General features: G+C 43.8%; 2 protein-coding genes across 15 annotated transcripts; one reads left to right on the forward strand and one right to left on the reverse strand.

Annotated features, from left to right (window-relative positions):
• The first annotated feature begins 24,122 nt into the window (after positions 1-24,122).
• Positions 24,123-192,915, forward strand: LOC139578112 (tight junction protein ZO-1-like). Of its 14 annotated transcripts, none has more exons than XM_071405332.1 (30): positions 24,123-24,655; positions 51,194-51,425; positions 127,055-127,111; positions 129,539-129,663; positions 129,889-129,991; positions 131,789-132,128; positions 138,118-138,224; positions 139,234-139,420; positions 141,466-141,610; positions 149,438-149,577; positions 150,127-150,232; positions 152,898-153,048; positions 155,134-155,242; positions 155,510-155,729; positions 162,183-162,367; positions 165,112-165,207; positions 165,778-165,860; positions 166,149-166,359; positions 169,250-169,350; positions 169,556-169,738; positions 170,800-170,964; positions 173,144-173,419; positions 175,746-176,651; positions 177,359-177,450; positions 178,521-178,730; positions 179,837-179,973; positions 180,815-181,289; positions 185,915-186,126; positions 186,391-186,534; positions 190,480-192,915. In XM_071405332.1, the coding sequence occupies exons 1-30, from the start codon at positions 24,504-24,506 to the stop codon at positions 190,572-190,574; spliced, it is 5,745 nt and encodes a 1,914-aa protein (XP_071261433.1). In that variant the 5' UTR covers positions 24,123-24,503; the 3' UTR covers positions 190,575-192,915. The 14 variants fall into 14 exon arrangements, with proteins under 14 accessions (XP_071261433.1, XP_071261437.1, XP_071261438.1 ...); XM_071405336.1 differs by having other exon boundaries at positions 186,391-186,495; XM_071405337.1 differs by having other exon boundaries at positions 186,391-186,474.
• Positions 192,916-196,080: 3,165 nt separating this feature from the next.
• LOC139578089 (long-chain fatty acid transport protein 2) lies at positions 196,081-217,331 on the reverse strand. The gene is made up of 10 exons (XM_071405276.1): positions 216,707-217,331; positions 210,425-210,634; positions 209,457-209,615; positions 208,999-209,123; positions 206,237-206,431; positions 205,993-206,083; positions 205,205-205,403; positions 204,846-204,943; positions 200,227-200,357; positions 196,081-196,811 (listed from the first exon to the last, which is right to left on the reverse strand). Exons 1-10 carry the CDS (start codon positions 217,182-217,184, stop codon positions 196,635-196,637), a joined length of 1,863 nt encoding a protein of 620 aa, XP_071261377.1. The 5' UTR covers positions 217,185-217,331; the 3' UTR covers positions 196,081-196,634.
• Positions 217,332-225,139: the final 7,808 nt, after the last annotated feature.

Consider the following 225,139-nt stretch of genomic DNA (forward strand, 5'->3'; position numbering starts at 1 on the left):
AATAAGGGCTGTGTTTCGTGTCGGCTTACCCTGGCGGGACGTTTTGATAACCACGATTTGAGACTGGTCCCGTGTGGCTCAGTTGGTAGAGCATGGCACTTGCAACACCAGAGTTGTGGGTTCGATTCCCACGGGGCACAAGTACGAAGAAGTATGAAAATGTATTTACTCACAACTGTAAGTCGCTCTAGATAAGAGCGTCTGCTGTACAACTACATGATAAAAATGTGAATCTCTCTCAGACAAGGTGACTTTTATCAATATATTCAGCTCTTGTTTTTTTTATGGGTATTATGACTCATACTGTGATACTCTATGTGTATGTACCAGCTGATGTAGTAAGTAGTACGAGCAAATCCAAATGAGGAAAAAGTCGGTGATTGTATTCAATAAAAGTTTGAATTTGAGCTTCGTGCGGAAGGACCACGGTTGTACAGGACAAACATAAGTACAGGTAAGCTGTCAGAATTGTTTTTTTTAAATACGAATTGACTGATGGTGACTCAATGTTGTTGCTAGAAAATTCCGCAACCAGTTAACAAAACTCAACTCCTCCGTCGATATAAGAAAAGGGAGTTGAGCGTTCCTCAGCAAACCCAGAGCATGCATCCAGTCTCAGTGTAGGAGTGCAGATCTAGGATCAGTTTAGCCTTTTAATCAATCACAATGAATGAGAGGGAACCTGATCCTAGATCAACACTCCTCCTTTTTTCCATAGTACCTGGTTAATTTCTCCCAACGGATGATCCCAAACCAGAATACAGTATATTTTATGCATAAAGAGAAACATTCAAAATAGATTGTTTGCCCTACAACACTGTGGTGTCCTGGGTTCAAGTGAGCATAGCCAAACTGGTAGTGTCTACACAGCACACCGGTGAGCAGGCTGTAGTGGTCTACTTAGACTATTTAAATAATCCTCTTATCCTGTCTGTAAGCACCAGCCAGGCTACAGTAGGATTCAGTCCAGCCACTGTTCAGATTGGTCTCTTCCTGTTCCGGAACAGACAACCACTCAGCAAACCACAACAAAAGCAGAGTGTTTGTTTGTTTGGGTGGGGAAGTCTGTGGCATGGATATATGAAACATCAATATGCACCTTCCTGCCTTGGGTTACTGTATCGATAAAGCAGTGGAAGAAGTTTTGGTTCTTAAGATGTTTGAAAACGGAACCAAGAAGTGGTTTGTCAAGAAACAAAAAAAACAGAAACCTGCGAGGTCCGTTGCCAGGAAAACCTACAGCCGTAAGAAAAAGAAATGGGCGGCGAAGATTCTGAAACGGAACCGTGAGAGGATTCTGAATGAGTTGGATGTAAACAATGTGCTGCCGTACCTGGTGTACGACAAGGTGTTCTCTCTAGGGGAGCACAAGGAGATACTAGAGCAGGAGTCCAGAAAAAAGAGAGTAGAGGTGTTTTTGGACCAGTTGTCCTTGAAGGGGCCGTCTGGGTTGTCTGCTTTCTGTTCTGTGCTGGAGGAAGTGTGTCCCCACCTGCTGACCTGCTTCCTGTTGGACTGTGAAGGTACAGACACTGTGTGTGTGTGTGTGTGTGTGTGTGTGTGTGTGTGTGTGTGTGTGTGTGTGTGTGTGTGTGTGTGTGTGTGTGTGTGTGTGTGTGTGTGTGTGTGTGTGTGTGTGTGTGTGTGTGTGTGTGTGTGTGTGTGTGTGAGTGTCTGTGTGTCTTTCTGTCTGTGTGTGTGTGTGAAGGTATGTTAAGCCACTAATTAACCACCTGTTACAACAGCCAAACACTGACAGTCTACTGTAGATTATACTGTGGAAATCACAGAGAATACACAGAGCCAGTAGAGGAAGAGCGAGAGAGAGACAGAGAGAGAGAGAGAGAGAGAGAGAGAGAGAGAGAGAGAGAGAGAGAGAGAGAGAGAGAGAGAGAGAGAGAGAGAGAGACACAGAGACACAGAGAGAGACACAGAGAGAGACACAGAGAGAGACACAGAGAGAGACACAGAGAGAGACACAGAGAGAGAAACAGAGAGAGACACAGAGAGAGACACAGAGAGAGACAGAGAGAGACACAGAGAGAGACACAGAGAGAGACACAGAGAGAGACACAGAGAGAGACAGAGAGAGAGAGACAGAGAGAGATACAGAGAGAGACACAGAGAGAGACACAGAGAGAGACACAGAGAGAGACAGAGAGACACAGAGAGAGACACAGAGAGAAAGAGGGAGAGAGAGAGAGAGTGAGAGAGAGAGAGAGAGAGAGAGAGAGAGAGAGAGAGAGAGAGAGAGAGAGAGAGAGAGAGAGAGAGAGAGAGAGAGGGAGAGAGACTGTGTGTTTGTGTGTGTGCTAGGTAAGTATGTTTGTGTCAGTGTGTGCGTGTGCATATGTATGTTGCTCATAGGCTAGAATAGACTAGAATAGAATAGATGTGGCCATGCAGGTTATTGGTCATCAGTATTGTAACGAAACACTTTACAGTAAGCCAAGACAATGCCTCCTGCTAAGAACCAGCAAAAATAGCCTCTTAACTCTGAATGGTTGAGAAGATTATGTTGCTACTAACCAGCCAGCGCCACACACCACTAAGGGACAACATATGAGCTCAGCATGGCTACTGTCTAGTCTACTACAGTCACAACCTAGTCTGGTTAATGTTACCTGTTATTACACTGTAATAACAGCTGCACTGTTCAAAAGGATGGAGAATGGATATGAGTTCAGTTTATTTTACGCTGACTTTTTTCTTTCTTCATTACTCATAAACATGCTTTATTCAGCCGTCATTCCTCATTATCCAGACAGAAATGAATTACAGGGAATGAAATCCCAAAAGGTACAAAACGTATGGTATGGTATTTATCATACCCACTGTACATAGAGTTCTATAAAGTATTCACAGAATTCAAGCATCTTTCCCCAATACTCCTCCATCACTCAAGTCAAAAACTTCAAATGTACGGTCTTCCCTCTATTAAACGTCAAGCAGTAGTTTTAGTGGTTGAATATTGTTTGATAGACTAACCCCTTCCTCCTTCCACAGATTATCCCCCTGAGCGAGGCAGCAGCAGGAAGGGGTCCCAGGAGCCCCTGTTATGTCCTCCCATGTACACAGACCCCATGTATGACTCCAGGTAAAACACACACCTCTCTCCTCCTAAACTCCCTCCTCCTCCCTCTCTCCATTCACTCTGTTCTCAATTGTTCCCGCTGTTTTATTTCAGAGTCTTCAGTACAAGCATTTTCAAAACTCCTCTCCAACAACGTCTTGGGTCTCCTTCATTTCTAGCTAGATATTTATTTCTAGATATTTATGCATTTCGTCGCCTTAATGATGACAGTCTTTGTTGAACCACTGGTTCCCTGGTTGGTTTCACAAGCATAAAGTAGATGTTTTAATCATGTCTTCATAATTATGGCTGTGATTAGTCAGTATTAATTCAGGACAGGGATGTTGTTAGCTCTCCAACATTTCAGTTGTATTGATGTATTTCTTATCTCAAGAGTAAGAGAGTAGAGGACAGCTGGTTCTCGGTCAGTGACTAACCTGCATGTAACATTGATAATAGACTGCAGATAATCTCAGCAACCCAGAACTGAACATCTCACGTTAACTGTGGCAACTCGTCATTCAGGGCAGGTGGGACAGAGCCCCCACCTGTTTAGCTATAAAAAGCTATAAAAATAAATATATATGTATATATTTTTTGTTGTTGCCTGTTTTGCATGTTCTTTGAGGATTAATACGTGTCACAAATCAGTTTGCAAACAATATATATATATTTTTTTAGTTTATAAGGCTGTATACAAACACAGTCTCTCAGCTATGTTTTTTTTAAGACAGGAAATGAGGCTGAATTAACTGTTTTTCTGCCTGACAAAGCTCCGCTGATAGCCAGGTGTAGCAGTGGTAAGGACTCCATGGTGCTGAAAATAAATCTCTGCTGATAGCCAGGTGTAGCAGTGGTAAGGACTCCATGGTGCTGAAAGGAAAGCTCTGCTGTTGGGACAGCTTTATGTAGGCCCTAACAGTTTGTGGGCACCATTTGTCACCGTTATAGTGAAATTAATGTATTTGTTTAGTGTTGTGGCTTTGCTGGCATGCATCTAAATAAATGTGGAGTTTGGTCCACCAATATTTACATGCTAAAATGGCCACCTCACGTTAACTATACGATTTACGTAGTCTGTCCACAAGAGGTTAGACTGCAGAAGATGGAATTGCAATTCCACTATGAAGAACAGCAAAAACAGAGCCTTCAGAAAGTATTCAGACCCCTTGACTTTTTCCACATTTTGTTTACTTTACAACCTTATTCTAAAATGGATTAAATAAAAACAAATTATCATCAATCTACACACAATACACCCCATAATGAGATTTTTTAGCAAATTTATAAAAAACTGAAAAACCTTATTTACATAAGTATTCAGACCCTTTGCTTTGAGACTCGAAATTGAGCTCAGGTGCATCCTGTTTCCATTGATCATCCTTGAGATGTTTCTACAACTTGATTGGAGTCCACCTGTGGTAAATTCAATTGATTGGACATGATTTGGAAAGGCACACACACCTGTCTATATAAGGTCTCACAGTTGACAGTGCATGTCAGAGCAAAAACCAAGCCATGAGGTCGAAGGAATTGTCTGTAGAGCTCAGAGACAGGAATGTGTTGAGGCCCATATCTTGAGGAAGAGTACCAAAAAACTTCTGCATCATTTTTTGGGGCATTTTATTAGGATCCCCATTAGCTGTTGAAAAAGCAGCAGCTACTCTTCCTGGGGTTCCACACAAAACATGAAACATAATACAGAACATTAATAGACAATAACAGCTCAAGGACAGAACTACATCAATAAAAAAATAATTTTAAAAAGGCACACGTAGTCTACATATCAATACATACGCAAACTATCTAGGTCAAATAGGGGAGAGTCGTTGTGCCGCGAGGTGTTGCTTTACCTGTTTATTTAAAAGCAGGTTTGCTGTTCATTTGAGCAATATGAGATGGAACGGAGTTCCATGCAATAATGTCTCTATATAATACTGTACGCCTTCTTGAATTTGTTCTGTATTTGGGGATTGTGAAAAGACCCCTGGTGGCATGTCTGGTGGGATAAATGTGTGTGTCAGAGCTGTGTGTAAGTTGACTATTTTCAACACATTAATGTTTCTTATAAAATGAAGTGATACAGTCAGTCTCTCCTCAACTCATAGCCAAGAGAGACTGACATGCATAGTATTAATATCAGCCCTCTGATTACAATGAAGAACAAGACGTGCCGCTGTGTTCTGGGCCAGCTGCAGCCTAACTAGGTCTTTCCTTGCAACACTTGACCATATGACTGGACAATAATCAAGATAAGATAAAACTAGAGCCTGCAGAACTTGCTTTGTGGGAATGTGGTGTCAAAAAAGCAGAGCATCTCTTTACTACGGACAGAACTCTCCCCATCTCTACAACCATTGGATCTATATGTTTTGACCATGACAGTTTACAATCTAAGGTAACACCAAGTAATTTAGTCTCCTCAACTTGTTTAACAGCCACACCATTCATTACCAGATTCAGCTGAGGTCTAGAACTTAGGGAATGATTTGTACCAAATACAATGCTCTTAGTTTCAGAGATGTTCAGGACCAGTTTATTACTGGCCACCCATTCCAATGCAGACTGCAACTCTTTGTTAAGGGTTTCAGGGACTTAATTAGCTGTGGTTGCTGATGCGTATATGGTTGAATCATCAGCATACATGGACACACATGCTGTGTTTAAAAGCCATAACACAAAAGTGTTTTCAACAACAGGTAATGGTCAATAATATCAAAGGCTGCACTGAAATCTAACAGTACAGCTCCCACAATCTTGTTATTATCAATGTCTTTCAACCAATCATCAGTCATTTGTGTCAGTGTAGTACATGTTGAGTGCCCTTCTCTGTAAGCATGCTGAAAGTCTGTTGTTCATTTGTTTACAGAGAAATAGCATTGTATTTGATCAAATGCAATTCTTTCCAACAGTTTGCTAAGAGCTGGCAGTAAGCTGATAGGTCTGCTGTTAGAACCAGTAAAGGCCGCTTAACCACTCTTGGGTAGCGGAATTACTTTGGCTTCCCTCCAGGCCTGAGGACAAAGACTTTCCTCTAGGCTCAGATTAAAGATATGACAGATAGGAGTGGCTATAGAGGCAGCTACCATCCTCAGTAGCTTTCCATCTAAGTTTTCAATGGCAGGAGGCTTGTCATTATTGATCGTTAACAATTATTTTTCCACCTCTCTCACACTAACTTTACAAAATTCAAACTTGCAATGCTTTTCTTTCATTATTCGTTTTTTTATATATGAATACAATATCTCACTGTTGGCATTTCCTGCCTAAGTTTGCCCACTTTGCCAATGAAGTAATCATTAAAATATTTGTCAACATCAAATTGTTTTGTGATGAATAAGCCAACTGATTCGATCAAAGATGGAGTTGAATTTGTCTTTCTGCCCAAAATTTAATTTAAAGTACTACAACATTTTTTCCCCCCATCAATCTTTATATCATTGATCTTGGCTTCATAATACAGTTTTTTTCCTATATTTTTTCACATAATTTCTCAATTTGCAGTAAGTCAGCCGGTTAGATGTGTAGCCAGACTTATTAGCCACTCCTTTTGTCCCATCTCTTTCAATCATTCAGTTTTTCAATTCCTCATCAATCCATGGAGCCTTCTTGACGCATGGATCCCTTTAGCGGGATCATTTTCATCAACAACCGCTGAATTGCAGAGCGGCAAATTAAAAAGAAATTGCTAAAAATATTTATATTCATGAAATCACAAGTGCAATATAGCAAAACACAGCGTAGCTTGTTGTTAATCCACCTGTCATGTCAGATTTTGAAAATATGCTTTACAGTGAAAGCAATCCAAGCGTTTGTGTGAGTTTATCGATCACTAGACAAAACATTACAAACACCTAGCAGCAATGTAGATTGGCCACGAAAGTCAGAAAAGCAATAGAATTAATCGCTTACCTTTGATGATCTTCGGATGTTTGCACTCACGAGACTCCCAGTTACACAATAAATGTTCCTTTTGTTCGATAAAGATTATTTTTATATCAAAAAAACTCCATTTGTTTGGCGCGTTATGTTCAGTATTCCACAGGCAGGTCATTAAGGGTTGACGAAAATTCCAAATAGTATCCGTAAAGTTCGTAGAAACATGTCAAACGTTTTTAATAATCAATCTTCAGGTTGTTTTTAACATAAATAATCGATAATATTTCAACCGGACGGTAAACTATTCAATAACAGAGATAAAGAAAATGTCGAGCTACAACTCGCGCGCATGAACTAATGGAAGGACATTCAGCTATCCACTGACGCGATTTGATAAATCTCGCTCATTTTTCAGAATAAAAGCTTGAAACTATGTCTAAAGACTGTTCACACCCTGAGGAAGCCACAGGAAAAGGAATCTGGTTGATATCCCTTTAAATGGACGAAAGGCAGGTAATGGAACAGTGATTTTTCTAAATAAGAGTCACTTCCGGGTTGGATTTCCTCAGGTTTTCGCCTGCAAAATCAGTTCTGTTATACTCACAGACAATATTTTGACATTTTTGGAGACTTTAGAGTGTTTCATATCCTACTCTGTCAATTATATGCATATTCTAGCATCTGGACCTGAGAAATAGGCAGCTTACATTGGGAACGTTATTTTTCCAAACATAACAATTCTGCCCCCTAGCTTCAAGAGTTCTAACAGTCAGTTTCTTAACAGGTGCATGTGTATCAATAATTGGAAGAAGCAATTCCATAAATTCATCAAGTGCAGCGTCTGGATGCTCCTCATTAATCACATCAGACCAACAAATATTTTTAACATCATCCACATAAGAGTCACAGCAAAATCTTTTGTGTGATCTCTTATACACTATTTTAGGGCAGGCTTTTGGGAACTTTGGCTTTCCTGGATATAGTCACTATATTGTGATCACTGCATCCAATGGGTACCGATACAGCTTTAGAACAAAGTTCAACAGTATTAGTAAAAATGTGATCGATACATGTGGATGATCTTGTTCCTGTAGTGTTTGTAAACACCCTGGTAGGTTGATTAATAACCTGAACAAGATTACAGGAACTGGTTACAGTGAGAAGCTTCCTCTTGAGCAGACCGCTTTGAAGGTCCCCAAGAACACAGTGGCCTCCATTCTTAAATGGAAGAAGTTTGGAACCACCAAGACATTTCCTAGAGCTGGCTGCCCGGCCAAACTGAGCAATCAGGGGAGAAGAGCCTTGGTCAGGGAGGTGACCAAGAACCCAATGGTCACTCTGACAGAGCTCCAGAGTTCCTCTGTGGAGATGGGAAAACTTTCCAGAAGGACAACCATCTCTGCAGTACTCCACCAAACAGTCCTTTATGGTAAAGTGGCCAGACGGAAGCCATAAAAGGCACATGGCAGCCCACTTTTAGCCATTCTTAACTGGCTACGAAACTATTGCAGCTCTGTGGGTGTAACATTTATTTACCAATTATGATATCTTCTGGAAACATAGCTTATATTTGATAAGGAAGATGGGATCCACCCAAATCATTTGAGTTCATGGATCCTTTCACAGCATTATATGGCTGTGTTGAGACAATGACTTATCAATGACTCAAGCCCAGCTCAGTTAATCCCTACCATTGTGTCACTGAGTTGTCATAATGCTTCAGCAAATGGACATTATCCCAGGGGAGCTGGAAGACACAGTGTAAGGAACCTAATTTATGTCCCTATAACTGCCCTGAATGCCTCTGCTGATCCTACAGCTATTGTATGCAGTAATCATGAGCCTATGAACCAGAGTAATACTGTTAGCACGGAGATGATGTGCCCTAGTAGGAAGTCCTCTGTGTGCAGCTCACCCTTCACTAACATCAATAACATGAGCATGTCTACTTCTGCTAAGCTTCCCAGTAAAGCGAGAAAAACAATCAAGCATCCCAGAAAAGTGTTAAAAAATAGTCCAGGTTAACATGTGCAGCTTAAGAAACAAGGTTCATGAAATCAATAATTTGCTAGTAACAGATGCCATTTATATTCTGACAATCTCTGAAACTCACTGTACTGGCTGTACAACCGATTGGCAAATGTGCTGCAAACTGAGAAATCATGTGACTAAACTGAATAAAAAGAAGAAGAAACTACACTATGAAACAAAGATAAATGACATAAAGAATGATAGTAAAAAGTTTTGGTGCATCTTAAATAAAATTTGGGGCAAAAAGGCAAACTCAGCTCCATCCTTTATTGAATCAGATGGCTCATTCATCACAAAACCCACTGATATTGCCAACTACTTTAATGATTTTTTCATTGGCAAGATTAGCAAACTTAGACATGACATGCCAGCAACAAATTCTGACACTACACATCCAAGTATATCTGACCAATTTATGAAAGACAAGCATTGTCATTTTGAATTCCGTAAAGTAAGTGTGAAAGAGGTGAACAAATTATAGTTGTCTGTCAACAATGACAAGCCACCGGGGTCTGACAATCTGGATGGAAAATTACTGAGGATAATAGCAGACGATATTGTCACTCCTATTTGTCATATCTTTATTTTAAGCCTACTAGAAAGTGTGTGCCCTCGGGCCTGGAGGCAAGCTAAATCTATTCCCCTACCTAAGAATAGTAAAGCCTATTTGAGTGTCTCAATTAGCCGACCAATCAGCCTGTTACCAACTCTTAGTAAATGTTTGGGAAAAGTTGTGTTTGAGCAGAAACAATGCTATTTTAAAGTAAAGAAATTGACAACAGACTTTCAGAATTGAACAAGCACAGCACTTACACAAATTGCTGATGATCGGCTGAGAGAAATTGATGATAAAAAGATTGTGGGTCGCTGTTTTGTTACACTTCAGTGCGGCTTTTAACATTATCGATCATAGTCTGTTGCTGGAAAAACGTATGTGTTATGGCTTTACACCCCCCTGCTATATTTTGGATAAAGAGTTACCTGTCTAACAGAACACAGAGGGTGTTCTTTAATAGAATTCTCGCCAACAAAATCCAGGTACAATCGGGAATTTCCCAGGGCACCTGTCTAGGCCCATTACTTTTTTCAATCTTTACTAACGACATGAGCAAAGCCAGTGTGTCTATGTATGCAGATGACTCAACACTATATACGTCAGCTACTACAGTGAGTGAAATCACTGCAACACTTAAAACAAAAAGCATTGTATTTGCGACAAATCATTCACTAAACCTTAAACATCAACTAAATCTTATAACGAATAATGTTGAAATTGAGCAAGTTGAGGAGACTAAACTGCTTGGAGTTACCCTGGATTGTAAACTGTCATGGTCAAACCATATTGATACAACAGACGCTAAGATGGGGAGAAGTCTGTCCATAATAAAGCGCTGCGCTACCTTCTTAACAGCACTATCAACAAGGCTGGTCCTACAGGCTCTAGTTTCTACCTTCTTAACAGCACTATCAACAAGGCAGGTCTTACAGGCCCTAGTTTCTACCTTCTTAACAACACTATCAACAAGGCAGGTCCTACAGGCTCTAGTTTCTACCTTCTTAACAGCACTATCAACAAGGCAGGTCCTACAGGCTCTAGTTTCTACCTTCTTAACAGCACTATCAACAAGGCAGGTCCTACAGGCTCTAGTTTCTATCTTCTTAACAGCATTATCAACAAGGCAGGTCCTACAGGCTCTAGTTTCTACCTTCTTAACAGCATTATCAACAAGGCAGGTCCTACTGGCTCTAGTTTCTACCTTCTTAACAGCACTATCAACAAGGCAGGTCCTACAGGCTCTAGTTTCTACCTTCTTAACAGCACTATCAACAAGGCAGGTCCTACAGGCCCTAGTTTTGTTGCAGCTGGACTACTGTTCAGTCGTGTGGTCAGCTGCCACAAAGAGAGACTTAGGAAAATTGGATTGGCTCAGAACAGGGTGGCATGATTGGTCCTTGGATTTACTTAGAGAGCTAACATTGATAATATGTCAATAAGAAGAAGAGACTTGGTTGGGCCGAGCAATGGATATTAGACCGGTGGAAATCTGTCCCTTGGACTGACGAATCTGAATTTTAGATTTTTGGTTCTAACCGCCGTGTCTTTGTAAGACGCAGAGTAGGTGAACGGATGATCTCCACATGTGTGGTTCCCACCGTAAAGCATGGAGAAGGAGGTGTGATGGTGTGGGGGTGCTTTGCTAGTGACACTGTCTGTGATTTATTAAGAATTCAAGGCATGCTTAACCAGCATGGCTACCACAGCATTCTACAGCGATACACCATCCCATCTGGTTTGCTCTAAGTAGGTGGGTCCAAAATTTTGACTGGTACTGTATGTGGTAGTAGATGGCACACACTTAATATGTTGTGAAATCTGTTATGAATGTATTGTAATGTTTTTAAAATGTGTAACTGCCTTAATTTAGCTGGACCCCAGGAAGAATGTATTGTCTTGGCAACAACTAATGGAGATTCAGAATAAATACAAAACAGCATGCTTAGAGTTTGCCAAAAGGCACCTAAAGTCTCTCAGACCATGAGAAACAAGATTACCTGGTCTGATGAAACCAAGATTGAACTCTTTGGCCTGAATGCCAAGCATCACGTCTGGAGGAAACCTGGTACCATCCCTACGGTGAAGCATGGTGGTGGCAGCATCATGCTGTGGGGATGTTTTTCAGCGGCAGGGACTGGGAGACTAGTCAGGATGGGGGGGAAGATGAACGGAGCAATGTACAGAGAGATCCTTGATAAAAACCTGCTCCAGAGCGCTCATGATCTAAGACTGGGACAAAGGTTCACATTCCAACAGGACAATGACCCTAAGCACACAGCCAAGACAACGCAGGAGTGGCTTCGGCATAAGTCTCTGAATGTCCTTGAGTGGCCCAGCCAGAGCCCAGACTTGAACCCAATCAAACATTTCTGAAGAGACCTGAAAATAGCTGTGCATCAACGCTCCCCATCCAACCTGAATAGCTTGAGAGGATCTGCAGAGAAAAATGGGAGAAACTCCCCAAATACAGGTGTGCCAAGCTTGTAGGGCCATAACCAAGAAGACTCGAGGCTGTAGTCACTGCCAAAGGTGCTTCAACAAAGTGCTGAGTAAAGGGTCTGAATACTTATGTAAATGTTATATTTTCATTTTTATTTTATACATTTGCAAACATTTCTAAAAGCCTGTTTTTACTTTGTCATGATGGGGTATTGTGATGTCATAATGGGGTATTGTGTGTGTATATTGATCAGGGGGAAAAAACTATTTAATCTATTGTAGAATAAAGCTGTAAGGTAACAAAATGTGGAAAAAGTCAAGGGGTCTGAATACTTTCCGAAGGTACTGTACACTGACAAATATAAATACTTAGCTATGGTATATCATTGATATCATGGTGATATTATATATTATGATAGTGTCTATGAGTGGAGAGTGGATCTCTCTAGCCAGAGTGCCAGTGGAAGTCCTGGAAGGCTACTGCTCTTGTCTGGGAGTGTAATCGTCATTGATGATATCTTTCTGGGCCTGTTGGACCCTTTGGAGGGCACTCCCCTTCGCTGGGCGCATATAGTGAAGGAGGAGGGAGGGCAGGGAGGCAGGAAGTGCTGCAGGGACTGGAGGGCACTCCCCTTCGCTGGGCCCATATAGTGAAGGAGGAGGAAGGGCAGGGAGGCAGGAAGTGCTGCAGGGACTGGAGGGCACTCCCCTTCGCTGGGCCCATATAGTGAAGGAGGAGGGAGGGAGGAAGTGCTGCAGGGACTGGAGGGCAGGCAGGAAGAGGGGGGGGGGGACTGTTGAGAGGTCGAGGAGTGAGACAGGGAGGAGGAGCCCTGAAGTGAAGGGACCTAGGTCCTGGAAAGCAGGCAGAGGGAGGGAGGGAGGGATTGCTCCCCAGACCGTTAAGGAGGTCTTCTCTTCTATGTCTGCCAGCCAAGTCAGCTCTAAGACAGCCGTGTCCCAGTAGTCTGGCCCTGAGCTTGGAACTGACACACACACACAGCCACACACACAGCCACACACACGCAGAGCTAGGAGAGAGTGACACACTGAGAGAGACAGCTAGGCTGACAGAAACAGACCAACACACACACACACACACACACACACACAGCCCCAGCTGAACACAGCCCACCACCAGAATGCACACTGGACCTCCACAAGGGATGCAGTACTACGCTAACAAGACTATGTAAGTCATCTTATTTCTGTTCATAATTAACCCTTTCACTGTGCTTCCCTGGTGACCTAAAGGCTATAGGCATTAGTGTGACCAGACATTGCTGTGATGAGTTTCTATATAGGCTACTGATAACCAAGGAATGGTTGCTTTTCGGTATGTGCGTTACATGTCGAGAGGTGACAAAATAAGTCCTATTTGGATTTTTTTTTTTTTGTGCATAATATTTGCAAAATACACAGCTGTGCTTCTCCAATGCACTCTAGGTGTGTCCGTGTCTGTGTGGTGTGTTGGTGTGGTGTGCTGGTGTGTCTGTGTGGTGTGTTGGTGTGTCCGTGTCTGTGTGGTGTGTTGGTGTGGTGTGCTGGGGTGTCTGTGTGGTGTGTTGGTGTGGTGTGCTGGGGTGTCTGTGTGGTGTGTTGGTGTGTCCGTGTCTGTGTGGTGTGTTACTGTGGTGTGCTGGTGTGTCTGTGTGGTGTGTTGGTGTGTCCGTGTCTGTGTGGTGTGTTGGTGTGGTGTGCTGGGGTGTCTGTGTGGTGTGTTGGGGTGTCTGTGTGGTGTGTTGGTGTGTCCGTGTCTGTGTGGTGTGTTACTGTGGTGTGCTGGTGTGTCTGTGTGGTGTGTTGGTGTGTCCGTGTCTGTGTGGTGTGCTGGTGTGTCTGTGTGGTGTGTTGGTGTGTTGGTGTGGTGTGTTGGTGTGTCCGTGTCTGTGTGGTGTGTTGCTGTGGTGTGTTGGTGTGGTGTGTTGGTGTGTCTGTGTGGTGTGTTGGTGTGTCTGTGTGGTGTGTTGGTGTGGTGTGTTACTGTGGTGTGCTGGTGTGTCCGTGTCTGTGTGGTGTGTCTGGGTGGTGTGCTGGTGTGTCTGTGTGGTGTGTTGGTGTGTCCGTGTCTGTGTGGTGTGTTGGTGTGTTGGTGTGGTGTGTTGGTGTGGTGTGTTGGTGTGGTGTGTTGGTGTGGTGTGCTGGTGTGGTGTGTTGGTGTGTTGGTGTGGTGTGTTGGTGTGTTGGTGTGTTGGTGTGGTGTGTTGGTGTGTTGGTGTGGTGTGTTGGTGTGTTGGTGTGGTGTGCTGGTGTGTCTGTGTGGTGTGCTGGTGTGTCTGTGTGGTGTGTTGGTGTGTTGGTGTGGTGTGTTGGTGTGTTGGTGTGGTGTGTTGGTGTGTCTGTGTGGTGTGTTGGTGTGGTGTGTTGGTGTGTTGGTGTGGTGTGTTGGTGTGTTGGTGTGGTGTGTTGGTGTGTCTGTGTGGTGTGTCTGTGTGGTGTGCTGGTGTGTCTGTGTGGTGTGTTGCTGTGGTGTGTTGGTGTGTCTGTGTGGTGTGTTGGTGTGTCTGTGTGGTGTGTTGTGTCTGTGTGGTGTGTTGGTGTGTTGGTGTGGTGTGTTGGTGTGTTGGTGTGGTGTGTTGGTGTGGTGTGTTGGTGTGGTGTGTTGGTGTGTCTGTGTGGTGTGTTGGTGTGGTGTGTCTGTGTGTTGGTGTGGTGTGTTGGTGTGTCTGTGTGGTGTGTTGGTGTGGTGTGCTGGTGTGGTGTGTTGGTGTGTTGGTGTGGTGTGCTGGTGTGTCTGTGTGGTGTGTTGGTGTGGTGTGGTGGTGTGTTGGTGTGGTGTGTTGGTGTGTCTGTGTGGTGTGTTGGTGTGGTGTGTTGGTGTGCTGGTGTGTCTGTGTGGTGTGTCTGTGTGGTGTGTTGGTGTGGTGTGTTGCTGTGGTGTGCTGGTGTGTCTGTGTGGTGTGTTGGTGTGTCTGTGTGGTGTGTTGGTGTGGTGTGTTGGTGTTATGGCTACTGATAAGGCACGGAGTGATCGGTATGTTATTGCCAGTGGAACGAGAGGTGGTGAAACCCGTTTCACGGTGTTTCTGGTGTTGTGCTAAAATATCCCTGCTAGTGGGGTGATGTGGGTTGATAAAGGGGTATGTTTGACACACAGTCATGTTTCATACATATTTCATACACAGTAATGTTTCATATACAAACTAAATGACCAAAGTATGTGGACACATGCTCGTCAAACATCTCACTCCAAACTCATGGGTATTACTATGGAGCCTCCACTCTTCTGGGAAGGCTTTCCACTAGATGTTGGAACATTGCTGCGGTGACTTGCTTCCATTCAGCCACAAGAGCATTTAGTGAGGTTGGGCACTGATGTCGGCAGATTAGGCCTGGCTCGTTCCAGTTCATCCCAAAGGTGTTCAATGGAGTTTAGGTCAGGGCTCTGTATGGACCCTGCTTTGTGCACAGGGGTATTGTCATTCTGAAACAGAAAAGGGCCTTCCCCAAACTGTTACCACAAAGTTGGAAGCTCAGAATCGTCTAGAACGTCACTGTATGCTGTAGCTTTAAGATTTCCCTTCACTGGAACTAAGGGGCCTAGCCCGAACCATGAAAAACAGCCCAGACCATTATTGCTCCTCCACCAAACTTTACAGTTGGCACTATGCATTGGGGCATAGTGTTCTCCTGGCATCCACCAAACCCAGATTTGTCCGTTGGACTGCCATAAGGTTAAGCACGATTCATCACTCCAGAGAACGCGTTTCCACTGCTCCAGAGTCCAATGGCGGCAAGCTTTACACCACTCCAGCCGACGCTTGGCATTGCGCATGGTGATCTTAGGCTTGTGTGCGGCTGCTCGGCCATGGAAACCCATTTCATGAAGCTCCCGAAGAACAGTTCTTGTGCTGATGTTGCTTCCAGAGGCAGTTTGGAACTCGGTAGTGTGTGTTGCAACTGAGGACAGAGGATTTTTACGTGCTACGCACTTCAGCACTCGGTGGTCCCATTCTGTGAGCTTGTGTGGTCTACCACTTCACGGCCGAGCCGTTGTTGCTCCAAATATCCATTTTACAATAACAGCACTTAGTGGTACGTGGCAGCTCTAGCAGCGCAGAAATTTGAAGAACTGACTTGTTGGAAAGATGGCATCCTATGACGGTGCCACATTGAATGTCACTGAGCTCTTCAGTAAGGCCATTCTACTGCCAATGTTTGTCTATGGAGATTGCATGGCTGTGTGCTTGATTTTATACACCTGTCAGCAACGGGTGTGGCTGAAATAGCCGAATACACTCATTTGAAGGGTTGTCCACATACTTTTGTGTATATATAGTGTATTTCATACAGAGTAGCAGCGTGTAGTGCTGGCATGGAGGATTGTTGGTAAACCTGAGTGAAATGTCTTCTTGGTTAATTTTTGTGTTTATTCACTCACTGTCTTATTGGATCTAGGACAGCCTGTGCCTCCAGACATTGGTGCTTGACTTTTCAATGTGTGTATATGCATGTGTGTGTGTGTGTGTGTGTGTGTGTGTGTGTGTGTGTGTGTGTGTGTGTGTGTGTGTACGTTTGTTTGACAGAGTGTAGGTCTAAACATATTATACACACACGCTATATTGTCGACACCAGGTATTCCCAAACTGGTGTACCCCTTCAATGTCATCGGGGGTACGCCAAATAAAAATGTGATTCACATAAAAAATTCACATAAAAAAATATAATATATATATATACAGTGGGGAGAACAAGTATTTGATACACTGCCGATTTTGCAGGTTTTCCTACTTACAAAGCATGTAGAGGTCTGTCATTTTTTATCATAGGTACACTTCAACTGTGAGAGACGGAATCTAAAACAAAAATCCAGAAAATCACATTGTACGATTTTTAAGTAATTCTTTTTGCATTTTATTGCATGACGTAAGTATTTGATACATCAGAAAAGCAGAACCGTCTGTATCTACACACACATTATTTCTTAACCTTTATTTAACTAGGCAAATCAGTTAAGAACAAATTCTTATTTACAATGACAGCCTATGAACAGTGGGTCAACTGCCTTGTTCAGGGGCAGAACTACAGATTTTTACCATGTCAGTTCGGGGATTCAATCCAGCAACCTTCCGGTTACTAGTCCAACGCTCTAAACACTAGGCTACCCGCCGCCCCTATAAGTCACTACGCTCTCTTGCTCCTTGTGACATAAGTGGGGCAAATGAAAATCTGGCAGCAGGAGAGATTAGCTGGAGCTCTGTCTGTGTGTGTGTGTGTGTGTGTGTGTGTGTGTGTGTGTGTGTGTGTGTGTGTGTGTGTGTGTGTACACGTGAGTACCAGAGTACCTCACAAGAATAGTAAACTAGGCTTCGGGGTTAGGTTTAGGCTTCAGGGTTAGGTTTAGGCTTAGGGGTTAGGCTTAGGGGTTAGGTTTAGGCTTCGGGGTTAGGTTTAGGCTTTGGGGTTAGGTTTAGGCTTGGGGGTTAGGTTAGGCTTCGGGGTTAGGTTTAGGCTTCAGGGTTAGGTTTAGGCTTAGGTTTAGGCTTAGGGGTTAGGTTTAACCTTAGGGGTTAGGTTTAGGCTTAGGTTTAGGTTTATGGATAGGGAAAATAGGCTTTTGAATGAGAATCAGTTGTTGGTCCCCAAAAAGTACTCACAAGCATAGTACGACAGTGTGTGTGTGTGTGTGTGTGTGTGTGTGTGTGTGTGTGTGTGTGTGTGTGTGTGTGTGTGTGTGTGTGTGTGTGTGTGTGTGTGTCCACATACATCCAAAGCATTCAGTGAGTGTGCAGGGTATTGTCCCCTCTGTGCTCTGGGCTTCTCTTGGTGCAGTGGAGAGGACTTTCTCTGTAAACTTCTCTCTCTGTTTGGTGCAAAAGTAATAAATCACATCATGTCCTTTCAGCAGCAGTGGATCGGGTCCTAAATGGCACCCTATTCCCTACATAGTGCACTACTTTTGACCAGAGCCCTATGGGTAGTGCATTATATAGGGAACAGGGTGCCATTTGGGACACGTCCCTGTAGTGGTTTGCAGGGCTCAGGTCCAGCCTCGTCTCCTCTAGTCTCTGTCCTCCCATGTTCAAAATGGCGCCCCATTCCCTACATTGTGCACTACTTTTGACCAGAGCCCTATGGGTAGTGCATTATATAGGGAACAGGGTGCCATTTGGGACAGAGACCTCCAGCCTCATCTCCTTTCTGTCCTCCCATGTTCAAAATGATGCCCTATTTCCTATATAGTGCACTACTTTTGACTGGGGCCCATAGAGGGGGAATAGGATGATGCTATTTGGGACGCAGCCTCGCGAGTCCTACCAACCAGTTCATAGGGTTTCTGTTAAGCAGAAGACAGTGGACAGGAAGAGAGTCAGAGGGAATAAGAACATGCGAAAGAGGGCCGTTCTGTCCGCCCTCTCGTGTGTGTGTGTGTGTGTGTGTGTGTGTGTGTGTGTGTGTGTGTGTGTGTGTGTGTGTGTGTGTGTGTGTGTGTGTGTGTGTAAATCTAAGGACACAAGAAAGAGGGCAGTTCTGGCTGTCCTATATACTTACAGAGAATAATGACTTCATACTGTCTATATACAGTATATGTGCATCTGTCTGTGTGATTAAAGGTGTCAGCAGGGTTCACATGTGACAAGGATAATGATAGGGCAGAAGGGAGAGGAGAGGAGAGATGGGAGGAGAAGAGAGGAAAGGAGGAGAGGATGGAGGAGAGAAGAGGAGATAGAGGAGAGGGTAGGGGAGGAGACCGGAGAGGAGAGGAGAGAGGAGGGGAGGGGATAGGAGAGAAGAGAGAAGTGGTGGAGAGGAGTGGAGTGGTGGATAGGAGAGAAGTGGAGTGGTGGAGAGGAGTGGAGTGGGGTGGAGTGGTGGAGAGGAGTGGAGTGGGGTGGAGTGGTAGAGAGGAGAGGGGTAGAAGGGTGGTGACGAGTGGGGTGAAAGGGTGGAGAAGAGAGGGGTGGAGGAGTGGAGTGGTGGAGAGGAGAGGGGTGGCGTGGAGTGGAATGGACTCGAAAGGAGAGAGGATGGAAATCAAATGTTTTCCACATTTACTCTGTTTGTAAACAAAGTAAATATAAACAAACACACTAAAAACATGGTTTAAACTATACTTTTGATAGGATGAATAGTCAGTCCTTGCATGCATAGCGTAGTCTATGGATTTGAGAGTGGTTGTATTTCTCCAGCCTCATCCCTCAGCTGTTTACAAAAACTGTGGCGGGGAGGACATTTTGTTATTGTTTCAAATAAGGATTTCCGCTTTAAACACCTTTTAATAGTGTTACTATCTAATAACATCGTGAGGGGCCTCTCGAGTGGCGCAGCGGTCTAAGGCACTACATCGCAGTGCTAGAGGCATTGCTACAGATCCGGGTTCGATCCCGGATCTGCAGTGTGCCCCCGGTGATGCGTAGGGCAGACTGCACCACCCTCTGGAGAGCTCTGTGGTTGCGATCAGTGCAATTGCCATACCAGGCGGTGATACAGCCCGACAGGTGGCTCTCAATGGTGCATCTGTAAAAGTTTGTGAGGGTCTTACGGGCCAAGCCAAATTTCTTCAGTCTCCTGAGTTTGAAGAGACGCTGTTGCACCTTCTTCACCACACTGTCTGTGTGGGTGGACCATTTCAGATCGTCGTTGATGTGTACGCCGAGGAACTTGAAGCTTTTCACCTTCTCCACTGCGGCCCCGTCGATGTGGATAGGGGCGTGCTCTCTGAGTTTGAGGCATGCGTGGCCATGCAGTCATGGGTGAACAGGGAGAACAGGAGGGGGCTGAGCATGCACCCTTGAGGGGCCCCTGTGTTGAGGATCAGCAAAGTGGAGGTGTTGTTTCCTACCTTCAACACCTGGGGGCGGTCCTTCAGGAAGTCCAGGATCCAGTTGCACAGGGCGGGGTAAAGACCCAGGGCCCCAAGCTTAATGATGAGCTTGGAGGGTACTGTGGTGTTGAAGGCTGAGCTATAATCAATGAACAACATTCTTACATAGGTATTCCTCTTGTCCAGATAGGATAGGGCAGTGTGCAGTGCAATGGAGATTGCATCGTCTCTGAATCTATTGGGGCTGTATGCAAATTGAAGTGGGTCATAGGGTGTCAGGTAAGGTGGAGGTGCTATGATCGTTGACTAGTCTCTCAAAGTACTTCATGATGACAGTAGTGAGTGCTACGGGACGATAGTCATTTAGTTCAGTTTCCTTCGCTTTCTTGGCTTCAGGAACAATGGTGGAAATCTTGAAGCATGTGGGGACATCAGAGTGGGATAGCAAGAGATTGAATATGTCCGTAAACACGGGGGGGGGGGGGGGGGGGGGGGGTAAACGGGACTCCCGAGAAGGTGCAGTGGCCGATGAGACGGCGCTGCTAGCAGCTGGTTTACTGAGGGGCTGTGGGATTACCACCGTGGTAGGCTGCTTCCCAGACAACCCGCGGAATTGCTCCAGCAAACTGTTCAATGCCCGGTCATGCCATTCAGCCAACGTTTGGACCCCCTCCTTTAAGGCCATGAAGCAGTTCCTCGTGCCTCCCGATGGTGGCTCCTTGGGAAGAGATGGCGTAGCGCAGCTGGCCCGGGTCTGCTGGGTCAGTCATGGCCAGTTCGTAGTATCAGGATAAGGTAAGACCCAGATTCAGACTGTGTCGAAGTAACAATGTTTATTACAGCAACAGGGGCAAAGGTACAGGACGGCAGGCAGGCAGAGTGGTGAGGTGGGCGGGCTCATGGTCAGAACAGGCAAGGGTCAAAACCAGGAGGACAAGAAAAGAGAGACTGGGGAACAGCAGGAGCTGAGAACAAAAATGTTGGTTGACTTGATAAACAAGACGAACTGGCAACAGACAAACAGAGAACCCTGGTATAAATACACAGGGAATAACAGGGAAGATGGATGACACCTGGAGGGGGGGTGGAGACAATCACAAAGACAGGTGAAACAGATCAGGGTGTGACAATATGTTATTGGACCATAAACAGATTTGGCTCATTAATCTATACGGTCCAAATAATGATGATCCACGCTTTAAAAAAGTATATATAAATATAATAATTTATCAAGCCTACAATACAAGACTATATTATTATGGTGGGAGATTATAATACGGTTTAAAATACCTCAATGGACCGTAAAGAAAATCACACTACAAACTATGCACTTAAGGAAATCATGAATGTCATGGATATATTGGAATTAGTGGATATATGGAGGCTTAAATATCTTGACCTAGTGAGGTATACATAGCGGAGGCTCAATTAAGCTAGTCGTCTTGACTACCTACTTATGTCATTCTCACTGGCACCAAAAGTTTAAAAAGTGTTGCTAGGGGACAGAATGCAATTGGAGCATGAAGAAATTGGCACATACTTTCGGAAAGTATTCAGACCCCTTCCCCTTATCCACATATTGTTACATGACAGCCTTATTCTGAAATTGATTAAATAACTGTTTTTCCCTCATCAATCTACACACAACACCCAATAATGACAAAGCGAAAAATCGATTGTAGAATATTTTGCTAATTTATTAAAAAATGTAAAACAGAAATACCTTATTTACATAAGTATTCAGACCCTTTGCTATGAGACTCAAAATTGAGCTCAGGTTGCATCCTGTTTCCAATGATCATCCTTGAGATGTTTCTACAACTTGATTGGAGTTCACCTGTGGTAAATTCAATTGATTGGACATGATTTGGAAAGGCACACACCTGTCCGTATAAGCTCCCACAGTTGACAGTGCATGTCAGAGCAAAAACCAAGCCATGAGGTCGAAGGAATTGCTGCTACTCTCTGTTTATCATATATGCATAGTCACTATAACTATACACTCATGTACATACTACCTCAATTGGGCCCACCAACCAGTGCTCCCGCACATTGGCTAACCGGGCTATCTGCATTGTGTCCCACCCACCACCCGCCAACCCCTCTTTTACGCTACTGCTACTCTCTGTTCATCATATATGCATAGTCACTTTAACCATATCTACATGTACATACTACCTCAATCAGCCTGACTAACCGGTGTCTGTATGTAGACTCGCTACTTTTATAGTCTCGCTACTGTATATAGTCTGACTTTTTACTGTTGTTTTATTTTTTTACTTACCTATTGTTCACCTAATACCTTTTTTGCACTATTGTTTAGAGCCTGTAAGTAAGCATTTCACTGTAAGGTCTACACCTGTTGTATTCGGCGCACGTGACAAATAAACTTTGATTTGATTTGATAGAGCTCAGAAACAGGATTGTGTCAAGGCACAGCTCTGAGGAAAGGTACCAAAACATTTCTGCCGCATTGAAGGTCCCCAAGAACACAGTGGCCTCCATCTATCTTAAATGGAAGACGTTTGGAACCACTAAGACTCCTCCTAGAGCTGGCCACCTGGCCAAACTGAGCAATTGGGGGAGATGGTCCTTGGTCAGGGAGGTGACTAAGAACCCAATGGTCACTCTGACAGACCTTCAGAGTTCCGCTGTAGAGATGGGAAAACCTTCCAGAAGGACAACCATCTCTGCAGCACTCCACCAATCAGGCCTTTATGGTAGAGTGGCCAGACGGAAGCCACTCCTCAGTAAAAGGCACAGGACAGCCCGCTTGGAGTTTTCCAAAAGGGACCTAGAGGACTCTCAGACCATGAGAAAAAATATTCTCTGTTCTGATGAAACCAAGATTGAACTCTTTGGCCTGAATGGCAAGCTTCACGTCTGGAGGAAACCTGGCACCATCCCTACTGTGAAGGACGGTGGTGGCAGCATCATGCTGTGTGTTTTACCATGTAGCGGTGTAGCTAACTACTGGAACTACACACTACTGTTTCACCATGTAGCGGTGCAGCTAACTACTGGAACTACACACTACTGTTTACCATGTAGCGGTGTAGCTAACTACTGGAACTACACACTACTGTTTTACCATGTAGCGGTGTAGCTAACTACTGGAACTACACACTACTGTTTTACCATGTAGCGGTGTAGCTAACTACTGGAACTACACACTACTGTTTTACCATGTAGCGGTGTAGCTAACTACTGGAACTACACACTACTGTTTTACCATGTAGCGGTGTAGCTAACTACTGGAACTACACACTACTGTTTTACCATGTAGCGGTGTAGCTAACTACTGGAACTACACACTACTGTTTTACCATGTAGCGGTGCAGCTAACTACTGGAACTACACACTACTGTTTTACCAGGTAGCGGTGTAGCTAACTACTGGAACTACACACTACTGTTTTACCATGTAGCGGTGTAGCTAACTACTGGAACTACACACTACTGTTTTACCATGTAGCGGTGCAGCTAACTACTGGAACTACACACTACTGTTTTACCATGTAGCGGTGTAGCTAACTACTGGAACTACACACTACTGTTTTACCATGTAGCGGTGTAGCTAACTGGATCAACACACTACTGTTTTACCATGTAGCGGTGCAGCTAACTACTGGAACTACACACTACTGTTTTACCAGGTAGCGGTGTAGCTAACTATTGGAACTACACACTACTGTTTTACCATGTAGCGGAGCAGCTAACTACTGGAACTACACACTACTGTTTTACCATGTAGCGGTGTAGCTAACTACTGGAACTACACACTACTGTTTTACCATGTAGCGGTGTAGCTAACTACTGGAACTACACACTACTGTTTTACCATGTAGTGGTGCAGCTAACTACTGGAACTACACACTACTTAATTTTTTGTAAAAAGAACAGAAAATATAGGTGAAGTAGGCAAGAATATCAGGCATCAGACATGCCTAATCTCACTTGATTACACATTCAGCTAACATCTGACACCAGAATGATCTGTTTTTTGCAATTTGTGGTGTATGGTATTTCAGATTTATTGTAGATACCAGAATTTATCACTAAGTAGTTTTGGAGGTAGCGAACTACTTTTTTAAAAGTAAGAGTAGCTTTAGTGTAGTTTAGCTTCATCCAGTGTGTAGTAACTGTTTTCAGAGTAGCTTCCCCAATCACCAACACGTCGTAGACTACAGTCCATGACAAGAACAATAGAATCAAATAGGTTTTTACACAATGGAGTAGGGCAGTAGGATATAAGGTTTCGATGTAGCGCCGATGTTTGACCGCATTAGTAAATGCAACAATACCTCAAAATGTATTATTAATTGGTCCTTTTCAAATACTCCACTCCCCTCCCCTCTCTGTGCCTCTTTCTGACTACACATAGCCAACACACTCTGCCCTACCTCACGCACGGACGCTTGAACCAACGCAGCAGTACAGACCGTTTTTCACAGACTGTTTTCCAGCAAAGCCCCGGAGAAAGGAAGGAAGGAGTAAAGAAAAAATAATGTTTAAATCCTGACTAAAAATCGAATGGATTGGCGATCTATTCTGAGAGCTAATACGATTAGAGGAGTGTAGTCTTGATACTGTTATTGCAGACATGGCTCTTAGTCGCGGTATGGCACCTTTCTCTCAGTTCCTCGGGGAGTGTTTCCCCTGTCAGTCCTTCGCCGCTAATGGAAATGGCGTTGAGATGCTGCTGAACAAGGAAGACGCAGTGAAGGCAGACGCTGCCAGGGAATAAACTACTACGAATATATGATTACCTATGTTTTTCTTTGGGTTGGATTCTTAGTAGCGGTGGACAATACCATGGTGAATTACCAGAAATATATTACTGTTATGCAGCTGGCTCTGGGGGTGACCTCCTACAACAAAGAACATCATCTTCCTCCCAGGAAATCGTTGTGGTGAGTATGAATATGACTTAGTGCTTCTGCTGCCTGCTGCTGCGGATGATTCAGAATCATTATGGGATGCCGCCAGCCAGGCAGTTCAGGTTGAGCTGAGTAGATCAGGAGGGGATACTATAGAGAGGGGAATCCGGCAACGCGCCAAGCTGTCGCCTCCCGCACATCCTTTTATAACAAGAGGGTCATGGTAGAAGAAGAAAACCAAGATAAACCCGTTATGAGGTAGATACGGTAGCTTGAGCAGACTACATCTGCAAGATGAGCATTTTGTGTTTGTTTCACTCTGATATATATTTCAGAACCATCCAGTGACTTTATCTACCGCAGCCAGCCTGCCCCCTCTCTTTCTCTCTCTCTCTCTCTATGCACCGTGTTACAATCATTAGGCTAAAACAGCCTACTGTAGGGCTAGTCGATATGCCGTAAACTAGGTAAATTCCGCATGCCCTGAGTTTGCGTGCGTGTATGTGTGTTTGTTTGTTTGTTTCCGTGGGCGCGTGCATTAACGTGTTCACTAGGGGTGGGCGATAGGCTATCAAGGAGCCAGTGTTTTATAGCGTTTTTTTATACAATAAAGCAATCCAAGTTGAGTGTATTTCGTTATAGGCTTGTCATTGTTATTTATGCTCCTCTGTAACCTCATGCTTCTGCTCCTCTGTAACCTTCTGCTCCTCTGTAACCTTCTGCTCCTCTGTAACCTTCTGCTCCTCTGTAACCTTCTGCTCCTCTGTAACCTCATGCTTCTGCTCCTCTGTAACCTCATGCTTCTGCTCCTCTGTAACCTCATGCTTCTGCTCCTCTGTAACCTTCTGCTCCTCTGGAACCTCATGCTTCTGCTCCTCTGTAACCTTCTGCTCCTCTGGAACCTTCTGCTCCTCTGTAACCTTCTGCTCCTCTGTAACCTCATGCTTCTGCTCCTCTGTAACCTTCTGCTCCTCTGGAACCTTCTGCTCCTCTGTAACCTCATGCTTCTGCTCCTCTGTAACCTTCTGCTCCTCTGTAACCTCATGCTTCTGCTCCTCTGGAACCTTCTGCTCCTCTGTAACCTTCTGCTCCTCTGTAACCTCATGCTTTTGCTCCTCTGGAACCTCATGCTTCTGCTCCTCAGTAACCTTCTGCTCCTCTGTAACCTCATGCTTCTGCTCCTCTGTAACCTTCTGCTCCTCTGTAACCTCATGCTTCTGCTCCTCTGGAACCTCATGCTTCTGCTCCTCTGTAACCTCATGCTTCTGCTCCTCTGGAACCTTCTGCTCCTCTGTAACCTTCTGCTCCTCTGGAACCTTCTGCTCCTCTGGAACCTTCTGCTCCTCTGGAACCTCATGCTTCTGCTCCTCTGTAACCTTCTGCTCCTCTGTAACCTTCTGCTCCTCTGTAACCTCATGCTTGAATCTATGCTTCTTAAATTCACTGACAGTTCAGCTACTTTCTCATATACACTTTCATTATCTAACCAATTGCATACAGTCCTGTGTTAAATCATCAATAACTCCCTTTGTAAATTACAGTAAATGTAAGTAATTCATTAATAAAGATTTAAAATGGAAAAAATATATTTTCCTGTCCTGTTTTTCTTGTCCGTTGTAAAACTGTGAAGTGCAGCAGATCAGCAGGCCTTTAACAACCTATCCTGTGTATCCCAAATGGCACCCTATTCCCTACGTAGGGCACTACGTTTGACCCAGAGTAGTGCACTACGTTTGACCCAGAGTAGTGCACTACGTTTGACCCAGAGTAGTGCACTACGTTTGACCCAGAGTAGTGCACTACGTTTGACCCAGAGTAGTGCACTACATAGGGAATAGGGTGCCATTTGGGACAACATAGGACCCCTTCTCATCTACATCTTCATTAAAACATTCATACTCTTCTCTGTGTGGTCGTGCCTTCTTGTTTCTTGCCCTCCATTTCAAATCAAACGGCTTTCATGTATTTCTTTGTATGCATAATTAAAGCATTATGTGTGATTCTATCTCCAGGGCCTGTAGAAAAGCATCTCACAGTAGAGGAGTGCTGATCTAGGATCCTTTTTGCCTTTTAAATCATAATGCATAAGATTACATGGTCAGGGGGGGGGGGATCTGATCCTAGATCAGCACACAATGTCCTTTATTTAACTAGACAAGTCAGTTAAGAACAAATTCTTATTTACAATGGCGGCCTACCACCCTCGGCCAAACCCGGACGACGCTGGGCCGATTGTGCGCCGCCCTATGGGACTCCCAATCACGGCCGGTTGTGATACAGCCATGGAATCGAACCAGGCTCTGTAGTGACACCTCTAGCAGTGCCTTAGACCGCTGCGCCATTCGGGAGTCCTACTCTGAGATGCTTTAGGACTACGGCCCTGATCCTCCTGTCCTGTCCTGTCCCGTCCTGTCCCGTGAAGTTTTATTATATTTACATATAAAGCATCGCAGACAAGGGGTACTGATTACACGGTACCGTCCGTGTAATCTGATTCATCACTCCTACAGACCCAGAAAAACTATCCGTCTTATAAATGTCACTCACTGTTGCGGTAAGCAGAAAATCTCTGTAGTCTGTAGCTGTGGAGAGAGAGGGAGAGAGAGAAGGGTTTATGTGCTTACAACAAGATTACTATCCCGTTGAAAAGAAAGCAAGACGGTTAATTTTTCAGTCGATAAACTCATCGGCACGTTGCTTTTGTTAGTCTCTGTCTGACAAAACAACGGCATACAGTGGGAGATAAATGTTCCCCCCAGTAAAGCTGCGACACTTTGGCATGGCTCCATATTGGTTAGGCTTATGTCTTTATCAACACTCAACTCATATTAAAACTGAATAGAACAGAATAGTTTCAAATAGAATAGAAAATAACATTGTATTTAAGCCCGTCTTAACAGTGGGGAAGGCTCTCTGATCTCAGTGCAGGTCTAAGCCGGTCTAACAGTGGGGAGGCTCTCTGATCTCAGTGCAGGTCTAAGCCGGTCTAACAGTGGGGAGGCTCTCTGATCTTCATTTTCTGTGTTCGTTAATAGTAAGGGTGCTAGAAGATGTCATCCTATCTCCTTCACGTCATTGTATGGGGTTGTACTAACATCTGCCTCGCCACATCTCATGTTCTGTATGAATTAATATTAGGAAATCTGATCTGCTCTGACTGAGGCTTGTCTTGTCCTATCTCCTTCACGTCATTGTATGGTGTTGTACTGTTACCATCGGGTCTTATTCAACCTCCTCGCATCTTGCTCTTGTAAACCCAGTACTTCCACTCATTCCACTCAATGTTCTGCATTGACTCGAATGGGAATGTCCATTCTAGTAACGATGTTTCTATCCATGAAACCCCCTACTCCAGTAACCAGAGAGGGATGAATGTCACCACATTCCATGCAGGGGCCAACCATAGAAATACAATTCCTAGAATGGGCACCCAGACCACAGCATATGAATGGAGAAACCCCGTTCTTGTCATTCAATTTCTATAGGACCGACAACCATGCGGGGCCGATCGCAGTTTGATCCCTACGAGTCCCGTTGGTTCTAACCCTTCAATGTTTGATCCCTACGAGTCCCGTTGGTTCTAACCCTTCAATGTTTGATACCTACGAGTCCCGTTGGTCCTAACCCTTCAATGTTTGATCCCTACGAGTCCCGTTGGTTCTAACCCTTCAATGTTTGATACCTACGAGTCCCGTTGGTCCTAACCCTTCAATGTTTGATCCCTACGAGTCCCGTTGGTCCTAACCCTTCAATGTTTGATCCCTACGAGTCCCGTTGGTCCTAACCCTTCAATGTTTGATCCCTACGAGTCCTGTTGGTCCTAACCCTTCAATGTTTGATCCCTACGAGTCCCTTTGGTTCTAACCCTTCAATGTTTGATCCCTGTGAGTCCCATTGGTTCTAACCCTTCAATGTTTGCAGACCTGTAAGGTAGAATCAACATGGTGGAATCTTTACCACTACATCACAGCGTTTTCACACCCAGAGGTGCACCATCGCGTCTCGAAGCAGACTCGACAGACCAGGCTGTAGGGTTTGGAAAGTCAGTGGGATAAGTAAAAAAAAAAAAAAAATCCTTAGTTGTTAATTTTCTCGAATTCTTAAGGCGCAATTTAGATTCGAGCCAATGTCTTCAGTAGCTGACCTATAGACATGACCTATAGACCTATAGGCATGACCTGTAGATTAAAGGCACGCCCTGTAGATTAAAGGCACGCCCTATAGATTAAAGGCACGCCCTACAGATTAAAGGCACGCCCTACAGATTAAAGGTACGCCCTACAGATTAAAGGCACGCCCTATAGATTAAGCACGCTCTACAGATTAATGGCACGCCCTACAGATTAATGGCACGCCCTACAGATTAAAGGCACGCCCTATAGATTAAGCACGCCCTATAGATTAAAGGCACGCCCTACAGATTAAAGGCACGCCCTATAGATTAAAGGCACGCCCTATAGATTAAAGGCACGCCCTATAGATTAAAGGCACGCCCTATAGATTAAAGGCACGCCCTATAGATTAAAGGCACGCCCTACAGATTAATGGCACGCCCTACAGATTAAAGGCACGCCCTATAGATTAAGCACGCCCTATAGATTAAAGGCACGCCCTACAGATTAAAGGCACGCCCTATAGATTAAAGGCACGCCCTATAGATTAAAGGCACGCCCTATAGATTAAAGGCACGCCCTACAGATTAAAGGCACGCCCTACAGATTAAAGGCACGCCCTACAGATTAAAGGCACGCCCTATAGATTAAAGGCACGCCCTATAGATTAAAGGCACGCCCTATAGATTAAAGGCACGCCCTACAGATTAAAGGCACGCCCTATAGATTAAAGGCACGCCCTACAGATTAATGGCACGCCCTACAGATTAAAGGCACGCCCTATAGATTAAGCACGCCCTATAGATTAAAGGCACGCCCTACAGATTAAAGGCACGCCCTACAGATTAAAGGCACGCCCTATAGATTAAAGGCACGCCCTATAGATTAAAGGCACGCCCTATAGATTAAAGGCACGCCCTACAGATTAAAGGCACGCCCTATAGATTAAAGGCACGCCCTATAGATTAAAGGCACGCCCTATAGATTAAAGGCACGCCCTACAGATTAAAGGCACGCCCTACAGATTAAAGGCACGCCCTACAGATTAAAGGCACGCCCTACAGATTAAAGGCACGCCCGATAGATTAAAGGCACGTCCTACAGATTAAAGGCACGCCCTACAGATTAAAGGCATGCCCTATAGATCGCCCTATAGATTAAAGGCACGCCCTACAGATTAAAGGCACGCCCTACAGATTAAAGGCACGCCCTATAGATTAAAGGCACGCCCTACAGATTAAAGGCACGCCCTACAGATTAAAGGCACGCCCTATAGATTAAAGGCACGCCCTACAGATTAAAGGCACGCCCTATAGATTAAAGGCACGCCCTATAGATTAAAGGCACGCCCTATAGATTAAAGGCACGCCCTATAGATAAAAGGCACGCCCTACAGATTAAAGGCACGCCCTACAGATTAAAGGCACGCCCTACAGATTAAAGGCACGCCCTACAGATTAAAGGCACGCCCTATAGATTAAAGGCACGCCCTATAGATTAAAGGCACGCCCTATAGATTAAAGGCACGCCCTACAGATTAAAGGCACGCCCTACAGATTAAAGGCACGCCCTATAGATTAAAGGCACGCCCTACAGATTAAAGGCACGCCCTATAGATTAAAGGCACGCCCTACAGATTAAAGGCACGCCCTACAGATTAAAGGCACGCCCTATAGATTAAAGGCACGCCCTACAGATTAAAGGCACGCCCTATAGATTAAAGGCACGCCCTATAGATTGGAGCCAATGTCTAAGTAGCTGAACCTGTTATTACTACAACTTCGTGAAAGTGACAAGCTGACGCGTTTTCATTTTTGTCAACAACAACTTTTACATCGAAGGAGTGCTTTACATTTGACATTTGGGCCCGACACGACCGCTTAGACCAGATGACGTGTTTCTGCGCATGAGCTATGCTAGCTAACGTCGCCATGACATCGCCTACAAGTGTGATCTGGGATTTCGATTGGAGAAGCAGTTTCTGCCCATCTTCACACTGTGCGGTCTTTGACTACACTGCTCAGTGCTTGTACCTATCCGGACCATTCAGACATGCAAACAATGAAGGGACCGATTTGGGATCGATTGCTCTCTTGTATCCCCATACGGCAGGGGTCAGGTAGGCAGGTAGGCAGGGACCAACCATAGAAATACAATTGCTAGAACTTAGGAGTATTTATATTTTTATGGTACCAACCAACCATGGTGATGTGCTCCTGTATCCCCAGCAGCAGGGTTCAGGGGTCAGGTAGGCAGGGACCAACCACCATGGTGATGTGCTCCTGTATCCCCGGCAGCAGGGTTCAGGGGTCAGGTAGGCAGGGACCAACCACCATGGTGATGTGCTCCTGTATCCCCGGCAGCAGGGTTCAGGGGTCAGGTAGGCAGGGACCAACCACCATGGTGGTGTGCTCCTGTATCCCCGGCAGCAGGGTTCAGGGGTCAGGTAGGCAGGGACCAACCAACCATGGTGATGTGCTCCTGTATCCCCGGCAGCAGGGTTCAGGGGTCAGGTAGGCAGGGACCAACCACCATGGTGATGTGCTCCTGAATCCCCGGCAGCAGGGTTCAGGGGTCAGGGCAGTCTGTCAGCCTGTTGTTGCTCTGATCAAATGCAGCAGCTCTTTATCTCTAGGCCTGTTTAGTTAATCACATTCCTTAGTCATACTCTTATTAGCCTAATTATTCCCCCGGGACAGAGAGGAGAAGAACAGAGGGATCTGGTACAGAGAGGAACAGAGAGATCTGGTACAGAGAGGAGAGGAACAGGGGGATCTACCTACCAGTACTGTTACAGACCAGGCTATATGTTACCTACCTACCAGTACTGTTACAGACTAGGCTATAGGTTACCTACCTACCAGTACTGTTACAGACCAGGCTATAGGTTACCTACCTACCAGTACTGTTACAGACCAGGCCGTAGGCTATAGGTTACCTACCTACCAGTACTGTTACAGACCAGGCCGTAGACTATAGGTTACCTAGCTACCAGTACTGTTACAGACCAGGCTATAGGTTACCTACCTACCAGTACTGTTACAGACCAGGCTATAGGTTACCTACCTACCAGTACTGTTACAGACCAGGCTATAGGTTACCTACCTACCAGTACTGTTACAGACCAGGCCGTAGGCTATAGGTTACCTACCTACCAGTACTGTTACAGACCAGGCCGTAGACTATAGGTTACCTACCTACCAGTACTGTTACAGACCAGGCCGTAGACTATAGGTTACCTACCTACCAGTACTGTTACAGACCAGGCCGTAGACTATAGGTTACCTAGCTACCAGTACTGTTACAGACCAGGCTATAGGTTACCTACCTACCAGTACTGTTACAGACCAGGCCGTAGACTATAGGTTACCTACCTACCAGTACTGTTACAGACCAGGCTATAGGTTACCTACCTACCAGTACTGTTACAGACCAGGCTATAGGTTACCTACCTACCAGTACTGTTACAGACCAGGCTATAGGTTACCTACCTACCAGTACTGTTACAGACCAGGCTATAGGTTACCTACCTACCAGTACTGTTACAGACCAGGCTATAGGTTACCTACCTACCAGTACTGTTACAGACCAGGCTATATGTTACCTACCTACCAGTACTGTTACAGACCAGGCTATAGGTTACCTACCTACCAGTACTGTTACAGACCAGGCTATAGGTTACCTACCTACCAGTACTGTTACAGACCAGGCCGTAGGCTATAGGTCAATAAAAACAATTGCTCTGTCGCCTTGGCTAAATTAAAACAAATTCCTGTGGCCCTGACGCTGAATAAAACAAAAGTACAATTTTCCTTCTATCATCCAGTTGTATGCTGTGACCTAGTAGAAATTGGCTGCGTCCCACCAGTGGGTCCCGACCCTCCTTTTGGGAAACACGGGGCTAAACTGGACCATTCTGGCTCAGAATAAAACCTTATACAACCTTTGTCCTTCCTCCTCGTCATTTAAGGTGGTCTGCTGCTGAATAAATTATAGCGTCAGAGCGTCTTCTCCGGTGGCCATCGGTTACATCATCACTGAGGTCAAGCTGAGGACAGGTGGACGCACCTGCTACAACTTGCTCCGCCCACAGGCCGGACAGTAAACACATTTGTTTTGTATTTAACCAGGTCAGAAGACATCTCACAGGGGAGACCTGGCAGAGAGGGCTGCTCAGTACAAAAACTAAACACAAGTCATGCAGTACCTTTGACCTAATGGAACAGGTTCATATATCTAGATGATGTATTAAATGCATGGCTCTGGATTGAAATAAGACTGCTAAAATGACTCAAATACCAACCAACCTTCCACCCTCCTTCTGACTAGTGAGGATATTGATTTTAAAAAATAAATCTTGATTAAGTTAAAGACCGACCATTGTAGGATCAAACATCTTTAATCAAACATTTCTTCGCAACGAAAGTTGTCAGTCAGTCAACAACATTGTGGTTGTCATGTCAACTGATCATTTCACATTCTTAACTTCCTCTTTTGTTTCTTAGACTGAAGCATTCACACAGCTCAGTCATACGCTTGCTCTCATTTTTATGCAAAGCATATTGAAATATGTTCAGGCCGGCCCACGTGTTAAGATTTAGGGGATTTCAGCACATGGTTGGTGACAGTATCTGACCACTTTTTGGGCTGTTTATATAAGGTCAAGTCTAATGATGCTGTCCCTAACAGGCTGAAACAACTTCATCATAAACCTCAACAACCTCATCATAAACCTCAACGACCTCATCATAAACCTCAACGACCTCATCATAAACCTCAACAACCTCATCATAAACCTCAACAACCTCACCATAAACCTCAACAATCTCATCATAAACCTCAACAACCTCATCATAAACCTCAACAACCTCATCATAAACCTCAACAACCTCAACAACCTCATCATAAACCTCAACAATCTCATCATAAACCTCAACAACCTCATCATAAACCTCAACCTCACCATAAACCTCAACAACCTCATCATAAACCTCAACAACTCATCATAAACCTCAACAACCTCACCATAAAACCTCAACAACCTCATCATAAAACCTCCTTGTACATTGTTGATGTTTTGCATAACTTGCCAATACATACACAATCATTGAGTTTAAACGAAAAATGAATAAGTCAACATTTTTAGTGGATGGGCTTGCAGTCATTTAGTCGTAGGAAATGTTAGATAGATCCACAGGAGATGTTTGCTTGCTTTCAATTTTTAAATATTTTTTATAGAAGGTAGAGGCTTGGTTGACATTTTAATATCTTCTCTGAGGCAATGTCTTGATGCGATGTTATCTTCCTCAGATAACCGCAGACTAATTTAGTTGTAGAACACGTGAATATCCCAAAGGGATAAAAGGAGATTAGTCTTAGGCAGCAGAATCAGGAAAACATTTTCTTATTCAAGTACATTCAGTGTAGGGACGCGGAATACACAACAACGTATATAAGTACGCACTGCAGCACATGGTTACCGAGGCTATATTAAAGAGTCAACTAAATCAAAGCACTTTTAGTTTAGAGTGCTGAGTGTGTATTCCACGTGTGAGCGTTATGCATAGTGTTATGTATGAATGTTAATTTGAGCTCAATTCCACTTTTCTCAGTGTGTGTGTGTGTGTGTGTGTGTGTGGGGGGGGGGGGGGGGGGGTGTGGTGTGTGTGTGGGGGGGGGGGGGGGGTGTATCAGAATCATCAACATACTGTACATTATAATATAGAGGATACAGTAAACCTGGTTTTAGATATACATCACATTCCTATATTCCCTGCATACGTTGCAGGGCCTGGGGCCTAGACTGAGGGACTAGGGGCCTAGACTGAGAGACTAGGGGCCCGGGGCCTAGAATGAGAGACCAGGGGCCTGGGGCCTAGACTACGAGCCTAGACTAAGGGACTAAACTAAGGGTCTAGACTAAGAGCCTAGTCTAAGGGCCTGGGGCCTAGACTAAGAGACTAAGGGCCTGGGGCCTTGACTAAGGGCCTGAGACCTAGACTACGGGCCTAGACTGAGGGCTAGACTAAGGGCCTGGGGCCTAGACTAAGAGACTAGACTAAGGGCCTGGGGCCTAGACTACGGGCCTAAACTAAGGGCTAGACTAAGGGCCTGACTAAGGGCCTGGGGCCTAGACTAAGAGACTAAGGGAGAAGACTAAGGGCCCAGACTAAGGGCCTAGACTAAGGGCCTAGACTAAGGGCCTGGGGCCTAGACTACGGGCCTAAACTAAGGGCTAGACTAAGGGCCAAGACTAAGGGCCTGGGGCCTAGACTAAGGGCCTGGGGCCTAGACTAAGGGCCTGGGGCCTAGACTACAGGCCTAGACTACAGGCCTAGACTAAGGGCTAGACTAAGAACCTAGACTAAGGGCCTGGGGCCTAGACTACAGGCCTAGACTAAGGGATAGACTAAGAACCTAGACTAAGGGCCTGGGGCCTAGACTACAGGCCTAGACTAAGGCCTAGACTAAGAGCTAGATTCTATCAGATCCACGCTAGCTGACACTCGCATAGCAGTTTGTTTTGTCGGTATAGGAGGTGGAACTGCGTTAGATCTGTCAAATCCACAAGCAGCTCCCGCCATTATACCTAAAGCGGACATTGCCATTGGCCGCACAGAGTCGCATTAAGATAAATCCCAATGCAGCCTTGTTTACAAGTTGGAACACTGGAATGTGAGATGTAATCTACACCTTGATTAGAATGATACAAAAAAAAAAACTCATTATTTTGTTGAATGATTTTCAATTTGAGCGTCAATATTTCTATATAGCCTACACTTTGTCGTTGTGCAATAACGCGAGTAGGGCAGGTGTGGCTTCGTAACAATGATCACAACAGCAGCTGCTCAGCGATTTGACAGCTCCAACGCAGTTCCACTGCCGAAACAACCATAAACATCAGCTTTGCAGGTGTCGGCTATTGCCCGTTAACGCTTGATCGGATTGAATCTAGGCCTAAGCGAAAGTGCTGTTTGTGCTGAGTGCAGGTGCAGGAGTATATTGTTTAATGTGTGGATATTTATTCACCATACGTGCACATTATACATAGTTTAATGTTCCATTACTACATCTATGGGCCTTACCCTGTGCCTGCTCCCATTGGCCAGTGCTATGGGGACACAGTGAGTTACTTCCTGGTCTGCCAAACTCACATCTAGTGGTCAGACAGAGGGCTAAGACATGGAATGAAGAAGCTGCCAGTACTTATTTTAGTACTGCTAAAATAAGCCAGTAGGTCTACTGATGTTAATTTTACGGTGCTTTAGAGTGAATATTCCCATACATCAAATAAAAAATTAAAAAAGTTATGCACACATGACTAAGTTGCTTTGGATAAAAGTGTCTGTTAAATGGCATGTACAGTACGAGTCAAAAGTATGGACACAGCTACTCATTCAAGAGTTTTTATTTCTTTTTTAAAACTAATTTCTACATTGTAGAATAATCGTGAAGACATCAAAACTATGAACTAACACATAACACCTTAACGTGCTACCAGGTGCATGAAGCAAAATGTTTGCTCCTTAATAACAGAGTTTTACGAAACTGTAAAAATACCCTGATCAAAGGTCGTTTGAAACTGAAACTTTGGACAGTAAATAACATGTTGGAAGCATCCAGACTACCAGTGGGTTAACAGTCATTCTAATAGACACTCTGGCTCAAAACGTTGGAAGCATCCAGCCTACCAGTGGGTTAACAGTCATTTTAATAGACACTCTGGCTCAAAACGTTGGAAGCATCCAGACTACCAGTGGGTTAACAGTCATTCTAATAGACACTCTGGCTCAAAACGTTGGAAGCATCCAGACTACCAGTGGGTTAACAGTCATTCTAATAGACACTCTGGCTCATGTGTCACCCAGGCAACTAGAGGTAGATTTAACCAGGCAACACCAGAGGTAGATTTAACCAGGCAGAACCTGAGGTAAATTTAACCAGGCAGAACCAGAGGTAAATTTAACCAGGCAGAACCAGAGGTAAATTTAACCAGGCAGAACCAGATGTAGATTTAACCAGGCAGAACCAGAGGTAGATTTAACCAGGCAGCCCCAGAGGTAGATTTAACCAGGCAGAACCATAGGTATATTTAACCAGGCAACACCAGAGGTAGATTTAAGCAGAGACCGTGTGAAGAACATTGCTGTGTACAGTGAACTACAAAAGTATTGGCACAATGAAACATTTTTGTTGCTGTTTTGGCTCTGTACTCCAGCACTTTGGATTAGAGACGATGCAGACTGTGCAGACTGTCAGCTTTAATCTGAGTGTATTGTCATCTATATCGGATGCACCGTTTAGAGAAATTACAGCACTTTTTGTACATCGTCCCCCCATTTCAAGGGACCGAAAGTATTGGGACAAATTCACTTATATGTGTTATTAAAGCAGTAAAACGTTTAGTATTTGGTCCCATATTCATAGATCGCAATAACTGCATCAAGCTTGGATGCATTTGCTGTTTGTTCTGCTTGTGTTTCAGATGATTTAGTGCCCAATAGAAATTAAATGGTAAATAATGTATTGTGTCATTCTGGAGTCACTTTTATTGTAAATAAGAATAAAATATGTTTCTAAACACTTCTACATTAATGTGGATGCTACCATGATTACAGATAATCCTGAATGAATCGTGAATATTGATGTGTGAGAAAGTTACAGAGGCATAAATATAATACCCCCAAAAATGCTAACCTCCCCCGTTATTGTAATGGTGAGAGGCTAGCATGTTTTGAGGGTTTGATATAAAATGCTAACCTCCCCTGTTATTGTAATGGTGATATATTAGCATGTTTTGATGGTTTGATATAAAATGCTAACCTCCCCCGTTATTGTAATGGTGAGATGTTAGCATGTCTTGGGGGTATGATATAAAATGCTAACCTCCCCTGTTATTGTAATGGTGATATATTAGCATGTTTTGATGGTTTGATATAAAATGGTAACCTCCCCCGTTATTGTAATGGTGATATATTAGCATGTTTTGAGGGTTTGATATAAAATGCTAACCTCCCCTGTTATTGTAATGGTGAGATGTTAGTATGTCTTGAGGGTTTGATATAAAATGCTAACCTCCCCTGTTATTGTAATGGTGAGATGTTAGCATGTCTTGAGGGTTTGATATAAAATGCTAACCTCCCCTGTTATTGTAATGGTGAGATGTTAGCATGTCTTGAGGGTTTGATATAAAATGCTAAACTCCCCTGTTATTGTAATGGTGAGATGTTAGCATGTCTTGAGGTATGATATAAAATGCTAACCTCCCCTGTTATTGTAATGGTGAGATGTTAGCATGTCTTGAGGGTTTGATATAAAATGCTAACCTCCCCTGTTATTGTACTGGTGAGAGGTTAGCATGTCTTGAGGGTTTGATCTGTGCGACTACACTAAATCAGAGTTACAGTTAGCAAACAGCTGTTCCTATTCCCTGTAGTCTTAAAAAACATCCCTCTTCACATACACACATACACACATACACACACACGTACACAAACACACACAGGAGCACACACACGTACACAAACACACAAACACACACACACAAGCAAACACACACAGGAGCACGCACACACACGAGCACACACACAGGAGCACACACACACACAAACACACACACGAGCACACACACAGGAGCGCACACACACACAAACACACACACACAGGAGCACACACACGTACACAAACACACACAGGAGCACACACACACACAAACACACACAGGAGCACACACACACACAAACACACACAGGAGCACACACACACACACAGGAGCACACACACACACACACAGGAGCACACACACACACACACACACACAGGAGCACACACACACACACACACACACACACACACACACACACACACACACACACACACACACACACACACACACACACACACACACACACACACACACACACACACACACACACACACACACGAGCATGATTTAACCAGCGTAAATTAACTTTCCCCACTCTGTTGTTGTCGAGCCCTAAGGGTTAACTGCTGCAGCTAACACCACATGTTCCCTTAGCTGGATTTCTGTTGTTTTAAAGGTTTCCGTTTACTTTGATCTGCTAAAAATGTCTACCACAACAACAGAAGGACACAGTATAAACACAGTATAATTAGTTATTCGGGCTCAACAAAAGGTCTACAGTAGATAGGAGAAGAACAGTACCATTTTAACACTTAGTGAGCCAAACTGAACCGAGGAGAGCTGCACTCTGGGAAAGTGTGTCACACTTGTGTGTGAGTGTGGGTGAGAGTGTGAGTGTGTGTGTGAGTGTGTGAGAGAGTGAGTGAGTGAGTGTGTGTGAGAGAGTGAGTGTGTGTGAGTGTATGTGAGAGTGTGTGTGAGAGTGTGGGTGAGTGTGTGAGTGTGTGTGTGAGTGTGTGAGAGAGTGTGAGAGTGAGTGTGTGTGAGAGAGTGAGTGTGTGTGAGTGTGTAAGTGTGTGTGTGAGTGTGTGTGAGAGTGTGTGAGTGTGGGTGAGAGTGGGAGTGTGTGTGTGTGTGTGTGTGTGAGAGTGTGTGAGAGTGGGTGTGAGAGTGTGTGAGTGTGGGTGAGAGTGTGAGTGTCTGTGTGAGTGTGTAGGTGTGTGTGAGTGTGTGAGAGAGTGAGTGTGTGTGAGAGTGAGTGTGTGTGAGAGAGTGAGTGTGTATGAGTGTGTGAGTGTGTGTGTGTGTGTGAGTGTGTGTGTGAGTCTGAGTGTGTGTGTGTGTGTGTGTGTGTGTGTGAGTGTGTGAGTGTGGGTGAGAGTGTGAGTGTGTGTGTGAATGTGTAAGTGTGTGTGTGAGAGAGTGAGTGTGTGTGAGAGTGAGTGTGTGTGAGAGAGTGAGTGTGTGTGAGTGTGTGTGTGAGTGTGTGTGAGAGTGTGGGTGAGCGTGTGTGTGAGTGTGTAAGTGTGTGTGTGAGAGTGTGTGAGAGTGTGAGTGTGTGTGAGTGTGTAAGTGTGTGTGTGAGAGTGTGTGAGTGTGTGTGTGAGTCTGAGTGTGTGTGTGTGTGTGTGTGTGTGTGTGTGAGTGTGTGAGTGTGGGTGAGAGTGTGAGTGTGTGTGTGAATGTGTAAGTGTGTGTGTGAGAGAGTGAGTGTGTGTGAGAGTGAGTGTGTGTGAGAGAGTGAGTGTGTGTGAGTGTGTGAGTGTGTGTGTGAGTGTGTGTGAGAGTGTGGGTGAGCGTGTGTGTGAGTGTGTAAGTGTGTGTGTGAGTGTGTGAGAGAGTGAGTGTGTGTGTGTGAGAGAGTGAGTGTGTGTGAGTGTGTAAGTGTGTGTGTGAGAGTGTGTGAGTGTGGGTGAGAGTGTGAGTGTGTGTAAGTGTGTGTGTGAGAGTGTGTGAGTGTGGGTGCGAGTGTGAGTGTGTGTGTGAGTGTGTAAGTGTGTGTGTGAGTGTGTGAGAGAGTGAGTGTGTGTGAGAGTGTGGGTGAGTGTATGTGTGAGTGTGTGAGAGACTGAGTGTGTGTGAGAGTGTGTGAGTGTTGAAATTGACATGAATACCAGGTCAGTCAGTGTATTGATAGGGATTGGCTAGCTAGGTGGAGGTGATGTCTCACTGCACACATTCTGCAGTGGACCGACACCCATATAACACCTGCTAGTGCTGTTGGTTGGACAGAACACAATGTGTGTGTGTGGACACAATTAGGATTTTTATTGTATTGCTTCTGTATGTGTGTGTGTGTGTGTGTGTGTGTGTGTGTGTGTGTGTGTGTGTGTGTGTGTGTGTGTGTGTGTGTGTGTGTGTGTGTGTGTGTGTGTGTGTGTGTGTGTGTGTGTGTGTGTGTGTGTGTGTGTGTGCATTAGCCAAGCTGGATGGGATGGAGCGGAACATATTGACTTGCTGATGAAGCAGTACCCCTTACTGCTCCGGCTAATCATACAACGTGATGGCTCTGCAGGACACACAGACAGACAGACACACAGACAGAGAGAGAGAGAGAGAGAGAGAGAGACACAGAGAAAAACATTGAAAAAATTGTGAATTGGGGGTTTGATTTAAAAAGTCCTAATGTCCTTAATGATCCTTAATGATGTCTCTTGCCCCTTGTCCCTTTTCTTTGTAAAAACATCGGGCATCTGCCCCTTCTCTGAAATACATTATCACCATGTTGTATTGAATTACCACCCTCTGTACATGGACTACAGTACATTACCACCCTCTGTACTGAACTACATTACATTACCACCTTCTGTACTGAACTACATTACCACCCTCTGTACTGGACTACATTACCACCCTCTGTACTGGACTACATTACCACCCTCTGTACTGGACTACATTACCACCCTCTGTACTGAACTACATTACCACCCTCTGTACTGAACTACATTACCACCCTCTGTACTGAACTACATTACATTACCACCCTCTGTACTGGACTACAGTACATTACCACCCTATGTACTGGACTACAGTACATTACCACCCTCTGTACTGAACTACAGTACATTACCACCCTCTGTACATGGACTACATTACCACCCTCTGTACTGGACTACATTACATTACCACCCTCTGTACTGGACTACAGTACATTACCACCCTATGTACTGGACTACAGTACATTACCACCCTCTGTACTGAACTACAGTACATTACCGCCCTCTGTACTGGACTACATTACCACCCTCTGTACTGGACTACAGTACATTACCGCCCTCTGTACTGGACTACATTACATTACCACCCTATATACTGGACTACAGTACATTACCACCCTCTGTACTGAACTACATTACCACCCTCTGTACTGGACTACAGTACATTACCACCCTCTGTACTGAACTACATTACCACCCTCTGTACTGGACTACATTACATTACCACCCTCTGTACTGAACTACAGTACATTACCGCCCTCTGTACTGGACTACATTACCACCCTCTGTACTGGACTACAGTACATTACCGCCCTCTGTACTGGACTACATTACATTACTGCCCTATGTACTGAACTACATTACATTACCAGCTTCTGTACTGGACTACATTACCACCCTTTGTACTGGACTACATTACCACCCTCTGTACTGGACTACATTACCACCATATGTACTGGACTACATTACCACCCTCTGTACTGGACTACAGTACATTACCACCCTCTGTACTGGACTACAGTACATTACCACCCTCTGTACTGAACTACATTACCACCCTATGTACTGGACTACAGTACATTACCACCCTCTGTACTGGACTACAGTACATTACCACCCTCTGTACTGGACTACATTACCACCCTCTGTACTGAACTACAGTACATTGCCACCTTCTGTACTGGACTACATTACCACCCTCTGTACTGAACTACATTACCACCCTATGTACTGGACTACAGTACATTACCACCCTCTGTACTGGACTACATTACCACCCTCTGTACTGAACTACAGTACATTGCCACCCTCTGTACTGAACTACATTACATTACCACCTTCTGTACTGGACTACATTACATTACCACCCTATGTACTGGACTACAGTGCATTACCACCTTCTTTACTGGACTACAATACATTACTACCTTCTGTACTGAACTACATTACCACCCTATGTACTGGACTACAGTACATTACCACCCTCTGTACTGGACTACATTACCACCCTCTGTACTGGACTACATTACCACCCTCTGTACTGAACTACATTACCACCCTATGTACTGGACTACAGTACATTACCACCCTCTGTACTGGACTACATTACCACCCTCTGTACTGAACTACATTACATTACCACCTTCTGTACTGGACTACATTACATTACCACCCTATGTACTGGACTACAGTGCATTACCACCTTCTTTACTGGACTACAATACATTACCACCTTCTGTACTGAACTACATTACCACCCTATGTACTGGACTACATTACCACCCTCTGTACTGGACTACATTACATTACCGTCCTATGTACTGGACTACAGTACATTACCACCCTCTGTACTGGACTACATTATCACTCTGTACTGGATCTGTATGCGTCATCATGGGACATTGATCTTATTTCCTTACAGAGCAATCAGAAAGTATTCAGACCCCTTGACTTTTTACACATTTTATTACGTTACAGCCTTATTCTAAACATGGATTAAATAGTTTTTCCCCCCTCATCAATCTACACACAATACCAGATAATGAGAAAGCAAAAACAATTTTTTATAAATTGATGCAATTATTTTTTATAATAAAACAGTATTCAGACCCTTTACTCAGTAGTTTGTTGAAGCACCTTTGGCAGCGATTACAGCCTCGAGTCTTCTTGGGTATGACTCTACAAGCCTGGCGCACAACGCAGGGGTGTGAATACAATGTAAATGATATATTTCATTATCAATAAATTTGCTAACATTTCTAAAAACATGTTTTCACTTTGTCATTATGGGATGGGGTATTGTGTCTAGATGGGTGAGAGAAAAACACCATCTCTGGAATCCATTTTGAATTCAGGCTGTAACAACAAAATGTGGAACAAGTCAAGGGGTGTGAATACTTCCTGAAGGCAGTGTATATCCGTGTTACTGATAGACAGCCTCTTTCTCATGAAAAAGGAGGTTGTTTCTACACACAGTGTCTAGTTTGAGATGTCCCAGTCTCTGTCTCTACATCTCTGCTGCCTCTCTGATGCAAGCTGCTGTCCAGCGTCGCCAATAGTTACCTAAACACTACGTCAAACTGTGTGTATGCTATGAGATGTATAGGAGTGTGTGTATGTTATGAATAAAGACGCTGTGTGTGTGTGTGTGTGTGTGTGTGTGTGTGTGTGTGTGTGTGTGTGTGTGTGTGTGTGTGTGTGTGTGTGTGTGTGTGTGTGTGTGTGTGTGTGTGTGTGTGAATGAAGAAGTACTTAGAGAGTGGGTAGAGAGCATTATAAATAAGAGGTTCTGTTGATGGTATGCTGATAAAGGTTCTGCTGATGGTCTGCTAATAGAGGTTCTGTTGATGGTATGCTGATAAAGGTTCTGCTGTTGGTCTGCTGATGGTCTGCTGATAGAGGTTCTGTTGATGGTCTGCTGATAGAGGTTCTGTTGATGGTCTGCAGATAGAGGTTCTGTTTATGGTCTGCTGATAGAGGTTCTGTTTATGGTCTGCTGATGGTCTGCTAATAGAGGTTCTGTTGATGGTCTGTTGATAGTCTGCTGATAGAGGTACTGTTGACGGCCTGTTAATAGAGGTTCTGTTGATGGTCTGCTGATAGAGGTTCTGTTGATGGTCTGTTGATGGTCTGCTAATAGAGGTTCTGTTGATGGTCTGCTGATAGAGGTTCTGTTGATGGTCTGCTGATAGAGGTTCTGTTGATGGTCTGTTGATGGTCTGCTAATAGAGGTTCTGTTGATGGTCTGCTGATAGAGTTTCTGTTGATGGTCTGCTGATAGAGGTTCTGTTGATGGTCTGCTGATAGAGGTTCTGTTGATGGTCTGCTGATAGAGGTTCTGTTGATGGTCTGCTGATAGAGGTTCTGTTGATGGTCTGCTAAGAGAGGTTCTGTTGATGGTCTGCTGATAGAGGTTCTGTTGATGGTCTGCTAATAGAGGTTCTGTTGATAGTCTGCTGATAGAGGTTCTGTTGATGGTCTGTTGATAGAGGTTCTGTTGATGGTCTGCTGATAGAGGTTCTGTTGATGGTCTGCTGATAGAGGTTCTGTTGATGGTCTGCTGATAGAGGTTCTGTTGATGGTTTGCCGATAGAGGTTCTGTTGATGGTCTGCTGATAGAGGTTCTGTTGATGGCCTGCTGATGGTCTGCTTATTTATAACGACGGCCTACCCCGGCCAAACCCTAACAACGCTGGGCCAATTGTCCGCCGCCCTACGGGACTCCCGATCACGTCCGGTTGTGATACAGCTTGGAATCGAACCAGGGTCTGTAGTGACGCCTCTAGCACTGAGATGCAGTGCCTTTAGACCCCTGCGCCACTCGGGAGCCCGACTGTGGAGCATTACCTTCAAAAAGATGAAGTCTAACAGTAAGCAGAACAGAAGTAAATGATCTCCTGACCTTCTAAAAGCCTGCATGCTGGGTGCAGCTTGGAACTCTATGCCAAATGCGCGTGTGTGTGTGTGAGTGTGAGTGTGAGTGTGTGTGTGTGAGTGTGAGTGTGTGAGTGTGAGTGTGTGTGTGTGCGTGTGTGTGTGTGTAAGAAACCAACTTTTGATGAATCAGTGTTCCACCTAGAGTGGCGGTATAATCTCCATCATAACACCTGTACGTGTATTCTATTAAACAATGTAGATCAAAAACAGACTAGGACGTCTGTCTCCAAATGGCACCCTATTCCCTATATAGTGCACTACTTCTCACCAGAGCAATTCCCTATATAGTACACTACTTTGACCAGTGCCCACAAGGCTCTAGTCAAAGGTAGTACAGTATGTAGGGAATAGGGTACCATTGGTGACATAGCCACTATCTAGCCATCCCACTGTAGCAGAAGGCAATAAGTTACTCTCTCTGACTTCCTGCCTGAAGGCTATTGGCCGACGTCCGTTCTAGAATCAACGTGTAAGAGATGGCCTCTGACTGTGCAAGACTACCTTGGGTCTGTGATGCATCCAGAGACTCTCTTTCCTGTCAGCTGCTCGTCTTAGTCACTTTGGCTCTGTCGCATTTGTCTAAAAAGTCCTCGCCTGGCATCTTTCATTGCTCCAGGTGATGGGTGTAGAAGGAGTGAGCGCTGACCGGAGTGACCTTTCAACTCTGTTGTTCTGTTATTATGCATGCGTTACACATTTTCTCACAGAAAATCCATCTGAAAAGGCATTTGTCTTTTAGCGAGCTTCACCGCTCTGTTTCCGCTCATAGGTTATTCCTCTCATTTTCTTTCACCACTTTTTAAACATTTAGTCACAAAACCCTCTGGAGTATCATAGTCAGCCACTTAAAATGGAAATGGATCTCTCTCCCTCTCTCCTGTCTCTCCCTCTCTCCTGTCTCTCCCTGTCTCTCCCTGTCTCTCCCTGTCTCTCCCTGTCTCTCCCTGTCTCTCTCGGTCTCTCCCTGTCTCTCTCGTCTCTCCCCCGTCTCTCTCGTCTCTCCCCCGTCTCTACCGTCTCTCCCTCTCTCCTGTCTCTCCCTGTCTCTCTCGTCTCTCCCCCGTCTCTCTCGTCTCTCCCCTGTCTCCTGTCTCTCCCTGTCTCCTGTCTCTCCCTGTCTCCTGTCTCTCCCTGTCTCTCCCGTCTCTCCCCCGTCTCTCCCTCTCTCCTCTCTCCCTCTCTCCTGTCTCTCCCTCTCTCCTGTCTCTCCCGTCTCTCCCTGTCTCCTGTCTCTCCCGTCTCTCCCTGTCTCCTGTCTCTCCCTGTCTCCTGTCTCTCCCTGTCTCCTGTCTCTCCCTGTCTCTCCCGTCTCTCCCCCGTCTCTCCCCCGTCTCTCCCTCTCTCCTGTCTCCCTGTCTCTCCCGTCTCTCCCTCTCTCCCTGTCTCTCCCGTCTCTCCCTCTCTCCCTCTCTCCTGTCTCTCCCTCGCTCTTGTCTCTCCCTCGCTCCTGTCTCTCCCTCTCTCCCTTTCCTCTCCCTCTCTCCCTTTCCTCTCCCTCTCTCCCTTTCCTCTCCCTCTCTCCCTTTCCTCTCCCTCTCTCCTCTCTCCTGTCTCGCCCTCCCTTTCCTCTTTCAAGTATCATTTGAGAGTAAATCCTGGTTAAGCATGTTCTGTCAAGACAGTCAAAGCCCTCCCGAGTGCCGCAGTGGTCTAAGGCACTGCATCGCAGTACTAGAGGTGTCACTACAGATCCGGGTTCGATCCCAGGCTCTGTCGTAGCCGGCCGCGACTGCGAGAGACGGTGCACAATTGGCCCAGCATCGTCCGGGTTAGGGGAGGGTTTTGCCGGCTGGGATGTCCTTGTCCCATCACGCTCTAGCAACTCCTTGTGGCAGGCTGGGCGCATGCACGCTGACTGCGGTCGCCAGCTTTACTGTGTTTCCTCTGACACATTGGTGCGGCTGGCTTCCAGGTTAGGTGAGCAGTGTGTCAAGATGCAGTGCGGCTTGGCGGGGTTGTGTTTCACAGGACGCATGGCTCTTGACCTTCGAGTAACTACCAATTGGATATCACGAATTGGGGAAAAACATTTATAAACCTAAATATATATATATATATATATATATATATATAGAAGAATAAAAACATAATAATAAATAAATAAAAAACATTTGAAATAAGGAACAAATTGAGAGTCTAAACCGCTGCCTCTAGATCACCAGTACTACATGGGTTAAACTCCCTCTCTATCTATAATTCTGCTCTAGCATGTTCTCTCTCCTGTAGATTACCAGTACTACATGGGTTAAACTCCCTCTCTATCTATAATTCTGCTCTAGCATGTTCTCTCTCCTGTAGATTACCAGTACTACATGGGTTAAACTCCCTCTCTATCTATAATTCTGCTCTAGCATGTTCTCTCTCCTGTAGATTACCAGTACTACATGGGTTAAACTCCCTCTCTATCTATAATTCTGCTCTAGCATGTTCTCTCTCCTGTAGATTACCAGTACTACATGGGTTAAACTCCCTCTCTATCTATAATTCTGCTCTAGCATGTTCTCTCTCCTGTAGATTACCAGTACTACATGGGTTAAACTCCCTCTCTATCTATAATTCTGCTCTAGCATGTTCTCTCTCCTGTAGATTACCAGTACTACATGGGTTAAACTCCCTCTCTATCTATAATTCTGCTCTAGCATGTTCTCTCTCCTGTAGATTACCAGTACTGCATGGGTTAAACTCCCTCTCTATCTAAACTGCTCAAAAAAATAAAGGGAACACTAAAATAACACATCCTAGATCTGAATGAATGAAATATTCTTATTAAATACTTTTTTCTTTACATAGTTGAATGTGCTGACAACAAAATCACACAAAAATTATCAATGGAAATCAAATTTATCAACCCATGGAGGTCTGGATTTGGAGTCACACTCAAAATTAAAGTGGAAAACCACACTACAGGCTGATCCAACTTTGATGTAATGTCCTTAAAACAAGTCAAAATGAGGCTCAGTAGTGTGTGTGGCCTCCACGTGCCTGTATGACCTCCCTACAACGCCTGGGCATGCTCCTGATGAGGTGGCGGATGGTCTCCTGAGGGATCTCCTCCCAGACCTGGACTAAAGCATCCGCCAACTCCTGGACAGTCTGTGGTGCAACGTGGCGTTGGTGGATGGAGCGAGACATGATGTCCCAGATGTGCTCAATTGGATTCAGGTCTGGGGAACGGGCGGGCCAGTCCATAGCATCAATGCCTTCCTCTTGCAGGAACTGCTGACACACTCCAGCCACATGAGGTCTAGCATTGTCTTGCATTAGGAGGAACCCAGGGCCAACCGCACCAGCATATGGTCTCACAAGGGGTCTGAGGATCTCATCTCGGTACCTAATGGCAGTCAGACTACCTCTGGCGAGCACATGGAGGGCTGTGCGGCCCCCAAAGAAATGCCACCCCACACCATGACTGACCCACCGCCAAATCGGTCATACTGGAGGATGTTGCAGGCAGCAGAACGTTCTCCACGGCGTCTCCAGACTCTGTCACGTGCTCAGTGTGAACCTGCTTTCATCTGTGACGAGTACAGGGCGCCAGTGGCGAATTTGCCAATCTTGGTGTTCTCTGGCAAATGCCAAACGTCCTGCACGGTGTTGGGCTGTAAGCACAACCCCCACCTGTGGACGTCGGGCCCTCATACCACCCTCATGGAGTCTGTTTCTGACCGTTTGAGCAGACACATGCACATTTGTGGCCTGCTGGAGGTCATTTTGCAGGGCTCTGGCAGTGCTCCACCTGCTCCTCCTTGCACAAAGGCGGAGGTAGCGGTCCTGCTGCTGGGTTGTTGCCCTCCTACGGCCTCCTCCACGTCTCCTGATGTACTGGCCTGTCTCCTGGTAGCGCCTCCATGCTCTGGACACTACGCTGACAGACACAGCAAACCTTCTTGCCACAGCTCGCATTGATGTGCCATCCTGGATGAGCTGCACAACCTGAGCTACTTGTGTGGGTTGTAGACTCCGTCTCATGCTACCACTAGAGTGAAAGCACCGCCAGCATTCAAAAGTGACCAAAACATCAGCCAGGAAGCATAGGAACTGAGAAGTGGTCTGTGGTCACCACCTGCAGAACCACTCCTTTATTGGGGGTGTCTTGCTAATTGCCTATAATTTCCACCTTTTGTCTGTTCCATTTGCACAACAGCATGTGAAATTTATTGTCAATCAGTGTTGCTTCCTAAGTGGACAGTTTGATTTCACAGAAGTGTGATTGACTTGGAGTTACATTGTGTTGTTTAAGTGTTCCCTTTATTTTTTTGAGCAGTGTATAATTCTGCTCTAGTATGTTCTCTCTCTCCTCCTTCCTGTCCTACTATCCTATGGGAGGGACTTCCCTGCACTACTTGGGAAAGAAGAGAAACACACAGACTTCTGGTTTGATACCTGGAAGTAGTGCCTGGTGTAACCATACCTTACTGAGTGAAGCTGCTCCCAAGTGGCGCAGCGGTCTAAGGCACTGCATCTCAGTGCTAGAGGCGTCACTACAGACCCTGGTTCGATTCCAGGCTGTATCACAACCGGCCATGATTGGGAGTCCCATAGGGCGGTGCACAATTGACCCAGCGTCGTCCGGGTTAGGGTTTGGCCGGGGTAGGCCGTCATTGTAAATAAGAATTTGTTCTTAACCGACTTGCCTAGTGAAATAAAAAACATTTAAAAAACTTTCTGTCTCTGCCACAGGGCCTGGGTGGTATAAAGTTAAGCTTTGACCAAACTGTGGTTGCCTGGTCTCTGGCCACCAACAGTTAACTCTCCTTGTGTCTGTTCCTTTCATTAAAAAAAAATATCTCTAGTAGTTTGCTCACTCAAAGTATTACCTGGTGTAGCTATACAGTTACCAAGTTATAACTGTCTCTCCTTACTACAGGCCCTGTCTCAGGCCCGCACACACACACACACGTCAGCTCCAGGTTTAAACAGCCAGAAGTGCATCTCCTACAGAGACTGGGTGGCATTCAATCCAAATAAATCCTACTATACACCGCTGCTTTAAATGCCAGGTAATTCAACAGGGAACTGTGGCCTTTATAGAAACAAATATGAAGAATGACCATCCTGGTCTTCTCTACTTTTTTTTACTTTTCTTTCTCACTCAGTCACGCCTGTGGTGCATTGTGGGCTGGCTCTGATAATAGAGCCTACTGAGTCCTTAAAAGTTTAGGACCGGTTTGTGCATCTCCATTAACAGTGTGTTTCAGGCCAGGACTAGACTTAATCTGGAAACCAGGATATCCATCAGATTAGTCCATCAGGGCTTCTTCTTCATGGGTTCATACACTAAGACACAGTCCTGTTAACACTATGGTTCATACACTAAGACACAGTCCTGTTAACACTATGGTTCATACACTAAAACACAGTCCTGTTAACACTGTGGTTCATACACTAAAACACAGTACTGTTAACACTATGGTTCATACACTAAGACAGAGTCCTGTTAACACTATGGTTCATTCACTAAAACACAGTCCTGTTAACACTATGGTTCATACACTAAGACACAGTACTGTTAACACTATGGTTCATTCACTAAAACACAGTCCTGTTAACACTATGGTTCATACACTAAGACAGAGTCCTGTTAACACTATGGTTCATACACTAAGACAGAGTCCTGTTAACACTATGGTTCATACACTAAGACAGAGTCCTGTTAACACTATGGTTCATACACTAAGACAGAGTCCTGTTAACACTGTGGTTCATACACTAAAACGCAGTCCTGTTAACACTATGGTTCATACACTAAAACACAGTCCTGTTAACACTATGGTTCATACACTAAAACGCAGTCCTGTTAACACTATGGTTCATACACTAAGACAGAGTCCTGTTAACACTATGGTTCATACACTAAAACACAGTCCTGTTAACACTATGGTTCATTCACTAAAACGCAGTCCTGTTAACACTATGGTTCATTCACTAAGACAGAGTACTGTTAACACTATGGTTCATACACTAAAACAGAGTCCTGTTAACACTATGGTTCATACACTAAAACAGAGTACTGTTAACACTATGGTTCATACACTAAAACACAGTACTGTTAACACTATGGTTCATACACTAAAACACAGTCCTGTTAACACTATGGTTCATACACTAAGACAGAGTCCTGTTAACACTATGGTTCATACACTAAGACACAGTCCTGTTAACACTATGGTTCATACACTAAGACAGAGTCCTGTTAACACTATGGTTCATTCACTAAGACACAGTCCTGTTAACACTATGGTTCATTCACTAAGACACAGTACTGCTAACACTAGAGGCCAGGCACTTGTCCACTGTTAATTGTTTGTAGTTTTGCTGCAACCGATTTGACCTTCAGTAACAATTTATATTCTAGTCTCTTCTATTCTCGGAGTGTGTTCAGTATGATGATCCTGATTGGATGTTTTTGTCTGACCCTCAGGATTCACCCCAGCCTCCTCCACCCCGGCAATCTCCCACACGGCAGAGCCAGCCGGGGTCAAGGCCTAGGTCAGGGTCAGGGACAGGGTCTCGGACTAGGACACGGGAGCGGCTCGATCTCTGCATCATCGTCTGTGAGCAGCATACATCAGGCCAAGCCTTCGCTACGCAGGATCAAAGGACGCATCCACAGGAGCAAGAGCCTGGACAGCATCGACCTGCTGGACTCCAACGTAAGTGAAGACACGATATGACAGACCTTTTCCTATTACTTCAAGCCCCTAAGTAATAATATGGTCATTTAGCAGATGATTTTATTCAAAACAGACAGAACTGGTAACATTTACAGATTCAATATGACACTACATCAGTGGGGAGGACGGCTCATAATAATGGCTGGAACAGAACAAATGGAATGGAATCGGAACTGGAACCACAGTCACCCTGCCTCACTGAGACATTGGAACCACAGTCACCCTGCCTCACTGAGACATTGGAACCACAGTCACTCTGCCTCACTGAGACATTGGAACCACAGTCACTCTGCCTCACTGAGACATTGGAACCACAGTCACTCTGCCTCACTGAGACATTGGAACCACAGTCACTCTGCCTCACTGAGACATTGGAACCACAGTCAGGTTCAGGTTCATGGCTATGCTTGGTTCAGAGCCAGGCTGAGAGGATGAAGGCTGGTTGGTCTGAGTAACCAGCTAGTGTTCAGTTGTAGTATCCATCTCTGAATTTGCTTTGATTTATTTGATCCTTAAAAGTATATGGAAGTGTGCTCCGGCCAGAGACAATGGTGACATAACAACTATGAAGGATAATTAAACAGTAAGGCCCGAGGGGGTGTGGTATATGGCCAATATACCACGGCTAAGGGCTGTTTTTGCATGATGCAACGCTGAGTGCCTGGATACAGCTCTTAGCCAAGGTGCCTTATTGCTACTATAAAACTGGTTACCAACGTAATTAGAGCATTAAAAATAAATGTTTTGTCATAACCTTGGTATACGGTCTGATATATCATGGCTGTCAGCCAATCAGCCTTCAGGTCTCAAACCACCCAGTTTTTAACACACAATAAAACTCTAAAGGCTTATTTCCATTATAGTCCTGCTGCTGTCCGTCCGCCTGTCTGTCCTCACAGAGAGGAGAGACTCGGAGTGACTTACCGCAAACTCTTTATGTCTTTATGAGCTGTCAATCTCACACACACACACACAGGATATATGCACGCTCCCACAAACACACACACCTCCGTTTCAGGTTCAAAGAGTCAGAGAGGCCACTGTCACGTCACTGTGTCTCTCTCTCCATAGACTAAGAACACAGCTGATGGCCTCTGGCCTCTCACACTGTATATGACTTTAGTACACTGTGTGTGTACATTGCACACGAGTGAGGGAAAGGGAAACTTGCTGACTAGCTCAAACCCAAATGCAGCTGATGGAAGTAATGGTCCGCCTTACAGTGAGTGATGAGGGGCTGCAGCTGTGGAGAGGAGAGGACCCGGGGAGAGGAGAGAGGAGTTGAGAGGTGGAAAGATCTACCTATCAGTGAGTGATGAGGGGCTGCAGGACTCAGGAGGAACCAGAGCTGTGGAGTGTATCTCTTTCCAGCAGCATCCCACTACAACCTCACAGATGGCCTCTGCTACTAAAGTGTGTGTGTGGGGGGGGGGGGCATATTTGATTGGTTGTGACATGTAACGTTATGCCCATTAGTTGAATTACATCATCCCACTACTAAAAGCTCCTTCACACAGGGCTGGAGAACCAAACTGCTGATGTGGAGATCTGGGACGGATTCATTGTGCGTTTTATACTGAAGCAAAATCGAATTTGATCTTGCATTAGGTTTTGATTGAAGAACAATCACTATAATTGGGGCGGCAGGGTAGCCTAGTGGGTCAGTAACTGAAAAGTTGCTAGATTGAATCCCCGAGCTGGCAAGGTACAAATCTGTCATTCTGCCCCTGAACAAGGCAGTTAACCCACTGTTCCTAGGCCATCATTGTAAATAAGAATTTGTTGTTTACTGACTTGCCTAGTTAAATAAAATAAAAATACATTGTGGCATGTCTAACCATTAGTTTTTATGGCACTAAAACCTCAGTCAGAGGGGTATACAGCCAAGAAAGAGCAATGACTTAGCCAGCTAACTTGCCTTTAAATAGGCATGGTCCAACTGACTCAACAACCCAAAAATACATTATCGAAGTTTTACTTTCTTATGTTGCGTTTAGATGGTACGAGGTAGAAGGTAGACGGCAAACCGGATGTCATTGTTTTCAACGAGAGCACGATGGTAAATGCCGTTGAGTCTGGCTGTGAATGCCGTAAACCGCCACGGTAGACGGCGCTTGCCGACCAGTGTTAAAATATTTCAACTTTTGCGGTCAGCCGTAGCGTTGTTTTCTTCCGGATGTTGATTTGCACTGTTTGTTTACTGTAATCACCATAGCAACGCGTACAGTCGTGTTGGCTTGCTTTTGCTGTCACGGTCTTTCAGCTACGCGGACTGGTATGACGTACAACCCTCAGGCCTGTTACTGCTGTCCTGGGGTCTCTTGGTTTCATAGTGTTATACTCATAAACAACATCCATGCTTCATAGCATTTGGTTAATTTCTGGATTATTTGGATAGGGACAGATAGATGCATTGAATAAACAAACAGGAATCTGTCTCGTTGCACCACAGTGTCTATATATTCAGATTTTCAACACCTGTCCCTTGCAGTATCATTTTGAGTCTTTCAGTTATGTTTGGAAGTGAATATATGATTTGTCGGGGTGTAAATATGCATTAATTCAGGACCATTAATACAATTATAGTGCTCCTTGCTGGGTATTGTAGTTATTACTCCACAATAGGGGGGATTTCTGTTTCTATGTTTGATGGCCCATCCCTTTGACTTCATGGCCAGGGGGCGGTGCCGTGGCTGTGGGCCCACTCTCACTGTCACTGTGTTGGCAAGATGGCCATTTGTTCACAGAAAGCTTGAATCAGATGTTTGTGCTAAGGCTGCAGAAAGCACAACAGAGATAGTCCTTCTCCCTCTATCAACCATACCTGGAAGAACAGACACTGGGGAAGAAGAGAGGAGAGGTTGCTTAGCCTCTATGTAGGCCGTCTTTGTAAATAATAATTTGTTCTTAACTGACTTGCCTAGTTAAACAAAGGTTACATTTATTTATTTATATTTTCTGATCCATTCATATGTCTTTACATCTAGAGCAATACCTCTTCTCTCAATACCTCTTTCTAGTATTTTATCATTCTGCCTTTTTTCCTAATCATCCCTCCACCCCTCATCCTCCATTCATTCACTCTGTCCTTTCTTCCATAAAAAGTTTCCTCTTTCTAGTATTTTATCATTGCAAAGTCTCTTTTTGTTTTCACCTCAACCTTTGTCTTTCTCCTCTCTTCCCCCCCCCCCCCCCATCCTCCACCCCTGCTGTACTAAGGACAACCACAATGTCAGGGACAGAATGTGTGCATCCCAAATGGGATCCTATTCCCTATGTAGTGCACTACTTTTGACCAGAATAAGGCACTATGTAGGGAATAGGGTATTTCAGACTGCAGACAATGTCATCGTGAGTTGACATAACTAGCCAGGGACGGACTTATCCATCTCATATCTATCTTTCTATCTTACAGTATTATGCAGCAGTGAATGTAAAGTATAATGAATTAATTTAGTTGGGATAAGAACTGAGCTTCCTTTTAATGAATAAATGTACTGCGCACACCACCCCCCCCCCCCCCCCCCCACCCCACCCCCTGTAGGCTTTCTTTGTGTACATTAGACTTCTTCACCGAGACAATAGAGACATATGAGTCATCTTTCCTGCTGTTCAGAGGAGTTTTAAACCCCCACAGAACATACTTTGCGTCCCCAATGCCCCCCCCCCCTATTTCCTATGGGCCCTGGTCTAAAATAGCGTACTGTGTAGGTAGGGAACAGGGCTCCATTTGGGACGCATGGTTAATTTCTTGCAGTAATATCCTGGAGGAGTTCTACAACAGTGATCATTTCCATCTAAGGACCTTGGTTATATATATATGTGAGAACTAAGACGATGTGTTTTTTTTTTTTTATGCAGTATTTTTCTTGCCCCCATCAGCTAGTTCAGAGAATATTTTAAGGAAGGAATGTTTTCTGCAGAGAGGTTAGAGTATATCCCAGGCACTATATAGTTCACTACTTTTGACCCTATTCACCCTATTCACTAGTGCACTACTTTTGACCAGATACATGGCACCCTATTCCCTAGTGCACTACTTTTGACCAGATACACGGCACCCTATTCACTAGTGCACTACTTTTGACCAGATACATGGCACCCTATTCCCTAGTGCACTACTTTTGACCAGATACATGGCACCCTATTCCCTAGTGCACTACTTTTGACCAGGAGGGAACCCCCATTTCTCTATAGCTAATCATAGGGAAGTAGTTTGGGGGGTGGGGTGTGTTGTCTATATAGGTCTGTTAATACAGGACAAGTAAAGGTCTGTTAATACAGGACTAGTAAAGGTCTGTTAATACAGGACTAGTAAAGGTCTGTTAATACAGGACTAGTAAAGGCCCAGTGTTACAGACGTCTATATAGGTCTGCTAATACAGGACTAGTAAAGGTCTGTTAATACAGGACTAGTAAAGGCCCAGTGTTACAGACGTCTATATAGGTCTGCTAATACAGGACTAGTAAAGGTCTGTTAATACAGGACTAGTAAAGGCCCAGTGTTACAGACGTCTATATAGGTCTGCTAATACAGGACTAGTAAAGGTCTGTTAATACAGGACTAGTAAAGGCCCAGTGTTACAGACGTCTATATAGGTCTGTTAATACAGGACTAGTAAAGGCCCAGTGTTACAGACGTCTATATAGGTCTGCTAATACAGGACTAGTAAAGGCCCAGTGTTACAGATGTCTATATAGGTCTGTTAATACAGGACTAGTTAAAGGCCTGTTAATACAGGACTAGTAAAGGCCCAGTGTTACAGACATCTATATAGGTCTGTTAATACAGGACTAGTAAAGGCCCAGTGTTACAGACATCTATATAGGTCTGTTAATACAGGACTAGTTAAAGGCCTGTTAATACAGGACTAGTAAAGGCCCAGTGTTACAGACATCTATATAGGTCTGCTAATACAGGACTAGTAAAGGCCCAGTGTTACAGATGTCTATATAGGTCTGTTAATACAGGACTAGTAAAGGCCCAGTGTTACAGACATCTATATAGGTCTGTTAATACAGGACTAGTAAAGGCCCAGTGTTACAGACGTCTATATAGGTCTGTTAATACAGGACTAGTAAAGGTCCAGTGTTACAGACGTCTATATAGGTCTGTTAATACAGGACTAGTTAAAGGCCTGTTAATACAGGACTAGTAAAGGCCCAGTGTTACAGACGTCTATATAGGTCTGTTAATACAGGACTAGTAAAGGCCCAGTGTTACAGACGTCTATATAGGTCTGTTAATACAGGACTAGTAAAGGTCCAGTGTTACAGACGTCTATATAGGTCTGTTAATACAGGACTAGTAAAGGCCCAGTGTTACAGACGTCTATATAGGTCTGTTAATACAGGACTAGTAAAGGTCCAGTGTTACAGACGTCTATATAGGTCTGTTAATACAGGACTAGTAAAGGCCCAGTGTTACAGACGTCTATATAGGTCTGTTAATACAGGACTAGTAAAGGACCAATTCACTCTACTTTTATCACATTTTTGTTGTGTTTACCAGCATTTGTAACTTGTTTGAAAAATGTTTACAAGTTTCAAGACAATACTTTGCAAATGCAACTTAATTCTATGTGAAATCTGAGTGAGTGTGTACATTTCTGTACTTTTGCATACTGGTCCCCCGTGGGAATCGAACCCACAACCCTGGTGTTGCACATGCCATGCTCTACCAACTGAGCCACATCATCACAAACCACTTGATGTCTCCATGTACTCAATTACTGTATTGTACATTGTTTTATCGTCATGGTGATGAAAAGTCTACAGGTAGAAACCTAGATGACCAGCCTATGTACAATACACTAATGTACATTTACATTAAGTGGTTTGAAAGGATGGTAAATTAACACTGCACAACAACAACAAAAAATCGGTTGTTTTCCCATGTTATTTGATCAAGAAAAATATTTAGTTTGATGTGGATGTTTGATGACAGAGTTTTGTTATTTCTAGATTCCATTAGAATGACATCACAGAGAAAGGAACAGGGCAACAACTCTCACAATTCCAACTATTGAATCCTGCTAAAATCATTAATCAAAATCATTAATTATACAACTACCTTTTTTTGCCAAAGCAGAGATGCTACAGACGTCTATATCGGTCTGCTAATACTAGTAAAGGCCCAGTGCACTACATTGGTGAACAAATATTTATAGCAAAAAAATGTATTTTTATTAACAGATTTTTTTAAATTCAGATTTTTCAGGGGGCGCTGCATCACCCTCAACAACCCTACTTTTAGTGGCTATGAATATAATGCACTTCTTTAGACCAGAACTGCCATTGCGGACACAGACAAACTAAGAGGGCCCTACTTGTATATGATGTACCATCTTTAAATCACAGATTATCTGATGTACCAGATGCATCTTTAAAACCAGATTATCTGATGTACCAGAGGCAGTTTTAAAACCAGATTATCTGATGTACCAGAGGCAGTTTTAAAACCCGATTATTTGATGTACTGAATGCAGTTTTAAATCTCAGTTCATCTGATGTACTAGATGCATCTTTAAAACCAGATTATCTGATGTACCAGAGACAGTTTTAAAACCAGATTATCTGATGTACCAGAGGCCGTTTTAAAACCAGATTATCTGATGTACCAGAGGCCGTTTTAAAACCAGATTATCAGATGTACTAGAGGCAGTTTTAATCTCAGATTATCTGATGTACTAGAGGCAGTTTTAATCTCAGATTATCTGATGTACCAGAGGCAGTTTTAATCTCAGATTATCTGATGTACCAGAGGCCGTTTTAAAACCAGATAAAAGCACTAATCAAAATAATCACTCTTTAAAAGGTGCATGATCACTCAACCTATCTGCTCAAAGTCTTGTATAAATCTGCTCTCCCACTCTCCTTGTGTTTATGTGCACACACACACCTAAATTCCCCTTTCTGGCTGCAGTAAAGGCTACTGTGAACAGAGGTTCCTAAAGCACCCCACCTCCCCACCCCCCACCCCACCCCCCACCTAAAAGAAATAGCGTAGGCATTTTTCCTCTGTTCAGGCCTCTGAATGTGCTGCAGCTGCATTTATGGAGGAGAGAGGAGCAGCAACTGCTGCTGAATGAGCCAATCTGCATATTCAGGGTTTGTTGTAAGGAGATGGTTCCTATGTGAAGGAGGAGGAGGAGGCGTGGAGAAGGAGGAGGAGGAGGCGTGGAGAAGGAGGAGGAGGAGGAAAAAGAGAAGGAGGAGGCATGGAGAAGGAGGAGGAGGAGAAAGAGAAGGAGGAGGCATGGAGAAGGAGAGTGTGGGAGGGGGCTTATGCTGTGTTATTACAGTAGAGTGGGAGGTTTTGTGTGAAGTGAGGGGAGGACAGGAGGGTGTGAGAGGGAGGAGGACAGGAGGACAGGAGGGGATGTACAGGGAGGAGGACAGGAGGGTGTGAGAGGGAGGAGGACAGGAGGACAGGAGGGGATGTACAGGGAGGAGGACAGGAGGGTGTGAGAGGGAGGAGGACAGGACAGGATGGGACGAGGACAGGATGTGCTTCTACACCTGCATTGCTTGCTGTTTGGGGTTTTAGGCTGGGTTTCTGTACAGCACTTCGAGATATTAGCTGATGTACGAAGGGCTATATAAAATAAACTTGATTTGATTTGATGTACAGGGAGGAGGACAGGAGGGTGTGAGAGGGAGGAGGACAGGAGGGTGTATAGGGAGGAGGACAGTACAGGGGGGTGTATAGGGACGAGGACAGGAGGGTGTATAGGGAGGAGGACAGTACAGGGGGGTGTATAGGGACGAGGACAGGAGGATGTATAGGGAGGAGGACAGTACAGGGGGGTGTATAGGGACGAGGACGGGAGGGTGTATAGGGAGGAGGACAGTACAGGGGGGTGTATAGGGACGAGGACGGGAGGGTGTATAGGGAGGTAAGGAGAAGCAGTGTCTTATATGACACTGGGATGGAGTAGAGCTTGCATGGCGTTTAGTTTGCCTGTGTGTGTGTGTGTGTGTGTGTGTGTGTGTGTGTGTGTGTGTGTGTGTGTGTGTGTGTGTGTGTGTGTGTGTGTGTCACGTGTGTGGAAGGCATGGAAGGCATGCCTGCCTGGGGTGTAGTGTGTGTGAGACCCCACTGTCTCTGTGGAAAACAGCAGATGTTAGGAGCAGTGACTCAGGAGCAGGGTCTTTGGAGAAGGGTGTGTGTGTGTGTGTGTGTGTGTATGAACATCCATACAGATGAGACCCACGGCACATCACTGCATGCACTTTGACTACGATGAAATAAATATAATTCATATTTTCTCTCGAATTTAAAATATTTATGGTTGGTATGTGTTATGTACCATAGGTATTCACTTTGAATTGCCTAATTAATATCATAACAAAGAAACATATAGGGGGGGCCTGGATGATGCATTGAATTGAATATTGATGATCGTACTGTTCACTCATAATTAATAACATGATGCATTGAATTGAATATACTTTACTTTGCTCTCTCCACTATAAATCCGAATGACTCCTATTGACTTTTCCTTCATTATTTATGACAGAGGGAGAGATCGTGGACATTAAGCACAATCAGTAGACATAGGATTAGTCACAATAATGAACCACTAAACTAATAAAACAAGGATTGTTTCCATTCTCTATCAATCTAATGCCATGTTTTTACAATTAGAGTACATTTCAGTTCAAATAAAACGTTATTTAGTCACATGCGCCGAATACAACAAGTATTCGTTTCAGTTAGAGTTTGAATGATGCTGTGTTGTTTGTGGTTGATAAGGGAGCGATTGAAATTTACACAATTGTTACCCAGGAGGAAAATGGGAGATACTTACTTTTTCAATTTCAGTCAGGGGGAGGGTATAGTATTAGTATTTAGTATTAATATTAGTATTTAGTATTCGTTTCAGTATTTAGTATTAGTATTTAGTATTAGTTTTAGTATTAGTTTTAGTATTTAGTATTAGTATTAGTTTTAGTATTTAGTATTAGTATTTAGTATTCGTTTTAGTATTAGTATTTAGTATTCGTTTTAGTATTTAGTATTAGTATTTAGTATTTAGTATTTAGTATTAGTTTTAGTATTTAGTATTAGGTTTAGTATTTAGTATTAGTTTTAGTATTTAGTATCTTATTTATTTGTCCAGGGGAGGGTTATGTCATTTGTAATCGATTAAATGTCATATTGCTCAGTGAGAATGAGTTGCTTGTTATAGTATGTGTATCTGATGCTGCCCCTCATCCCTGCTGGGCGGGTTAGATCAAGTGGTCCTAGTGTGGTCTCAATTGATCGGCTATATCAAGAGCATGCTTGGAGAAGCACAGGGCAAAATTATATTTTCTAAGAAAATGTACTTCCTTCCCAGGTTTTTTGCGCTACTGGGATTGGTGTATATAAAACTAGGGCTACACTGCATTACACACTTACACATCCCAAATCATGAGCCCTGGTCTGCGCTGCTCTTGCTGATGAAAACCATTTTGTGCTGCTTAACCAATGGCTGTGTTGTGTAACCAATGGCTGTGTTGTGTAACCAATGGCTGTGCTGCCTAAACAATGGCTGTGTTGTGTAACCAATGGCTGTGCTGCCTAACCAATGGCTGTGTTGTGTAACCAATGGCTGTGTTGTGTATGGTAGCACTTCAGGAGGCTAGTCAAAGGCTTCTTCCGGGGGAAAAATGTATTTGTCACATTTGTGCACCATACTAAGCCTACTGATGTCCTGTTCAGTTTGAGAGGGAGAGAGCGAAGATGAGAAGGAGGAACGGATTTAAGCTTGCTACTGCTATAATTGATTTGAATAAGAACAATATTTTTCGTTGCCCATAATGAGCTATTTGTCCGAGTTATTGACCTCACAATAAGCCATATTTGAGTAATTTACATAGCTTACATTACTTGTCAGAGACTCCAGTCATCCAAGTTATAGACTGTTTTCTCTGCTACCGCACGGCAAGCGGTTCCGGAGCTCCAAGTCTAGGATCAAAAGTCTCCTCAACAGCTTCTACCCCCAAGCCATTAGACTGCTGAACAATTTATAAAAATCACAACCAGACAATTTACATTGACCCCCCCCCCCCCCCCCCCCCCATCTTGTACACTGCTGCAACTCGCTGTTTGTTTGTTACCTATGCATAGTCACTTTGCCCCCATCTACATATTACCTCAACTAACCTGTACCCCCGCACACTGACTCGGTACCGGTGTCCCCTGTATATAGCCTCGTTATTCTTATTGTGTTACTTTTTATTATTACTTTTTATTTTAGTCTACTTGGTAAAGATTTTCTTAACCAACAGTGCAGTTCAAGAGGTTAAGGGCTTGTAAGGAGGCATTTCACGGTAAAGTCTACACTTATTGTATTCGGCGCATGTGGCAAATAAAGTTTGATTTGATTTGAAGCGGCAGCCGCGGAGATGGACAGCGCATTGGTGCTGAAAGTAGGCTAATTCATTTAAACAGTTTTAATTTTAATTTGACTTTAGGCTACTAACAAGAAGAGGGTTTTGTGTTGTGAGTCTATTTCTTCCTATTCAAGCAATACGAGGTAGTAGGCCTAACTGTTTGACAGACAAAATTATAGCCTTCTATCCATAGATTTTTCTGCCAATTTGTACGCTCACAACGCTGCGACTTGGTCTTCCTTCAACGAAGCCCGTGACACAATTACGTCAGTCACCATGTACTCCTTAAATATCCCGGTGTCAGTGAAGGGCTTGGTGGGTTATGTTAAAAGGCCTTATTAGGCTATACAGTCATTCTACGGTGCTTTTTGAGTTTACTTTTAGAAACACGAGTTTGGCCAGTCTTTGTTTTGAGGATTATGCGAGATATGCATGCCTAGTTTGTTCATTTAGCCTAGTCAACACAAATATATTTTCTAACAACAATATCATGCAATAAAATTGAATAAATTAGAAAATGATAGTTTCCTCGAATGAAAAAAAAAGGTTACCAGTGCATATAGGCCTACCTGATTTATATGCAGCTGCTGTGTTAAACAACAAAGGGATTTTTCTCTAATTCATTGATGATCGGATACTTCGGTTGTAGCTGGTTCTGTTGCGCTACATTTTTACACAGTTGATAGACAACTTTAACACTGTTCTAAACCTAAAGACTATCCTCTTTTTAAAAATAATGGCCTGTATAGAGAGGATGATATGTTCAATGTACTGGGTTATTGTTGTTTGTGATGGTTGAGTTGGGGCCCGGTGAAGGACGATGGCTTCAACCCTGGTGGTGTTTCATACCAGGAGCCTAAGAATCGTAACAAAGACGGTGGCTGTAGAAGGAGACGTGATGAAGGCCAAGCCTCTGTGCCAAATTCAACCTTATTCCCTATATAGTGCACTACCCTATGGGCCAACAAGTCACCTCTGTCTTTTCTTGGTTGTAAGGAGAGCCAGACAATTCAACGCCTCACAGAATATGACTGAGGAGTGACGGTGAGTTTCAGTCGGACGCTGAATGTTTTTTTTTTGGGGGGGGGAGAAGAAGTAGCCAGTTTCAAGTCCCTTGACCCACTTCCTTGCACTTCCCTGTGGTCATACCCCTTTGATATTTCTCCACAGATCTGCTAGGTGTTGAAAATATGTGGGAAGCTACACTGCTTATACCTCTTCTGCAAACACAGAAGGACAGATATGGCCAAGGGGGAAAGACTGGGGAGTGCATTGGAACTGGCTGCAATACATCATCCACCATGGCTCTATTCCAAATTGTATCCTATTCCCATAATGCACTGCCATACGGGCCCTGGTCAAGTAATGCACTATACAGAGAATAAGGTGCGATTTAGGACACATCTCATTAGGCTTGGACAGTGTAAGCCCACTAAGGGGTTTGGATGGGGCTCTCCCGGATACATGGAGAAAGACTAATCAGCTCTAGCAGCAGCCAGAATCTGCTGAAGGCCATAACAATGGGGATTATCACACAGTGATTCAATTCAATTAAAATTAAATATCGAGGGGGGGGGGGGACAGTAAAAAATATAGAGTTTCCATTTCGATGGACAATAATGTTGCATTCTATTATACATTATCTTAGTCTAAGAATTACCGTTCCATTATGTAATGACTTCATTTAACTTGAATACTTCATTAAGTCCATCCATTTGTAACTGAAGGGAATAATATCTGGTATACAGTGGGGAGAACAAGTATTTGATACACTGCCGATTTTGCAGGTTTTCCTACTTACAAAGCATGTAGAGGTCTGTAATTTTTATCATAGGTACACTTCAACTGTGAGAGACGGAATCTAAAACAAAAATCCTGAATATCACATTGTATGATTTTTAAGTAATTAATTAGCATTTTATTGCATGACATAAGTATTTGATCACCTACCAACCAGTAAGAATTCCGGCTCTCACAGACCTGTTAGTTTTTCTTTAAGAAGCCCTCCTGTTCTCCACTCATTACCTGTATTAACTGCACCTGTTTGAACTTGTTACCTGTATAAAAGACACCTGTCCACACACTCAATCAAACAGACTCCAACCTCTCCACAATGGCCAAGACCAGAGAGCTGTGTAAGGACATCAGGGATAAAATTGTAGGCCTGCACAAGGCTGGGATGGGCTACAGGACAATAGGCAAGCAGCTTGGTGAGAAGGCAACAACTGTTGGCACAATTATTAGAAAATGGAAGAAGTTCAAGATGACGGTCAATCACCCTCGGTCTGGGGCTCCATGCAAGATCTCACCTCGTGGGGCATCAATGATCATGAGGAAGGTGAGGGATCAGCCCAGAACTACATGGCAGGACCTGGTCAATGACCTGAAGAGAGCTGGGACCACAGTCTCAAAGAAAACCATTAGTAACACACTACGCCGTCATGGATTAAAATCCTGCAGCGCACACAAGGTCCCCCTGCTCAAGCCAGCGCATGTCCAGGCCCGTCTGAAGTTTGCCAATGACCATCTGGATGATCCAGAGGAGGAATGGGAGAAGGTCATGTGGTCTGATGAGACAAAAATAGAGCTTTTTGGTCTAAACTCCACTCGCCGTGTTTGGAGGAAGAAGAAGGATGAGTACAACCCCAAGAACACCATCCCAACCGTGAAGCACGGAGGTGGAAACATCATTCTTTGGGGATGCTTTTCTGCAAAGGGGACAGGACGACTGCACCGTATTGAGGGGAGGATGGATGGGGCCATGTATCGTGAGATCTTGGCCAACAACCTCCTTCCCTCAGTAAGAGCATTGAAGATGGGTCGTGGCTGGGTCTTCCAGCATGACAACGACCCGAAACACACAGCCATGGCAACTAAGGAGTGGCTCCGTAAGAAGCATCTCAAGGTCCTGGAGTGGCCTAGCCAGTCTCCAGACCTGAACCCAATAGAACATTTTTGGAGGGAGCTGAAAGTCCGTATTGCCCAGCGACAGCCCCGAAACGTGAAGGATCTGGAGAAGGTCTGTATGGAGGAGTGGGCCAAAATCCCTACTGCAGTGCGTGCAAACCTGGTCAAGAACTACAGGAAATGTATGATCTCTGTAATTGCAAACAAAAGTTTCTGTACTAAATATTAAGTTCTGCTTTTCTGATGTATCAAATACTTATGTCATGCAATAAAATGCTAATTAATTACTTAAAAATCATACAATGTGATTTTCAGGATTTTTGTTTTAGATTCCGTCTCTCACAGTTGAAGTGTACCTATGATAAAAATGACAGACCTCTACATGCTTTGTAAGTAGGAAAACCTGCAAAATCGGCAGTGTATCAAATACTTGTTCTCCCCACTGTATATTACATGTGTTCTTCCTTGTCTTCTAGTGGTTTCATTTGTCACCCTTAGCTGGAGATTTATCATTGAAACATTTATCATTGAAACATGTCCGTTATTGCTTAATTAATCAATTAAAGTCCTCCAAATGATTAATGATTACGTGAAATAGAAACAAAAACACAATGAGCATTTATCATAATGTTATGTTTTTAGATCAATACGCTGTAGAATATAGAATGCATGATAGAATGAGAATCAATACGCTGTAGAATATAGAATGCACGATAGAATGAGAATCAATACGGTGTAGAATATAGAATGCACGATAGAATGAGAATCAATACGCTGTAGAATATAGAATTTTACATTTACATTTAAGTCATTTAGCAGACGCTCTTATCCAGAGCGACTTACAAATTGGTGCATTCACCTTATGACATCCAGTGGAACAGCCACTTTACAATAGTGCATCTAGATCTTTTAAGGGGGGGGGGGGGGGGCAGAAGGATTGCTTTATCCTAGGTATTCCTTGAAGAGGTGGGGTTTCAGGTGTCTCCGGAAGGTGGTGATTGACTCCGCTGTCCTGGCGTCGTGAGGGAGTTTGTTCCACCATTGGGGTGCCAGAGCAGCGAACAGTTTTGACTGGGCTGAGCGGGAACTGTACTTCCTCAGTGGTAGGGAGGCGAGCAGGCCAGAGGTGGATGAACGCAGTGCCCTTGTTTGGGTGTAGGGCCTGATCAGAGCCTGAAGGTACTGAGGTGCCGTTCCCCTCACAGCTCCGTAGGCAAGCACCATGGTCTTGTAGCGGATGCGAGCTTCAACTGGAAGCCAGTGGAGAGAGCGGAGGAGCGGGGTGACGTGAGAGAACTTGGGAAGGTTGAACACCAGACGGGCTGCGGCGTTCTGGATGAGTTGTAGGGGTTTAATGGCACAGGCAGGGAGCCCAGCCAACAGCGAGTTGCAGTAATCCAGACGGGAGATGACAAGTGCCTGGATTAGGACCTGCGCCGCTTCCTGTGTGAGGCAGGGTCGTACTCTGCGGATGTTGTAGAGCATGAACCTACAGGAACGGGCCACCGCCTTGATGTTGGTGGAGAACGACAGGGTGTTGTCCAGGATCACGCCAAGGTTCTTAGCGCTCTGGGAGGAGGACACAATGGAGTTGTCAACCGTGATGGCGAGATCATGGAACGGACAGTCCTTCCCCGGGAGGAAGAGCAGCTCCGTCTTGCCGAGGTTCAGCTTGAGGTGGTGATCCGTCATCCACACTGATATGTCTGCCAGACATGCAGAGATGCGATTCGCCACCTGGTCATCAGAAGGGGGAAAGGAGAAGATTAATTGTGTGTCGTCTGCATAGCAATGATAGGAGAGACCATGTGAGGTTATGACAGAGCCAAGTGACTTGGTGTATAGCGAGAATAGGAGAGGGCCTAGAACAGAGCCCTGGGGGACACCAGTGGTGAGAGCGCGTGGTGAGGAGACAGATTCTCGCCACGCCACCTGGTAGGAGCGACCTGTCAGGTAGGACGCAATCCAAGCGTGGGCCGCGCCGGAGATGCCCAACTCGGAGAGGGTGGAGAGGAGGATCTGATGGTTCACAGTATCGAAGGCAGCCGATAGGTCTAGAAGGATGAGAGCAGAGGAGAGAGAGTTAGCTTTAGCAGTGCGGAGCGCCTCCGTGATACAGAGAAGAGCAGTCTCAGTTGAGTGACTAGTCTTGAAACCTGACTGATTTGGATCAAGAAGGTCATTCTGAGAGAGATAGCAGGAGAGCTGGCCAAGGACGGCACGTTCAAGAGTTTTGGAGAGAAAAGAAAGAAGGGATACTGGTCTGTAGTTGTTGACATCGGAGGGATCGAGTGTAGGTTTTTTCAGAAGGGGTGCAACTCTCGCTCTCTTGAAGACGGAAGGGACGTAGCCAGCGGTCAAGGATGAGTTGATGAGCGAGGTGAGGTAAGGTAGAAGGTCTCCGGAAATGGTCTGGAGAAGAGAGGAGGGGATAGGGTCAAGCGGGCAGGTTGTTGGGCGGCCGGCCGTCACAAGACGCGAGATTTCATCTGGAGAGAGAGGGGAGAAAGAGGTCAAAGCACAGGGTTGGGCAGTGTGAGCAGAACCAGCGGTGTCGTTTGACTTAGCAAACGAGGATCGGATGTCGTCGACCTTCTTTTCAAAATGGTTGACGAAGTCGTCTGCAGAGAGGGAGGAGGGGGGGGAGGGGGAGGAGGATTCAGGAGGGAGGAGAAGGTGGCAAAGAGCTTCCTAGGGTTAGAGGCAGATGCTTGGAATTTAGAGTGGTAGAAAGTGGCTTTAGCAGCAGAGACAGAAGAGGAAAATGTAGAGAGGAGGGAGTGAAAGGATGCCAGGTCCGCAGGGAGGCGAGTTTTCCTCCATTTCCGCTCGGCTGCCCGGAGCCCTGTTCTGTGAGCTCGCAATGAGTCGTCGAGCCACGGAGCGGGAGGGGAGGACCGAGCCGGCCTGGAGGATAGGGGACATAGAGAGTCAAAGGATGCAGAAAGGGAGGAGAGGAGGGTTGAGGAGGCAGAATCAGGAGATAGGTTGGAGAAGGTTTGGGCAGAGGGAAGAGATGATAGGATGGAAGAGGAGAGAGTAGCGGGGGAGAGAGAGCGGAGGTTGGGACGGCGCGATACCATCCGAGTAGGGGCAGTGTGGGAAGTGTTGGATGAGAGCGAGAGGGAAAAGGATACAAGGTAGTGGTCGGAGACTTGGAGGGGAGTTGCAATGAGGTTAGTGGAAGAACAGCATCTAGTAAAGATGAGGTCAAGCGTATTGCCTGCCTTGTGAGTAGGGGGGGAAGGTGAGAGGGTGAGGTCAAAAGAGGAGAGGAGTGGAAAGAAGGAGGCAGAGAGGAATGAGTCAAAGGTAGACATGGGGAGGTTAAAGTCACCCAGAACTGTGAGAGGTGAGCCGTCCTCAGGAAAGGAGCTTATCAAGGCATCAAGCTCATTGATGAACTCTCCAAGGGAACCTGGAGGGCGATAAATGATAAGGATGTTAAGCTTGAAAGGGCTGGTAACTGTGACAGCATGGAATTCAAAGGAGGCGATAGACAGATGGGTAAGGGGAGAAAGAGAGAATGACCACTTGGGAGAGATGAGGATCCCGGTGCCACCACCCCGCTGACCAGAAGGTCTCGGGGTGTGCGAGAACACGTGGGCAGACGAAGAGAGAGCAGTAGGAGTAGCAGTGTTATCTGTGGTGAGCCATGTTTCCGTCAGTGCCAGGAAGTCGAGGGACTGGAGGGACGCATAGGCTGAGATGAGCTCTGCCTTGTTGGCCGCAGATCGGCAGTTCCAGAGGCTACCGGAGACCTGGAACTCCACGTGGGTCGTGCGGGCTGGGACCACCAGGTTAGGGTGGGCGCGGCCACGCGGTGTGAAGCGTTTGTATGGTCTGTGCAGAGAGGAGAGAACAGGGATAGGCAGACACATGGTTGACAGGCTACAGAAGAGGCTACGCTAATGCAAAGGAGATTAGAATGACAAGTGGGCTACACGTCTCGAGTGTTCAGAAAGTTAAGCTTACGTTGCAAAAAAATAAAAATAAAATACAAGATCTTATTGACTAAAATGATATAGTACTGCTGGCTGGTGAAGTAGCCTGGCTAGCAGTGGCTACGTTGTTGAAAGTGAAGCTGGCTAGGTAACCTCGACAATTTCACTACATTTCTCTAAACTACACAATTATCATGGATACAAGGACAGCAAAGACAACTAGCTAACACTACGCTAATCAAGTCGTTCCGTTGTAATGTAAGTTTCTACAGTGCTGCTATTCGGTAGAAGTTGGCTAGCTAGCAGTGTTGGCTAGGTAGGAGGACGGCAGCGCGGCAGGCGAAAAATAGCTGGCTAGCTAACCGATAATTACTCAAAGCTACACAATTATCTTAGATAAAAAGATAGCAAAGAAAACTATGTAGCTAGCTAACACTACACAAGTCAAGTCGTTCCGTTGTAATGTAATCGTTTCTACAGTGCTGCTAATCGGTGGCTAGCTGGCTAGCTAGCAGGGTTGACTACGTTACGTTACGTTAGGGCGAGAATACCTGGCTAGCGAACCTTGATAACTACACAATTATCACCGATACAAAGACGGCTATGTAGCCAGCTAAGTAGCTAGCTAAGATCGAACAAATACAAATCAAAGATAGCAAAGACAACTGTGTAGTCAGCCAACACTACACTGATCAAGTCGTTCCGTTGTAATGCACTCGTTTCTACAATGCTGCTATTCGGTGGCAAGCTAGCTAGCTAGCAGTGTTGGCTACGTTGCGTTACGTTAGGGCGAAAATAGCTGGCTGGCGAACCTCAATAACTACACAATTATGTTTGATGCAAAGACGGCTATGTAGCTAGCTAAGATCAAACAAATCAAACCGTTGTACTGTAGTGAAAATGAAAATCAGACCGTTGTACTATAATGAAATGTAATGAAAAGTTTATACTACTATTCGGTAGACGGTGGACGTTTGCTGGCTGCTGGGCAGATAGCAGTGTGGACTACGATAGACGACGGAATACGATAATTACGCAACGCTACGATAGACGACGGAATACGATAATTACGCAATTATCTTTTATACACAGACGGCTAAGTAGCTAGCTAAGAAGAAATTGCTAAGGTTAGACAAATTAAACCGTTGTACTATAATGAAATGTAATGAAAATGAAATGAAAAGTTATACTACCTGCAGAGCGAATGCAAATGCGACCGCTCGCTCCAAACCGGATGTGGTGAAATGTGGTAGATGTGCACGATAGAAATGTGGTAGAATGCACGATAGAATGAGAATCAATACGCTGTAGAATATAGAATGCACGATAGAATGAGAATCAATATGCTGTAGAATATAGAATGCATGATAGAATGAGAATCAATACGCTGTAGAATATAGAATGCACGATAGAATGAGAATCAATACGCTGTAGAATATAGAATGCACGATAGAATGAGAATCAATACGCTGTAGAATATAGAATGCACGATAGAATGAGAATCAATACGCTGTAGAATATAGAATGCACGATAGAATGAGAATCAATACGCTGTAGAATATAGAATGCACGATAGAATGAGAATCAATACAGTGTAGAATATAGAATGCACGATAGAATGAGAATCAATACGCTGTAGTCACTAAGGAAGGAGGAATCGTGCCATGCGACTGACAAAATGCAATGAAACACAGAAATGTTGATCAGATGTACAGAAGTGCCAATAGACTAGCCGTACTGGCTTCATTGTAGCGGAATTCTCCTTTAAGAGGATATTTATATGTCCGTGTTGGTGTAGATAACTGTGTTAATGAATGTCTTTGTGTGTTTGTGTACATAATTGTGTGTGATAGTCTACATAAGGGTGTGTGTGTGTGTGTGGACGTGTTTCACTATACTTGTGGGGACCAGAAGTCCCCACAAGTATAAAAAAAAAAATAATAATTTGAGGTAAAGGTCAAATGCTATTTCTAGGGGGTTTAGGGTTAAGGTTGGGATTAGTGTTAGAATTTGTTTTAGGGTTAGGAGCTAGTGTTAGGTTTAAGGTTTAGGGTACGGGTTAGGGTAAATATAATGTTCAATGGGACTGAATTGTGTGTTCCCACAAGGTTAGTTGTACAATACTGTGTGTGTGTGTGTGTGTGTGTGTGTGTGTGTGTGTGTGTGTGTGTGTGTGTGTGTGTAGTGGCAGCAGAAGACCATCAGGGTCAGTATGGAGAATATAATGTCCTCAAACATCCTGCAGAGGGCAGAGTTTTACTACTTAAACACACATAACAGCAAACCAGGAAATTATTATCCATGCCTGCACATTTGATGCAAGAGGAAACAGAAGGCCTGCGCTGCAGTTTCCATACACTTTTCCTGGTGTTATGTAAGGCAAGAATATATTCAATATGGTTGCACGTCCAGAATAATCTCTCTCCTGAAAGGAAGAGCATAGAAGGCCTATCCCACTGTGCACAAACTGGTTGAATCAACGTTTGTATCCATTTCATTTCAATGAAATTGAAGTTGAATCAACGTGGAATAGATGTTGAATTTACGTCTGTGCCCAGTGTGAAGGGCTCTGGTCAAAAGTAGTGCACTACATAGGGAATAGGGTGCCAGTTGGAATCCATCCACAATAAAGATAGTGCTGCTCTTGCCACAAGGTGGGGGGTGGGGGGGGGGGAGAAAAAAGGAGAGGAAACCTAATTTGCCTGTCAAGTTCTGTCTATCTACCTGAGTGGTTAATCAACCAGCCAATCCTGTGCTCCGCCTTCACTCACTCACTCAGTCTTACTGTCTAGGTCCCGTGTAGCTCAATTGGTAGTTGTGGGTTCGGTTCCCATAAGGGGAGAAAAAAAAAAGTATGAAAATGTATGCACTCACTACTGTAAGTGGCTCTGGATAAGATTGGCATCTGCTAAATGTAAATGTAAAATGTTTTAAAGGTGCCAGCGTAAATAGGCTCGGTTTGCTCCTAGCAGAACTCGGCTAGGTCAGTCATTTCCAAACTTTTTTGGTTACTGTACCACCAACTGAATTTTGCTCTGCCCAGAGTACCCCTGAAGTACCCCCTCATGTGCATTTTACCAGTAGGCCTATGGTCTCCTGAGTCTTCTCAAGTACCCCCTGTGGATAGACCGGATACCCCCAGGGGTACTAGTACCTCTGGTTGGGAACCACTGGGCTAGGTGAAGAGAACGTCTGTGCTTGAACACTCCCGAAAGACCTTCCCTCAAAAAACGAGAAGAAGAAAAAAAAACAGGCAATATTATTGTTTGTCCCTCTTGAGATGCCGTAGCAACAACATAGCCAGTATCCACTTCTTCAAAATAGTCAGAATTAATCCAAGAAATCTGTATTACATTTAAGTTTTTGCAGAGGAGATTTTAGTTGCACAATTTTACAACTAACTAAAGATGTTTGGTGCAGTATTTCTCAAGCGATTTTTTGTTGTTGTTGAGACAACTACTTCACATGAAGAGCCTACTGTGAGACTACTACTTCACTGTGGAGCCTACTGTGAGACTACTACTTCACTGTGGAGCCTACTGTGAGACTACTACTTCACAGTGGAGCCTACTGTGAGACTACTACTTCACAGTGGAGCCTACTGTGAGACTACTACTTCACAGTGGAGCCTACTGTGAGACTACTACTTCACAGTGGAGACTACTGTGAGACTACTACTTCACTGTGGAGACTACTGTGAGACTACTACTTCACTGTGGAGACTACTGTGAGACTACTACTTCACTGTGGAGACTACTGTGAGACTACTACTTCACTGTGGAGACTACTGTGAGACTACTACTTCACTGTGGAGACTACTGTGAGACTACTACTTCACTGTGGAGACTACTGTGAGACTACTACTTCACAGTGGAGACTACTGTGAGACTACTACTTCACAGTGGAGACTACTGTGAGACTACTACTTCACTGTGGAGACTACTGTGAGACTACTACTTCACAGTGGAGCCTACTGTGAGACTACTACTTCACAGTGGAGACTACTGTGAGACTACTACTTCACTGTGGAGACTACTGTGAGACTACTACTTCACTGTGGAGACTACTGTGAGACTACTACTTCACTGTGGAGACTACTGTGAGACTACTACTTCACAGTGGAGACTACTGTGAGACTACTACTTCACAGTGGAGCCTACTGTGAGACTACTACTTCACTGTGGAGCCTACTGTGAGACTACTACTTCACAGTGGAGCCTACTGTGAGACTACTACCTCACAGTGGAGCCTACTGTGAGACTACTACTTCACAGTGGAGCCTACTGTGAGACTACTACTTCACAGTGGAGACTACTGTGAGACTACTACTTCACTGTGGAGACTACTGTGAGACTACTACTTCACAGTGGAGCCTACTGTGAGACTACTACTTCACAGTGGAGACTACTGTGAGACTACTACTTCACTGTGGAGACTACTGTGAGACTACTACTTCACTGTGGAGACTACTGTGAGACTACTACTTCACTGTGGAGACTACTGTGAGACTACTACTTCACTGTGGAGACTACTGTGAGACTACTACTTCACTGTGGAGACTACTGTGAGACTACTACTTCACTGTGGAGACTACTGTGAGACTACTACTTCACAGTGGAGACTACTGTGAGACTACTACTTCACAGTGGAGACTACTGTGAGACTACTACTTCACTGTGGAGACTACTGTGAGACTACTACTTCACAGTGGAGACTACTGTGAGACTACTACTTCACTGTGGAGACTACTGTGAGACTACTACTTCACTGTGGAGACTACTGTGAGACTACTACTTCACTGTGGAGACTACTGTGAGACTACTACTTCACTGTGGAGACTACTGTGAGACTACTACTTCACTGTGGAGACTACTGTGAGACTACTACTTCACTGTGGAGACTACTGTGAGACTACTACTTCACAGTGGAGACTACTGTGAGACTACTACTTCACAGTGGAGACTACTGTGAGACTACTACTTCACTGTGGAGCCTACTGTGAGACTACTACTTCACAGTGGAGCCTACTGTGAGACTACTACCTCACAGTGGAGCCTACTGTGAGACTACTACTTCACAGTGGAGCCTACTGTGAGACTACTACTTCACAGTGGAGACTACTGTGAGACTACTACTTCACAGTGGAGACTACTGTGAGACTACTACTTCACTGTGGAGACTACTGTGAGACTACTACTTCACAGTGGAGACTTGGCTCTCATGCTCACAGGGACCGTTGTTAACCATTTTGGGGGTCGACGCGGCAACGGTTCCCTGGTCTTCTAAATCCAGAGCACCCAGAGTGTGAATCAACACACACACACACACCCTTCAGAGCCTGTAGAGCTCATTAATACGGTTAATTAATCCTCCGTCACCCTTCCATCCCAGCTGACAGTCTCTCTCCATCCCAACTGACACCCTATTCCTTTTATAGTGCACTACTTTGGACCAGAACCTTATAAAAAGTAGTGCACTACATAGCCCACAGTGCTCTGGTCAAAATACTGTAAGTTCATTATGTAAGGAACAGGGTGTCAGTTGAGATACAACTCTCTGTTGTCTCTGAAACCCAAATAGCACCCTTTCCCCTTTATAGTGCACTACTTTTGACCAGGACCCTATGGGGCTCCAGTCGACTACCCAGGCTTGGGAATAGGGTGTAATTTGGGACGCTTCGACTCTTTCTCTCTGTGAAATTAGAGTTGCATTGATCAGAATCCATCTGTGTCTAAAAGCTTTCATCCCCAGTGGGAATACATCCTTGTTAGAACTGTAGCTCCCTCTGTAATCCATGATCTTGGCTCGGGTTCCAAACATCATTCTGCCAGCTTTAACTCTCAGTCCCTCATAGAGTCACACAGCAAGCTACGTCTCCGGTAGCTGCATTAAATCGATAGTCACACGGCAAGCTACGTCTCAGGTAGCTGCAAGCTACGTCTCAGGTAGCTGCATTAACCGATAGTCACACTGCAAGCTACGTCTCAGGTAGCTGCATTAACTGATAGGAATAGTTTATCGTTACTAGCATTTGTTCCGTCGCGCCACCACGGGTAAACATACAGTACTTAGGCGATTGTTTCTTAGACAAATACATTGACTATGCTGTGGAGAACATATCGTAGTCTAGCCTATACAGTATGTTCTTAAGGAATGGGGATTAAACTGTGAGGGAGAGTGGCCTGCAATACTGTGTCGGCAGTCTCGGTTGTCTCACGTTTGCACGCAGACACACACACACAGAGACTCTTTAGGGTGATGAGGTTGTGTCATGTCGTTACCTGATGGTGTTCAGTGTGCTGCCTGTCAGCACAGATCTCATCAGCAGGTGTCTTGATCCTGTCTCTCTCTACACAAGAATCTCTCATTTTAGATATGCAGCTATTTAAATCAATACCAGTGATCCGATCAACGGCCATGTCAACTACATTAAACACGCACACACACGCGCGCGCAGCTAGAATTAGATTGTAACTCTGTCTGTATGTGCTGCATTTCTACTACAATGAATCAATACAAATGCAAACTGGTCCAACATTATATTCCTGGCTATCACTGGTGTAAGACAATCCCACACGCACAGTTAGGAACACAACACATTTTTCTTGGTAATAAGAATGAAATTGTGGTTATAAAAAAATAAAAAATCTATCTCGACTTAATCATTCCCTTTGAGATATTATATTGATAGGCCAGGAGGTACAAAATGAGTCCTCAAAATCAATCGCTTAACTCCTTAATAGTTTGACCTTCTGTATAAAAGCTGAATACAAAAAGCCTAAGGAGCAAGAAAGCCTGCGGCTCTATCGATACCCGTGAACATCGTTATCTGAAAAGGAAACATCTACAGGAATCCACAAACAGCATGCTTTGCATTGGACTACAATACTGCTAGCTGTGTCAATGACAATACTGCTAGCTGTGTTAATGTCAATACTGCTAGCTGTGTTAATGACAATACTGCTAGCAGGGTTAATACAGCTAGCTGTGTCAATGACAATACTGCTAGCTGTGTCAATGTCAATACTTCTAGCTGTGTTAAATAGCAATACTGCTAGCTGTGTTAATGACAATACTGCTAGCTGGGTTAATACAGCTAGCTGTGTCAATATCAATACTGCTAGCTGTGTCATTGGCAATACTGCTAGCTGTGTTAATGACAATACTGCTAGCTGTGTTAAATAGTAATACTGCTAGCTGTGTTAATGACAATACTGCTAGCTGTGTTAATACTGCTAGCTGTGTCAATGACAATACTGCTAGCTGTGTTAATGACAATACTGCTAGCTGTGTTAATAATGCTAGCTGTGTCAATGACAATACTGCTAGCTGTGTTAATACTGCTAGCTGTGTTAATGACAATAATGCTAGCTGTGTTAATAATGCTATCTGTGTAAATGACAATACTGCTAGCTGTGTCAATGACAATACTGCTAGCTGTGTCAATGACAATACTTCTAGCTGTGTTAATACTGCTAGCTGTGTTAATGACAATACTGCTAGCTATGTTAATACTGCTAGTTGTGTCAATGACAATACTGCTAGCTGTGTTAATACTGTTAGCTGTGTCAATGACAATACTGCTAGCTGTGTTAATGACAATACTGCTAGCTGTGTTAATACTGCTAGCTGTGTTAATGACAATACTGCTAGCTGCGTTAATGCTGCTAGCTTTGTTAATGCTATAAAACAAGTAGCAGTGATGCACGTAGCAGTCACCCTCTCGACTTGAACTGCTGTTATTCTGCATAGCTGCAGTGCTGTATCTGACACGTGTCATGTCATATGATCTCTGCAGTCATAATTAAGCAATAAGGCACGAGGGGGTGTCCAGGCACTCCGTCATGCGTCGTGCATAAAGAACAGCCCTTAGCCGTGGTATATTGGCCATGCACCACAAACCCCCGAGGTGCCTTATTGCTATTATAAATGGGTTACCAACGTAATTACAGCAGTAAAAATAAACGTTTTGTCATACCCTTGGTATACGGTCTGATATACCATGGCTGTCAGCCAATCAGCATTCAGGGTTCGAACCCCCCAGTTTATAATAGCTCATAGATAGCACAGAGACACGCAATCCTTTGCGGGGTGTTTTCCTCCCAGTGTGTGTGTGTGTGTGTGTGTGTGTGTGTGTGTGTGTGTGTGTGTATACAGTGTCAGTGAGGTGAGTCACCCTCAGTCAGGGGCAGAGCTCTAGAACTACAGTATGAGAGCCATTGTGAATGTGTCATTTGTTTTCCTCCCTGTGTGTGTGTGTGTGTGTGTGTGTGTGTGTGTGTGTGTGTGTGTGTGTGTGTGTGTGTGTGTGTGTGTGAGAGAGAGCCGTTGTGAATGTGTACTTGTTTCTCCTCCCTGTGTGTGTGTGTGTGTGTGTGTGTGTGTGTGTGTGTGTGTGTGTGTGTGTGTGTGTGAGCCTTGTGAATGTGTATTTTTTTTCCCTCCCTGTGTGTGTGTGTTTGTGTGTGTGTGTGTCTATGAGAGCCGTTGTGAATGTGTAATTTGCGTCCCAAATAACCGCCTATCCTCTTCTGACTAGATCTCTATAGACCCCGGTCCAAAGTAGTTCACTGAATAGGTAATAGGGGGTATAGTTTGGGACTAAGCCCCTGTTGTGAATGACTAATTTGCTTTTACACCCGTGTGATTTGCCGATCACATTGTGTTGTGTTCTATTAAAATGTGCTGAGCAGGATATGCAAAAACACACATTTTGTTGTACCACGTGTGAAAATCCAACAGCGAAGTTTTGTGGGACGCGTGTATGTAGACACAGGCGTGCACACTAACACACTCAGGCACGGGCCGCCCACACACACACACACACACACACACACACACACACACACACACACACACACACACACACACACACACACACACACACACACACACACATGTGAGCAGGATATGAAACACATTACTCTGTTGTACTGCGTGTGAATCTCCCACTGTCACGTTAGAGCCTATGATGCATACACACACACACGGACACACACACACACACGGACACACACGGACACATACACACACGGACACACACGGACACATACACACACGGACACACACGGACACATACACACGGACACACACACCCATGCAAGCATGCCGCATACACACACACACACTCACACTGTGCAGTGTTACTTAACAGAGGGTATTTCAAGGGCTGAACGTAACAGCATTAAGAGGCATAAGCCAACATCAAAGACCATGCAAATGCGTAGAGATCTCGGACACTCGTTCATTCATGTGTTTTTCCCCCATCGAATGTCATGTCACTGTCACAGTAGCTTCTACTGCACCTCTCCACAGTACGTAAATAATGGGTCATTCCAACAGTTCAACCCAGCCTTATTGCTCAGCCGTGACTTGTTTTCCTTGTCTTTGCAGTATTGCCCTAAGCACTCTCGCTGGATACTTGGGGCGGCAGGTAGCCTAGTGGTTAGAGTGTTGGGCCAGTAACCGAAAGGTTGCTGGATCGAATCCCCGAGCTGTCGTCGTTCTGCCCCTGAGCAAGACAGTTAACCCACTGTTCCCCGGGCGCCGAAGATGTCAATTAAGGCAGCCTCCCCCCCGCCTCTCTCTGATTCAGAGGGCTTGGGTTAAATGCGGGAGACACATTTCAGTTGAAAGCATTCAGTTGTACAACTGACTAGGTATCCCCCTTTCCTTAGTATGTAAATGATACATGCTGTATACAGAGCAGGAGCACAGATGCAGGCTTTGAGGTCACAGGGATCTGTAGGATTAATAACCTAGTCATGTTTCTAGTTGTGCTTTAAGCTATACTGTCCATCACGTTAACGTTACACCGGTGGTCAACTATGACTGACTGTCCTTGTTTATCTAATTCTCGTAACCTTTGCCAACTTACCCCCTGCCTCTATCCCCCCCACTCCACCATCCTCCCCCACCTTCCCGCCATCCTCCAATGGAATAAGCAGCGGCAGGGCAGCTCTCCTTACGTCAGTTTCTCTGTACGTCAGCAACATCTGACCTCTACAGGACCTCCAGTGCTCCTCACTTCTGCATTATATTCAGACCCCATCTCCTCCTACCTTACTGTGCTCATTAGAGCAAAGAGCTTAGAGGTGACAGCAGCGGTCCCGCTGTGGCCAGAAAGTGACAAAGTGCACAACAGAAGGTACTGCATACAATGAGGAACTCTACTTGTCGCTCTAACACTGAGGAATAGAATACAGAATACAGTAGGAGGATACAGCATTCTGGAATAGAATACAGAATACAGTAGAAGGATACAGCATTCTGGAATGGGAATACAGAATACAGTAGGAGGATACAGCATTCTGGAATAGAATACAGTAGGAGGATACACCATTCTGGAATAGAATACAGAATACAGTAGAAGGATACAGCATTCTGGAATGGGAATACAGAATACAGTAGAAGGATACAGCATTCTGGAATGGGAATACAGAATACAGTAGGAGGATACAGCATTCTGGAATAGAATACAGTAGGAGGATACACCATTCTGGAATAGAATACAGAATACAGTAGGAGGATACAGCATTCTGGAATAGAATCTGACTGTGGGCTGTGAGCTGTGAGCGGTGGGTTTTAGACTGTGAGCGGTGGGTTTCAGACTGTGAGCAGGGGTTTGGTGCAGTACACAATTTACATTTTATATTGATTACATCTGTATTCCTCGTGGGAAACAAATATTGAGCATCATGACTAAAGAGCAGCAGAGTGCCTGGGTTTAAGTTTCCCCTCCTCTCCTCTGGACTTCTCATATCTGCAGAGCAAGGAGGCTATAAAGGTCACTTCGGTTGTCTCCCAAATGGCCCCCTATTCCCTATATAGTGCATAGGGCTCCGGTCAAAAGTAGTGCACTATATTGGGAATAGGGCTCCGGTCAAAAGTAGTGCACTATATTGGGAATAGGGCTCCGGTCAAAAGTAGTGCACTATATTGGGAATAGGGCTCCGGTCAAAAGTAGTGCACTATATTGGGAATAGGGCTCCGGTCAAAAGTAGTGCACTATATTGGGAATAGGGGGGCCATTTGGGATGCAGCTTGAATTGGCCTCTTAGAAAAGGTTATACCGCTTCTGCATCGCCTTATTGAACGATAGACTCTCTTTCAAATAAACCTTCTGCATCGCCTTATTGAACGATAGACTCTCTTTCAAATAAACCTTCTGCATCGTCTTATTGAACGATAGACTCTCTTTCAAATAAACCTTCTGCATCGCCTTATTGAACGATACTCTCTTTCAAATAAACCTTCTGCTTTGGCTTATTGAACGATAGGCTCTCTTTCAAATAAACCTTCTGCTTTGGCTTATTGAACGATAGACTCTCTTTCAAATAAACCTTCTGCTTTGGCTTATTGAACGATACACTCTCTTTCAAATAAACCTTCTGCTTTGGCTTATTGAACGATAGGCTCTCTTTCAAATAAACCTTCTCTATTTTGTCCATCTTTTCCCAAATGCATTGACGAAATGTAACACACACACACACAATGAATTTATTTCATCTTTGGTAAAAAAAAAAACTGCCCTGCATTTTTTCTGCTTGTCACAAGAAAGCTCTTGTCAAAAACTGACATTTTTGGATACATGTGTTTTTCGGCTGACTCTGCAGAGTGGCTGTATGCTCTACTAGTAGGTAATAGATGGCTCATACATAGAGATTTGTTTGAGTTGCCACACACACACACACACACACACACACACACACACACACACACACACACACACACACACACACACACACACACACACACACAGAGACGTCTTATCCACTCTCAAAGATGTAGTGACACACACAGTAGCGGCCCTAACTCACTCTGTTGAAAGCTACCAATCAATGTGAGTTTCACAGTCTCATATTATTAAGTGTGATCTGTTTTGTACATTTTAAAAACTATATACAGTTGAAGTCGGAAGTTTACATACACCTTAGCCAAATACATTTAAACTCAGTTTTTCACAATTCCTGACATTTAATCCTAGTAAAAATTCCCTGTCTTAGGTCAGTTACGATCACCACTTTATTTTAAGAATGTGAAATGTCAGAATAATAGTAGAGAGAATGATTTATTTCAGCTTTTATTTCTTTCATCACATTCCCAGTGGGTCAGAAGTTTACATATGCTCAATTAGTATTTGGTAGCATTGCCTTTAAATTGTTTAACTTGGGTCAAACTTTTCAGGTAGCCTTCCACAAGCTTCCCACAATAAATTAGGTGAATTTGGGCCATTTCCTCCTGACAGAGCTGGTGTAACTGAGTCAAGTTTGTAGGCCTCCTTGCTCGCACACGCTTTTTCAGTTCTGCCCACAAATTGTCTATAAGATTGAGGTCAGGGCTTTGTGATGGCCACTCCAATACCTTGACTTTGTTGTCCTTAAGCCATTTTGCCACAACTTTGGAAGTATGCTTGGGGTCATTGTCCATTTGGAAGGTCCATTTGGGACCAAGCTTTAACTTCCTGACTGATGTCTTGAGATGTTGCTTCAATATATCCACATAATTTCCCATCCTCATGATGCCATCTATTTTGTGAAGTGCACCAGACCCTCCTGCAGCAAAGCACCCCCACAACATGATGCTGCCACTCCCGTGCTTCACGGTTGGGATGGTGTTCTTCAGCTTGCAAGCATCCCCCTTTTTCCTCCAAACATAATGATGGTCATTATGGCTAAACAGTTTTATTTTTGTTTCATCAGACTAGTGGACATTTCTCCAAAAAGTATGATCTTTGTCCCCATGTGCAGTTGCAAACCGTAGTCTGGCTTTTTTATGGCGGTTTTGGAGCAGTGGCTTCTTCCTTGCTGATCGGCCTTTCAGGTTATGTCGATATTGGACTCGTTTTACTGTGGATATAGATACTTTTGTACCTATTTCCTCCAGCATCTTCACAAGGTCGTTTGCTGTTGTTCTGGGGTTGATTTGCACTTTTCGCACCAAAGTACGTTCATTTCGAGGAGACAGAATGCGTCTCCTTCCGGAGCGGTATGACGGCTGCGTGGTCCCATGGTGTTTATACTTGCGTACTATTGCTTGTACAGATGAACGTGGTACCTTCAGGTGTTTGGAAATTGCTCCCAATGATGAACCAGGTCTACAATATTTTTTCTGAGGTCTTGGCTGATTTCTTTTGATTTTCCCATGATGTCAAGCACAGAAGCACTGAGTTCGAAAGTAGGCCTTGAAATACATCCACAGGTACACCTCCAATTGACTCAAATGATGTCAATTAGCCTATTAGAAGCTTCTAAAGCCATGACATAATTTTCTGGAATTTTCCAAGCTGTTTAAAGGCACAGTCAACTTAGTGTATGTAAACTTCTAACCCACTGGAATTGTGATACAGTGAGTTATAAGTGAAATAATCTTTCTTTAAACAATTGTTGTAAAAATGACTTGTGTCATGCACAAAGTAGATGTCCTAACCGACTTGCCAAAACTATAGTTTGTTAACAAGAAATTTGTGGAGTGTTTGAAAAACAAGTTTTAATGACTCCAACCTAAGTGTATGTAAACCTCCGACTTCAACTGTATGCTGTCCAGCACTGAGGCGGTGTGTATAAAACTATTGTTTCATGTTGTTGTGCATCATCAAATATGCGTTGTATTGTACAAGGCAGTATGTCTCAAGACCTATCACAACATGTGGACATAATAGGATTTCCCTAATTAACATAAACGCATGAAGTGTGAAGCGATAGGTGGTTGTTATTTGTTTAAATGTCCCAGTTCTTCCAAAACATAATATTGTGCCACATGCACCTTAACCCCACACAGACACTGCACCCTAGCCTATTGCTGTGAGATAAGCGAATGAAGATTAGCCTGCAAGTGCCAAGTGAAAGGTCTTAATTACGGAGGGCCCAAACCTCTACACTAAATCATGTAGAGACAAAAGGCTACATCTCCAAATGGCACACTAATTCCCTACATAGTGCATTCCTTTTGATCAGGCTTCCATTTGGGACGTAAACGACAACAGGAAGAGTGCACGGAGGACTGGGTCAAACCTATATTTACTGTCATGAATAAAATCAGAAATATATCATTCAGAACACCACAAACATTCAGCACCTTCTTTTATGCTGCGTACTTTTCCCACTAGTAAATATTTAACTATCGAGAATAAATTTATAGCAGCCCCCATGACATGACACTTTAATGCACATCTATTCCTAGTGGAATACTTGACTTGACAAAAGTGCAGGGCGCTAATGTGTGAATATAGTGCACGCAGTAAAAACTGGATTAGGCTACTGGGTATCTGGGGATATGCAGTGCCACATTTATTTTCTCTGCACAGAGGCCTACCTAGACAATAATTGATGTTAACATTTCTGCAGATACAGTGTTAGGAATACAAGCTTAACGGAGACGATCACTCTGTATCTCTGTACTCTATTTAACAACGTGCTTCTACATCTGCATTGCTTACTGTTTGGAGGTTTTAGGCTGGGTTTCTGTATAGCACTTTGTGACATCTGCTGATGTAAAAAGGGCTTTATAAATACATTTGATTGATTGATTGATATGGAATTTAAGCTATTTTTTTTGCTAATGGTTTGGTGGGGTCGTCAAAATGAAATTGAAAATTATTTCTGTTGCGTATAACATCTACAGCGTTTAATCTTTTCTCTTGGTCAATCTGATGTTGTACACCTGCAGCACAACCTACTGTAGCTGTTGGGGTTACAATCTGCACACATGAACCAACATACAGTAAGTAGACTGATGATGGCCTATCTAGGCTTATTACAGATGTGGTCGTTTACAGACACAGCAGATAGAGGTGATCACTCTGTCGCTGTATTCAATGCTCATTGCAAATTTGAGCTACTATTGCTACGCTATAGCCTAGGGTTCATTCTTGATTTGTCGGGATGTCAAAGTGAAAAGGTTTCAGTCGATTTTTGTTGTTGTTGCATACAGCTTTTAAATGTATTCTCCCTAAGGTGTTTTTTTTTGTGTGCATACTGCATACTGCATACTGTAGGTGTTTGTGTTACAATGTGCACGTACACACTGATGATGCAGGCTTACAATCTGTTCATTTACAGCCGTAGTCTATTCGCCATTATTCTCCCTGCACATCTTCTCTGATCAAACTGAGTGAGTAAGAGCAGGCTGCCTGTTCCATTGCAGACTAAACACTTTCTTGTCTGCAGAGCAGACCCCACCTCCCCCCTACTACAGTAAAATATAGCATTCCCTTGCAGTGTTCTGTACTGTAATGAACAGTTATCGGCCTGACTATTTTATCGCAGTGGGCTTGACTGATGGCAAATCCATGCAATAGTAGGGATTGGTGGAACAGCATTTAAAGAGAAGCACATTGACAAGTGTAGAGAAACTTGTTTAAATCAACAAGGCACGTGTCAAGCAAAGACTAGCCTTTCTGGTCTGAAATCAATAGATCATAATCAAAATATTTGTTTGGCTTATAGAATGATGCAATTACTGTACGCCTAGGGCTGTTGTGGTGACCATATAACCGCCACAACAGCAGTCACAAGTCATGAAGGCAGTCAAATTCCACATGACCATTTAGTCACGGTAATTAGGCTTCTCCAAGCTCTGATGCTGGTGATGGTTATTAGTAGCCTACCAAACTTGCTAACTGCCTGGTACTCAGCACTCCATTGTCCCTCTAATCACTCTGACATCAATGCAAATGTAATCGAAAATCTGATCAAACACTTCATGAGACCCATGAGCTCCTGTTGTGCAACATTTCAATAGGCTATGCAATTGTGCGGGAAAACAGAGTGATGGCCTCTACTAAAAATAGGAGAATCAGCTTTCTATAGGCTAGGCCTACTATATTTATTTCTCAACTTTCCTAATATTAAGCACATTGCTTATATTTACAACAGGAGTATAGCCTACCTGGCTGGCATGAAAATAAACCATGAGGAAAAGTGTCCTCCATTCGCTATTTAAGTGCATAGATGACATGTATTTCTTCCCTGACCCTGTTTTGAGACAGGTGCATGATAATGGTCTATTCTAAATCAACACAAATTTCACACATACATTATTTAGTATATGTAAAGACAAGATTAAATCAAGAATAGTCTAATGGGTGACAATACTAGCCTATCACTTGTAAATTATATATTATCGCTTGTGAATGATGCCCAGCATAAGAAACAATGCCTTTTTTTTGCGACTTTTTCAAATCATAGTCACACACTTCATGTAGCCTATGCCATAGACCTATATGTTTTGATAAGGTTTGTATCACAACTAAAGTGGCCAAATAACTTCTTACAATTAAGCACATTAATCCGCTTTACAAGGGGTGTAGAGCCTAACTCAAATAAAATAAAATTCAAAGCAGCGCGTTAGTGTCAAGTTTGGGGAAGATAATGTCACCGTAAAAATGCTTTTATAATAAAAGCATAAAATGCATAATTGCATTTGCGGTCACTTTTGATAATGGTGTTTTCCACTAATGGAACATTCGTGCCTATAGCCTACTATCATGTGCGCATTGCTGCACTTATAATGTGAAGAAATAGCCTAATAGTTTATCAACATTTTAAGATAAACGTTCTGATCTGTTGCGTCAGCCACATTGCGTAAAAAAGTGGTTGTATTAATTTGGGATCTATCACATCCCACAACTTTCCCAGACTATGTTTGGAATATTTATTTATTGCACAGAATAGAATAGGTTGACCTTTGTACTATTGGGGATAGTAGATTGACATAGGCTAGTGCTTTTCCTGTTCGTTAGGCCTACTCATATTGTTGGCTGACGAAAAGTAAATGTGGACAGTCCTTCCAATATCTTCAATATGCACCTCGGAATTGGATAAGGACGTGCACAGTTGCGTCTGTCTTCACTTGTAGCCTATGAGAAAGACCCGATCACGTGAGGGAGCACGCAGTTCTCAGGGAGAAGTGCACAACGATTTTTTTTAGGGTGCATTCCGGCCTCACAAAGGGGATGCCATCGTGTAATTATAGGCATTATCAAGTGCTTGTCAAATTGTGAATGAGTGACTGATGAAGTGTGTACAGCCTGAGCAAAAAAATAAATCAGAGCTGATGCCTTTCAATCGACTTTTTTCAAATCGCCATCGCATCATGCAGCCTTGGAATGTATTAAACATCAAAACATATTGCCCAATGTTTGTAAAACTACTAAAATTACATTAATAAATCTAAATTAAGCAAATAGAAGTACCTGTTTCTTTGTTAACCGCGCAACACAGAATAGCTACATGTGAACACTCCCTCAAATCATTTGGAGAAAATATCCTTTCTATTTTATTCAGCTTTGTTAAATTGTATTCTCCATACTATAAAATAATGCCATGGAATTCTAAGCAAATCTTGTCTGCTAAATGAACTAGTGTAGCCCACAGCCATATGGCATTTGCCAGATCAGGGCCTAACATAAGGACAACTCAGAGTATGCTATTCTGTTCTTCTGAAATAGACTACATTTTCTTCATATCATGTATCTTTAGACCTGTGTAAAATAAATCATGGATTTATTGTGATGGTGTAGGCTATATTACATGGATGTAGTGTGAAGGTGTAGGCTATATTACATGGATGTAGTGTGATGGTGTAGGCTATACTACATGGATGTAGTGTGAAGGTGTAGGCTATATTACATGGATGTAGTGTGAAGGTGTAGGCTATATTACATGGATGTAGTGTGAAGGTGTAGGCTATATTACATGGATGTAGTGTGATGGTGTAGGCTATATTACATGGATGTATTGTGATGGTGTAGGCTATATATTACATTTTACATTTACATTTAAGTCATTTAGCAGACGCTCTTATCCAGAGCGACTTACAAATTGGTGCATTCACCTTATGATATCCAGTGGAACAACCACTTTACAATAGTACATCTAACTCTTTTAAGGGGGGGGGGGGTTAGAAGGATTACTTTATCCTATCCTAGGTATTCCTTAAAGAGGTGGGGTTTCAGGTGTCTCCGGAAGGTGGTGATTGACTCCGCTGACCTGGCGTCGTGAGGGAGTTTGTTCCACCATTGGGGTGCCAGAGCAGCGAACAGTTTTGACTGGGCTGAGCGGGAACTGTACTTCCTCAGAGGTAGGGAGGCGAGCAGGCCAGAGGTGGATGAACGCAGTGCCCTTGTTTGGGTGTAGGGCCTGATCAGAGCCTGAAGGTACGGAGGTGCCGTTCCCCTCACAGCTCCGTAGGCAAGCACCATGGTCTTGTAGCGGATGCGAGCTTCAACTGGAAGCCAGTGGAGAAAGCGGAGGAGCGGGGTGACGTGAGAGAACTTGGGAAAGTTGAACACCAGACGGGCTGCGGCGTTCTGGATGAGTTGTAGGGGTTTAATGGCACAGGCAGGGAGCCCAGCCAACAGCGAGTTGCAGTAATCCAGACGGGAGATGACAAGTGCCTGGATTAGGACCTGCGCCGCTTCCTGCGTGAGGCAGGGTCGTACTCTGCGAATGTTGTAGAGCATGAACCTACAGGAACGGGTCACCGCCTTGATGTTAGTTGAGAACGACAGGGTGTTGTCCAGGATCACGCCAAGGTTCTTAGCACTCTGGGAGGAGGACACAATGGAGTTGTCAACCGTGATGGCGAGATCATGGAACGGGCAGTCCTTCCCCGGGAGGAAGAGCAGCTCCGTCTTGCCGAGGTTCAGCTTGAGGTGGTGATCCGTCATCCACACTGATATGTCTGCCAGACATGCAGAGATGCGATTCACCACCTGGTTATCAGAGGGGGGAAAGGAGAAGATTAATTGTGTGTCGTCTGCATAGCAATGATAGGAGAGACCATGTGAGGATATGACAGAGCCAAGTGACTTGGTGTATAGCGAGAATAGGAGAGGGCCTAGAACAGAGCCCTGGGGGACACCAGTGGTGAGAGCACGTGGTGCGGAGACAGATTCTCGCCACGCCACCTGGTAGGAGCGACCTGTCAGGTAGGACGCAATCCAAGCGTGGACCTTGCCGGAGATGCCCAGCTCGGAGAGGGTGGAGAGGAGGATCTGATGGTTCACAGTATCAAAGGCAGCCGATAGGTCTAGAAGGATGAGAGCAGAGGAGAGAGAATTAGCTTTAGCAGTGCGGAGCGCCTCCGTGACACAGAGAAGAGCAGTCTCAGTTGAATGACTAGTCTTGAAACCTGACTGATTTGGATCAAGAAGGTCATATATTACATATTACATATATTACATGGATGTAGTGTGAAGGTGTAGGCTATATTACATGGATGTAGTGTGAAGGTGTAGGCTATATTACATTGATGTAGTGTGAAGGTGTAGGCTATATTACATGGATTTATTAGACTTTTAAAAAATGTAGATGTTCCTAAAGGTCTGCATCAGTGGCTTGTAGGCTGTGTGTGGAAGCCAGGAGATGCTACATTTGTTTCTGTTAATTACCGTTCAATTACCGTGAGACGGACAGTTATTTGCTTGACGATCACCGGCTGACAACATTTTGTGACCGCCACAGCCCTATGTACGTCGTGATTTATACATGTATTTATTACAAATATTACAAGATGAAATAAATCTCGAGATGCACCATAGGAAGTCTAGCGGTTAGAGAGGCGAGCCAGCGACCGGAGCGTTGCCAGTTCGAATCCCAGGTCCAATGGGAAAAATCCGGTGGGAAGTGAACTGGCAATCGGAGGGTTGCTGGTATCAAATCCTAGATGCCATTTGCTTTGATCAAGGCACTTAACCCTCCACAACTTCAGCTCCCCTGGCGCCCAGTGTGGCAACCCCACCCCCCCACCCCTCTCCAAAACCTGTATGTATACAGGTACCTACCAAAATAACGGAAACACTTGAGTAAATGAGGGATACACAGTATATTGAAAACAGGCACTTCTACATAGGTGTGCTTCATGATTTAATTAAGCAATTAACATCACATCGTGCTTAGGATCATGTATAAAAATGCCTAGTTGCCTATTATTTTGGCTACCATGGCTAGAAGAGATCTCAGTGACTTTGAAAGAGGGGTCTCAAAGGAGGATAGGGGGTTTAAAGGATGTGTCTCAGTCATCAGATCTCAACCCAATTGAACACTTATGGGAGATTCTAGAGTGGCGCCTGAGACAGCGTTTTCTATCACTATCAACAAAACACAAAATTATGGAATTTCTCGTGGAAGAATGGTGTCGCATCCCTCCAATAGAGTTCCAGACACTTGTAGAATCTATACCAATGCGCATTGAAGCTGTTCTGGCGGCTCGTGGTGGCTCAACGTCCGATTTAAGATACGTTTTTTTGCAGTTACCTGTATGTGTTGCTGCGTTTATAACAACTGGGAACTTGGAAATCTCCGACTTCAAGACAACTGGGAACTGACTGGGAAAATTGTTTGTATTGAATTCCAAGTCGGAAACTCTGGCATCCTTCTAGTGGTGCTTTCAAGACAACTGGGAACTCTGAAAAAACGAGGTAGAATCATGACACCAGCGATCTTCAAGTCAGAGCTGTAGAAAGAGGCCAGAGTTCTCAACTTGGAATTCCTTAGTTGGATGACCATCCAAAACGATTTTTCCCCAGTCAGAGCTATTTCGAGCTATGCCGAGTTCCCCAGTTGTCTTGAACACGGCATATAACTCTGACTTTCCAACCTGAATATCACTGACGTCATGATTCGACCTGGTTTTTCCAGAGTTCCCAACTTGTCTTGAAAGCACCATATTCTTTCAGAAGGGTCGGGTTGGGTTAAAGGCTGAAGTCAAATTTCGGTTGTACTTTGTGTGCAATTGACCAATAAAGATCTAAATCTCTATTACAAGAATGTCTAAATGGAGAAAACTCTATCCCTATTAAAAAAAAAGAAGGTGTGTATCAATTTAACCTTTTGTTTCTTGAAAATAATTGAATCGCTGATATGAAATATAAGGGCCTTATGCTTCCAAAATCATACTGCAAGCAATGTGTATGGACCAAGAATCAGAGCTCTTAACAAAACTCCCCCATACAGAAGACGCCTTGGTCCAATTACTCTTATGTGTAATGTAATGGCACTGAGTGTCATGATCATGGTCCAATTACTCTTATGTGTAATGTAATAGCACTGAGTGTCATGATCAAGGGCAATGTTAGTTATACACACACACACACACACTTTTGTCTTATAAAGTCATCATGACATTATGTCATATTGCAGATTTTAATGTGCAGCTTTGAAATATAGTCTAATGATTGAACTGGACATCACATTAATTTGACCTCAATGCTCGATAATTATGCTGAGGCATGGGTTCTCGACCCTGTAACCTTTACAGTGGAATGACGCGTGATGCTTTTTACGTAGCTACTCCACCCAAGCAGACCTGTCACGGTGCTGTTGTGAAGAAAATCGAATCGGACTGGTAGAGAGGGGAAGGCATCCAGTGCCTGCCATTGCAGTGCGGCTGCTTTGGAGCCACGCCAGACGATTTATTCATTATTTTCCTAAAAGGATTTCACCCATACATTGTAAGGACCAGTACACCGAATAAGGTGAATAAATATGGATTTCATGTGATATGCTTTAGCTAGAGAGAGAGAAGCCAGTGTGTGTAGTCCCGCTGTGGACTGCGATTAGCGAGAGCATACACACTACCACTCGTTTATCTCGCTAGCTAGCTTACTAAACTAGCTAACGTTACCTGACTAGGCTAAGCCAAACGACATTTTAAAATACAATTGTTTTCATGTTGATTAACCAACGGTCGAGGAGATCAAAACACTTGGCGTGGCGTGTTGAAAGTGGCGCTAGGAGACGAAGTGTTGCTGATGTATAGCCAGGACAGCTCGCTTCACCGGCAGTAACAAAATGTCGGCGACCCCGGTGCCTTAGAACCGAAGGTAGCTCCGCTAGCTGTTAACTGTTTGTGGCAATAAATCATACCAAAGACGCCCCTCATAATGCATGGTGCTTGAATTATGGCACAATAGCTTTACTCAGTTCCAGCAGTCTATGTGGAAGGTCTTACCCCCAGAGTCAAGCACCTGTCTCACTCGGCTTGATACTGTCTGACGTCGGTGTTGTTGCTCATGTCAGCTGGTGAGTTAACGGTACGCTAAGGAATTGCGGTTGTTAGCTAATATAGAGTAACGTTAGCTGTCTGGCTGCATATTAAAGGCAGCAACGAATGAAAACAAGAACTTTACCTATGTCATGTTTTAGCGTGCTACATTGTATACAGATACTGAGTTGGTAAGTGACATTGTAGCTACATAAACGAATAAACGAGTAAATATAGCGTCGTCGGGTAGAAAAGGTTAGCTAAGGTTAACAAGCCGGCTTAAGTTACACACAGCCAGCTGTTTAAATCACTATGAGCTAGTGATGTTTGTTAATGGATCTTTTCTATATGGCAAGTAAGTTAAGTCTAACTACCTCCATCTCCGACCTGTTGAATATAAGGTTAGATGTCCAGGCAGCATCTGTCGTCGGTAGCCACCATCAAATAGATAGCTACCTGTCCTTTTATCTTGTAGCCACGGTAACGTTATCAGATAGCTAGTTAGGTTACATTGAGGACAGACCGCTATTCTAGGTTACCCTGAGGACAAGAAGCTAGACGGGACTTGTGATTTTGACCTTTTGACTTTGGTTTGGTGTGAACTTGAAGGGGTCTCTTACTGCTTAGTACTGTGCTATTCTCCATCCCTTTTCCTGATATCAACTTCAGGGTCATACATCATTGCCTGTGACTCACTGTCATTTCCTTTTTGCCAGCCTTGCGTTAACCACCGCATAGAAATGACCTCCTGGAGGTGTGTATAGGTAACATGGTAACGACACCTGTATTTATTGCTCTTTGTCACACAAGCAGAATGAACCACCAATATGGAAAGCAACCATGAACTTGTCATCCTATGCCTTTGCTTAGATTATTTTAGATTGAACTGGTGATAAAGCACTGAAAACCAAAAGAATAGCCAACATTATACACATTTCAAAAGTAAACATCATTTTATTCCATTCTGTGCTGTACCATCAATAACATTTTAGTGCATAACCTTGGTGACTTTTGTTATCCCCCTCTGCAAAAGTTTATTTGAGCAAAAGTGTTGGTACTTACAGTTGCAGAATGATTTTGTTTGTATTTTTGTCTAAGCCCTTTAACCACAGTAATGGAGTTGTCATGTTTCATTTTTCAATCTCATAAATAAGTAAACAACGGTTGACCTTCACAGCAGGAATAGAGACTGGGGAGCATTGGATTAGCAATGTCTCTCAAATGGGCTGCTTTTATTCATTTCATTGTCATCTCAATATGACTGACTAAGTATGTTTGTCCTTAAGCATAGACAAACATTTGCAGTAGAATGAACCGTACTGAAGGACTCAGTGACTTTCAACGTGGCACCGTCATAGGATGCTTACCTTTCCAACTAATCAGTTTGTCAAATTTCTGCCCTGCTAGAGCTGCCCCGGTCAACTGTAAGTGCTGTTACTGTGAAGTGGAAACGTCTAAGAGCAACAACAGCTCAGCCGCAAAGTGGTAGACCACACAAGCTGACAGAATGTGACCGCTGAGTGCTGAAGCACGTAGCGCGTAAAAAAAATTAAAAAAAGTGTCTTTCCTCGGTTGCAACGCTCACGGTTGTATTCGGCGCATGTGTGACAAATGAAGTTTGATTTGATTTAAGTATGTGACCAATACATTTTGATTTGATTTGAACAGATCCATCTATTGTCTGCATTTTTCTGTTGACCTCAGTCACGAGAGATTGGATCATGATTGACCCTTATTGGCCCTTATATGATGGTTTCAAAAGCTTTATAATGTTAGCGTAACGGGTCACAGTTAGTAGGCTAAATCTATGCAAGCCCTAATAAGCATTTCTAGGCATTAGAGCCTTGATTGGTTGTGTGCAATGTCTATTTTAGATCATTTTCTGATGCTCGGTTGGTTCCCTGGTGTACACTTATTTAAAACTAGTTGGATCAACTAGTTGGATATTTCTTGATTTAGCTGTTTCTTAATTTAGCAGACCGGTAGATTGAAATTGAAGTAGTCTTAATGGTTTATTTGAAGGTTTCCTGTCTCATTATTTTGTGCTGACTGAGTCTCTACCTGCTGGTAGAGACCCACACGCGTTCACCCTCTCTCACACACACGTTCACCCTCTCACACACACGTTCACCCTCTCACACACACGCGTTCACCCTCTCTCACACACACGTTCACCCTCTCACACACACACGTTCACCCTCTCACACACACACGTTCACCCTCTCTCACACACACGTTCACCCTCTCACATACACACGTTCACCCTCTCACACACACGTTTCACCCTCTCACACACACGTTTCACCCTCTCACACACACGTTTCCCCCTCTCACACACACGTTTCCCCCTCTCACACACACGTTTCCCCCTCTCACACACACGTTCACCCTCTCTCACACACACACGTTCACCCTCTCTCACACACAGTGAAGGTAGAAAGGATGTTTCTATTCAGGAAGATGTTGAATTGAGGAGACGTCTAGCTGCTTCACCTCACTCTGAGGTTGATTTGAAGAGTTCTGAAAAGACACTGCATTCCAACCCAGTGTGGTCAGACTTAACTCTGTCTCTCGCTCGCTCTGTGTCTCTGTGTCTCTGTCTCTCGCTCGCTCTCTGTCTCTCGCTCGCTCTCTGTCTCTCGCTCGCTCTCTGTCTCTCGCTCGCTCTCTGTCTCTCGCTCGCTCTCTGTCGCTCGCTCGCTCTCTGTCGCTCGCTCGCTCTCTGTCTCTCGCTCGCTCTCTGTCTCACTCTCTGTCTCTCTTTCTCTCGCTCGCTCTCTGTCTCTCGCTCGCTCTCTGTCTCTCGCTCGCTCTCTGTCTCTCGCTCGCTCTCTGTCTCTCGCTCGCTCTCTGTCTCTCGCTCGCTCTCTGTCTCTCGCTCGCTCTCTGTCTCTCGCTCGCTCTCTGTCTCACTCTCTGTCTCTCTTTCTCTCGCTCGCTCTCTGTCTCTCGCTCGCTCTCTGTCGCTCGCTCGCTCTCTGTCTCTCGCTCGCTCTCTGTCTCTCGCTCGCTCTCTGTCTCTCGCTCGCTCTCTGTCTCTCTCGCGCTCTTTCTCTCTGTCTCTCTCGCGCTCTTTCTCTCTGTCTCTCTCGCGCTCTTTCTCTCTGTCTCTCTCGCGCTCTTTCTCTCTGTCTCTCTCGCGCTCTTTCTCTCTGTCTCTCTCGCGCTCTTTCTCTCTGTCTCTCTCGCGCTCTTTCTCTCTTTTGCTCGCTCTTTCTCTCTTTTGCTCGCTCTTTCTCTCTTTTGCTCGCTCTTTCTCTCTTTTGCTCGCTCTTTCTCTCTTTTGCTCGCTCTTTCTCTCTTTTGCTCGCTCTTTCTCTCTTTCGCTTGCTCTCTGTCTCTCGCTTGCTCTCTGTCTCTCGCTCACGCTCTGTCTCTCACGCTCTGTCTCTCTCGTGCTCTTTGTCGCTCTCTCTCTCGCGCTCTTTGTCTCCGTCTCTGTTTCACTCTCTCTCTCCTTCATTTCCACTACTCTCCTTTAGCGGATTCTGTTACTATTCAGCACAAAGGTATAGAGGAGTGAAATGTTTCATCTTCACAGTACAGTGCACCCAGGCTCCAATGAAGTGACATTTAAAAATGATTTATAAAAATAGAAGCTTAACTAATTACAAATGTAACACCCACCCATGGTACCTTCTGTTATCTCATGGCTAAAGGACAGCTCTCACAGTTCAGTGTTAGACTACTGTCATACTGTTAGCCTATACTGGGTGTTGATTTGACCTCTCACCCAGGCCAGCCTAGTTGAGGCTAGCTAAAGATTTGTATGTTGATCACACAATGACTGTAGCTAGCCCAGGTCGGTTCAGTCCAGGTCGGTTCAGTCCAGGTCGGTTCAGTCCAGGTCGGTTCAGCCCAGGTCGGTTCAGCCCAGGTCGGTTCAGTCCAGGTCGGTTCAGTCCAGGTCGGTTCAGCCCAGGTCGGTTCAGCCCAGGTCGGTTCAGCCCAGGTCGGTTCAGCCCAGGTCGGTTCAGCCCAGGTCGGTTCAGCCCAGGTCGGTTCAGTCCAGGTCGGTTCAGCCCAGGTCGGTTCAGCCCAGGTCGGTTCAGTCCAGGTAAACAGTAAGTCAAATCAAATTGAAATCAAATTGTATTGGTTAGAAACACATGGTTAGCAGATGTTAATGCGAGTGTAGCGAAATGCTTGTGCTTCTAGTTCCGACCGTGCAGTAATATCTAACAAGTAATCTAACAATTTCACAACAACTACCTTATACACACACACACACAAGTGTAAAGGAATGATTAAGAATATGTACATATAAATATACGGATGAGCGATGGCCGAACGACATAGGCAAGATGCAGTAGCTAGTAATTATTGGTTGTTGATCTCACCTTACACTGTAACCTTGCTAACTATACTAGCATGCATAAGCCCAGCCAGTGGCAGTCACTGTAGACAGCTTTCCCAGCCAGTTCAGTTCAGTAGTCCAGGTAAAACCACAAGCTTAACCTTTAAAGGAGTTATTAAGTTCTAGCTAGACTACATCAGGCTCTCACACTTTACTGTAGCCGTGCTTCCCCTGGCAACCAGTGTCAGTCCAGGTCAACGTTAGCTAGTGAAACCACTAAGCTAGACTACATCAGGCTCTCACACTTTACTGTAGCCGTGCTTCCCCTGGCAACCAGTGTCAGTCCAGGTCAACGTTAGCTAGTGAAACCACTAAGCTAGACTACATCAGGCTCTCACACTTTACTGTAGCCGTGCTTCCCCTGGCAACCAGTGTCAGTCCAGGTCAACATTAGCTAGTGAAACCACTAAGCTAGACTACATCAGATCAGGCAAGCTTTTAGCCTTTATTGGCTGTTGATATTTTGACACGCTGTATTCAGCTTCCCCAGCCCGGGTTGAATCAGTCTAAGTAAGCAGTAGCTAGTAAATCGACTAGCCTATCCTTAATGGGGTTAAATGAGCCTTGGCTCTTCACTCCCTGGTACCTGGTGTAGTATTACCTGCCTGATGTCGCCTTCTGCTGGAGCACTGCCAATATTCTATCTCGTGTTTTTACAAACTGACGCGCTGACAGGCTCTGCCTAGTGTACCTAGGTATTTACCACCATCAAATCCAATCACATTTTATTTGTCACATGCTCTGAATACAAGACCTTACAGTGAAATTATTAGTTACGAGCCCTTAACCAACAACGCGGTTTTAAGAAAAATAAGTGTTATGTAAAAATAAATAAAAGTAACAAATAATTAAACAGCAGCAGTAAAATAACAATAGCGAGGCTATATACAGGGGGTCCCGGTACAGAGTCAATGTGCGGAGGCACCGGTTAGTCGAGGTAATTTGAGGTAATATGTACATAGGACTCAAAGGAAAGGTTATCGGTCCACTGGATGTGGAAGGCAACCCAAAGTCAAGCAGGTTGATTTCTCTGACTGTAGGCTATGTTGCTGTATTATAGAAGACTGACTCATTCAAGGATGTGAATAAGCACTGCCTTACAGTACACAGTGAGTCATAGTGCGGGGATTACCAGGCAGGCACTATAGGTCTACTGGATCTCCCATCAACAGTATAATTATTATAGATCTGCCTGCCCGCTGGCAACCCAAGACTTGCTAGCAGCTCACCCTTCAATAAATCAAGACTCATCGTAAATCTATCGCCCAGACTTTTGTGACGACTCCGAGGCGTGAAAGAAAGCACTATCATGAGCCAAGAGAGGGGCCTGCCGTCTCTTGGTAAATAGCCTGCATCTACCATCCTATGATCGATTCAATTTCACCATTTGAATGAATCTCCCTTTGTAAGGGTGGAGACTGCAGGTTATATACCTGGCTTTTTAAATCGCCACATAGGGCCTATCGTTTCTCATTGCATCCTTTTTGGTCTTCACTTCAAATCAGTGAACGGGGGAGAAGACAGACACACACGCTTATCAACACATTCCTGCTCTCTGTGTGGTCTACTGATATGTCCCACTGGGTGATTGTGTTCAGCAGCTGCTTGTGATTACCTGGCACATGTGGCTCAGAACAGGCAGACTCCCCGGCTCTCTGGTTAGCATCACTGTACTGACCCTCTACGTCCAGTCCTCCTCACTGGCTGGATACTGGAAATACACTGAACAAAAAATATTAACACAACATGTAATGTGTTGGTTTCATGAGCTGAATTAAAAGATCCCAGAAATGTTCCATACTCACAAAAAAAGCTTATTTCTCTCCAATGTTGTGCACAAATTTGTTTACATCCCTGTTAGTGAGCAGTTCTCCTTTGTCAAGATAATCCATCCACCTGACAGGTGTGGCATATCAAGAAGCTGATTAAACGGCATGAGCAATTACACAGGTGCACCTTGTGCTGAGGACAATAAAAGGCCACTCTAAAATGCGCAGTTTTGTCACACAGCACAATGCCACAGATGTGTCAAGTTTTGAGAGTGCCTGCAATTGGCATGCTGACTGTAGAAATGTCCACCAGAGCTGTTGCCAGATAATTGAATGTTCCATAAGCCTCCTCCAATGTCGTTTTAGAGAATTTGGCAGTACGTCCAACTGGCCTCACAACGTGTAACCAAGCCAGCACAGGGCCCCCACATCCGGCTTCTTCACCTGTGGGATCGTCTGAGACCAGCCACCCGGACAGCTGATGAAACTGTGGGTTTGCACAACCAAATAATATCTGCACAAACTGTCAGAAACCGTCTCAGAGAAGCTCATCTGCGTGCTCGTCGTCCTCACCAGGGTCTTGACCTGACTGCAGTTCGGCGTCGTAACCGACTTCAGTGGGCAAATTTTCACCTTCGATGGCAAAATGGCACCCAGGAGAAGTGTGCTCTTCACGGATGAATCCCGGTTTCAACTGTACGGCGTCGTGTGTGTGTGGGCGAGGGGTTTGCTGATGTCAACATTTGACTGGTACTGTGTATTTTATTTTATGGCACACTTATTCACGCCCGTCTCAGTGAACTAATCGCAGAGACTTAAAGGCTCTGCATGGTCAATCCAAAAGTCTGCAGTGGCCGTACAGCATTTACTGCGATGCCCCCCCCCCCCGCAGAAGTTGGAGCTTCGCAGAGCTGTTGTGAAGGAAGTGAGTTTGTGTTTATACAGGACCTCCCGCCCTCCACCTACGGTCAACCAATCATGTCAACGAGCTAGACGACGCCCTCAACATTTGAGAGGCGCACGGCGTTGAGGTACGGAGCTGAATGTCTCCGGAGGCTCTGCAATTGTCACACCTAGGGCTGTGACTTCATGGAATGTTGTCAGCCGGTGATCAACAAGCAATTAACTGCCGGTCTCAGGTAATTGACCGTTAATTAACAGAAGCACATGTATCATCTCCTGGCTTCCACACACAGCCTACAAGCCACTGATGCAGACCTTTAGAACATCTAAAGTCTAATACATCCATGTAATATAGCCTACAACTTCACAATACATCCATGTAATATAGCCTACACCTTCACAATACATCCATGTAATATAGCCTACACCTTCACAATACATCCATGTAATATAGCCTACACCTTCACAATACATCCATGTAATATAGCCTACACCTTCACAATACATCCATGTAATATAGCCTACACCTTCACAATACATCCATGTAATATAGCCTACACCTTCACAATACATCCATGTAATATAGCCTACACCTTCACAATACATCCATGTAATATAGCCTACACCTTCACAATAAATCCATGTAATATAGCCTACATCTTCACAATAAATCCATGTAATATAGCCTACACCTTCACAATACATCCATTATTTATTTTACACGGGTCTAAATATACATATGAAGAAAATGTAGTCTATTTCAGAAGAACAGAATAGCATACTCTGAGTTGTCCTTGTGTTAGGTCCTGATCTGGCTATGCCATATGGCTGTGGGCTACACTAGTTCATTTAGCAGACAAGTTTTGCTTAGAATTCCATGGCATTATTTTATAGTATGAAGAATAAAATTTAACAAACCTGAATAAAATAGAAAGGATATTTTCTCCAAGCGATTTGAGGGAGTGTTCACATGTAGCTATTCTGTGTTGAGCGTTTAACAAAGAAACAGGTACTTCTATTTGCTTAATTCAGAGTTATTTATGCAACTTTAGATGTGATATAAACATTGGGCTATATGTATAGATTGTTTAATGCATTCCAAGGCTGCATGGCGTGACTGATGATTTGTGACTGAAGTCACATGAAAGGCATGAGCTCTGCTTTGTTTCTTGCGCAGGCTTCAAACACTTCATCAGTCTCACATTCACAATTTGACATCCCCCTTGTGTGACCGTTGTGCCCTTGGGCTGAATATAATAGTTACAATTCACTTCGCCCGGCTGCCGAACGCCGTGCTACGAAGCACAGCTCACTCACATGGCTCTCTCATATCTAAATTCTTATTAGTCTATGCTCGTCACGTGACGTCCCCGATGGACACATCCGGGATGTAACTGCAGGCGTCCTTCTTATCGAATTCTGAGGCGCATATCTTCAAGCTGAAGAGAGTGAGAGAGAGAAGGAAAAACAAAGAGGGAAACTTGGAGAAGTTCACTGTACATTTGACAGTATAAGAAAAGGTGTGTGGCACACTGCATGTAAAACATTCGACACCAATACGCCAAACTGAGAGAATTAAAAGAGAATCTGCGGAAAGAGGAGATCATCGCGCATATTGACTTTGCAGAGAACTCAGGGGCGCAACTTTCACTGGGGACGGGGTGGGGGACATGTTCCCCTCACATTCTGAAATGTAATTTTTGTCCCCTCCCAGTTTTATCATTTGAATGTGATACAAAATTAGGCAACGGTGTGCTTTAGGACCATGCAGACACCTCGGAGCGGTCGGGTAGGCTGTTTGAATAATTATAATTACATTATAATTATTCCCCCACCCCCCCACTTCTAAAACCAACGTTGTGCCACTGAGAGAACTAGCTGTGTAAATACACCATTGAAATCCAGGCAGTTCACTTTGGTGATTCTCACATGCAGGTGACCCTCCACTGTGTTGTGTTGGACATACCACAAATGATACCGTTTCCCTTTGCTCACTGAGCTCTTCTATGCGGATGACCCCTCTGCAATCTGGGCTCATTTCTCAAAAACACTGGCCTACTTCCATGAACTCTGCCCACTTTTGGAATCTTACTTTTGCTTAAATTAATTAAATGTTCTACAATGGTTGTTGTTCAAAATGTTTGCAATAAAATATTGTTTTCCTAAGTTTTTTTACACATGTCATTTCCACCACATCTTGTCATTTCCACCACATCTTGTCATTTCCACCACACCTTGTCATTTCCACCACACCTTGTCATTTCCACCCACACCTTGTCATTTCCACCCCACCTTGTCATTTCCACCCACACCTTGTCATTTCCACCACACCTTGTCATTTCCACCCACACCTTGTCATTTCCACCCACACCTTGTCATTTCCACCCACACCTTGTCATTTCCACCACACCTTGTCATTTCCACCACACCTTGTCATTTCCACCACACCTTGTCATTTCCACCACACCTTGACATTTCCACCCACACCTTGTCATTTCCACCCACACCTTGTCATTTCCACCCACACCTTGTCATTTCCACCCACACCTTGTCATTTCCACCACACCTTGTCATTTCCACCCACACCTTGTCATTTCCACCCACACCTTGTCATTTCCACCCACACCCATATTTTTAGGTAAATTAGTATATTATGTATAATATACATTGATTGAGTTGTTTTAGATAGGGAAATCATATGGTTGGGTGGAAATCACAAACAGGTTGGGTGGAAATGTCTTATTTTTTAATGATAAATAAATATTTTCAGCTCTTCACAAAGGCAAGTTTATACATTCAGAGGCGTTGTGTTGAATTATTCATTCGAGGAAAACCTTAAAAAGCACTTAATATAATATTCAAGTTAATGTACAAATGTATAAGAAACGTCATACAATTATTTTATATGATATTTTCATTTTCAACTAAAGTGGATGTTTAATAATGATGTGATGGAAATTACATTTGTCTATGGCTGTCTAAAAAAAACGACAAAAATATATAAATTCCTGAATAGTACGATCGCAGCCATTATCAGGTATTATTTCTAGACAAATCAAGGACAATTATAAAACTGGTACAATGGTGTTTCAATACATTTTAATTTCTGAAAGCTTGCCGGGCTAAAGTGCCCGAAGTTGCAGAATCACCTATCTATAGCATTCCACAACTGTCCCAGAGTAGCCTCGTGGCAGGTAGCCTCGTGGCAGGTAGCCTCGTGGCAGGTAGCCTCGGTAGCCTAGTAGTGGCAGGTAGCCTAGTAGTGGCAGGTAGCCTAGTAGTGGCAGGTAGCCTAGTGGCAGGTAGCCTCGTGGCAGGAAGCCTAGTAGTGGCAGGTAGCCTAGTAGTGGCAGGTAGCCTAGTGGCAGGTAGCCTCGTGGCAGGAAGCCTAGTAGTGGCAGGAAGCCTAGTAGTGGCAGGTAGCCTAGTAGTGGCAGGTAGCCTAGTGGCAGGAAGCCTAGTAGTGGCAGGTAGCCTAGTAGTGGCAGGTAGCTTCGTGGCAGTTAGCTTCGTGGCAGGTAGCTTCGTGGCAGGTAGCCTCGTGGCAGGTAGCCTAGTGGTTAGAGCGTTGGGCCAGTTCCCGAAAGGTTGCTAGATCGAATCCCCAAGCTGACAAGGTAAAAATATGTCATTCTGCCCCTGAACAAGGCAGTCAACCCACTGTTCCCCGATAGGCCATCATTGTAAATAAGAATTTGTTCTTAACTGTCTTGCCTAAAGGTTACATGTTTTGAATATTTCTTTCTCACCCAAAGGGTCATCTTTTATACTATGAGGGGATAGTATTCATGTATTCAGACCCCTTCACTTTTTCCAAATTTTGTTAAGTTACAGCCGTATTCTAAAATGGATGAAAAAATAGGTTGATTTGATTTATTTTAGTCCCAGTGACTGGCAGTGAGCACAGCAGCAGGACGGTGTGGCGAGGGAGGCAGCAGGACGGTGTGGCGAGGGAGGCAGCATGGAGAGGGAGGCAGCATGGAGAGGGAGGCAGCATGGAGAGGGAGGCAGCATGGAGAGGGAGGCAGCATGGAGAGGGAGGCAGCAGGACGGTGTGGAGAGGGAGGCAGCATGGAGAGGGAGGCAGCATGGAGAGGGAGGCAGCATGGAGAGGGAGGCAGCATGGAGAGGGAGGCAGCATGGAGAGGAAGGCAGCAGGACGGTGTGGCGAGGGAGGCAGCAGGACGGTGTGGAGAGGGAGGCAGCATGGAGAGGGAGGCAGCAGGACGGTGTGGCGAGGGAGGCAGCAGGACGGTGTGGCGAGGGAGGCAGCATGGAGAGGGAGGCAGCAGGACGGTGTGGAGAGGAAGGCAGCATGGAGAGGAAGGCAGCAGGACGGTGTGGCGAGGGAGGCAGCAGGACGGTGTGGCGAGGGAGGCAGCATGGAGAGGGAGGCGGCGTGGAGAGGGAGGCGGCGTGGAGAGGGAGGCGGCGTGGAGAGGGAGGCGGCGTGGAGATGGAGGCGGCATGGAGATGAAGGCAGCAGGACGTCATGCTGCCTTTCTCTCGACACCGTCATGCTGCCTTTCTCTCGACACCGTCATGCTGCCTTTCTGTCGACACCGTCATGCTGCCTTTTTCTCGACACCGTCATGCTGCCTTTCTGTCGACACCGGTGTCGAGAAAGGCAGCATGACGGTGTCGAGAGAAAGGCAGCATGACGGTGTCGAGAGAAAGGCAGCAGGACGTTGTCGAGAGAAAGGCAGCAGGACGTTGTCGAGAGAAAGGCAGCAGGACGTTGTCGAGAGAAAGGCAGCAGGACGTTGTCGAGAGAAAGGCAGCAGGCCGGTGTGGAGAGGAAGGCAGCAGGCCGGTGTGGAGAGGAAGGCAGCAGGCCGGTGTGGAGAGGAAGGCAGCAGGACGGTGTGGAGAGTAAGGCATCTGTGGCATGTGTCTCCATTATCTCTCTGCAGTGATAAACACTGGAGTCTCGTTGGCAGTTTAGGAGTGTAGCCCGAGTGCTGTCAGGCACAACCATAGACTACTATGTACTGTAATGCAGCACCCCAGGAGGTTATACTATAGTACTGTAATGCAGCACCCCAGGAGGTTATACTATAGTACTGTAATGCAGCACCCCAGGAGGTTATACTATAGTACTGTAATGCAGCACCCCAGGAGGTTATACTATAGTACTGTAATGCAGCATCCCAGGAGGTTATACTATAGTACTGTAATGCAGCACCCCAGGAGGCTATACTATAGTACTGTAATGCAGCACCCCAGGAGGTTATACTATAGTACTGTAATGCAGCACCCCAGGAGGTTATACTATAGTACTGTAATGCAGCACCCCAGGAGGTTATACTATAGTACTGTAATGCAGCACCCCAGGAGGCTATACTATAGTACTGTAATGCAGCACCCCAGGAGGTTATACTATAGTACTGTAATGCAGCACCCCAGGAGGTTATACTATAGTACTGTAATGCAGCACCCCAGGAGGCTATACTATAGTACTGTAATGCAGCACCCCAGGAGGTTATACTATAGTACTGTAATGCAGCACCCCAGGAGGCTATACTATAGTACTGTAATGCAGCATCCCAGGAGGTTATACTATAGTACTGTAATGCAGCACCCCAGGAGGCTATACTATAGTACTGTAATGCAGCATCCCAGGAGGTTATACTATAGTACTGTAATGCAGCATCCCAGGAGGCTATACTATAGTACTGTAATGCAGCATCCCAGGAGGCTATACTATAGTACTGTAATGCAGCATCCCAGGAGGTTATACTATAGTACTGTAATGCAGCATCCCAGGAGGTTATACTATAGTACTGTAATGCAGCACCCCAGGAGGCTATACTATAGTACTGTAATGCAGCACCCCAGGAGGTTATACTATAGTACTGTAATGCAGCACCCCAGGAGGCTATACTATAGTGCTGTAATGCAGCACCCCAGGAGGTTATACTATAGTACTGTAATGCAGCACCCCAGGAGGTTATACTATAGTACTGTAATGCAGCACCCCAAGAGGGTTTCTAGTGTGTGTGTGTGTGTGTGTGTGTGTGTGTGTGTGTGTGTGTGTGTGTGTGTGTGTGTGTTTGTGAGCTCTCTAGTCCCACTTCTGATGCTGCGAGGGTTAAGTCCGATACAGCAGTTTCCACTGCGGTGCAGATGGCTTTGCTGTTCTGTTCGCTAGCGAGAGAGGGAGGGAGACTGAAAGAGAGGGAGGGAGGGAGGGAGACTGAAAGAGAGGGAGGGAGGGAGGGAGACTGAAAGAGAGGGAGGGAGAGAGACTGAAAGAGAGGGAGGGAGAGAGACTGAAAGAGAGGGAGGGAGAGAGACTGAAAGAGAGGGAGGGAGAGAGACTGAAAGAGAGGGGGGGAGAGAGACTGAAAGAGAGGGAGGGAGAGAGACTGAAAGAGAGGGAGGGAGAGAGACTGAAAGAGAGGGAGGGAGAGAGACTGAAAGAGAGGGAGGGAGAGAGACTGAAAGAGTGGTAGAGGAGGGAGAGAGACTGAAAGAGAGAGGGAGGGAGAGAGACTGAAAGAAAGAGGGAGGGAGAGAGATTGAAAGAAAGAGAGAGGGAGGGAGAGAGACTGAAAGAAAGAGAGAGGGAGGGAGAGAGACTGAAAGAAAGAGAGAGGGAGGGAGAGAGACTGAAAGAAAGAGAGAGGGAGGGAGAGAGACTGAAAGAAAGAGAGAGGGGGGAGAGAGACTGAAAGAAAGAGAGAGGGGGGAGAGAGACTGAAAGAAAGAGAGAGGGAGGGAGAGAGACTGGAAGAAAGAGGGAGGGAGAGAGACTGAAAGAGTGGTAGAGGAGGGAGAGAGACTGAAAGAAAGAGAGAGGGAGGGAGAGAGATTGAAAGAAAGAGAGAGGGAGGGAGAGAGACTGAAAGAAAGAGAGAGGGAGGGAGAGAGACTGAAAGAAAGAGAGAGGGAGGGAGAGAGACTGAAAGAAAGAGAGAGGGGGGAGAGAGACTGAAAGAAAGAGAGAGGGGGGAGAGAGACTGAAAGAAAGAGAGAGGGAGGGAGAGAGACTGAAAGAAAGAGGGAGGGAGAGAGACTGAAAGAGTGGTAGAGGAGGGAGAGAGACTGAAAGAGAGAGGGAGGGAGAGAGACTGAAAGAGAGGGAGGGAGAGAGACTGAAAGAGAGAGGGAGGGAGAGAGACTGAAAGAGAGAGGGAGGGAGAGAGACTGAAAGAGAGAGGGAGGGAGAGAGACTGAAAGAGAGAGGGAGGGAGAGAGACTGAAAGAGTGGTAGAGGAGGGAGAGAGACTGAAAGAGAGAGGGAGGGAGAGAGACTGAAAGAGAGGGAGGGAGAGAGACTGAAAGAGAGAGGGAGGGAGAGAGACTGAAAGAGAGAGGGAGGGAGAGAGACTGAAAGAGAGAGGGAGGGAGAGAGACTGAAAGAGAGAGGGAGGGAGAGAGACTGAAAGAGAGAGGGAGGGAGAGAGACTGAAAGAGTGGTAGAGGAGGGAGAGAGACTGAAAGAGAGAGGGAGGGAGAGAGACTGAAAGAGAGAGGGAGGGAGAGAGACTGAAAGAGAGAGGGAGGGAGAGAGACTGAAAGAGAGAGGGAGGGAGAGAGACTGAAAGAGAGAGGGAGGGAGAGAGACTGAAAGAGAGGTAGAGGAGGGAGAGAGACTGAAAGAGAGAGGGAGGGAGAGAGACTGAAAGAGAGGGAGGGAGAGAGACTGAAAGAGAGGGAGGGAGAGAGACTGAAAGAGAGAGGGAGGGAGAGAGACTGAAAGAGAGAGGGAGGGAGAGAGACTGAAAGAGAGAGGGAGGGAGAGAGACTGAAAGAGAGGGAGGGAGAGAGGTGTTAGAATGGAAAGTACAGAACCATATGTAACATATTTAGAGATGGATTGAGTTGGAGTTGACTTTTCTCTGATTACGGGATTTCGTTCCATCGTAACTCCTCACCTGTGCCTCTCCACTATAGAATCTATAGATAGCCAGTTGTGTCAGTCAGAGGAAGGAAGGGAGGGGCCGTGTGAGTGTTCTCTCTGCTCCTATTGGTTACGAGGCATCACGCACTAACAGTACGGAGGCGGCGCCTGCTGCTGATGTGCGTCTGTAGGAATCTCCTGCTGTTGAGGAGGAGCAGCCAGAGCACTCTAGTTAAAAATACATCCAAATATACGGGAATAGCAGAGCTGGAGGTGGGACTGGGACTGGAGAGAGGTTTTTGTCAGGTGTCCTCTGTTTATCTGTGATGACCAGGATGAACTATTGCTGTAAGTACTGTACTCTGACTACTGACTAGCTCTATTTAGCTTAGCCAGTATTTAGCCTAGCTTCTCTACACAAATCAGTGTTGCTGCTTAGCCTAGGCCTAGCCGATCAGTCAGTAGGTTTACTGCTTGCTTATCAATATTGATTATTTGGAAAATGTATCTAATTCAGGTTTAGGCCAATCCTTGTGAGGAAAGAGAATGCTCTGTATTCTATAACACCATTTTACTGACTGACTGTGATACTACTACTACTACTACTACTACTACTACTACTACTACTAATGCCGTTTTTGTTTGAATTACATGTACAGTATGTAGTAGTTGTACGGTACATGTACAGTATGTGGTGTTGAATACATCATAGTAGTTGCCCAATGGTCTGCCGTTAACATTTATTCCAGTGTTAGGCTAATAGGATCTCATGACCTTCTACTGTATGAGCTGAATTGTAGGGCCTGTTTAGGTATAAAGAAATATATATATAACAGTTATTTGATGAAACATTTAATTTGGCCTTACACGCTACCCAAACCAAAATAAATGTACACATACGTGTTATTCAATCATTGCACCCGCACTGCTCGCTCGTGCCAACGAGCATCTGCGTTGCCAGGCGCTAAAATAGAAGTTGCTTCTATTTGTGACGCCGAACGCGATGCAAGTCCTGCCTCTCCCATCTCCTCATTGGCTTTTAGAAGCATATACCCACGTGCTATCTCCTCATTGGTTATACCCACGTGCCATCTCCTCATTGGTTATACCCACGTGCCATCTCCTCATTGGTTATACCCACGTGCCATCTCCTCATTGGTTATACCCACGTGCCATCTCCTCATTGGTTATACCCACGTGCCATCTCCTCATTGGTTATACCCACGTGCCATCTCCTCATTGGTTATACCCACGTGCCATCTCCTCATTGGTTATACCCACGTGCCATCTCCTCATTGGTTATACCCACGTGCCATCTCCTCATTGGTTATACCCACGTGCCATCTCCTCATTGGTTATACCCACGTGCCATCTCCTCATTGGTTATACCCACGTGCCATCTCCTCATTGGTTATACCCACGTGCCATCTCCTCATTGGTTATACCCACGTGCCATCTCCTCATTGGTTATACCCACGTGCCATCTCCTCATTGGTTATACCCACGTGCCATCTCCTCATTGGTTATACCCACGTGCCATCTCCTCATTGGTTATACCCACGTGCCATCTCCTCATTGGTTATACCCACGTGGGTGATTGAAAGATGAACTGAGGTCAGTCGGTTGGTTGTGGTGATACACCTTATTATGAAAGTTAGATGCCAATCGCCATATAAAGTCCAAAGAAGAAAAGCCTGGAAGGAGGAGAGATGCCTAGAAACATTTCGGTTGACTGTTTTATGTGTGGATTAATTGTCGGAGTAGAGGACCTTGTTCATTACTGGTAAAATAACAGCTCAACGTTTATATCCCAGAACAAATTAGCTAGCAACAGCAAGCTAGCTAAATAGGACAAATTAGCTAGCAACAGCAAGTTAGCTAGCTAAATAGGACAAATTAGCTAGCAACTGCAAGCTAGCTAGCTAAATTGCCATACACGTTTAATGCTTTTCGACTTGTCCCCAAATTAACATAATTGGTTCAGAGTGTTTTGATATTTCAACCTGCGTGTCGTGATCGCGTTTGGTGTGGGGGGGGGACAAAATCAATTTGGACACGATGGCGCACGCGGACGTCTGGTTTGGGCATGGTGTACTGCTATTAGCCAATAGAAACAAATTGAATAACATATTCATACATGGAATAACAGATAGTCCAAAAATAAATCAAAAGAAAGTTTGTTTTAAAGTGTCTGTCCTAAATCTGAGAGATATAAAAAATATCAGGAAATATATATATATTTTTTAAGTATCCATATTTAACCACATTTTATTTGGCACTAAACTACTTCATATATATATATATATATATATATATATATATATATATATATATATATATACTTCCATATGTTTTCTACTGGACCGGGCTATCTTAAGAGGAGTCTTGTGAGGCTTGTGGGTGTCCTAGAGCAAAACAACCGACGTGTTCGTGAGAGTCCCATAGAGGGGTCATATTAGTGTGTGTAGCCCAAACTGACGCTACTGACAGAAGTAGGCAGATGGGCGGTACCGAAGACAGATGGGCGGTACCGAAGACAGATGGGCGGTACCGAAGACAGATGGGCGGTACCGAAGACAGATGGGCGGTACCGAAGACAGATGGGCGGTACCGAAGACAGATGGGCGGTACCGAAGACAGATGGGCGGTACCGACTACAGGCGAGTCCCGTGACGCTTGTCTCATGACGTTTTTGTGACAAGACCGGTTTTGGGGATGTATCGTGGTCTGACAAACACCTCTGTAGCTCGGCCACCTTCCACTGCAAATGCGAAAGGCCGCCATTGGTGAATGGGGTGGATTGAGACACAGCCCATGCAAAAAAATATAGATATCTCTAGCTTAAACCGATGGATTTTGATGGTGATTTCTGTATTTATTATGCTAATTAGATTTCCACGGTGGTGCGGACATCGACTCAAGGGAGTTTTAAGGCTTGCACACATCGCACCGATCTAGCTTTCGTCTGCCGATCAGTCAGCGTGTTTTAAGGACCGTCCGCTTTCGATGTCTGACTGCCAACATTTTTCACGCAATTCTACATGTAAAATCGGTGCACACTCGGTTTGCAAATTACGTTCAGAGGTGCTAAGTACTCTCGGCCAGCAAACGCTATTGGTATCTCTCTCATCCATTACGGATCTGTAGTGTTACCAGTTGCAGTGGTGGTCTAGCACTAAGCTATGTGCAGAATGTCACCAAACTCTCTTGGGACCCTCTCTCTCTCCTCTCTTTCTGTCTCTCTCTCCTCTCTCTGTCTCTCTCTCTCTCTGTCTCTCTCCTGTCTCTCTGTCTCTCTCTCATCAGCACTTGAATTCGTTGTTCTGAGTCGGAGGGGAGTTTTAGCAGTTGTCAGCACTCGCTCCCCCTCGACGCGTCGTTTTCCATTTTTAAAGTCATGAATCATCTGGTTATGCTGCTTGTTTTCTGCCTCTGTGCCAGCCAGGCCCCAAGGTGGAAGGCCTGTTGTCATCCTGGTTCCTCCATCCAACACTGTTCTGTTGTCTCTCTGTCTCTCTCTCGCTCTCCTTTTGTTTGGCCGCAGTACAACTTACACAATGTTCCCTCAAAGTAGTGCATTTTGTTTATTTGTTTGGTTGGTTGGTGCTCTGTTCTTTGTCATTGTGTCGACCCTGATGTGTTGACAGCGATCTGAAAGATGTTAAGATAATTTACTGGTGTTATTAGATACATTTGAACCTGTCTGTCTGTAACCACTCTCCGTGGGTTCGGAAGAAATCCGTTTTTTCAGCGATACAGTATTTTCAACCTAACTTCTGTTTCACCTGAAAAACATTTGTGAGTACTCCGCTCAGGCATCTTTTACCGCCTTCTACGTTAGGTTAGTCTGTAACAGTGTTCTCAGAGAGAAGTCTGGGGAGTATCACAATTATTCTGGCAATGTCATAAAGCTGTTCTCCACAGTCAGATCTGGCTGCTCTTTTTATGGTCCTGACCACGTACAAGATGTTACTCGTGACAGTTTTGCATTGTCAGGCCTGATCTTTGAAGGCATAATTTTTTTTACATTCCTTTGCTGCATCATCACTTCTCTCGTCTGTCTGTCTGTCTGTCTGTCTGTCTGTCTGTCTGTCTGTCTGTCTGTCTGTCTGTCTGTCTGTCTGTCTGTCTGTCTGTCTGCCTGCCTGTCTGTCTGATTCTGTCTGTTTCTCTGTCTGTCTGATTCTGTCTGTTTCTCTGTCTGTCTGATTCTGTCTGTTTCTCTGTCTGACTGATTCTGTCTGTTTCTCTGTCTGTCTGTCTGACTCTGTCTGATTTTTGTCTGGCTGTCTCTCTCTCTCTGTCAGTCTCTCTTAAGGCTTCAGCACACTTCAGTTCGGCTGGGCGAACCGAACAAATGTGCTCGCATACTCCCTTAAAAGCCCTACACTTATCGCAGTGCTTGAGGCGTCACTACAGACCCGGGTTCGATCCCAGCCTGTGTCAAAACCGGCCGTGACTGGGAGTCTCATAGGGCGGTGCACAATTGGCCCAGCGTCGTCTGGGTTAGGGGAGGGTTTGGCCTGTTGGGGCTTTACTTAACTTATCGTGCTCTAGCGACTGGAGGACGCAGGACTCGACCTTCGCCTCTCCCGAGCCCATTGGGGAGTTGCAGCGATGAAACAATATTGAAATTGGGAGAAAAAAAAGGGGTAAAATAAAAAAAATAAGGCCTTCACTTGAAAGATTAGAAAAAAGCAGCAATAGTACTGTTTGTCCATTTTGAGATGCCGTAGCCAGTATACACTTCCTCAAAACAAACCAGTCATTAATTTTGCCGTTTTTTTGCAGAGGAGATCTTAGACGTGCAATTTTACATCTAACTAAGATGTTTGGTGCAGTATTTATCAGGTGAAAAGATTTGCATGAAAACGTTGAATGACAATAATACTTTATTGAAGAATCCCTACTGTTGACCAATCACCGACGAAGGTGCTTAGACTTCGGGCTACAGGTGAAAAAACCCTTACGGAAGTCCAAAACGAACAATAACGTCACAAAATGTCTTCGTAATATATGCACAAACTCTTCCGGATGGGAAGCATGCGGACGCCTTTACACACACACACACACACACACACGCACACACGCACACACGCACGCACACCTCAACCACAGCGAGTTAAACAGCCCCCTGTCGCATTGCCTCATTTCTGATTTAAAGAAATAACATCAGGGGCTTTTAATTCCTGTCATATGCTCCTATTGCTTGATGATAACACTGATGTTGTTTTTGAATTGGGTAATAACATCAGGGGCTTTTAGTTCCTGTCATATGCTCCTATTGCTTGATGATAACACTGATGTTTTTGAATTGGGTAATAACATCAGGGGCTTTTAGTTCCTGTCATATGCTCCTATTGCTTGATGATAACACTGATGTTTTTGAATTGGGTAATAACATCAGGGGCTTTTAGTTCCTGTCATATGCTCCTATTGCTTGATGATAACACTGATGTTTTTGAATTGGGTAATAACTTTTTGGCTTTTTGGTCTCTAACATCACTATAATAACATTGACGATAATGCTGATTAGGTTGTATCTTGTAGCCTAAAAACCTTGTTTGTCATGGACCCATTATCAGGCAACATTAAAGGCAATATGCAGAGATGTTTTAGTTTTTTTGCCTACTATCGTTGATGCGTGGTCTGCTGTCATTGATGCATGGTCTACTATCAGGTAGCCAGGTGGCCTAGTGGTTAGAGCGTTGGGCCAGTAACCGAAAGGTTGCTGGATCGATTCCCCCGAGCTGACAAGGTAAAAATATGTCCTTCTGCCCCTGAGCAAGGCAGTTAACCCACTGTTCCCCGGGCGCCGAAGACGTAGATGTCGAGCCCCCTCTCTGGTTCAGAGGGATTGGGTTAAATGCAGAAGACACATTTCAGTTGAATACATGTTTCCTGATATCTATGTCGTTGTCCAGACCACATCCTGAATATGAGGATTTAAACAAGGTTGAGATTAAGTTGCTTGGGGCTGATTTTAAGTATATCTATCAAGAGAGAGAGAGAGAATCTGTGTTGTAGACAGCTGCAGACTCTCCTCTCCCCAAGCTGCATGGGTTCTAATCATAGAATTACTAGAACCGACATCCCCATTCATGTCAAAGTTCTGTGATCGGGGGCTGGCAGCCATATTGAGTACCCACTTCCCATGAGTACCAGTTGGTGAACCAGTCTAATTGCTGTGAACCAAGGGACTTTGCCTGTTCCAGTAATTGTATTTTTACGCTAATCCTCCAAGCATGATCCAACCGACATGGCCAGCCTGACAAATGGCACCCTATTCCCTATTTAGTGCACTAGTTTTCACGGTTAAAAGTAGTGCACTATAGGCAATAGGGTGGCATTTGGAACGTAGTGATGGTCAGTCTCCCTCCAGCCCTGCAAAGCCCTCCAAACCTGCAGAGTGGAGCTTACTGCTGCTGGCACAGTCTGTTAGACTTGCTGCCTGGCCACAAAGGACACACATCCACACACTAGAGAGTCAGTGTCACAAACAAACCCCATTGATTACTGGGATACTGACCACAAACTGAAGGATTGTGTTCACAAATGGTGCACCAGGGCCACTGCAGATTGCAGAAGAAACCCTCAGCGTGGAATAACACCAATGGCTAAATATATCTATTTGTTTGACTCTCTCCTTCTAGCTGGTTGTGCATCGACTATCTGGTAGTTGGTGCCTGAATTTATTCTGTGGCTTTGATATTGAAAACTTAGTTTAGGCTAACGAACAAATTTAAAACCAAGAATCTGCATACATTTCTGAACAAGTAAAATTTCCACGTGTTTCTCTTTTGCTCATTAAGAAAAAATGAGATTCCGGTCTTGGGGGTGTGGTTCTATGTGGCAGTTACTGCTGTTTAACGAGACACCATGGCAACAAAGCTAAGCATCACTTCCTCAAAATACTCCGATTGAATCTACGATAACTCAAGAAAGCTGTAATTAATGTTGATGTTTTTGACGGATGTTTTTAGTTGCGCAATTTTTACATCTGACTAAGGTGTTTTAGTGCAGTATTTCTCATATAAAAAAAGTGTGTGACGTGTTGTCTTATGTAAACAAAGTCCGCTGCGCTGCGGGCAGGTCTCTCTGTCGGTGTGTTCTGCGGTAGGATTGGATAGAGCGCCGGCACCGCAGCTGTGTGTCTATCCCGTGTTATTAGTGGACAAGTGAGCGTTGTGGAAATCAAAACCCAATCCTCAAGTAAGTCATGACGAACTCACTTACAAAACTCAGTTTTGGACGACACTGATTTTATGACCAAAATGATCCTTATGTATACAATGTTTCTGATTAATATCATTGCCACATTGGCCGTCAGAGAAGTTGTTTATTGCCTTCAGTTGCGCTCTACATTTTTGTTGATTTTGAGTGGTAAGGAAGGTGTTTGTGCTCTTATCCAGTACATGTGGTGCCTGGGGACTGAGGTGGACAGTACATTACTCTCTTCATGGTGTCCTTTCTGATCCCATCCAGGAAAGTATGGTCTGGAAAGTCAGAATGACTGAATGACCTTGTTGCTCTGGTTACCGTAGACAGATTGAGAAGGAGACATATGTTCTAGAACCCAAGTTGCATCTCTTCTCTTCACACACTGCAGACAGACTGCTGCACCACAATGAAATAGATTATAGATTTACCGTAGAACATGCATCGCACACTATACAAGAATCTGAAAGAGCTGGTGTGTGTGTGTGTGTGTGTGTGTGTGTGTGTGTGTGTGTGTGTTGTGTTTTTGACAAGTAAATGGTCAACAAAAAAGGCTGACAGATTTAGTATCAACGGGAGTCGAGTAGCTCTTTTATTCGTTTTTCAGTTCAGCCCTGGTAAAAAAAATCTACAGCTATAAATTCAGACAATATGGTGCAGAGTAATGTTGCATCAGCGTTTTTACAGCACTGATCAGCTTCAAGACATTAAACAGAAAACTGTTCTAGAGGGATTTTTATTTCAGTCCCAGGCCCCGTTTCCATCTTTTAAAATATTTTTTTAAAGCACTTTCTCTCCTTTTAAAAGTACAGTTAGTGTGTAGGTCTACCAGGCCTATTCAGTAGACTGTAAAATTTCAAAGGAAGTTTCTTCTTTTAGGCCTATTCAGTTTACTGTAAAATGCCAGAGGGAGTTTCCTCTTTTAGACCTATTCAGTTTACTGTAAAATGCCAGAGGGAGTTTCCTCTTTTAGGCCTATTCAGTTTACTGTAAAATGCCAGAGGGAGTTTCTTCTTTTAGACCTATTCAGTTTACTGTAAAATGCCAGAGGGAGTTTCCTCTTTTAGACCTATTCAGTTTACTGTAAAATGCCAGAGGGAGTTTCCTCTTTTAGGCCTATTCAGTTTACTGTAAAATGCCAGAGGGAGTTTCCTCTTTTAGGCCTATTCAGTTTACTGTAAAATGCCAGAGGGAGTTTCTTCTTTTAGACCTATTCAGTTTACTGTAAAATGCCAGAGGGAGTTTCCTCTTTTAGACCTATTCAGTTTACTGTAAAATGCCAGAGGGAGTTTCCTCTTTTAGGCCTATTCAGTTTACTGTAAAATGCCAGAGGGAGTTTCCTCTTTTAGGCCTATTCAGTTTTAAACTTTTTTGTTTTCCCTGCTGCTTTTTGTGTTTTTTTAGTTTCCCCTTAAAACTGCTTGAAGAGGTTTTTGACTGTTTGTGTTGAGCCAGGAACCTTTGCAGTAGACCCTTGTGGTGGATTGTTGTTTAGTTTCCCACAACCCCAGCTGCGCTCTCAGGCTAGGCTAACGGCTCTCAGGCACTATGCCTGGCCGGCCAGAGAGAGGAGACTGGTCCAGCTGAACACTACTCCAAAAGGAGAACTTTGTTCTCATCTTACCCCAAGATGGTACACTTTCTTACTTGCTGCCGTATTGACACGTTAGACCTGCAGATTGCAGGCCTAACCTAGCCACCACGATATTGCTATTGAAACAGTGTTGGTAAGTGGTTTGGTTTCTGCAATGGTTGAGTGAGAACCCAGAGACTAGCCTGACCTGTCCTCCTGGTCCTAATCTCATCAACATTATTCTAGCAGCCCTGGCTGTGTGATAGCAAGGCTGTCCCTCAGGCAGGGTGCTCTCTGCTCAGAAAGAAAAGTACTATATTCTAGCAGGCCGCAGAACTTAAGCCTAGTTCACATTGGCAGTTTGAAGTGACATAAATCCAATTTTTTTTGCATATCCGATTAAAATCTGTAATTTTTCCTGCAGTCTGAACAGCCAAAAAGTACATGGGAATCGGATATTTCAAGCCACCTTCGTAGGTGGTTTGAAATCAGATACAAATCGGATTCCTGGCCAAGCGACATGTCTGAACGGTCAAATCTGATCATTATTTGCCCTCAAGTGCTTTTTAAAAAACTTATTTGGCATATCCTTTTGCTTGCTAGCTACTCTGTTGACAGTTTGAGAAGAACATGTGGTAGCTAACTAGCTTGTTAATTGTTTAAAAACAAATGACTGAATGTGCTAAACAGCTACCTAGCTAGCTAGTTCACTGATGTGGCTAGCTAAACAGCTAGCTAGTTGACAGCTGTGGCTAGCTAAACAGCTACCTAGCTAGCTAGTTGACAGCTGTGGCTAGCTAAACAGCTAGCTAGTTGACAGTTAGCTAAACAGCTACCTAGCTAGCTAGTTGACAGCTGTGGCTAGCAAAACAGCTATCTAGCTAGCTAGTTGACAGCTCTGGCTAGCTAAACAGCTACCTAGCTAGCTAGTTGACAGCTGTGGCAAGCCAAAAAAAGGACTCGTTTGGAAAGTTTGATTATCTTATCCTTTGAGGCTTTAAAAATGTTCTTACACTACGATTTTGAACATTGAAAGCAACTGGGAAGCTAAACAGCTACCTAGCTAGCTAGTTGACAGCTGTGGCTAGCTAAACAGCTAGCTAGTTGACAGTTAGCTAAACAGCTACCTAGCTAGCTAGTTGACAGCTGTGGCTAGCAAAACAGCTATCTAGCTAGCTAGTTGACAGCTCTGGCTAGCTAAACAGCTACCTAGCTAGCTAGTTGACAGCTGTGGCAAGCCAAAAAAAGGACTCGTTTGGAAAGTTTGATTATCTTATCCTTTGAGGCTTTAAAAATGTTCTTACACTACGATTTTGAACATTGAAAGCAACTGGGAAGCTAAACAGCTACCTAGCTAGCTAGTTGACAGCTGTGGCTAGCTAAACAGCTAGCTAGTTGACAGTTAGCTAAACAGCTACCTAGCTAGCTAGTTGACAGCTGTGGCTAGCAAAACAGCTATCTAGCTAGCTAGTTGACAGCTGTGGCTAGCTAAACAGCTACCTAGCTAGCTAGTTGACAGCTGTGGCTAGCTAAACAGCTAGCTAGTTGACAGTTAGCTAAACAGCTACCTAGCTAGCTAGTTGACAGCTGTGGCTAGCAAAACAGCTATCTAGCTAGCTAGTTGACAGCTCTGGCTAGCTAAACAGCTACCTAGCTAGCTAGTTGACAGCTGTGGCAAGCCAAAAAAAGGACTCGTTTGATTATCTTATCCTTTGAGGCTTTAAAAATGTTCTTACACTACGATTTTGAACATTGAAAGCAACTGGGAAACGTCCATGGCGGTGCTAGGAGGCAGGAGCACCACCACCAATCAGCCTACACCAGTGCGTGCACACCCGTCGTTACTATGACAACTAGTTTAGCAATGTCAGCAAATGACTGATGTCTGAACACACACACACACACACATCTGATTTGGTCACATGTAACTTGCTGTTTCTATTCCAAGTATTCCACCGTCAGTATTCCAAAACGTATTTGAAAAACAACTGATTTGAGCATTAAGGCCTGCGGTGTGAACAAGGCTATAGTTGCCATGGGAGCCGTGATGAGGGGATTTTTAGAGGAGGGTTTGGCAGCAGGGATTTGGGAGGTCCAATCACCCTGCCCTGGCTCTTTCTCAATTATCCAAACGATCTGTCCAGGTGAAAGCCAGCCTAATGATGAGCTTCCACCATCAGCGATGCATGAAGGGGAGGAGGTGACAAAAGGAATTGATATTTGAACTAGTGGAAATAGAGCCCCTTCTCCTCTCGCTCCACTCTGCCTGTCCTGTTTCCTAAGTAACTGGTTCTGCTGCATTTAATAAATAATCAGGCTAATCCCCTTAGCTAATCCCCCTCATGGTCCATTATGCTTTAATGTGCCTCCTCAACATAAGCTCGTGATTTGGCCAAAGTGTTCTCTGCGGAGGCCCTAGGTGGTCCTGGGTTTGGAGTGGGTCTGGGTCTGTTTCTGACCGTTTGAGCAGACACATGCACATTTGTGGCCTGCTGGAGGTCATTTTGCAAGGCTCTGGCAGTGCTCCTCCTTGCACAAAGGCGGAGGTAGCGGTCCTGCTGCTGGGTTGTTGCCCTCCTACGGCCTCCTCCACGTCTCCTGATGTACTGGCCTGTCTCCTGGTAGCGCCTCCATGCTCTGGACACTACGCTGACAGACACAGCAAACCTTCTTGCCACAGCTCGCATTGATGTGCCATCCTGGATGAGCTGCACTACCTGAGCCACTTGTGTGGGTTGTAGACTCCGTCTCATGCTACCACTAGAGTGAAAGCACCGCCAGCATTCAAAAGTGACCAAAACATCAGCCAGGAAGCATAGGAACTGAGAAGTGGTCTGTGGTCACCACCTGCAGAACCACTCCTTTATTGGGGGTGTCTTGCTAATTGCCTATAATTTCCACCTTTTGTCTATCCCATTTGCACAACAGCATGTGAAATTTATTGTCAATCAGTGTTGCTTCCTAAGTGGACAGTTTGATTTCACAGAAGTGTGATTGACTTGGAGTTACATTGTGTTGTTTAAGTGTTCCCTTTATTTTTTTGAGCAGTGTATATATACATCCTATGTGTTTTAATAAAATCAACTATATGCACTGACCTTGTCTGACGCTTCAAGTGCAGCGACCACCACAGAACATCAACAGTGTGTATCACTCCTCTCTGCTGCAGCGACCACCACAGAACATCAATAGTGTGTATCACTCCTCTCTGCTGCAGCGACCACCACAGAACATCAACAGTGTGTATCACTCCTCTCTGCTGCAGCGACCACCACAGAACATCAACAGTGTGTATCACGCTGTCTCTGCTGCAGCGACCACCGCAGAACATCAACAATGTGTATCACTCCTCTCTGCTGCAGCGACCACCACAGAACATCAACAGTGTGTATCACACTGTCCGTGTTGCTGAACTGCAACATAATTACAGCCATTTCTGACTGAAAAGTCTGATTGGAAGTTAGATGTGTGGAATACATTTGACTAGTTGTGGAAAGTTCTGGAGATCAAGAAAAATAAGGTAAGGAGAAAGCTCTGCCTGCATATTATCTGTGCCAAACAGGTGCTGTTAGATTACAATATAATTTTTTGGGACCATTTGGAACAATGTAAACAACACTAAATAAATTATAAGCGTACCGGAGAGTCTGTTATCTGTTTTTTTGGGGGGGGGGGGGGGTGGGCTTTATTCCAACAAAGTAAAAACAGTGACATGCATTCGTGAACGGTTTATTTATTATACAGTAACCTATATACTGTAAGTATTGCATTTTTTAAATTTAGTAGGATCCCCATTAGCCAACGAAGTATAGGCCTAAGTTACGGTATTAAGTCTAAACAGGATGCGCTCTGAGGCCTACAGCTCGATGGTGGTTACACAAGGCTGCTAATGATAATGACATTACTTATTATAATGATGATCATAATAATAGTAATAATAACAAGAAGGAGATCAAGAAAAAGGAGGGTTATTATTATTATTATAAATATTTCTGACAATTTGGAACAGTGACACTAAATAAATGTTAAGTTATACCAGAGAGACTGTTCTTGTAAAGCTTGTTATTTATCAGACGTTGTGGTTGCTTGAGGCTTGGTGCTCACGGAATCCCTAACCTATTAAACGAACACTCAAACATATATACAGTTGAAGTTGGAAGTTTACATACACCTTGGCCAAATACATTTAAACTCGGTTTTTCACAAACATTTAATCCTCGTAAAAATTCCCTGTCTTAGGTCAGTTACGATCACCACTTTTATTTTAAGAATGTGAAATGTTAGAATAATAGTAGAGAGAATGATTTTATTTCAGCTTTTTATTTCTTTCATCACATTCCCAGTGGGTCAGAAGTTTACATGCACTCAATTAGTATTTGGTAGCATTGCCTTTAAATTGTTTAACTTGGGTCAAACGTTTCAGATAGCCTTCCACAAGCTTCCCACAATAAGTTGGGTGAATTTTTGCCCATTCCTCCTGACAGTGCTGGTGTAATTGAGTCAGGTTTGTAGGCCTCTTTGCTCGCACACACTTTTTCAGTTCTGCCCACAAATTTTCTATAGGATTGAGGTCAGGGCTTTGTGATGGCCACTCCAATACTTTGACTTTGTTGTCTTTAAGCCATTTTGCCACAACTTTGGAACTATGTTTGGGGTCATTGTCCACTTGGAAGACCCATTTGCGACCAAGCTTTAAGTTCCTGACTGATGTCTTGATGTTGCTTCAATATATCTACATCATTTTCTATCCTTATGATGCCATCTATTTTGTGAAGTGCACCAATGCACCCCCACAACATGATGCTGCCACCCCCGTGCTTCACGGTTGGGATGGTGTTCTTCGATTTGCAAGCCTCCCCCTTTTTCCTCCAAACATAACGATGGACAAACGGTTCTATTTTTGTTTCATCAGACCAGAGGACATTTCTCCAAAAAGTACGATCTTTGTCCCCATGTGCAGTTGCAAACCGTAGTCTGGCTTTTTTATGGCGGTTTTGGGGCAATGGCTTCTTCCTTGCTGAGCGGCCAGACTACGCTATGTTATGTCGATATGGGACTCGTTTTACTGTGTATATAGATACTTTTGTACCTGTTTCCTCCAGCATCTTCACAAGGTCCTTTGCTGTTGTTCTGGGATTGATTTGCACTTTTTACACCAAAGTACGTTCATCTCTAGGAGACAGAATGCGTCTCCTTCCTGAGCGGTATGACGTCTACGTGGTCTCATGGTGTTTATACTTACGTACTATTGTTTGTACAGATGAAAGTGGTACCTTCAAGCGTTTGGAAATTGCTCCCAAGGATGAACCAGACTTGTGGAGGTCTACCATTTTTTTTCTGAGGTCTTGGCTGATTTCTTTTGATTTTCCCATGATGTCAAGCAAAGAGGCACTGTGTTTGAAGGTAGGCCTTGAAATACATCCACAGGTACACCTCCAATTGAGTCAAATGATGTCAATTAGCCTATTAGAAGCTTCTAAAGCCATGACATCATTTTCCAAGCTGTTTAAAGGCACAGTCAACTTAGTGTATGTAAACTTCTGACCCATTGGAATTGTGATACAGTGAATTGTAATTGAAATAATCTGTCTAAACAGTTGTTGTAAAAATGACTTGTGTCATGTCCAAAGTAGATGTCCTAACCGACTTGCCAAGCAATAGTTTAACAAGAAATTTGTGGAGTGTTTGAAAAACAAGTTTTAATGACTCCAACCTAAGTGTATTTAAACTTCCGACTTCAACTGTGTATATATATGGATGATTTATAAAGCCAGGCACATTTAACAGTTAGGTTGTTGATTATAGACCCATTAAAGTTGGGGTTTGCTCTCTCACTATTCCCTAGACAATTAAGTCAAAGGCTGCTTTCTCGTCTCCTAATTCCACTGCTGCCTCCGCTGCATTGTTCTCAACACCAAGATGCTGGGTAACTTTGCTATTATTAATTTTGTTATTTATTTAACTAGGCAAGTCAGTTAAGAACAAATTCTTATTTACCATGACGGCCTATCGGGGAACAGTGGGTTGACTGCCTTGTTCAGGGGTAGAATGACAGATTTTTACCTTGTCAGCTCGGGGATTCCAATCCAGCAACCTTTTGGTTACTGGCCCAACGCTCTAACCACTAGGCTACCTGCCGCCCCATTATGCACATAGCAACATGGTCTAGGAAAAGGCGCCAATTCAACAGCGCGCTGATGTTTCAGAACTGTGGATAGCGACCACTATCCAACGCGGGAGAAAGCTTATTTGTTATGAAATAATATTTGTATTAGTGTTGCACCATTTGTTCTTATGTAATATAACCATATAGAAATTCAGTAGCACATTTCTTAGAGTTCTGGACTGTGCCATCCCCACCTGCCTCCACAATGGATCAGTCCACTCAGACAGGAGCCAATCAGATGCACTCCACAATGGATCAGTCCACTCAGACAGGAGCCAATCAGACAGGTGTCTTGTGCACCATGATTTAAAAATAATTGTAGCTATATATGCTGGACTAAAGGAATCTTGGTCGACCAACAGCCTAGCGACCAACAATCCACCAGTCGACCTGCATTTTTCATATAGAAACACTTCTTTTTTAAATATATTAAAAAATATATATATGTTTTGCTACAGTTTGCTACGGTGTGCATTAATGAATACTGGGCTGACAGCTTGGGATTGTCCTGCTTTTTGTAGCCCCTGCTTTACTGCACGTTGGCCCAGTTGTTACTGTGTAAAGACATTACAGGCATGCTTAATAAAGTCACTCAGCACACTTCCTCAACCTGCCTCCTCATAGTGGTAGCATTATGTCGCCAGCAACAAGCCCATTGTATTCTGTGGACTGTAAAGTGGAGTGCCCGGTAGATGCAGCCTAGCTTCTGTCACAAAGAAAGGGACTCAAGTCTCCTCCTACCCCATTTCCACAATTTGTATCACACTCATTCATACACTGTTAAGAGGTGTTTAAAATACCTTTAACTTCCTCTGCGTGAGAGTGTGGTCTGTTTTGATTTGTGGCCACAGTGTCGTGTCTGTGTGTGTGCGTGTATGTGTGCCTGTATGTGTGCGTGTGTGCCTGCGTATGTGTGTGTATGCCAAGATCAGCAGCAGGATTGTTTTATCTTTCAGTATCAGTATGGTTTCATCTTTATTTATCATGTATCTGAGATCTACTGGGTCTGGCTTGACAATGCTATCTAAAGTGGCCATGGTATAGTGTCTGAATGATGGCTATGGTATATAGTGTCTGTGAATGATGGCTATGGTATATAGTGTCTGAATGAAGGCTATGGTATATAGTGTCTGTGAATGCTGGCTATGGTATATAGTGTCTGTGAATGATGGCTATGGTATATAGTGTCTGTGAATGATGGCTATGGTATATAGTGTCTGTGAATGATGGCTATGGTATATAGTGTTTGTGAACGCTGGCTATGGTATATAGTGTTTGTGAACGCTGGCTATGGTATATAGTGTCTGTGAATGATGGCTATGGTATATAGTGTCTGTGAATGATGGCTATGGTATATAGTGTCTGTGAATGATGGCTATGGTATATAGTGTCTGAATGATAGCTATGGTATATAGTGTCTGTGAATGATGGCTATGGAATATAGTGTCTGAATGATGGCTATGGTATATAGTGTCTGAACGATGGCTATGGTATATAGTGTTTGTGAATGATGGCTATGGTATATAGTGTTTGTGAATGATGCCTATGGTATATAGTGTTTGTGAATGATGGCTATGGTATATAGTGTCTGTGAATGCTGGCTATGGCATAGTGTCTGTGAATGATGGCTATGGCATAGTGTCTGTGAATGATGGCAATGGCATAGTGTCTGTGAATGATGGCTATGGTATAGTGTCTGAATGATGGCTATGGTATATAGTGTCTGTGAATGATGGCTATGGTATATAGTGTCTGTGAATGATGGCTATGGTATATAGTGTCTGTGAATGATGGCTATGGTATATAGTGCCTGTGAATGATGGCTATGGTATATAGTGTCTGTGAATGATGGCTATGGTATATAGTGTCTGTGAATGATGGCTATGGTATATAGTGTTTGTGAACGCTGGCTATGGTATATAGTGTTTGTGAACGCTGGCTATGGTATATAGTGTCTGTGAATGATGGCTATGGTATATAGTGTCTGTGAATGATGGCTATGGTATATAGTGTCTGAATGATAGCTATGGTATATAGTGTCTGTGAATGATGGCTATGGAATATAGTGTCTGAATGATGGCTATGGTATATAGTGTCAATGATGGCTATGGTATATAGTGTCTGAACGATGGCTATGGTATATAGTGTTTGTGAATGATGGCTATGGTATATAGTGTTTGTGAATGATGCCTATGGTATATAGTGTTTGTGAATGATGGCTATGGTATATAGTGTCTGTGAATGCTGGCTATGGCATAGTGTCTGTGAATGATGGCTATGGCATAGTGTCTGTGAATGATGGCAATGGCATAGTGTCTGAATGATGGCTATGATATATAATGTTTTTGAATGATGGCTATGGTATATAGTGTCTGTGAATGATGGCTATGGTATATAGTGTCTGTGAACGATGGCTATGGATATATAGTGTCTGTGAACGATGGCTATGGTATATAGTGTCTGTGAACGCTGGCTATGGTATATAGTGTTTGTGAACGCTGGCTATGGTATATAGTGTTTGTGAACGATGGCTATGGTATATAGTGTCTGTGAACGATGGCTATGGTATATAGTGTCTGAACGATGGCTATGGTATATAGTGTCTGTGAACGATGGCTATGGTATATAGTGTCTGAATGATGGCTATGGTATATAGTGTCTGTGAATGATGGCTATGGTATATAGTGTTTGTGAATGATGGCTATGGTATATGGTGTCTGTGAATGATGGCTATGGTATATAGTGTCTGTGAATGATGGCTATGGTATATAGTCTCTGTGAATGCTGGCTATGTTATATAGTGTCTGTGAACGATGGCTATGGTATATAGTGTCTGTGAACGATGGCTATGGTATATAGTGTCTGTGAACGATGGCTATGGTATATAGTGTCTGTGAACGCTGGCTATGGTATATAGTGTTTGTGAACGCTGGCTATGGTATATAGTGTTTGTGAACGATGGCTATGGTATATAGTGTCTGTGAACATGGCTATGGTATATAGTGTCTGTGAACATGGCTATGGTATATAGTGTCTGTGAATGATGGCTATGGTATATAGTGTTTGTGAATGATGGCTATGGTATATGGTGTCTGTGAATGATGGCTATGGTATATAGTGTCTGTGAATGATGGCTATGGTATATAGTCTCTGTGAATGCTGGCTATGTTATATAGTGTCTGGGAATGCTGTTTCTGCTGCTGGTGCAGTGTCAGTATGGTTTTATTTTTAGTTTCAGGATCTGTGAATTTGAGCTACTTTGAGATTTCCTGGTTGTCTTGACAATGCTGGCTAGGACACAGTCAGTATGAGTAGCTACCTGAGAATGAGATGTACAGTAGTGGTCTGGTTTGTTGTGACAATGCTGGCTAGGATACAGTGAATGCTACAGATGCTATCCAGAGATTTATCCTAGTGGTGTAGTTGTGACAATACTGACTTTAGGGAATGTGGCTCAGCAGATCCCATCTCTCTTTCGCTGCATTGCAGGACCCATGCAAATAAATAAATAAAACCATCTCTCCTCAACACCTCAGCTGGCTCTGGTGCAGATCACCCTGAGATCCCTCTCTTCCCTCTCTCCTCTCTTCCCCCTCTCCCTTCTTACCCCTCTCTTGTCCCCCCTCTCCCTTCTTACCCCTCTCCCTTGTCCCCCCTCTCCCTTCTTACCCCTCTCCCTTGTCCCCCCTCTCCCTTCTTACCTCTCCCCTGTCCACCCTCTCCCTTCTTACCTCTCCCCTGTCCACCCTCTCCCTTCTTACCTCTCCCCTGTCCCCCCTCTCCCTTCTTTCCCCTGTCCCCCCTCTCCCTTCTTTCCCCTGTCCCCCCTCTCCCTTCTTACCTCTCCCCTGTCCCCCCTCTCCCTTCTTACCCCTCTCCTTGACACAATGAAGCAGTATCTGCAGCAGTATCTAGCGTAGGTGGCTGATCTAGGGTCCTTTTTAGCAGTGGTGTAAAGTACTTAAGTAAAAATACTTTAAAGTACTACTTAAGTCGTTTTTTGGGGTATCTGTACTTTACTATTTATATTTTTGACTAGTTTTGCATCACTACATTTTCCCTGACACCCAAAAGTACTTGTTACGTTTTGAATGCGTACCAGGACAGGAAAATAGTCAAATTCACACACTTATCAAGAGAACATCCCTGGTCATCCCTACTGCCTCTGATCTGGCGGACTCACTAAACACACAGGCTTTGTTTGTAAATTATGTCTGAATGTTGGAGTGTGCCTGTGGCTTTCCGTAAATAAAAAATAAAAAAACAAGAGAATGGTGCTATCTGGTTTGCTTAATATAAGGACATGTAAATTATTTATACTTTTACTTTTGATACTTAAGTATATTTTAAACCAAATACTTTTATACTTTTACTCAAGTAGAACTTTACTGGGTGACTTTTACTTGAGTCATTTTCTTTTATAGTATCTTTACTTTTACTCAAGTATGATAGTACTTTTTCCACCGCTGCTTTTTAGACAGTCTACTTTAGGTATGACCTACAGTACTGTGGTCGTTCCGCTCAGGGAAGGTTGGTGGTTGATTAGAATACAACCAGGTTCGTACATTCATGACAATCTTAAAATTGTTTTCCAGGCCTAGGAAAAGTTTTACAAAATGATCAAATCAGAAAAGTCATGGAAATGAATGTAATAATTTCTGTTAATGTCATTTATTTAGGTACAGTTTTAAATATTTGATGAATCCCCCCAAAAAATCAGCATATCAGCCAGGATAGGAATGACTACACGTGTTTGTGAGCGTCACCTGCATAGTGTGAGACACATGGGCCAGACATTACAGCAGCAGGTAGGCCTAGCCTATCAAATATCATAGGGAACAGATTAACTAGGTAGCCAATTCAAAACATACACTACATGACCAAAAGTATGTGGACACCTGCTTGTCGAACATCCTCGTTCCAAAATCATGGAATCAGGGGATCCCGAGTGTCGCAGCGGTCTAAGGCGCTGCATGTCAGTGCTACAGGCCTCACTACAAAGTTGATTTACTTTTTTTTGGTGAACGATTCATATGATTAATATAAAACGGTAATTTTAGACATTGGATCAAAATAATAATTTGTGAATCGTGAACATTCATTTTAGGAAAACAATGTAGCCTTCCTTTTGGATTATGTGGCTTCAAAACGTATTTCGTAGATACTTCCAGTTGATTTGGGCATCTAATGTATAAGGTTATGCAACTCAATAAATACTAGTAGCTAAGATAAATATGACTAAACTAGAAAAGGTACATTTTCTGAACGTTTGTGGGCTTGCTTCAGTTGAATAAACGTCTTTGTAGCCTACCATAGCTATTCGATCTTTGCTATATTGAATGAGCGAAACGTATTTAGTTGTAATGTTGCAATGTTTTACATCAAGGGTGGTCGTCCATCCTCCAGGAGAGATAATGGGTGGTCGTCCATCCTCCAGGAGAGATAATGGGTGTTCAACCATCCTCCAGGAGAGATAATGGGTGTTCAACCATCCTCCAGGAGAGATAATGGGTGTTCAACCATCCTCCAGGAGAGATAATGGGTGTTCAACCATCCTCCAGGAGAGATAATGGGTGTTCAACCATCCTCCAGGAGAGATAATGGGTGTTCAACCATCCTCCAGGAGAGATAATGGGTGTTCAACCATCCTCCAGGAGAGATAATGGCTGGTCGTCCATCCTCCTGGAGAGATAATGGGTGTTCAACCATCCTCCAGGAGAGATAATGGGTGGCGGTCCATCCTCCTGGAGAGATAATGGGTGGTCAACCATCCTTCAGGAGAGATAATGGCTGGTCAACCATCCTCCAGGAGAGATAATGGCTGGTCAACCATCCTCCAGGAGAGATAATGGCTGGTCGTCCATCCTCCAGGTGAGATAATGGCTGGTCGTCCATCCTCCAGGAGAGATAATGGCTGGTCAACCATCCTCCAGGAGAGATAATGGGTGTACAGGCTTTTAGTCCAGGCCCCCTCTAACAAACCACATTTTAGAAATGAGCTGCTCAACCGAACCTTGATAAACTGTCTCTGATGTGTTTGAGCAGGGCTTGATCAAAAGCCTGCACACCCAGCAGCTCTCCAGCCTAAAGGTTGACCACGTGTTTTATACAGTTGCCTTAAAGGTATTCTACTTTGGGGGAGTTAAGCGCCTTGCTCAACGACAGGAGATGGTAAATGGGATCAGAGAGAAGCCTCCCAGTGTCTACCACATTACGCTTACGGTGTTTATACGTACATAGAGACGCCGGCATTTGTTGGTCATGGAAATGTAGTTAAATATCATGGGGAAGTCATGGATAAGTAATGAAATTCCATCTGTCAAAATGTGTATGAACCCTGATACAAGAAAAACCGCTGGTCTGTCACGAGCCGATCCATGATAGGCTCATATAAAATACTGGCACAATTGTGTGTTTATTTTTTGGGGTTTCTGAAATGTATTTTTAGATATTGAGTCTGGAAAGTTTATTTTGCTAAATGAGTACATCTAAAGCCTGGGGGCTACTGACACTAATTGGAGTGATGATGATGAAAATAAGGATTTATTTCTACAGAGTGCAGCTATGGAGGAGACCGTCATATGGGAACAGCACACAGTAACTCTACACAGGGTGAGTAGTGCATAGGATACCTCCATCTCTCCTTGTCTCTCTCTCTCTCCTTGTCTCTCTCTCCTTATCTCTCTCTCTTTCCTTGTCTCTCTCTCTCTCCTTGTGTCTCTCCTTGTGTCTCTCTCTCTCCTTGTCTCTCTCCTTATCTCTCTCTCTCTCTTTCCTTGTCTCTCTCTCTCTCTCCTTGTCTCTCTCTCTCTCCTTGTCTCTCTCATTGTGTCTCTCTCTCTCCTTGTCTCTCTCTCCTTGTCTCTCTCTCCTTGTCTCTCTCTCCTTGTGTGTCTCTCTCTCTCCTTGTCTCTCTCTCTCCTTGTGTGTCTCTCCTTGTGTCTCTCTCCTTGTCTCTCTCTCTCCTTGTCTGTCACATCTTTTCAACATTCTTGTCGGCATTGGCCTTTTATATCACCATTGCTTGTTGCAACTGAGCAAGAGACATTCAACTTGTGAGATTCTGTGGGATGGTTGAAACACCTTCTTCTATCTCTGTGGGATGGTTGAAACACCTTCTCCTATCTCTGTGGGATGGTTGAAACACCTCTGTGGGATGGTTGAAACACCTTCTCCTATCTCTGTGGGATGGTTGAAACACCTTCTCTGTGGGATGGTTGAAATACCTTCTCCTATCTCTGTGGGATGGTTGAAACACCTTCTCCTATCTCTGTGGGATGGTTGAAACACCTTCTCTGTGGGATGGTTGAAACACCTTCTCCTATCTCTGTGGGATGGTTGAAACACCTTCTATATCTCTGTGGGATGGTTGAAACACCTTCTATATCTCTGTGGGATGGTTGAAACACCTTCTCCTATCTCAGTGGGATGGTTGAAACACCTTCTATATCTCTGTGGGATGGTTGAAACAACTTCTCTATCTCTGTGGGATGGTTGAAACACCTTCTATATCTCTGTGGGATGGTTGAAACACCTTCTCTATCTCTGTGGGATGGTTGAAACACCTTCTCCTATCTCTGTGGGATGGTTGAAACACCTTCTATATCTCTGTGGGGTGGTTGAAACACCTTCTCCTATCTCAGTGGGATGGTTGAAACACCTTCTCCTATCTCTGTGGGATGGTTGAAACAACTTCTCTATCTCTGTGGGATGGTTGAAACACCTTCTATCTCTGTGGGATGGTTGAAACACCTTCTATATCTCTGTGGGATGGTTGAAACGCCTTCTATATCTCTGTGGGATGGTTGAAACAACTTATCTATCTCTGTGGGATGGTTGAAACACCTTCTCCTATCTCTCTGGGATGGTTGAAGAAACTTCTCTATCTTTGTGCCCTAGCCTCCCTCCATTTTGTCCTTCTTCCCTGCTCCCTCCATCTTCTTTTCCTCCTGCCTCCACTAGTCAGCATGCTGCCAGCTGTACACGTACAGTATGCTCACTGAACACACAATAACAGGACCTTGTTCATTAGGCACCAAATGGAATAAAACTGACTGAAGTGGGGAGGGACTACCAGGACTTGTCCAATAAGAAACAACCATTTTTGTTTTCCGTTGCAACATTTTAAAAAGTTTACACTAATGAACACGATCTTGGTAAAATAGATGTGTGGAGAGAGTAAGTGTCACAGGATTCTCCTCTGTATAAAGGACAAGACGCACCTTAATGAACGTTGGTCATGCTCAGTAGATCACCTGCTGCCGACGCACGGTTATGATTCAACATGTAAAATCGTCTTCAAACGAATAGAAAATGGCCGATGTTCTGTGGTCATAGGCGAAAGGACGTTGCTTTTAACCACTCGTGGACACGGTCTGTTTTTGCCCTTTTAAATGATTCTCATGATTCTTCCACCAGGCTGTAGAGCACAAGGTCACAACTTGCCCTTCCATACAGGCCAAGGGTCGGGCATATAAACACAACAAGCATAGATTGTCAATACAAATCACTGTCTGTCATGTCCCATCCCCCTCCCTCCTACACTCCTCCTCTTTCCTTGTCTCTCCATTTCACCTTCACCTAATGTAGAAACTGTAAATAACTCTGTCACTGTTTTGAAGAGGATAAACGGTTGCAAGGTAGCTATGGTTATGAGGTTATCTACCTCCAGACTTTAGTTCTCAGCAGAAACGGCTCACTTGTTAAATAGTAGCTAAATTGCTAGCTGTTTACTACTCTCCCCTATCAAACCAATACAATGCTTTGTTTAGAAGGTGACGTACTAGTGGAATTGTTGGAACTGTAGAGGTCTGTGATAGTTCTCAGTGGTTGTGATGAATACAGTTGTTGTGTTCTAACATGCTACTCTCTCTCTCTCTCGCTCTCTTGCTCTCTCCCTCCCTCTCTCTCTCTTTGTGGTGAATACTATTGTGTTCTGACGTCACATGCGAGTCTCCTGAGTCTCTCTCTCTCTCTGGGTCTCTGTGTCACCAGGCACCAGGGTAGCCAGTGAACATGCCATTTTCCATCTCTGTGCAGGCACCAGGGTTTGGCTTTGGGATAGCCATCTCGGGAGGTCGGGATAACCCTCATTTTCAGAGTGGTGAGACCTCCATCGTCATCTCCGACGTCCTGAAGGGGGGTCCAGCCGAGGGCCTACTGCAGTAAGATCCTTCTCTCCTCTCTTGGGATGAGTTACCACATGGGCTCCCTTGGTTTGATATAAAGCTGAGGGATGTGGCTTGGAGAAAATGTAACCTCTCTCAAATTCATAGACGGTGGTAATGGATGGTGCAAAATTATAGTATTAAATAACTTCTTTTTTTAAACATTTGGTTGTTTACAAAGACATTGTTTACATTGTTTTACAAGTCGCTCTTTCCTTCTAGGGAGAATGACAGAGTCACGATGGTCAACGCTGTCTCCATGGACAACGTGGAACATGCATACGCAGTACAGCAACTACGAAAAAGTGGCAAGAATGCTAAAATTGTGAGTATCATTTTGACTAACCTAAGATTTAACAGTCCTATGTTAAAGCCAGACTCGGTAAGTCAAAATAAAACTTTTTTCATTTGCGTCACTTCAAATTGATACAAATTAAGTTTTTACGTGTTATGAGGTTTGTTTACAAATTGTAGGTCGGAATTCTCCAGGTAATTAGGATCATGTTATTGATCATTTTATCGCTCACGTTCCAGGCCTATCTGTTCCTCTGATCCATCCACGACAACAGCAACACATCAACAATACAAATAGGCTGATCTATATCTCACTTATTTTAAACAAGACTCAAAAAAATTAGAGTTGAGTGATATGGAATAAAAGTGTAATTTAGCTGACAAATTGATTCATGTATTGGCTCCTGGCTGTTTGCCTGTCCGTCTGTGCTATAGCAGTGCAGATTTGAAAACACTGACCGGGAATGTTACAAAGTGTTCTGTTGCTAACATGAGTTTTGGAATGAAATGGGAATTGTGCGATGATTTTTCATTCAGCAATCAGATTTTTATTATTTTCAACTTGCTAAGACTCGTCACTCACAGCTATTCTAGTGATAGTACCCACATGCTGCTCTGGACCGTGCCAAAGTCTGATAATCACGAGAGCCAGCTAGCTGTCTACTGCTGGTGATCATCGCTAGTTAGCAAACAGCCGATAGATCCACACACGCATTGCTAAATGTGCTATACTGCCAAATAAAACCTGCACTTACTCTATACTAACAAATAAAACATGTATTTATGTATTTATTTTATTTTACCATTATTTAACTAGGCAAGTCAGTTAAAAACAAATTCTTATTTACAATGACGGCCTACCAAAAGGCAAAAGACCTCCTGCGGGGAAGGGGGCCTGGGATTAAAAATAATAAATACAATATAAATATAGGACAAAAATACACATCACAACAAGAGAGACATCACTACGTAAAGAGAGACCTTACTCTGAAACTTTGCTGGAGTTGTTAGCTGGCTAATTGTTTTCCTCTTGGATGTTGAGTTTACTATGCTTTTGATGACCAATTTATTTTATAATTTAACCCTATATGCTATTTCTAAGGGTTGACTTTTCCAGACAAGTGTTTGCAGGAGAAGCAGATTATGGCGCTATCGTTGTACTGCAGTATATTGTTTTCAATGAAAAAGTGCCTGGGTTTGTTTACATTGGGTCTTGCCTGGGTGTGTTTACATTGGGTCTTGCCTGGGTGTGTTTACATTGGGTCTTGCCTGGGTGTGTTTACATTGGGTCTTGCCTGGGTGTGTTTACATTGGGTCTTGCCTGGGTTTGTTTACATTGGGTCTTGCCTGGGTTTGTTTTACATTATGTCTTGCCTGGGTTTTGTTTTGTCGCCCAAACAAAACAAGGTGTAAAATGTTAACAAAATGACACAACTGACTGAGTCTGGCTTTAACACCTGTCCAGCTCTTACTAATGTATGAACATCTGAATTGGGCAGTTTCCTTTATCTTTAATACCTGGAGCATAGCACTCTTGGGACTAACCTGTCATCTGCTAAAACCTGGGGGTCATATCTTAGCACCGCCAATGGGCATGGAATGCCCCAGAGGGAGAACTAGAAGTTTCGGGTATAATGTAGTGATTTGGCGCTTACCACAGAATAAATTACAACAATTATTATGTATTAGATTTAGTCTCTATGGGGCTAATGTCTTGCCATGAGAGAGAGCGAGGGAGGGAGGGAGTTAGAGATTACATGGAGGCATGGGGGGAAAGAAATGGGGGTGTAATCTAGTGACATCGTGCTAAAGTTGTCTTCTTCTTCAGACGATCAGACGGAAGCGGAAGGTGCATGTACCCATGGGTCGGCTGGGGGAGAGGGCGACCATGTCGGAGCATGATGATGAGGAGGAGGATGAGGAAGATAGCTACGACGAGGAGATATACGAGACGCGCTCCGCACGCAGCGGCCCCAGCGCCTACAGCGCTGTGGGTGGGGCCTCGGCCCGGCGCAGCGGGAGGAGCGCCGGAAGGCGGGACAAGGACAAAGAGCGGGAACGCAGTGGCTCACGGGAGAGGAGTCTCTCCCCGCGCGCCGACCGGCGCTCGCTCAACCAGCCCCCGCGGCCCGCCAAAGTCATCCTCGTAAAGTCCCGAAAGAATGAAGGTGAGCATCACAAAGTTGGGATATGTATTGTCTAGTCGGGGTTTAGGGTTAGTTGGGATATGTTGTCTAGTCGGGGTTTAGGGTTAGTTGGGATATGTTGTCTAGTCGGGGTTTAGGGTTAGTTGGGATATGTTGTCTAGTCGGGGTTTAGGGTTAGTTGGGATATGTTGTCTAGTCGGGGTTTAGGGTTAGTTGGGATATGTTGTCTAGTCGGGGTTTAGGGTTAGTTGGGATATGTTGTCTAGTCGGGGTTTAGGGTTAGTTGGGATATGTTGTCTAGTCGGGGTTTAGGGTTAGTTGGGATATGTTGTCTAGTCGGGGATAAGGTTAGTTGGGATATGTTGTCTAGTCGGGGTTAAGGTTAGTTGGGATATGTTGTCTAGTCGGGTTTAGGGTTCGTTGAGATATGTTGTCTAGTCGGGGTTTAGGGTTCGTTGAGATATGTTGTCTAGTTGGGATTTAGGGTTAGTTGGGATATGTTGTCTAGTCGGGGTTTAGGGTTAGTTGGGATATGTTGTCTAGTCAGGGTTTAGGGTTAGTTGGGATATGTTGTCTAGTCGGGGTTTAGGGTTAGTTGGGATATGTTGTCTAGTCGGGGTTTAGGGTTAGTTGGGATATGTTGTCTAGTCGGGGTTTAGGGTTAGTTGGGATATGTTGTCTAGTCAGGGTTTAGGGTTAGTTGGGATATGTTGTCTAGTCGGGGTTTAGGGTTAGTTGGGATATGTTGTCTAGTCGGGGTTTAGGGTTAGTTGGGATATGTTGTCTAGTCGGGGTTTAGGGTTAGTTGGGATATATGCTGTCGGGGTTTCAAGTTTTATGTCACATGTACAAGTACAGTTTAATGTCTTAACGCAAAACCTAACAATTAAATAATAATGTATTACTATAAAAAAAAAACACGAGAAATAAGAATAGGAAATATGAAATACACAAAGTAATTAAGTAAGCATAGTATATACAGGAAATATTTAAGCAATCAGTTCCAATACCACATTAAAGAGATATATATATATATACACACAGTGGGGAGAACAAGTATTTGATACACTGCCGATTTTGCAGGTTTTCCTACTTACAAAGCATGTAGAGGTCTGTAATTTTTATCATAGGTACACTTCAACTGTGAGAGACGGAATCTAAAACAAAAATCCAGAAAATCACATTGTATGATTTTTATGTAATTCATTTGCATTTTATTGCATGACATAAGTATTTGATACATCAGAGAAGCAGAACTTAATATTTGGTACAGAAACCTTTGTTTGCAATTACAAAGATTATACGTTTCCTGTAGTTCTTGACCAGGTTTGCACACACTGCAGCAGGGATTTTGGCCCACTCCTCCATACAGACCTTCTCCAGATCCTTCAGGTTTAGGGCTGTCGCTGGGCAATACGGACTTTCAGCTCCCTCCAAAGATTTTCTATTGGGTTCAGGTCTGGAGACTGGCTAGGCCACTCCAGGACCTTGAGATGCTTCTTATGGACCCACTCCTTAGTTGCCCTGGCTGTGTGTTTCGGGTCGTTGTCATGCTGGAAGACCCAGCCACGACCCATCTTCAATGCTCTTACTGAGGGAAGGAGGTTGTTGGCCAAGATCTCGCGATACATAGCCCCATGCATCCTCCCCTCAATACGGTGCAGTCGTCCTGTCCCCTTTGCAGAAAAGCATCCCCAAAGAATGATGTTTCCACCTCCATGCTTCACGGTTGGGATGGTGTTCTTGGGGTTGTACTCATCCTTCTTCTTCCTCCAAACACGGCGAGTGGAGTTTAGACCAAAAATATCTATTTTTGTCTCATCAGACCACATGACCTTCTCCCATTCCTCCTCTGGATCATCCAGATGGTCATTGGCAAACTTCAGACGGGCCTGGACATGCACTGGCTTGAGCAGGGGGACCTTGCGTGCGCTGCAGGATTTTAATCCATGACGGCGTAGTGTGTTACTAATGGTTTTCTTTCAGACTGTGGTCCCAGCTCTCTTCAGGTCATTGACCAGGTCCTGCCGTGTAGTTCTGGGCTGATCCCTCACCTTCCTCATGATCATTGATGCCCCACGAGGTGAGATCTTGCATGGAGCCCCAGACCGAGAATGATTGACCGTCATCTTGAACTTCTTCCATTTTCGAATAATTGCGCCAACAGTTGTTGCCTTCTCACCAAGCTGCTTGCCTATTATCCTGTAGCCCATCCCAGCCTTGTGCAGGTCTACAATTTTATCCCTGATGTCCTTACACAGCTCTCTGGTCTTGGCCATTGTGGAGAGGTTGGAGTCTGTTTGATTGAGTGTGTGGACATGTGTCTTTTTATACAGGTAACGAGTTCAAACAGGTGCAGTTAATACAGGTAATGAGTGGAGAACAGGAGGGCTTCTTAAAGAAAAACTAACAGGTCTGTGAGAGCCGGAATTCTTACTGGTTGGTAGGTTTTCAAATACTTATGTCATGCAATAAAATGCGAATTAATTACTTAAAAATCATACAATGTGATTTTTGTTTTAGACTCCGTCTCTCACAGTTGAAGTGTACCTATGATAAAAATTACAGACCTCTACATGCTTTGTAAGTAGAAAAACCTGCAAAATCGGCAGTGTATCAAATACTTGTTCTCCCCACTGTATATACACACCTACATACACACATATATACATACACATAAATAAAGCGATGCTGTCCAGACCGCCCACGTTGCGTGCGCGAGCTTTGCAAAATAAATGTACACATACATGTTATTCAATCATCTCATCCAAACTGCTCGCGAGCGTCTGCGTAGCCAGGCGCCAAAACAGAACTTGGTTCTGCAAGTCCCGCCTCTCCCATATACTCAGTGGTTTTTACAAGCATATACCCACCTGGGTGATTGAATGATGAACGAGGTCCATACTTCAGTCCAGTTGGTGGCGGTAATACACCTTAAACTTGGTTGCCAACTGGCATATAAAATCCACAGAAGAAGAAGAAGAAGAAGAAACAAGAGGAGAACAATCGAAGAAAACCAAACAAAAAAACAACCATGTTTCCCCCTTCATCCATAGAGCAGTTGCTGCAGTAGAGAACACACGATTCCGTGGGACCCAAAATGTGTCAAAACTCCACGAAGATCCAGCAACAACATAAAAAGGGACCATAATGCACCTCCGGCAAAATAACAACCCATGTTCATCTCCCGTGACGAATTAGCAAGCTAGAGCAAGCTAGCTAAATGTGTTTCGACCTGTTCCCAAATGAATATACTTGGTTCACAGTTGGCCTTGGTATCCCAACCTGCGTGTCATGAACACATTTCGGTGGGGATACACAAAATCAACATGCAAAACACGATCGAATAGGCGAGTAACTAAATCAAATTATACAATTATAATAAAAAATGTATTTGACAATTGTTCTTTGATGATAAATACGTATATCCCTTAACCACCACTCTCTCTCTATTCATCTTCCCGCCCAAACACATTATCATTTTATATCAAACTCTCAAGACATGCTAACATCTCACCATTACAATAACAGGGGAGGTTAGCATTTTATATCAAACCCTCAAGACATGCTAACCTCTCACCATTACAATAACAGGGGGGTTAGCATTTTATATCATACCCTCAAGACATGCTAACCTCTCACCATTACAATAACAGGGGAGGTTAGCATTTTATATCATACCCCAAGACATGCTAACATCTCACCATTACAATAACAGGGGAGGTTAGCATTTTATATCATACCCCAAGACATGCTAACATCTCACCATTACAATAACAGTGGAGGTTAGCATTTTATATCAAACCCTCAAGACATGCTAACCTCTCACCATTACAATAACAGGGGAGGTTAGCATTGTATATCATACCCCAAGACATGCTAACCTCTCACCATTACAATAACAGGGGGGTTAGCATTTTATATCATACCCTCAAGACATGCTAACCTCTCACCATTACAATAACAGGGGAGGTTAGCATTGTATATCATACCCCAAGACATGCTAACCTCTCACCATTACAATAACAGGGGAGGTTAGCGTTTTATATCAAACCCTCAAGACATGCTAACCTCTCACCATTACAATAACAGGGGAGGTTAGCTTTTTATATCAAACCCTCAAGACATGCTAACCTCTCACCATTACAATAACAGTGGAGGTTAGCATTTTATATCATACCCTCAAGACATGCTAACCTCTCACCATGACAATAACAGGGGAGGTTAGCATTTTATATCAAACACTCAAGACATGCTAACCTCTCACCATTACAATAACAGGGGAGGTTAGCATTTTATATCAAACCCTCAAGACATGCTAACCTCTCACCATTACAATAACAGGGGAAGTTAGCATTTTATATCATACCCTCAAGACATGCTAACCTCTCACCATTACAATAACAGGGGAGGTTAGCATTTTATATCATACCCCAAGACATGCTAATATATCACCATTACAATAACAGGGGCAGTTAGCATTTTATATCAAACCCTCAAGACATGCTCACCATTACAATAACAGTGGAGGTTAGCATTTTATATCAAACCCTCAAGACATGCTAACCTCTCACCATTACAATAACAGGGGAGGTTAGCATTTTATATCATACCCTCAAGACATGCTAACCTCTCACCATTACAATAACAGGGGAGGTTAGCATTTTATATCAAACCCTCAAGACATGCTAACCTCTCACCATGACAATAACAGGGGAGGTTAGCATTTTATATCAAACCCTCAAGACATGCTAACCTCTCACCATTACAATAACAGGGAGGTTAGCATTTTATATCAAACCCTCAAGACATGCTAACCTCTCACCATTACAATAACAGGGGAGGTTAGCATTTTATATCAAACCTTCAAGACATGCTAACATCTCACCATTACAATAACAGGGAGGGGTTAGCATTTTATATCAAACCCTCAAGACATGCTAACCTCTCACCATTACAATAACAGGGGAGGTTAGCATTTTATATCAAACCTTCAAGACATGCTAACATCTCACCATTACAATAACAGGGAGGGGTTAGCATTTTATATCATACCCTCAAGACATGCTAACATCTCACCATTACAATAACAGGGGAGGTTAGCATTTTATATCAAACCCTCAAGACATGCTAACCTCTCACCATTACAATAACAGGGGAGATTAGCAGTTTTGAGGGGGTATGATATTTCTGCATCTGTAACTTTGACTCATCATTATTCACAATTCATTCAGGATTATCTGTAATCATGTTAGCATTCACATTAATGTAGAAGTGATTAGAAACATATTTTATTCTTATTTACAATAAATGTGATTCCAGAATGACACAATAAATGAGTTACCATTTAATTTCTATTGGGCACTAAATAATCTGAAACACAACCAAAACAAACAGCAAACGTATTCAACCAATTTCCAGAGTCACAGGCTTGATGTGGTCATTGTGTTCTATGAATATGGGACCAAGTACTTCACTTATTAGTACTTTAATACACATACTGTATAAGTACATTTGTCCCAATACTTTTAGTCCCCTAATATGGGAGGACAATGTACAAAAAGTGTTGTAATTTCTAAAAGGTTAATCAGATATAGATGACAATACCTTCAAATTTTAAAACTGACGGTCTGCATTTTAACCTTTTGTAGTCACTGTATCGTTTCAAATCCAAAGTGCTGGAGTACAGAGACAAAACGACTCTCAATATTGGGCAGATGGGCTCTGTTTCAGAATAGGACGTTTTTGTGGAATAACCGCTGTTCTACACGTTTGACTCGCGACACTCAGCAATAGTTTGTTTTGGGGGAAATATACATTTTTATTTTGCTAAATTATATTTGTCAATATACTATACTATGCTAACATGCTATAGCATGCTTTACTGCTAACATGCTATAGCATGCTTTACTGCTAACATACTATGCTAACATGTTATACTGTGCTAACATGCTATATCATACTATGCTATGCTAACACTCTCTTTGTTGCTGTTCGTTCACTCCGTAAGCAGAATATGGCCTTCGCCTGGCCAGCCACATCTTCGTGAAGGACATCTCACCCGAGAGCCTGGCGGCCAGGGACGGAAACATACAGGAAGGGGACGTAGTACTGAAGGTGAGAAGCCTGAAGTGATTCTTTAACTAAGAGAGAGAGGTAGAGAGAGGTAGAGAGAGAGAGGAGGGAGTTGTGGTAATGAAGAGTGGAGGGACCTGGGAGAGGGGGAGAGAGAGCGAGAGGGAGGCGACCCGGGCCGGAAATATACAGGAGGGAGACGTTGTACTGAAGGTGAAAGGAGCGAGAGATAGGGGAGAGGAAGGAAGGATGTAGGGAGAGAAAGAAGAAGAAAGAAGGCTAAAGAAATGTTTTTCCCCACTGTCTCCTGCACATTGTTCTCTAATCAGCTAAATAAATGTTTTTCCCCACTGTCTCCTGCACATTGTTCTATGATCAGCTAAATAAATGTTTTTCCCCACTGTCTCCTGCACATTGTTCTCTAATCAGCTAAATAAATGTTTTTCCCCACTGTCTCCTGCACATTGTTCTCTAATCAGCAAAATAAATGTTTTTCCCCACTGTCTCCTGCACATTGTTCTCTAATCAGCAAAATAAATGTTTTTCCCCACTGTCTCCTGCACATTGTTCTCTAATCAGCTAAATAAATGTTTTTCCCCACTGTCTCCTGCACATTGTTCTCTAATCAGCTAAATAAATGTTTTTCCCCACTGTCTCCTGCACATTGTTCTCTAATCAGCTAAATAAATGTTTTTCCCCACTGTCTCCTGCACATTGTTCTCTAATCAGCTAAATAAATGTTTTTCCCCACTGTCTCCTGCACATTGTTCTCTAATCAGCAAAATAAATGTTTTTCCCCACTGTCTCCTGCACATTGTTCTCTAATCAGCTAAATACATGTTTTTCCCCACTGTCTCCTGCACATTGTTCTATGATCAGCTAAATAAATGTTTTTCCCCACTGTCTCCTGCACATTGTTCTATAATCAGCTAAATACATGTTTTTCCCCACTGTCTCCTGCACACATACCAGCTAATTGGTTGTTTCCTCCAAGCTGTGTTTAATTAGGTTATTTCTTAACATTTGTAACTAATTGGTCGTTTCCTCTCAGATCAACGGCACGGTGACAGAAAACCTGTCGTTGATAGATGCTAAGAAGCTGATTGAGAGGTCAAAGGGCAAGCTAAAGATGGTGGTGCAGAGAGACGAGAGAGCTACGCTGCTGAACATACCAGACCTGGACGACAGCATCCCATCAGCCAACGCCTCCGACAGAGACGGTGAGGGACACTACGTAGGTGTGTGTGGTGTGTGTGTGTGTGTGTGTGTGTGTGTGTGTGTGTGTGTGTGTGTGTGTGTGTGTGTGTGTGTGTGTGTGTGTGTGTGTGTGTGTGTGTGTGTGTGTGCGCACGTTGTTTCGTAATGCTGGAAAAAGGCTAAATGCTGTAGGGTTGTGGGTGTGCATGCATTTTACTGAAAGAGAAGCCCTGTACTTTCATATTCCGGAACCACCCATATGTACGCCCCATATGGGGAGCCAGGTAGCCTAGTGGTTAGAGCGTTGGACTATTAACCGAAAGGTTGTTGGATCGGATCCCCGAGCTGACATGGTAAAAATCTGTCATTCTGCCCCTGAACAAGACAGTTAACCCACTGTTCCTAGGCCGTCATTGTAAATAAGAATTTGTTCTTTAACTGGCTTGCCTAGTTAAATAAAGGTATAAAATTTAAAAAAAAAAAATTACAATGTATGCACGCATGACTGTAATTCGCTTTGGTCAAAAGCGTCTGCTAAATGACATATATTATAGTGAATAGAAATATCAACGCAACATGTAAAGTGTTGTTGATAGATGCTAAGAAGCTGATTGAGAGGTCAAAGGGCAAGCTAAAGTGTTGGTCCCATGTTTTCATGAGCTGAAATAAAAGATCCCCGGAATGTTCCATACTGTACAATAAGCTTATTTCTCTCAACTACACCAATTGATGTTTCTTTGTTAGTGAGCATTTCTCCCTTGCCAAGATAATCCATCCACCTGACAGGTGTGGCATATCAAGAAGCTGATTAAACTGCATGATTATTACACAGGTGCAAAAAATGTGTAGTTTTGTCATAAAACACAATACCACAGATGTTTCAAGTTTTGAGGGAGCGTGCAATTGGCATTCTGTCTGCAGGAATGTACACCAGAGCTGTTTTTAATGTAAATTTTTCTACCATAAGCCGCCTCCAACGTTGTTTTAGAGAATTTGGCAGTACGTCCAACCGGCCTCACAACCGCAGACCACGTGTAACCACGCCAGCCCAGGACCTCCACATCCGGCTTCTTCACCTGCGGGATCGTCTGAGACCAGCCACCCAGACAGCTGATGGAACTTTTGATTTGCACAACTGAAGAATTTCTGCACAAACTGTCAGAAACCGTCTTCTTAGAGAAGCTGATCTGCATGCTCGTCGTCCTCACCAGGGTCTTGACCTGACTGCAGTTCGGCGTCGTAACCGACTTCAGTAGGCAAATGCTCACCTTCAATGCCCACTGGCACCCTGGAGAGTGTGCTCTTCACGGATGAATCCAGGTTTCAACTGTACCGGTCAGATGGCAGACAGAGTGTATGGCGTTGTGTAGGCGAGAGGTTTGCTGATGTCAACGTTGTGAACAGAGTGCCCAATGGTGGGGTTATGGTATGGGCCGGTATAAGCTACAGACAACGAACACAATTGCATTTTATTGATGGCAATTTGAATGCACAGAGATACCATGAAGAGATCCTGAGGCCCATTGTCGTGCCATTCATCCGCCGCCATCACCTCATGTTTCAGCATGATAATGCACAGCCCCTTGTCGCAAGGATGTCCCAGTTCTTCCATGGCCTGCATACTCACCAGACATGTCACCCATTGAGCATGTTTGGGATGCTCTGGATCGATGCATACGACAGCGTGTTCCAGTTACCGCCAATATCCAGCAACTTCGTACAGCCATTGAAGAGGAGTCAGACAACATTCCACAGCCCACAATCAACAGCCTGATCAACTCTATGCGAAGGAGATGTGTCGCGTTGAATTAGGCAAATGGTCACACCAAATACTGACTGGTTTTCTGATCCGCGCCCCTACCTTTTTTTTTTAAGGTATCTGTGACCAACATATACATATCTGTATTCCCGGTCATGTGAAATCCATAGATTAGGACCTCATGAATTTATTTAAATTGACTAATTTCGTTATATGAACTGTAACTGTAAAATCTTTGAAATTGTTGCATGTTGCGTTTTTTATATATTTTTTTCAGTGTACATTATGTAGTTGAATATGGTGTTGTGTGTGTGTTTTGAACAACAGACATTTCAGATATCCATTCGGTGGCCTCCGACCATTCCAACCGATCCCATGACAGACGTCGTAGCAGCCGGTCCCGCTCCCCTGACAGGCGGTCTGAACCCTCCGACCACTCCAGACACTCCCCTCCACAGATCAGCAACGGCAGGTAAACACACCACCTGGCTGCTACACAGTCAAACTCAAAGGCTCACAGGCGGCCGAATTCTGATCTTTTGCCAATAATTTAGCTAAATATCCGGATTGGCTGCCTGTGTAAAGGCAGCCTTTGAGCTTTTTTGAAATTCTCACCCAGTGGGCAAAAACTAGTTAAAATGACATCTTTACGACCCGTAACAGGACTCAATACGAACTGCATTTCAAACCGTTTTGATCCGCTGGAAATGTCAAACGTTTTTAAGGGTTTGTTAAGTGTCTTTTTATTTTCCTGTTTTTGTTTTTTTGCCCACTTAACAAAGACTCTTCAGTTGGAGAATACCGTAAGTTGGACACCCCTTTCCCTAGGAGCTCACTGTGTAGAGTCCCACTGTGTAGAGCCCACTGTGTAGAGCCCACTGTGTAGAGCCCCGCTGTGTAGAGTCCCGCTGTGTAGAGTCCCGCTGTGTAGAGTCCCGCTTTGTAGAGTCCCGCTGTGTAGAGTCCCGCTGTGTAGAGTCCCGCTGTGTAGAGTCCCGCTGTGTAGAGTCCCGCTGTGTAGAGTCCCGCTGTGTAGAGTCCCGCTGTGTAGAGTCCCGCTGTGTAGAGTCCCGCTGTGTAGAGTCCCGCTGTGTAGAGTCCCGCTGTGTAGAGTCCCGCTGTGTAGAGCCCCGCTGTGTAGAGCCCCGCTGTGTAGAGCCCCGCTGTGTAGAGCCCCGCTGTGTAGAGCCCCGCTGTGTAGAGTCCCGCTGTGTAGAGTCCCGCTGTGTAGAGTCCCGCTGTGTAGAGTCCCGCTGTGTAGAGTCCCGCTGTGTAGAGCCCCGCTGTGTAGAGCCCCGCTGTGTAGAGCCCCGCTGTGTAGAGCCCCGCTGTGTAGAGCCCCGCTGTGTAGAGCCCCGCTGTGTAGAGTCCCGCTGTGTAGAGCCCCGCTGTGTAGAGCCCCGCTGTGTAGAGCCCCGCTGTGTAGAGCCCCGCTGTGTAGAGTCCCGCTGTGTAGAGCCCCGCTGTGTAGAGTCCCGCTGTGTAGAGTCCCACTGTACTTGTCAGATGACAGAATAATGAATAAATGTATACATAGGGTACATTAGTAAATGGATAGTACCCCGTGTTAATGTAGATAAATTCAAAATACCCCTATATTTCTGCCTTTCCTACCGATAAGGATTACTTAGGACCACTAAACCAAAGCCATTTCCATAAAGAATACATCTGTGCCCTGAATACTCTTGGCTATAATTGTGTGTGTGTGTGTGTGTATCCCTCGTGTGTTTTTGAATTTGATAAATGTTTTATGAATCCTAGATGTGCCCTTTATGTTTGACATTGATGCTGATATCAGGAAATCAGTGCTCAGTTAGCAGCCATGGCTTTACACTGTCAAACAGTGCAGGAATTCATTTGGCTTCAAGGACGGACACACACACACGCACGCACGCACGCACGCACGCACGCACACACACACACACACACACACACACACACACACACACACACACACACACACACACACACACACACACACACACACACACACACACACACACACACACACACACACACACACACACACACACACACACACACACACACACACACACACACACACACACACACACACACACAGATGTAACCGTGAAGGAATGAGCTCAAACAGGCTGGAGAGAGGAAAGACAGCTTTATTCAGCACATCCTGAAAGAACCTTTCACTGCCAACTGGTCTCCTGGAACTGACTGGGAGAAATAGGTCATTCACAGATCAGCTAGATAAATCTATCTGCCTTAAATCTCTCCTCTGTGTCAATAACTTAACATAACTATCTGATCTCAATCTCCCTTAAATGCTACACAGCCAAAATACTGCTGCCTTGTTTTTTCTCATCACCAATGCTTTTGAAAGAGATGAACATTTCCTGGTATTTGTGTTTTAATCCGCTTTCACCACACACACACACACACACACACACACACACACACACACACACACACACACACACACACACACACACGTGATATTTACAGTGAGTAACAGCCTGTTATTAGCCCTCTGTTAGAAGGCGTAGTCTCCTTGTGCCAAACACGCAGTCGCTCTTCACCATCCACACAGATCATGTGACAATACATCCACAGGCTGTGTTCTGTGTGACTGTGACACTACATCCACAGGCTGTGTTCTGTGTGACTGTGACACTACATCCACAGTCTGTGTTCTGTGTGACTCTGACAATACATCCACAGGCTGTGTTCTGTGTGACTCTGACAATACATCCACAGGCTGTGTTCTGTGTGACTGTGACACTACATCCACAGGCTGTGTTCTGTGTGACTGTGACAATACATCCACAGTCTGTGTTCTGTGTGACTGTGACACTACATCCACAGTCTGTGTTCTGTGTGACTGTGACAATACATCCACAGTCTGTGTTCTGTGTGACTCTGACAATACATCCACAGGCTGTGTTCTGTGTGACTCTGACAATACATCCACAGGCTGTGTTCTGTGTGACTGTGACACTACATCCACAGGCTGTGTTCTGTGTGACTGTGACACTACATCCACAGGCTGTGTTCTGTGTGACTGTGACACTACATCCACAGGCTGTGTTCTGTGTGACTGTGACACTACATCCACAGGCTGTGTTCTGTGTGACTGTGACACTACATCCACAGACCGTGTTCTGTGTGACTGTGACACTACATCCACAGACCGTGGCCCTACTGGAGCCCTGAGTCAGAACAAGACCTGCCACTCAATAACTGATGCACAGCATGTACATTACAATACTATCAATCTGTGTGTGTGTGTGTGTGTGTGTGTGTGTGTGTGTGTGTGTGTGTGTGTGTGTGTGTGTGTGTGTGTGTGTGTGTGTGTGTGTGTGTGTGTGTGTGTGTGCGCGCGTGCACAGGGGTTTCTCTGCATATAAAAGTGTTTTATCACTTTATTGGTCACACGTGTTTAGCGGATGTTAAAACAACATTATGATTTATTTATTTTAGAGAAGAAAAAAAAATTGCAATTGTAAAACATTTTCAGTGTAAACTTAAAACGACTTAAACAAGATTTGGGGCAACGATTTGATTTGGTTATTATGAGTCACTCAGATGGCATAAGCCATGGCAAGATGTGTAGAATTGCAGGAAATGTGCTATAAAACTGCATTTTCTTTTCTCAGTTCCATGACAAAATGTGTAGAATTGCAGGAAAGTAGCTTCAAACACCTAGACTAGAACCCTCAAACTCAACTCTGGTCCTCGAAGCCAGTTCCACTGCGCTTTTTCATTATTCCCCCTCTAACCAGGGACTGATTTAGACCTGGGACACCAGGTGGGTGCAATCAATTATCAAGTAGAACAGAAAACCAGCAGGGTCAGAGTTGAATACCCCTGCCCTAGAGTTTAAGGCTGGGGAGGGGAATTGTTTTAAGGACCCCTTTAGGTATAATATTTGATGAAACATTGAAGTTGACCTTACTGCTATTAGCCCATAGAAACGCATTGAATAACAGATTCATACATGGAAAAACAAAACAATAGCCTCCCGAGTGGCGCAGCGGTCTAAGGCACTGCTGTGCTTGAGGCGTCACTACAGATCCGGGTTCCATCCTGGGCTGTATTGCAGCCGGCCGCGACCGGGAGACCCATGAGGCGACGCACAATTGGCCCAGCGTCTTTAGGGGAGGGTTTGGCCGGCAGGAATGTCCTTGTTCCCTCGCGCTCTGGCGACTCCTGTGGCGGGCCGTGTGCATGCACGCTGACACGGTCGACCTGTTGTGCAGTATTTTCTCAACACATTGGTGCGGCTGGCTTACCGGGTTAAGCGAGCAGTGTGTCAAGAAGCAGTGCTGCTTGGCAGGGTTGTGTTTCGGGGGACGCATGGCTCTCAACCTTCGCCTCTCCAGAGTCCGTACGGTAGTCGTAGCGATGGGACAAGAGGAATTGCAGAAAGTTTGTTTTAAAACAGCACAATTTTGTCTCTGATGCCAAGAAGAGGGCCTCTAAATTGGCCACCCCCACCACCTAAACCCCATTTTGATCCAGGAGAAACCCTGTATGTGTGTGTTTTTAGGTGCTCACACACACTCACTTCCCCCTGTCCTGTCAATAGGCAGCAGTTTGCCAGTAGAGTTGTAGTTGTGCCAGTCATGTGATGAGGGGCTTGGAGAAGGGAATTATATTCAGCCCGATGGCCACTGGCCGCAAAAGGTATGCATTTTTTTTAGGGGGATTATGGCCACACAAAGGGGATGCAGCCGGGAAATTCGAGGCATTATCAAGTGCTTGTCAAATTGTGAATGAGAGACTGATGAAGTGTGTACAGCCTGAGCAAAAATCGTCATCGCATCATGCAGCCTTGGAATGTATTAAACATCAAAACATATTGCCCAATGTTTGTAAAACATCTAAAGTTACATTAATAAATCTAAATTAAGGAAATAGAAGTATCTGTTTCTTTGTTAAACGCTCAACACAGAATAGCTACATGTGAACACTCCCTCAAATCGCTTGGAGAAAATATCCTTTCTATTTTATTCAGCTTTGTTAAATTGTATTCTTCATACTATAAAATAATGCCATGGAATTCTAACCAAATCTTGTCTGCTAAATTAACTAGTGTAGCCCACAGCCATATGGCATAGCCAGATCAGGACCTAACACAAGGACAACTCAGAGTATGCTATTCTGTTCTTCTGAAATAAACTACATTTTCTTCATTTCATGTTTCTTTAGACCTGTCTAAAATAAATAATGGATTTATTGTGAAGGTGTAGGCTATATTACATGGATTTATTGTGAAGGTGTAGGCTATATTACATGGATTTATTGTGAAGGTGTAGGCTATATTACATGGATTTATTAGACTTTTTAATATATAGATGTTCCTAAAGGTCTGCATCAGTGGCTTGTAGGCTGTGTGTGGAAGCCAGGAGATGCTACATGTGTTTCTGTTAATTAACGGTCAATTACCGTGAGACGGACAGTTATTTGCTTGATGACGCTGACAAAATGTCATGGCCGCCACATCCCTATTCATAACACACACTGTTCACACCCCTCTTGTTGACGGAGAGAAAATCTAGCAAGTTTTTAAGCTTATTTCCTTATATTCTACACATTTTGTCATGGGGTGCAGATACAATTTTGCAGTTTTGAAGCTAATTGGCTTGCAATTCTATACATTTTGCCATGTCTAATGTGTGATATTTGAGTGACTCGAACATTACTACAAAATCTTTGCCCTAAAAAAACGTTAGCTAAAAAAACGTTAGCTGACATGGGCTAGTTGATCTGGATATTTCTAACAAGCTCTAAGGTATGCAATGACTCCCCTGCTGACCCCTGACGACCCCTGCTGACTCCTGCCCTAGCACCACTTACCAGGCCTCTGCTCTGTTTCTCAACGACAGTACCCTGCAGGACAGCTAGCACCACTTACCAGGCCTCTGCTCTGTTTCCCAACGACAGTACCCTGCAGGACAGCTAGCACCACTTACCAGGCCTCTGCTCTGTTTCCCAACGACAGTACCCTGCAGGACAGCTAGCACCACTTACCAGGCCTCTGCTCTGTTTCCCAACGACAGTACCCTGCAGGACAGCTAGCACCACTTACCAGGCCTCTGCTCTGTTTCCCAACGACAGTACCCTGCAGGACAGCTAGCACCACTTACAAGGCCTCTGCTCTGTTTCCCAACGACAGTACCCTGCAAGGCAGCTAGCACCACTTTCCAGGCCTCTGCTCTGTTTCCCAACGACAGTACCCTGCAGGACAGCTAGCACCACTTACCAGGCCTCTGCTCTGTTTCCCAACGACAGTACCCTGCAGGACAGCTAGCACCACTTACCAGGCCTCTTCTCTGTTTCCCAACGACAGTACCCTGCAGGACAGCTAGCACCACTTACCAGGCCTCTGCTCTGTTTCCCAACGACAGTACCCTGCAGGACAGCTAGCACCACTTACCAGGCCTCTGCTCTGTTTCCCAACGACAGTACCCTGCAGGGCAGCTAGCACCACTTTCCAGGCCTCTACTCTGTTTCCCAACGACAGTACCCTGCAGGACAGCTAGCACCACTTACCAGGCCTCTGCTCTGTTTCCCAACGACAGTACCCTGCAGCACAGCTAGCACCACTTACCAGTCCTCTGCTCTGTTTCCCAACGACAGTACCCTGCAGGACAGCTAGCACCACTTACCAGGCCTCTGCTCTGTTTCCCAACGACAGTACCCTGCAGGACAGCTAGCACCACTTACCAGGCCTCTGCTCTGTTTCCCAACGACAGTACCCTGCAGGACAGCTAGCACCACTTACCAGGCCTCTGCTCTGTTTCCCAACGACAGTATCCTGCAGGACAGCTAGCGTGTGATATAGATCTGTCATTCTCATTGAAAGCCAGGCTAAGAAGAGGTAGATCTGTTCTATTTGTGCTATTTCTATGCTTTCAGTTTTGTACACCAGCTTAAAACAGCTGGGGGGGGGGGGGGGGTTATGGATAATATAGTTCAGAGTGGTTTAGATTATACAATAGTTCTTTGCACCGTACTTGCTTGTTTTGTCACAAACTGAAATTAGGCAAACTATTAGAATTTTACCAACCAGGAAATGGCTGAGCTATTTCTGCATATTGTGTTTTTAAATGTGTTCTATTGCCAACTCTTATGGTCATTAAATGTGTTCTATAGCCAACTCTTATGGTCATTGCATAACTTGTTTGTATTTGGCATGGCAACGACCATCAGAGTTGGCAAGACAGTACAAACAGCTCTTGGACCAGGTTATATATTTGTTGCAGTTTTGGATGATTTATTGTGACCTCGGTGTTAGTAGTCTGTGTTTGTTTTAATTCCAACCTTTCCTGGTTCTTGGCCAGAGGCACACAGTGAAGTGCACCTGGGGTACACAGAATTCTCTCTCTCTCTTTCCACATTTTGTTACGTTACAGCCTTATTCTAAAATGGATTAAATACATGTTTTTCCTCATCAGTCTACACACAATACTTCATAATGACATCACAATACCCCATAATGACATCACAATACCTCATAATGACATCACAATACCTCATAATGACAAAGTGAAAATAGGTTTTTAGATTTTTTTTTGCAAAAGAAAACCCAGATAGCTTATTACATAAGTATTAGAAGTACTGAGTAAAGGGTCTGACTACTTATGTAAATGTATTAAAAATTAACTGAAATATCACATTTGCAAAAATGTCTAAAAAACAGTTTTTGCTTTGTCATTATGGAGTATTGTGTGTAGATTGATGAGGGTGGGAAACGATTTAATCCATTTTAGAATAAGGCTGTAACGTAATAAAATGTGGAAAAAGTCGAGGGGTCTGAATACTTTCCGAATGCACTGTATCTAGCCCTAACCATTTAGCATGTAACTAGCCCTAACCACTTAGTATGTAACTAGCCCTAACCACTTAGTATGTAACTAGCCCTAACCACTTAGCATATAACTAGCCCTAACCACTTAGCATGTAACTAGCCCTAACCACTTAGCATGTAACTAGCCCTAACCACTTAGCATGTAACTAGCCCTAACCACTTAGCATATCTAGCTCGAAGCACTTAGCATATGTGCCAGAGGACAGAGGCTCAAACCAGTTCTGCATATGTATTGATATACAGTGTTTGTTGAATTGTACCACATCCCTGGTTCTGTGAGGCTCTGTTGATAAGAGCTTCGCACTAACAAGGCCAGATGTATAGTTTCTGGGTTCAATTCCCACACGGATCACTTGCACATATTGAAAATGTATGCACTTCCTGTGCTGTAAATCGCTTTGGATCAAATGTATGAAATAAAAACAATTTAAAATACCTTTTTTTTGTCATCAGTCACAGAAGTCGTGAGGAGGAGGAGAGGATCTCGAAGCCGACAGCGGTGCCACCCAAGCTGGCAGAGGAGGCTCCTGCCCTGCCCAAACCCCTGGAGAAGTCTGTCACCAGGGAGGAGAAACCGGTCCCTCCTCTACCAGGTCAGAACAACTAACCGGTAACCTTTTTGAGGGTGGTAGGTAACCTAAATGTTAGATAGTTCAACCAGAAGGTCGCAGGGTTGAATCCCAAGTCCAACAGGATACAATTTCTGGGGATTTTAGCTACGCTAGATGCCTACTGCCTTTGTGCCCTTGAGCAATACACTTAACATGTACAAATGTTTGAGCCCAGCTACCAAGATTAAATCTAGACGCTTGTTGTGCTGTGCTTAGCTTGGTTGAGGCTGCAGCCTGTAGTTAGACTGTAGTGTGAGTTGATGGACTCTGACATTCCCCTACTGCCCTGCAGCCAGCTGAGTGTCTCTGTGTGGGTGTGAGTTCGTGTGCTTCCGTGTGTGAGAGAGTGTATGCACACATTTTGTTCCTTGAGGATTTGCCTCATGGTCTGTGTGTTGAGAGGTGTCAGTATAAAGGTGTATTGTGGTGTCTGACCTGCATCTGACCATTCAGTACATCCTCTTGTATGAATAGTGCAGTTGATATTATCTCTCACTCTCTCTGTGTGTGTGCGTGCGTGTTTTTCTTCAGAACCCAAGCCAGTATATGCCCAGCCAGGCCAGCCTGATGTGGACCTGCCAGTCAGCCCCGCTGATGCCCCTGTGCCCAGCGCTGCCCATGATGACAGTATCCTACGGTATGTAGAAGTATCTGTTCACCTGTGTCTAACAGTATCCTACGGTATGTAGAAGTATCTGTTCACCTGTCTCTAACAGTATCCTACGGTATGTAGAAGTATCTGTTCACCTGTCTCTAACAGTATCCTACGGTATGTAGAAGTATCTGTTCACCTGTCTCTAACAGCATCCTACGGTATGTAGAAGTATCTGTTCACCTGTCTCTAACAGTATCCTACGGTATGTAGAAGTATCTGTTCACCTGTCTCTAACAGTATCCTACGGTATGTAGAAGTATCTGTTCACCTGTCTCTAACAGTATCCTACGGTATGTAGAAGTATCTGTTCACCTGTCTCTAACAGTATCCTACGGTATGTAGAAGTATCTGTTCACCTGTGTCTAACAGTATCCTACGAAGGGGGGCAATGTAAATAGTCTGGGTAGCCATTTGATTAGGTGTTCAGGAGTCTTATGGCTTGGGGGTAGAAGCTGTTTAGAAGCCTCTTGGACCTAGACTTGGTGCTCCGGTACCGCTTGCCGTGTGGTAGCAGAGAGAACCGTCTATGATTAGGGTGTCTGGAGTCTTTGACAATTTGTAGGGCCTTCCTCTGACACCGCCTGGTGTAGAGGTCCTGGATGGCAGGCAGCTTAGCCCCAGTGATGTACTGGGCCGTTTGCACTACCCTCTGTAGTGCCTTGCGGTCGGAAGCCGAGCAGTTGCCATACCAGGCAGTGATGCAACCCGTCAGGGTGCTCTCGATGGTGCAGCTGTAGAGGATCTGAGGACCCATGCCAAACATTTTGAGGATCTGAGGACCCATGCCAAATCTTTTCAGTCTCCTGAGGGGGAATAGGTTTTGTTGTGCCCTCTTCACAACTGTCTTGGTGTGCTTAGACCATGTTAGTTTGTTGGTGATGTGGACACCAAGGAACTTGAAGCTCTCAACCTGCTCCACTGCAGCCCCGTCGATGAGAATGGGGGTGTGCTCGGTCCTCGTTTTCCTGTAGTCCACAATCATCTCCTTTGTCTTGATCACATTGAGGGAGAGGTTGTTGTCTTGGCACCACACGGCCAGGTCTCTGACCTCCTCCCTATAGGTTGTCTCATCGTTGTCGGTGATCAGGCCACTGTTGTGTCATCGGCAAACGTAATGATGGTGTTGGAGTCGTGCAGTCATGAGTGAACAGGGAGTACAGGAGGGGACTGAGCACACACCCTTGAGGGGCCCCTGTGTTGAGGATCAGCGTGGCGGATGTGTTGTTACCTACCCTTACCACCTGGGGGTGGCCCGTCAGGAAGTCCAGGATCCAGTTGCAGGGGGAGGTGTTTAGTCCCAGGGTCCTTAGCTTATTGATGAGCTTTGAGGGCACTATGGTGTTGAACGCTGAGGTGTAGTCAATGAATAGCATTCTCACATAGGTGTTCCTTTTGTCCAGGTGGGAAAGGGCCGTGTGGAGTGCAATAGAGGATTGCATCATCTATGGATCTAGGGTTTCTGGGATAATGGTGTTGATGTGAGCCATGACCAGCCATGACTATATAACGTTTAAACTTCACGGATCTTTGGCAGGTGACATCATATAATTTGAATTTCTAGAAGGGACAAAGCCCTTCAGACCACTGACTTGAATGGGAATAGCCATTCTAGAAAGTCTATTTCTATGGGTGACACTCCTTATTTCCAAAAACATAAATATCACAGAGTGGTTCTTTAACTGTCTTATCTCTCTCCCCATTTCACCCCGTCTCCTCTCTCCCCATCCTACCCCGTCTCCTCTCTCCCCATCCCACCCCGTCTCCTCTCTCCCCATTCCACCCCGTCTCCTCTCTCCCCATTCCACCCCGTCTCCTCTCTCCCCATTCCACCCCGTCTCCTCTCTCCCCATTCCACCCCGTCTCCTCTCTCCCCATACCACCCCGTCTCCTCTCTCCCCATACCACCCCGTCTCCTCTCCCCATACCACCCCGTCTCCTCTCTCCCCATACCACCCCGTCTCCTCTCTCCCCATCCCACCCCGTCTCCTCTCTCCCCATCCCACCCCGTCTCCTCTCTCCCCATCCCACCCCGTCTCCTCTCTCCCCATTCCACCCCGTCTCCTCTCTCCCCATTCCACCCCGTCTCCTCTCTCCCCATTCCACCCCGTCTCCTCTCTCCCCATTCCACCCCGTCTCCTCTCTCCCCATTCCACCCCGTCTCCTCTCTCCCCATTCCACCCCGTCTCCTCTCTCCCCATTCCACCCCGTCTCCTCTCTCCCCATTCCACCCCGTCTCCTCTCTCCCCATTCCACCCCGTCTCCTCTCTCCCCATTCCACCCCGTCTCCTCTCTCCCCATTCCACCCCGTCTCCTCTCTCCCCATTCCACCCCGTCTCCTCTCTCCCCATTCCACCATGTCTCCTCTCTCCCCATCCCACCCCGTCTCCTCTCTCCCCATCCCACCCCGTCTCCTCTCTCCCCATCCCACCCCGTCTCCTCTCTCCCCATCCCACCCCGTCTCCTCTCTCCCCATTCCACCCGTCTCCTCTCTCCCCATTCCACCCCGTCTCCTCTCTCCCCATTCCACCCCGTCTCCTCTCTCCCCATTCCACCCCGTCTCCTCTCTCCCCATTCCACCCCGTCTCCTCTCTCCCCATCCCACCCCGTCTCCTCTCTCCCCATCCAACCCTGTGTATTCACTCCCTAGGCCGAGTATGAAGCTGGTGAAGTTTAAGAAGGGGGAGAGTGTGGGTCTGAGGCTGGCAGGGGGGAACGATGTGGGCATCTTTGTAGCCGGAGTCCTGGAGGATAGCCCAGCAGCTAAGGAGGGTCTGGAGGAGGGGGACCAAATTCTCAGGGTGAGACACGATACAGCAGCAACTACACACTCACTACAGCAACACTAAGGTTGTCGGTTCAATTTCCACAGGGATCACATCCACAATGTATGCACTCACTGTACTGTAAATTGCATAGGATAAAATCGTTTGCTGTGTTAAAATTATCCTCATCAAAATGACATGCTGTGTAGCCTAACGTGTAAGTGAATGCCTACACAAATTTAATCAATTCTAGCAGCTGCTGAATTTCATTGCACAGAAATCCCATTTTAGTTGCCACTGGAATTAAAGAAGGGTGATGTTGCATATACTAGCAAATATGTGTTAACACAGTAAAATGGCCGCCTAAACCCCAAGATGCTGCAGGGAGTACCACAGTAAAATTGCCGCCTAGACAACAACAAGATGCTACAGGGGATACCACAGTAAAATGACCGCCTAAACAACAACAAGATGCTACAGAGGATACCACAGTAAAATGGCCGCCTAAACAACAACAAGATGCTACATGGAATACCACAGTAAAATGGCCACCTAAACAACATCAACAAGATGCTACAGAGGATACCACAGTAAAATGGCCACCTAAACAACAACAACAAGATGCTACAGGGAATACCACAGTAAAATGGCCACCTAAACAACAAGATGCTACAGGGAATACCACAGTAAAATGGCCGCCTAAACGACAAGATGCTACAGAGGATACCACAGTAAAATGGCCGCCTAAACAACAACAATAAGATGCTACAGGGAATACCACAGTAAAATGGCCTAAACAACAACAACAACAAGATGCTACAGGGGATACCACAGTAAAATGGCCGCCTAAACAACAACAACAAGATGCTACAGAGGATACCACAGTAAAATGGCCGCCTAAACAACAACAACAAGGTGCTACAGGGGATACCACAGTAAAATGGCCGCCTAAACAACAACAACAAGATGCTACACTCTATTCAGTGTTTGTGCCTGTTTTTTACAACGTGGTTAACAGTGTTTGTAACGGTAGCCGTGTTTTCACAGGGCCTTGGTTTGTATCTCAAAGGCTGCGTCCCAAATGACAGCCTATTCTCTACATAGTGCACTAGTTGTGACCAGGGCCCATATCCAAAAAGCTTATCTTCTGTGATTTATTAATGGTTTTAAATCCGGCTGCTCCAAGATTCCTGCTCCTTTTGGAGTCTGTCTCCTAGCAACGGGCATCACTACAAAAACTGTTTTCCTTTCTTTCTCTGTTTGCCCCATTTCTCTTCCTCCCTCCGAGCTGTGTATCTTTTTCTGTTTACACTCTGCCTCCTCCTCGTCTCTCTGCGAGCGTAAATGTGTAATGCGTGGGTCTTAGTAATGGTGTGGATTTTAGTTTAGAGTGCAGTAAAACTCTGTCAGGGTTGTAGTCACCGGGGGTGACGCTAAAGGATGTTATGTAAACATTTTAGAGGTGCAGACCATCAGCACTATTTTAAAGACATGCTCCAGAACTTTGGCAACTGCTAAGTATTTTTTAAACATCTCGTTTTGGGCTGGACGTGTCAATGTGTAGTTCATGCATGCATCATCTATGATCAGAATTACTGTCTTACCTCAATTAGACAGCCCCCTAGTAATTAGATTTCCACCAATGAGCTTCAGCTTGGGAGAGAGAGAAATAACATGGTGCACGTGATGTGACGTAGTACGCCATTTTCGGGGACCGCTTTTGGCTCGTGAGCGCTACTTTCAGAACTACTGGCTAAAAAGTATACAAAAAGTACCGGAGAATCTCTTTTTAAAACGCTAATGTTGTGTAAACGTTTAGACATGTAGGCCATCGGCACTATTAACCACAGCTGACGTGTGTAATATATGTCAGTTCTGTCAGTGTTTACATTTTAGTAAGTGTATGTGATCCCTGGGGGGGGATTGAACCCATAACCTTATCCAACACTTTTTAGATGTCCACGATGGTTTCCAAGGATACATAGTCAACAGGATATAGATTCTACTACAACAACAACACATTGAAACTACCTACTTCCTCTTCATCTGTTTGATACATTTGTCCACAAAAAAACATTAAACATATGAAAAGAATAACCGTACAGCTCCCTGTTTTTCCAGGTTAATAATGTGGATTTTGCTAATATAATCCGAGAGGAGGCGGTGCTGTTCCTCCTTGACCTCCCTAAAGGTGAAGAGGTCACCATCCTGGCCCAGAAGAAGAAGGATGGTGAGTGCAGGAGGACGAGAGGAAACTGGATGGAAATAAACTGAGCTGGTTCCATTCACTCACTACCCCCTTCCCCCCACTCTGAAGGGTCTGGATAGGTATGATCAGTTTAGGGGTGAAGCTTCCACCATATTGCTTCCACTTTACAGATCTGCAATCCCAGTATATTAGGGTAAGGGAAGTGAATTGGGACCGGTTGAGCTACTACCAGAGATGTATATGTATTGGACTTCTCCTCCCTCTGACTCTGTCTGTGTTTGGCTCCAGTGTACCGGCGAATCGTGGAGTCTGATGTGGGTGACTCGTTCTACATCCGGACCCACTTTGAGTATGAGAAGGAGTCTCCGTACGGCCTGAGCTTCAACAAGGGAGAGGTGTTCAGAGTGGTGGACACCCTGTACAACGGCAAGCTGGGCTCCTGGCTGGCCATCCGCATCGGGAAGAACCACCAGGAAGTGGAGAGGGGCATCATACCTAACAAGAACAGGTGATGATGACACTCTTTTCTTCTGCTATTCTGTCCTCTTCTTCTTCTGCTATTCTGTCCTTTTCTTCTGCTATTCTGTCCTCTTCTGCTATTCTGTCTTCTTCTGCTTTTCTGTCCTCTTCTGCTATTCTGTCCTCTTCTGCTATTCTGTCCTCTTCTGCTATTCTGTCCTCTTCTGCTATTCTGTCCTTTTCTTCTTCTGCTATTCTGTCCTTTTCTTCTTCTGCTATTCTGTCCTCTTCTTCTTCTGCTATTCTGTCCTCTTCTTCTTCTGCTATTCTGTCCTCTTCTTCTTCTGCTATTCTGTCCTCTTCTTCTTCTGCTATTCTGTCCTTTTCTTCTTCTGCTATTCTGTCCTTTTCTTCTTCTGCTATTCTGTCCTTTTCTTCTTCTGCTATTCTGTCCTCTTCTTCTTCTGCTATTCTGTCCTCTTCTTCTTCTGCTATTCTGTCCTTTTCTTCTTCTGCTATTCTGTCCTCTTCTTCTTCTGCTATTCTGTCCTCTTCTTCTTCTGCTATTCTGTCCTCTTCTTCTTCTGCTATTCTGTCCTCTTCTTCTTCTGCTATTCTGTCCTCTTCTTCTTCTGCTATTCTGTCCTCTTCTTCTGCTATTCTGTCCTTTTCTTCTGCTATTCTGTCCACTTCTTCTTCTGCTATTCTGTTCTCTTCTTCTTCTGCTATTCTGTCCTCTTCTTCTTCTGCTATTCTGTCCTCTTCTTCTTCTGCTATTCTGTCCTCTACTTCTTCTGCTATGCTGTCTTCTTCTGCTATTCTGTCCTCTTCTGCTATTCTGTCCTTTTCTTCTGCTATTCTGTCCACTTCTTCTTCTGCTCTTCTGTCCTCTTCTTCTGCTATTCTGTCCTCTTCTTCTTCTGCTATTCTGTCCTCTTCTTCTTCTGCTATTCTGTCCTCTTCTGCTATTCTGTCCTCTCCTCCTTCTGCTATTCTGTCCTCTCCTCCTTCTGCTATTCTGTCCTCTTCTTCTTCTGCTATTCTGTTCTCTTCTTCTTCTGCTATTCTGTTCTCTTCTTTTTCTGCTATTCTGTCCTCTTCTTCTTCTGCTATTCTGTCCTTTTCTTCTTCTGCTATTCTGTCCTCTTCTCCTTCTGCTATTCTGTCCTCTTCTTCTTCTGCTATTCTGTCCTCTTCTTCTACTGCTATTCTGTCCTTTTCTTCTTCTGCTATTCTGTCCTTTTCTTCTTCTGCTATTCTGTCCTCTTCTCCTTCTGCTATTCTGTCCTCTTCTCCTTCTGCTATTCTGTCCTCTTCTTCTTCTGCTATTCTGTCCTCTCCTCCTTCTGCTATTCTGTCCTCTCCTCCTTCTGCTATTCTGTCCTTTTCTTCTTCTGCTATTCTGTCCTTTTCTTCTTCTGCTATTCTGTCCTCTTCTTCTTCTGCTATTCTGTCCTCTTCTTCTTCTGCTATTCTGTCCTCTTCTTCTTCTGCTATTCTGTCCTCTTCTTCTTCTGCTATTCTGTCCTCTTCTTCTTCTGCTATTCTGTCCTCTTCTTCTTCTGCTATTCTGTCCTCTCCTCCTTCTGCTATTCTGTCCTCTTCTTCGTCTTCTGCTATTCTGTCCTCTTCTTCGTCTTCTGCTATTCTGTCCTCTTCTTCGTCTTCTGCTATTCTGTCCTTCTTCTGCTATTCTGTCCTCTTCTTCTTCTGCTATTCTGTCTTCTTCTGCTATTCTGTCCTCTTCTGCTATTCTGTCCTCTCCTCCTTCTGCTATTCTGTCCTCTTCTTCTTCTGCTATTCTGTCCTCTTCTTCTTCTGCTATTCTGTCCTCTTCTTCTTCTGCTATTCTGTCCTCTTCTTCTTCTGCTCTTCTGTCCTCTTCTTCTGCTATTCTGTCCTCTTCTTCTTCTGCTATTCTGTCCTCTTCTTCTTCTGCTATTCTGTCCTCTTCTGCTATTCTGTCCTCTCCTCCTTCTGCTATTCTGTCCTCTCCTCCTTCTGCTATTCTGTCCTCTTCTTCTTCTGCTATTCTGTTCTCTTCTTCTTCTGCTATTCTGTCCTCTTCTTCTTCTGCTATTCTGTCCTCTTCTTCTTCTGCTATTCTGTCCTCTTCTTCTTCTGCTATTCTGTCCTCTTCTTCTTCTGCTATTCTGTCCTCTTCTTCTTCTGCTATTCTGTCCTCTTCTTCTTCTGCTATTCTGTCCTCTTCTTCTTCTGCTATTCTGTCCTCTTCTTCTTCTGCTATTCTGTCCTTTTCTTCTTCTGCTATTCTGTCCTTTTCTTCTTCTGCTATTCTGTCCTTTTCTTCTTCTGCTATTCTGTCCTCTTCTTCTTCTGCTATTCTGTCCTCTTCTTCTTCTGCTATCCTGTCCTCTTCTTCTTCTGCTATTCTGTCCTTTTCTTCTTCTGCTATCCTTTTCTTCTTCTGCTATTCTGTCCTCTTCTCCTTCTGCTATTCTGTCCTCTTCTTCTTCTGCTATTCTGTCCTCTCCTCCTTCTGCTATTCTGTCCTCTCCTCCTTCTGCTATTCTGTCCTTTTCTTCTTCTGCTATTCTGTCCTTTTCTTCTTCTGCTATTCTGTCCTTTTCTTCTTCTGCTATTCTGTCCTCTTCTTCTTCTGCTATTCTGTCCTCTTCTTCTTCTGCTATTCTGTCCTCTTCTTCTTCTGCTATTCTGTCCTCTTCTTCTTCTGCTATTCTGTCCTCTTCTTCTTCTGCTATTCTGTCCTCTTCTTCTTCTGCTATTCTGTCCTCTTCTTCTTCTGCTATTCTGTCCTCTTCTTCTTCTGCTATTCTGTCCTCTTCTTCTTCTGCTATTCTGTCCTCTCCTCCTTCTGCTATTCTGTCCTCTTCTTCGTCTTCTGCTATTCTGTCCTCTTCTTCGTCTTCTGCTATTCTGTCCTTCTTCTGCTATTCTGTCCTTCTTCTGCTATTCTGTCCTTCTTCTGCTATTCTGTCCTCTTCTTCTTCTTCTGCTATTCTGTCTTCTTCGATCCTACCCTTTTTGTCTCCTCTAGGTGTTTGTATCACAGAAGTCAGTTTGTTTATTTGAAAAGAGAATGTGTTCCATATACAGTGGGGAGAACAAGTATTTGATACACTGCCGATTTTGCAGGTTTTCCTACTTACAAAGCATGTAGAGGTCTGTAATTTTTATCATAGGTACACTTCAACTGTGAGACACGGAATCTAAAACAAAAATCCAGAAAATCACATTGTATGATTTTTAAGTAATTAATTTGCATTTTATTGCATGACATAAGTATTTGATACATCAGAAAAGCAGAACTTAATATTTGGTACAGAAACCTTTGTTTGCAATTACAGAGATCATACGTTTCCTGGAGTTCTTGACCAGGTTTGCACACACTGCAGCAGGGATTTTGTCCCACTCCTCCATACAGACCTTCTCCAGATCCTTCAGGTTTCGGGGCTGTCGCTGGGCAATACGAACTTTCAGCGCCCTCCAAAGATTTTCTATTGGGTTCAGGTCTGGAGACTGGCTAGGCCACTCCAGGACCTTGAGATGCTTCTTACGGAGCCACTCCTTAGTTTCCCTGGCTGTGTGTTTCGGGTCGTTGTCATGCTGGAAGACCCAGCCACGACCCATCTTCAATGCTCTTACTGAGGGAAGGAGGTCGTTGGCCAAGATCTCGCGATACATGGCCCCATCCATCCTCCCCTCAATACGGTGCAGTCGTCCTGTCCCCTTTGCAGAAAAGCATCCCCAAAGAATGATGTTTCCACCTCCACGCTTCACGGTTGGGATGGTGTTCTTGGGGTTGTACTCATCCTTCTTCTTCCTCCAAACACGTCGAGTGGAGTTTAGACCAAAAAGCTCAATTTTTGTCTCATCAGACCACATGACCTTCTCCCATTCTTCCTCTGGATCATCCAGATGGTCATTGGCAAACTTCAGACGGGCCTGGACATGCCCTGGCTTGAGCAGGGGGACCTTGCGTGCGCTGCAGTATTTTAATCCATGACGGCATAGTGTGTTACTAATGGTTTTCTTTGAGACTGTGGTCCCAGCTCTCTTCAGGTCATTGACCAGGTCCTGCCGTGTAGTTCTGGGCTGATCCCTCACCTTCCTCATGATCATTGATGCCCCACGAGGTGAGATCTTGCATGGAGCCCCAGACCGAGGATGATTGACCGTCATCTTGAACTTCTTCCATTTTCTAATAATTGCGCCAACAGTTGTTGCCTTCTCACCAAGCTGCTTGCCTATTGTCCTGTAGCCCATCCCAGCCTTGTGCAGGTCTACAATTTTATCCCTGATGTCCTTACACAGCTCTCTGGTCTTGGCCATTGTGGAGAGGTTGGAGTCTGTTTGATTGAGCGTGTGGACAGGTGTCTTTTATACAGGTAACGAGTTCAAACAGGTGCAGTTAATACAGGTAATGAGAGGAGAACAGGAGGGCTTCTTAAAGAAAAACTAACAGGTCTGTGAGAGCCGGAATTCTTACTGGTTGGAAGGTGATCAAATACTTATGTCTTGCAATAAAATGCAAATTAATTACTTAAAAATCATACAATGTGATTTTCTGGATTTTTGTTTTAGATTCCGTCTCTCACAGTTGAAGTGTACCTATGATAAAAATTACAGACCTCTACATGCTTTGTAAGTAGGAAAACCTGCAAAATCGGCAGTGTATCAAATACTTGTTCTCCCCACTGTAACTTACCTGGTTAAGACAATCATATAAATACATCAAAATAATAGAGGAACAAGATTCGCACTGGTCACAATTTATCATAACAATGTTAATGTCACGTTGTCCTCTCATAGCTTTAACCACATTTGTTATGATTATCATTGCCATGTTAGTGCCTCAGTTGACAGTATTAACGTTAGCCATGCCAAGTTTCCTGAACAGTGTCACAGACACATCAAAGCCCTTTAGAGGTGTCTCTACTAAGTGCTCTGTCTGTCCCTCTCATTCTCCTGAGTAGAAAAAACTCAAGCACGGGTGATTTTGATTCCCCAAAAATATATTTTTCACAAACATTTCAATCTCAGTAGACGTCCATCTGGGTTTTACAGAAAGCGACATCTCAATAGACCTCCATCTGGGTTTTACAGAGAGCTACATCTCAATAGACCTCCATCTGGGTTTTACAGAGAGCTACATCTCAATAGACCTCCATCTGGGTTTTACAGAGAGCGACATCTCAATAGATCTCCATCTGGGTTTTACAGAGAGCGACATCTCAATAGACCTCCATCTGGGTTTTACAGAGAGCGACATCTCATTAGACTAGACCTCCATCTGGGTTTTACAGAGAGCGACATCTCATTAGACCTCCATCTGGGTTTTACAGAGAGCTACATCTCAATAGACCTCCATCTGGGTTTTACAGAGAGCTACATCTCATTAGACCTCCATCTGGGTTTTACAGAGAGCGACATCTCAATAGACTAGACCTCCATCTGGGTTTTACAGAGAGCGACATCTCAATAGACCTCCATCTGGGTTTTACAGAGAGCTACATCTCAATAGACCTCCATCTGGGTTTTACAGAGAGCTACATCTCAATAGACTAGACCTCCATCTGGGTTTTACAGAGAGCTACATCTCAATAGACTAGACCTCCATCTGGGTTTTACAGAGAGCTACATCTCATTAGACCTCCATCTGGGTTTTACAGAGAGCTACATCTCAATAGACCTCCATCTGGGTTTTACAGAGAGCGACATCTCAATAGACTAGACCTCCATCTGGGTTTTACAGAGAGCGACATCTCAATAGACCTCCATCTGGGTTTTACAGAGAGCTACATCTCAATAGACCTCCATCTGGGTTTTACAGAGAGCTACATCTCAATAGACTAGACCTCCATCTGGGTTTTACAGAGAGCTACATCTCAATAGACCTCCATCTGGGTTTTACAGAGAGCTACATCTCAATAGACTAGACCTCCATCTGGGTTTTACAGAGAGCTACATCTCATTAGACCTCCATCTGGGTTTTACAGAGAGCGACATCTCAATAGACTAGACCTCCATCTGGGTTTTACAGAGAGCGACATCTCATTAGACCTCCATCTGGGTTTTACAGAGAGCTACATCTCAATAGACCTCCATCTGGGTTTTACAGAGAGCGACATCTCAATAGACTAGACCTCCATCTGGGTTTTACAGAGAGCGACATCTCAATAGACCTCCATCTGGGTTTTACAGAGAGCTACATCTCAATAGACCTCCATCTGGGTTTTACAGAGAGCTACATCTCAATAGACTAGACCTCCATCTGGGTTTTACAGAGAGCTACATCTCAATAGACCTCCATCTGGGTTTTACAGAGAGCTACATCTCAATAGACTAGACCTCCATCTGGGTTTTACAGAGAGCTACATCTCATTAGACCTCCATCTGGGTTTTACAGAGAGCGACATCTCAATAGACTAGACCTCCATCTGGGTTTTACAGAGAGCGACATCTCATTCTCTGTTACGGAGGAAAACATAATATAACAAATGTTCTCTGGTGTCTCCAGAGCGGAGCAGCTGTCCAGCATGCAGTACACCCTCCCTAAGACAGCAGGGGGCGACAGGGCAGACTTCTGGAGGTTCAGGGGCCTGAGGAGCTCCAAGAGGAACCTGAGGAAAAGCAGAGAGGACCTGTCGGCCCAGCCCGTACAGACCAAGTTCCCCGCTTACGAGAGGGTGGTGCTGAGAGAGGGTGAGGACCGACAACTCTGATAGTGGCCCCTCCTCACTAACCCCTCCTCCCTAACTCCTCCTCCTTAACCCCTCCTCCTTAACCCCTCCTCCTTAACCCCTTCTCCTTAACCCCTCCTCCTTAACCCCTCCTCCTTAACCCCTCCTCCTTAACCCCTCTCTAGCCCCTCCTCTCTAGCCCCTCTCTAGCCCCTCCTCTCTAGCCCCTCCTCTCTAGCCCCTCCTCCCTAGCCCCTCCTTCCTAACTCCTCCTCGCTAGCCCCTCCTCCCTAACTCCTCCTCGCTAGCCCCTCCTCGCTAGCCCCTCCTCGCTAGCCCCTCCTCGCTAGCCCCTCCTCTCTAGCCCCTCCTCGCTAACCCCTCTTCCCTATTCCCTCCTCCCTAGCCCCTCCTCCCTAACTCCTCCTCACTAGCCCCTCCTCGCTAGCCCCTCCTCACTAGCCCCTCCTCCTTAACTCCTCCTCCCTAGCACCTCCCTAACTTGTCCTCCCTAGCCCCTCCTCCCCTAGCTCCTCCTCCTAACTCCACCTCTTATCCCTCCTCCCTCACTCCTCCTCCCTAGCCCCTCCCTAACTTGTCCTCCCTAGCCCCTCCTCCCCTAGCTCCTCCTCCCTCTCCTCCCTAACTCCACCTCCCTCATTCTCCCCTAACTCCTCCTCCCTAGCCCCTCCTCCTCCCTAGCCCCTCCTCACTAAATCCTCCCTAGCCCCTCCTCCTCCCTAGCCCTTCCTCCTCCCTAACCCCTATGTCTGTCTCTCTGTCTAATAGTCATGTTTGGAGTGTTTTATTTAAAGGAGAACCGAGCACCGTTTTCATATGTCTTAACGTACCACCAACGTTTTCTATTTCCCAGTAAATGTAGAAAGTTGGAAAGGTTATACTAGATCACTGGCTATATAGAGCCAAGAACCTTTAGGGTAGGATGGAACACTACTGATACACCAGTCTGTCCTCTGATGACCTTTAGGGTAGGATGGAACACTACTGATACACCAGTCTGTCCTCTGATGACCTTTAGGGTAGGATGGAACACTGCTGATACACCAGTCTGTCCTCTGATGACCTTTAGGGTAGGATGGAACACTACTGATACACCAGTCTGTCCTCTGTAGACCTTTAGGGTAGGATAAAACACTGCTGATACACCAGTCTGTCCTCTGATGACCTTTTAGGGTAGGTTGGAACACTACTGATACACCAGTCTGTCCTCTGATGACCTTTAGGGTAGGATGGAACACTACTGATACACCAGTCTGTCCTCTGATGACCTTTAGGGTAGGATGAAACACTGCTGATACACCAGTCTGTCCTCTGTAGACCTTTAGGGTAGGATGGAACACTACTGATACACCAGTCTGTCCTCTGATGACCTTTAGGGTAGGATGGAACACTGTTGATACACCAGTCTGTCCTCTGATGACCTTTAGGGTAGATTGGAACACTACTGATACACCAGTCTGTCCTCTGATGACCTTTAGGGTAGGATGGAACACTGCTGATACACCAGTCTGTCCTCTGATGACCTTTAGGGTAGGATGGAACACTACTGATACACCAGTCTGTCCTCTGATGACCTTTAGGGTAGGATGGAACACTACTGATACACCAGTCTGTCCTCTGATGACCTTTAGGGTAGGTTGGAACACTGCTGATACACCAGTCTGTCCTCTGATGACCTTTAGGGTAGGATGGAACACTACACCAGTCTGTCCTCTGATGACCTTTAGGGTAGGTTGGAACACTGCTGATACACCAGTCTGTCCTCTGATGACCTTTAGGGTAGGATGGAACACTACACCAGTCTGTCCTCTGATGACCTTTAGGGTAGGATGGAACACTACACCAGTCTGTCCTCTGATGACCTTTAGGGTAGGATGGAACACTACTGATACACCAGTCTGTCCTCTGATGACCTTTAGGGTAGGATGGAACACTGCTGATACACCAGTCTGTCCTCTGATGACCTTTAGGGTAGGATGGAACACTACTGATACACCAGTCTGTCCTCTGATGACCTTTAGGGTAGGTTGGAACACTACTGATACACCAGTCTGTCCTCTGATGACCTTTAGGGTAGGATGGAACACTACTGATACACCAGTCTGTCCTCTGATGACCTTTAGGGTAGGATGGAACACTGCTGATACACCAGTCTGTCCTCTGTAGACCTTTAGGGTAGGATGGAACACTACTGATACACCAGTCTGTCCTCTGATGACCTTTAGGGTAGGATGGAACACTGTTGATACACCAGTCTGTCCTCTGATGACCTTTAGGGTAGATTGGAACACTGCTGATACACCAGTCTGTCCTCTGATGACCTTTAGGGTAGGATGGAACACTGCTGATACACCAGTCTGTCCTCTGATGACCTTTAGGGTAGGATGGAACACTACTGATACATCAGTCTGTCCTCTGATGACCTTTAGGGTAGGATGGAACACTACTGATACATCAGTCTGTCCTCTGATGACCTTTAGGGTAGGATGGAACACTACTGATACATCAGTCTGTCCTCTGATGACCTTTAGGGTAGGATGGAACACTGTTGATACACCAGTCTGTCCTCTGATGACCTTTAGGGTAGATTGGAACACTGCTGATACACCAGTCTGTCCTCTGATGACCTTTAGGGTAGGATGGAACACTGCTGATACACCAGTCTGTCCTCTGATGACCTTTAGGGTAGGATGGAACACTACTGATACACCAGTCTGTCTGTCTGTCCTCTGATCCTTTGTCTAGCTGGTTTCCTCAGACCGGTGGTGGTATTTGGACCCATCGCAGACGTGGCACGAGAGAAAATCTCCCGGGAGGAGCCTGATCTGTTTGAGCTTGCAAGTGAGTAACACGGCGTATCAGAATGACGTGCTAGTGAGTAACACGGCGTATCAGAATGACGTACAAGTGAGTAACACGGCGTATCAGAATGGCGTGCAAATGAGTAACAGCGTATCAGAATGACGTGCAAGTGAGTAACACGGCGTATCAGAATGACGTGCAAATGAGTAACACGGCGTATCAGAATGACGTGCAAGTGAGTAACACGGCGTATCAGAATGACGTGCAAGTGAGTAACACGGCGTATCAGAATGACGTGCAAGTGAGTAACACGGCGTATCAGAATGACGTGCAAGTGAGTAACACGGCGTATCAGAATGACGTGCAAGTGAGTAACACGGCGTATCAGAATGACGTGCAAGTGAGTAACACGGCGTATCAGAATGACGTGCAAGTGAGTAACACGGCGTTTCAGAATGACGTGCAAGTGAGTAACACGGCGTTTCAGAATGACGTGCAAGTGAGTAACACGGCGTATCAGAATGACGTGCAAATGCTCTGAGGATTCTAGAATTCTGTTTAACAGTTTGATTGTAGAATGATGACACCGTTCCTTCCCCTGTGTTCCAGAGAGTGAACCTAGAGACGCAGGGACAGACCAGCGTAGTTCAGGAATCATCCGTCTCCACACTATCAAGCAGATCATCGACAGAGTGAGTTTTCTTTTAAACATACAGTCGCTCATTTCAATAGGACAGTGTTTTTGTAAAACTGTTGTGGTGTTGGTGATGTACGGTTTTAGATATTTTTGTGATGCGGTCAGAATGACTATTTCAAATGTAGCCCTTTTGTCCAATGCTATTCCACTGACGATGCACAGAGAACTGCCAAGAACAGGATTCACTGGAGATGCACTGACGGTCTGTTTGAGGCCCTCTGCTCCACTAGTCGCTAAAAGGAATGGCTAAGTCAACTAAGTTATGGTGTCTTGTCTGGTGTAGGATAAACATGCAGTCCTGGACATCACCCCCAACGCAGTGGATCGTCTGAACTACGCCCAGTGGTATCCCATCGTTGTGTTCCTCAACCCGGACAGCAAGCAGGGCGTCAAGAACATGAGAACCAGGCTCTGTTCCGAGTCCAGGAAGTCAGCCCGGAAACTCTACGAGAGAGCCTTGAAACTAAGGAAGAACAACCACCACCTCTTCACCAGTAAGTACTGAGGGAAGGGGGAGAGAGAGAGAGGAGAGTAGGGAGAGGAGAGTAGAGTAGTCGAGAGAGAGAGAGAGAGAGAGAGAGAGAGAGTAGTCGAGAGAGAGAGAGAGAGAGAGAGAGAGAGAGTAGAGCAGAAAGAGGAGAGTAGAGTTAGAGAGAGAGCCTTGAAACTAAAGAAGAACAACCTCCATCTCTTCACCAGTAAGTACTGAGGGAGGCATTTAAAATGTCACCTTTGACGTTTACCGATTTATTTCTTTTACAAGCAATCGTCACGTACGAGTGATGTGCCCACATCCTCGTACCAAAAATATCTATAGCGGGATAGCTAACCCTAATGACGGAAACTTGACTAACTTAACAGTGAGGTTGACCTGAAAACACCAGACTGATGGCTACACCAACACGTAGATTATTCTTCTGGCTTCGTCTAGCTCTATTTGGGATGTTTTACATTGCCTCGCTGGCTTGCCAGCTTCTAGGTAATCAACCCTCCGACGACATCTGCCATGTTGTAGAGGATAACCAACTGATTACGTGTTTGTTGTTTAGTGGATAGATCAGCTTTACTATTGCAGATGTAGCTTCTATCAATGTAATTGTCTGCATCATTTCCAATCCCCCATATATTTGTTGTAAATAAATATATATATATCCATATATTTTTTGTAAATAAATAATTCCCATAATTGGAGTAAACTAATGAACAACAATACTTAGGCTTCTACATACTATATACATTTTACAGACACAGTATATTTTACATTAGTTATCTTTTGTTTGTTATTAGTCCCACCGTTCAGCTCCATTCAACCCCTCCCATCTATCTCTTAACACCATCCATATTGGATTTCTATTTGCCATGTATTTTTCAACTGGGCTGTGATGCTTCACAAAAGTTCTGAACCTTTCTATTCTCATAGCTTTTACATATTGTAAATTAAAGATAACATTATTTTTGCTAAAAGTATTATTATATTATTGATTGATTGACTATGACTTTTCAAATCACCCAGTAGCACGATCTGCAGAGTTAGGTCCAGGTAAATGTTGCAATTCTTCAGCCACAAGTTGATTAATTTGCTACATTTGAAGTCATTACATATTTCTGGTGAGAACATGCACAACTTTTCATGACGTGGCTGGGAAATGGGTCTATATTATGCCGGTGTTATGAGATGTTGTTCAAATCTGTTACTAAAAGAACAAGGATTCAGGAATAGATCCCAGAGGAAGTCCACAAGATATCTTTGGCCCTGTTAAATAACCAGCCATTTTCACACACATACTGCTCATAATTATGATTCTGGAACCATTTGATTCTGGAACCATTTGATTCTGGAACCATTTTGATTCTGGAACCATTTTGATTCTGGAACCATTTTGATTGCTTGGTCATGAAAGTAGCATGTTAACAAATGTGAATGATTCACACGGGTGTCTACACTGAACAGAAATATAAACACAACATGTAAAGTATTGGTCCCATGTTTTCATGAGCTGAATAAAAGATCCCAGAAATGTTCCATAAGCACAAAAAGCTTATTTCTCTCAATTTGTGTGCACAAATTTGCCATGATAACCCATCCACCTGACAGGTGTGGCATATCAAGAAGCTGATTAAACAGCATGATTATTACACATTTGCACCTTGTGCTGGGGACAATAAAAAGCCACTTCTAAAAAGTGCAGTTTTGTCACACAACACAATGCCACAGATGTCTCAAGTTTTGAGGGAGCATACAACTGGCATGCTGACTGCAGGAATGTCCACCAGAGCTGTTGCCAGATAATTGATTGTTCATTTCTCTACCATAAGCCGCCTCCAACGTAATTTTAGGGAATTTGTCAGTAAGTCCATCCGGCTTCACAACCACAGACCACATCTAACCATGCCAGGCCAGGACCTCCACATCCGGCTTCTTCACCTGCAGGAACATCTGAGACCAGCCACCCGGACAGCTGATGAAACTGTTGATTTTGGACAACAGTTTCTGACAGTTTGTGTAGAAATTCTTCTGTCTCAGGGAAGCTCATCTGTGTGCTCGTCGTCCTCACCAGGGTCTTGACCTTCAGTGGGAAAATGCTCAACCCCGATGGCCACTGGCACACTGGAAAAGTGTGTTCTTCACTGATAAATCCCGGTTTCAACTGTACAGGACAGATGGCAGACAGAGTGTATGGCATCGTGTGGGTGAGCGGTTTGCTGATGTCAACGTTGTGAACAGAGTGCTCCATGGTGGAGGTGGGGTTACGGTATGGGCAAGCATAAGCTACGGACAACGAATAAAATTGCATTTTATCAATGGCAATTTGAATGCACAGAGATGCCGTGATGAGATCCTGAGGCCCAGTGTCGTGTCATTCATCCGCCGCCATCACCTCATGTTTCAGCATGATAATGAATGGCCCCATGTCACAAGGATCTGTACACAATTCCTGGAAGCTGAAAATATCCCAGTTCTTCCATGGCCTGCATACTCACCAGACATGTGACCCATTGAGCATGTTTGGGATGCTCTGGATCAACGTGTACGACAGTGTGTTCCAGTTCCTGCCATTGAAGATGAGTGGAACAACATTCCACAGGCCACAATGAACAGCCTGATCAACTCTATGTGAAGGAAATGTGTCGCACTGCAGTCGTGAAATCTATAAATAAGGGCCTAATTTATTAATTTAAATTGACTGATTTCGTTATATGAACTGTAACTCAGTAAAATCTTTGAAGTTGTTGCATGTTTCGTTTACATTTTTTGTTTCCGTGTAATAAGGCCACTATATCTGGTGGAATACCTCAGGGATCCAGTCATGTTGAATTGTTCTCATGCTAAATGGGCAGCATTATACTAACTGGTAACAAGGTAACCCTTCTGTCGTCTGTTAGCCACCATCAACATGAACAACATGAACGATGGCTGGTACGGAGCTCTGAAGGAGACCGTCCAGCAGCAACAGAACCAGTTGGTCTGGGTGTCAGAGGGCAAGGTGAGAGAAACACTCAACTGTAGTTTCACAGTTAAGTCACTCATAAATATGATCTTTCCAAACGCATTGAGCTTCTTGTCTTTTGAATAACATCTAATCATTTCTGACTCACCTGCTGAAGCAACCCTAAAAGAAACTGCATATTTCTTCCCATCCACCACTCCCATCTCCCTCTTCCTTTCCCTCTTCCTCTTCCTCTCCCCAGGCGGACGGCGCGCCGGACGATGACCTAGACATCCATGATGACCGTCTGTCATATCTGTCAGCCCCGGGCAGTGAGTACTCCATGTACAGCACGGACAGCCGCCACACTTCTGACTATGAGGACACGGACACAGAGGGCGGGGCCTACACTGACCAGGAACTAGACGAGACGCTCAATGACGAGGTCGGTCCGATTTTTTAAAACATTTTTATTTAATTTTTTTAATATTAGATAATTTTATTTCTGAAATAGATTTTTGATTTCATTCATGTTCGCAGTCAAAAATACCTGAATTATGAAGAATACAGTTACATTAAGACACCTGCTCGTCAAACATCTCATGTCGAAACAGGAAAGGGCCTTCCCCAAACTGTTGCCACAAAGTTGGAAGCACAGAATCGTCTAGAATGTCATTGTATGCTGTAGCATTAAGATTTTCCTTTACTGGAGCTAAGGGCACTATCCCCAACCATGAAAAACAGCCCCAGACCATTATTTCTCCTCCACCAAACTTCACAGTTAGAACTATGCATTCGGGCAGGTAGAGTTTTCCTGGCATCTGCCAAACCCAGTCAGTCGGTCTACCAGATGGTGAAGCGTGATTCATCACTCCAAAGAACGCGTTTTCACTACTCCAGAGTCCAATGGCGGCAAGCTTTACACCACTCCAGCCGACACTTGGCATTGCGCATGGTGATCTTAGGATTGTGTGCGGCTGCTCGGCCATGGAAACCCATTTCATGAAGCTACCGATGAACAGTTCTTGTGCTAACGTTGCTTCCAGAGGCAGTTTGGAACTCGGCAGTGTGTGTTGCAGCCGAGGACAGATGATTTTTACGTGCTACGCGCTTCAGCACTCGGCGGTCCCGCTCTGTGAGCGTGTGTGGCCTACCACTTCGCGGCTGGGCCGTTGTTGCTCCTAGACGTTTCCAATTCACAATAACAGCACTTACAGTTGACCGTGGCAGCTCTACCAGGGCCAAACTCACTTGTTGGAAAGGTGGCATTTTATGACGGTGCCACGATGTAGATCACTGAGCTCTTCAGTAAGTACATTTTACTGCCAATGTTTTCCTATGGAGATTGCATGGCTGTGTGCTCAATTTCTATACACCTGGTGGGGTTGAAATAGCTTGATCCACTAATTTGAAGGGGTGTCCACATACTTTTGTATATATTGTGCACCTCATTTTCGTTTTAAAACGTCTCAGTTTGTTGTAATTCCAGTTTCTAAATCCCATTAGGTTGGCCTGCCCACTGAGCCAGCCATCACCCGCTCCTCAGAGCCAGTCAGAGAGGACCCGCCAGTCATCCAGGACCCCTCGTCTGGTGGTTACTCTGGATACCAGCATGACCCGGCCAACTGCGTCGACCCGTCCGGGTTCAAGATGTCCGCCACTCCTCAGCAGGTAGGAGAGAGAGGGAGGAGAGAGAGGGAGGAGAGAGAGGGAGGAGAGAGAGGGAAAGGAGAGAGAGGGAAAGGAGAGAGAGGGAAAGGAGAGGAGTGGAGGGAGGAGTGGAGTGGAGGGAGGGAAAGGAGAGAGCGAGAGGGAAAGGAGAGAGGGGGAGGAGTGGAGGGAGGGAAAGGAGAGAGAGGGAGGGAAAGGAGAGGGAGGGAGGGAAGAGTGGAGATATAGCAGTAGATGCCTCTCTGTGGGTAAAACGGGCTGAAATGACGTTATAACATGTGATATACAGTTGAAGTCGGAAGTTACATACACCTTAGCCAAATACATTTAAACTCAGTTTTTCCACAATTCCTGACATTTAATCCTAGTAAAAATGCCCTGTCTTAAGTCAGTTAGAATCACCACTTTATTTTAAGAATGTGAAATGTCAGAATAATAGTAGAGAGAATTATTTATTTCAGCTTTCATTTCTTTCATCACATTCCCAGTGGGTCAGAAGTTTACATGCACTCAATTAGTATTTGGTAGCATTGCCTTTAAATTGTTTAACTTGGGTCAAATGTTTCGGGGAGCCTTCCACAAGCTTCCAACAATAAGTTGGGAGAATTTTGGCCCATTCCTCCTGACAGAGCTGGTGTAACTGAGTCAGGTTTGTAGGCCTCCTTGCTCGCACACGCTTTTTCAGTTCTGCCCACAAATTTTCTATAGGATTGAGGTCAGGGCTTTGTGATGGCCACTCCAATATTTGTTGTCCTTTGTTGTCCTTAAGCTTTGGAAGTATGCTTGGGGTCATTGTCCATTTGGAAGACCCATTTGCGACCAAGCTTTAAGTTCCTGACTGATGTCTTGAGATGTTACTTCAATATATCCACATAATTTCCCATCCTCACGATGCCATCTATTTTGTGAAGTGCACCAGTCCCTCCTGCAGCAAAGCACCCCAACAACATGAAACTGCTGCCACCCCCGTGCTTCACGGTTGGGATGGTGTTCTTCGGCTTGCAAGCATCCCCCTTTTTTCTCCAAACATAACGATGGTCATTATGGCCAAACAGTTCTATTTTTGTTTCATCAGACCAGAGGACATTTCTCCAAAAAGTATGATCTTTGTCCCCATGTGCAGTTGCAAACCGTAGTCTGGCTTTTTTATGGCGGTTTTGGAGCAGTGGCTTCTTCCTTGCTGAGCGGCCTTTAGGACTCGTTTTACTGTGGATAAATATACTTTTGTACCTGTATCCTCCAGCATCTTCACAAGGTCCTTTGCTGTTGTTCTGGGATTGATTTGCACTTTTTGCACCAAAGTACGTTCATCTCTAGGAGACAGAACCTCCTTCCTGAGCGGTATGACGGCTGCGTGGTCCCATAGTGTTTATACTTCCGTACTATTGTTTGTACAGATGAACGTGGTACCTTCAGGCGTTTGGAAATTGCTCCCAAGGATGAACCAGACTTGTGGAGCTCTTCAATTTTTTTTCTGAGGTCTTGGCTGATTTCTTTTGATTTTACCATGATGTCAAGCAAAGAGGCACTGAGTTTGAAGGTAGGCCTTGAAATACATCCACGGGTACACCTCCAATTGACTCAAATGATGTCAATTAGCCTATCAGAAGCTTCTAAAGCCGTGACATAATTTTCTGGAATGTTCCAATCTGTTTAAAGGCACAGTCAACTTAGTGTATGTAAACTTCTGACCCACTGGAATTGTGATACAGTGACTTAATCTGTCTATAAACAATTGTTGGAAAATGTACTTGTGTCATGCACAAAGTAGATGTCCTAACCGACTTGCCAAAACTATAGTTTGTTAACAAGAAATTTGTGGAGTGCTTGAAAAACTAGTTTTAATGACACCAACCTAAGTGTATGTAAACTTCCGACTTCAACTGTATTCTATGTTCTTCAGAGTGATGTTTGTGCCGCTGGTAAACAATACAATGTGTTTGTTCCTTCACTAACCCTTTATATGCTTTAGTATACACAAAGAATGTATATTGTAAGGCTTTCTGTTGTCTCCATGTTGTTGCATCTGGCTGGTGTCAAAGTGATTCCAGGAGGAGGAACATAGAGAGAAGGTTACTACGGAGACGGAGAGAGAAACTGCTGTAGTTTGTGGAGTGTTTCTGTGTTCTTCATCTTGGCAGCCTGTTGCAATAAAATGTCTCTTAACGATACTTCACAGCAAGATGATGCTGCTCTGGCTATTCCTTCCTCTCTGCTGCCTGCGGCGGTGGCGCCCCCTCCTGTTGAGACTGAGTCACAGCAGCCTGTGCTGCAGCTAGAGGGTATGACCCCTGACCTGGAGGAGGAGGCTCCAGTTGCAGCTCCTCAGGCTGCAGACTCACTTCTTAGCAGCCCCAGTCCCGCCCCTACTGAGCTAGCCCCGCCCCCAACACCACCATCACTCGAACCCCAACAACTGTCTCAATCGCAGATCGGCCCTGGTCCTGAACCCAAGGTACTCACCTACCTACCTACCACCACCCCAGCACCTACCTGCTACCCCACTAGAACACCTGGGCACCTGGACCGGGCCTGGGCCAGTCACGCCCTTAACTGCCCCGCCCGGTTCTCTGCCCCGCCGTCTGCCCCGCCCCCCAGCCTGCTGTTCTGTTTTAACTTGCCTGTCTTTTTCTTCGCACACGCTTCTTTCTCCTCTGACTGGCTCTCTGTCTGCATGCCCCGCCCACGCTGTGTGACCACTGACCTTTGACCAGTCAGAAAGCAAGAATCTAGCCTATCGGCGTGTTTGAGGGGAGGAGTTTGGAGCAAGGCAACAATGGAGGCGCAGAATTGCTTATTTTCGCTTAGTTATTTGGGATGCAAGCAAAGGCGACTTGTAAGATCAGTGATTGTGCAGAATATAGTCAATCTCAAACACACACCTTGTGTGACTAAGTCAGTACACATGCACCAATCACAGTGGGCTGGTAGTCGTGGGGGAGGGGGGGGGGTCGGCTGTCCGGCCGTCTGTGGGCAAATCTGAAACCGCACCCCATTCCCTATTTGGTACGCTACTTTTGGCCAGAGCCGGACAAAAGTAGTGCACTATATAGGGAATAGGGTGCGGTACATTTGGGAGTCTTACGGTGTGACCAGGATAAGAAGAACGAGCACCAGCATTAACGGTTACTGTTGTCTCCTCCTCTTCGTCTGCATGGTTTGGTTTCCTTTCTGCTTCTTTACTTATTTAACTTCTCTGACTGTAGTTGGATTTTAGTCAAATGTACCTGCAGTGGCACATGTAGATGTACTGTATGTTGTAATGCTAGTATGTAGTAGACTGTAGTTGCATAAGATGCTAAAACTGAATGTTGGTTGCATGATAAACTATGCTAACCTGCAGACAGTATTCTTGTTATTTACTAGTCTCTGTCAAAAAGCAGTTGACTCTACCTATGGAAAAAAAACTAAAAAAACTTGCATATTAAAACTGCGTAACTGTACATCTTCCGTTGTAGTATTGACTCGTGTAGAAGTTTTAATGTTTACAGAGCTTCTTCCATAGGAAGTAACTGTCTGTTGTTACGAGATGTGCTGTCTAAAGGCTACATATCACCTGTTTTTGAAATGAAGCCGTTCAGAGGAAAAAAACACTATTGACAACATAAATCGGAAAATGTGATTTGGTGATGAGGAGGGATTTGAACATTTTCAGTCATTCTTGAAAGGCTTCTTGTCAAAATATGCATTCAGCTCTGATTAGGAATAATTGATAAGAGAATTGCTTGTGTACTTGCACTTTGACTTGATGTTTGTTGTTATTAGTTACTATTGAATTGTATGTATGATGATGTGTTGTATCTCAATTGATCTGTGTTCAGTCCTTATCGTCAGGTTTCAGGTTAACCTCTCTTTAATAATTCATTCCTCTCTGACTACATTTTTGGGGGATTTATTTAGTAGTTTCTGTCATTTTTTTCTGTTCCTTTTTTATTATAATTTTTTATTATTATTATTATAGTTTTTATTTTATTTTTTATTATTTGTTATTATTATTTATTATTATTATTACTAATTATTATTAGTATTTATTATTATTTGTTATTATTTTTTATTATGATTATGATTATTATTTATTATTATTATTTGTTATTATTATTATTTGTTATTATTGTTTGTTATTATTATTTGTTATTATTATTTGTTTCAAAACTGTTTGAAAACTTAATTTGCCATCTGTAATAATTGGTACATCAGAAATCTTATTCACCCAAGCTCTGACCAGGTAGTTTAGTAGATACCAAGCTCTGACCAGGTAGTTTAGTAGATACCAAGCTCTGACCAGGTAGTTTAGTAGATACCAAGCTCTGACCAGGTAGTTTAGTAGATACCAAGCTCTGACCAGGTAGTTTAGTACATACCAAGCTCTGACCAGGTAGTTTAGTAGATACCAAGCTCTGACCAGGTAGTTTAGTAGATACCAAGCTCTGACCAGGTAGTTTAGTAGATACCAAGCTCTGACCAGGTAGTTTAGTACATACCAAGCTCTGACCAGGTAGTTTACTACTATAGCTAGTTTAGTAGATACCAAGCTCTGACCAGGTAGTTTACTAGATACCAAGCTCTGACCAGGTAGTTTAGTAGATACCAAGCTCTGACCAGGTAGTTTACTACTATAGCTAGTTTAGTAGATACCAAGCTCTGACCAGGTAGTTTAGTAGATACCAAGCTCTGACCAGGTAGTTTACTACTATAGCTAGTTTAGTAGATACCAAGCTCTGACCAGGTAGTTTGGTAGATACCAAGCTCTGATGTCTGTCTTGGATGTCTCTCCCCTGCAGATGTACAAGAAGGATCTGTACAGTCTGGAGGAACCAGTGAGAGTGAACCACGGCGGCATGAAGTCATCTCTGAGCTACACCCAGCAGCCCTACCAGGACAAACAGCCATACCGCCAGTACGACCACCCGCCTTACGCCTTCTGTAGCGACAGGGGGGGCTACGCCGAACCAAAGCCTCCCCAGGGGAACTTTGACTCTCACCTGCACTACGACAACCGTGTGCCTCAAAACTACGATGATGGCCGGTGGCCCCCCTACGACCAGCAGACCTCTTCTCCCCAGCCCCCGGGGTACCAGCCTGCCCTGGTCCACCAGCAGGGTTACACCCCCAGGGGGACCACCCCCTATGAGGACGGCCCCGTCAGGGACTACAGCCCCCCACAACCCCGCTACGATGAGGCCCCGGCGGGGATGCAGGGCTACGACGGCAAGCCTCGTCACGGTAAACCTCCAGGGCCAATGCGGTATGACGAACCGTCTCTCCCGCCCTCGGCTGGCCCTTACGACGCCTGCTCTCCCTACGAGCCCGAGCCCCCTCACGGCTACTGCCTCAGCTCTCCCCGCTCCCCGGAACCCCCCAAGCAGTATTACGGAGACTCTGCTCCTGTCCTGAGGCCCTCCTATAACCCGGTGCCTCCCAGCCGGGGCGGTGGCTACAACCGTGAACCTCTAATGACCTCTGACCCGCCCCTTCCCCCTCACAAACCTGAGCCCTTGGCCTCCCCGGGAGAGATGGGGGTAAACGCGGGGTCCAAACCCCTCCCTCCACCGCCCCGGGGGGAGGAGGAAAGGGACGACCCAGCCATGAAGCCCCAGTCGGTGCTCAACAGGGTCAAGATGTTTGAGAATAAGAGGTCGGTGTCTGTGGACCGGGCCAAGGAGGCTGGCGACTCCACCGTGATGAGGGTACGTCTCTTATACTATGACACGGCCAAACACCTAGACCGCATGCTTGTAATGGATGTCTGGGGGGTCTCAGCCTGGGGTACTAGTAGTCCTGGTAGTTATAATGGATGTCTGGGGGGCCTCAGCCTGGGGTACTAGTAGCCCTGGTAGTTATAATGGATGTCTGGGGGGTCTCAGCCTGGGGTACTAGTAGCCCTGGTAGTTATAATGGATGTCTGGGGGTACTTGGCCTGGGGTACTAGTAGCCCTGGTAGTTATAATGGGTGTCTGGGGGTACTTGGCCTGGGGTACTAGTAGCCCTGGTAGTTATAATGGATGTCTGGGGGGTCTCAGCCTGGGGTACTAGTAGCCCTGGTAGTTATAATGGATGTCTGGGGGTACTTGGCCTGGGGTACTAGTAACGTGTGATTGGGGCAACAAACCACTGATGAATGTGATTGGATACCAGGATAACATGTGAGGTTGTGTAGTTGGTTCCCACTATAAGGCCAAGCTATATAGTACAAATTAATGAAAACAAAACATTTAGCTTATTGTTCTTAATTGAAGATTGGGTGACGGGCATAAATTTAGCACTGTGGTTACGGTTTGAAGAAGATACATTGTAGAACTGAGCGGTGCTTCTGACTGCAACTTGACCAGATAGTGGACAACCTGGGTAGTTGTACGTTATTCTGTTTTAACCTCTGGTCTGTCTGGTGTTCCAGCCTGCGGACCTGCCCAGACCTATGACTGCACCTGGTCCTTTCCCCAAAGCCAACTCCCTCAGCAACCTGGAGCAGGAGAAACCTACTTACAGGTGTGTGTATATACACACAGCACGGCACTGCCCTGGTGCTAATAACACCAAGGTTATGGGTTCAACCCCCAGAAATGATCACATACTGTCCTGGAAGTCACATTGGATCAGACCTGTGGTATATACTAAATATATATAAAGAGGTGGATGAAGGACAATGGTGAGAAAATCCACCTGGTCCATTTATCACTGTCAACCCCAGAGCTCCACCTAGTGGACATGTTAGACAGTGCAGCTCCCAGGATGCATCAGGAAAACAGAACGTGGTGCTGTAATGTGAAGACCATCTTTCTCTGTCCTGTATTGATCGGTACAGTTACCTGTCTCTGTCCTGTATTGATCGGTACAGTTACCTGTCTCTCTCCTGTATTGATCGGTACAGTTACCTGTATTGATCGGTACAGTTACCTGTCTCTCTCCTGTATTGATCGGTACAGTTACCTGTCTCTCTCCTGTATTGATCGGTACAGTTACCCGTCTCTCTCCTGTATTGATCGGTACAGTTACCCGTCTCTCTCCTGTATTGATCGGTACAGTTACCCGTCTCTCTCCTGTATTGATCGGTACAGTTACCCGTCTCTGTCCTGTATTGATCGGTACAGTTACCCGTCTCTCTCCTGTATTGATCGGTACAGTTACCCGTCTCTCTCCTGTATTGATCGGTACAGTTACCCGTCTCTCTCCTGTATTGATCGGTACAGTTACCTGTCTCTCTCCTTCTCCTGTGTTTATCCATGTTTGTACTCTTGCTGATCCACTGACTGTCTGTCGCTTGCTCTACTTTCTCCTGTGTGGATCTGTCTGTGTGGATCTGTCTGTGTGGATCTGTGGAGCTCTCTGGAGCTCTCTAACTGGTCATCCTGTCTCTCACTCTACCCTCTACCCCATGGAATGGATTTGTAAGTGTATCAAGGCTGGGGTCAATTCCATTTAAAGTAATGAAAAAAATTGCAATTGGAATTTGGTTTACTTTCTGAATTGACTGGAATTGAAATGTAATTGACCCCAACGCAAAACGTTTATCTGTGCTGCTCTCTGACTGTCCCTCGCTCCCTCCATCTCCCCCTCAGAGCCCCAGAGCCCCAGAATCCCCCTGGGTCTAAACCCCTGGATGACGTGTCCCACTCCTCCAACCACTACGATGCTGACGAGGATGAGGAGTATTACAGGAAGCAGCTGTCCTACTTTGACCGCCGCAGCTTCGACAGCAAGGCCATGAACCCCACCCCCGGGGTCAACCGCTTCCCACCACAGACCCAGCTAGCTTACCCTTACAACAGGTACACTACCCATAACCCCTACAACAGGTACACTACCCATAACCCCTACAACAGGTACACTACCCATAACCCCTACAATAGGTACACTACCCATAACCCCTACAACAGGTACACTACCCATAACCCTTACAACAGGTACACTACCCATAACCCCTACAACAGGTAGACTACCCATAACCCCTTCAACAGGTAGACTACCCATAACCCCTACAACAGGTACACTACCCATAACCCCTACAACAGGTACACTACCCATAACCCCTACAACAGGTAGACTACCCATAACCCCTTCAACAGGTAGACTACCCATAACCCCTACAACAGGAACACTACCCATAACCCCTACAACAGGTACACTACCCATAACCCCTACAACAGGTACACTACCCATAACCCCTACAACAGGTACACTACCCATAACCCCTACAACAGGTACACTACACTACCCATAACCCCTACAACAGGTACACTACACTACCCATAACCCTTACAACAGGTACACTACACTACCCATAACCCCTACAACAGGTACACTACACTACCCAAAACCCTTACAACAGGTACACTACACTACCCATAACCCCTACAACAGGTACACTACACTACCCATAACCCTTACAACAGGTACACTACACTACCCATAACCCCTACAACAGGTACACTACACTACCCAAAACCCTTACAACAGGTACACTACACTACCCATAACCCCTACAACAGGTACACTACACTACCCATATCCCCTACAACAGGTACACTACACTACCCATAAAAAATACAACAAGTACACTACGCTACCCATGACCCCTACAACAAGTACACTACACTGCCCATGACACCTACAACAGGTACACACGACCCAAATCAATGCCCAGCCCCAAGGCACATGTGTACTGTAAATCTGAGAGGGGAAGTACAATCAATATGGTCAGAGATCAGGCTGACTGACAGCGTTTTGAGGGGATCATGTCCTGAGGCAGAACTGCTCATCTTCATCGCATAATGAGTTATTGGAGATTCAAGGTGACACTGATTAGTAGATTAAATGACTCTGCACAATTCCACTGCGATGATCTCAAACACCTTCTGTCGTATCTGTGTTTTAGGGCGGAGTCTGTGGAGAAGGTGAGTCCGGTAGAGAAGAGGTACGAGCCCCTCCCCCAGATCAGCCCTGTCTCCCAGTACGGACCCCCCAGCCCTGCCGTACCACCCAACAGCCTGCCCAAACTCACCACCAATGATGGTAACGAACCATGATAATGTCATGTAGCCTTTTTAATCCAGCAAAGTACTGAGAATTCACTTGTGATTTTCTAGTGGCTACTAAAAGCATCTCTACCATGTAATATTGTGGTAGACTTGTGGCTGTATAGAAGTGTAAAGGCTGCATCTAGGCTGTATCACAGTGCTCACATCCCTTCCCCTCTCTCTCTAGTGAACTCACATCCCTTCCCCTCTCTCTCTAGTGAACTCATATCCCTTCCTATCTCTCTCTAGTGAACTCACATCCCTTCCTCTCTCTCTCTAGTGAACTCACATCCCTTCCTCTCTCTCTCTAGTGAACTCACATCCCTTCCCCTCTCTCTCTAGTGAATTCACATCCCTTCCCCTCTCTCTCTAGTGAACTCACATCCCTTTCCCTCTCTCTAGTGAACTCACATCCCTTCCTCTCTCTCTCTAGTGGACTCACATCCCTTCCCCTCTCTCTCTAGTGGACTCACATCCCTTCCCCTCTCTCTCTAGTGGACTCACATCCCTTCCCCTCTCTCTCTAGTGGACTCACATCCCTTCGCCTCTCTCTCTAGTGAACTCACATCCCTTCCCCTCTCTCTCTAGTGGACTCACATCCCTTCCCCTCTCTCTCTAGTGGACTCACATCCCTTCCCCTCTCTCTCTAGTGGACTCGCATCCCTTCCCCTCTCTCTCTAGTGAACTCACATCCCTTCCCCTCTCTCTCTAGTGAACTCACATCCCTTCCCCTCTCTCTCTAGTGAACTCACATCCCTTCCCCTCTCTCTCTAGTGAACTCACATCCCTTCCCCTCTCTCTCTAGTGAACTCACATCCCTTCTCCTCTCTCTCTAGTGAACTCACAGCACGACCAGCTCCTCAGCGCCTCTCCCAAACACGATCTCTCCGGCCTTCGCCCCTCTACCCTCCAGGATCTCCCCTCCCAGCCCTACCTGGCCCAGAGGTCCCCAGTGGGGGTCAACGGCACCGACGCACCCCCCAAAACCCCTGGAACCACCCCCACCCCACAAAGCTACAACCGATATGTCCCTAAGTCTTACACCTCCTCGGCCCGGCCCTTCGAGAGGAAGTTTGAGAGCCCCAAGTTCAACCACAACCTCCTCCCCAACGACCTCCTGATCAGTAGCAGCAACCCCAAACCCAGTGTGGTCAACAACAACAGCAGGACCAAGCCGGCACTGTCTCCTCAGGCCCTGGACCACGACAGTGGACTGGACACGTTCACACGCACCATGGACAACAGGGGGCCCAAGTACCAGCAGCACAACAACTTAGTCAACAATGCTGTTCCCAAGGCCATACCTGTCAGGTAAGGATATGGAGGGACTCAAACCCTGGTCAGGTGACTGTTAACGGGGAGCCCAACAGTTCCAAACCTCTTGACAAGGTGTTTGTTTGGCATGGTTGTTCTAATATGGTCATTTAGCAGACACCTCGTTGTTATGCCTCTAGCCCCAGCCTCCCGACACCCACAAACGGTACATACAGTACTCATTAAATCACTGGAACATCCGCAGCATCATACAGGCAATTGCCATATTTACAGATGTACTAAATCATGGTTCTGAGTAATGACCTTGTAGTGACTTCTGTGACTGCTTCTGTGGTGGAGGACTCCTTTAGTTCTGACCTTGTAGTGACCTCTGTGACTGCTTCTGTGGTGGAGGACTCCTTTAGTTCTGACCTTGTAGTGACCTCTGTGACTGCTTCTGTGGTGGAGGACTACTTTAGTTCTGACCTTGTAGTGACCTCTGTGACTGCTTCTGTGGTGGAGGACTCCTTTAGTTCTGACCTTTGTAGTGACCTCTGTGACTGCTTCTGTGGTGGAGGACTCCTTTAGTTCTGACCTTGTAGTGACCTCTGTGACTGCTTCTGTGGTGGAGGACTACTTTAGTTCTGACCTTGTAGTGACCTCTGTGACTGCTTCTGTGGTGGAGGACTCCTTTAGTTCTGACCTTGTAGTGACCGCTTCTGTGGTGGAGGACTCCTTTAGTTCTGACCTTGTAGTGACCTCTGTGACTGCTTCTGTGGTGGAGGACTCCTTTAGCTCCGCCTCTCTTGGGGATACACCAAAATTACCTGTCTTGAACGTCATATACAAGCAATGGCAATAATAATACATCTGAGATAGCCTGTTTATGACCTTGTAGGGTTATGTAGGGGCCTGGTTATGTAGGGCCCTGGTTATGTAGCAGGGTTATGTAGCAGGGTTATGTAGGGGCCTGGTTATGTAGCAGGGTTATGTAGGGGCCTGGTTATGTAGGGGCCTGGTTATGTAGGGGCCTGGTTATGTAGCAGGGTTATGTAGGGGCCTGGTTATGTAGCAGGGTTATGTAGGGACCTGGTTATGTAGCAGGGTTATGTAGCATGGTTATGTAGGGACCTGGTTATGTAGCAGGGTTATGTAGGGACCTGGTTATGTAGCAGGGTTATGTAGCAGGGTTATGTAGGGACCTGGTTATGTAGCAGGGTTACGTAGGGACCTGGTTATGTAGCAGGGTTATGTAGCATGGTTATGTAGGGACCTGGTTATGTAGCAGGGTTATGTAGGGACCTGGTTATGTAGCAGGGTTATGTAGCAGGGTTATGTAGGGACCTGGTTATGTAGCAGGGTTATGTAGGGACCTGGTTATGTAGCAGGGTTATGTAGCAGGGTTATGTAGGGACCTGGTTATGTAGCAGGGTTACGTAGGGACCTGGTTATGTAGCAGGGTTATGTAGGGGCCTGGTTATGTAGCAGGGTTATGTAGGGACCTGGTTATGTAGCAGGGTTATGTAGGGACCTGGTTATGTAGCAGGGTTATGTAGGGACCTGGTTATGTAGCAGGGTTATGTAGCAGGGTTATGTAGGGACCTGGTTATGTAGCAGGGTTACGTAGGGACCTGGTTATGTAGCAGGGTTATGTAGGGACCTGGTTATGTAGCAGGGTTATGTAGGGACCTGGTTATGTAGCAGGGTTATGTAGGGACCTGGTTATGTAGCAGGGTTACGTAGGGACCTGGTTATGTAGCAGGGTTATGTAGGGGCCTGGTTATGTAGCAGGGTTATGTAGCAGGGTTATGTAGGGACCTGGTTATGTAGCAGGGTTACGTAGGGACCTGGTTATGTAGGGACCTGGTTATGTAGCAGGGTTATGTAGGGACCTGGTTATGTAGCAGGGTTACGTAGGGACCTGGTTATGTAGGGACCTGGTTATGTAGCAGGGTTACGTAGGGACCTGGTTATGTAGGGACCTGGTTATGTAGCAGGGTTATGTAGGGACCTGGTTATGTAGGGACCTGGTTATGTAGCAGGGTTACGTAGGGACCTGGTTATGTAGGGACCTGGTTATGTAGCAGGGTTACGTAGGGACCTGGTTATGTAGGGACCTGGTTATGTAGCAGGGTTATGTAGGGACCTGGTTATGAAGGGACCTGGTTATGTAGCAGGGTTATGTAGGGACCTGGTTATGTAGCAGGGTTATGTAGGGACCTGGTTATGTAGGGACCTGGTTATGTAGCAGGGTTATGTAGGGACCTGGTTATGTAGCAGGGTTATGTAGGGACCTGGTTATGTAGCAGGGTTACGTAGGGACCTGGTTATGTAGGGACCTGGTTATGTAGGGACCTGGTTATGCAGCAGGGTTACGTAGGGACCTGGTTATGTAGGGACCTGGTTATGTAGCAGGGTTACGTAGGGACCTGGTTATGTAGGGACCTGGTTATGTAGCAGGGTTACGTAGGGACCTGGTTATGTAGGGACCTGGTTATGTAGCAGGGTTACGTAGGGACCTGGTTATGTAGGGACCTGGTTATGTAGCAGGGTTACGTAGGGACCTGGTTATGTAGCAGGGTTACGTAGGGACCTGGTTATGTAGGGACCTGGTTATGTAGGGACCTGGTTATGTAGCAGGGTTACGTAGGGACCTGGTTATGTAGGGACCTGGTTATGTAGCAGGGTTATGTAGGGACCTGGTTATGTAGGGACCTGGTTATGTAGCAGGGTTATGTAGGGACCTGGTTATGTAGCAGGGTTATGTAGGGGCCTGGTTATGTAGGGACCTGGTTATGTAGCAGGGTTATGTAGGGACCTGGTTATGTAGGGACCTGGTTATGTAGGGACTTGGTTATGTAGCAGGGTTATGTACGGACCTGGTTATGTAGCAGGGTTATGTAGGGACCTGGTTATGTAGCAGGGTTATGTAGGGGCCTGGTTATGTAGGGACCTGGTTATGTAGCAGGGTTATGTAGGGACCTGGTTATGTAGGGACCTGGTTATGTAGCAGGGTTATGTAGGGACCTGGTTATGTACGGACCTGGTTATGTAGCAGGGTTATGTAGGGACCTGGTTATGTAGGGACCTGGTTATGTAGCAGGGTTACGTAGGGACCTGGTTATGTAGCAGGGTTACGTAGGGACCTGCTTATGTAGCAGGGTTACGTAGGGACCTGGTTATGTAGCAGGGTTACGTAGGGACCTGGTTATGTAGGAACCTGGTTATGTAGCCTGCTGTTGGCATGACTCACTGTTTAGCCTCTACCTTCTCCCCACTCTAGATCAGCCCCTCCCCCTTTCACCTCTCACCTCTCTACCCCTGTGTTCTATACAGTATAGATAGTAACTAACAGTCACATCTCTCTACCCCAGTGTTCTATACAGTATAGATAGTAACTAACAGTCACATCTCTCTACCCCTGTGTTCTATACAGTATAGATAGTAACTAAGTCACATTTCTCTACCCCAGTGTTCTATACAGTATAGATAGTAACTAACAGTCACACATCTCTCTACCCCAGTGTTCTATACAGTATAGATAGTAACTAACAGTCACACACCTCTCTACCCCTGTGTTCTATACAGTATAGATAGTAACTAAGTCACATTTCTCTACCCCAGTGTTCTATACAGTATAGATAGTAACTAACAGTCACATCTCTACCCCAGTGTTCTATACAGTATAGATAGTAACTAACAGTCACAACTCTCTCTACCCCTGTGTTCTATACAGTATAGATAGTAACTAACAGTCACACATCTCTCTACCCCTGTGTTCTATACAGTATAGATAGTAACTAAGTCACATTTCTCTACCCCAGTGTTCTATACAGTATAGATAGTAACTAACAGTCACACATCTCTCTACCCCTGTGTTCTATACAGTATAGATAGTAACTAACAGTCACACATCTCTCTACCCCTGTGTTCTATACAGTATAGATAGTAACTAACAGTCACATCTCTCTACCCCAGTGTTCTATACAGTATAGATAGTAACTAACAGTCACATCTCTCTACCCCAGTGTTCTATACAGTATAGATAGTAACTAACAGTCACATCTCTACCCCAGTGTTCTATACAGTATAGATAGTAACTAACAGTCACAACTCTCTACCCCAGTGTTCTATACAGTATAGATAGTAACTAACAGTCACATCTCTCTACCCCAGTGTTCTATACAGTATAGATAGTAACTAACAGTCACATCTCTACCCCAGTGTTCTATACAGTATAGATAGTAACTAACAGTCACATCTCTCTACCCCAGTGTTCTATACAGTATAGATAGTAACTAACAGTCACACATCTCTCTACCCCAGTGTTCTATACAGTATAGATAGTAACTAACAGTCACAACTCTCTACCCCAGTGTTCTATACAGTATAGATAGTCACTAACAGTCACAACTCTCTACCCCAGTGTTCTATACAGTATAGATAGTAACTATCAGTCACACATCTCTCTACCCCAGTGTTCTATACAGTATAGATAGTAACTATCAGTCACACATCTCTCTACCCCAGTGTTCTATACAGTATAGATAGTAACTAACAGTCACATCTCTCTACCCCAGTGTTCTATACAGTATAGATAGTCACTAACAGTCACATCTCTCTACCCCAGTGTTCTATACAGTATAGATAGTAACTAACAGTCACAACTCTCTCTCCCCCAGTGTTCTGGATGATGATGAGGAGGATGAAGGTCACACAGTGGTGGCCACGGCCCGGGGGATCTTCAACTGTAACGGCGGGGTGCTGAGCTCCATCGAGACGGGAGTCAGCATCATCATCCCCCAGGGAGCCATCCCAGACAGCATAGAACAGGAGATCTATTTCAAGGTCTGCCGGGACAACAGCATCCTGCCCCCCCTGGACAAGGAGAAAGGTATGTGTCTGGTGTTTTCTTATTAAACTATTCCCGCTGGATAGTACATCTTACTCTTGTTGCTCTAGCAGCAGTCCTGCCAACTCAGGACCCTGGAGACAGGGGTTCGATCCCCTTGGTCCATCTCGATCTTCCATCCCGTTCAACTGTCTTCCCCCTTTCTCAAGATCTGTCTATCTTAAATATGAAAAGGAGAGCAGAGTTCCGTTCTCCTAAAGACAAAATTGAAAATATATCATTCTTGCCTCTGTCTATTCCATCCAGGAGAGACCCTGCTGAGCCCTCTGGTGATGTGTGGGCCTCACGGTCTTCAGTTCCTGAAGCCGGTGGAGCTGCGTCTACCTCACTGTGCGTCTATGACCCCCGATGGTTGGTCTTTTGCTCTAAAATCCTCCGACTCCTCGTCGGGTACGCTGTCCTCTATCTGTCCTTTTGGGGGTTGGGTCGGGGCTTCAAATGGCTTGTGTGATTGGTTGGGGGTTGGGTCGGGGCTTCGGGTGGCTTGTGTGATTGGTTGGGGGTTGGGTCGGGGCTTCAAATGGCTTGTGTGATTGGTTGGGGGTTGGGTCGGGACTTCAAATGGCTTGTGTGATTGGTTGGTGTTGTGATTGAGGAGGGGTCACCATAGAGTTGGATAAGAGTACATTTGATAAGGGGCGGGCTGTGTTTCCAACTCTATGGGTGTCGCTGGGGAGCAGGGTCTGGGGTCAGTTCAGTCAGTCAAGTAAATGGAAATTCAAAGTCAATCATTTGCATTTTTCCCCCATTTTTTCCTCCAATGATTTCTCAATAAACCCAAGAATGAGAAACTCTTTAATTCCAATATTTTTTAAAACTATTGAAATGGAATTGACCCCAACCCTGTAAAAGAGTGATCTGGCTTGTTCATCGTCATTATCACTCTTTTGAATAATCTCATCTACTGGTTTCTACTGGCTCCACAGGTTCCAGTTATTCCATTTTCTAGTCACAACATTGCATTTTCTTTATGGGGTTTTATAACAATCTGAACACCTAATTAGTTATTTCCCACAGTAGTTACAATGTGAGGATTATGACAATAGTCTGTGTTGTTGTTGCACCTAACATACACTACCATTCAAAAGTTTGGGGTCACTTAGAAATGTCCTTGTTTTCCATGAAATTAGTTGCAAAATGAATAGGAAATATAGTCAAAACGTTAACAAGGTTATTAATAAATGTGTCCTTCAAACTTTGCTTTCGTCAAAGAATCCCCCATTTGCAGCAATTACAGCCTTGCAGACCTATGACATTCTAGTTGTCAATTTGTTGAGGTAATCTGAAGACATTTCACCCCATGCTTCCTGAAGCTCCTCTCACAAGTTGGATTGGCTTGATGGGCACTTCCTACGTACCATACGGTCAAGCTGCTCCCACAACAGTTCAATAGGGTTGAGATCCGGTGACTGTGCTGGTCACTCCATTATAGACAGAATACCATCTGACTGCTTCTTCCCTAAATAGTTATTGCATAGTTTGAAGCTGTGCTTTGGTTCGTTGTCCTGTTGTAGGAGGAAATTGGCTCCAATTAAGCACCGTCCACAGGGTATGGCATGGCGTTGCAAAATGGAGTGACAGCCTTCCTTCTTCAAGATCCCTTTTACCCTGTACAAATCTCCCACTTTACCACCACCAAAGCACCCCCAGACCATCACATTGCCTCCACCATGGTTGACAGATGGCGTCAAGCACTCCTCCAGAATCTTTTCATTCTTTCTGCGTCTCACGAATATTCTTATTTGTGATCCGAACACCTTAAACTTAGATTTGTCTGTCCATAACACTTCTTTCCAATATTCCTCTGTCCAATGTCTGTTATTTTGCCCATCTTAATCTTTTATTTTTATTGGCCAGTCTGAGATATGGCTTTTTCTTTGCAACTCTGCCTAGAAGGCCAGCATCCCGGAGTCGCCTCTTCACTGTTGACGTTGAGACTGGTGTTTTGCTGGTACTATTTAATGAAGCTGCCAGTTGAGGACTTGTGAGGCATCTGTTTCTCAAACTAGACACTCTAATGTACTTGTCCTCTTGTTCAGTTGTGCACCGGGGCCTCCCACTCCTCTTTCTATTCTGGTTAGAGCCAGTTTGTACTGTTCTGTGAAGGGAGTAGTACACAGCGTTGTACGAGATCTTCAGTTTCTTGGCAATTTCTCGCATGGAAGCCTTCATTTCTCAGAACAAGAATAGACTGACGAGTTTCAGAAGAAAGTGCTTTGTTTCTGGCCATTTTGAGCCTGTAATCGAACCTACAAATCCTGATGCTCCAGATACTCAACTAGTCTAAAGAAGGCCAGTTTTATTGCTTCTTTAATCAGCATAACAGTTTTCAGCTGTGTTAACATAATTGCAAAAGGGTTTTCTAATGATCAATTAGCCTTTTAAAATGATAAACTTGGATTAGCTAACACAACGTGCCATTGGAACACAGGAGTGATGGTTGCTGACAAATGGGCCTCTGTACGGCTATGTAGATATTCTATAAAAAATCTGCCGTTTCCAGCTACAATAGTCATTTACAACATTAACAATGTCTACACTGTATTTCTGATCAATTTGATGTTATTTTAATGGGCAAAAAAATGTGCTTTTCTTTCAAAAACAAGGACATTTCTAAGTGAACCAAAACTTTTGAACTGTAGTGTATTACTGGTCCATTTGAAGGCTTTAAAGTTTAAGTAGCTGAGTATGCACATAGTGTAACAGTTTTTAACAAATATGTAACACTTAGTAACAAAATATTTTGAGTATGTACAGTCGTGGCCAAAAGTTTTGAGAATGACACAAATATTAATGTTCACAGTCTGCTGCCTCAGTTTGTAAGATGGCAATTTGCATATACTCCAGAATGTTATGAAGAGTGGTCAGATGAATTGCAAAGTCCCTCTTTGCCATGCAAATGTACTGAATCCCCCAAATACATTTCCACTGCATTTCAGCCCTGCCACAAAAGGACCAGCTGACATCATGTCAGTGATTCTCTCGTTAACACAGGTGTGAGTGTTGACGAGGACAAGGCTGGTGATCACTCTGTCATGCTGATTGAGTTCGAATAACAGACTGGAAGCTTCAAAAGGAGGGTGGTGCTTGGAATCATTGTTCTTCCTCTGTAAACCATGGTTACCTGCAAGGAAACACGTGCCGTCATCATTGCTTTGCACAAAAAGGGCTTCACAGGCAAGGATATTGCTGCCAGTAATATTGCACCAAATCAACCATTTATCGGATCATCAAGAACTTCAAGGAGAGCAGTTCAATTGTTGTATAGAAGGCTTCAGGGCACCCAAGAAAGTCCAGCAAGCGCCAGCACTGTCTCCTAAAGTTGATTCAGCTACGGGATCGGGGCACCACTAGTACAGAGCTTGCTCAGGAATGACAGCAGGCAGGTGTGAGTGCATCTGCACGCGCAGTGAGGCGAAGACTTTTGGAGGATGGCCTGGTGCCAAGAAGGGCAGCAAAGAAGCCACTTCTCTCCAGGAAAAACATCAGGGACAGACTGATATTCTGCAAAAAGTACAGGGATTGGACTGCTGAGGACTGGGGTAAAGTCATTTTCTCTGATGAATCCCCTTTCCGATTGTTTGGGGCATCCGGAAAAAAGCTTGTCCGGAGAAGACAAGGTGAGCGCTACCATCAGTCCTGTGTCATGCCAACAGTAAAGCATCCTGAGACCATTCATGTGAGGGTTGCTTCTCAGCCAAGGGAGTGGGCTCACTCACAATTTTGCCTAAGAACAAAGAATGGTACAAGCACATCCTCTGAGAACTTCTCCCAACCATCCAGGAACAGTTTGGTGACAAACAATGCTCTTTTCCAGCATGATAGAGCACCTTGCCATAAGGCAAAAGTGATAACTAAGTGGCTCGGGGAACAAAATATCAATGTTTTGGGTCCATGGACAGGAAACTCAGGATACTGTATTACAGACAGTGTTGGGGTCAGGATACTGTATTAGTCATTGTTGGGGTTAGGATACTGTATTAGGATACTGTATTAGTCAGTGTTGGGGTTAGGATACTGTATTAGTCAGTGTTGGGGTTAAGTATTTTGTGTAGATTGTTGACAAAAAAATTACAATGAAATACATTTTAATCCCACTTTAACACAATACAATGTTTAGAAATACTTTTGCAAGGCACTGCACGTACATTCCTCACACACAATACACATGATGATTTTTGTGTAAGTTCTCGTCAGCGTATGCTGTTATTTACGGCCTGTAGATCACTCTTAACACTGGGCCTTAAACAAATGGAAAGAACGGCACAATAAGAAAAGACAAACAACCAACCCGACTGACCATTAACTGTGTCCCTGTTTCTCTAATTCCCTCAGGTGACTCCAAGACATGGCAGAACAAGTCTCTCCCAGGAGACCCCAACTACCTGGTGGGAGCCAACTGTGTGTCTGTGCTCATTGACCACTTCTGAACATAGAGGGAGACAGCTGGCCTGTTACTGAATGTGTTAGATCAGGGGGCAGCCACAGACTGAAACATTGCCCTCCTCTCCTGCTGCTGTGACCCCGTTGTCCCACTCCCAGGCAGTAGGGGGCAGCACTGCTTGACTTGATGAAGCACGAACTTGATTCTTGAATATTGAACATTGATGCGTTGTTTACTGCGCCCCCCCCACCCAAAAAAAAAAACTCAACAAGGTAGGAGGCCCATTGAAATGGGAGGAGTCTCAACGCAGCATCCTATCCCAGTGCTGTGCTCTCTCTCCCCACCCCCCTTTTTTTGGTGCTTTAACTAAAGGCTTGCAAAAAATAAAAACTTTTAAAAACTATAATATATTATATTAAAAAAAAATTGAGCTGTTGTTGGAATGCATGAACAGTGCCACAGACTGACTGAAGAATGATCTCATTTTGAAATTTTTAGCCATTTTTTAAAAAACCAAGTCTGAGCAAATTGCAAGAAAAATAACATTTTTGAAAAAATTCTAGATAAGGGGAATTCTTGGGGAAAAAATAATAATAATATTGCAACGGAAATTTTCCAATTTAATGTATGCACTCACAAACAGAAAAGTCGATATATGCAAAAAAAACTTTTTTGTCTGTGAGGTTGTCTGTGGTCATGCGTTTCTCTCTTGGAAGGATAGCAAAGGACTTGCAGATGATCTCATCTCAACAAGGGTTTTTGAAGGAAGATTGGAGATTAAGTACTGTAGGTGTCGTTTATGAAGATATAATACTGAAGACTGAAGGTAAAGTATTGGCATTGGGATGCCCCTGTTTGATTGGTCAAACGGGCTTTCTCTCTCCATGTTTAGAAGAAGTGAATCTTTTGTAGTTATGTTTTACCGTAGATACATGTACCTGACTCGATTTGAGAAACTCCTGCAGCTGTCTACATCTATGCATGTGCTATGACTCAGGTCCAGAAGCCTGCTTACTACTAAGTTGAAACACATTAAAAGTCCCATCTTGCACTGCAAGCAGTGCTGCCTTATCTGCATAGTAACTGGGTTTTTTTTTAGTATAAAGACTTACTTAAAAACAGATTTTTTTAAGTTGTAGTGATTGATCAATTATGGAAGTTTAAAAAAAGAAATAAAATTAAAAGCATTTCTCTGCATTTTCAACCCATTATATCAGTGAACTTGGATTTAGCATACAATAATATGAGGCTGATGAAACGGTAATGCTTTCTTTTCCTGCTATGCATATTGAAGTTTGAGAAAATACTACAAACAAAAACATGTTTAAATTGTGGCTGTACATAATGCTAGCAAATGGCTTTGGTTCGCTGTAAATTAACTTTTCTACATTTGTTATTTTGTATAAAAGTTTTTTTTTTTATGTTTCTTAAAAAAAAAAAGAAGAGAGAAAGTGATGATTTAATTGGTTGTGTTTGTATTCTGGTTATACATGCCTACCGTGAGCCTTGGAACTGACCTACAGTAAGCAGTAATAAAATCCAACTTTTCTACCATCATTACATACCCACACAACACTACTACTTAAAAGAAATTTCTAACAATCAGAAAAAACTTTTTTTTTCTTATTATTTACAAAACAAAAATAGAAAAAGTGCTTGGTTTAAATAATTTAAAAAGATCTGTACTTGAGGGGAGCTGCTTTAAGGAGCGGTCCCGTCCTCTATTTGTGATGCTGGAAGCTCCATTCTATTGAAATGTATTTTTGTACTAATAGACTATTTATTATGGCACATCAGTACTATTTTATTGATATGATGATAACACACTAGTTTTCTTTTTCCTGTGTGGCTGACATTATTTATTTTAGTTTTATTTACGTTAAATGTTTTTGTTCTTTGCAACACATTTCTAAATATAACACTGTATTAATACATAAAATAATTTTAAAAGTAGTGCTTGGTTTGAGACTTCAATCGTGAGAAGAGAGTACATTATTGAGTAGGATGCTTATAACACACACTGATCTGACTGTAGGTGTGTCTCGCTTAACAGATTAGTGTGTAGATTTTTCAGCTTGCTAATCTTTGGATGCAAATGCATGTCTGGCGATCCATGACAGTAATAAGATATTTCAAACATCTACAATTCATGGTGCAATTCCTTTCGGTCTCCAAGCCTTTTACTCGTGGCGTCAAGTGTCTCATATGGTGAATGAATGGTATACAAAGGTTACAGATTGTCTGGTGTCTTCTCACTCTCAATGATCAATGATCTCATCAGGGTCCAAAAGGGGATAAACTTTACTGAGCGAAAAATATAAACGCAGCATGTAAAGTGTTGGTCCTATGTTTTTCATGAGCTGAAATAAAAATGATCCCAGAAAATGTTTCATATGCAGAAAGAGTTTATTTCTCTCAAATTTAGTTCACATCCCTGTTAGTGAGATAATCCATCCACCTGACAGGTGTGGCATTTCAAGAAGCTGATTAAACATGATTATTACACAAATTCACCTTGTGCTGTGGACAATAAGGCCACTCTAAAATGTGCAGTTTAGTCACACAACAATGCCAGAGGTCTCAAGTTTTGAAGGAGTGTGCAATTGACATGATGACTGCAGGAATGTCCACCAGAGTTGTGCCAGAGAATGTAATGTTAATTTCATCTACCAAATTTCTCTACCATAAGCCGTCCGACCTGCCTCACAACCGCAGACCACCTGTATGGCATTGTGTGGGTGAGCGGTTTGCTGATGTCAACGTTGTGAACAGAGTGCCCCATGGTGGCGGTGGGGTTATGGTATGGGCAGACATAAGCTACGGACAACGAACACAATTGCATTTTATCAATGCACAAAAATACCATGACGAAATCCTGAGGCCCATTGTGAGGTATCTGTATTCCCAGTCATGTGACATCCATAGATTAGGACCTAATCAGTTTATTTCAATTGACTGATTTCCTCATATGAACTGTAATTAATGTTCCCTCCCCAAAAAATGTGGCATTTCAGGTCTGCTGAGTGCATATTTGAACATTGTGAAAATTCTGTGCAACTTCCAGTGTGTGTTTACTGTCAACACTGAGGCTGTAGCCCTTTAAGTTAGTTTTACTGTGAACACTGAGGCTGTAGCCCTTTAAGTTAGTTTTACTGTGAACACTGAGGCTGTAGCCGCTTTAAGTTACAGTTTTAACAGTGGCCAAGTAGGCTACTGTGGCTATTTGATCATAATGTAGGCCTACCAGAGTGGTCTACCATCAAAAACAATGGAGAAAATGCATCCCATAACATTTTAACATGGAAATAGCTGTTCTATCATTCAGCCTACAGTAGCAGCCAATGTGTGGTGTTCAATGTAGGCCTACATTCCATGAGACTTCTGAAAAAAACATGCAAGTCATGACATTAACCTGTTTATCCACTTGTCTTTCAGACAAGCAGGTGACTGAAAATGTGTGTTTGTAAGAAACCACATAAAATAAAATCCATTATTATTCCAATACAATTATTACAGACAAATTATGCTACTCTGCCTATTGGCTACTTAGCTTATTCAAGGTCAAAGGCACTGCATCTCAGTGCAAGAGGGGTCACTGCAGTCCCTGGTTTGATTCCAGGCTGCATCACATCCGGCCGTGATTGGGAGTCCATTAGGGCGGCGCACAATTGGCCCAGCATCGTCCGGGTTTGGCAGGGGTAGGCCGTCATTGTAAATGAGAATTTGTTCTTAACTGACTTGCCTAGTTAAATAAAAATATTTTTAAAAGCCTAGTTAAATAAAGATTAAATATAATAAATAAAAATATTTTTAAAAGCCTGTCTCAAAATACAACACTGCCCCTTTAAGACAAAAAAGGTGTTTATCTGACTCGCTTTTCAAAGATGTCTAGAAATGTACACGTTTTGTGCTCTTGTAGGAAGCAATCACTCCACTATTGCGGACTACAAATGATCTATAACTGGGCTAATAACTTACTAACTGGCAAAGGATATGAACAAAATGTGCACACGTGGCTACATGCAGCTCTCCCTTTGATCTCAAAACAAGCTTATCGTCTCAGGACCACAGCTGTAAACATTCCAGCTCAAAGTGAACGACACAGATCCATATATGGCAAGGGTATTTGCATATAGACATACCGCAGCTCTGATTGGTTATGCCGCATCGGTCTGTGTAAAGTACAGGCCGAGTCTTGCGCAATAGAACCCTACAACATCTCTTGCGTGGCTTTGTTTCGGTATGTTGCGTTGAAAGTGGCTAATACGATCACAATTGCCACGGTAAAGGGAAACGTTGATTAGTGTTGACAGGGAAAACTCTAGAAAGTTGAGTGAAATACAATCTCGTGCTTCTCTCCATGGGCTGATATTTGTCCTGCGTCACGCACAGTTTAGAGGGAACATTGAATAACTCGGGAAAATCTCTGAAATTGTTGCATGTTGCGTTTATATTTTTGTTCCGTTTTGTTCTGTATGACACACACACACATATATATATATATAGGGCAGAAATTTGATGAACTGACTTGTTGCAAAGGTGGCATCCTATGACGGTGCCACGTTTAAAGTCACTGAGCTCTTCAGTAAGACCATTCTACTGCCAATGTTTGTCTATGGAGATTGCATGGCTCTGTGCTCGATTTTATACATTTGTCAGCAACTGGGTTGGCTGAAATGGCCAAATCCACAAATTTGAAGGGGTACATACTTTTGACCATGTCGTGTATATATATATGCCACTAGTTTGGCCTAGCCAGAGTGCCAGTCGGTTTGTGTTATCATACCGACTCCAACGTCACTCATTGTCATGTCAAAATGGTTTTAAATTAAAAAAAATAAAAAACGAATAAAGTTTGTCTTGACAATGGCTGCTTCGGAGTTGACAAGAGCACAAACTCCCGAGTGGCGCAGTGGTCAGCGCAAGAGGTGTCACTACAGTCCCTGGTTCAAATCCAGGCTGTATCACTTCTGGCCGTGATTGGGAGTCCCATAGGGCGGTGCACAATTTGCCCAGCGCCGTCCAGGTTTGGCTGGGGTAGGCCGTCATTGTAAATAACAATTTGTTCTTAACTGACTCGTTAAATAAAGGTTACATTAAAAAATATATATATGTTTTAATCTAGGACCAGATTTACTGTGGCCTGCCTTCAAACCAATCTCGTACCCCACTACTTTATAGCTGTTGTAATACTTGCACTGTATACAAACACTAGTCTGCATCCTACAACCTATTAAAGCACAGAACTACAGTATTGACGACACAGCACTTAGATTAAGGCCTCTATTCAATCTGGATCGCTGAAGAGTTACAGATTGTGCAATATTCACTTAAAGGTACTTCGAGATTGTGCCGATTTATGGAGCGTTTACCATGAATGCAGTCTCTGCTAACACAGGAACATTGCCTTTAAATTTCAGTAACACTGAACTTCTGCGATACGGATTGAATAGAGCCCTGATATCATAAATCAGGTTTATAGTGCCCTAATATAACAAAACAGGTTTATAGTGTCATCCACAATCTAGTATAGGAAGAAGACAAGGAAATGATTTGGGTTCATAAAAGTTTTATTAACCATTCAAAAAGTACAATCAATATACTGCACATCAAAATATCAAGTTTGTTTTCAAGCATCTTCAGATGCTGGTACCCTCTACAATATAATGTATAACTAACTGTAAACAATAAAGTCTCGTTAAGACCAAAACTACATAATTTTAAGCATGATCAGGTTTGTTACAAAATATAATTCAAATCTATTCCCTGAGATTAGTAGACAAAGACAGTGGGTTAGTCTACAGAATCATTATACCATATTATTCCCCCGTGTAATCTGATAACATATGCGACGTTAACAGGAGGACCTTGCTCCAAATACTATTGGAAATCATTTCAAATGCCGGGTGGGGTTTGCAGTTTTAGGATTATTCTATTGGTCCGTTAACCCAGGCAAGCTCAATGCGCAGAGAAAAAGTATATGAAATAATCAAATAGTATTTGAAAACCAGGTCTAAACATTAGACATTTAATAATTAATGCAGATTTTGTCAATTAATTAGCTAACATGATTTTTCTCCCCATGTTTTTTCTTCACATTTAGATTTTATAACTTAATTTCTCTGGTGTTTATGGAGGAGTATATCTCTTCGGTGAGGGGTACGTAGGTTTTCTTAGCTGGATCTAGGAAGTACAGAGGATCTTGGACAGCAGCTGGGTTGAAGCCCTCTTCCACCAACGTCACTTTCTTCATCTTAAATGTTCCCGTCATCTCGAAGGAGCTCTTAAGTGTTATACATAAGAATATAATTTAAAGATTATTTTTAAGAATATAAACTCAGCAACAACAAAAAAAGAAACGGCCCTTTTTCAAGACCCTGTCTTTCAAAGATAATTTGTAAAAATCCAAATAACTTCACAGATCTTCATTGTTAAGGGTTTAAACACTGTTTCCCATGCTTGCTCAATGAACCATAAACAATTAATGAACAGTCACCTGTGGAACGGTCGTTAAGACACTAACAGCTTACAGACGGGAGGCAATTAAGGTCACAGTTATGAAAACTTAGGACACTAAAGAGGCCTTTCAACTGACACTGAAAAACACCAAAAGAAAGATGCCCAGGGTCCCTGCTCATCTGCGTGAACGTGCCTTAGGCATGCTGCAAGGAGGCATGAGGACTGCAGATGTGGCCAGGGCAAGAAATTGCAGTGTCCGTACTGTGAGACACCTAAGACAGCGCTACAGGGAGACAGGACGGACAGCTGATCGTCTTCGCAGTGCCAGACCACGTGTAACAACACCTGCACAGGATCGGTACATTCGAACATCACACCTGCGGAACAGGTACAGGATGGCAACAACAACTGCCCGAGTTACACCAGGAACGCACAATCCCTCCATCAGTGCTCAGACTGTCCGCAATAGGCTGAGAGAGGCTGGACTGAGGGCTTGTAGGCCTGTTGTAAGGCAGGTCCTCAACAGACATCACCGGCAACAACGTCGCCTCTGGGCACAAACCCACCATCGCTGGATCAGACAGGACTGGCAAAAAGTGCTCTTCACTGACGAGTCGCTGTTTTGTCTCAACAGGGGTGATGGTCGGATTCGCGTTTATTGTCGAAGACAAGTAATTTTTCCAACAATTGTTTACAGGCAGATTATTTCACTTATAATTCACTGTATCACAATTCCAGTGGGTCAGAAGTTTTGGTTGCAAACAAGACATCTTCATGATTAAAATAGGTTTCAGAGTAGATCCCTCTGTGGTACATACAAAGCACACCCACAAACAGCACTGAACTTCCTATCAGACACAGTCTTACTACAGTAACTGATGCTGGAAAAGCAGCCTGCCATGGTCACGACAGTAAGCGGTCAGTGAGTGGTTGACTGTGCCTTTAAACAGATTGGAACATTCCAGAAAATGATGTCATGGCTTTAGAAGCTTCTGATAGGCTAATTGACATCATTTGAGTCAATTGGAGGTGTACCCGTGGATGTATTTCAAAGCCTACCTTCAAACTCAGTGCCTCTTTGCTTGACATCTTGGGAAAATCAAAAGAAATCAGCCAAGACCTCAGAAAAAATATTGTAGACCGCCACAAGTCTGGTTCATCCTTGGGAGCAATTTCCAAACGCCTGAAGGTACCACGTTCATCTGTACAAACAATAGTATGCAAGTATAAACACCATGGGACCACGCAGCCGTCATACCGCTCAGGAAGGAGACGCGTTCTGTCTCCTGGAGATGAACGTACTTTGGTGTGAAAAGTGCAAATCAATCCCAGAACAACAGCAAAGGACCTTGTGAAGATGCTGGAGGAAACAGGTACAAAAGTATCTATAGCCACAGTAAAACGAGTCCTATATCTAATCAAATAAAATGTATTTATAAAGCCCTTCTTGCATCAGCTGATATCTCAAAGTGCTGTACAGAAATCGACACAACCTGAAAGGCCGCTCAGCAAGGAAGAAGCCACTGCCCCAAAATCGCCATAAAAAAGCCATACTACGGTTTGCAACTGCACTTGGGGACAAAGATCGTACTTTTTGGAGAAATGTCCTCTGGTCTGATGAAACAAAAATAGAACTGTTTGGCCATGTTTGGAGGAAAAAGGGGGATGCTTGCAAGCTGAAGAACACCATCCCAACCATGAAGCACAGGGGTGGCAGCATCATGTTGTGGGGGTGCTTTGCTGCAGGAGGGACTGGTGCACTTCACAAAATAGATGAAATCATGAAGATGGGAAATTATGTGGATATATTGAAGCAACATCAAGACATCAGTCAGGAAGTTTAAGCTTGGTCGCAAATGGGTCTTTCAACTGGACAATGACCCCAAGCATACTTCCAAAGTTGTGGTAAAATGGCTTAAGGACAACAAAGTCAAGGTATTGGAGTGGCCATCACAAAGTCCTGACCTCAATCCTATAGAAAATTTGTGGGCAGAACTGAAAAAGAGTATGCGAGCAAGGAGGCCTACAAACCTGACTCAGTTACACCAGCTCTGTCAGGAGGAATGGGCAAGAATTCACCCAACTTATTGTGGGAAGCTTGTGGAAGGCTACCTGAAACGTTTGACCCAAGTTAAACCATTTAAAGGCAATGCTACCAAATACTAATTGAGTGTATGTAAACTTCTGACCCACTGGGAATGTGATGAAAGAAATAAAAGCTGAAATAAATCATTCTCTCTACTATTATTCTGACATTTCACATTCTTAAAATAAAGTGGTGATTCTAACTGACCTAAAACAGGGAATTTTTACTAGGATTAAATGTCAGGAATTGTGAAAAACTGAGTTTAAATGTATTTGGCTAAGGTGTATGTAAACTTCCGACTTCAAATGTACCTAAAGGACTCTCAGAGCATGAGAAACAAGATTCTCTGGTCTGATGAAACCGAGATTGAACTCTTTGGCCTGAATGCCAAGCGTCACGTCTGGAGGAAACCTGGCACTATCCCTACGGTGAAGCATGGTGGAGGCAGCATCATGCTGTGGGGATGTTTTTTAGCGTCAGGGACTGGGAGACTATTCAGGATCAAGGGAAAGATGAACGGAGCAAAGTACAGAGATCCTTGAAGAAGTCCTGAGTGCTCTGTTGCAGGTTCTCAGACTGGGGTGAAGTTTCACCTTCCAACAGGACAACGACCCTATACACACAGCCAAGACAACGCAGGAGTGGCTTCAGGACAAGTCTCTGAGCCAGAGCCCGGACTTGAACCTGATCGAACATCTCTGGAGAGACCTGAAAATAGCTGTGCAGCGACGTTTCTCATCCAACCTGACAGAGCTTGAGAAGATCTGCAGAGAAGAATGGGAGAAACTCCCCAAATACAGGTGTGCCAAGCTTGTACCGTCGTACCCAAAAAGACACCAGGCTGTAATCGCTGCCAAAGGTGCTTCAACAAAGTACTGAGTAAAGGGTCTGAATACTTATGTAACTGGGATATTTCAGTTTTTTATGTTTAATAAATCTGCAAAACATTATTGATCAAAACCTGCTCCAGAGCACTCAGGACTTCATACTAGGGCGAACATTCTCTCAATTTCGAGTTTTCAACTTGAATGACAGAGGTGTTAAAAGAACATTTCAATAGTAAAAGACCTTGATAGTTACACTGATTAAAATCATGATAACAAACAAAGCTGACTTTCAACATGATTAAAAAGCGACGTCGGGTAAAGCTCACCTGTATTCTAATGAAGCGCGGTCTTGCGTAAGCAGGGAGGTAGCTGGCTACCTGGCTGAAGGTGCTGGCGCCGTCAAACTCTTTCCCTTCTTCTACCTTCACAGCAGCCATTCCAATCCTCCCCTCGTGACCTGGAGAGAGACAATATTCAGCCTACATTTTTGTATTTTATTTAACCTTTATTTAACTAGGCAAGTCAGTTAAGAACAAATTCTTATTTACAATGACGGCCTAACCCGGACGACGCTGGGCCAATTGTGCGCCGCCCTATGGTTCCTCCCAATCACGGCCGGTTGTGATACAGCCCCGGAATCGAACCATGGTCTGAAGTGACGCCTCTAGCACTGAGATGCAGTGCCTTGGACCGCTGCGCCACTCGGAAGCCCACATACCAAATGCCACCCCATGTAGGGCACCCAGAGCCCTATAGGCCCTTGACAGAAGTAGTGCTCTCTATAGGGAATAGGGTGCATTTGGGATGCATCAGAGTCATGTGAAGTCTGTTGTATGTGTAGTCTATTGTATGTGAAGTCTATTGTATGTGTAGTCTATTGTATGTGTAGTCTATTGTATGTGTAGTCTATTGTACGTGTAGTCTATTGTATGTGTAGTCTATTGTACGTGTAGTCTATTGTATGTGTAGTATATGGTACGTGCAGTCTATTGTACGTGTAGTCTATTGTATGTGTAGTCTATTGTACGTGAAGTCTATTGTATGTGTAGTCTATTGTATGTGAAGTCTATTGTATGTGTAGTCTATTGTATGTGTAGTCTATTGTACGTGTAGTCTATTGTATGTGTAGTCTATTGTACGTGTAGTCTATTGTATGTGTAGTATATGGTATGTGCAGTCTATTGTACGTGTAGTCTATTGTATGTGTAGTCTATTGTACGTGTAGTCTATTGTATGTGTAGTCTGGTGTACGTGTAGTCTATTGTATGTGTACAGATGTGTAGTCTGTTGTATGTGTAGTCTGTTGTATGTGTAGTCTGGTGTACGTGTAGTCTATTGTATGTGTACAGATGTGTAGTCTGTTGTATGTGTAGTCTGGTGTACGTGTAGTCTATTGTATGTGTACAGATGTGTAGTCTGTTGAATGTGTACGGATGTGAAGTCTGTTGTATGCGTACGGATGTGAAGTCTGTTGTATGTGTACGGATGTGAAGTCTGTTGTATGTGTACGGATGTGAAGTCTGTTGTATGTGTACGGATGTGAAGTCTGTTGTATGCGTACGGATGTGAAGTCTGTTGTATGTGTACGGATGTGAAGTCTGTTGTATGTGTAGTCTATTGTACGTGTAGTCTGTTGTATGTGTAGTCTATTGTATGTGTAGTCTATTGTACGTGTAGTCTATTGTATGTGTAGTCTATTGTACGTGTAGTCTATTGTATGTGTAGTATATGGTATGTGCAGTCTATTGTACGTGTAGTCTATTGTATGTGTAGTCTATTGTACGTGTAGTCTATTGTATGTGTAGTCTGGTGTATGTGTAGTCTATTGTATGTGTACAGATGTGTAGTCTGTTGAATGTGTAGTCTGTTGTATGTGTAGTCTGGTGTACGTGTAGTCTATTGTATGTGTACAGATGTGTAGTCTGTTGTATGTGTAGTCTGGTGTACGTGTAGTCTGGTGTACATTAGTCTATTGTATGTGTACAGATGTGTAATCTGTTGAATGCGTACGGATGTGAAGTCTGTTGTATGCGTACGGATGTGAAGTCTGTTGTATGTGTACGGATGTGAAGTCTGTTGTATGTGTACGGATGTGAAGTCTGTTGTATGTGTACGGATGTGAAGTCTGTTGTATGCGTACGGATGTGAAGTCTGTTGTATGTGTACGGATGTGAAGTCTGTTGTATGTGTAGTCTATTGTATGTGTAGTCTATTGTATGTGTAGTCTATTGTACGTGTAGTCTGTTGTACGTGTAGTCTGTTGTATGTGTAGTCAGTTGAATGTGTAGTCTAGTGTACGTGTAGTCTAGTGTACGTGTAGTCTAGTGTACGTGTAGTCTAGTGTACGCGTAGTCTATTGTACGCGTAGTCTATTGTACGTGTAGTATATTTTATGTGTAGTATATGGTATGTGTAGTATATGGTATGTGTAGTATATGGTATGTGCAGTCTATTGTATGTGTAGTATATTGTACGGATGTGTAGTCTATTGTATGTGTACGGATGTGTAGTATATTGTACGTGAAGTATATTGTATGTGTAGTATATTGTATGTGTAGTATATTGTATGTGTAGTATATTGTATGTGTAGTCTATTGTATGTGTAGTATATTGTACGTGTAGTCTATTGTATGTGTACGGATGTGTAGTATATTGGATGTGTAGTATATTGTACGTGTAGTATATTGTATGTGTAGTATATTGTATGTGTAGTATATTGTATGTGTAGTATATTGTATGTGTAGTATATTGGATGTGTAGTATATTGTATGTGTAGTATATTGTACGGATGTGTAGTCTATTGTATGGATGTGTAGTCTATTGTACGTGTAGTATATTGTACGTGTAGTATATTGTATGTGTAGTCTATTGTATGTGTAGTCTATTGTATGTGTAGTATATTGTACATGTACGAATGAGTAGTCTATTGGATGAGTGTACAGATGAGCAGTCTGTTGTACGTGTACGGATGAGTAGTCGATTGTCTTTCCTTTTATAGTCTCCTACTAGCGAATAGCTAACTTATCTAGAGCCAAATCTACTGTGTTTAAATGAATACCTACCCTATAAACTAAAACGATTATAATTTAGAACGACTGTAAGCCCTATATTTGTTTGCCAGGAAACACAATTCTTATAATAACCCATAATACATATTGTAAGTAATAACCTATAATACATGTTGTAAGTAATAACCCATAATACATGTAAGTAATAAACTATATATGTTGTAAGTAATAACCTATAGTACATGTAAGTAATAACCTATAATACATGTAAGTAATAACCTATATATGTTGTACGTAATAACCCATAATACATGTAAGTAATAACCTATAATACATGTAAGTAATAACCTATATATGTTGTACGTAATAACCCATAATACATGTAAGTAATAACCTATAATACATGTAAGTAATAACCTATAGTACATGGTAGTAATAACCCATAATACATGTAAGTAATAACCTATAGTACATGTAAGTAATAACCCATAATACATGTAAGTAATAACCTGTAGTACATGTAAGTAATAACCCATAATACATGTAAGTAATAACCTATATATGTTGTAAGTAATAACCCATAATACATGTAAGTAATAACCCATAATACATGTAAGTAATAACCTATAGTACATGTAAGTAATAACCTATAATACATGTAAGTAATAACCCATAATACATGTAAGTAATAACCCATAATACATTTTGTAAGTAATAACCCATAATACATGTAAGTAATAACCTGTAGTACATGTTGTAAGTAATAATACATGTTGTAAGTAATAACCTATAATACATTTTGTAAGTAATAACCCATAATACATGTAAGTAATAACCCATAGTACATGTTGTAAGTAATAATACATGTTGCAAGTAATAACCTATATATGTTGTATGTAATAACCCATAATACATATTGTAAGTAATAACCTATAATACATAGTGAGTAATAACCCATAATGTAAGTAATAACCCATTATACATAGTAAGTAATAACCTATATATGTTGTATGTAATAACCTATAATACATGTTGTAAGTCATAACCCATAATACACGTTGTAAGTAATAACCTATAATGTAAGTAATACCCAATATGTTGTAAGTAATAACCTATAATACAGATTGTAAGTAATAACCTATCATGTAAGTAATAACCTATCATGTAAGTAATAACCTATCATGTAAGTAATAACCTATCATGTAAGTAATAACCTATAATACATGTTGTAAGTAATAACCTATAGTATGTTGTAAGTAATAACCTATAGTATGTTGTAAGTAATAACCTATAGTATGTTGTAAGTAATAACCTATAGTATATGTTGTAAGTAATAACCTATAGTATATTTTGTAAGTAATAACCTATAAATGTTGTAAGTAATACCCCATAATACATGTTGTAATAACCTATAATACATGTTGTAAGTATTAACCTATAATACATGTTGTAAGTAATAACCCATAATACATGTTGTAATAACCCATAATACATGTTGTAATAACCTATAATACATGTTGTAATAACCGATAATACATGTTGTAATAACCGATAATACATGTTGTAAGTAATAACCTATAATACATGTTGTAATAACCTATAATACATGTTGTAAGTAATAACCTATAATACATGTTGTAATAACCTATAATACATGTTGTAATAACCGATAATACATGTTGTAATAACCTATAATACATGTTGTAAGTAATAACCTATAATACATGTAAGTAATAACCCATAATACATGTTGTAATAACCGATAATACATGTTGTAATAACCTATAATACATGTTGTAAGTAATAACCTATAGAATATGGTGTAAGTAATAACCCATAATACATGTTGTAATACCCCATAATACATGTTGTAAGTAATAACCTTTAACTTAGTAGCTGTTAACAACCTCCATCTGACCATATAGATTCATATTTACCTTCAACTTTCACGCCATATACATTAGCCTCCACGATGCAGTCCACCATTGTGAGGATATCTGCCACTTCAGTTGTAGCAACATTCTCGCCTTTCCACCTGAAATAACAAAAACATTTCCATGTTTTTCAACCCCAAGAGATGTTGGTCAACCCCAAGAGATGTTGGTCAACCCCAAGAGATGTTTGACAGCCCCAAGAGATGTGTAATTCGAACCCCAGTGACATACTGTTGTAGGGTTGGAAAATTCTGATACCTATACCAAAATTCCCAGATTTCCTGATTTCCTGATTATTTCCTTCTGATTTTCCAACTGTCATTTCTGGAAAACCTGGGACTTTTGTCAACCGTACCGCCTACCTGAAAGTGTCACCAACCCGATCCTGAAACTGAACAAAGTTTTGTTCATCGATCCTCAACAGGTCTCCAGTGTTGAAGTACAGGTCACCTGTCTGTAAGACGTCTCTCAGTCTCTTCTTCTCTGTCTGCTGGTCATTACCAGCATAACCAACAAAGGGAGATATCTTGGTTATCTTTCCAACCAAAAGTCCAGCCTCACCTTAAAAAAAGGAAGATGGGGATAATGATGCTGATGCTCCCAATATTTATTTTAAGAACTATTTATCAAGCGACTAAGGAGCACTGATCTGGGACACCCCCCCCCCCCCCCCCGTAAATGTAAACGTATGCATTGTTATTTAAGAACTGACCATAAAGTAGTCCTATTGAGACGTGTGATACACGGCTCCAGGTTCTTAATTTGGAAAGCCGACATTGGGTCATACTTTACCAACAATATAAAGCAGGACCCAATCCATGTCACAGAGTGTCCAAAGCTAGACAGTTCACAGTTGGTGGGTAAATAGAGTGTTGGTCAACTAGAAAATCTAATTTAGTGAAGAAACTACGGCCCTGTACAGAAAGCAGTTGCAACATAATGCTGCTCCCAAATTCACCCCCCTTTTCTCAACTTTGTACCGTCAACAATATGAAGCAATGACTTGGAACCCAATCCACGGTCACAGTCTGCCTTAAACTAAAGTAACTTTGATAGACATCGTATTACAAACAGAGTGTCCAAACCTAGACAGTTCACAGATTCTATGTCAGTGGGGTAAAAGTCAACATAAATAAATAAAAAAAGGTACCTTTCATTGCTTGGATACACAGACCCTTTGAGTTCCTAACAGGTTCCTCCTTCTCAATGTCAAATTTGATCAAAGTATAAGGGAACAGTCTCTGAAAGTGAAACACAATTACAAAAAACATATATATATATATTTTCTGTTAAGGAGGCACATCATTTACACATCAGGTAGTGATTTGAATCCATATGTGATCCACATGTAGTTATCCTGGATTAAATTGCGTTGGGGTCAGATCACTACCTACCCTGTGGAGAAAGTTGACTCGTCCAACCACTCCGATCTTGCTGGTGTAGTTGATGAAGCCGATGTTGCCCTCGGTGGCGGCGTACAGTTCCCTGACAGCGACGTCTCCAAAACGATTCAGAAACTCTCTCCAGATGTCTGAACGGACCCCGTTGCCGATGGCAATACGCACTTTATGGTCCTTCTCGTTGTCTTTCTGAAAATAGAAAACGGGGACGAAGATCGATTTGTGAAATGATATTCTACTCAATAGACACAGTGGTCAGAAAAGATCCATTACAGGGTGGTGAAGCGTTTCTAATATGTTTTGTCCAATTAAAAGCAGTTCAATTGAACTTTGCTAGGTCATCTGACTTTTTATAACAGACCTAAGGCAATACGGTGGCTGTAACATTAAAATAAAAACTGTCATCGTACAGTATTATGCTGGAGTTACTACATATACTAAATACGTGGAATTTAGCAGACACTCTTATTTTATTTATTTTTTATTTCACCTATATTTCACCAGGCAAGTCAGTTAAGAACAAATTCTTATTTATAATGACGGCCTACTCCGGCCAAACCCGGACGACACTGAGGCTAATTATGCACCGCCCTATTGGACTCCATCACGGCCGGTTGTGATACAGCCTGGAATCGAACTAATGAGATGCAGTGCCTTGTAATGAGATGCAGTGCCTTGTAATGAGATGCAGTGCCTTGTAATGAGATGCAGTGCCTTGTAATGAGATGCAGTGCCTTGTAATGAGATGCAGTGCCTTGTAATGAGATGCAGTGCCTTGTAATGAGATGCAGTGCCTTGTAATGAGATGCAGTGCCTTAGACCGCTGTGCCACGCGGGAGCCCTACAGTAGTGCAGTAGTAACTTTGATAGACATCGTATTGTAAACACACACACACACACACACAAACACAGAGTGTCCAAAGCTAGACAGTTCACAGTTGGCAGGTACACTACCGGTCAAAGGTTTTAGAACACCTACTCATTAAAGGGTTTTTCTTTATTTGTACTATTTTCTACATTGTAGAATAATAGTGAATACATCAAAACTATGAAATAACACATATGGAATCACATAGTAAGCAAAAAAGTGTTTAACAAATCTAAATATATTTTATATTTGAGATTCTTCAAATAGCCACCCTTTGCCTTGATGATAGCTTTGTACACGCTTGGCATTCTCTCAACCAGCTTCACCTGGAATGCTTTTCCAACAGTCTTGAAGGAGTTCCCATATATACTGAGCACTTGTTGGCTGCTTTTCCTTCACTCTGCTGTCCAACTCATCCCAAACCATCTCAATTGGGTTGAGGTCGGGTGATTGTGGAGGCCAGGTTATCTGATGCAGCACTCCATCACTCTCCTTCTTGGTAAAAATAGCCCTTACACAGCCTGGAAGTGTGTTGAGTCATTGTCCTGTTGAAAAACAAATGATAGTCCCACTAAGCCCAAACCAGATGGGATGGCGTATCGCTGCAGAATGCTGTGGTAGCCATGCTGGTTAAGTGTGCCTTGAATTCAAAATAAATCACAGACAGTGTCACCAGCAAAGCACCCCCACACTATAACACCTCCTCCTCCATGCTTTACGGTGGGAAATACACATGCAGAGATCATCCGTCCACCTCCACTGAGTTTCACAAAGACATGGCGGTTGGAACCAACATATTCAAATTTGGACTCCAGACCAAAGGACAAATTTCCACAGGTCTAATGTCCATTGCTCATGTTTCTTGGCCCAAGCAAGTCTCTTCTTATTATTGGTGTCCTTTAGTAGTGGATTCTTTGCAGCAATTCGACCATGAAGGCCTGATACATGCAGTCTCCTCTGAACAGTGGATGTTGAGATGTGTCTGTTACTTGAACTCTGTGAATCAGTTATTTGGGCTGCAATCTGAGGTGCAGTTAACTCTAATGAACTTATCCTCTGCAGCAGTGGTAACTCTGGGTCTTCCTTTCCTGTGGCGGTCCTCATGAGAGCCAGTTTCATCATAGCGCTTGATGGTTTTTGCGACTGCACTTTCAAAGTTCTTGAAATGTTCCATATTGACTGACCTTCATGTCTTAAAGTAATGATGACTGTTGTTTCTCTTTGCTTATTTGAGCTGTTCTTGCCATAATATGGACTTTGTATTTTACCAAATAGGGCTATCTTCTGCATACCTTGTCACAACACAACTGATTGGCTCAAACGCATTAAGGAAAGAAATTCCACAAATTAACTTTTAACAAGGCACACCTGTTAATTGAAATGCATTCCAGGTGACTACCTCATGAAGCTGGTTGAATTTAAAGAGTGTACAAAGCTGTCATCAAGTTAAAGGGTGGCTACTCTGAAGAATATCAAATATAAAATATATTTTGATTACTTTAACACTTTCTTTGGTTACTACATGATTTCATATGTGTTATTTCATAGTTTCGATGTCTTCAGTATTATTCTACAATGTAGAAAATAGTAAAAAATTAAGAAAAACCCTTGAATGAGTAGGGGTTCTAAAACTTTTGACCGGTAGTGTAAATCAAGGGTCGGTCAACAGAAATCTAATTTAGTGAAGAAACTACGGCCCTGTACAGAAAGCAGTTGCAACATGATGCTGCTCCCAAATTCACCCCCTTTTCTCAACGTTAGGAAACATTTCCGTACTGGTCCCCCGTGGGAAAATCGAACCCATAACCCTGGCATTGCAAGCGTCATACGTCATACTCTACCAAATGAGCCACACAAGGATCGGTGTCCTAGACGAGGTGTCCTTTACCATGGGTGTGTTGCAGAGGTATCTCATGGTCTCTCCGATGTACTGCATCACTGTTACATTATGTTTCCTACAGTCCTCCCAGAACTGAGATGCTGAAAACTTCCTCCTCAGAACTACTGTTATGCCTGGTATAGGAGACAGATGATGTAACAGACTGGGTATTTAATCATCCTGATTAACTTACACCATCTTGTTTAGACATGTTTTAAAAGTAGACCAAAGTCATCTTTTCACTGTGCAACACGATACGTGTCGAACGCCTATGTGTCCTACTAAACTACTAATGTATCTAATGGCTTCGTTCAGCATGCAATACACTCTGCTCAGATATCTATAGCGTATGACTCAATTCTGTATGGTTTATTTGACTAGGGGGCAGATACAAACACATTGACACGTTAAATAAACAAATCTGACAACTCATTCCTAGCATTTCAAAATAAGAGTCATAACATTACCCCTCTCGATGGCCCCAGTGAGTCCGATGAGGAAGCCGGCGCTGTGATAGAGAGGCAGGTTGATATAGAACACATCCTGGGATGTCACTCCTGAGACGGCTTGGATAAAGGACGCAGTCCACACCCTCTCCTGGGTCACCAGAGCCGCTTTAGGTAGACCTACAGTCAGATAGGACAGTCAGACAATAGACACAGTGCATTGAATGACGTATGCATAACAAATCCTACCCCCAGGAAACAATTCAATAGGTATAAGCAAAAAAAATCCTTCTTTCAGATTTACATGAAGTGCATACATCCAAATTCATCCATTAGGGGACTAGGAGCACTTTCCCGGAAACCATCCCCAGCTCCTTCCAGCCCTAGTCCCAGGGCTGGAAGGTATGGTACCAGTGGTTCTTGAGGTGTAGAAGAGGACTGCGGTGGAGAGGAGGACTGAGGTTCTTACCAGTGGTTCCTGAGGTGTAGAGGAGGACTGCGGTTCTTACCAGTGGTTCCTGAGGTGTAGAGGAGGACTGAAGTTCTTACCAGTGGTTCCTGAGGTGTAGAGGAGGACTGAGGTTCTTACCAGTGGTCCCTGAGGTGTAGAGGAGGACTGAGGTTCTTACCAGTGGTCCCTGAGGTGTAGAGGAGGACTGAGGTTCTTACCAGTGGTTCCTGAGGTGTAGAGGAGGACTGCGGTTCTTACCAGTGGTTCCTGAGGTGTAGAGGAGGACTGAAGTTCTTACCAGTGGTTCCTGAGGTGTAGAGGAGGACTGAGGTTCTTACCAGTGGTCCCTGAGGTGTAGAGGAGGACTGAGGTTCTTACCAGTGGTTCCTGAGGTGTAGAGGAGGACTGAGGTTCTTACCAGTGGTTCCTGAGGTGTAGAGGAGGACTGAGGTTCTTACCAGTGGTCCCTGAGGTGTAGAGGAGGACTGAGGTTCTTACCAGTGGTCTCTGAGGTGTAGTGGAGGACTGAGGTTCTTACCAGTGGTTCCTGACGTGTAGATGTAGAGCGCAGGGCTCTTGCTGGTGATGTTGGCCCTGAGGTCAGCTGACAGGGGAGTGTCTGAAGCCTGGGTGATATGTTCTGAGAGGGGGTTGATGCCTTCTACACTGCACTCCTCTGACAGGAGGTACACAGAGATACCCTGCTGTTTAAGTGTAGGGAGAACCTCCTCCACTGCCTCTTTCAGCTCTGTGGGAAGGAGAAAGGGAGAGAAAGAGACAGGGAGAGACAGACAGAGGGAGACACAGATGTAGAGAGAGACACAGAGAGAGAGAGACAGGCAGGCAGGTGATGTTAGTCTCAACTCCTTAGACCAGGTTCCCCACCTGGTGGCCCGCAGGTGATTTTATTTGGTTCCCCAAGTTTTCTGAGATGTTTTTTGTTTTTTTGGACATAAAATACTAAAAATACCAGCAAATCAGCTTCAAGTGATTTTAATTTTGGAAATCTGTTCCAATATATTTCCTTTCATAATAGAGATATATATATGATTGTATACAGATGTAAGAAAGGTTTGAAATAATGTTTTAGTCAAATATATATTTGGGCTTCTTCCAGTCAACTTGCAGTCTACAAATTATGTTCAGGTCCTCCATTGAGAAATGCAACACATGGAGCCTGGGGGTTCTACACTACATTCCAGAACATTCTATGTCTTGCTGTCAGCCCCTCAGAAGATCAACCTTGAGCGACGTGCCACATGGGGCTTATGTTACATTCCTAATAGAATACATTTCTAGTAGAATACAGTATTAAACATTCCAATAGAATACATTGCTAATAGAATACATTCCTAGTAGAATACAGTATTAAACATTCCTAGTAGAATACATTCCTAGTAGAATACAGTATTAAACATTCCTAGTAGAATACATCCCTAATAGAATACATCCCTAGTAGAATAAATTCTTAGTAGAATACATTCTTAGTAGAATACATTGCTAGTAGAATACATTGCTAGTAGAATACATTGCTAGTAGAATACATTGCTAGTAGAATACATTCTAGTAGAATACATTCTAGTAGAATACATTCTAGTAGAATACATTCCTAGTAGAATACATTCCTAGTAGAATACATTCCTAGTAGAATACATTCCTAATAGAATACATTCCTAATAGAATACATCCCTAGTAGAATACATTGCTAGTAGAATACATTGCTAATAGAATACATTGCTAATAGAATACATTCCTAGTAGAATACATTCCTAGTAGAATACATTCCTAGTAGAATACATTCCTAGTAGAATACATCCCTAGTAGAATACATCCCTAGTAGAATACATCCCTAATAGAATACATCCCTAGTAGAATACATCCCTAGTAGAATACATTGCTAGTAGAATACATTGCTAATAGAATACATTCCTAGTAGAATACATTGCTAGTAGAATACATTGCTAATAGAATACATTCCTAGTAGAATACATTGCTAGTAGAATACATTGCTAATAGAATACATTCCTAGTAGAATACATTGCTAATAGAATACATCCCTAGTAGAATACATTCCTAGTAGAATACATTGCTAGTAGAATACATTGCTAATAGAATACATTCCTAGTAGAATACATTGCTAGTAGAATACATTCCTAGTAGAATACATTCCTAGTAGAATACATTGCTAATAGAATACATTCCTAGTAGAATACATTGCTAATAGAATACATTCCTAGTAGAATACATTGCTAATAGAATACATCCCTAGTAGAATACATTCCTAGTAGAATACATTGCTAGTAGAATACATTGCTAATAGAATACATTCCTAGTAGAATACATTGCTAGTAGAATACATTCCTAGTAGAATACATTCCTAGTAGAATACATTGCTAATAGAATACATTCCAATAGAATACATTCCTAGTAGAATACATTGCTAATAGAATACATTCCTAGTAGAATACATTGCTAATAGAATACATTCCTAGTAGAATACATTGCTAGTAGAATACATTGCTAATAGAATACATTGCTAGTAGAATACATTGCTAGTAGAATACATAGCTAATAGAATACATTCCTAGTAGAATACATTGCTAGTAGAATACATTGCTAATAGAATACATTGCTAATAGAATACATTCCTAGTAGAATACATTGCTAGTAGAATACATTGCTTATAGAATACATTCCTAGTAGAATACATTGCTAGTAGAATACATTGCTTATAGAATACAGTATTAAACATTCCAATAGAATACAATGCTAATAGAATACATTCCTAGTAGAATACATTGCTAATAGAATACATTCCTAGTAGAATACATTGCTAGTAGAATACATTGCTTATAGAATACAGTATTAAACATTCCAATAGAATACATTGCTAGTAGAATACATTGCTAGTAGAATACATTGCTAGTAGAATACATTGCTAGTAGAATACATTGCTAATAGAATACATTCCTAGTAGAATACATTGCTAGTAGAATACATTGCTTATAGAATACAGTATTAAACATTCCAATGGAATACATTGCTAGTAGAATACATTGCTTATAGAATACAGTATTAAACATTCCAATAGAATACATTGCTAGTAGAATACATTGCTAGTAGAATACATTGCTAGTAGAATACAGTATTAAACATTCCAATAGAATACATTGCTAGTAGAATACATTGCTAGTAGAATACATTGCTAATAGAATACATTCCTAGTAGAATACATTCCAAGTAGAATACATTCCTAGTAGAATATATTGCTAGTTGAATACATTGCTAGTAGAATACATTGCTAGTAGAATACATTGCTAGTAGAATACATTGCTAGTAGAATACATTGCTTATAGAATACAGTATTAAACATTCCAATAGAATACATTGCTAGTAGAATACATTGCTAGTAGAATACATTGCTTATAGAATACATTCCTAGTAGAATACATTGCTAGTAGAATACATTGCTTATAGAATACAGTATTAAACATTCCAATAGAATACAATGCTAATAGAATACATTCCTAGTAGAATACATTGCTAATAGAATACATTCCTAGTAGAATACATTGCTAGTAGAATACATTGCTTATAGAATACAGTATTAAACATTCCAATAGAATACATTGCTAGTAGAATACATTGCTAGTAGAATACATTGCTAGTAGAATACATTGCTAGTAGAATACATTGCTAATAGAATACATTCCTAGTAGAATACATTGCTAGTAGAATACATTGCTTATAGAATACAGTATTAAACATTCCAATGGAATACATTGCTAGTAGAATACATTGCTTATAGAATACAGTATTAAACATTCCAATAGAATACATTGCTAGTAGAATACATTGCTAGTAGAATACATTGCTAGTAGAATACAGTATTAAACATTCCAATAGAATACATTGCTAGTAGAATACATTGCTAGTAGAATACATTGCTAATAGAATACATTCCTAGTAGAATACATTCCAAGTAGAATACATTCCTAGTAGAATATATTGCTAGTTGAATACATTGCTAGTAGAATACATTGCTAGTAGAATACATTGCTAGTAGAATACATTGCTAGTAGAATACATTGCTTATAGAATACAGTATTAAACATTCCAATAGAATACATTGCTAGTAGAATACATTGCTAGTAGAATACATTCCAAGTAGAATACATTCCTAGTAGAATACATTGCTAGTTGAATACATTGCTAGTAGAATACATTGCTAGTAGAATACATTGCTAGTAGAATACATTGCTAGTAGAATACATTGCTTATAGAATACAGTATTAAACATTCCAATAGAATACATTGCTAGTAGAATACATTGCTAATAGAATACATTCCTAGTAGAATATATTCCTAGTAGAATACATTGCTAGTAGAATACATTGCTAGTAGAATACATTGCTTATAGAATACATTGCTAGTTGAATACATTGCTAGTAGAATGCATTGCTAGTAGAATACATTGCTTATAGAATACAGTATTAAACATTCCAATAGAATACATTGCTAGTAGAATACATTGCTAATAGAATACATTCCAATAGAATACATTGCTAGTAGAATACATTGCTAGTAGAATACATTGCTTATAGAATACATTGCTAGTTGAATACATTGCTAGTAGAATACATTGCTAGTAGAATACATTGCTTATAGAATACAGTATTAAACATTCCAATAGAATACATTGCTAGTAGAATACATTGCTAGTAGAATACATTGCTAGTGGAATACATTGCTTATAGAATACAGTATTAAACATTCCAATAGAATACATTGCTAGTAGAATACATTGCTAGTAGAATACATTGCTAATAGAATACATTCCGAGTAGAATACATTCCTAGTAGAATACATTGCTAGTAGAATACATTGCTAGTAGAATACTTTAAATAGAATACTTTAAATCTTTAGGATTTCTAGAATTAGCCTACTTTCAGCACCCATGCGCTGTCCATCTCCACGGCTGCCACTTCATAGTAATGTCAATTATATCCGTGCTAATTCTATGTACATATTTTCCAAATTGAATCCAATTAAATTACTTAATTGAATAATGTTGACTGCAAACTGGTTCAAGTTAACATATTTAGCAAACTGCGCCACTCGGGAGCCCCCAGTGAAAAGCTAAAAAAAAACATTTGACACACCCCCGAACCTATAGACAGCTTTTAGATTTACCATTCCAAATGACATGATCCTCCCCCGGACGAAATGTTAAAATACTAAACCCTCCCAAATAACTGGAATTGAAAAATTATGACCCTCCCCCATTTTCCTCGGGGTAAAAAAATGTGTACATTTCGACCACTCCCTAACTGTAACTCAGGCAAATAGCCTACACGCCAATTGCTTTTGAGAACGGGCAGAAAAGTTTACTTCAATACGTGGGAGGCAAAAAGGACAATATCGGAGTTTAATTCAATCAGAGAAAATCTGAGAAATGGAGAGTTGATTTAGTTAACAGGTAAAAAGAAGTTGATAGCAGTACCGGCTATGGTATGTGTGATGATTGTGAGGCACGATACAAATTCGACAGTCACAAGATGGGAAAGTTTAAGTGAACTGTAACTGAACTGTAGCCTACTGTTCAGATGGGTTAAATGGAAACTGAACTCTGGACACTGACTGTACGTCTTATAACCTCTCACATAGCCTTAATATTAACTCATGCAGAATTTAACATTTCTTGCAGTAAAATTATACATCAAACGTAATAAATGTTTACTCGGGAACAGGAGTGGAGAAATCTTATTTATTTCAGCATCTGGAGATTATAAACGCTCAGATACTGTCTGTAGTAGAGGTGCTATCTTTAAAAGCAGTATTTTAAGCCACATAAAATATACATCCAAGCCGAACTGAAAATGTATCAGAAACATGTTGGGTCGTTTTGTCAAAGTTTTATATTTCCCCAATCCCTAAACATATTTTCTCCGCGAAAGTTGACAGAAAATGTTACCGATGTCAATTAGATCACAGTTTTCCTTCTATTAATCTGGTGAGCAAGGGCTTGTTTAATCTTCTATGGCAACATACTGTATAATGACAGAAGAGAAGTTGACTAACAAATAGCCTACACAAATGTCGGAAATTATAAGCAGAAACATATATAGTCAGACAGAAGAAAGACAAAATCCTGCACCCCTTGCAAAAAAAATCGCTACGGCGTCTTTGACGAGCCTAAAGCGCATTTTCTATATTAGTGATTAAAGGCCTCAGATTTTCACTTTATCTCATTTAGTCAGGCGGTTGTGGATGGGGTTATTAGCTACCGCTACTGCGAGCGGTTGTGGGTGAACAAGCTGCTATTGCGAACACATTTCTGATTTCAAGTAGTTTACAGTGAGAGGCAGTCTTACTAATGCAACACACTAGTATAATGATTGCTGTTTAGGGTTTTTTAAATATAAACTGTAGGCCTACCCCTAGACTAGGACCTAGTAGTCTAGAAACACATGCACCCCAACCTTAAGGTTTTCACTAGTTACCTCAGCTCTAAAGTCAAAATTGGCCATATGTTTTTTTTTGGTCTTAATTGAAGGTTAGTCATAAGGTTAACAGTGTGGTAAGGTTAGGTTTCAAATTATATTTTTAATAAGAGAAATTGTAGAAATATGTGGAGTTTAGCCATAATTATGGTTTTGTGGCCATGGTTACTAGTGACAAACCGACCCTATCCTTTACCTACGCGTGTGTGTCGTGAACAACATTAGCGTGAGCAAACAGTGGAATAGTAGGGTCGCCTTCAAAATATAAGTCCCACATTGAAACTGATGCAAACTGATGAATATAGTGGAATCCTTACCTGCCGCCGCGATGATCACTTTGGCCCCACAGCATGAGAAACAGTGTAGCAGAGATTTTGACCGTATGTTGAAGTTTAGCAGAGCGGTTGCACAGCCCAGTTTGGCCAGGCCCAGCCAAATACACGCGTAAGAGGGTTCGTTCCCCATAAAGAGAGCTACCGTGTCCCCCTCTTTTAGATTAGCGTGAGTCTTCAATGCTCTGGCAACCTTGTTGCTCTGCTTATCCACCTCGATGTAAGAATGGGATGTCCCCTCAAAATGCAGGAACGTTTTATTCGGTTGTTTCTTCACCGTGTCCAAAAAGCAGTCCAAAATGCTATAGAAAGGTTTTTTCTTTTTGTATTTTTGCAGCCTGATTCCAAGTTTGATTGCTTTGAAGATATATGAACAGTCTTGGCCAAAGTATGGATCGAATACCGTTTTCAGAAGAAACGGTAAAACAGCCAATCCGGCTATGATTGTAAGCCAAATGTACATCTTGTAGCTGCGGGTTACAGTCGCTTGTGCCGCGGAGAATTAAAAGGTTGTAGACCTACCTCCAAAAAACGGAACGTTATAAAGTAACAAATGGGTGGCAAAGTTCAATCCGAAATCCCGACCTCGCATAACAAGCAGCCCTAGTGCAGTGGGCGGTGTACATGTTCTCCCTAATTCCTCCCCCTGTGGGATGCCAGATTGAGTTTTTTGAACATTTAACTGATATTTCACATGAACAAAAAAGATTAAAAGTATCTGATATGATCAAGAATTCTGTATCTATGGCTCAAATTAAAATAAACAGCTGATAATCATTAATAGTATATATAGTGATAATTGTCTGTTATTGGCAAGCAGCTAGAAATTACATTTACAAACGTCATTCAATACAGAAAGAATATGGCAACCAATGCCCTGTAACAACCTTTGAGCGAGCCTAGTGGGCGGGCACATCACCCAACCAGTAGTTCAGCACTGATTGGATAAGACTTATGAAAGACCCTTGTGAAAGGAACACTCGAGTTGTGAGCTAATATTCATTGTGCCATGTGTACAAATGTTGTTGTAGACAGTAAAGTAGCCTAGTAGAGCCTGATTCAGTAGATAGTAGAGGAACATAGTAGAGCCGGATTCAGTAGATAGTAGAGGAACATAATAGAGCCTGATTCAGTAAACAGTAGAGGAACATAATAGAGCCTGATTCAGTAGATAGTAGAGGAACATAGTAGAGCCGGATTCAGTAGATAGTAGAGGAACATAATAGAGCCTGATTCAGTAAACAGTAGAGGAACATAATAGAGCCTGATTCAGTAGATCGTAGAGGAACATAATAGAGCCTGATTCAGTAGATAGTAGAGCCTGATTCAGTAGATAGTAGAGCCTGATTCAGTAGATAGTAGAGCCTGATTCAGTAGAGTAGCCTAGTAGAGCCGGATTCAGTAGATAGTAGAGGAACATAATAGAGCCTGATTCAGTAGATCGTAGAGGAACATAATAGAGCCTGATTCAGTAGATCGTAGAGGAACATAATAGAGCCTGATTCAGTAGATAGTAGAGGAGCATAGTAGAGCCTGATTCAGTAGATAGTAGAGGAACATAGTAGAGCCTGATTCAGTAGATCGTAGAGGACCATAATAGAGCCTGATTCAGTAGATCGTAGAGGAACATAATAGAGCCTGATTCAGTAGATAGTAGAGGAGCATAGTAGAGCCTGATTCAGTAGATAGTAGAGGAACATAGTAGAGCCTGATTCAGTAGATAGTAGAGGAGCATAGTAGAGCCGGATTCAGTAGATAGTAGAGGAACATAATAGAGCCTGATTCAGTAGATAGTAGAGGAGCATAGTAGAGCCGGATTCAGTAGATAGTAGAGGAACATAATAGAGCCTGATTCAGTAGATCGTAGAGGAACATAGTAGAGCCGGATTCAGTAGATCGTAGAGGAACATAATAGAGCCTGATTCAGTAGATCGTAGAGGAACATAATAGAGCCTGATTCAGTAGATAGTAGAGGAGCATAGTAGAGCCTGATTCAGTAGATAGTAGAGGAACATAATAGAGCCTGATTCAGTAGATAGTAGAGGAGCATAGTAGAGCCGGATTCAGTAGATAGTAGAGGAACATAATAGAGCCTGATTCAGTAGATAGTAGAGGAGCATAGTAGAGCCGGATTCAGTAGATAGTAGAGGAACATAATAGAGCCTGATTCAGTAGATCGTAGAGGAACATAATAGAGCCTGATTCAGTAGATCGTAGAGGAACATAATAGAGCCTGATTCAGTAGATCGTAGAGGAACATAATAGAGCCTGATTCAGTAGATAGTAGAGGAGCATAGTAGAGCCGGATTCAGTAGATAGTAGAGGAACATAATAGAGCCTGATTCAGTAGATCGTAGAGGAACATAATAGAGCCTGATTCAGTAGATCGTAGAGGAACATAATAGAGCCTGATTCAGTAGATAGTAGAGGAGCATAGTAGAGCCTGATTCAGTAGATAGTAGAGGAGCATAGTAGAGCCTGATTCAGTAGATCGTAGAGGACCATAATAGAGCCTGATTCAGTAGATCGTAGAGGAACATAATAGAGCCTGATTCAGTAGATAGTAGAGGAGCATAGTAGAGCCTGATTCAGTAGATAGTAGAGGAACATAGTAGAGCCTGATTCAGTAGATAGTAGAGGAACATAGTAGAGCCTGATTCAGTAGATAGTAGAGCCTGATTCAGTAGATAGTAGAGGAGCATAGTAGAGCCTGATTCAGTAGATAGTAGAGCAGCATAGTAGAGCCTGATTCAGTAGATAGTAGAGCCTGATTCAGTAGACAGTAGAGGAGCATAGTAGAGCCTGATTCAGTAGATAGTAGAGGAGCATAGTAGAGCCTGATTCAGTAGATAGTAGAGGAGCATAGTAGAGCCTGATTCAGTAGATAGTAGATCAGCATAGTAGAGCCTGATTCAGTAGATAGTAGAGGAACATAGTAGAGCCTGATTCAGTAAACAGTAGAGGAGCATAGTAGAGCCTGATTCAGTAGATAGTAGAGCCTGATTCAGTAGAGTAGCCTAGTAGAGCCGGATTCAGTAGATAGTAGAGGAACATAATAGAGCCTGATTCAGTAGATCGTAGAGGAACATAATAGAGCCTGATTCAGTAGATCGTAGAGGAACATAATAGAGCCTGATTCAGTAGATAGTAGAGGAGCATAGTAGAGCCTGATTCAGTAGATAGTAGAGGAACATAGTAGAGCCTGATTCAGTAGATCGTAGAGGACCATAATAGAGCCTGATTCAGTAGATCGTAGAGGAACATAATAGAGCCTGATTCAGTAGATAGTAGAGGAGCATAGTAGAGCCTGATTCAGTAGATAGTAGAGGAACATAGTAGAGCCTGATTCAGTAGATAGTAGAGGAGCATAGTAGAGCCGGATTCAGTAGATAGTAGAGGAACATAATAGAGCCTGATTCAGTAGATAGTAGAGGAGCATAGTAGAGCCGGATTCAGTAGATAGTAGAGGAACAGAATAGAGCCTGATTCAGTAGATCGTAGAGGAACATAATAGAGCCTGATTCAGTAGATCGTAGAGGAACATAATAGAGCCTGATTCAGTAGATCGTAGAGGAACATAATAGAGCCTGATTCAGTAGATAGTAGAGGAGCATAGTAGAGCCTGATTCAGTAGATAGTAGAGGAACATAATAGAGCCTGATTCAGTAGATAGTAGAGGAGCATAGTAGAGCCGGATTCAGTAGATAGTAGAGGAACATAATAGAGCCTGATTCAGTAGATAGTAGAGGAGCATAGTAGAGCCGGATTCAGTAGATAGTAGAGGAACATAATAGAGCCTGATTCAGTAGATCGTAGAGGAACATAATAGAGCCTGATTCAGTAGATCGTAGAGGAACATAATAGAGCCTGATTCAGTAGATCGTAGAGGAACATAATAGAGCCTGATTCAGTAGATAGTAGAGGAGCATAGTAGAGCCGGATTCAGTAGATAGTAGAGGAACATAATAGAGCCTGATTCAGTAGATCGTAGAGGAACATAATAGAGCCTGATTCAGTAGATCGTAGAGGAACATAATAGAGCCTGATTCAGTAGATAGTAGAGGAGCATAGTAGAGCCTGATTCAGTAGATAGTAGAGGAACATAGTAGAGCCTGATTCAGTAGATCGTAGAGGACCATAATAGAGCCTGATTCAGTAGATCGTAGAGGAACATAATAGAGCCTGATTCAGTAGATAGTAGAGGAGCATAGTAGAGCCTGATTCAGTAGATAGTAGAGGAACATAGTAGAGCCTGATTCAGTAGATAGTAGAGGAACATAGTAGAGCCTGATTCAGTAGATAGTAGAGCCTGATTCAGTAGATAGTAGAGCCTGATTCAGTAGATAGTAGAGGAGCATAGTAGAGCCTGATTCAGTAGATAGTAGAGCAGCATAGTAGAGCCTGATTCAGTAGATAGTAGAGCCTGATTCAGTAGACAGTAGAGGAGCATAGTAGAGCCTGATTCAGTAGATAGTAGAGGAGCATAGTAGAGCCTGATTCAGTAGATAGTAGAGCCTGATTCAGTAGATAGTAGAGGAGCATAGTAGAGCCTGATTCAGTAGATAGTAGATCAGCATAGTAGAGCCTGATTCAGTAGATAGTAGAGGAACATAGTAGAGCCTGATTCAGTAAACAGTAGAGGAGCATAGTAGAGCCTGATTCAGTAGATAGTAGAGCCTGATTCAGTAGATAGTAGAGCCTGATTCAGTAGAGTAGCATAGTAGAGCCTGATTCAGTAGATAGTAGAGGAACATAGTAGAGCCTGATTCAGTAGATCGTAGAGGAACATAATAGAGCCTGATTCAGTAGATCGTAGAGGAACATAATAGAGCCTGATTCAGTAGATAGTAGAGGAGCATAGTAGAGCCTGATTCAGTAGATTGTAGAGGAACATAATAGAGCCTGATTCAGTAGATCGTAGAGGAACATAATAGAGCCTGATTCAGTAGATCGTAGAGGAACATAATAGAGCCTGATTCAGTAGATAGTAGAGGACCATAATAGAGCCTGATTCAGTAGATCGTAGAGGAACATAATAGAGCCTGATTCAGTAGATCGTAGAGGAACATAATAGAGCCTGATTCAGTAGATCGTAGAGGAACATAATAGAGCCTGATTCAGTAGATAGTAGAGGAGCATAGTAGAGCCTGATTCAGTAGATAGTAGAGGAACATAGTAGAGCCTGATTCAGTAGATAGTAGAGGAACATAGTAGAGCCTGATTCAGTAGATAGTAGAGGAGCATAGTAGAGCCTGATTCAGTAGATAGTAGAGCAGCATAGTAGAGCCTGATTCAGTAGATAGTAGAGCCTGATTCAGTAGACAGTAGAGGAGCATAGTAGAGCCTGATTCAGTAGATAGTAGAGCCTGATTCAGTAGATAGTAGAGGAGCATAGTAGAGCCTGATTCAGTAGATAGTAGAGCAGCATAGTAGAGCCTGATTCAGTAGATAGTAGAGCCTGATTCAGTAGACAGTAGAGGAGCATAGTAGAGCCTGATTCAGTAGATAGTAGAGGAGCATAGTAGAGCCTGATTCAGTAGATAGTAGAGCCTGATTCAGTAGATAGTAGAGGAGCATAGTAGAGCCTGATTCAGTAGATAGTAGATCAGCATAGTAGAGCCTGATTCAGTAGATAGTAGAGGAACATAGTAGAGCCTGATTCAGTAGACAGTAGAGGAGCATAGTAGAGCCTGATTCAGTAGATAGTAGAGCCTGATTCAGTAGATAGTAGAGCCTGATTCAGTAGATAGTAGAGCCTGATTCAGTAGATAGTAGAGCCTGATTCAGTAGAGTAGCATAGTAGAGCCTGATTCAGTAGATAGTAGAGGAACATAGTAGAGCCTGATTCAGTAGACAGTAGAGCAGCATAGTAGAGCCTGATTCAGTAGATAGTAGAGCCTGATTCAGTAGACAGTAGAGCAGCATAGTAGAGCCTGATTCAGTAGATAGTAGAGGAACATAGTAGAGCCTGATTCAGTAGATAGTAGAGCCTGATTCAGTAGATAGTAGAGGAGCATAGTAGAGCCTGATTCAGTAGATAGTAGAGCCTGATTCAGTAGACAGTAGAGGAGCATAGTAGAGCCTGATTCAGTAGATAGTAGAGCCTGATTCAGTAGAGTAGCATAGTAGAGCCTGATTCAGTAGATAGTAGAGCCTGATTCAGTAGATAGTAGAGGAGCATAGTAGAGCCTGATTCAGTAGATAGTAGAGCCTGATTCAGTAGACAGTAGAGGAACATAGTAGAGCCTGATTCAGTAGATAGTAGAGCCTGATTCAGTAGATAGTAGAGCCTGATTCAGTAGAGTAACATAGTAGAGCCTGATTCAGTAGAGTAGCATAGTAGAGCCTGATTCAGTAGAGTAGCATAGTAGAGCCTGATTCAGTAGACAGTAGAGCAGCATAGTAGAGCCTGATTTAGTAGAGTAGCATAGTAGAGCCTCATTGATATAATACAGATCAATGCAAAATGTGCAGTTAGAAAAATACTCTTAAATATGTACTTTTACCAAATAGGGCTATCTTCTGTATACCACCCCTACCTTGTCACAACACAACTGATTGGCTCAAACACATTAAAAAGTAAAGAAATTCAATTCCACAAATTAAATTAAAGGCACACCTGTTAATTGAAATGCATATAAAAATATATTTTGACTACCGGTCAAAAGTTTTAGAACACCTACTCATTCAAGGGTTTTTCTTTATTTTTTACTATTTTCTACATTGTAAAACAATAATGAAGACATCAAAACTATGAAATAACACATATGGAATCATGTAGTAAGTGTTATATAAAATGTACTTTGATTTGTTTTTGAGATTCTTCAAAATAGCCACCCTTTGCCTTGATGACAGCTTTGCACACTTGGCATCCTCTCAACCAGCTTCAGCTGGAATGCTTTTCCAACAGTCTTGAAGGAGTTGCCACATTTGCTGAGCACTTATTGGCTGCTTTTCCTTCACATCCCAAACCATCTCAATTTGGTAGAGGTCGGGGGATTGTGGAAGCCAGGTCATCTGATGCAGCACTCCATCACTCTCCTTCTTGGTCAAATAGCCCTTACACAGCCTGGAGGTGTGTTGGGTCATTGTCCTGTTGAAAAACAAATTATAGTCCCACTAAGGCCAAACCAGATGGGATGGTGTATCGCTGTAGAATACTGTGGTAGCCATGCTAGTTAAGTGTGCCTTGAATTCTAAATAAATCAGACAGTGTCACCAGCAAAGCACCCCCACACCATAACACCTCCTCCTCCATGCTTTACGGTGGGAAATACACATGCGGAGATCATCCGTTCACTTACATCGCGTCTCACAGAGACACGGCGGTTGGAACCAAACTTTCCAATTTGGACTCCAGACCAAAGGACAAATTTCCACTGGTCTAATGTCCATTGCTCATGTTTCTTGGCCCAAGCAAGTCTCTTCTTCTTATTGGTGTCCTTTGGTAGTGGTTTCTCTGAAAAGTTGATGTTGAGATGTGTCTGCTACTTGAACTCTGTGAAGCATTTATTTGTGTTGCAATTTGTGAGGCTGGTAACTCTAATGAACTTATCCTCTAGAGCAGAGGTAACTCTGGTTCTTCCTTTCCTGTGGTGGTCCTCATGGGAGACAGTTTCATCATAGCGCTTGATGGTTTTTGCACTTGAGGAAACTTTAAAAGTTCTTGAAATGTTACGCATTGACTGACCTTCATGTCTTAAAGTAATGATGGATTATCGTATCTATTTGCTTACTTGAGCTGTTCTTGCCGTAATATGGACTTGGTCTTTTACCAAATAGGGCTATCTTCTGTATACCCCCCCCCCAACTTTGTCACAAACACAACTGATTGGCTCAAACGCATTAAGGAAAGAAATTCCACAAATGAACTTTTAAGGCACACCTGTTAATTGAAATGCATTCCAGGTGACTACCTCATGAAGCTGGTTGAGAGAATGCCAAGAGTGTGCAAAGCTGTCATCAAGGCAAAGGGTGGCTATTTGAAGAATCTCAACTATAAAATATATTTTGATTTGTTTAATAATGCTTTTTTGGTTCCCACATGAGTTATGTTATAGTTTTGATGTCTTCACTATTATTCTACAATGTAGAAAATAGTAAAAATAAAGAAAAACCCTTTAATGAGTAGGGGTTCTAAAACCTTTGACTTTTTATATGTATGTCGTTTGGTAAAATGAACATTTTTGTTTTATTTTATAAACTACTGACAACATTTCTCCCCAATTCCATAAATAAAAATAGTCATTTAGAGCATGTATTTGCAGAAAACGACAAAAAGATGCAGTGTTGTAAGACCTCGAATAATGCAAAGAAAATAAGGTTCATATTCATTTTTAAATAACACAATAGTAATATTTTAACTTAGGAAGAGTTCAGAATAACCCTGATTTTCAAATCCCAGCTTTCATGTGTCTT

This window comes from Salvelinus alpinus, chromosome 6 (genome assembly GCF_045679555.1).
Source record: "Salvelinus alpinus chromosome 6, SLU_Salpinus.1, whole genome shotgun sequence".
NCBI lineage: Eukaryota > Metazoa > Chordata > Actinopteri > Salmoniformes > Salmonidae > Salvelinus > Salvelinus alpinus.

Coding starts and splice junctions, on each gene's coding strand:
- LOC139578112 (XM_071405332.1), top strand. CDS start 24,504: ATGATTACCTATGTTTTTCTTTGGGTTGGATTCTTAGTAGCGGTGGAC. Junction 51,426..127,054: donor TCGACCTGCTGGACTCCAAC/GTAAGTGAAGAC, acceptor TTATTTCTACAG/AGTGCAGCTATGGAGGAGAC. Junction 176,652..177,358: donor GCGACTCCACCGTGATGAGG/GTACGTCTCTTA, acceptor CTGGTGTTCCAG/CCTGCGGACCTGCCCAGACC.
- LOC139578089 (XM_071405276.1), bottom strand. CDS start 217,184: ATGTACATTTGGCTTACAATCATAGCCGGATTGGCTGTTTTACCGTTT. Junction 204,944..205,204: donor CGGGTTGGTGACACTTTCAG/GTAGGCGGTACG, acceptor TTGTTATTTCAG/GTGGAAAGGCGAGAATGTTG. Junction 196,812..200,226: donor CGCGCTTCATTAGAATACAG/GTGAGCTTTACC, acceptor ATAACACTTAAG/AGCTCCTTCGAGATGACGGG.